This window comes from Neovison vison, chromosome 12 (assembly GCF_020171115.1).
Source record: "Neovison vison isolate M4711 chromosome 12, ASM_NN_V1, whole genome shotgun sequence".
Lineage (NCBI taxonomy): Eukaryota > Metazoa > Chordata > Mammalia > Carnivora > Mustelidae > Neogale > Neogale vison.
In genome coordinates this window covers 15,185,844-15,411,694 of record NC_058102.1, presented here as the reverse complement: position 1 = coordinate 15,411,694, position 225,851 = coordinate 15,185,844, and the positions used below count along the sequence as shown (strand labels likewise).

The window sequence follows — 225,851 nt, the reverse complement described above, 5'->3', positions numbered from 1 at the left end:
CTCTTTCTCTTGGTTCCTACCAGCCTCCGAGGCAGCTCGCCTCCGCGGGAGGACCCAAGTTTCCCTCCCCGGCAGCCGCCCAGAGGGGGCTGCGTTTTCTGGGCCCCGAGCTCTGGGCTGATGCTGTTGGTCTCTAACGTTAAAACAAGTCGTGTCCGTTAGCAGTCAGGGTACAGAAAGGTCTCCTCACTCTGGCTTAAGTTAGCTGGTTAAAAATAAATTAACCAGTTATTTTATAGCAAACCGAGTTTGAGCAGAGCAGAGGCGTTGCACTTGGGCCAAGCAAGCTATGGTGAACCACAGGCTGTTGTGAAGAGAGAGAGAAGGTCAGCTTTTATTAGGTTGTTGGAGGAAACTTGGTTGGGGAGGTGGGGGCGTTGCATAAAAGTTCGTGGGAAAAGACTTGGAGGTTGCAGTGATTTCTTGCTGGCGGCCAGCGGTGGGTGATGTGTTGTTGCTGGGCAAGGAAGGATCGTCCTTCTTTTTCTTAAAAGCAGAAGATGAGGGGAGCCTGGATGACTCGGTTAAGCATCTGACTTTGGCTCAGGTCATGATGTCAGGGTCCTGGGACTGAGCCCCTGAATTGGGCTTCCTGTTAGCAGGGAGTCTGCTTCTCCCTCTGCCCTTCCCCTGCTTGTGCGCTCTCTCTCTCTCTCTCTCTCACGCAAATAAATAAATAAAATCTTAAAAAAAAAAAAAGGGGCAGAAAATGAAATCCCTATATGGAAAATGTGCTCCGTGGTCAAAATAATGACCTTCCTTCTTCCCGCTGGTGACGCAGGCTATGGGGGAGTACCTGCCTCAGAGCGCCCCCTTCAGGGCCCGACTCCATTTTAAATGAGGTTTCCTTTATTACCTCACCCAAACTGAAATTCGAAGTGTGTGATTCAGCAGCTCCATGATGTTAAAAAGAACATCGCTTCACCTCAAGTTAGTAGCAAGATGACAGACATCCCAGGTGTCACACGCAGGCATGACTGTATCTGAAGTCATCTAGCCCCGTGCCTCCCTCTCAAGGGTAAGGAGACTTCCCAAATCCTTCCAATAAACCTCCTGAAGACTCTTTGAATGGAATCAGATCGCCTGCCCATCTTTGAACTGACATTATTTTTTTTTAAAGATTTTATTAATTTATTTGACAGAGAGAGATCACAAGTAGGCAGAGAGGCAGGCAGAGAGAGAGAGAGAGTAGGAAGCAGACTCCCTGCTGAGCAGAGAGCCCGATGTGCGGGACTCGATCCCAGGACGCCAGATCATGACCTGAGCTGAAGGCAGCGGCCTAACCCACTGAGCCACCCACGTGCCCCTGAACTGACATTATTAAAGGGAGAGGAGTTGCCCTTAGTTAAATCAAGCCTAGACATGTAATCAGGGCTAAGATCAGCTTCCTCTGGAGCCCAGGGTAAGGAGGGGAGACAGGAGAAAAAAACAGGGTTCTGTTGGAAAGGAGATGAAAGTGAATTCGGGGTAGGCAACCAGGAGTGACCACTAAACAAATACATCCACTAAAGAGGTCTAAGAAATCCACGGTCTTTGACTCTCCAGCCACCAGAATGGCGGAAATGAAAAAGATGAAAAGTGTCAGAAGACCAAGTAAGTTGGCAAAGGAGAGAAGTGACCAGTTCGCTCATACACCCCTGACGGTGGTTACATGGTACATCTACACCAGTCTTTACTGAAGCTGAACGCATAGTGTGGAGGCTGAGAAAAATGAAGGCCATCCCACCTCAGGTTTAGCCTTAGCGTAAGTACAGCCATCTTACTTAGCTCTGGCAGCCATTTCAGACCCCTGTGCCCAAGGGCTGAATTTCCCCTACTTTACTTTAGTTCTAAGGACCCCCACCCTGCTTTAGTAACAAGAACTCCCACCCTGCTTTGGTTCCAGACCCCCCACCCTGCCTTAGTAACAGGAACCCATAAATACCCCTGCCTTAACTAAGCTCGGGGTCCAAGTCCCTACTCCACTGTGTCGGGTATACTTGGGCCCAAGCTTAAGCTTGTCGAATAAACCCTTGTGTGATTGCATCGGTGTTGGCTCCTTGGTGGTCTCTCGGACTCAAAAACTTGGGTATAACAATAGGTGCTGTGTTATGCACCAATGCTACTCCTAGAAATATACCCAGATGTTCCCCATAAGACATGCGCTAGAACATTCTTGTATTCCTAAGTGCATGAAACTGGGGAGGCGCCCAAATGCCCATCAGCACTGGACCAGGTAGGCAATTGTGGTGAACTCACACAGCAAAGAGAACGGGCAGCCCCTATCACATGCAACAATGTATGTGAATCTCACACACAAAAGAAGCCAGGGTGTGTAGAACCTCACAAAAATTGGAACTCCAAGGGGCTGACTCAGCAGTTCTATTGTGACAAAAGAATATTCTGTGTACATATAAAACAATATCCATGTATATAAAGTGCAAAACCAGACAAGTAATCTATCCGCGGAGACACGCAGCAGTCACTAGTCCTCTTGCAAGGCTAGTGCCTGGAAGGGAGCATGAAAAGGGCTCGTTTTCATGGAGGAGCAGCTGTATTCATGAGATGTGTGCAGGCTTGTGTGTACATTGTGTCCTCCTGGTTTAAAGATACAGATTCTAGAATCATACAAGCTTGGAACTGAATCCTTCATGCATCAGTTAACTTGCAGTGTGACTTGGGGCCAGTGACTCCACCTCTTAAACCTCATTTTTTCATCTAGTATCTGGGGATAATTATAATAGTCATGTCATAGAGGCTCACGTGAAATGAGGAAATGCATAGAAAATGCATAGCACGGGGGCGTCTGGGTGGCTCAGTTCGTTGGGCATTGGACTCTGATCACAGTGTTGTGAGTTTTAACCTTGTGTTGGAGCCTGGCATGGAGCCTACATTAAACAATAAAATGCATAGGGGGTAGGGAGAGGGTGGTGGGGTTATGGACATTGGGAAAGGTATGTGCTATGGTGAGTGCTGTGAAGTGTGTAAGCCTGGCAATTCACAGACCTGGGGCTAATAATACATTATTTGTTGATAAAAAAAATTAAAATTTTTTAAAAATAAAAAATAAAATGCATAGCACAACACCAGGTACACAGTAAGTAATCAATAGATAGTATCTATTAGTATTATTGTTATCATCATCATTGATCACAACAAAGACAGGGCCTTCTCAGGCACAGTATCTACCCTGGGGCCTCAGCAGTAAAGTTAACAGTTTTAGGGCCACTGGTGACAGGGGACTTCTTTGCAATGAACTGGCACATTCAGGAGGAAAACGGCAGAATCCACAAAGTGACACAGACCAGCGCTTCTCAAACTTCGCTGCACATACAAATGCCGGGGACCCTGGCTAAAATGCAGATACTGATTCCATGGGACTGAGCGAGCTGGGGCTCTGCGTTTGGCAACATCCCAGGTGAAGCCACTGAGGCTGGTCTGCGGACAATACTTCGAGTCGCAAAGCTGTAGGTCTTGGAGGATGCAGGAGTTGGAGGAATTTGAGAGACATTTAGGGCATGTGCATGCAGGGGAGGCAGCTTTCCCACATGGTGGAGATAGAATGTGGTGCAGCTTCTATAACAAACCCTGTCTCGCGTGCCCTGCACAGAGCTTCTGCTCCCTCCTCAAACCTAACGGCCAGACCTGCCACGAGGCAGTAGTTTTTTGTTTTGTTTGTTTTCTTTTTAAAATGAACATATGAGGGTGCCTGGGTGGCTCAGTGGGTTAAAGCCTCTGCCTTTGGCTCGGGTCGTGATCTCAGGGTCCTGGGATCAAGTCCTGCGTCAGGCTCTCTGCTCGGTGGGAGCCTGCTTCCCCCCCGTCTCTCTGCCTGCCTCTCTGCCTACTTGTGATCTCTCTCTGTGTGTCAAATAAATAAACAAAATCTTTAAAAAAAAAATAAAATGAACATATGAGACAGGCAAATTGTATCAGAAAAATAAAGCCAATCGGAAACTTCAGGAAATGAAAAGCTATACACAAAAGGAAATGTAATCACAGGCAAGGACTTGACTTGATGAAGAATAGTTATTGATTCCAAAATTTTAGAATCGACACATAGATAAAGTAGAGAAGCTGTGAGTATCATTACCCAACAGAATTTAGATGTATTCATCTTGACAATACAAGAATAAAAGTTTGAAAAGTGAAAGTGAGGAGAAAAGAGCTGAAGGGGGGGTGCCTTGGTGGCTCAGTGGGGTAAGCCTCTGCCTTTGTCTCAGGTCATGGTCCTAGGGTCCTGGACATCAGGCCCCACATCAGGCTCTCTGCTCAGCAGGGAGCCTGCTTCCTCCTCTCTCTCTCTCTCTTTCTGCCTACTTGTGATCTCTGTCTGTCAAATAAATAAATAAATATCTTAAAAAAAAAAAAAGAGAGAGAGAGAGCTGAAGGGAAGGCAGGAGCACTTAAAAATCTCATTTTAGGAAGTGATGAGTCAAAAAATATTGCTCACCCTCTATTATGATTTATAGAGTTTACTAGAAAGAAGACAGACCTTTGCTTTGGTCCCTATTTATCCCCAGTCTCTGGAACAGTGTTTGGCACAGAGGAAAGTTCAACAAATACTTGTCCGAAGAAAGGAAAGCAGAGCGTCAAAGCCTAAAGTCACCTTGGAGACCACCTCAGTCCACTCCTAGTTTCCTGATGATGAAAACAAGGTGCAGAGAGCTCCAGGAAGTTGCCCAAATCCCACTGCTATTTTGCCGACAAGCCAGAGATTAAATTTAGATTCTCTAAACTCCCAAGTGTCATGCCCTCTCCCCCAAGCCGCCATCCTCAACATGGGCCTTCTTCTGGAAGAATCACACTGCGGTTTGGCAGAAGTCCCTTCCGGTCTCAAAAGTGCATCTGAGAGCTGACCCTGAGGGTACCCTTGTGGCGGGCTGAATGGCACCAAGGAGCCAAGACGGGGATGGGAACCTCAGTGCACTGACCCCACTGCCACTGACCTACCCACCAAAGATAATCATAGCTAAGAGTTTAGCGTGTCTTCCTCGTCTTTTTTTTTTTTTAATATATTTTACAATTGTGATCATATTGCATGGAATTTTACCTACTTTTTTCACTTATTATTAATCACATGACCCCCTTTTCTGTGACAGCACATTCTGAAACACTTGGTTTTCTAGTCACTTGCATAATATTGCCTCACAGGGCTGTACTCCCCTTAAGCATCCCCCCCACTACCCCCCTGCCACAGCTGGCTGATGAGGTTGCTTACTATTTCGGCTTTTATTATTTGGGCCTTATTGTAATGGCCTCAGTGAATGACTCTGTAAGAAAATCTCTGCATCTCTTAAAACTTGCTTAGTGTAGACTCCCAGAGCTGGAGTTACTGGAAACAAGGAAGAAGCATTTCTAAGACTTTTGTTACAACCAAGCTGCTTTCCAGTAAGTAACGCCATATTTTCTAAAGGACCATCACATTTCTACCTGACTTGTTACGGCTGATGCTCTGACAATGTGTTTCATCAAAGAATATCAGTCCTTTGATTCCATGGCTCTTTCCTCACCCTGCGTGTGTACATGGTATCGCTCAGGTCATTCATTCATTTAATGGACATTGAATAAAAACTACATAGAATCTTTACTATGCACTAGACAGTCTGTGTATGTACAGTCCATGTACTAGTGCTTGAGATCTATACCTTATAGTCTTTACTCCAACTCGCAACTCTAAGAAACAGTATTGTTATTTTCCTCACTTTACAGCTGAAGAGATGAAATACTTAGAAAAGTTGAGTAGATTCCCTAAGGTCACGCTACTGTAAGTGACAGGACTGGAATTCTAAGCCAGGTTCATTGGACTTGCCACCATTAACTAACAGTTACCGACGCCAGGTGTGGACTGCCAGGCTGGCCCCACGGCGCTGACTGCTCAAAGTCTCCAACCTCTGTCCCCACGTCCCAAAATCTGTTTCGCCTGCTCGCTCAGTATTCCCAGCGGGGGTCCTCCCGCACCCACCTCCCGAACCAGTTATTGAGGAAATGCACTTTGAACACCCATCGCATACCCGGGGTCCCGGTACACGACAGACGCGGCGCCGTGTCCGTGGACCTCACAGTCCAGCTGGTGGGAGGAGACCGCCGATGTGCAGGTGAACATAGTTGTGTCATCACAAATTGGAGAGAAGAATCGAGCAAAGAGGTAGGAGGTGGACCCAGAAAGGCTGGAATGGGACGACCACGTGCAGAAGCCATCTCAAGTCCTCCTTTGTTGGCCCAAGGCTTACTTTCATCGGGAAAACTAAAGAGCTACATACAAGATCCCTTTCAATTCAGAGGTTTTAAATTTGGACACATCTCTGCCTAATCCCTTGTGGCTACCCCAGCTTTGCGGTTTTTCAGTCCTTTTGTTCCAGCTCTAGATTTTAATTTTGATCTCTGGCCCCGTGCTTTGTAAACATTTTTGATCGCATACGCCTCCAGCAACAAGCTGAGCTCCGCGTAAATGTTTTCTTATTTATGTACCAATGCATGCACAGAAACTACGGTACTAACACACACTGTCCCCTGTGCCATTCAATATAGTGGTAACTTACTTTAAATTTAAAAAAAAACTTAAAAATTCAGTTCCTTGGTTGGACAGGGCTACATTTCAAGGGCTGATATAAAACATTTCCACCATCACAAAAAGTTCTATTGGACAGTGCTGTTCTAAACTTCAGACCAAAATAGAAATGTTTAAAGGGTAAGATTAAAAATTAAAAATAGAAATTCCAATATTTTCCTCCCACACCTCCTGAGATCATCCAGCACATCCCTGAGAGGCACGCAAGCCACCCTCTTCTTTAGAGATCACGGCTCTAGATATCTGATGTGAAGAGTGGATTAAAAGCAAAAGCAAAAAACCGAACTAAAAAACTGCCTTCTTCACTAGTATGCCTTCTGTCCAGCACTCCAACCCAGTCCAATCCAGCTTCTGGGAGAGGTAAAAAAATACCTCCAAGGAAGAGGTCCGCCTCTGTTCAGGCTGCCATAGAAATACCACAGACTGGACGGTTTATGACCAAAGTCCAAAATCAGCCCATGGCAGCACGGGCAGGTGAGGGCGCTCTTCCAGGCTGCGGACTTCCCCCTTGTACTCTCAGCCGCTGGAAGGGGCAAGGGAGCTCTGGCTCCCTTGATCAGGGCGCTAATCTCACTGGTGAGAGTTCTACCCTCATGACCCAATCACCGCCCAAAGGCCCACTTCCTAAGACCATCACGTTGCGCATTAGGATTTCAACATATGAAATTGGGGCGGGGGGGGCACACATTCAGACCATAGCATAGGGGACACAGACTGAGCTATATAAATCAATATAAACACATATTCCAAGAAGCTGCCAAGGCTCCCAACCTTTCTGGACAACTCTTTCCTGAGTCCCTGGGAGCAGTTTACACAAAGCTTTAGAGTCAAGCCTCATTTCTGACCCAAAAGTCCATGGCCTGCCTTGCCCACCCAGCTTATCAGCGACAAAGCCAGAATTCTAAGAAGCTTCTGGAAGGAAGTCTCCCCAGGACCCCAGGAGACTCACAAAGTCCCTGGTTTTTTCCTTTCACAACTCTTCTCACAACTTGTAATTACATGATTACATGCTTGTGAGTATGTGTTTACTGTCTGCCTCCCCGGCTGTCAGCGTTTTTGCTCCCACTGTACTCTTAGGGCTTGGCTCTCAGGAAGGTCTCAGCAAATTCTGGTTCAGCCTCCAGAGGCCAACACATGAGCCCCGCCCACCGACCACAAGGCTCCACCCATTTACACACGGTCCCACCCACTCCCTGCCAGGCTCCGCCCTCCACCTGTCCTACTGGAAGCGCAGGTGCCGGCACTCGGAGTACACAATACCAACCAGTCCCCTGGGCTAGGCTGCCCGGGTCCCACTCCTCTTTGCCGTTGCTGTCCCGGTCCCAAACTGGCCCCTCTGCCACCTGCCGGCCATGGAGGACCCAGGCGGGGAAGAACTGGAGGTCCATTACGGCCCGCCTGGAATCTCGGTCACCCCTGCAAACCTGTGACCTGTGACCTGTGATGAGCGCCCCGGGGCTCATCCCCTTTCACTGCAGAGAGAGAAACCCCCTCCCGGTAAAAACGAGGCCACAGCCACCATTGGGAAGCAGCTCCCAAGCAAAGGGACCGTCAGGCACGGGGCAGGAGAACAGCCTTCTGTTTGACAATCGCCCTTAGGAGTTGCCTACAGAGCTTACGGCTTTCTTAACTACTAGGTGTTGCAGCTTCCACAAATCCGCCAAGTGTGGTGGGCCCAGGCCAACTGAGGAGCGCCTGGCCGGGCTGCGGAGTGGGCGGGGCCTGATGCTAGGAGGGCGGGGCCTAGTAAGGTGCAGGTCGGGGCAGGTGTCTTCTCCCAGTGCTTCGCCCATACATTCAATGAGGCGTCAAACACTGCAGGTGGCCAACAGACCCTATCTGACAGGTAGCCCCCTTTAACTGGCCCATCTCGTACGATGTGGACACAGTTTTCAAAAACGTACATTCTAACCGTTGTAGTGGGTCTTTCCTGCCTTCAGAGTAAAAGATTATAAGCACCTTTATTCAGTGTTGTTTCAAATCAACTTATGATTACCTTGTAATATTTTCTAAAAATATTTAAACATTAAGAAATTTTAAAAAGCAACTCCTATACATGTGCAAAACTGATGAACTCTGTAAATTCAATGGGTCATACCAATATCAATATCAGATTGTGATATGGTATTATAGTTATGCAAGATGTCTTATTTCTTGTAACTATATGTGAATCTACAATTGCCTCAAAGCTTTTCTTTTAAAAAAGCAACTGACTGGATATATAACAGGAAATAGTTTGTAATAAGCTAATTTTTAAGTATATTTTTATGTAATCTTGTGTCCCTTGAAATGTGCTTGAGGAGAAGAATCAGGTCTGATTAAAAATTTTTTATAATAGTAGATAGTAATTAGGGCAGGACTTTGTATATGGCACAAATGCATGTCCATGAATTCCACACTTTAGCATCTAACTTAATACAGTGTTAGGTTCTAGGGAGGCAAGGGTCCTTGCCTTCAGAGACCTGGCAAGAGGACACAGAGGAGTAGAACCCACAAATACAGTACCATGTGATCAACGCAGTGAGGGAGGGAAAAATGGGTTCAGTGAGACCATTCAGAGAGGGCTTCTTGGAGGAGGTTCAGATGTAGCTGATACCTGAGAGAGGCAGGCTTACCTTGAACTCAAAGAAGATTAAGCTTCTGGGCCCCTTTAAGGACCTGAGAAAACCCTAGCAAAGGGTCACATGATTATGTATTTTTTTTAAAGATTTTATTTATTTATTTGACAGACAGAGATCACAAGTAAGCAGAGAGGCAGGCAGAGAGAGAGAGTCGGAGAAGCAGGCTCCCTGCCAAGCAGAAAGCCCAATGCGGGGTTCCATCTCAGGACCCTGGGATCACAACCTGAGCCAAAGGCAGAGGCTATAGTCCACTGAACCACCCAGGAGCCCCTGATTATGTGTTTTTAATAAAATTTAAAAATGAAGATACTTGGGTGCCTGGGTGGCTCAGCAGGTTAAGGCTTTGCCTTCGGCTCAGGTCATGGTCTCAGGGTCCTGGGATCGAGCCCCACATCGGGCTCTCTGCTCAGCAGGGAGCCTGCTTCCTCCTCTCTCTCTGCCTGCCTCTCTGCCTACTTGTGATCTCTGTCTGTCAAATAAATAAATAAAATCTTTTAAAAAAAACAAAATATATTTATGATATATTTCCTCTAGAGGAAATTCATATAAAATATGGCATATGAAGCAAAAAGAAATAAAGATGAGCAATGAAATTGAAGGAAATTATTCTGACTCTGAGAAGAATAATAAAATCCAAAGTACCCTTGTTCATTGAGAAGAGACACATTTTAAGTAGAAATAAAAATTTGGCTTTTGGATTACAGATCTAATTAATGAAAAGTGAAACAGAAAAATATTGGGAATAGATTTGAATTTCTTACTGATTTGTCAAGAAATACTGACAACTTTATAAAGAGAATATGATACACACTACCATGAGAACATTAAAGACATCTTGGCATCATCATTTCAATAAATAATTGATATACTCAATGGCATCATTAACTCAATGAGTATCTAATAGCAGTCGCTGCGCAAGAAAACTTGAAACACCCTGACATCTTATAGTTCCTTCATGACAGGAATTTGGTATTTTTTCAAATTTGACAACAATTCTAAAAAACTTGGAAGATGTTGCTGGTTTTTAAGGTTTTTGTAGGGTTGGAATAAGTATTTCCAAACTATCCATATAAAATACAAATCACTGTTCCTGATTTATAGAAGAGGAAACGGAGGCTTGTTCAGAATGGCACGTCTCCTAGGCAGAGGGCCTGGGGAGCCTCTGTGAATTATTTACTCTCTCCAGGATGTTCTAGGTCTTTCTTGCATGCAAACTTTTGCAGGTGCCTTTTCCTTAACCGGAGCCAGAACACTCCCTCTCACCTGCACTTTGCATTCCTGCCATCTTACAGAGTTCAAGTCAAGCATCAGCTCCTCTAAGAAAGTGTCCTTGTCACTCTGTTCTGGCTCCCCAAGGTGACGTTTTCCCCACAGGATCATGTGCTCGTCTCCCTGGGCAGGCTGCAGTATGAGACCAGCTTCCCTGATCCATCTCTGCTACGGGACCTCAAGTATCACAAGAGACGGGGCCTGTGCCTTGAGAGAAGCCTCCAATATTTAAGGCGCTGAGATTGTAGGGGATGTTTGTTTCTGCAGCATATCCTTGTTTGGCCCAACTGATACAGCCCTTGAACTTCCTGAGTGGAAGTGGGGAGAGAGACTCAATTTTTCTCTGATGAAAAAGATAGGAGCCACGAAGATCTCTTCCAGCCGTGTTTCCAGTCCACTGGAGAAAGCAGGTCGGAGGAAAGGAGACCGACAAAGAGAGGCAGGGATGGAGAACGTGCACTAATAAGCAGAAGTTCGTGGTTCTCCAGTCGGGCCTGTTTCCCACAGTGACCGTGAACCTATACAATCCTGGGCCGCCTCTCAGAGACCACTACATAACACAGTCAAACTGCCATGGACTGAGTTCCAGAAAAGCATTAGAAGCAGAGAGAATAAAACTGGAACCGATTTCAAAGACGCAGCCCTGTGACAGAGAAGTGATCTGTCCATAGTCACTTAAGAAAAACCATCAAAAGAACCCAAGTGAGATGCAACCAATGTCGGAGGCCTCCAGGGACCCCTGCCACAGCTCGGGCTCTACCTGGCAAGTTCACACTGACAAACGAGCTTATAAAAACTCCACTCCTGGATTTCAAGTTCAGTCTTCTCTAATTAGGAGGATCCCAGGAGAGGGAGTACGAACCGACCAGAAAGCCATCGTTGAGTTGAAGGCGTGCAGGAGAGTGCCCTGGAAGAGTGGGCTGTGTGTGTGCTGGGAAAGTAGCTGTCAGACCCTCGGTGAGCTGGAACCAAGGGGAAAAGGAGCTGTGGACAGTCATATGCAAATGAGCCCTGGGGCAGGGGTAGCGTTCCTGGCAGGTGCGAGCCCTACACCAGTCACCCTGGGCTTCCGCATGCTTGTCTGACTCATTGCAAAACAGGAATGAGCTGAGAAGGAGATCCGGGGGTCGACTGGGAAAGCCCCAGCTCAAAGGACAAGCTCCTCAAGCCCCAGGTTCTCTGGGTGCTTCATTCTTCCCCCCACATACAGCTGTAGCTGACGCTTTTCCAAGTACCTGCCCAGCCTCCAACCCCGCAACCCTCAAAACCCTGGCTTGCTTCCCTGCTCCTGCCCAGCCACACTCAGAGCCTTTCCAGTTAATTCCAGTTAACCCTATACGCGCCAGCCCTGGCTCCTGGCTGGTTGCACAGACAGAGGCAGAGCCCAGACACAGTATGGGACAGACAGAGGGCCACAGGGAGTGACCCCAGAGCCCTGGACTTTTTCAGGACCTTGTTCAAGGTCTGGGGTACTTCTACCCATTTGTCTGTGTAAGCCAGTGCAGTGGGTTCTAACAGTGGTTCTTAACCTTGGTGGGTCACAGATCACCTTAGGAACCCAAAGAAAACAGTAGAACCACCCCCCAGAAAGAGGCAAGTAAACATGATTTGACAGGCAGCATTGGGGGCGTTGCAGACTCCGGAAATGGACCAGGGGCCCCAGGTTAAGAACCCCTCGGGGTCAGGAAATTTAGGCCAAGAATCTAGACAGAAGGTCCCAAGCCCATGGCTGGGAGCTGGCATGGTGGAAGAATCCAGAAGATTCAGACTCAAATTCTAGTCCTGGTCATAGCCATGTACAAGAGTCTATGTGTGCCGGGGCAGGGATGGGTGTGGATAAGGGGCAGCGGGGCGGGGACGGAGGCATAACAGGATACAGACCTAAAACCCAAAGGTACAGCTTCATGAACTGTCATTAAGCACATGCCTGTGACAGTCCAAGTCAAAAGATTAGAACACTGCCTGCACTCTAGAAACCTCCCCTTTTCCAGCTATAAACCATCCCCCTTCCATCCCTTACCCAAGGGTAATCACTGACCTTGACTCCAATTATCTCCATGTTTTTCTCTGTAATTTTACTCTCCTAGTATACATCCCTAAACAGAGTGATGTCCTTTTGCTTATTTTTGAACTTTATATAAATGGAAGCCTAGGAACTCTTCGGGGTCTGGCCTCTTTCCTCTAATGTTGTGTTTGTGATTTATCCTTGCTGTTGCATGGATCTGTGGGCTGCTCCTTTGCATTACCGTGGGCAATTCCACTCCATGACTACGACAGTTTCCCCCTTCTGCAGCTGATGGACATTTGGATTCTTTCCAGACTGGGGCTATTACAAATAATGCTCCTATGAACATTCTTGTGCAGATCTTCTGACAGTTTGGGGCTCACTTTTGTAGGCCAAACACCCCAAGCTGTACGGACACGCTGAACCATAGCACAGGAATGTTTCCGACAGAGTTCATAATGGCAAATGGTTTTCCAAAGTAGATGTATCAACTTGGGCCCTTTCCAGTGGTCTGTGCAAGTTCTTGTTGTTCCCATCCTCTCCCCTTCATCTGCTTTCCAGAGCTTCCAGCTTTGGTCATTGAGGTACCCAGACCTCATTTCAGATGATGCCGAAAGCAGAGTCCTCCCCGGCAGCTCTTGGGCCAAACCCTTGTGCTCCTGTTCATTCTTCCAGTGCCCAGGGGGCTATGAGCTCTGGGACTCTGCTTCCTCACTAGCATCAGACCCTTCCTGAAGGCTGAGTGTAATGGAAGTGGCCTGGAGAGCTCCAGCTCCTGTGGAAGGAGTTGAGAGCAAGGGAAGGTAGAATTGGAAGGTCCCGGAAACTGGACGAGCATTTAAGACGTCAGTATCCCCTCTCCGCCAGGCCAGTAATCAGATCAGGTCTTGGGTGTACTCAGCCTCTCTGTGCACCCAGCTCTTCCTCTGGGGGAAAAAACCCACCATATCCTGCTCAGACAAGGCTACTTCTGGGCATCACAAAATGATAGAGAGGACCATCAGAAGAAGACCATCTACCAAATTCAGGGAAGGAAAGAGGCTAACACAGTTTCTAGTTCTGGTTTTGGGGGGTTTTCTTTTTTTTTTTCTTTTTTGCCCTTGGAGACCATGAGATGCCTCCTATATCCTTTCCATATACCTTTGTTGATTAAGCCAGGAGAATAGGTTTTTGTCTCTGGCAATCACATGCGCCCTGATTAGGAAAGAAAGAAATCCATCTGATTCTTTTATCTCTCACTTTTCAAAACCTTCCCAGGAAGCCTGAGTAATATTTATGAAGTCTCAAACACGAAAAATGTCTCCATGGTGGGTCAGAGGAGCACGAACAACTTCTTCTATCCTTGACTTGCTTTAGGATCAGGCTCTCCGTGTACACCCCACACTTTCTCCCGGCTGCTCCCTGGATTTGCAGGAGGCATAACTTAGTGGGAGAAGCTTGGGTTTGGACGTTAGAGCAGAGTTTGAATCATGGCTCTACAGACTTGAGCAAGCAGCTTCCCTTCCCCAACCTCAGCCGTAAAATGGAAATATCTCCATTTTTGACAATTTGTTATAACGGATACCACAGACGATGCAGCTTAAACAACAAAAGTATTTCCTCACACTTCTGGAGGCTAGAAGTCCAAGGGCAAGGTGTCGGCAGGGTTGGTTTCTCCTGAGGCCTCTCTCCTCAACTCCTAGATGGCAGGCTTGTACACAGTTATCCCTCTGTCTGTGTCTATGTCCTAATCTTGTCCTTTTATTAGGACACCAGTCAGAGTGGATTAGGGCTCACTCTAATGACTTCCTTTTAAGTTAATTACCTCTTGAAGGGCCTTAATTCCAAATACAGACACATCCTGAGGTCTTGGGGGTTAGGACTTAAAAACTGGGGGCACACGCTTCAGCCCATAACACCATTGCAGGCTGTTTATTTAAGGATCTTTGAAGATGAGTCAGCACAGAGAAGGTATCAAGGGGGAAGGCGTCAAAGCTCAGCCCAGTCTTGCTCTCCCCGCACTGGCAGCCCAGCAACCGCCTGGTGGAGCAGCTCAAACCAGGGTCTCAGAGCCTCACCAGTGTTGCATGCAGAATGCCTGCCTGCTGGTCAGAGCTCCATCCAGAAAGAAGCAACACCTTCAGGAGCCCTGATCTTGGGCTTTGCTTTGAGGACTGTGAAGAATTCACGGAGTAATTCTCAGAAACACAAAGTGATGAATGACTGCTTCCATGACTCCAGAACACACTTCTCTCTAGCCAGGTAACTTTAAGATATCGCAGACTTTTCCGGCAGCCTGATGTCCTGGTCAAAATTCTACATCAATCAGTGCGTCAATTCAGATAGGGAAGCAAGGCAAAGGAGTAAACATTTAAATAATAATGACCTGATTCTTTTGGGGAAGTGCTTTATATTTGACAAACAAAAGTCTTATAACCAAACACGTCAAAATAGATATCTCTTTCGTAAATCAGTGAGTGGTGTTTCTATACCTGGAATATTATGTATGTTTGATTTACCGCATGCTTACGTTTTAGGAAGGAAGACATTTTTATCCTTTTTTAAAAATGAAATATTTGCAATTTGTTGGTCCTAAAATTTTTATCCCACAACAGAATTTGCTCTGTTCTCATGGATTTATAATCTATAAATGCAGACAAGCATAAAACTGGGGGAAGAATAGGCTTTACTAATCAAATTGGGTCTTGGGTTTTCTCAATGAGATTATTTTATTTTAAAACACTAAATATGGGAGCTGTCTCCTAGCAAACTTGTTTGGGAAGATTAATGTGGTCTTATTAGATTGCCCCATCCAGTGTATGAAAGGGATCTGATCTTTGTCTTAAGTTCCTCTCCTTTATAGCTGTGGTTGAACATTTAAAAAAAAAATTCATGCCTTTTAAAAAATGCTTAAAATGGGACCTAGAGAACATTGCAAGTGGTTAAAAAACAAAGTAATGTGAAAATATTACAACCCCAAAGAATTCTCAACATCACTAGTGTTTCCCTTTGATGATGTGCCTTTGATTTAGGTTGGGACACTTTGAAAATACTTTATGCGTGTAATAATTTTTGAAGAGTTTGGAAATAAAATTTCTGCTTAATTCATTTAAAAAAGTGGTAAGTATTACTTTAACTTGAACCTGAAATATTCCAAGATAATCCCTTATTACAGTATTCTCTCCTGTTGTTCATGGACACGCCTGGATTATCGTGGACTTTCTGCTGTTTTAGTACCGACCTTCAGAACGGACGCCTCGCCTCCCCGAGTCTGCTGGGGAATCTGTGGTCCTCGCCCTTGAGAGAGACCTGGGCCCCAGGAGAGGTGGACAGTGGCAGAGGCGACTTGCTGGTCCCTAACAGAAGAACCTTATTCCATTGAGGCTTGAGAATCCTGCTCTAGGGGGACAGCATTGTCCCCGCTGCCCCACAGAGCCGCAATTCAGGCCTCGCGCTCAGCCCTGCCAAGCTCCCGGAGAGCCCTGGATCCTGCCCGAGTGGTCATCGGCCTCCGGTGCCAGCCCTGTGAAAAGAGGCCACTTTACATTTGATACAAAGCGTCAGCCGGTCTCATTCATGGTGCCTGGAACATGCTAAGCTCCGGACGTAGGGCTGGGAAGTGGCACTTGGGCATAAACGCCCTTTCCTGTCCCCCACCCCCTCCCACCTGCAAGGCTTTCACAGGCCGAGAGGAACACGCAGCGGCTTGTCTTTGCCACTCCTCATCCCCCCAGATGTCAAGAGATGTTGTTCTGGGGAACAGCTTGAGAAAAGCCCTATTCTCTTCGCTCTTCCTCACCTGCCAAGAAGCCCTGGGCTGCAGGTGCCTTGCGGCACCGAGGAGCTGCCAGGAAGTGTCAGGCCATTCACGCTGGTTGAGAAGTGGCCTCCCTTCTGCCAAGTCCCAGCCCTGGCAGCTCCGTCCGCCGGAGCCTGTTCTCATCAGCGGCACCTGTCTGCCCGGACCTCGAACTCCAGTGGCCGCCCGAAGTTCACACAAATGCAGGTGACCCCGTGACCAAAGGTCTCCCTCGGAGCCGTGGTGCCGCCCCTGATGAAGCCCTGCTCTCAAGAAGGTCTCCATCCCCGAAGGAAACAAGAGAAGCCAGGCGACTCATGCTATTGCCCAACGTGCTCATTTTACAGCTGGAGGCAGGAGAGGGACCTTGGAGAGTGTCAGCAGGTTGGGAGAGTTCTCAACCCTTGTCGCAACTGGAATTGCCTGGGGGAACTTCAAAAACTAGATCCTGGCTTAGAGGGTCTGGTGTGGGGGTAGAGGGGTAGCACCCCTCAGTGCAGACCAAAAATATTAAGAATCCCTGACCTGGTTCAAGCCGCTACTTTTATAGACAATACGGACAAGAAACACAGAGGTCCTGACAGAAGGGACTTTTGAGATGGCTAATCTTGTCCAATCCACCCGTTTTACAAATGGGGAAACTGAGGCTGGAAAGCTTCCGGAGAACCACCCAAGGCTCCGTAGCTAGTAAGTGGTATTTTAGTATTTTGGGCAGGTTCATTTTTAATGGCCTCAGAAGGCCTTCTACTTCGATCGGGTCTCGTTTTATTATCATAGACTCTGCTTTAAACTCAGGTTGGTTCCCTACTGCTCACAAAATAAAGTCTGCTTTCCACAGCATGGCATTCATGGCCCCACCACAACTTGGCCCCGCTTGCCTCTTCATACCCAAGCAAGAAGGGCCTCTGCTCTGGTTCCGCTACTTTTGAGGGCTCCCCTCCGGCCTTTTCCTGGCTGTGTCACACATCATGGGGCCGAGTCTAGGGGGTCAAAGGGACAGGATCACCTGGATACTCTGGACCTCATCTACAGGACCTGTGTAGACTTCTTGTTTAGGCCTTTCTTGGGGAGGGGGGATGCCAAAACCATTGTTGGGTCTGAGGGATGGCCCTGCAGCGGCTGCCCTGTCCATGTGTGTCCACTCTGGTCTCCTCCTGGGACAAGCCGGAGTCCAGAATGGGAAGAGCGGAGAAGGAGGCTTTGGGGCCAGGATTTGAATTCCAAATGTTGCCTTCTAGACTGTCACAAAGGTCCATTTGTCAAGGCACAAGGATAGAACCTATTACACTGTTCGAGTTACAAATTAAATATTCAGACATGGTACATAGGCCTCCATTTGTGCCCCTTCCCTAACCCTGCACAGGCTGGGGAGGGGGACTAATTTCTGAGGGACTCAGGAAGGAATGACATTCAACCTTGGTGCTGGAAGGCACATGGCCCAGCCCGTCAGTAGGTAGGAGACGGGCACTGGCAAATCCTGGAGGGACCACAGGCTGTAAAGTGATCTGAAATGTGCTGTCCTTCTGGCCCCAGTTGGTGAGCACCTCCTTCCTTTCTTCCTGCAGGCAGTTCTTATAAAGTCCTGTCTTTAAATCCCTAGGCTGTGGCCTTTTTTCCACAACAGAATTTCCATGGAGCATGTAAATACTCGGAACAGGACTGCTCAGTCAGAGATATCTCATATATTTAATTTGCCTAAGGAATCCCAGATTGTTCTCAGGCTGGCTGAACCTGCCTACCATCAGCCCAGCTAGCTGTTCATGAGGCTTCCACTGTCCCTGTGTCTCTGCCCACACTTGACATTATTCAGCTTTCTAAGTTTTACCAGATCATTGGTCGAAAAGTTATATGTCGCTGCTGCTCTAAACTGCAATTTTAAAAAATTGCTGTCTTGGTCTGTTTGGGCTGCTCTCACAGAATGCCGTAGACTGAGGGGTTTATAAACAACACAGATTTCTCACGGTTTGGGAGCCTGGAAGTCCGAGATCTCAGTGGCAGCATGCTGAGGCTCCGGCGAGGGCCCATTCCTGGATCACAAATGGCCATTTTCTCATTGTGTCCTCACGTGGTGGAGCCAGCCAGAAAGCTCTCTGGGGTCCATTTTATAAGGGAGCTTATCCCACTCATGAAGGCTCTACCCTCATGACTGAATTACCTCCCAAAGGCCTCAACTCTTCTAAATCATCGCACTGTAAGTTGGGAATTTGATGTAGGAATTCGGAAGGGACACATTTCAGTCCATAACAATTACTATGGATTGGAAGTAGCTCATCCTGTGCCTGTTAGCTTTAGTCAGCTCAAATACTCCCTCTGACCTAGCAGCCAGGCGCCTTTCTCTAGGGTTCTCTGCAAAATCAGCTTGAGAGGCGAGGAAGCAGTCTGCGGACATCTAGAGTCACTGAGACACTAAATAATGGAGATGCCCATGATGCTATCACCTTCGTCATTCCTGTTCATTCTCCACTTCAGGGACTTTTTCATCTCCTCCATTCTTGCCTTCTTAACTTTCTGTTCTCGAGCTGCAGCGGCCGTGAACATGAAAAGCCATTCCCGCAGCAAGACACTCTGACTCCCACTGCTCCCTCCGCCTGGAACAACGACATTCTCCAGGCTTGTTCCCTCCTTGAGTTTCTACTCAAATGTCAACTCACTGGTGACATCTTCTCTGTCCTTTTTATCTAAAAAAGTAGCTCTTTGAATACATTCCCCCCGTTAAGTTTTTTTTTTTTTAATTTTTAAAAAGTTTATTTAGGTAATCTCTATACTCAGTATGGGACTCGAACTCATAACCTGGAGATCAAGAGTCACATGCTCTTCCAAATGGGCCAGCCAGGAACCTCCCCCGCTTAAGTTTTCTTCTTAGTACCTTCCACCATCTGGCATTCCCACTGCTTGTTATGGTATATGTTTACTGGTTTGTTTATTTACTGTCTATTTCCTGGGGACCACAGTAGCAAAGACCAGGTCACTGCTCTACCCCCATGTGCCTGGGAGGGGGCCTGGCACAGAGTAGGTACTCAGTGATCACTTGTTGAATTGAAAAAATCCTTACTAGTTCTTTCTACATTATGCAAGTGTTATATCTTCTTGATACAATACTTAACTGCCAACATCTGGACATTTACCAGCTTTTCTCAGGGTAGTTTTTAATCCATATCTAATGGGTTAACCGTAGGAAGAGCCATTAGAGAGCGACAAAACAGGAATAAACCATGAACTGAGTGGATTTCCTGTAGAAATTCAGTTAGCTCCCTGGGGTCTCTGGTATCTTCCCCAGACAGATCAAATCAATAGATTTCCAGACCTGGCTTTGAAAAACAAAAAGTGCAAGTTTCTCCTAGATGTGAACTTATTTCCTGGAGCTCATTTGGCACAAATTACTTCGGTTGTCTCATATTGCTTCTGCTGTCCTTAGTCTGAATGTTAATTTCTTATTTACCAGAAATACATCTTTCCATAAAAAGCTACTGGTTTTTAGGCTTAAATTTTTAGCCCAGCACAACTGACAGATTAGAAAACACTTTGTCACGGTTGTACAAATCCTTTCCAAAACACTTAACTCTACTGCTTTCTCTGAAACCTAGTGGGGGAAAAGTGGTTAGGAAGCACTAGGGCTAGAATTCAGTCCCACCAATGTCTTTCTTTAAAAATAGAAAGAAAGAGAGAGAGAAAGAAAGAGAAAGAGAGAGAGAGAGAGAGAGAGAAAGGGAAGGGAAAAAAAGTCTGGAGTGCCAGTTGTATGGGACTGTCCATTGTTTAAAAAAAAAAAGAAAAAAGTTTTAACCCCAGGGTGGAAAAACTAACATTGTCACTAGGATATGAAGAAACCATGGTGAAGAACTAGCGACGGGGAGGCCCTACAGAATGGCCGGTGGCATCTGCTCCTAGGGCCTTTATCAGCAGTCTTGTACGTTCTATTCAAGGCTCTCAGAACGATTGTTGGCATGATGTAAACAAATTGACGCAAATTAGTTTAGCACGGGCTGTGCAAAGTTTAAGCTTGTTGAGCAACACACGTGGGCCACATAGCAACAGCTCCCAACCCGATGCAAAAGGTGTTGGATGCAAAGTACTAACTACCCAGATTCTCCGCTTCTAGATGAGGCAGGATTTGCAAATCACTGGTAGAGACTGGGGGACAACTGGGATTTGGGGAGGGGGCAGGAAGTTGGCAACGGAGGCTGGAGCCCCCCACCCGGACCCTGAAGACCAGCGATGGCTGAGAAGAAGTCCTCCCGAAAGAGCCACTTGCACCGTCTGCCTGGTATAGGCTGGCCGCAAATCCCCAGAGGACTGACCCCCAGAGATTAAGGGGATTCTGCCACTTTGCTCTTTACTTTTGGTTCAAATATCTCAAGACAAATCCTTCTGGGCTGGTGTCGCACAGACCACCTAGAAGGGTCTTCTAATTGTATTTACAGTAATTTAATTACAGCACGGAGAGCTTCAGAAGGCAGGGTTGACAAAGATCTGTACTAGAGGTGTCGCTGGTGGCGTTTTAATCTGTTAAGTCAACAGAGTAATGGTAAAAATAAAGCCACTCCAGAGTTTGGAAGCCAATTCATGGACTCCCACCTCCCCTGCCTTTTGTTTTGTTTTGTTTTGTTTTGTTTTGTTTTAGGGGAGGTTGGGAGGGTGAAGGGGACATTTCCCTGAGGTCCGCAGCTTTCCCACTTTTGTTCATATTATTTTATACTCCATGAACACCTTACGTCGTCCATCTGAACATACACACACATGAATTTAGATATTATAAATGCACCTTGCCATGTGTGGTGCATGTGTATGTGCACGTGCGTTTAATTAAATCTATCTCTGGATAATTGTTCAAGAACTTGGTAATAGTGGGGTTCCTGGGGAGGCTGCCTGGGAGAGTAAGGGGCTAGAGAGAGAGATAGACTTACTCTTAACCTATTTCTATGCACTATCCCCCCACCCAAAACCATTTTTATACCAAATATCTAAAATCATTTTTCAATGAATTCATAAGGAAACTTTTCCTGCAAATACTAAATCACCGAAGTCAGCAATGTGTATACCATTTTGATTATTTGGCTAACTACCTACCTAACCTTGTAGTTTTTTTTCCTCTCTGGGGGCCTCAGCTCTCCTGGCTATACAATGGGAGAGAACGGACCAGCTACTCCCGCAACCTCTTCTTTTCTGCGAGATTTAGAAACCAGAATCTAAAAACAGCGTGTGCTACTACTGCCATCTAGCAGTCCAGAGGGGACCATGTGGGTCCAGCTTTTCTCTGGCATTGTGAAAAGAGGTCTGTGGGCTATTATGCAAAACACAAAGACTTCATTGGCTATGCAGACATCTTGCAGCCCCTAAGTGCTTTCTGGAGCATGAGAAAGTATAAATATATAAACAAATCCTTAGACATTTAAAAAATAGTTGTCCATCAAAAAACTACTAGAATAAACGAATTCAGTAAAATGGCAAGACGGAAAATCAATACACAAAAATCTGTTGTTTTTATACACTAATAAACTATCAGAAAAAGAAATTAGAAAGCAATCCCATTTATAACTGAATCAAGAAGAATAAAATATCAGGCACCTGGGTGGCTCAGTGGGTTAAAGCCTCTGCCTTCAGGTCAGGCCCCGATCCCAGGGTCCTGGGATCGAGCCCTGCATCGGACTCTCTGCTCATCAGGAAGCCTGTTTCCCTCCCACCTCTCTGCCTGCCTCTCTGCCTATTTGTGATCTCTGTCTGTTAAATAAATAAATAAATCTTTTTTTAAAAAAAAGAATAAAATATCTAGCAATATATTTAACCAAGGGGTTGAAAGACTTGTACGCTGAGGACTAGAAGACACTGGTGAAAGAAATGGAAAAAGATGTCGATACACAGAAAGGTGTTCCATGCTCATGAATTGGAAGAATATTGTTAAAATGTCCATACTACCCAAAACAATCTACAGATTCAAAGCAATCCTTACCAAAATTTGAGATTTTTCACAGAAATAGAACAAGCAATCCTAAAATTTGTATGGAACCACAAAAGACGCAAATGCCAAAACAGTGTGGAGAAGAAAAATAAAAAAGAACAAAACTGGAGGCGTCACACTCCTTGATTTTAAACTATATTACAAAGCTATAGCAATTAAAACAGTATGGTATTGTCATAAAAACAGCCACATAGATCAATGGAACAGAATAGAGAGCCCAGAGCCCAGAAATAAACCCATACGTATATAGTTAATTAATTTACTACAAAAGAGCCAAGAATATACAAGGGGGGAAAGGAGAGTATCTTCAATAAATGGTGTTGGGAAAAAACTGGACAGCCACACGCAAAAGAATGAAACTGCATCACTATCTCACACCGGACACAAAAGTTAATCGAGTTAGATTAAAGACTTGAACATAAGACCTGAAGCCATAAAATCCCTAGGAGAAAACGTAAGCAGTAAGCTCCTTTACCTAGGTCTTCGTGATGCCTCTTAAAATTTGATTCCAAAAGTAAAAACAAACAACAGAGACTACATAAAACTAAAAAGCTACCATAGAGCCAAGGAGACTATCAACAGAATGAAAAGGCAGCCTACTAAATGGGAAAAAATAATTGCAAATCATATACTAATAAGGGGATAACAACTAAAATATAGAAAGAATTCATACAACTCTATAGCAAAAAACCCCAATCTGATTTACAAATGGACAGAAGATCTGAATAGACATTTATACAAAAAAGACATACGGATGGCCAAAAGGTACATGAAAAGATGCTCCGTGCCACTGATCAGAGAAATGCAATTCAAAACAATATACATATAACCATACGCCTGTTAGTATGGCTACTGTCAAGAAAACAAGAAGTAAGTGCTGTGGATGTGGAGAAAAGGAACTCTTGTGCACTGCTGATGGGAGTATAAATTGGCGCAACCACTACGGAAAACAGTATAGAGGCTCCTCAAAAAAATTAAAAATAGAACTACCGTGTGCTTCAGCAATTCTACTTCTGGGTATTTATCCAAAGAAAATGAAGACACGAATTTGAAAAGATCTACGCACCCTTATGTTCATGGTAACATTATTTACCATAATTAAGACGTATGTTACAGCAAACTAAGTGCCCATAGATGGGTGAATGGACAAGGAATTTGCGATGTATATACAACAGAGTATTATTCAGGCACAAAAAGGAATGAAATCTTGCCATTCGTGACAACATGGCTGGACCTGGAGGGCATTACCCTAAGTGAAAAGTCAGAGAAAGAACAAATACCATATGATTTCTCTTCCACGTGGAATCTAAAAAACAAAACACCATGCTCATAAATATGGGGGTTACTAGAGGTGGGGGGTAGGAGATGGGAGAAATGAGTGAACTTTTTTTTTTTTAAGTCTAAACTAAATACACATTTTTAATAATTCTGAGCCTGTAATATTTGACCAACAGTAAAACCCTCATTGCAATTCCGTGGTCTCAAGCGCCTTTGGAGATATTCCCAGGCTGCTCCACGTAACAGATATTTGTTGGATACCTACTCGGTGGGTAGACCCCCATGCAGATGTGTCAGGGAAAGGCAGGGCTTTGGTTTTGTGCAGTTTAGACTGTGTAACTCTATTGGGATGAAGGCTAAGATCTTTCGGAAGCATATTCCTGGTTAGCCTAAGCAGCTCCAGCAGCTAGCATGTACTGGTACGTACCAGGAATTTCATAAATTCTTGCTTTCAGTGAATGAACAATAGAACGAATGAATGGCCTGGAGTTGAATTTGTGTTCCCTGCATAAAACGGTATTTTCTTCTCTGAACTTCTAATTTTCTGGTCTGTAAAAGAGAAATGATAACCCTTAGCCCAGATTGTGAGGATCTACGGATATAACAAAGGGTGATGCTTCTGTCAACTGGAAAACACTTAAAAAAAAAAAAAAAGGAGCTGGGGGAGGGGAATCTCTATTTTTTTAAGGCTCACCAAACTATTTACGTTGCATAACTAGGAAATAATACTCTCTATTCCCCAAAGTGATGTTTCCATTTAAGAACTAGAAAGCTAGAATGTTTTCTAAGTTTAGCTAAAAGGGATATTGTGGAAATAACCCAAATTCAGTCAATGTGAAGTACACAGACTGTTTTTACCACCTCTTCTCCCAAACCCACGCTTTCCTGGAAAATGAATAGGTTGTGATCTTTGGATTTTTTGTTTTTTTTTTTGTTTGTTTGTTTGTTTTTTTGTTGTTGTTGTTTTAACTTCATTTCCAGGTTTCCATAGGTCAATTGAAGGAGATAAATTAGATAAATTCTAAAGTCTCTTCCTTTTAAAACAGACTGTTACAGGGACAGCTGTCCAGCCAGGACACCACAGCAGGCCCGTATCACAGGAAAAACTGTGATATGCTGCCACCTGTTGGTGATGCATTGAATTATTTTTTGATTTTTTTGGTCACAGCTGAAGTTTAGCCTTTAAATATTATTAACTACAACCTAATGAATTTACACAAATATTTACAGTAGAAACTCACTAGAGTGCCAAGGGAAAGAGACATTTCCCCCCAGGTATTAACAACACTCAACTCTCAAGCATCCAGTACCAAATGTTACAGGTGATCCCCCACTTCACCTAACGCATTGTCACCTAACGCAGAGATTCTTTGTTCCCACTTTACAGGTGAGGAAAGGGATGTCACTAGATAATAGCTTGCCCCAGGGCACAGGGGCGGTAAGGAGCAGAGGCAGAACTCAAGCCCAGTCCTCTCTGACAGGGCCCAGGGCCCAGCATGAACAAATACTCCCACAGATGTATTTTATAGTATTGATTTCCTTGCTTCTGATTAGAAAAGTATTGAACATCTTTGTAGGAATTTTTATAAATCACAAAGAAAATAAAAATAACTTGAAGTCCTAGGACTAAAGTGAAATCAATGCTAACATGTTGTGTGTATCTACCGATTTTTTAAAAGTTTATTTACTTACTTTAAAGTAATTGCTACACTTGATGTTGGGCTCAAACTCATGACCCCAAGACCAAGGTCACATGCTCTTCTGATTGAGCCAGCCAGGCACCCCTCTATATTCAGTATTTTTAAGGCTTACATTGTATACGTATTTGTACTTTAATATGTAATTGTTGTCAAAAGATCCCTTTTTCCTTTTAAAAATTCATTCAATTATCCAATTAAATTTAGCAAATGTTTACTTTGTGCCAGGCAGAGATACAACAGAGGAGAATAAAAAACAAAAATATGACCCCCCACCCTTGTGAAGCTGACAGTCTCAAAGAAGAGGACAAATAATCACACTAAAATAAATACTCCAGAGTATTCTGTTCTGAAAACTGTTTCAGAGGGGGTGACAAGGGAAGCTACTGGGAGACGGACACTGGGAGACCAGAGATGCTTTCTTGTGGAGGTGTTTAGAAAGATATGGACAATTTATGTAACTTTTTGGCTGCCCTCCCCACTCCCCACCCTTGCCCCCACCACACACCTATGCTCCCACAACCAACTTTCCAAGCAATTCTTGGCTTTGCAGAGAGGAAACGTGGCCTCTCCATTCTCTCTCCACTGCTCAGGTAGGCACAGGGACAGACAGGTAAGTCCTTCTCTAAGCAGATGAAAGAGTGGGAATAAGATATTAACCTCCTACTCCAGGCACCCTGATATTTACAAGTGATTTGGGGGGACCTGGCCGCTCCATTCTCTCTCCACTGCTCAGATAGGCACAGGGACAGACAGGTAAGTCCTTCTAAGCAGATGAAAGAGTGGGAATAAGATATTAACCTCCTACTCCAGGCACCCTGATATTTACAAGTGATTTGGGGGGAACTCCGCTCTCCTGGGTTCGGAGAGAGGAAAGCTTTTCCCCGCACAAACTCCCCATTTCTACTTCCACCACTGAAAGGATCTAGCCCCCATGGCTGGTGCCTCTCTTGGGGGAGAGCCAGGAGTCTACAGTTTGCAACGGAGGTCCTAGTGTCAATGCCTGGGCGACAGAAAAGGCCCACTTCACAATTCCACCGCTGGTTCTCAACCTTAACTGCACAGTGAAATCACCTGGGTTCTGGTTCTCAGCCTCAGAGATTGATTTAAGTGGTCTGGGGTCTGGGGGCAGTGCCTGGGTGTCTGGGGGTTTTGTTGTTGTTGTTGTTTTAAGCCATCAACGTGCAAAGTAAGCAGACAACTGTGTCATTTTGGTATTTCTGTATATTTATTTCTGTATATTTAAAACTGTTACCGATTTCCTTCTCCCACATTCTCAAAGGCTTTTCTTTCCTTGGTTTCTGAGGTTGTGCGGTTCTAATGGACTCGTCCCTGCCTCTGCACATCTTCCTACTTTGATGGCTCCTTTTTCCTTCTGGCCCCCAAATGTAGGTATTCCTGTGGGTTTTCCTTCACCTTCTCTGTTTTTACACTTTTATTTTTTTGGCATCACATAAACTTCCAGGGATGTAGCTGTCTCTCTCCGGTTCTGGTCTCTTCCCCTAAACCCAGACTCACTTTATATTTTCCTCCTAGACACTGATACCTGGACATCTGATAAGACCCACAGAATCATTACTCCCATTAAATGTCTTTGCCACATTTTAGTTTCCCAACACTGATACAACAAATAACCGCAAATTTTTGCCCCAAGCGATATATGTTATCTTACAGTGCTACAGGTCCGGAGTCGAAAACTGGTCTCACCGAGTTAAAATTAAGAGAAGTCAGCAGGGCTGGATTCCTTGCAGAGGCTTTGAGAGAGAATTTGTTTCTTGCCTCGTCCAGTTCCTCAAGCCTGAGTCTGCTGCATTCCTTGGGTTTGGGGTCCCTTCCAGCTAAAACCAGCAACAATGTGTTGAATCTTCTGCCTCCCTCTCCCCCATTTAAGGATCCTTGTGATTACATTGGTCTCACCCACGTAATCCAGGATAACCTCCCTAACTGAAGGTCAGCTGATTCATATCTCAGTTCCATCTGCAACGTGAACGCCACCGGTTATGTAACGGAACACATTCACAGTTTCTGGTGGCTGGGATGTGGGCATTTTTAGAGGTCACTGTTTTTCCTGCCATAGTCATATCTTCACTCCTTCCCGATACCATTGCTTTTCAATCACCTTTTTACATGGGCGAGGGGCAGACAGAGCAAGAGAGATCCAGCAGGCTCCACACCCAGTACTGAGCCAAAGTGGGACCCAATCCCACAACCTTGAGATCATGATCTGAGCCAAAATCAAGTCAGACGTTCAGCCAACTGAACCACACACGCGCCCCCACTGCTTTCATTCTAATGCAGTCCTTCACGTTTTCTCATCTAAATTACTGATACTAACTGGTCTCTCTCAGTTTCTCCTCACTTAATCTATCCAATAGTGGGCTATAAAATCATTCTTCCCAAGGACATTTCAAGTAATACTATCACCTTGCTCAAAAACATTCAGCCTATCTCTAAAGAATTGCTTCACTGATACCTTGTAAAACAATAACATTTGCTAATACCTTCCCTTTGTTTTCTTCTTCAGTTTCAACATCGTCCCTTCCTTTCCAGGATAGCCTCACCAAGAATCTTGTGTGACCTTTTGGGTGCATGAATTTCTATATTTTCTACACAAATACATAAATACAGCAATATATAGAATGTTTTGGATACGTTTAAGATTTTTTATATAAATGATACCCACTGTTTGTATCTTTTCGCAAGTTGCTTTCTTCACCTTGCTTTTGTTTTTTTGTTTTTTAAAGATTTATTTATTTATTTGAGAGAGAGAGATCACAAGTAGGCAGAGAGGCAGGCAGAGTGAGAGGGAAGCAGGCTCCCCACCTAGCAGAGAGCCCAACGCGGAGTCGATCCTAGGACCCCGGGATCATGACCTGAGCCGAAGGCAGAGGCTTTAATCCACTGAGCCACCTAGGCACCCCTTTACCTTGCTTTTAAAGTCTCCACTTGTTCATATGTATAGATCCAGTTAATTATTTTAACTAGAAATAATTAACTTATAAAACTTAATAATTAAAATAATTGTTATTTAAATAATACTTTAAAATAATAAAATATTAAAATAAAATATAAAAAATAAAATAAATAATATCAATAATAAAAATATTAAAAATAATTAACTTAGAAAGCTAATACATAGATTCAATTGGATGAATATGCTACATTTTAGTTTTTGAATATTTTTAAAAAAGATTTTATTTATTTATTTGAAAGAGACAGCACAGAGGGAGAGTGAGACCTGGCTCCCTGCCGAGTAGAAAGCCAGTTGTAGGGCTTGATTCCAGGACCCTGAGATATTGACCTGAGCCAAACTACACCACCAGGTGTCCCAAGGTTTTTTAATGCTTTTGAATAGATAATTCATTTGAATGGTTCAGAAGTGAAAATTATACCAAATGGTACACACTGAGGTCTTGTTCTGCCTTTGCTCCTGTCTACCCCCTTTGACGCTATCACTTAAGAGTTTCTTTTATATCATTCCAGCACTTCATTATGAAAATAAAAGTGATTTTCATAAATCACTTATTTTCAACTCCTTTGTTTTACGAGAGATGACTACAGTATATTCACCCTTCTGTATTTTGCTTTTCACGTAACAGATTATTCTGGAATCACTAATGGGTCTTCGGTTCTATGGGAGGTACAGGAACCCAAGCTTCTTCCCACATAAGCCTCAGGGGCAGCAAGACCTTAACAGAAATGGTTTTGTACCCACCTTAAGAGCCATGACACTGGTCCATCTGGACGATCTTGTCATGGCGAAAGATGGAGCAATGGCAGTGGACCCCCCAAAGCAAGGACCGTCCACATTTCCTGGACTGTTGAATTTGAGAAACCGTCCATGAGTGAGGAAAAGGACACAGAACAGCAAGCAAAGGTAGCAACATGTAGAAATGAGCCACGTCCACACCTACTGTTGGATGAAAGCAGCCCTGACAGCAGGCCTTCAAAGATCACCCCTGAACACAAAAGTAACATCCAGAAGATCGTGTCTGTCAAAGACCAGAACCCCTACCAGGAAGATGTTTACACCAAGCAACCAATTTAGCCCACAGAGAATTCAAATCATGTTTGAGAACTCGAAAACGGTATCTGTGGTCTTGGGATGATCAAGAAAGATTTGATTCTCAGTTAATGAATTGGTAACATCCACTTTTGCCTCTTAGATAAAAGGACTGCAGACAATTTACTAGATTCATGCTTCTGGGAATAGCATCTACCAGCATGCACTGTTATCAACAAAACAAAAAGAGGCCCAGCTCTACGGATAATATAAACTCCTCCAACCACCTGCCCTAGGCATGTGGGGTAGGTGTCTTTATAATAATCACGTGTGGGGTGCCTGCGTGGCTTAGTGGGTTAAAGCCTCTGCTTTTGGCTCAGGTCATGATCCCAGGGTCCTAAGATCAAGCCCCGCATCGGGCTCTCTGCTCAGCAGGAAGCCTCCTTCCCTTCCTCTCTCTCTGCCTGCCTCTCTGCCTACTTGTGATCTCTGGCTGTCAAATAAATTTTTAAAAAAATTTAGAATTATCACTTGCGACCAACAAAGAACAACCAGACCCTAAAAAGGAAGTAAGCCATTGAAGATGTTATCAATAGATGTTAAAAGGATTTAAGTTCCCTGGTTAGCTTTCTATAAAAGACCAACCCTAAAGGCGCTCACTGGCGACCCTCTTAAGACCTCTCTTACTCTTGAGAGCTTTTTCTGTATCTTCATTTAGAAGAAGATAGAAGCAAAACTTCTATGGCTTTGCTCAAAAACAAAATTAATTAATTAATTAAAGTAAAATAAAAACTCCTACACTGAGCACATCAGCTTTACAATTTCTGGCTAGTTGCTTTTTTTGTTCTTTAACTTAACTCGAATTCAGTGGTCTTCTAACTTTGTTCCTTCTTTATGTTAGTCTGTAGCTGCAAATTTGATGTAGTATGCTAATGAAGAACTCCAAAGAAAGTTTAAATTCTACATCACTAACTCTGTAAGTCTAAAGCCAACTTTAAATCTAACAAAACAAAAACAATTAAAAAAAAAAAACCTAGCGATACATCTTAGAAATCTTTCCAAAACAAGTTCATAGAGTTTGCTCATTCTTTTTTATCTTTTTTTTTTTTTAACAACTTCATAGTATTCCATTGTGTGGGATGTACCAAGTTTAATTATTTCCCTATTGAAATAATTCTGTAATGAATAACCTTGTACATTCAATATTTCATACATTTGCAAGTGGATCTTAAGGGTAAATTCCCAAAAGTGGGATTGCTGAGTTGAAGGGTAAATGTATTTGTAATTGTGTTAGATGTTGCCAAATTGCCCTTTACAGGAGTTTATCATTTGGCATTCAATGAGTAGAGAGCAAGACAGTATATATTTCCACAAGCGTCTCCAAGAGAAGGTGTTGTTGCGTAACTAGTCTGATAGAGCACAAAGTATCTTAGTATAGTTTACATTTGCATTTCTCTTACTATGAATGAGGAGTGAAGGTCAACATTGTTTCATGATTAAGAGGCATTTGTCTTCTTCCTTCCTTGTGTCTTCTTTCTTTTGGAACTCTTCTTATATTTTGACCATTTTTTTCCTATTCCTATTGTGTTGATGTTTCATTTCATCTTAATTTCTAGTAGCTCTTTACATAGTAAGTTGATAGGTAGAGGGGTTAACTCCTCTGTCTGTAATTTGGCTTGCAAATATTTTTCCCAGTTTACTATTTATCCTTGATCATGGTTTCTTTTACTTGAAGAGGTTTTAGATTTTTAGATAGCCATTATTTATCAAATTTTAAATGATATCTGAATTTTGAGTCACAATTAGAAAAACCTTCTTAAGGGCGCCTGGGTGGCTCAGTGGGTTAAAGCCTCTGTCTTCTGCTCAGGTCATGATCTCGGGTTCCTGGAATCAAGCCCCGCATCGGGCTCTCTGCTCAGCAGGGAGCCTGCTTCCTCCTCTCTCTCTCTGCCTGCCCCTCTACCTACTTGTGATCTCTGTCTGTCAAATAAATAAATAAAATCTTAAAAAAAAAAAAGAAAGAAAGAAAGTAATACCTTCCTATATCCAAGGTGATAAAAATTTCACTCATTTTCCCTCTGGTACTTTTGTGAAGAAGGGGTCCATTTTCCCCCCAAATGATTACCCAGTTGTTATAACACTATTTACAAAAACATTATTACTCCACAAAATGGAGATGCCACCTCTATTATACAGAAAATTCCCATATATATTTGGATCTTCTGAATTTTCCGTTATACTCCATTGGTTTGTTGTCCATTAGTGCACACTGTTTTCATCATTTATAGCATGTGTAATATTTGATAGGATTAGTTTCTCCTCATTGCTTTATTTTTTCAGAGTTTTATCGGCAAGTATTGCTTATTTTTTTATATTAACTTCAGATTTAACTTAACTAGATTTTTAAAAATGGTTGCTATTTTGATTGGAATCATGTTAGATAAACATATGAAGAGTTACAATCTTTTTAATGTTCAAATTGTCCTATCTTTACAAGTAAGAATCACTTCAAGTTGGCTTCAAGTTTTTTTTAAATTAAATAAAAATGGTTAACACATCATCCAGGTTTAATGATTATTAGCTAACGGCCAGTCTTGTATCATCTATATTTATCTTCACTACCCCACCTACAGATTACTTTTAGGCAAATCCCAGACATTATATGTATTATTTAATTCATAAAATATTATAGTTGGTACTAAATTATAAAGACTCTTTTTTCCCTTGAAGAAAGAGTCTTTAGAGATATAATTATCATGTAATATAGTGCAAGTTTAAAGGCATACAATGTGATGATTTGATACACAAATATATGAGAAGCGATTAAGAACTTTGTTAGTTTATTTGTTTTAAAGATTTTATTTATTTATTTGAGAGGGAGAGAGAGTGCGCACGTCCACACAAGCAGTGGGAGGTGCAGAGGGAGAGAGAGAAGCAGACACCCTACTGGGCAGGGAGCCCGCCATGGCCTTGAGGGGCTCAATCCCAGGGATTGAGCTGAGATCATGACCTGAGCCAAAGGCAGATGCTTACTTGCACATGTAATTTTGCTAGATATGATTAAATTCTCCTCCATGGGCTTGTGCCATTTTGCATTCCTAGTGGCAATGTATGGAAGTGTGTATTGATATAATCTAATTGTCAAACTCCTGGATTTTTGCCAATCTGATAGGTGGAAAAGGAGATTTTATTATGAGACAGGTTGAGATATTTTCAAATGCCTTTGTATTTCTTTTTTTTGTGAAGAATCTATTCAATATCTCTCATTCATTTTTTTATATGACCCTTGGTCTTTATTTTTTCTACTTGTAGAAATTCTTTATATATTAAGGACATTAACCCTTTGTGATATCAGTTGCAAGCGTTTTCCTCAGTTTGCCATCTTTATTTTTACTTACTGTGGTTTTTGTCATGCAGTTTGTTATGGGCTGAATTGTTTTCCTCCCAAATTCCAATGTTAGTTCTTAACCCCAAGTACCTCAGAATGTGACTGTACCTTTTTTTTTTAAGATTATATTTATTTATTTGACAGAGGGAGAGAGAGATCACAAGTAGGCAGAGAGGCAGGCAGATAGAGAGGGGGAAGCAGGCTCCCTGCTGAGCAGAGAGCCCAATGCGGGCCTCGATCCTAGGACCCTGAGACCATGACCTGAGCCAAAGGCAGAGGCTTTAACCCACTGAGCCACCCAGCCGCCTCAGAATGTGACTGTACCTTGAGATAGGTCCTTTAACGAGGTTATTAAGCTAAAATGAGGTCATATTGATGGGCCCTAATTCATTATGACTGATTTCCTTATAAGGAGATTAGAACACAGACACTGGGGGAGACCATGTAAAGACAGACAGAAGATGGTAATCTATAAACTGGGGAGGGAGACCTCAGAAGAAACCAACCCTGCTGACAGCTTGATCTCAAAAGTCAAGTTTCTGTTGCTTAAGCCAAGTTGTCCTATTGCTTAAGCCACCACATTGTAATACACTTTGGTGTATTAGCTTGCCATATTTATCAGTCTTTTCCTTAGTGTGTCTCAGTCTTGAGGCAGTTAGTAAATGTCTCCCACTCCCAACAGAGAAATTCACCCTCACCTTTTTTCTAATATTTGATCACTTCATTTTCCCCTGTAACTGTTTAATTTTATAAGTTTTAGTTTTACAGGAAAGTTGCAAAGACAGCAGAAAGCATTCTTGTGTAACTCTCACTTTACCTTGTGGGTACCATCTTCTATTACCATAGTATGTTTGTCAAAACTAAGGAACGAATGTTGACACAGTGCCATTAACTAAACTTCACACTCTTGTTTTGATTTCCTTCGATTTCTTCTGATGTTTCTTCTGCTGTTCAGGATCTCATCCAGGAAACCACATTACACTTAATTTTGTGCCCCTTCAGGTGCTTCCGGACTGTGACATTTTCTCAGCCTTTCTTTGTTTTTGATGGCCTGCGTCCCAGAGTGCCGCTCATGTATTATGAGGAATATCCTTCCACTGGGGTTTTTCTGGTGTTTTTCTCATTGTAGACTGGGGGTTGGGGCTGCTGGAAGATCACAGAAGTAGAGTGTCATTCTCATCACATCAGATTAAGGGTACAGGATATCAACCGGACTTATCACTGATGATGTTAACCTTGATCACTATAAAGTTATATTTTTTCCTCCCCTTTCATACCTGACTCTTTGGGAACCACGCACACCTTCAACTGGGAAGAGGAGTTAAGCTCTTGTTAGAAAAATGCCTGATGAATTTTTATTTAAAGACTGCATTCATTTATTGAAGAGAGAGAGAGAGAGAAAGCACACACATACAGAGGGAGAGAGAGAGGGAGAAGTAGACTCTCTGCTAAGCAGGGAGCCCAGGACCTTGGGGCTCTTGGTTCCAGGACCCTGGGATCATGACCTGAGCTGAAGGCAGCCACTTAACCAAATGAGCAGCCCGGGCGCCCCATCTGAGAATTTTTTATGACAAATGCCCTACGTAACATTCCACTGCCCAAGCCTCTGCTGTGAGAAATAAAAAACCTGGTCAACCTCTTCAATGCTGGCCAGATTTCAAAAATGTAAATATAAAATCATTCAAATGTGATACTTATTGGTTTTCATGGAAACTTAAAGCAATTATTTTAATTAATTATATTGAATTGTGGGGTGCCTGGGAGGCTCAGTCAGTAAGCGTCTGCCTTTTGTTTTGTTTTGTTTTGTTTTTTGTGTGTGTGTGTGTGTTTTTTTTTTTTTTTTTTAAGCATCTGCCTTTGACTCAGGTCATCATCCCAGGGTCCTGAGATAGAGCCCAGCATCGGGCTCCCTACTCATCGGGGAGCCTGGTTCTCCCCCTTCTCCTGCTCATGCTGTGTTCCCTCTCTGTCAAATACCTAAATAAAAATCTTAAAAAAAATTATATTGAATTGCTCTTCGAGAGAATTTGTTTACTCTATGAAACCACACACTTAATATCTAAGACGGTGTGGATTATAGTTAGAATTTGCAACTTCATTGGCAAATTAATCCAACTATTTATTCTATAATTGCTATTTCCCTAAATACACACTTTGGAAAACAATCACATTGCCATATAGAAAAAATAAATGTGGTCCTCTTGAGGTTATGTTTTGGAGTATTTATCAGTAACTGAAATTGCCAGTAACTGTTGTCAGGTATTGAGTTCATTGCCAGCGTTTATTTTTATTCTTGAGCTTTGATTAGTGAACTTTTTTTGAGTTAGTAAACTCGTGAGTTATTTCTGATTTGTATTGTTTAAGCCAACTGGGTTGTATAACTCTAAAATCTACTATTTATGGAAACTACATTAAAAAAAAAAAAACAACCAGGGGGCGCCTGGGCGGCTCAATGGGTTAAAGCCTCTGCCTTTGGCTCAGGTCATGATCTCAGGGTCCGGTATCAGACTCTCTGCTCAGCAGGAAGCCTGCATCCCTCTCTCTCTGCCTGCCTCTCTGCCTACTTGTGATCTCTGTCTGTCAGCTAAATAAATCAAATCTTTTAAAAAAAAATCCAGGTCAATACATATGTAAATCATGGTTGTCCTACATTGGGATAAGTTGTCAACTCTGCCTTTAGATGCAGTATGTAATATTGTTGCATCAAGCGTACTTACCGGCAACATATCAGTATCTGCTCTTCAGCTACATGCAGTGACAGTGCGCCTTCAACCCGGAAAAAAGGGAAAGGAAAACATCTCATTACTTTGTATACTTATATAGTTTCACTGACAATTTTTCAGATTTTTTTCTGAAAAAAAATCAATTTCTTACAAGTGACCTTGACTTCTACAGTCCTTGATTTTTCTTGAAATTGTGATCTAATTAACTTTTTTTTTTTTTAAGATTATTTATTTATTTATTTGACAGACACAGAATACAAGTAAGCAGAGAGGGAGGCAGGCAGAGAGAGAGGAGGAAGCAGGCTCCCGGCTGAGCAGAGAGCCCGATGTGGGGCTCGATCCCAGGATCTGGGATCATGACCTGAGCCGAAGGCAGGGGCCCTAACCCACCGAGCCACCCAGGCGCCCCTCTAATTAACTTTTTTAATGACAAATTTAATGTATGTGATTCTCTACGCACTTTAAGTTAAAATGCCTACAATATGAATTGAGACATACCCATGTGTTTGTGTTATAAACAGCAAGCAGTCTGTTTGAGATGTTGGGTTTTATCACCCACTGCTGTATTTGTAAACAAAGACAAATGTTGCTCTAAGATGTAGTTGTAATTGGCTACGGATGTGATACTTGGTTTTTTAAGGATAAGCTTATTTGCTTTTGTGTAATATACTTAAAAACTTTCTAAACATGTATTTTCATAACTTTAAAAAAAGATAAATTCCCCTTTCTCTTTTCCTTCCCCTTTTCCCTATTATGTCCCTTTTCCTTTGTGACAATTCAGTCCAAGACTGCTAGATGCCACAGTGGGCTTCCACAGCAGGGTGAGGACATAGAGTTGGGGAAAGATCACATGGGGTGGGAGCAGTAAGGGATTTCACAGTCCATGTGGAGTGAAGAAGATGTTAGTGTAGGAGGGTGACCGCTCCCGAGGAACAGAAGCCCAAGTGGAAGGGAATGGCCCCAACACGGAAGCTGGGGCCATGCTGGCGATGAGCGATTGATTACATAAAATGTGATTAATCAAATAAGTAAATACATTAAGGTAATGGGAACCAGGTGTCTCATTGTCAGAGAATAGACAAATAAATATGGAGAAGGAGAAGGCAAAAATGAACCTTGTGGCATTCATTTCAAATCAGAGGTAGTGGTGTGAACTTATGGTTGTCAATATAGACATACAGAAATACAGATTGTATTTATTAATTTTTAGATTTTATTAACATATCAATTCATGTGTTTGTACAACCTTACAGCAATGAGCCTACCCAGTGCCAGATTTTGGTTCCCACATACCGTAGATAAAGCTGGGACATCTTGTACTGGAAGTTAGAACCTGCTCGAGAGTTATGGGGACATGTCAAAAGGTATGAGAGGCAACTTAAAAGGGGCTCCCACTAGCCAAATCTAGGCCAATCGGAGCAGCAAAATAAATAATGATAACCTACTGAATAAAAGAGAAACCCATTAGTTCATACTGATTGAAGTAAATAAACTAATTGAATGTTTGATGAGGAATGGGAGTATTTACAAATCTCACAATACCTCTGCACAAAATACTTACTATTTCAAAAGGAAGAGTAATGTTATAGTAGCTACCACCTTAGACAAGTGATAGTCAGGGCGTCTGGGTGACTCAGTGGGTTAAGCCTCTGCCTTCGGCTCAGGTCATTATCTCAGGGTCCTGGGATGGAGCCCCATATCCTGCTCTCTGCTCAGCGGGGAGCCTGCTTCCCCTCTTCTCTCTCTCTGCCTGCCTTTCTGCCTACTTGTGATCTCTGTCAAATAAATAAATAAAATCTTTTTAAAAAATAAGTAAATAAACATCATGAGTAATGAGACAGATTGAAATCATGAGCCAAATGACTGTTGGAAATGCAAAGAACACAGCATCACTTCTGTCATGCTGCTGTTCTGGTTATCTCTTGTGGCTGAACAAAGCGTCCCCCAGCTAGTAGCGGGAAACAAAACCATGATTCTCTGGGTCAGGATTTGCATAAGGTGCAGCACAAATGAATTGTCTGTGTTTCTGTGAGGTTTGGGTCTCAGCTGGGGAAAAGACTAGAACTTCTTGTGGCGGGGTGGGGGGGGGTACCAAAACAGCGCGGGGCTTGGAATCATCTGGAGTCTTCTTTACTCAGTTTGGCACCTGGGCTGGGATGATTTGAAACCTGTGCTCAGCTGGAGCTGTCAACCAGAGCATCTCCATGTGGGTCTCCGGGTGGTTTGGCTTCTCACAGCCCACTATCTGGATTCTTTTTTTTTTTTTTAAGATTTTATTTATTTGAGAGAGAGAGAGAGATCACAAGTAGGCAGAGAGGCAGGCAGAGAGAGAGAGGGGAGGAATCAGGCTCCCTGCAGAGCAGAGAGCCCGATGCGGGGCTCGATCCCAGGATTCTGGGATCCTGGGATCATGATCTGAGCCGAAGGCAGAGGCTTTAACCCACTGGGCCACGCAGGCGCCCCCACTATCTGGATTCTTAAAGGGAGCATCCTGAGAGAGATCCTAGGGAGGAGGGAGTGTTACAAAGGACCTACACGGAAGCCGCAAGACTTCTTCTAACCTAGACTTGGAAGTCGCCAACATCACTTTCACTTCATTGTTTTGATTACAAGAGAGTCCTTAAGGTCCACCCAATTTCCAAGGGAGAAAAATTAGACCCACTTTTTAATGGGAGAGTAGCAAGGTCACATTGCAGAAGATCATGGGATATGGGAAAAAGACTGTTTCAATATGATACGATGTGGTTCGATTTCTTTCGTTGTGTGTTCTGCAGGGATTGTCTCATTGTCTTCTGGCGTTGAATGTTTCTGTGAGAAACTGTATGTTTCTAAGGAGAATCCAATTTTCTTTCCCTTAAAAGTGACTTGATGTTTTTACCTGGCTGCCTAAATAATTCCTTATTTCCTCTGGAATAATTTACATACCATAATATTTGCTCACTTTAAGTGAACAATATAATAATTTTTAGTAAATTTACATAGTTCTGCAACCATTACTATAATCCATTATTAGAACACTTTCATCGCTCCAAAAAGATCCCTTGTGCCCATTTGCAATCTATCTCTATTCCCAACTCCCTGTCCCAGGCAAACACCTTAACTTTCTATTTTCTATCTACTTTCTATCCTTACAAGATTTGCCTTTTCTCTTATTCAACATTGTACTGGAAGTCCTAACTGATGAATTAGGAAAGAAAAAAAAACAATACAAGCCATTCAAAACAGAAAGGAAGAAGTAAAACTATTTCTATTTGTAGATAAGATACTATATATAGAAAACACTAAAGACTCCACCAAAAAAACTGTTAGAACTAACAAATACAGTAAAGGTGCAGGATACGATATCAATATGCAAAAATCAATTGCATTTCTATACATGAATAATGAACTATCACAAAGAGAAGTTAAGAAAACAATCCTATTTACAACTGAATCACAATGATCAAAATACCTAGGAAGAGGGGAATCTTGGCTGGCATATGACTCTTAATCTCGGGGTCATGAGTTCAAGCCCCACATTGGGTATAGAGATTACTAAGAAAAAAATTAAAAAAAAATTTTAAGATAAATTGGGGCACCTGGGTGGCTCAGTGTGTTAAAGTCTCTGCCTTTGGCTCAGGTCATGATCCCAGAGTCCTGGGATCAAGCCCCGCATTGGGCTCTCTGCTTGGCCAGGAGCCTGCTTCACTTCCTCTCTGCTGTCTCTCTGCCTACTTGTGATCTTTGTCTGTCAAATAAATAAATAAAATTTAAAAAAAAATTTAAGATAAATAAAATAAAATAAAATACAATACAATGCTTAGGAATTTAACCGAGACGAAAGACCATACACTGAAAACTATAAGACACTGGTGAAAGAACCTGAAAAAGATGCAAAAAGGTAGAAAGACATACCATGCTCATGAGCTGAAGAATTAATATTGGGTTTTTGGGGGAGAATTAATATTGTTAAAAAGTACATACCACCCAAAGCAATCTACAGACTCAGTGCAGTGCTTATCAAAATCCCTATGGTATTTTTCATAGAAATAGAACAAATAATTATAAAAATTTGTATGGAACCACAGAAGACCCTGGAGAGCCAAAGCAATCTGGAGAAAAAAAGAACAAAGCTGGAGGTATCCCATTTCCAGATTTCAAATTATGTTTCAAAGCAATAGTAATAAAAATAGTATGGTATTGGCATAAAAACAGACATATAGATTAGTGGAACAGAATAAAACCCAGAGATAAATCCATGCATAGATGGTCAATTAATTACAACAAAAAAGCCAAAAATATATAATGAAAAAAGGACAGTCTCTTCAATACATGATGCTGAGAAAACTGGAGAGCCATTTCCAAAAGAGTAAAACTGGGGCACTACCTTACACCATACACAAAAATTAACTCATAATGGCTCAAAGACTCAAACATAAGACCTGAAATCATAAAACTTCTAGAAGAAAACATAAGGTAGTAAGCTCCTAGACATTGCTCTTGGCAATGATTTATTGGATTTGACACCAAAAGCAAAGGCAACAAAAGCAAAAATAAGCAAGTGGGACTACATAAAACCACAAAGCTTCTGGAAACCATCAGCAAAATGAGAAGGCAACCTACAGATTGGAAGAAAATGTTTACGAATCACATGCCTGATAAGGGGCTAATATTAAAAAGTATAAAGAATTCATATAACTCAATAGGAAAATGATCTATTTTTTATTTTTTAATTTTTTTAAAGACACATTTATTCAGCATCATGATCAGACGATTACATTTATCAATCAACAGCATGGATGAAAAAAAATACATTAGAACCCTTTCTTGGAATGCTTTACACTTTCCATAGAACAGAAACTAAAATAACCTGTTAAAAATCAGTCACAAATACAGACACTGAGATTTTTGCCCATACACATCAGTATTGTCTAAAACATGTTTTCTTTGTAATAGCTCGGCCCTGCCACCACTGTATTTGGCTGAGATCACAAATCTGTTGTAACCTGTAGCTCCCCTGTCATTTCTCTGGCTCTCCTCTCCCGCTGAGCTCTGCTTCCTGGAAGCAATGGAAACCTCCCGCCACTGTCATTGCTACTGCTACTGCTAGAACCACTGTAGCCACCTTGGTTTCATGGTTTAGTAAAGTATTGGCCTCCACCACCACAGGGGCTGAGCTTCAGCCTCCAAAATATCCTCCTTTCATAGGTCCAGATTTTAAAGATTGATTATTATAACTGACAAAATCATTATAGCCTCCACCACCTCCAGAGTTGCTTCTACCATTACCAAATCCACGATATCCATCCCCACTGTCACCATATCCACCACCACCTTGACGGCCATTTAAGTTTCCTGTATGACCACGGTTGTCATTCCCACCGAAACCACCTCCACGACCACCACCAAAGTTTCCAGAACTACTTCGACTTCTTTGGCCAGATAAAGCACTTGCCACCTCTTGCTTCGATAGGGCTCTCCTTACTTCCCAGTTGGGGCCATTCACAGTGTGGTATTTCTGAATGACAGTCTTGGGTACAGAGTCATGGTCATCAAATGTTGTAAAAGCAAAGCCTCTCTTGTGGCCACTGCCTCAGTCAGTCATGATGTCAGTCACGTCAGTTTTTCCATACTGTTCAGAATAATTTCTTAGATGATGTTCTTCAGTGTCTCCTTTAATGCTGACAAAAATCTTTTTCACAGTGAAGTGGTCACCATGTCTTTGAGAATCTTCTCTTGAGAGAGCCCTCTTTGGCTCCACAACTCTTCCATCCACCTTGTGTGGCCCTGCCGTCATGGCTGCATCCACCGTCTCCACAGTGTACGTGACAAACCCAAAGCCTCTGGAGTGCTTGGTCTTTGGATCTGTCATTACCACACAGGCCATAAGTGTTCCCATTGCTCCTAGCGGCTCCTCAGACTCATCGTTGTTGCCGAGCTCAAACCTTGAAGAAGAGCTTCCGCAGCTGTTCAGGGTCTGTGGGAGACTCTGACTGAGACATGATGGCGGTGGGAGGGGAGATTTTAACAATGCTTACCTGGCAGTGTCCACAGGCAGAAAGGCACAACACGGTTTTTTAAATGGGCAGAAGATCTGAAGAGACATCTTTCAAAAATAAGGAATACAGACGGCCAACATTTGATATTTGAGTACCTGAAAAGACACTCAATATCATTAATCATCAGGGAAATGCAAATAAAAACCACAATGAGATAATTGTCTCATGCCTGCTAAAATGGCTATATCAGAAAGGCAAGAACTAACAAGTATTGGCAATAATGTGGAAAAAAAAGGAACCCCTGGGCGCTGTTAGTGGGAATATAAATTAGTGCAGCCATGATAGAAAAGAGTATAGAAGTTCTTCAAAAAATTAATAGAACTAATATGTGATTCAGCAACCCCATTATGGATTCAAAGAAAACAAAATCACTATCAGAAAGAGAGGAGAAGGGAATTTGGGTAAATTGGAAGGGGAGGTGAACCATGAGAGACTATGGACTCTGAAAAACAATCTGAGGGGTTTGAAGTGGCGGGGGGGTGGGAGGTTGGGGTACCAGGTGGTGGGTATTATAGAGGGCACGGCTTGCATGGAGCACTGGGTGTGGTGAAAAAATAATGAATAATGTTTTTCTGAAAATAAATAAATTGGAAAAAAAAAAGAAAATAAACAAATAAATAAATAAAAAGGGGGAAAAAAAGATATCTGCACCCCCATTTATTCAGTATAGCATTATTTCCAATAGCCAAGACACGGAAACAACCTAAGTGTCCATCAATGGATAAGGAAAATGTGGCATACATATACAATGGAAAACTGCCCATAAAAAGGGAAATTCTGTCATTTGGAACAATGTGGATGCAACTTGAGGGCAGTATAAGTGAAATACGTCATAAAGAAAAAGACAAAGGGGCGCCTGGGTGGCTCAGTGGGTTAAGCCGCTGCTTTCGGCTCAGGTCATGATCCCTGGGTCCTGGGATCGAGCCCCGCATCGGGCTCTCTGCTCGGCCGGGAGCCTGCTTCCTTCTCTCTCTCTCTCTGCCTGCTTGTGATCTCTCTCTGTCAAATAAATAAATAAAAAAAAAATCTCTTTAAGAAAAAGACAAATACCGTATGATCTCATTTACATGTGACATCTAAAGAAACAAACAAGTGTTTTACAAAATGCCACTCAGAGATACAGAGAACAGATTAGTGGTTGCCAGAGGTGGAACGTGAGGGGGCAGGAGAAATGGTTGAAGGTGGTGCAAGGTACAAACCTCCAGTTACAGGTAAGTCCTGTGATTTAAGGTACAGCAGGCTTCACAATACTGTACTGCACACTGGAAAGTTGCTAGGAGAGTGGGTCTTAAAAGTTTTCATAAGAAAAAAATGTAACCATGTATGGTGATGGATGTTAACTAAACTTCTCGTGGTGATCACTTCACAATCTATACATCTATTGAAACATTATGTTGTACACCTAAAACTAACGCAACAATACATGCCAATTATATCCCAGTTTTAAAAAGAGATTTGCCAGGGCACCTGGATGGGTCAGTCGATAGAGCACAATCTTAGGTTTGTGGGTTTGAGCCCAAGGTTGGGTATAGAGATTACTCAAAAATAAAATCTTTGAAAAAATAAAAAAAAAATCAAAAGGGATTTGACTTTTCTGGAAAAGTCACATATATGAGATCATGTAATATGCAGTCTTTTGCATCTGGATTTTTTCACAAGTGGGAAATGTTGTTGAGGAATGTCGAAGCATGTAATGAATTGTACGTACCAGATGCACTAGCAGAGGCAGCCAGAGGAGGTGCTGATAAAAGTTATGAAGAACAGAATATGAAAGGAAGTCTGATTGATTATGAAAATCAGGACGTCAGAGTAAGCCTGATAAAGAATTGTAAAAAGATGATGTCAGAGTAAGCTCAATATATCGAGTAACACAAATTGAAAAAATTGCTTCATCTATTAAAAATAAGATGTGGGGGAGGGCACCTGGGTGGTTCGGTCTGTTAAGCAACCGCCTTTGGCTCAGGCCACGATCCCAGGTTCCTGCATCAGGCTCCTCACAGGACCAAAAAAAAAAAAAAAAAAAAAAGAATGCTGTATAACAACTGTAGCTTTAATTCCAGATAAATAGAACTAAAAATCCACTGTAACTTTGTAGCCACTTGTGAGTAACTTGTCTACATTGTGGTATTTTTTTGCTCAATAATAAAATTATCCGGGGTGCCTGGGTGGCTCAGTGGGTTAAAGCCTCTGCCTTTGGCTCAGGTCATGATCCCAGAGTCCTGCATCGGGCTCTCTGCTCAGCAGGGACTCTGCTTCCTCCTCTCTCTCTGCCTGCTTCTCTGCCTACTTGTGATCTCTGTCAAATAAATAAATAAATAAAATCTTAAAAAATAATAATAATAAAATTATCTAATTGTATATTATGAATTGTCATGTTCCTTTGGGTCTCAATTTCCCATTCTTCCTACATACATGGCGTGTCTTTGAGGTTCATGTATGTTGTTGCATCGATCAGTGGTTTGGTCCTTTTTAACTGCTGAACAGTACTCCATTGTATGGATACAGAGCCTATTCCCATTATTCCTGGTAGTTATGTTCTACAAAATCATTCCAAACACTGAATTCAGCGAATACTGAGTTATTGACCTTAGGGGAAATGCAGGGTTAGGTTCCTGCAACGTGTCATTTTCATCAACTAATAATATATAACTTTGTTTTGTACGTGTCTCTGTCTAAAGACACCATATTTACTATTTAGTGTTGATTCATTAACACTGAATTCATGGGGGCGCCTAAGTGGCTCAGTTGGTTAAGCATCTGCCTTTGGCTCAGGTCATGATCTCAGGGTCCTGGGATTGAGCCCTGCATTGGGCTCCCTGCTCAGCAGAGAGCCTGCTTCTCCCTCTCCCTCTGTCTCCTGGCTTGTGCTCTTTCGCTTTCTCTCTCTGTTGAATAAATAAAATCTTAAAAAAAAAGGGGAGGTGAACCATGAGAGACTATGGACTCTGAAAAACAGTCTGAGGGGTTTGAAGTGGCGGGGGGATGGGAGGTTGGGGTACCAGGTGGTGGGTATTATAGAGGGCACGGTTTGCATGGAGCACTGGGTGTGGTGAAAAAATAATGAATACTGTTTTTCTGAAAATAAATAAATTGGAAAAAAAACCCACTAAACTCATGGAAAACAGCACTATAACTTATGCCTAAATGAAGCTTCTCTAACAAGTCTTCTTCTCCACAAGGCGCATCACAACCTTCTTGTCCTTAGGAATGCTAGTCAGCACTTCAGCCCTAGGCTTGGATGCCTTTTTAAACAAAATCACCAACAAAAAGCACCAAAAAAATGTGAAAAACATGGCATTAAATAGACTGCAAAAGGACATCTGTGTATAGGAACAGGACTGAAACGAGAAGGCAGAATGTCACCTTGTCTGACTTCAGCGGGAACATGTTTGTTGGGTGGCTCAAATTTTCTGCTGCTTTGCACATGTGCATGTCCAAGAATGGCCTGGAAATTCCGACTGATTTTGAGGTTACAAATAGGTTTTAGCAAGCAGGGAAATCTGTGTATGCGGAACCCATGAATAATGAGAATTGACTAAATAAATAAATAATAAATAATAAAATAGATATTTTATCTATTCACCAGCTGATGAACATTCTGGTCATTTCTACACTTAGGCTATTGCCAATCCTAGGAACCTCTGTGTACAAGTCTCTGTGAAAATATTTGCTTTTTATTCCTCTTGGGCAGACACCTAGCAGTGGAAATGCTGGGTCATATGTAAGTTTGTTTACCTTTTTAAGAAACTGCCAAACTGTTTTCCAAAATGGTTGTACCATTTTATACCCCCACCAGCAGTGTCTGAGGGTTCTAGTTTCTCTAGGACTATAGTAAAATCACCATAGATTGTAGCCTGTCTTTTAATAATAGCTGTTTTTGTGGAAGTGAAGTGGTATCTCAATAGATTTGATTTTCATTTCCCTAATGACTAGTGATTTTACACATCTTTTCAGGTATTTATTAGTCATTCATATATCTTTTACAGCTAAAATGCTTATTAAAATATTTTGCTCAGGGCGCCTGGGTGGCTCAGTGGGTTAAGCCTCTGCCTTCAGCTCAGGTCATGATCTCAGGGTCCTGGGATCAAGCCCCGCATCAGGCTCTCTCCTCAGCGGGGAGCCCATTTCCTATCCCCTCTCTCTGCCTGCCTCCCTGCCTACTTGTGATCTCTCACTCTGTCAAATAAATAAAATCTTAAAAAAAAATAAAATATTTTGCTCATTGGGTTTTTTAATTGTGTTGTCTTTTTATTATTAAGGTCTTTCTATATTCTGGATACAACTCCTGTATCAGATATAAGATTTGCAAATATTTTCTCTGAGGTTTGTCTTTCTATTCCAATGGTATATCATGAAGTGCAAAAGTTTTATTTTGATGACATCTAGTTTATCAATTTTATCTTTTCTGGAAGTGATTTTGGTGTTGTGTCTAAGTGATTTTGGTGTTGTACTTTGTCTAACCCAAGATCATGAGTATTTTATGCTATTTTCTTCTTGAAGTCATATTCTTTATCTTTTAATGTCCAATGGTTTTAATAAAATATTGTGTTGGGCATTACTGAGCAAATTTTCCCTAAATTATTATGTATCAGTTAAAATGTAGATTTTAGTTTTTTTCCCAGAAAAAATATATTTAAAAATTTTGCTTATAAGTATTTCTATGTTCTGCTGTTCTGCTTTTCTTCTTAGGGGAGAATTAAGTATTTTGCCTGTCTTCTATTATTTGCCATTTGCTCTAGCCTTTTTTTTTCCAATTTATTTATTTTCAGAAAAACATTATTCATTATTTTTTCACCACACCCAGTGCTCCATGCAAACCGTGCCCTCTATAATACCCACCACCTGGTACCCCAACCTCCCACCCCCCCCGCCACTTCAAACCCCTCAGACTGTTTTTCAGAGTCCATAGTCTCTCATGGTTCACCTCCCCTTCCAATTTACCCAAATTCCCTACTACTCTCTAACGCCCCTTGTCCTTTTTAAGGTCTTTGTTTTATTCTGTTTCATCTTTTCTTTTTCTCATTTCTAATCTCTATGCCCCTAACTGTGCTTTCAGTCATGCCTAGTCTTATTTGCAGACTTCTTAGCTGCAGACTTCTATAGACAAGCACTTATATATACAAGCCTGGAGTTCAAGGGAGAGGTCTGGACTAGAGATATTATTTTAGGAGTAACTGGCATATACATAATATTTAAAGCCACGATACAAGAACTAGAGGAGTAACTGAAGTTACTCAATCTAGGGGGTTACTTCTCTTTCTTTCTTTGACAGACAGAGATCACAAGAAGGCAGAGAGGCAGGCAGGTGCGGGGGCGGTGGGGAAGCAGGCTCCCTGCTGAGCAGAAAGCCCAATCCCGGGGCTCAATCCCAGGACCTGAGATTACTGAGTGGAAGGCACAGGCTTACTGAACCACCCAAGCGCCCCTAGGGGGTTACTTTTGATTAAGATATCTGAAGCCTGAGCTGAGCCCTGCGACTTAATGTTTAGAAGATGAGAAGGCACTAAAACATAGATTTGTATGGAGCCTAAAACATCAGTGAAGACCTAGTAGAGAGCCCAAGAACCCATTCACAGAGCAGCCACCTCTTCTACCTGCCATGAGGTCATCATGTGCAACACGCAGCCCCTTTGGGAAGGGGTATGGTGGGGAAGACCACCCTAAAATACTAAGCATTTATCCCTAAGGAGGCTAAGTAGATTCTAAATTGACTCTTTATTATGGAAAGAGACTGAGTTACCACCAGAGGGAATCAGAGCATCAAGGCAAGTTATAGGAATAGAGGGCTATATGTTTTCACATTTGGGTATAGTAGGAAAAATTCAGATTCTGCTACATTGATCAACAATTTAGTCAAAGACATCCATGTTTCTCAGCTCCCCTGAAGCTCTGACAGTGGATCCAATGCGCCCTCAAGCCTCAATAGCTTGAAGGCAGAAGATGTTGTGCCTTCAACTGTCCATCACAATACAAGCAGCTCCTATATATGGAATATTTACTCTGTGGGTAAGCAGTTTAATACATTGTTCCTTGAGCATCATCACAATCCTAGGAGATGAGGACTATCAATCAGCCTACATTTTAGAGATCAGGGAAAAGAAGCCCAGACAGGTAACCTGATCAAAGCAGCAGAGTCATGATTAAAACCCAAGTCTGTTATAGCACCTGGACTTTGATTCACCATATCATATTGCTAGTCACATCACCTTGAAACTTAGGTTTATCTACTCAAGGCTCCAGGAATCTTGAAGGAAGGGGGAGCATAATTAAGGCAACACACTAGAGACCAACTGAGCTGAAAGGGTTGGAGGTCACATCTTTCATAAGCATAGAGGCACTGACAGATATAGCTTGCTCAAATTTTGTCACTCCTATAATCCATCTTCCTAGGAAGCAATGGGCTGTGGGACTAGTGGTCTATTTTGGGACTATTAACTAGCACAGAGGCTCTGAAAAGCTAATTAATCTCTTGGCAAATAAATGATTAGACCCCATGTAAGGATGTGCCCTCAAAGCAAAGAAGGAAAGTAGGTCAAGGAGTCAGTGATAACAAATTTTAGCTTGGCAGTTTTAGACCTAGGGAGAGATTAATGTTGGCTCCTTCACACTTTGGTGAAGGATTTGTGGTTATTTCCCTCAATTTCTATGTGAGTATATATGACAGATTTCAAAAGTTGCTCTAAAACAGGGTTTCCTTTCTTGGAATTCATTTGCCTTTGCATATTGTTTGATATTAGTATTTCACGTTAGGAGAAATCTGTCTTCCCTGGTTATAGAGGATTTAAGATCCTAGATATCCTCGGGTTTTTCTTTATCTTCAGCTGTAAAAGAGAAACCATACCCTTTATGATGCATTCAGTATTGCCTAAATCATAGGTGGGAAGTAGCTCCCAAACACAGGCCTAATTGAGAGGCTCTCTTACTGAAGTTCACACAAATCTCAGACAACCATACTGTGCTCTGGGTCAAATAGAAAGTGTTAACTCAGTAAATCCCCCATCCCAGGGTAAACATACAGGTTCTTTTAGCCTGACTATTACTGATGACAATAAAGACCCTATGCTGCTCTACTGTACATTTTTATTAAAGGTCTACCTTGCTCATCTTCACCCATTGCCATTTAACTCTTTATCATTGAAAAGGCTTCTGTCAGGTGAACTCTGCTACCATTTTGGGTGCTTTGTCCCAAGGTGAAGTTTTTACTACTAGTTCCCTTTGTGGGTCTAATATTTATACTGGATGTGAGTGGAAAATAGTAATCATTCCACTCTGCCTACTTAAAAGTATCCAGCTCAAGTCCTCATGGAAGTAGGCACATAATACTTACTAAGAAATAACTTCCTCCCACCTCCTTATCTTAGAAGCTCTCTGCAGGCTACATCCAGATCTCTCTTTTCTGTATTCATTCAGTCCTCATTGTCAGACCACTCATTTGACATTTATTTGTATTATTCTTCAATTATTTGTAAATGCTTAATGTGCCTATGTCTTGCCTTAAGAGTGAACTACTTGGGGATAAGATTTGTATCACCTATCTTCTAGTGCTAAACACACGGATGGTACGTAAGAAAACACCCAATGTTTTTGTTAGATTCTTCTGGTTACAAGAAACAAAGGCTACAGCAGTTCCCTCAACTAATAAGAGAAACTATTCAAAGAGAAACCAAAGCCAAACAGCCCATAGGAAGGGCAGGGCCTGCAGCAGAATCAAGCTATAGGATACTTAGCATTCTACTACTCTAGAGGGTGGAACCAGGGGTAGAAACCAGATTTAAACAAGGTTGTTCTTAAATAAGTTTTTTTCTCTAGGCAGACTTGAGTCCCAATAATTCTAGCAGGAAAGCTGGTTTGAAGCTAATCTGGTAAGGGTTATGGAAAGATAACTTTTATTACCTTCCTCAATCATAGAGAGCCTACCAGTTCAGGGTTACAGACCTTCATGAGATCTGGTTACACTTACTGTCCTTGCCTTCCATAAGATGTCTACACAATCATCTTCCCAATTCCACCTCTGTTTGACTCTAGCTCAAATGGGGTTCTCTTTCTCAGAACAAAATGATCCCTTTCTAAAAACCAATTTCCTACAATAAAATGGTTCTTCACTAAGATCAAGATAGCCTATTAAAGTATCCACTTTATTTCAACCCTACCATAAATTTTATTAAAACTGTTTTCTGGAGTGATTGGGTAGCTCAGTGGATTAAGCATCTGACTCTTGGTTTCAGCTCAGGGTCCTGAGATCCAGCCCTGCATTGGGTTCTGCACTCGGTATAGAGTCTGCTTCAGATTCTTTCTCCCTCTCCCTCCCCCCTACCCCTTCTTACTTGCTCTCACTCTCTCTCTCTCTCTCTAAAATAAATAAATAAATAAAATCTTTTTAAAAATTCGTTATTTTCTTTTCAATAATTGAATTCCCCCCTTTTTGGAACTATTGGGAAGGAAAACACTACCTTTAGTGTAGACATTGTAGCCTGTGCTATCTCTTTTGACCATGGAGGGGTTAGGAGGGGAGACTGCAAAAAAATGCAGACTACACTGGGCTTGAAAAAATTCTAAGTCATATAAGGAGAGAAGAGCCAGACAAACCTTCAGCGGCTGAAAGAAGAAAAGAAGATCAATTGACTGAAGAAATAAAATAATCTTTAAGCAATTATAGACTCTCTGTCCCAGCTCTGGGTTAGGAGACTCAGACAGAACTGCAGAACAGGAAAAGGAACCGACAAATGCCAAAGAGGAACTTGAATTCAGGGATAAAAAAATGGGGCTAAGTCAGAAGGAGATTTTTCTTTAAAATTCACTATAGCTGAGCAGAAAGAAGCGATGCCAGGGAAATCTGATGATATGGAATCCCTAACTAGGAATACACAAATTAAAATGACTTTATGAAAGATATGAAAGTACAACTGGTTGACCCCAAAGACATACTGGATATGAAGTGCTTGACTCCAAAATTTTTCTCCTTCAGGAAAAATTTCTTGAATCACTGTCAAGATACTTCAGGAAAGCAAAGTCAACAGTAGCTACTGATGCTGGAAGAGTTGGTGGATAAACCAACCTGGCACATTGAGACCTTTTAAGCAGACAACTCTATGGCAATCTGATAGAAGTTTCATATTCACCGAGGGAACTATGAGTGAGGCTGAATTCTGCAAGTGAAACTGGAAGGTTTCCAGGTACTGTGCAGTCTTCCTTAACTGCTTCGTAGAAGGCGCCTGGAGGACTTAAGCAGAATGAAGACCCTGGCCACCACTGCCACTGTAGAAAAGGGAAATGAGAAAGTCCACTAAAAGGGGGCCTTCTGGGCACTAGTGGGTGACATCCAGGATGGGCCATTAGCATGGACTGAGAGATTAATCTCAGATTAATCCACCTGTATCTCTGCTAGATCTCTACATAACATGTTAGAGGTTATAAAAGTATTAGCACATTTGAAATCTTCCTTAAACGAGATACTTACCCAAGAGAAATGAAAGGATGTTTACACAAAAACCTGGACACACAATTTATAATAGCCCCCCAATGGAAATAATCTAAGTGCCTTTTAATTGGTGAATGGATAAGCAAATATTCTCATCTTTATTCCCTTTTCCTAGGTCCAAAGGAGAGCAGCCACATATGCTCCTAAAGGGGAGCATTTCGTAGCATGCCCACTTCATGAACATCCCGTCAGTGACACAAGCCGAGTTCAAAGATGCTCAATTTGCTTCTGTGTTTTTACCTACTTTTTCCTACTTGACCACTATTGGCCCTGGTAGGCTCTCAAATGCCTTTACCTCTACAGTACAGCACTAGGAAACTCATTTTGCAATAAACAGCTTCCTGCAAAGCTGTAAATCAGAGTTTTTGAAATCCAAATATATTTTCCCACAGTTCTTAGTTTCAGAGATGTTTTATCTTAATTTCTGATTCATAATTAGTTGGCAGTGACTTTCAACTGCAGTTTTAAGTTACTCTATTATAAACCAAATAGTTCCCCCCCCCCCTTTTTAAAAGATTTATATATATGAGAGAAAGAGAACTTGAGCACAAGCATGGGGGAGGGATAGACAAGCAGACTTCCCACTGAGTGGGGAGCCTGACACAAGGCTTGATTCCAGGGCCCTGAGATTATGACCTAAGCCAAAATCAAGAGTCAGATGCTTAACTGACTAAGCCACCCAGGCATCCCTCTACAAAAACATTTCAACATACTATGAACTTACTCTACAAGAAAAAAAGGACAAGTTGTTTCATAATGTGGATTATGCACTAATAATTTATCTTTTTAAGATTTAGAATTTAATTACCAGGTAGGCTACTGTTGTCTTTGTATTCATAGTGCCCTGTGGCCCTAACTCATCTCAACTTTTCTTCCATTTCAACATTTTTCTAAAATCAGGCTTATTGAAATATAATTGACATGCAATAAAATTGCTTCTAAGATTTCTTTAAAACTCAATGAGGGTGATTTTTAAAAAGATTTTATTTATTTATTTGATAGAGAGAGAGAGAGAGAGCAAAAGCAGGGGGAGTGGCAGGCAGAGGGAGAAGGAGAAGCAAGCTCCCTGCTGAGCAAGGAGCCTGCTGTGGGGGCTCAATCCCAGGATGCTGGGATCATGAGCCAAAGGCAAGTGCATAACTGAGCCAGGCAGGTGCCCCCAAACTCTTGAGTTTTGAAAGATACAACATGTAACCCACATCACATTCAAGATACCGAAATGTTCCTTGACCCCAAAAAGTCCCTCAAGCCCCTCTATAGTCAACATTCCCAACTCCCTTGCAACCACTAATCTGTTTTTTTTCCTTCTAGTTTTAGCTTTTACAGAATGTCATATACATGAAAACACCAGTATCTAGATATTTGAATTTGCATCTTTCACTTGGAAGAATACACTTGAGATTAATTTATGTTGTTATATCAGTAGTTTGTTCCTTTTATTGTGAATACATTCCATTGTATATACAAACCACTATTTGCTTATCCATTCACCAATTAAAAGGCACTTGGATTGTTTCCAGTCTTTGGCTATTATAAAAAGTGCATCCAAGTTTTTGTGTAAACATGTTTTCATTTCTCTTGGGTAAATATCTAGGAATGGTATTGCTGGGACATATAGTAAGCTTATGTTTAACTTTATAAGAAACTGCCTGATTGGGGCAGCTGGGTGGCTCAGTCAGTTAAGCCGATGATTGCGATCAAGCCCCATCAGGCTCCCTGCTTGGCGGAGAGCCTGCTTCTCCCTCTCCCTGTCGCTCTGCCTACTTGTGCTCTCTCTAAATCTATCAAATAAATAAAATCTTAGAAAAAAAAGCTACCAAATTTTACTCAAGTGTCACTCTACTATTTCCTACAGTCCTACCCACAATGTCTGGGAGTTCTAGTTGCTCCATAACCTCAACAAACAGCACTTGGAATTATTATTTTTTAAAGATCTTATTTATTTGACAGAGAGAGAGATCACAAGTAGGCAGAGAGGCAGGCGGGGGGGGGGGCGCTGAACTGAGAGTCTGATGCAAGGCTCGATCCCAGGACCCTGTGATCACGACCTGAGCCAAAGGCAGAGGCTTAACCCACTGAGCCACCCAGGCACCCCTGGAATTATTTTTATTTTGACCAAAGAGTATAGTTCAATGTGATTTGCATTTCCCTAATGACTAATGATGATTTTTTTGGTCATCCATTTATCTCCTGTGGTGATCATTCAACTACCCCAATTTTTAAAAAAGATTTAATTTGAGAGAGTATGAAGGCAGGGGAGGAGCAGAGGGAGCAGGGACACTCCCTGCTGAGTGGGGAGCTCGACATAAGGCTCAATCTCCAGATCTTGAGATCATGAACTAAGCTGAAGTCATATGCTTAACTGAGCCACCCAGGTGCCCCAAGTACCCCAATGTTTTAAAAACTGGTCTTTTGGGACGCCTGGGTGGCTCAGTTGGTTGGGCGGCTGCCTTCGGCTCAGGTCATGATCCCAGCGTCCTGGGATCGAGTCCCACATCGGGCTCCTTGTTCGGCAGGGAGCCTGCTTCTCCCTCTGCCTCTAGCCTGCCACTCTGCCTGTGCTTGCGCTCTGTCTCTCTCTCTCTCTCTAACAAAACAAAACTGGTCTTTTTATTGAGTTGTAGGAGTTCACGTAACCTGGATACAGTCATTTATCAGATATGTTTTGCAAATATTTTCTCTCAGTATGTTACTTTTCATTTTCTAAATACTGACATCCAAAGAGCAGACATTATTCTAAATTAATCTTTTAATGGAGCTTTGGGTGGTGTAAGAAATTTTTTGCCTAACCTAGGGTCACAAAGATTTTCTCCTGTTTTCTTCTGAAAGTGTTTAGATTTATGATCCATTTTCAGTATTTTGTTTTTAGCGCATATCTCATTCCTCCCAATAATCCAATGAAGCAAGTACTATGGGTTGATAGGTTGTTCTTTTCTTCTTGCAAAATAATATTCAATTATTCCAACATTTTCTTTTTTCATTGTCTTTCGGTAAATTCCATCTATCAAACACTCTATATAGAATCTACAAAAATGAAGGACAGCGTTCAGCTTTGGTGTGACAATCTTACGGCTAGAGATGGGAGAAGAATTCCCACTTTCTTTGGCAAGAGATGTGTAAGTAGTGTGCTTTCTGCTCTGTAGGTATGCATTGTATAGGACAGTCCAGAAAGAACTATCAGTGCTCGCTAGCCAGGGATCACCAGGAACACATCAGTGGTTTAACAACATACACTTATTACTCATTTCTTTTTTTTTTTTAAGATTTTATTTATTCATCTGACAGAGAGAGATCACAAGCAGGCAGAGAGAGAGAGAGGAGGAAGCAGGCTCCCCGCTGAGCAGAGATCCCAATGGGGGACTTGAACCCAGGACCTTGAGATCATGACCTGAGCTGAAGGCAGAGGCTTAACCCACCGAGGCGCCACCTTATTACTCATTTCAGTGAGGGAAAGCACACACTATGGGCAGCAGTGAGGCAGCTCAGTAAGAGGAAGGACTTAAGATTTGGATTTGTGTTAGCCCATTTGGGGAACTTTGCTTTAAACTGTATGCTGTCAGGAAGCAGTGGTAAGTCTATGGTTGAGTATCTTAATAAATCTTTTGTGGAAAGAGGAAAGACTAGCACGAGGCTAAAGCTGTAACTGGTAAAGAAGTAACAGTCACTCATATTATTTGATATTTTCAGTTTGTGTTTTCTATTTGGTGGCTTGGGTAGGTTCATGGTTCTATGTCCATGTCCAGAAATGGTTATGGAATAGTCTTATTTTTGTCCTGATCCATCATGATTATGCAGTGGCCTTTTCTGATGTTGATGTTCTCTGAAACTGTTTATGCTCCATAGGAGACATGAAGGCCTAGCTATGCCAGGCCAGCTCCTCGCAACACCACAACCTGGCTGATAGCACCAGCTCAGCCTCTTGATATCAGGGACTGCTTTTTTCTCTCACAATTTAGTGGTTGAGAACTAAGGCCCTAGAATGAGAAAAAACAAAAACAAAAACAAAAACGTGTTTTATTCCAGGATCTCCTCTTTAAGGGCTGTGGGCCCTTGGATAAATTATTTAACTTCTCTATGTATCAGTTTCCTCATATGAATATGGGGATAACAGTACTTGCTTCATTGAATTATTGGGAGGAATGAGATATGCACTAAAAACTTGTGTCAAGGGATACCTGGTGGCTCAGTTCGTTAAGCGTCTGCCTTTAGCTCAAGTCATGATTCCAGAGTCCTGGAATCAAGTACTGCATCAGGCTCCTTGCTCAGTAGGGAGCCTGCTTTTCCCTCTACCTGCCACTCCCCCTGCTTGTGCTCTCTCTTGCTCTGACAAATAAATAAAATCTTTAAAAAAAAACCAAAAACACATCTGCAAAAAAACCTTAGTTCTATCACACAAAAGGTTAAGAAAGCCATTGGGGCACAGAAAGGAAAACCAAGAATAGTCCAGGTAATTTTCCAGGAAAGTCAAAGAACAGTAAGAAAGTGAAAATAGAAAAGCAAAATAATTTACATTGGGTGATAATCTATATAAAGCTGTTAACTGTCCAGCTCATTTCAAAATGCCAGGATAATGCAATACATTCATAAAAATATGATGGAACATAGGAAAACAGTGGCCCTTACACCAAGTAATTTGTCATTTAAGTGAATTTACATAGAAGCACTGAGAAGAGTGGTCAACAACTCAATGATGAAAACTATTATTATGCCTATGCTAGGAGGCAGATTCATGTGATAGAAAGTTGGATTGGGATCCCTTTCAACTTCAATATCTATAAATAATTTGTGTTTTGCTTTCATGTTTCTGGTGTACAGCTTGCTTCTTTCTGGCCCTTACTTTCTGAATGCCCCCTCTTGTTAAGGATGCAATATCACACCTAATTTCTAGGTTTTCAATAATGCAGAAGGCTATCTGTGTGTAACCAACCAGAGGAAAACAGTGATCTAAGAAACTGGATAATTGATAAAGGTTGCCTTAAGAATTTGTTTGATTAAAAGAAAGTTATTGCCTGAAGGCTCCAAGGACTCATCATTTTAAGACATTAGTCTTTCAAAATAACATCTAGAAATGGTTTAATTTTAATAATCTGAGAATGAGATTTCACAGAACAGGAGAAAAGACCTGAGTGGATTCAGTCTATAAAATGAAGTGGGCCTGAGTTCTTGAGACTCCTTCTGCCGTACCACAGTACTCCAAATCAAGAGAGAATTCTCTGTAGAAGCCATTTCATCATGATCATAATATTTTCATTTCAGATCTAGTGGCAGGTGAGCACCAAGTTGTGCTATTCACTTTTACAAGTTTGAAAACCGAGGCAGTAAGAAATGATGGTGTCAGCCTTACAAAAAATACATGACTATCTATACTGGTAGTTTTACAAGGTTCTAGCAGACTCACAACAACCCAAAGAGCTTCCCTCCATCTTGGTTGGTTGATGTGGTGGTTTTTAACTACTGCTGTGGATTACGACTTAAGTAACTGTAACTGTAATCTCCCAGGAGCGACCTCAGTTTTATTAATCATTTATATTTTAATAATGATTAAATTCTCTTGCAGAGGGAAAGAAGTGCAAGGGAAGCACAGTGTAATTGTCCACTTGTAATTCTGCCTAGTGTTTACCCTGGAAAAGTTGGGCATTAGGGACAGAGGTGTCTGTGATAATAATAGAGTAGGTACTCAGCTCTTCACATTTTGGGTAAATACCACAATCCTCAGAGCCTGCTAATCATCCAAATCATATTTTATTTATTTTTGTAATTTTTTTTTTTCAGAAAGGGAAGGGAGGAGGGACAGAGAGAGAGAGAGAGAGAATTCTAGGCAGGCTCCATGCCCACTGTGGCAGGGGCTGGATCATGAGATCCTGACCTGAGCCAAAATCAAGTATCCCACACTTACCTGACTGAGCCACCTAGGCACCCCCACCCCGCCCTGTCCAAATTATATTTTAAAGTGACAATATTATTTAATTTCCCCTTTAAGTTCTGGGAAACTAAAATGTCCTCATAGTCTTATATCAATAGTCTAAGTGGATCCGATTTCCTGCTTTGATAAATCAATGACTCAGCTGAAACCATGAACTATATTTAGTTCACTACCTTTATGACCTGGGTCAAAGTTAGCTTCTTCCAGGCTGCTCTCTTGGGTTAGCGTGTCCGTTTCTGAGCCTGGTCAACAGTTAGTATTCGGCTGCATCACTCTATTTTGCATTCGGGGCCGGGGGGAGAAACCAAACAAAACATTGTGTGAGGTTACCGACTGGCTGCTTCGCGTGCGCTCCGTCTCGCCGCCCGGACCCACAAGGAAGATCTCGGACTTGTACAGGAATCCACATTTTGGAGAGCCCTTTCACACCCACCACCTCTAGACACTCTCAAAAGACCTACGATGGACTCGCTCTCCTCTTCGCGTTACGGTGTGGGAGGAGGGGCAGAGAAAGGTGAGCGCGTCCCATCCACCCACTCGAGCGGCCTCTGCGCCCCTCACCTCCCCGCGTCGCCACGACCCCCGCAGTAAGAGTGAGACGCCTCCCATCGCTCAGAGCTCGGGTGCAGACAGCGTCGTCTCAGCGCTACACGCGTCTCCACACCTTCCAGAAGGGCAGGCAGAGCTCCTGCCGCGGCGGGGAGGCGAGAAGAGGCACCCGCGAGTCAGCCGGCGGCGAGGGAGGGCGCCGCGCCCGGGCTCTAACTTCCGATTCACTTCTCTATCCACCAGCAGGCACCCTCTCTCCTCCTGGGAGCGCCCGGCGAGCCCTCAACACTGCAGGAGGCCCGGCGACCCGCACCGACCGCAGCGGTTCTTCCTGCCAATTCCGGGCCAGGGCGGATTTATAATAACGACCCCAACGTCCCTGTCGCCACCGCTGTCACCTGGACAGTCAGGGCGCGCGTCAACAGCCCCACAGTGAAGGGCTGACAGAAGGCCTAGCTCGTCACTATTCTGAAGGGCAGGAGGGGAGGGACGAAGATTGAAGCCCGGGGGCTAAGAGCCCGAAAAACGGGACACCATCCCACCGTCCCTAGGGGAAAGGTTCTCAATTCCGACCGACCGTTACTCGCAGCTGAACGAAAGCTTCACTGAGCCGCGGGGCGAGCGCTTGAACCCTGAGGCCCGCCGCCAGCGCGTTCCCGGGGCTCCGCTCCCCTCGCCCGATCTGATTGGACGGTGGAGGAAAGGGGGCGGGAGGCTCCCCCCCCCCGGACTAGGCGCGCGCGCAGGCGGGCCAGGGGCTCCCGCGGAGGTACCCAGGGGGCCAAGGGGCGGGAGCAGGCCGCAGGGGCGCCGCGCGTGCGCACGTTCGGAGGCAGCCGGCAGGGGGCTGCTGGGAGGGCAGGGCAGTTCGAGAAACGGGTGGGCGTGTGCCGGGTGGGCGCGGGAGGGGCCTGGGGTGCGCCTGCGCGTCGGAGCCGGAGCCGCGGGAGGAGGCGGGAGCTGAGGAGGCGGCGGAGGGGGCGGGTCGCGTCCGGCGCCACGTCCGCAGCCAGAGGCCGCTACTGCCGTCGTCGCCAACGGAGTCTTCTGGCTCCAAAGCCTGAGGGAGCGCCTCCCGAACCCGCAGCTGCCCGGGGCTGTGCCAGTCGCTCAAGCTACCGCAGCGCTCTCCCGTGCAGCCGGCTCCCTCCGCCCAGCCCCAGCTCCAGGCGCCGACCCTCGACCCCGGAGGTGAGTAAGTGGGGCTGGGAGGGCGGGGGGCGCCGTCCTGGCTTCCTGTCCTCCTCTCTGTCGCCTTCTTCCGTTAGCTCTCCTGCACCTCACCACCCCCGGGCCTGGCTTCCCCGAGCGGAGCCTTTTGGGGTGACTGAGCGGGAAAGGGGGAGGGGCGGGACGATGTTGGGGGCGGACGGAGGTTCGCGGGCTGGGTTGTTGTTATTTACGTGTCCTGGGCTCCCCATCGGTGGTTTGTGGCCGGGGACTCTCCTTGGAAGCCTCCGCTTCACTTCTTAGCTCCTTGGGTGTCAGCCTGGGGGGATGGGGGTGGGAGGGCGTCAGCAGCTTGGGAGAGGAGAGGGATGCGGCAGTGTGCTGGGCTTCCCCACCACACCAACTCCTGACCTGTTGATAAACCGCTCTCGTGGGTTCAGGCAAACGAGCCTGGGTCCCCCGTGCTCTTCCCACGTAGAAAGGGCTCTACTCTCACGCCTAACCTAAAGCTGAAAGTGTGGAATAGAGAGAGGCGCTGCCGGCACCAGGGGTGGCTGGGGACCGCTGGAGCACCCGTCAGTGCCATCATTGCCTCCCGAGTCTAAAGCAAAACCGTGCCTGGTGTGCACACGCAGCTTCGAGACTGGTCCCCAAGCTCCCACTTCCAATTAGATCCCCGCCTAAATAGATCGCCTTTTGTATATGAGAAGACGTGAGATTTCTGGAACCCTGTGGGAGTGGTGGTGTGCTGGGTATCCAACGTGGAGCAGAGGGAGGAGGTGCTGAGCTTGGCCCTAGTCACGGCTTCTCCAGGGTCATTTTCTGCCTCTCCTGCCACGTCACTCCCTCTGCTAAAGAAAAAAAAAGAAAAAGACTTGCTGTGACTAAAGAGATCAGTGGGGGGAGAAGGGGCCAATGGGAAAGGTTTAGAAACACCTAAAGTGGAGAGTCCTTATTTTATTTATTACGCTCTTGTTAACACTTGCGCTAATTCCAGATGAAAATGCTTTATTTGCTATATGCGATTGTTTAACCTTTAGAACATACACTGGTGTGGGTACTCTAAAGGGCTCCCAGGAATACTGATACCACATCAACAGGTCTGTGTTTGCATGTGTGTGGCCATGCCTGCTTTTGCAAAGAACTAGGGAAGTAATGTTTAATAAACTTATTTGCACTCTGTTTGGACTACCCCCCCACCCCCGCGCTTTCATTTCTTTAGTCTGTGTTATGGCAGATGTACCAGAAACCAAGTTCAATAAAAATATGTCTATATATAGAGACTGTTGTTAGAAAAGTTTAAGGATAGATAGAAAATTTCTGTGTGTGTGTGTGTGTGTGTTTAACTAAAGGAAAAATCTTTACCTGTCTTTGTTTCAGTCATTGAGTACTTGCTGTTTTTGCTACTTCCTGAAGATAGCTCACTGGATTACATATAAACTTCTTCAGAGTGGGGCCTTCACCTGCTCGTTCTAGTTACAACCTCGGTGCCTAACACAGTGTCTGGTGACATGGTAGGGACACAAATATCTTTCGAACTAATGAGGTATAATTTGGTGAAGATTACTGGTATACTGGTTATCTTAGCTTATTGTAATTCTGCTTAATGTTTCACTTAAAGGCCACACTTAAAAAGTTGTTATTTTGGTACTGTCGGTTGTTACTGTCCCTAAGGTGGTCCCTTAAAAGCTTTACTGACAGATTACTTTTTCTTCCCTGCCAGATTCAGTGCATTTCTTGTAGCCTGCTTTCTGTTGATTTAATGGGCGGGCTGTGTATAAAAGCAGCCTGTTCAGGATAGTTGGTTAACTAGAGAAGCCTAAACACAGTAAGCTGGTGTTTTAATATACACTGCCTGTTGGTGTATGTCTGTTAAAGTTCTGTATAAATGTATTTTGAAACTCTTAGTAGTTATTTGGCAAAGAAGCTAAAAACAAGAGTGAGGATGTGGCAAAGTTCCTATATGTAGAATGTGTAGAAGAATTTAGCTAATTCATTTATAGTCTTTTTCTTATGGGAAATTGGCATTTACTATTTAATAGGTTTTTGAAATGGCTTTGAAGGTAAACTGTTGTGTAGTGTATTTTGTAGTTAGGCTTCATATAATGTGTCAGTGCTGTTTAACTTCCTTTAGTACACAAAGGGGGTGTTTAGCCATAGGCAAATTTGTATACTCTTTTCACCATTAATGAAAACTTGATGTATCGAATGTAGATCTCCACAAACAACACTGATTCATCTGTTTTCCTTTAAAAAAAAAAAAGGCTCCTAAGAGGCATTTGTTTACTTATTTCTATTATTGGAAGAAATTACCCTCTAGGGAATAGTGTTGTTATTAATCCTTGCTCAATATATTTGCCAGCTGCTATATCTATGATACCGTTGTACAGGACAAGAATTATTTCTCCTTGGCCTAAAATGCCTAAAGTAACTACTGGCGAATTTTAGTCTACAGCAAAGAAGTCTTTCACATTTCACAATTTCTTAAAAAGATACACTTACAACCAGTTTTAGTTGTTATTCTAAATTTGTTCACATGTTAGGACCAAGTGGTAAAACTGACTCATGTCCATAGAAGTAGTTCAGTTATTTGTCCTGATCTAAAGGCTGTTTTCTGTTTTTAGTTTTTATTTAAAAATTTTTTTAAAAGATTTTATTTATATGATGGAGAGAGACGTCAAGGGAGGGAACAAAAGCAGGGGGAGTGGGAGAGGGAGAAGCAGGCTCCTGCAGAGCAGGGAGCCCGATGAGGGCGGGGCTCCATCCCAGGAAGCTGGGATCATGACCTGAGCCAAAGATAGACACTTAACCAACTGAGCCACCCAGGTTCCCCATAAAGGCTGTTTTCTGTTTTTATTGCCTTCCTTAGAAAATAGAAACTTACGTTATATTATGAGTTCCTAGAGAGCAGATAATTTTTGGAGTTTTGCATGAAATAAATTAATAAATGCCAAGAAAATGTGTCCCCTTTGGGTAAATTGGTTTAGAGAAGTCTTATGTGTGCTGAATCATGCTGAAATTTCAGAGCCTGACAGGGTGGCTGGCACATAGTAGGGACCCACCTATATATTGAACTAATAATTAAGTGAGTTTAGGGCAGATGGTTTGCATAGAATGAAATAATTTTGTTTAAGGGTAACATTTAAATGGTCATTTTGACACTTTTCCTGCCATTTGTTACTAGTCTCCATGTGTATACTTTTAAATTTTAAAAGCAGATTATCTTTCCCAGTTTTAAGAGATTAGAAGTGTGTTTGTTTTCAGAATTCACAATTTAAAAGAAATAAGATGGCTGTCATGATGATAATGTACAAGGTGGTACTATAAAAAATAATTCTCCTTAGTGATAAAGTGATAGTACCTGTAAAAAGGTGATATCACTCAAACTTCGGCACATATATCTGTGAAGGGGCTGGGAGTGATTTATCTGAGTAGAAAGTGCAGGTGGCGTTACAGATAGTTAAGGATTTTAGCAAAAATACTTTCTACAAGGTATTTGATGCCTTATGATCAAATTAGGAATTCAGAAAACAACAATATTCCAAATACTTGCACTTTTACACAATTTTTATTACACTAGGAGTTCTGGAGGAATTTTAATACTTCGTACTTGCTGTAAACACCAGTGATGTACAAGAAACTCAGACATTAAAAAATACATCATCAAAACAAAAATCAATCCCTGTGGCCTCTTAGGACTTCAGAGCCCTCTAATGGCAAGTTCCTCTGTTCTTGGTAGCCCTGCTTCTAGCCTGGCAGGACTCCACATTTTCTTTTTTTCTGCTTATTGATAATCCTTTTGGCAGCTATCACTAACAATATTAAATGAATCTGTGAATATTTCTGTATAATAGTATCTAGATTCCTACATTTCAAACTCTTCTGCCAAAAGTACATCTAACTGAAGAGCAGAATAAATTCATGGGGAATGGGGGTGGGAGTGTTGTGGGCTGGGAAGAGAGAGGTGGTAAATCTGAGAGTATATCCTGAAGAAATTCTGAGCAATAAGGGAATTTCTTGAGAGTCTGGTTATTCTAAAAAACTCCCAAGCACTTTTCAGTAGTCTTTTTAATTAGTGTATATTTAAACACAAAAAGTATTTTAAATTACTGTGTAGTAAAATGCATGCATCATCTCTCTCCTGTGGTTCTTGAAGCCTCTGGTGTACTACTGCTTTCTCTTAAAAACATTTGGAAAGCACAATTCTAGCTTAAAGTATTCTTTTTTTTAAAACCAAAGATTTGGACCATATATCGCTATGTATCTTTCCTTGTGTTGCTTAAAATAAACATAATACAGATGATAATTTTATCCCACTTAGTCCACAAATACTGTGTGTCAGCTTACAACAAAAACATATTCTAACAGAATGATAAGATTGTAAATAAGATACTCAAATTGCAAACCAACCAGGGAGAATAGCAGTGAGAGCTGGGATCTTGAGGCATGGAGTTGGGGGAAATTAGGACAACTAGGCAGGCATCAGGAACCTGCCCAGGTAAGTTGTGATTTTACCTGTAAGCTTCCTGGAAGCCAAAGAGAAAAGGGAAATATCCCATCTTTCTTTTAAACAGGAAAGTGCATAGCTCTCAAAGAGAAGAAAGTTTTCTGAATCTGTTGCGGAAACAAAAGTTTTTCTGAATACCGTTAAAGAAACTTCTTATGTGGAGCTTCTTATCAGAGCTATCGAGTGATGTAGTAGGTAATTTCTTTACAGTGCAGTATAGTGTACTAAATAGCCTGCATAAGGCTCTTTGTTAGGGTTTGCTTACTAAGGACATAACTGAGAATTAAACCCAATGTCATTTTCTTCATATCAGCATTTTGTGATTTAAGTTTTGTTTTTTTTTTTTCCAGATAACCTTGATTTGAGGATAAAAACCTAAAAAAAAATAGGATAAGAACTAGGTAGATGAACTGCTAAATCTTCAGAATTACCCTTTAATGAATCACTGATTTCTAAGGCTTAAAAATACATAATTTTCTTTAGGTATGAAAGCAATACATGTTTATGGTAGAAACTTAAAATATAGATGTTAAATATGTATTTGTATATATATAATATATAAATATACATATAGATTTACATATATAACTACATATAGATTTACATACATAGATTTTTTTCTCGCTGTAGCATGCTCTCTCTCTCTTTTCTTTTGCTATATATTTCTACCGCCTAGTGGCAGTCTTTGTCAACATTTTGGTATATTTCGTTTTTAAAGTCTTTTCATATGCATTAAAAAATTGGTTATATAATGTATGCCTTTTATATTCTCTGAATATAACATTAGCATTTCCACACAGTATTTGGTCTTCATAAATCATCTTAATGTCTGCATTGTGTGTCTCTAGGAAGCTTATAAATTCATCTCTTGCCTTCTCTGAGGCTGTAGTCATTTGTACATTTGTACATTTTTCAGATTATTTTGCATTTTGTTTGCTTTTGCTGGCTTCTCTTTCACTCAGCTCTTAAATATGAGCGGTCCAGTTAAGGTTATTAGTCTATTTCTCCCTTCATTCTTTTCCTTGATCATATCTCCCATCCCCCACATTTGTCACTATCACTTCATACCACTTACAGGGCCTCAACTCTAACTCAGACTTCAAGCTGAGTTTCAGACTCCTTAAATCCAGTTGCCTCCTAAACATGTCATGTAGGCATTTGAAATCCAGCTGTTCAAAAAAAGTCCTTTCATCATATGTGTAGTTAACAGTAATATACACTTATATTTTAGAGGGTAGATGTCATGTTACGTATTCTTAGCACAATAAAATAAAAATGTTAAAAAGTCCTTCATCTTTTCTCAGAAGTGGTTTCTTGTCCGCTGTCCCTTGTCTTTATGCTCACACTAGAAATTTTCCATCCTCCGTTTTCCTTGTATCTCATATTAATATCCAAGCTCTGTTCTGCTTCATACAAAAATTCAGTTATTTGTCTGCTATGCATCTGGCATTGAAAAAGGCTCTGGGGATGCAGCAAAACCAAGCCTTGTTCTCATGGAGCTTACATTCTAATTATAGGAGACACAAAGTAAACCCATGTGTTTATATATAAATATTTTATATGTAAAGTGAAAGTATGAGCGATGAAGAAAATTGATCAGGGTTAGGTGAAAATGATAGGGAAGGGAGTAGGAGGGTGCAAATCTAGTGATCTGGGAAGATCTCTGTTAGGGGACATTCACACAAAGATCTGAAGGGAAGTGAGGAAGCAAGCCATGAACACTTGGGGAAGAGCCTTTCAGGAGAAGGGTGAGCAGGGAAACCGGGGTTGGTAGACTGGTATGAGAGAGGCAGAATGTTAACATCGGAGTGTTAGATGTCAGGCCTCGACTCTGGATTTTATTCTGAACAAAACAGGAAGCAGTTGTAGGGGTTTAAGCAGAGTGTGACATGCTAGACCTGAGGAACAGCAAAGGTCGAGGCTCAGAGGCCAGTTAAGAGACTTTGTAGCAGCCCAAGTAAGAGAAACGATAGTTTAGCAGTAGAGGTGATGAGAAGTGGTTGTATTCTGTATTTATTTAGGCAGCAGAATTTACTGATGATTAGATAGGAATGTAAAAAAAAAAAGGGAAATCAAGGGTGATTCCCATTTATTTATACAGGAAAAACTGGCAGGGCTTAAACTGTTACTCTATCTCACTGAACTTCTTTTTTTTTTTTTTTTAATAAAATCTTTTTTTTTTTTTAAAGATTTTATTTATTTATTTGAGAGAGAGAGACAGTGAGAGAGAGCATGAGCGAGGAGAAGGTCAGAGAGCGAAGCAGACTCCCCATGGAGCTGGGAGCCTGATGTGGGACTCGATCCCGGGACTCCAGGATCACGCCCTGAGCCGAAGGCAGTCGTCCAACCAACTGAGCCACCCAGGCGTCCCTCACTGAACTTCTAAAGTAGCCACTTACTGCGTTTAATCTCTCTGTCCTTCATCTTTTTTTTTTTTTTTTAATTTATTTTAGAAGGAGAGCAAGCGTGAGGTGGGTGGCAGGGAGGAGGGACGGAGGGAGAGAGAAGATCTCAAGCAGATGCACTGAGCGTAGAGCCAGACGCAGGGCTCGATCTCAGGCCCCCCAGGACCATGACCTGAGCGGAAATCAAGAGTTAGCCACTTAACCAACTGAGTGATGCAGGCACCCCACCTTCTTCATCTGTTCTTGCTTCTGTTAGCTTCTTAAAGCACAGCTCTGACTGTGTTACTGTCATGGCCCTCCTTTGCCTACCAATAGAAGGATAAAGTCAATTCATATTATATAAATGAATTTGCATCTGTCTTTTATGAAGCAGCACCCATCTTTTAAAATGGTGGTCTTTGGGATGTCGGGTGGCTCAGTGGGTTAAGCTGCTGCCTTTGGCTCAGGTCATGATCCCAGGGTCCTGGAATCGAGTCCTGAATCGGGCTCCTTGCTCAGTGGGGAGCCTGCCTCTCTCTCTACCTCTGCCTGCCTCTCTGCCTGCTTGTGTGCTTTCTCTCTCTCTCTTTCTGGCAAATCTTTTTTAAAAAAATAAAATGGTGTTTTTTTAAATTACAAGATATATGTGGCAAAATTAACCTTTTAAAGAGATTCTGAATTAGGAAAAGGTAAGTCTTTTAGTTGGGATTTGTGGGATATATACAGAAGGGCACTTTTGAAATGTAGGCAATTGCTGTCACACCTGTTTTTTAAATAAGCTTTATGACCAGTGTGGGGCTTGAACTCATGACCCTGCGGTCAAGAGTCACATGCTCTACAGACTGAGCCAGCAAGGCGCCTCCTCCCCATCACACCTGTTTTTAAAGTCCAGTTAACATATGTAAGATGTATGTGTGTATATGCTTTCTCTGTATTTCTGTACATGATATAGTAGCATCTCTTGATTGGTTGATCAGCTAGATAATCTGAATTTGTATGTGTACGGTATACAGATCCTGGGAACATAGTAGGGAACGAGCTAAACAGTATCTTCTTTTGGAATTAACAGTTCAGTAGGGAAGAACGTGGCTCCACGGGAGTTTTTCATTAGGAAGGAACATGCATATTCGGTCCAGGATTTCTGCATATTTTGTTTTAAATTTGTTAAGTAGGATTCTAATACTTGTAGTATTGGAGTACTAGTATTTCAATCTTGTTTTAATCTTTTCTTAGTCAAGTGAATATAAAAACAAATATTTCAAGACAGTAAAGGAAATTGGGAAAAGAAAGTTTATGTTTTTTTCATCCCAGTGTAGCTTATTTTATTTCTTAGGTTCCTTTACTACTTGTACTAAGGAGGTAATCACATATGTATTTTTTCATACATTTTGGGTTCTTTTGCTACCTGTGTTTGTAAGAGCTCTAAAAACAATAAAAAGTAATCAAAATCCATCTCTTAATGATTCAGATTGATGATGTCATCTTTATAAAAGGACATCATGATTTTTAGAAAATTTTCTGAAAAAACATGTTTTTTAGTCATAATACAGGTTTTCTCTAAGTCTGTTGTAAAATAAATTACAGTTAAGTTAACCAGTACTCTGTAGAAGGAAGCACTTAAGATTTTTGTCTACTAGCCCTGACTTTCCAACTTTCTTACAATTAGTAAGCAACATAGGAAAGCTTGTACTATGCTTGTTACTCTTTGGTTGGTATTTGAGATAAGATTCATATTGTCTACTATTGTAAGTAAAAGTATTTCTTTTTTTTTTTTTTTTAAAGATTTTATTTATTTATCAGAGAGAGAGAGGGAGAGAGAGTGAGCACAGGCAGACAGAATGGCAGGCAGAGGCAGAGGGGGAAGCAGGCTCCCCGCTGAGCAAGGAGCCCGATGTGGGACTCGATCCCAGGACCCTGGGACCATGACCTGAGCCAAAGGCAGCTGCTTAACCAACCGAGCCACCCAGGCGTCCCAGTAAAAGTATTTCTTAAACACCACAAACTAGGAGAAAAATGTAGTTTTGTGACAAGTGTTTTAAAATGTTTATCTGAATAAAGTTGATTAAGTCTTAATTTAGCATTTGCTAAGAGGTCATCTCACAGGTTGAGGTTACAATGAAATGTGTATGTGTTTTTTAGGAGATCATGAATCAGGCAGATAAAAATCAAGAACTCCCATCATACCTTAGTGATGAACCACCAGAAGGTAAGTATGCATCTGACATACTAAGAATGAAAACAAGGGTCCTACTAAATTAAAATTCTGATTGTTTTTGTTAAATTTAAAGTAACAGTCTGTTTATCTTATCAGTGAAGATGTTCCAAAAGTAATTGAAGATAAACACTTTAGCTTGTAAGATGAAAGCACATATATTGCTGAATGGGGACACCATGCAACAGTTGTATTATATAAGATCTGTTCTTTTGCTACTCTTTTATTAAGACCATTTCACAAGTTAGAGTATTCTTTCATTTGTAAAGAATGGGTATGGGGTGCAGAGGAAGGATGGACCATGTTTAATTTTTCACGTAATGCATACAAAAACTCAATTCAAGAGCCACTTGAGATTGGTTATTAAGCTGTTATTTATCATTGGTAGTTCTTCTTTTTTTTTTTTTTTTAAAGATTTTTATTTATTTATTTGACAGAGAGAGATCACAAGTAGGCAGAGAGGCAGGCAGAGAGAGAGGAGGAAGCAGGCTCCCTGCTGAGCAGAGAGCCCGATGCGGGACTCGATCCCAGGACCCTGAGATCATGACCCGAGCTGAAGGCAGCGGCTCAACCCACTGAGCCACCCAGGCACTCCCTCATTGGTAGTTCTTCTTATAGTAATACATGGTCTTAGGGTCTGCTTAATTTAAATTCTCTTTTAGTTTGAAAATTGTGATGAGTCCTTTTCTTACTTAGACTTCAAAAATCGTTGGAAATGCTAACTGCATATGTGAATGTCTTGGCTATATACAGAAAATGACCGCAGGCATTTTCTGTTTATGGTTTTGGTGTCGAACATTTTTAAACTTAAACCAAATAGTAATTTCCTTCGACAACTGCATGTTTGTACAGGACAGTCCTAATCGGTCAGATAGAGAATCAAAGTGAGGACAAAGGGATGAAATGGCCAGCAGACCATACTGGAGTTGCAGGCAGACTAGTATCTCTGGGAAGAGGGGAGAGCTGGAAGTTGTGATTGGGTATTTTATTTTCTTCTCAGTTACACACTGTCCAGGCTGGTAGACAAAAATGAAATCGTTAGGAAAACACAATGAAAAGTTTGTACTTAACCCTAAAAGAAGATGGTGCTAACTAGATGATTAATTTTAGTTTGGCGGAAGAGTATCCTGGAAAATTATTAGTTCAGCTGTTTTCTTGACTTATTTTTTAGGTCTAGAACTCTAAGTGTTGAAAAGTTAGGGCTTAATGAGAAAGTCAGTAAGGACTTTGTAGGGATAAAGTCGGGAAAGAGAGAAAGACAGCTCAGGAGCATGTTTGTCACGAAGAGAAAGCTTTGGTAATGTCTTTGTATAGGAACCTGCTAAACCAGAGTAGTCTGCAGAGCAGATAATTTATATGGTGGTAATTAAGAGCACACTAATTAAAGAGTGTCAACAGCATTAATATTTATCTACTTTGACTAAGAAAAATCATCTTCATTAAATGCATGTGCACCAAATTTGGCATAGCAGGGTAATACTAATGAAGGTATTCAGCATGAGGAAGTTATCTGTTCTATTCTCAAATCAGGATTTTTTCCTTTTCCTGGTGTTAGTGACCTTGATTACAAAAGAATTCCCAATTATGCCTTTTCATCATAATTTTATAATCAACATACTCAGATGCTTTTCCATATCCTTTTATTTCAGCTCTTTAATTTTATTTAAACAAATTTTATTTCAGAGAGAGTGCATGTGCATGCTCAAGCTTGCAGGGGTGGGTGGGCGCAGAGGGAGAAGCAGACTCCCTGCTAAGCAGAGAGCCTGATGTGGGGCTCGATCCTAGCACCATGGGATCATGACATGAACCAAAGGCTTAACTGAGTAACCCAGGCACTCCTAGTTAAAAATTTATATTAACTATGCTTATTATTCAAATAGCTTCAATTAAGAATTTGGTTTTTATAAATTTAGCCATTGCTATATCTTTATCTGAGCTATTTTGATGAGCCAGTGATCTTTTCATACTTGTAAAACCTCTAAACAATGGAAGGAAAATCTTTATTAAGGTAAATTTGTGCTGTGTTAGAAAAGCTCGATTTTTAGAATTTTTTTCTCCGATCGAATATTACCAGTTCCTTATTGTTGTCTTCTCTGAGATATTCTGCTTGGAGTTAGTAGCTTTGGTAGTCCTAGTTGTGCCTGTGTACCCAAGAATTTACTTTTCTTTGTGTGAGTTGTACCTTTTCTGTGATTAAAGTCTGAACTGTTGGGTGCCTAGTGGCTCAGTTGGTTAAGCAACTGCCTTTGGCTCAGGTCATGATCCTGGAGTCCCAGGATTGAGTCCCGCATCAGGCTCGCAGCTCCATGGGGAGTTTGCTTCTCCCTCTGGTCTTCTGCTCTCTCATGCTCGCTCTCACTGTCTCTCTCTCAAATAAATAAATAAAATCTTTAAAAAATAAAAATTAAAAAAAAAGTCTGAACTGTTTCATGACCAAGTATTTTTCCACAAAGTTTAGAAAAACATAAACACCGTTGCTTATGTGTTGTTGCTGCCTAAATCATTAGATTACAAAGGAGAAAAGACCTGTGTTTGTTTGAGGTTGATAACAAGCAAATTTTTATGAAATCTTCCTGTTATTTTATGCCTAAGTTTGATATACGTACCTATTTGAATTACTATTCAAAATGAAACAAACCAGAAAACAAAATAATGACTTAAATAAATCTGAATTTTTCATATTGATATTACCTTTTCTGGAGTAAAGGAGTTTTTACAGACTAGATATTTAAATGACATGCTCTCTCCTGTAAGAATTACTGGTGTGGTGAAAGTATTAAGTATAGCTGTAGTTTCTCTGTACACTGTAAAAAATGATTTTAGGTAAGATGATTCTAAGATATAAATAATTATTTTAGTTTTACATAGCATTAGCTCTTTAAATACATTATCAAAATGCAAATAGAGCAGACACCCACATATATTTAAATTAGTGTTCCTTAAACTTTTTGGCTTTTCCACTTTTAAAAATTGAGGACCCCAAAAAAGCTTGTGTCTTCATTGATATTTGCCATATAAATAATAAAAACTGAGAAATTAAATATTTTATGAAAAATCCTTGTGGACCTGTTACGTATTAACGTGATTAACATAGTTTTTGAAAAGCAGCTATTTTCCAAAGCAAAAAAAAAAAAAAAAAAATTTAACAGGTTGGGTGACCTTGTTTTTAAATTTTTACAATCTCATTAATGTTAGGGTTAATAAAAGAGAGCTAGTTTCTCACAGCTGCTCTGTGTTTCATCTTTTGTTAGTCTGCACATCATTTAGATTCTGGAAAATTCTGTAGACTTGTGAATGAATGTGAAAGAATGAAAGGGAAAAGATAAATCATGTGTTAGTATTATTATGAAAATCATTTTTATCCTGCGGAGCCCCTGAAATAGTCTTGTGGATACCCAGGGGTCCCAGGCCATACCTTGAAAACCACTGCTTTAAATGAAGAAGGTTGTTTTAGAGATGATTGAATTCTGTCAAGGAAACGACAGCTAAATATATTTGTCTTCCTATTTTTTCATGTCCTTTTAGGATATAAAGATTTTTATTAACAGCAACAAAACTATAAATCAAGGAAACATTTAAGTTTAGATTCTATTTGATGAAAGTTATCTAGTCCCAAAAGCATTTTTTCTCATAGATACTAAGACTTAGCATTGGACCAAGATGTTTTAAAACCATGTACAACTATAGTTTTGAGGGAAGAGGTTTTGTGTCTTGATCAGGTTTGGATTTATGTGGTTCGTCTTATCAAAACAACCTCTTGATTGTTAGGAAATCTTAGGATACTTAATGATTTGAACTGCTCTTGTAAAGACTTACAATTGGCTGTCTTCATGTTTTTTCTTACCAGGTTCAATGAAAGATCACCCACAGCAGCAACCAGGCATGTTGTCCCGTGTGACTGGCGGTATCTTCAGTGTTACAAAGGGGGCTGTTGGTGCCACCATTGGTGGTGTGGCTTGGATTGGTGGGAAGAGTCTGGAGGTGACCAAAACAGCTGTTACAACTGTGCCTTCCATGGGAATAGGGCTGGTGAAAGGGGGCGTGTCTGCTGTGGCTGGAGGTGTTACAGCTGTTGGGTCTGCTGTTGTAAACAAAGTGCCCTTAACAGGAAAGAAGAAAGACAAATCTGACTAAAATATGGAGATACATTTGCTCTCCACAGCATTATGATGCCAGTGGCATTGAATTGCTAAATTATGGACTACAACGAAGTCACCTGTTCGGACGTTTATCTTCTAAACTGCTGTGTTGAAAGTATTGATGACTGGCTTTTGTCTAAAAAGAAGAGACCAATACTAGCACAGTGTATGAAGGTTTCTCATACTTAAATTCCAGCTTTTTATCTGGTAAAATGTTACTCTTATTCAGTTGTAACTGAAGATATGGTATATTTGATATTTACTATAAGTCTTTCAGTTTAACTAAAAAATGTGAAAGTTGAATTTAGTTGATGATCTTTACAGTTCCATATGTATAATGTGCCAGGTAACTCATTTGCCCCTTAAGAAGGGAACCTTGAACTACATAAACTGTACCTTTGATGTGCCTAATAGTTTCAGATGTCTTAGTTTTTTTTATAACCATAGTTGGTTAGGCCAAGAGGCATTCTTTTCTTATTTAAGCTGGTAAAAGTAGCAGGAATTAGAGAAATTTACAAGAAGAGGTAAATGGTTTTATGATACTGAGTGTTTACCATCTTTTGTTAGATATGCATTACATTAATTTAATCATTGATGCCTTATGAAACATCTTTTTTAATACCCTAACCATGTGCAGTTCTTAGAACGATCTATGGATTCTTTTAAAAATTGTGAAATTAGCTTTCCCTCTTAAGAATCTCAGGAGTGGTGGGTTAAAGGCATTTCTTGCTCTCAGCAGCTAAGGTAGTGCTTGTAGGTGTTTTGTTAACGGTCAGTGTAGTTACCAGCCGAACGTTACATTTCAGTCTGGTTTCATGCTCCATCTTTAATTCACCTCACAGTGCCTAAGGAGTATTTCTTTGCTGGTCATAAGCTCTCTTGGAAGTTTCACATTAAGGAGGAACAGATAATTTTAAATTCTTAAGAATCCCCTAAAGCATCCCACATACAAAAAAATCTTCACATCAATTTTACCTTTAGGATGGCTTAAAATGTTAGCAGTACCCCTTTTTAAAAACACAGTAAAAGCAGCCACAAATATGGGGGAGCTGACTTTGAAATTGAATGAAATGGGCTCCACAGATTAGTTTTGAATGTAAGATATGTATACAAGTGCTGTCAGTGGTTTATAGGCTTTTAAAACGTTATATTACAATCAATCCTTAAAGAAGTCATAGACTTTGTACCATTTCCAAGTCAACTTCAGGCAGGGAATTGAAGTTTTTGATTGTGGATGATAAAGTGCGTCATGTCTCCTTAACATGTCTCATCATGCCCCATTCATTCTCAAGGAATATGACTTAGCTGGAATTCATCATTTTTTACATATTCCATTTCATGAAAAATTTTTAAAAGTGGCACATATATTTGGTATTCCTCTTAACTGAGGGTTATAATCCAGGTTTGTAAAATCTTAGTTTTCTTTAACTTAAATCTGGACATTTGCCTCCATTTTGCAGAAGTGTTTGTTTGTGTAGCAAAGGAGGTGATGCTCTGGAGCAAGTCAGTCAGAATACATCCTTGAGAACGTAAAACAGATCACTCTAGCATCCAAGGCTTTAATGTCTTTCTGAACCACTAAGAGCTTTACATTAATAGTGTGGAACAACAAATGGGTAAGAACATAACTTTTTTAAAAGCTTTCATAAACACCAGGAGGGATCTTAAGCAAACCTGCAAAGGTTCTACCATTATATACAAAACTGAAAATTTGAGTTCATCATAAATGGTCATTTATTTCATGCTCTATGACTTAAGGTATTTTGGGTGGTGTATCTGGTCAAATGTCATAATCGGCAAAAGGGATTTTTAAAAGTGACTCCAGAGTTAATTGATGAACTCTAAACAGTGATCTAAAAAGTGGTATTGGAGAACTTATTTCCTGCTATTTGAAAGAAATGATTGCTTCATTGCTAGTTTATATTTCTAATTTATCTTCTATAGTCATAGGTTCTGCTGTGCTTTGCACCTGAATTTCTAAACACAGACTTTAGTTTACTGTGTGCTTGCATATTTATTTTCAACCTTGTCTTTAAAATTGCTTGAGGAAAAATGGTTGTATTTCTGCCACAGAAAAGCCTTCTGGTACATTTTAGCTCTGAACTATAACTTTATTCAGGAGAGGCTTTTGCAAGGATGGCAGAGAAGTGTACAAAGGAACGTTTGTTACAGAGGTTCTTGTTGCAGTGAACTGGCCATCAGATGACACATGCAGTCGTACATTTGAGTCTTCTCCAGGGTATTTGCGTAGACTGGCAGTTTGACCTGTGAAACAGTACTGGTTCACTTCAAGAAACTAAGGTTGATACATACACTTGGAGGCATCTGTTATTCAGTGTATCTTTTGAGTGGGTATTTGGCACAGTGAGGATGAACTTGTGTGACCCACCTGAATGCCTGATCTAATAATGTTGCATTATGAATCCTGTACTTAGTGAAATGTCAGATGAAGATGATTGGTGATTGAATAAAAATTTTTTTGTATAAAGGAATGGGAAAAGAATACATAAATCTGTCAATAAACACTATGACCTGCAAAAGATGAAATGTTTCATAAAGATCTAAGGAAATAAAGGAAATTTAAAGGAAAAACAGGATAGTATTAAAATTTTTAGTTCCATAGTTCAGAAAGTAGTCAGTTTTTTTGATACTAATGCACAAACATGACAAAACATCTTTGAATATGTATTTTGATACCAAGACAGTGAAATGCAAATACATTTTAGTCAACTCTGATGAAGATTAATAATGCAGATTTTTAGGTTTTATCCCAACTTTCTGAATCTCTGCAGGTAGGGCCCAGGCCTGTAGTTCAGTATCCTCCACAGCTGATTCTTGTTAACAATTTGGGATCTGATGTAGAAGTAGGGAGCGTTTTACTCTGTCCTAAGTAACTATGGAACCAACTTGCATCCCTCACTGGACAGAAGTGATTCAGAGAGATGGGAACCAGTTGGAGGAACGTAGAAAATTGGCACATACTAGCTGTCTACTTACCTGCCAGGTGTTGTCCACACATCATCTGATTTCATCAGTACCGTGGAAGTATCTCTTTTTACAAGTACAAAACAGGCTTTTAGTGTTAGCAGTTTTCCCATGATCACTTTTGAATTCAAGTAAATCCCTTTTCCAATTAATACCCAGAAACAGAAATGGGGCTACTCAGTAACTAGTACTTCATTCTGCTGTTGGTAGGCAGTGCTGACTGTACGCTTCATCTACCAGGCTAACTTGAGTTCTCTGGAAGTCTTATAGGTAATCATACTTATTTTGGCAGCTAATTACATTTGTCATCGAAATGAATTTAGTGTAATTATGAACTGTTTAAGGGAAATAGTTTTGTTGTTAGAGCCTTTTCTTCACGGAGGAAATAAAATTTGACTAGTGTTTTATGTAAGGATGTCTCTCCTTGCTATATTGTGGATATTGAAGATTTCATATTAGGGAAAAAGAAAGGTTCAAGGGCTAAAAACTAATGGAACAGGATTTGGTCTAAGGAAAAATAAAGTAATTACATGTTTGGTCATGAATGTGTATTTTCTAAAAATTAAATCTTGTCAGGTGAGAGTAAGCTACAAATGTATTTCTCTAACCATAAATGCCTCTGGTTTTCCATGCCTGGACCTGAGCACAAGTTTGCTGATGCTGACTATAGGCTTTTTACAAATGAATGGCCACTGAACCCTGCCATACTTTCTTATATACGCTCTTGTTATGTTCGTTTTCTTACTCCTCAAAACAACCATTTCATTCCTTTTCTTTCCAGCCCTCCGACACTACTCCCTCCCATTCTACTGCCCTTTGTGAAAAGAGACAACCTGACACATCTCCCCTCTCACCCCACTTATTCCATCACGTGCTCGCATCCATCCCCAGGACTACAATCCCTGTTCTGATCCTAAGTCAGTCCCGCTTTCACTTCTTTCACTGTTTTTCCATCTCTCTCTCCTGGGTCATATCCATGAGCATATAAACATCTGGTGTTTTCTTTTTCTTTTTTTTTTAAGGTTTTATTTATTTATTTGACAGAAATCACAAGTAGGCAGAGAGGCAGGCAGAGAGAGAGGTAGAAGCAGGCTTCCCGCTGAGCAGAGAGCCGGATGCGGGGCTTGATCCCAGGACCCTGAGATCATGACCAGAGCCCAAGGCAGAGGCTTAACCCATTGAGCCAACCAGGTGCCCTACTTTCTTTAAAGAGAAAGTATGCCTGATCTTACAACCTTCATTTTCCTGCTTCCCTTTGCCACATTTTTGAAAAACTTTATAGTCTCTGCCTTAGTCATCTCCTGTTCTCGCGAACCCCCTCCAGGTGCCGCCTTACCTTTCTCAATGCACCAGTCACTCCTGATAGGGCCAACCAGTGATTTCTTTTTGGCCAAATCCATTGGTCACTTATCTGTATCTTAGTTGACCACTCTATGGCATTCAACATTATTGGCCATGCCCTCTTTCCTCGGGACCTCTTTTGGTCAATTCCTTCCGGCCGTGGCCAGTCACTACTACAAAATCTATAATTTATTTCTGGGCAATCTCATTTAGAGTCTTAGCTTTAAATACCACCATAGATATGTAGATGATCCCTGAGTATCTCTAGTTCTGACCTCACGGTTCCAGACTTTGCCATTTGCCCGTTTGACATCTCTGCTCAGCTAGTAGGCATCTCAATGTAAAATAAAAGAAAACTAAGGTAACCATATAAATGTTCCAAACCAGGACACTTCAGAGAGTGGAAGATAAGCACACCACTGATAATTAGGTCAGGACGACAAGCAAACTAAACTCTTTCCGAAGGTTTCCCATCACACTTAGAATGCGATCCCATTCCTTAGATGGACGGGGACACTCTTCCTGCCCCAACTGTTGCTGCCATTCTTTTTCTTGAACAAACATTCCTGTTTAACTTTGGGTAAGTGACACCCTGTCTGTGTCTGCATCTCCTCATTTGTAGAACAGTAAATGGTAGTTCTCAGCTCTAAGCGTTCTAAAGCACAACATGCCCAGCACTTAGTAGGTGCTACATGAGACTACTGTTCACTACCCCAAGGAACCAAACAGATTTGAACACTAGAGGGTTACTTGCATTTGCTAAGTGAATAAAGACATGGCGTGTATTTTTAATTGGGTTTTCATTACTTAAAAAAAGGCCATGCACACACAGGACACAGATGGTGGGAGTGTTAAGAGTCAACTGTTTGGTGGTGTTATTTGTTACAAAATTCAAAATCCGCAGCTGGAGGTGAGCCAGTCTTTATCTGGATAATGTTTATCTTGGAACAAGACTTAGAAACAGAAATTTGGAATGCTATTAAAACCGGTACCAACCATCACACATTTTCCCTTTCAGAGCCAGACCTGGATTTTCCGTTTTCTAAAAAAGCTGCTTAATTCAAATGTATATAAATTAGATCACTTCATATTTAAGGAATTTTACAAAAATTCGTAAGTTTGTTGTTGGTACTCCTTTGTCATGTCAGGTAAGGGTATGGTTTTTCTTTTCTTTTAAAAAGACATTTGAGAAAGAGAGCACAAGGTGGGAACAGGGCAGAAGGAGAATATATCCAAGCAGACTTCCTGCGGAGCCTGGAGCCATGAGATCAGGACCTGAACTGAATCCGAGTTGACACCCAACCTACTGTGCGTATGGCTTTTCGTAATGCCAACTCCTAAGCAATCCTCTTTCTAGTCACAGGTTTGAACAGAAGTCAGATCACAGTAAATCTGGACTCTATCACTTGGCAGGCCTCTCTAAGCTTGTTTCCTCATCTATAAAATGGGGAAAGTAATGATGCAAATAAAAGTTCTCTGAGAGGAGATGGTCAATTTTAAACTAAACACACAAGTAAGCTCTATATTCTTTTCGAATGAGAAATACTTCATTCTCAAAGACACGCATTTATCCCAACCAAGAGATGAAATCAGCTTTATCTAAAAAAAAAATACTAGAAGTTTGCTAATTTCACCTAATTCGAAGCTACAGGTTTCAGACCACAGTAGAATGATGTTTCAGAGCTGGTGGAGAGGAAGAACACTGGGTCTGTGTCCCAGATGAAATGTGCTGTATAAATAAAAACATACCCATACTTGAATGAAGGGAGTATACTTGGCAATTTCTTAGAAATGATTCACTTATAAAGTTATCACTCTGATGGGCCGTTTACTAGTACAGTAGTTTTCCGAAATAGTTCAAGGTAAAAATTACCAACTTTATTTAAAATAAATGCAGCTTATAGTTTAAAATATAGAAAATACGTCAGAGATTATATACTTAAAGGTAACTTAGACTCAACTCAAGCTGAATAGTTGCTTCAAATTACTAGTGCCTATAAACTGCCTGAATCACTTAAGTCTTCGCTACTTAGCTTCACTCTGCAATGCTGGAAAGCAATAGCAGTTGGCAAGTTACTCTTCAACATTTAATGGTGCCACAGGGTTAAATAATGGCCTTCCTTTCTTGGCCTGAATTTTGCCAAAGTTAGCCTCAAACTCTTTTTTGGTTCCATTTAAATTACCTAGATGTCCATCATTTATCCTATAGCCTAGAGAATTCAGTTTCCTTATCCTGTACTGTACTATCTGTGGAGTTAATTCAAGTACCATTGGTGTCTCTTTTATCTGAGCTATGGAAATGCCTTCTTCTAGTAATCCCTGAATTCTCTCTTCCAAAACCGGAACGGAATAATATAAAATGGCAGGACATTTCAAAACTAATTGCTTCAGGTCATGATCTGTGCATTTAAAAGTATTTTTAGAGAAGGACATGCTGTTCTGTATACTTCCTGGGCAAAGTTGAAAAAGAAATCCTTTGAGTTTGGATAGAAGCTGGAGAATTTCAGAGTTTGCAAAACCTTGCTCCTGGAGAAATTCTAATGTTTCCTTGATAGCTGCAGAAGAATTTAGCAAAATAAATGGATTCTGGCTTAACAATTTGAGTAACCAAACTTTCATGTTGGCCTCAGAGCCACCTAAATTTAGATAACTCTCCTGGAGAATACTTATCATTTGCTTATTTTTCTCAATAGGATTGTGAAAAACATTAGATGCAGTTGTCAAAAATCTGCTAATGACCACATTTTTGAGTCCCAACTCTTGAAAGAACTGAATGTTCAGCCTCTGGGTCTCCTGGTCTTTAACAGTAAAGAAAGATTCTGGAAACTGTTCTATTAACTTGACTAACTCTTGCTCGTTTTTGCAAACCAACTGCCAGAGTTCTCTCTGGGTGTTCAAAGTGGCTGGACTGCAGACAATTGCTTCTGGGCAGCGTTCCAAAATGCTGGCTATAGCAGCTTCATCGGCACCTAGTTGTTGTAAAACGCCTGCAATTTCTTCAACATAGGTTTCCTTCTCAAAAAGTACCCATCCTTTTAATCTGCGGATTTTCCTGACGTCCACTGAAAATTTGTAGAGCTTTTCCACTGTTCTTTTATTTTCTTGGTTTGAGTGATGATCAGTTGTATAGACGAAGCATGCTAAAGGGGGTCTGGATTTTGAAGCCAATGGCATCTTTCTGAATGAACACAGCCTGCAGGGCTGGGATCTTAGCAGCAGCTTCCACAGCATGTCTGCAGTCCGTTGGCTAATTCCCACCGTCCTGGGACTCAGAATGTACTCATTGTACCTGAAACCATGAAAACATAGGTTTTAACATAAGGGGTGTTGACTTTAAAAATGCAAACACAAATGTGGGTTCTAAGCAGTAGGCACAGAAACTATGTGGATTTAAATTAGACAGGAAAACTGAATTTTGCCAAAGTTAGTCTCAGACTTTTTGTGGAATATTAAATATTCCTCTTAAATAATTTATAAAGTAACTAATATACCTCTTCACAACTTAGACGTCTTATACATTATAAACACACTGTCTATGTGAGCTTTGCCACAACCTTGTGAAGTAATTTCCACTTTACATTTTAAGAGTTCAAAGATTCAAAGACCTCAAATGTTATTCTGACACCAATTTCCTTTCCTACAACTGTTATGTTTTTCTTTGAGAGAAATGTGTTACTTTTTTTTTTTTTTTTTAAAGATTTTCTTTATTTATTTGACAGAGGGAGATCACAAGCAGGCAGAGAGGCAGGCAGAGAGAGAGGAGGAAGCAGGCTCTCTGCTGAGCAGAGAGCCCAATGCGGGGCTCGATCCCAGGGCTCTGAGATCGTGACCTGAGCCGAAGGCAGTGGCTTAACCCACTGAGCCACCCAGGTGCCCCAGAAATGTTTTACTTCTACAAACACACACACGCAAGGTTTTCCTTCCTTTTTTTTTTTTTTTTAACATTTTAAATTTTCAAGTTTAGGTTTAGCTGAAGCAAATACTTATTGGGGAGGGGAGTCATCTCTAATATTATATTTTAGAGTAAATATTTCTGCTGAGTAATTATTATCCAAAGTCAATCTGTTTTATTTAAAAGGAGTTAATAAGTATAAACTTGTTTTAAGAGAATTATGTAAAAATCCTTTTTATGAATCCAAAATTAAACCAAGTCTTAGCCGGACAAAGCAAGGAATGCTGTTTGACTGGCCCAGTAGAGCAAGGGGCAATCAAATTAAGTGGAACGGGGACCGTACTTTTACAACAGTCTAACCAGCTGTCCCCACGTGACAGCTTTAGGTCCCCAGGGATGGCTATACTGTGGGTGATGCCTTATGGACTCTGGCACTATTTTTCTGTTATCTCTGGTAATGTAAACATGCCTACTTTGTTCTTTTAACTTTTAAAGGTCATATTTATTTATTTGAGAGAGAGCGCACACAAAGTGGGGGGGAAGGGACAGAGGGAGAGGGAGAGCAGGGAGCCAGATGAGAGAGGCAATCCCAGGACCCTGAGATCATGACCTGAGCCAAAGGCCACCACTTAACAACTGAGCCACCCAGGTGCCCTGTTCTAACTTATAGTTGCTGAGAGTGTTATGTGTTGCATCCCTGCCACAAAAGCATGAACAGTTTAGCTAGTCAACAGCATTCCCTTATTATTTGAAGGTTTGAAGGAAAGTTGGAAAAAAGCCATAATCCAATCTCTGCACTTAATAATGCCATTGCCATATATATATATATATATATATCATATACCAAGGACTTTTCACTTCCAAGCCTGTTCTAACTAATGCAAATAAATCACTATTCTCAAAGGAAAAGTAACAAGTAACAATGTTCTCAGTTTGTTTTACCATTTGTAATAATAGCTCATTGTTAGTCTCCATGGTGTCCCAAATAATTGTAGGCATAGTTTCTATTTTACTTCTGGTGGTTCAACGAGAGTATTTTTCATATAATTCCTAATACCACTTTCCTTTTGATGATTCCTGATAGCCAAGATATAAATATTAAGCTATTTTAAAATTTCTAAGAGGACCATGGATTTTAACTGGAAGCAGGAGATACTACATAATGAATTGGATACATACAGATCTAATCTGGAGCCTCATAATCTTGGGCCTCACAACTGTACCACATGCTAGAAGAACTGTGGGCTCTGTGGCCAAAATGTCCATGCTCAGTCCTGGTTCTAATTTATGGGGTTATCGTGGGAAAGTTTCTTAGCCTCAGATTAATTTTTTTTCCTTAAGATTTTATTTATTTATTTGACAGAGATCACAAGTAGGCAGAGAAGCAGGCAGAGAGAGAGGAAGGGAAGCAGGCTTCCTGCTGAGCAGAGAGCCCGATGCAGGGCTCGATCCCAGGACCCTGGGATCATGACCTGAGCCAAAGGCAGAGGCTTTAACCCACTGAGCCACCCAGGCACCCCTAGCCTCAGATTAATTAAGTGAACAAGTAGTGATCAGAAGAGCACCACAGTAAATGTTCAATAAGGATGACTACTAACAGTACCATCCTTAAAAGGAAAAGAAAATGCATAAATTTTACAGGGATACTTTGAGTCCAATACTTTGCATAAGCCTGGTACATAATAGCACTCAATAAACAGTTGCCATTACTAGGAAACACCTGGGGCTAAAATTCTTGTACTAATATGATTAATATGACTAAAATTATATTTTAGACAGAAGTACATTATTTATAAAGAGTATGTAAAAATTGTGAAAACTATTTTAAATGCTTTGGTTGTCCCAAATAACTGTTTATAAAAGCAATACATTTTCACTAAAGCAAATTTGCCAAATTCGGAAAAGAATAAGGGAGTGGAGTCAAACTCTCACTCTCTGCAGATGATAAGATACTTTATGTGGAAAACCCAGAAGACTCCACTCCAAATCTGCTAGAACTTGTAAAGGAATTCAGTAAAGTGTCAGGATATAAAATCAATGCACAGAAATCAGTTGCATTTCTGTGCACCAATAGCAAGACAGAAGAAAGAGAAATTAAGGAGTCAATCCCATTTACAATTGCACCCCAAACCATAAGATACCTAGGAATAAACCTAAACAAAGAGACAAAGAATCCGTACTCAGAAAACTATAAAGTACTCAAGAAAGAAACTGAGGAAGACACAAAGAAATGGAAAAATGTTCCATGCTCATGGAAAGTATTGTGAAAATATCTATGCTAAAGCAATCTACATGTTTAATGCAATCCCTATCAAAATCCCATCCATTTTTTTTTTCAAAGAAATGGAACAAATAATCCTAAAATTTATATGGAAGCAGAAAAAACCCTGAATAGCCAGAGGAATGTTGAAAAAACAAGCCAGAGTTGGTGGCATCACGATTCCAGACTCCAAGCTCTATTACAAAGCTGTCATCATCAAGACAGTATGGTACTGGCACAAACAGACACACAGATCAATGGAACAGAATAGAGAGCCCAGAAATAGACCCTCAACTCTATGGTCAACTAATCTTTGACAAAGCAGGAAAGAAATGTCCAATGGGAAAAAAAGAGTCTCTTCAACAGATGGTGTTGGGAAAATTAGACAGCCATACGCAGAAAAATGAAACTGGACCAGTTCCTTATATCCCATACAAAAATAGACTCAAAATGGGAAAGACCTCAATGTGAAAGAGGAATCCATCAAAATCCTTAAGGAGAGCACAAGAAGCAACCTTTCGACCTCAGTTGCAGCAACTTCTTCCTAGGAACATTGCCAAAGGCAAGGGAAGCAAGGGCAAAAATGAACTATTGGGACTTCATCAAGATCAAAAGCTTTTGCACAGCAAAGGAAATGGTCCATGAAACCAAAAGACAGCTGACAGAATGGGAGAAGACAATTGCAAACGATGTAACAGATAAAGGGCTAGTATCCAAAATCTATAAAGAACTTATCAAACTCAACACCCAAAGAATAAATAATCCAATCAAGGAATGGGCAGAAGACATGAACAGACATTTCTGCAAAGAAGACATCCAGATGGCCAACAGACACATGAAAAAGTGTTCAACATCACTCAGCATCAGGGAAATACAAATCAAAACCATGAGATACCAGCTCACACCAGTCAGAATGACTAAAATTAACACGTCAGGAAATGACAGATGCTGGCGAAAGCGGAGAAAGGGGAAACCTCCTACATTCTTGGTGGGAATGCAAACTGGTGTGGCCACTCTGGAAAACAGCATGGAGGTTCCTCAAAAAGTTGAAAATAGAGCTACCCTATGACCCAGCAATCACACTACTGGGTATTTAACCCAAATATACAAAAGTGATCTGAAGGGACACACGCACCCAAATGTTTATAGCAGCAATGTCCACAATAGCCAAACTATGGAAAGAACCTATATGTCCATCAACAGATGAATGGATAAAGAAGATGTGGTATATATCTACAATGGAATATTATGCAACCATCAAAGAAATGAAATCTTCCAGGTGGTGGGTATTATAGAGGGCACAGCTTGCATGGAGCACTGGGTGTGGTGAAAAAATGAATACTGTTTTTCTGAAAATAAATAAATTGGAAGGAAAAAAAAAAAGAAATGATATCTTGCTATTTGCAATGACGTGGATGGAACTAGAAAGTATTATGCTGAGTGAAATAAGTCAATCGGAGAAAGACAATTATCGTATGATCTCCCTGATATGAGGAAGCTGAGAGGCAATGTGGGGGGGTTTGGGGAGTAAGAAAGGAAAAAATGAAACAAGATGGGACAGGGAGGGAGACAAACCGTAAGAGACTCTCAGTCTCACAAACTGAGGGTTGCAGGGGCGAGGGGGGTTGGGTGGTGGGGTTATGGACATTGGGGAGGGTATGTGCTATGGTGAGTGTGTAAGCCTGGGATGATTCACAGACCTATACCCCTGGGGCTTATAATACATTATATGTTCATTTTTAAAAATTAATTAAAAAAATATTACTGGAGTGGAAAAAGAAAAAGAATAGGGAAGTGGAAAAGTCCTTCACAACTGTTCATATCTGACATACATGTCTGTTTTTTTCTGATTCTTGTCCCTTTTGTTACCATTTTTAAATACATAAAGCAAGGCTACCTTGTATATGAGAACTAGATCTAAGCTCAGCCTACAATTTGAAATGGTAATGACTCAGAATTTTTCTTGAAAATGTCTTCAGCAGGTACCACACTAAAGATTGACATGATGTCTTCCAGTGAGGCCAGCACAGCAAGGGACTCCTCAGCACTGGAACAAATCCTGGTGTTTGGTTAAGCACCAGATAAAGTTATGTGGCCTAGTGTGGGTTACGCTATACAAAATGACAGATTGGGTAAAGCAGCCCGTCTCACATTTCCTGCTCACACCAGGGTGAAATATTATGTGCTCAGGGAGTTGCCTCACAATTAAAGCTGTCTTGCTCTTTTTTAGTCTCTGATGAGCAAACACAGTTAACCGTGAAAGTGAAGAGCACTAATGTTGTGACTCTTCTACAAACAACACAAATTATATATACAATTAATTTATTATATGCACTGTAAGTATCTAAACTTAGTATCAAAAACACTCTATAAACATTTAAAATGAGTACATGATAGTGGGGACTGATACACCATAATTCTGTAATTTCTTCCCTAGCATGGAGTATTTGGGCTGTTTGTAATACTAGTTATCTGCTGCCTATCTGTCTACATTTCATTCATTCGTGAATCGCTAGGAGAATTACTGAAAAGAAGATAAGGGAACATTTGAAAAGCTAGGTTGTTAATTTACTGTTCCAGAAAAAATATCTGTTAATCTTGTCACAGGCACTACGACCGATTCATCAGTTTTAATTTTTTTTAAGGACTTTATTTATTTATTTGACAGAGAGACAGAGAGAAAGCACAAGTAGGCAGAGGGAGAGAGAAAAGCAGGCTCTCTGCTGAGCAGGAAGCCCGATGCAGAACTCAATCCCAGGACCCTGGGATCATGACCTGAGCTGAAGGCAGCCGCTTAACCAACTGAGCCACCCAGGCGCCCCATCGTCAGTTTGAATTTTTATATGTGAAAAATGAAAACAATATTAAATTCACTTTCTTCTACTAATGAGGCTGAGCTTAATGACTTATTTTGGCCATCTTTATTTTCTTTTGTGTATTAACTACTCCTGCCTTTTTAAACTGCAATTTTCTGTTTTTTAAGAACGGACTTACATAAACTCTTCATATATTAAAAAAAATATGTTTTTGGTTTTTCTCTAATTCGCTTTCAGTTGTTGATGGTATAAAAATTCCAGCATTACCAAAGTGGTTACATTTTTTACTGTGATAAGATATACATTTTTACCATTTTAACCATTTTAAGTATACAATTCAGTGTTATTAACTATATTCACAATGTCGTACAACCTCTACTACTATTTCCACAAATTTTTCATCGCCCCAAACAGAAATTCTGTTCCCCTTAAACAATAATTCCCCATTCCTTCCTCCTCTCAGCCGTTGGTAACTTCTACTTTCTGTCTCTAGGAATCTGCCTGTTCTTGGTACTTCATGTAAGTGGTCATACAGTATTTGTCCTGTTGCGTTTGTTTTTTTTCACTTGGCATAATGTCTTCAAGGTTATTACACAGTATAGCATGTATCAGAACAAAGTGGTTAATTTTAAGTGGTCAAGGGTCATAGGAGTTTCCCTTTTCTTGATTCTTACTGCTTTTATGCACTACATGATCAGATAAAAATTCATCCATATATCCTTTTATATTTTTTATTTTAAAAAGTTAGCTCCTTTAATTCACTTGAAATTTCTACTGTGAGCTGAAAGTCTACACATGATCAATAATTTAGCTATCTCCAAGCACTGTCTTTGAACAATCCTTTCCTTCCCCATGATCTGTGAGGCCTCCTTTACTCTACATTAAATGTAGCTTTTGATTCTATCCAGCCTCTATCCTCACTCTCCCAATATTTTGCAATTCCCTGAATGACCAAGGAGGCTAATTTCTTTGCTGCAAACTTGGCTCCCTCTGCCAGACCATTCTAAAAAAATCTCTGGGTCAGTGTACTCTTGCATACCTCCACACAATGATGTCAAAGCTCCTCAGCTTGGACCTCCAGCTTCCCCTGACCCCTACTCCACTCTCATTCCATGCTCCTGCCTCTACTCTGTACAAAGAAAGGAGAGCAACTCATCACACCAAACGTGAACCTTCTGCTGTCTCCCCTTTCCTACAGTTACATCCTTCAGCATCCAGGGTAATCTCTGCTTCTGTACTGATTCCTACCTCTCTGGCCTGAAAACCTCCAGAGCCCCTCTTTCTCACATACTCACTCCTTCAGCTGTATCCTCCTCTCTGGGGCTCCCATCCTTCAGCTCAATGGCTCTTCTCACTGCCACCCTAGCTAAAACCCTATTTTCTCTTACCTTCAGTGAATTTTTTTTTTTTAAAGATTTTATTTATTCAACAGCGAGAGTACAAGTAGGAAGAGCAACAGGCAGAGGGAGAGGGGGAAGCAGGCTCCCCGCTGGGCAGGGAACTGATGAGGGGCCTGATTGCAGGACCCCGAAACCATGACCCGAGCCAAAGGCAGACACTCAACCGACTGAGCCACCCAGGTGCCCCATCCTCAGTTAATTCTTGCAGATGCTTCTCTCCAGTTCCTCTCCTCCTACTTATATAGATCCCAATAAAGACAATTTCCATGTGATTAAAGCCAATGGGCTCTGTTCCTTCCTCTTTTGGCCTCTGTAAGCTTTCGGCATAGTTGACCACTTTCTCCAGGAAATACTCTCTCTCTGGATTCCCAAGACTTCCCACTCTCAGTTCTCTTCCCCTCCCCACCTTGCTACACTCTCACTTCCTTTCATCTGTCTTTGCAGGCTCATCTTCAAGGCTTGATTCTAGACCCCTCCCTTCCTCTTACCTTACAGTTTCTCCTCAGGGATCCTGTCCTTATCCAGGGCTTCAGTTAATCACTTGGGCTTCTTTCCAACTTCTTCTCAAAATGTCATCTTGTCACCTCCCTGCAATAAACTTTTCAATGGCACTTTAGGACAAAGACATAAAGCAGTTCCCCATGCCCAGAGTGCCCCTGTCTAACTCCTAGGACTGAGTGCCGCTCTCTCTGGGAAACTTGCCTGACTGTCTTGAATAGATGAAGCCACTTGTCCCCATTACAGGCTCTCATGGCACCATGGACTGCTTCTCTTTGCCACCTGTCATAGCTGCATCTATTCACGTGTTGTTTCTGTCTCACCCTCCAAGAGGGCAGAGATTTGTCACCACTATGTTCCAATGAATTGCTTCCCTACTATTCACTTCAGGGGCACTGCTGACTCTAGGAGGCACTGCTGGACAAGGAGGACCTTTGCGTGTGTTCTTCCACAGCACCTTCCTCTTAACCCTACTGTAGCACTTAAACTCCTGTAAAGTTCTTCATCCATTCAACCAATGGTTTTTCTTTTTCTTTTTTTAAAGGTCATGCTGTGTTGTCAGGCATTACGTCAGATTCCAGCTCTTCTGCTAAAATGTTTCTTCATAACTTTCAGTCTCAGACCCACTAGAGGACCTGGTGAGAGCCCCAGACTCTCTTTCCAAAAGGAACAAAAAAGAAAAGACCCCTACTCACAATGTTTTGGAAAAGATTTTACTGGGATTCACGGGCACCCTGCAGTCCAGCTATAAACAACCTGTACTAGATTGCAAGCGCTGGGAGGGCAGAGTCTGAGTCCTGTTCTTCTCTGTCCCCTGTACCCAGCAAAGAACTTGGTCCACAGAGGAACAAAATCAGTATTTGTCAACTGAAACTGAATGAACAAATCCAGTTCATGAGGCAACCTAAGGTAGGTGTAAAACTGTGGTCTGCATGGTCTTAATTCCTGGTCACTGGTTATGTTGGGGCTTGGGAAAGTCACATCGCTTCTCCGTGCCTCAGCTGGAGTGTCAGGAAAATGGGGACACTACATCCTGGGTACCTGTTCAGACTAAACTGAGTTAATAACATAAACCACTTATAGAGTACTCAGAAAAGTCACCACAATGACCCACTTTAAAGTTGAAGACACAGATGCAGGTAAAGTACCCTCCCCAAGGTCTGCTCAGCTAACAAGGGGCAGCAGACCTTGGATTCAAACCCAACAACTTGGCTTCAGAGTACAGCGCTTACCCTTTGCCCTACACAGCAATACACTTGGCAAATGTTTGTTAAATACAACAACACAAGAAACTCCTGTTTCTTAAGCATTCTTGAAGTGTTAAGTTCACTTCAAGAATATGCGCAATATTCATACTTTACACCCTACGCTCTACAACATCGGTAACAATTCAATTAAGCTCTACTTTATAACATGCACGATCTGCTGACAGTTTCAAATTAGCCGCAATGTGTATAAACAAGTAAAAATGAGGACCGAAATGAAGAAAATCTCGGGGAATGATCGAAAACCACATATCCATCCTGTGGCGCCTGCGCTTTTCCAGAACCTCTGACCTACGACGCCTGGGCATCCGCCCAAGCCGGGCATGCTGAGAGAACTGGCGGGGAGTCCCGTTTCTCGGTGCGCGGCCCCCAACCCCTGCCGGTCGGCCGCCGTGTTGCTGGTGAGGCCCACCCCGGGGGAGCGGAGAAAGGGGTGCGACTCACCTGTCCACCTGTGCAAGACGCAGTGAGTCCCGGGTCCCTGGTTCCGTCCTTCCTCCCTCCCCCCGCCGAGGTTTCCCGTGGCCAGCCGTCTTCCCTTGGCCTGGGAATAGGGGTCAGGGTCCCGAGACCAGTGTCCCAACAGGGCCGCGAAGTCCCCTCGGCAGTGTGGTCCCAGCCCCCAGCCTTTCTACCCGCAGCCAATCAGGGCACAGGAGACCCGTGAACCCGCATACGCAGCCCCAACGCAGCCAATCAAGGTGCGGGACGCAGGCTGCGCGACCCTCACGTTAGGCGGGGCTGCGCGACGGAGGCCGGCCAGCGTGGGAATCAGCTTGCCTGGCAACCGAGCCAGGTGCCGCAATTACGCGCCTGGCATTTCCACACCCTTTCCTTACCAGCATTTAGAAAACTTGGGAGTTCCGGTCCTTTTGTCCCTTGGGGAACGTCACTAGCTCATAAGAAAAAAATGTAAAAGTAACTCAGAAGCCGCTGTATCTTTAAGCTATAGCCATTCAGAGCTCCCCAAATAATTCGATGGGTAAAGAACTAATTTACAAAAGAAAAAAATGTAGTTCCAAAACAATAAACCTTTGGGAACATATCTAGCCTTCTTGCTGCCCTTTCCACCCGCCCCCAGTAGTCAGCAACTGTGTTATGTCTTTAAACCACCCCTCACTTCCGTCTAAATACTTGCCTTTTCTGATAAATTGCCCAGTGGTTTACATTCTAAGTATCTCTGATGCCAACCTCATACACTGCTTTCTCCTTAAAGCCAGTCTCAATGTCTATCCCATTTATTCTTACATTTTTCTATCAATCAACAAATATTGATGGTATGCCTATTAAGTTCCAAGCATGTGAAACAGCAATGAGAAGACAGCGGTGGACAAGACAAGGGGGGAATAAAGTACATTCCCTGTCTCCCTGGGAGTTTACATGTAGGACAGTGAAGGACAAAGACATTAACAACGGATAACATGATTAATTCCAACCAGAGTTAAATGTTTCCAAAGATAGGTGCCCCCACCCTGCCTAGTTGTCCTAAATTCCTGGGTAGAGCTGGGAGTCGGGAAAGCTAGGATTTTCCCAGGCTGGAGATCTCTCCCTTCATATGTTTCATAGCATACACTGTGCACTGTTCTAACACGGCTTGAACACACACCACTGTAATTCTTCCAGAATGCCCCCTCTTTGTGAACCCCTTGTGGAAATTTATAGATTTTTTTCCCCTCTGAACAATATTTGGCACATTATAGGAACCCAGGAAATGTTAATTGGGGTCTACCCTTAATAGTCAGTCTGTGCTCAACAGGCTTTTTGAGATGGCCTGACATTTGCATTTTAATTACATGAAGTAGCAGCAAGAATCCTAACTCTTTATTGCAAGATCAACTTTGATCTCCAGGACATTCTAGAATTAAATGAGTAGCTAATGTATATGAGGTCTGGGATGCTAGTCAATAACCCTTCTCCTGAGTTATCTTTGTATAAAAATCCTATTATTCATGGCCTTATTGAACACTTTTTCCTACAATACAAGGATCTGGGGCCTGGATTAACCAAAATGTTTCACTGCATTTAGGAAAAAGGAATTAGAGTAGGATATGAGAAGAGAAGGCAGTTGAGGAATGTAAACTCAAGCACTTTAGAACTGCATGCTGTGGTTAGGAGGAAGGGAGCAGACATGTACACTAGGGTGCTGGCAGCTTAGCTTGAACCTGGGCTCCACATAATTGTGTAAGAAACAGTAAAATATATGATCCTGTACATTGTAATCAAAACTTGGAACTGACCGATTCAGCTATGCCAACTGTATTAATACATGTGACCTAGTTTCTTCCATTCCAATATTTAGTGAATTTCTAGGACCACGCAATCAGGAAAAAAAACCCCTTGGATGGAGAAATGGAGAAAAGAAGCCAGTATTATGGATATTACCTATAAGAAAATTACAAACATGTTTGTGGGAAGATCCTGAAGTTTCTAGTACTTAAAAGAGGCCTTAAAAACATACTGTCTTTTATATCCCAATTTTACTAATTTATTTCAAGTGAATGTAAAAACATAAAAACTTCACAAAGTTTCTTTCAAAAAAGTTTTCTTTCCTCAACTCAATTTTTCCAAGTTGTCAGAACAGAACAGGTTTTGTTAATACGATTTCAAGATATATTTCCTGAAATGTAAGTCCTTAAATCCCTCAAACACCAGCAGCGTTTTCAGAATACTAACCCTTTGGTTGGGAGAAAACACTGTATTCAAACATCTGCTCAACTGGAATATGGTGATACTGGTCTTTCCCTTTCAGTGATTCTTTTCAGTTACAGTTTAGACCAAAGTGAAAAAGCCTCCCCAAAAGCCCCCTAAAAGCCAAAATCCCCCTACATGTCAGAGTAAAATATCAGTGTCTATGCTGAAACAATGTTCTTTTACTAAAATATTTATTTACATTAAAACTGAATCTTTTTTTTTTCTTAAGATTTTATTTATTTATTTGACAGAGAGAGACATCACAAGTAGGCAGAGAGGCAGGCAGAGGGTGGGGGGGAAGTAGGCTCCCTGCTGAGCAGAGAGCCTGATGCAATGTAGGGCCTGATCCCAGGACACCAAGATCATGACCTGAGCTGAAGGCAGAGGCTTAACCCATTGAGCCACCCAGATGCCCCTAAAACTGAATCTTTTAGGGGTACCGGGGTGGCTCAGTCTGTTAGGGGTTCGACTCTTGATCTCTGCTCAGGTCTTGATTTCAGGCCCATAAGTTCAAGCCCCACACTGGGTATGAAGCCTTTTTAAAAAACAAAACAAAACAACACAAAAAACCCCTGAATCTTCTATTCCCCTGATGATGGTTCCCATCATGATGATGGTCCCAGGTCTATGAGTTTCTCAATACTGTACAGTACAATCAGGTCCAAAGAATAGACTGACTGGTAAATATAAGCATCATGAAAAACAGTTAAGATATCACTCCTTATTAACAGTGGCAAAAGAAGATAGATAATGCATTTTTTTTTCTTTCTAAGTAATGGAACTTATCACTCAGTGTTAACTCATTATTCAGGATGCTTTTTAAAATGTGTATCATATAAAAATATGTTACTGTTTTTGAATTTTAGACTCAAATTATTCTTAAGTTACTTTTAAATACAATTATCACCCTGAACATCTATCACAACTAAAGACTGGGGAAAAGAAAAAAAAAATAACACTGGTTATAATTCCAAAAGGAAAAAACTAGCCTACAAGAGACAGGAATGGGATAATAATAGTAATGAGAATAACAACAGCTAACCGCAGCTGTAGCATACAGTTAGGCAGACTATGCACTGCACGATCCAGGGATCTATAAAGCACAGCAGCCTTGCAGCTAACATTTATCGACTCACTGCCACATGCTAGGCACTGTTATGAGGATTTCATATGTAGTATGAAGCAGATACTACTCTTACCCCTATAAGGTTAATAACTTGTCCAAGATCTCAAACGAGTGGCAGAGCCAGGTCTTTGACTCCAGAGCCCACATTATTAATTATAGTGACTAACTCATAGTTATAAGCCCCATTACCTGAAATAACCACTTTGGTTTTGTATCCTTCTTGCAGATAGATAGGTATTATAAAAAGTATAAAGCATTTGGAAGTTGGTAATCTTATCTGGAATAATTGTGAAAAATACTGCATTACTAAAATAAGTGGAACCTGATCCTTAATTCAGAATGGTTACATTTGTGGTTTACAGACTGTCTCTGATTTGTAATCACATCTCATATAACAATGCTCTCCCCCTTACCTAAAACAAAAACTTAAAAAGAAAAGAAAAAACAACCACCACCAAGGACACAAGATTCCATATATGCATATACTTTAATAACAAGGTCACTTAGCTATAAATGAACAAAAGGAGACAAGGAGAACTTAACACATAATACTTCCACAGATTTGGGTCAAAACAGGCATACATGAAGATTTAAAACATATATTGTCTGTGTTAACAGAGGTTATAACTACCAATTTTGATTGTGCACATTTTCTAAAACATTATCAAAGAGTGTAAAGTTAGATCAAACAATGATGTCAAGAAAATTTTGTCCTAAAATTTTAACAAAGTCTTTTAAGAAAGTCTAAAAACCTCCTATTTTCCCACATTGACTCTCAAAACTTCAGTTTGTATATCAGAATATCAGTTTGCCACTTTAACTTTTACCATACATGAAAAATTATCAAAAATATACTGATGGGTCTATATTGTGACTATTTATATTTACATTAAGCAAAATTTTTACCAAGTTCTTTATATACAAATTACCATTTGTCCTACATGAAGTTCATTAAAAAGTTTAAAACTACAGAAATGTCATTAGAAACAATGCATTTCAAAATGTAACTGCTTTCCATCAATGAAGAACATTTTAAAATAATTTAACTGAAAAAAGTAGTGAACTCCCCACCAATTTCAGCTGCAACAGTATTCCTCCTGAATGTTTTCTGTGATATAAGGGGGAAAAAATGGGGTAAAGTTTGATTGCAAGGAATTAAATGATAAAAATTTGATGAGTGTTTACTGATCTTATTTTCAAGCAATGTACAGTCTAATTAGGGCTGGTGCTAAAAACTAAAGCAATTTTTAAAAACTTTTTATATTTTTTATTTTACTTTTTATTATTGCTGTTCATATATATATTATTACTGAAGTATAACTGACAGACAATATTATATTAAGTTTCTGGTGTACATCATACTGATTCAACAATTCTGTATGTTAATCAATAGTTACCATGATAAATATAGTTAGCAGTAATTTAAAAAATGCCAACAGTTTAAAATAACTGTTAAATGTCTTTAAAACCTGGTAAATGTACTATCAAAAAAAACTTAAATCAAAAAATAGTATCCCACATCCAATTCAACTGAATATAGCCATGGCCTTTTAATACCTCTAAAAAGGACCAATATTTAAAAATCAAACTATTCCAGAACTGGAAAGAATTTAGATTTCAGAAGTATCAGAACAGATAAAAGAAAGTTATAAACATTTAAGAGGAAAAGATTTGGGGAAAAGTTCATAAAGGGATTAATAATACCACTAAAGTAAAAATTCACTTTAATTGTTTTAGACTCAAGATCATATAGTAAGGAATTAAAAAGATGTCTTTTTCTGAGAAAAAACTTGAGCATAACATCATTACTTTTTCAAATTTAAGTATCATCAATTAGGATGATCTTAAAACTAAGTGCTGCAATTTTTCCAGTAGAGATGCACTTCTCTTGTCTAAGAATTAACTAATTTTATAATAATCACTGAAAAATTTAAGGCTCAGTTTCTCTAGTTTGAAAAATGTGATAAGCTCCATTTTGGAAATTGTCTTATTTATATTGATTACACACTACACTAAAGCAAGAAATAAAGGTCCAAAGTATTTACCTAATTAGTGCTCTGTCGCTGGACCTTAGAACCGATACTCTGCGTGTCCTCTTCCTCACTAGGACGTTTCCCACTACTGAGACCAGTGCTCATGGGGCTTCTTCCTACATATTTACAAAAAAAATTATGTTTAAGATAGGAAGCTGAAAAGAAAAGAATGCTCAAATGCTTCATTCCTACCTTGCTTTAATAGGTGAGCTTGTTGATTGTCTCCATGAGCATAATGTAAAATACCACTCCCTTGAGAGCAACCTGTTAGTATTTAAAACACAGTAAAATTACTTAAACCCCAAATCTTATGTATTAAGACTACAAATCTAGTTTTTAGTAATTGTATTAAGGTCATTTATGCTTTTTAGGACTAAACCTCAATCCTTCATAAGAACAAAAAGTCACAAGTCCAAATCAGGAAAATTTAAACTTTAGGGTCATAGAAATGTTGACTTTTGGTTCAAAGGCAAAATCACTGATAATCATTTTCTAAAAAACATTTCTTTACTGAATAACAATTAGACACTTGACCATGGAAGCAAAATATAGAGCAACAGTGAAATATACATCCTCCTTTACCTCTTGTCCCTTTATTCCACATTCTTCCCTCAGTGCCTGTCCAAAATATATGTCCTTGGAGATAAGTGAATAAGGGCCTTCCAGATGAGAATTAAACAATTCAAATCACACAAAGAGGAGGAAACACAATGTGGCAGTTACCTAGCCTAAGCAATTACATTAATCCTTTCAAAAAGAAACAATGTTATAGGAGAGGGGGTTGGCACAGAAAGTAGGTTCTAGAGAAACAGTATGTCCAGATAATGTCAGTATGTCCAGATAATGGACAAATGTGAACATTCTAGCCCCTACACAGAAGTCGCCTTATGGTCTAAGACAATCTATTTATTTTTTTATTGTAATTTCATGCTCATCAAGTTCCTCTGGATAAAGAATTCAGCTTTTTAGGTACTCAGAATTGGGAAAGTGAATGCCCTGATGAGGGATGAGGGCTTCTATCACTGGAAAGCGATAGATAATAAATAATAAATAATAAACTAGTGCTCCCTGTTGATATATATATTTTAAACATTTTATTTATTTGTCAGAGAAAGAGAGAGAGAGAGAGAGAGGGAGAGAGCATAAGTAGAGAGAGCAGCAGGCTCCTTGCTGAGCAAGGAGCCCTATGCAGGACTCAATCTTAGGACCCTCGGATCATGACCTGAGCCAAAGGCATATGCTTAACTGCCTGAGCCACCCACACATCCCTGCTATTTTATATGGATGGTGTGTATATGTGTACATGTGTTTGTGTGTGGGTGTGTGTATGTTTGTATTTGGGGATGATGCAGAGGAAGAGAGAGAGTCCTAAGCAGGCTCCACAACCAGTTGGAGCCTGATGCAGGGCTCAGTCTCATGACCCTGAGATCATGACCTGAGCCAAAATCAAGAGTCGGATGCTTAACTCACTTTTAAACCTCTAGTCTGCCATTTATAGGATGGTCACCTCTAATTATACTAAAAACACTCCGTTCTTGGACTTGTTGAAGGTCAGATTCTGGACTACAGCACATTCACCACTGAATGGTGTTACTCCTAGTTTCACCCTCAGCAGAGTGTCCCCTAATAGTGATAATTGTTGTCTTCCATTATTGCACAAGATTATTTAAAACTTCACCCAACAATGTGAATGTACTTAATTCCACTGAATTGTACATTTAAAACAGTTAAATGCTAAGTTTTATGTTACATATATTTTGCAATCAAGAAAACTTCAATTGGGGCGCCTGGGTGGTTGTGCTGGTTGAGTATTGGACTCTTGGTTTCAGTTCGGTTCATGATCTCGGGACCTAGTCCTGCATCAGGCTCCCCACTCAGCAGGGAGTCTGCCTGGGATTCTCATCTCCCTCTGTCCTTCCCCCTACTCATGCACACACTCTCTCTCTAAAATAAAATTTTTTTTTAAAAAAGAAAGGAAACAAACAAAAAGAGGAAACTTCAAAAAATACATTTTCAATTATTGTATTTAGTCATACCTAATACAATTGTTGAGTGCTCCTTTATGCTAGAGATTATACTAGGTAGTAGGGATACAAATATTATAAAAATATGAGGTCTTATCTTCAAGGGGCTCACAGTCCAAGTAGAAGGTGACAGATACATAAAATCACTAAGTACAAATAAGTAATATAATGGTCCTGGGATGGAAGTTGCTATAGCATACAGTGAGGACACTGAGGAAGGAAAAGTCAATTTTACTGGAAGATTCACAGAGGTAGGCTCTAAATAACAGACTAGTCACCTCATTTTATCAACTCCATCAATTTTATTCCTCTTCCTGTTCTAAGATAAATGAGAATAATCTCATAAACAAAAAAATACTGAGTGAAAGCAGCCAGACACAGAAAAGAGTACAAACTGTAAGATTTTTATAAAGTTCAAAAATGGGAAAAAATAGAATTAGAAATCAGGAGAACGATTACTTTTGAAGATGGGGGAGGGATTAATAAGCTCAATAAATACATACAGAATTTCCTTAAGATAGCATCTTATTCCTTTAGAGAGATAAGCAGGCACCTAAAATCTTCCTGTGCCCTAAATTCATGAATATCTCAATGCCTATAACTTCCCCGTAAAAATGCAGTAAACTGGGGTGCCTGGGTGGCTCAGTTGTTAAGTGTCTGCCTTCAGCTCAGGTCACGATCTCAGGGTCCTGGGATGGAGCCCCGCATTGGACTCCCTGCTCTGCAAGCCTGCTTCTCCCTCTCACTCTGCCTGCTGCTCCCCCTACTGTGCTCTCTGTCAAAGAAAAAAATCTTCTAAAAAATGCAGTAAATTATATTTTCACAAGAATAACAGTACAAGAGACAATGAGCAGAGAAAAGAGCTTTGCCAAATCAATTGGCTAATGACTAGCTTAGCTGCTTAGAAAAATCAGAAATCCCATATTCATCATGTCTTTAGGGACACTACAGTAGTTAAATTTCAAATGCCAAGATTATATGAGATAGGAGTCTTAGAATGAAAACTTAAAAAAAAAAAACACCCCATATTTCTTGTTTTAAAAAATTCCACATTTTCCTAAGGGCAAAAGTTTGTATGATCATACTCTTCTTATGTTATACTGCCAACAGCACCAAAAGGGTTTTTCACTCATAAAATTCTAACTTAGGGGTGCCTGGGTACCTAGGTTGGTTAAGTGTCTGCCTTTGGCTCAGGTCATGATCTCAGGGTCCTGGGATGGAACCCCACATAGGGCTCCCTGCTCAGTGGGAGATGCTTCTCCCTCTACCCCCACCCCTGCTTATGCATGCTGTCAAATAAATTAAAAAAAAAAACTTTAAAAAATTCTAACTTAAAGTACTGTGGGGAGAAAACTGCATAGAAAAGATGTTCAAAGGAAATATGCTGAAATTTTAATAGTGACTATCTCTGCTGGATGGAATTGTGGGTGATTTTTATTTTTCTTCTTTTCTATTTTTCTGAATTTCCTAAACTGTATATAGTGAATAGTTTTTTTTTAAAGCAGTTTTGAGGTACAATTACATAACATAAAATTCAGCTGTTTTAAGTATACAGTTCAATAATTTTTAGTAAATTTACAGAGTTGTGTCATCATCAGCACAATCCAGATTTAGAACACTTTCATGCCCATTTGCATTCATTCTCATTCCTACCCTAAACCTAAGGTAACCATTAACTTACTTTATTTTAAAGACATGCCTTTTCTGAATAATTCATACAAATGGAATTATGCAATATGTGGTCTTTTATGTCTGGATTCTGTAACTTAACATAGTATTTTTGAGGTCTATCCATGTTGCAGCAAGTACCAGCATTTTATTCCTTCTTACGGATTAGTATTCCATTGCATGGATGTGCCACATTTTGACTATTATAAATAAAGCCATCATAAACATTCTTATGATTCTTGTCTTTGCGTAGATATGTTTTCATTTCTTTTGGATAGATATTTAGGAATGGAATTTCTGGGTTTTATGTTAAGTTTTAAGCTTTTAAGAAACTGCCAACCTGTTTCCCAAAGTGGCTGTACCATTTTACAGACCACCACTCACAACATATGAGGGTTCCAGGCTCTTCATATCCTCTGCAACTCTTGATATTGTCTGTCATTTTTTAGGCACTCGAGTGGGTACAGGGTAAATAAGTCATCCCAGTTTGACAAGTGTTAGCACTGCAAGTCTCCTGTCTCAGGAAACCCCTCAATTCCAGGTAATCATTGACAGTTGGTTACCCTAAGTGGGAAGTCTCTGAATGGTTTTGATTTGCATTTCCCTACTGACTAATAATGCTGAACAGGTATTTTTAATAGAAAAAAATAAAAACTAAAACATATTACTATCATAAATAGATTATGGTTTGCTTTATTATAAGAACAGAAATACTTCAAGTCATCTGTGTACAAGTTATAAATAATCTTGCCCTTTGATATACCTTGTGAGACACTATAAAAAGTCTACAAACAGGGTAAGTAGAGGGCATAAAAGGATATACTTCAGAACGTGGCAAAAATCCCCTTGTATTGGGCATAAAGTAGATAGTCAAAATGTGAGTGCTTTGTTCCTTTCTCCTTAATCTAATTGTTGAAGAAAAAAAAAAAGTATATGCTCTCAAAAGGATACAGAGTATTTCTGAATCAGAAAGGCTCAATTTTTTAAAGGGTTTGTTCTTAATATCAATTTTAAACATGTGACTTTTTTGACAAAAAAAGAAGTAAGCATTCCTCAAATGCCTTGAGGCATTTAATTAATTAATTAATTAATCAAATTAATTAGCCTCATGCTATTTTTGGTTAGAACCCTTAAAAACTGATACAATGATTCAAATTTCCAATACTGGCTCCTTGACATTATTAATATCACACATTAAGAATATATGTGGCAACTAAGTATATATCAAATGGAAAACCACTACAAATAAGACTGGAAGGAAAAACTCATGTGCAAAAAGCTAAAGGCCCTATGCATGTGTATGATAAACCTTTTGGCCATATTTATAGGACCACTAAACCTTAACTATTTACTTATACATAAAAGTAAAAAAGTAAAAAAAAAAAAAAAATGAGCCTTCAGAAGGGATATCTGAGTTTCATTCTACCCTTAAAATTGTCTTCCTCGGGGTGCCTGGTGGCTCAGTGGGTTAAAGCCTCTGCCTTCGGCTCGGGTCATGATCCTGGGGTCTTGGGATTGAGCCCCACATTGGACTTTCTGCTCAGCAGGAAGCCTGCCCCCCACAACCGCCTGCCTCTCTGCCTACCTGTGATCTCTGTCTGTCAAAAAAACAAGATCTTAAAAAAAAAAAACTGTCCTCCTCATTCAGTTTGTAAGATCTTTACCTTGAGCTAAATTCTACTACATGTAATGATGGTTTCCATCTCCAAAATGTCACTAATGGAATGACAGGGGTGTGTGTGTGTGTGTGTGTGTGTGTGTGTGTGTGTATACATGTACAGAGAAAAATATAGTGAGATTTAATAAAAAATATATTTGATTATTAATCTCTTTATGTTGCAAAGTATAGCAATTTCCTTTTCACTTACTTCCACTGCTGCTACAACCTGGAATATTTTCTCCAGGAGAATACCCCAAGAGGCCTCCATTCCCATTAGGATTAGAAGGCACTGATGCAAGAAGACCTAAAGGGAAAAAATTTCCTATTAAATTATGGCCAAGATCAAACTCAAGGATAGATATATAAACACCTCCCGAAGAAACAAACCAAAGTTACTGACATACCTAGTCCTCTATATCGTGAAAGCTGCTGATAGATCTGCTTCATCCTTTCAATATTTAAACGGCTTGCCTCAGCATGATTTACCATTGGTTTAGGATAATTAACTCCTATCAAACATTTGGCTACCTTTTGGATACCTTCTGGTGCATTCCAGGGATCATAGATGTATTTTGCAGGGAAACCTCTTAGGACAGGCAAATAACGTCTTTTGGGAGAAGGAAGAAAAATTATAAATAAAATGAACTACAAGCAAGTTATAACAAACTAATTATTAGCTATGAATGACCAAAATCAAGTCAAAACCATTTAATGATTTATTTACCCATCTCCTCATCTCTGCTGCCCATCATGAGTAGGGAACACCTTAAGTGTTGCTTAAACATGAAAAGCTCTTCCGGGATTAGTTATTCCAAACTGAATAATAATCACCCTTGATTTACCTGATATAGTCTCCATTGGGATCTGTTCTCCTACCAAAACCAACAGGGCAATAGCAGTGAAAAAACTGTTGGAAAAAGGAACTACAAGACAGCCACATCCAACTTCCAGCATTTATGCTCCAATCTGCATCAAGCAATAATTCTTCAAATACCTTCAGAAGTAACAGTAACCAATTAGTTTGTACACATATAATTCTCAAAGCAAGCATTTTCCAGGTCTCTGTAGATCAAAAGTCAAGGCAAAGAAAATCTAGCACAGAACTGTAAAACTAAACATTCCAGTGTGTGCTCCTTGTTAATATTCTGTTCTATAATGGGTTATTTCAGGGAAAGAAAAATATCAGTAATATAAGTGAATTTTTCTTTCTAGTCTTTTCTTTCTAGTCTTTCTTTCTAGTCTTTAAGGGGGAGGGTAAAATAATCAGTCAAGTCACTGATTCCATTAAAAAATGGAAGAAAAAAAAGCAGTAAACATTTTCAAGAAAGCAAAGATGTTACCAAATAGATCACTAACAAAAACTGAGAAGCTTGGTACACTCCCCTACATATAGGGAGCACCCAAATAAAAATGACTTAAAATGCACTAGTGAAAAAGCAAAAGATAAAAAAAAAAAAGCACTAGCATTATAGAGTTTAAATTTGGAATTCCTTGACCAAAAGGGAATTAGACTTTAAACGCCTTTTTATAAATTCATTAAGTCTGTAGTAGACATTTACTTCATGTAAAACTTTGTATTAGAAAATACCAGAGACACAAAAGAAAAAAAAAGGATCAGAAATGGTCCTTGGATAGGGGATATCTATGATATAGGCAGATAGATAAAACAAGTCCTGTTATATATAACCACAAGATGATGTCTCAAAATATACTATGCTTCACTTTACAAAACAAATCATTAAAAAGTTATGATATTGAAGTGAGGCAAATTATATATATTTTAAATTTTATAATGTAAATTCACTATTTCTAAGAATTCTTGGGTAAATCCTCTTTTGTAACAGAAATGATCACCTATAAATATGTAATCCAATGAGTCCAGAGTGTTAAATTTTATAGTTCCCTTGATGGCTAGGCTGGTTCAGTCTCTGAAATGACTTGAGGTTAATCAAACCAGTTATCACCATTTCTCCTGTCTGATTACACCATTTCTGCTCTCCAAGAGTGTGCCTGTATTAGGGAATTAAATTCTTTACCTGCTGGAAAAAATTAGACTACAAATGAATCTAAGTAACAGACAACTTCTAGGAATTGTTTTAGTAAGGTATAGACTCAAAATAAGACTGTGCTACATTAGTTAGAAGAATACTCACCTTCATTCCTTCTTCCCAACTAATCCACAGGTCACCTCGGGTCAGGAAGCAAGCCACTGCATGTCTGGCTAAATGGTGAATCCAACCCTCCTGACGAAGCTGTGTCATGATGGCATCAATCCATGGAAAACCTGTCCGGCCTTCCGCCCATTTTGCTAAAGCCTCAGGATTTTTATCCCAAGGAATCTGAACACAGATGGGATTTCCTTCCATTTTATCAAAGCGTGGGTTATTTGTTGCTGCTGTATAGAAAAATTCACGCCATAACAGTTGCCCATAAAGGGACAGTGGAGGGGAACTGTTCTTCTTTACCTAAAGTTAAAAAGCAAAGAAGTAGTAACACCAATTTTTAAAGAAGTATTTTGAAAAATAAGCTTCAGTTTTAGGTAATACCTTTTTGTATAGATCTGTTAGTTTGAAGTAAAACAGTCGACATGACAAACAACCAAATCGGAGATAAGGACTGAGTCCAGTAGGGCTAGCGAGCAGGGAATTTGCATTCATTCGAGGTCTTTCAAAGTTTGCCACCCAAGCCTGAAAACACAGAGAGGATTATGCTAGTTAACTTTTTCCATTTAAAAAGAGTGTTTAAAACTGACCTGTTTTTTTAAAGTTACATAGTTCTTGGGGAATGAAGTTTTATTACCCCAGTCACAGACATGTTTTAATAAGAAACACAACAGAATAATGGGGCGCCTCAATGGCTCAGTGGGTTAAAGCCTCTGCCTTTGGCTCAGGTCATGATCCCAGGGTCCTGGGATCCAGCCCCGCATCAGGTTCTCTGCTCAGCGGGGAGCCTGCTTCCTCCTCTCTCTCTGCCTGCCTCTCTGCCTACTTGTGATCTCTGCCTATCAAATAAATAAATAAAATCTTTAAAAAAAAAAAAAAGCAACACAACAGAATAAAAGTGAGCTTTCTTTTGTTTCAGCCATCCTTGGGTAACACATACTCATATGAAATAAATTAACCTCAAATTCCTAACACCAAGCTAAGAGCACTTTTAACCTGTCTCCCTGACACTGAGCTCAAGGTGAAATAGAAGAACTTTATCTTAGCTTCAAAGATACAGTCATCAGATACCAGCTTACATAGGAAGAAGAGAAGAGGTGGTATTGGTAGTAGCTAAAGAGGAAACAGTCAGTGGAGGAAGAAAACAATATTTAAATGAGGAGATGGTTATTAATCTTCAAACAATTAGGTTTGTTATTTTAACTATTTCTCTCAATTCTTCTTTTCAATAGTCTATTTTTTGTTTTTAAAAAGAGTGAAATTATTTTTTAATTGTCAGTTTGGAAATACAAGCATGATTTCTATTATCATACTTTTCTTTCCAAATGCCTTTCCAAACGTGTAAGTGCTTCAGTTTCTCCGCCTGGCCATACTGCAGAGGGCAAGCCATCTGTATCAAAACCTAAAAAAAAACAAACAGAAAAAAGAAAAAGATATTCTTCTGGAACTAAAATAATTTTTTATGAACTACAATAATTGGTAAAACTACTTCACAGAAAAATTATGACAGTAGCATAGATATGAACTTACGGCCCTAGATAGGTCTTCACATATAAGGACATAATATGATCTCTGTTCTTTAGGACAAACATCTTAAGGTGATTAACAGATACATCACATTTATAGAACACATAATATATAGATTTATCACTTCTTAGTATAAGAGATTAAGATTTTTTTGTCCTTTCTTTCCCTCTTAATGCAAAATACTTTACATATCAAATCAGAAGTGAGATTTTCTCAGTGGTTTATTAACTTTCAAGCTTCATTTACACCTACCTAGTTCTTCTAGTGAAGGGACTCCATATTTCTCATCATGGTCATCAGACAGAGGAGTTGTACACTTTTCTATCACTTCAGAAGTAATTGTCTCTACTGGCATCTCTAGTGGTTCCATTTTGCTGATGAGAGTCTGGAATCTTTTATAAGTAAGAGGTGGCTGTCCACCATTGAGTTCTATGATCCTATTACAAATTTAGTAAAATGCAAATAAAAAAATAGTTAGTAAAATGCAGCTAATATTAAAAAATAATAATATATTTTGATTGATAACTTCTGAAAACGCTTAAAATCAAAACACAAAGTTAAGGGGCACCTGGGTGGCTCAGTGGGTTAAAGCCTCTGCCTTCGGCTCAGGTCATGATCCCAGGGTCCTGGGATCGAGCCCCATGTCAGGCTCTCTGCTCTGCAGGGAGCCTGCTTCCTCCTCTCTCTCTCTCTCTCTGCCTGCCTCTCTGCCTACTTGTGATCTCTGTCTGTCAAATAAATAAATAAAATCTTTAAAAAAAAAAAAAACCAAACACAAAGTTAATTACTTAAGACTTCCAGGAGGATATAAGCTTCTCATATGACCAGGAAACTTATTAAAATAGCTAGTGAATCTAAAAATTATTCTTTTCATTTTCTAGACATCTGCTATGTATCAAAAATATACAGCATGCAAATAACAAAACCTTTAAGACAAAGGGTATTATTAAGCACCATGAGTGAAAAAACAAGTGGTTAAGTTAGCCTAAAGACAATAACATAAAAATAATATATGTGAAAAGGTAAAAACACATTACAACACAGTTTAAAGAATCTCTTAATCATCAGTAAAAAACAAACCAGACCAGTATTATAGTGAGAAGCAATAAAGCAAGTCTTATTAATTAGGATTCTACATACTATATACTCTATGCTATATACTATAGTGATAGTCACTTGCAACTTTCTGTTGTGCTCATTATGCCTTTGTTAAATATGTCAGTATATGTATCTTATGGACATACTTTATATTTCCCTCCTCCTTTTCAATGTACTGTTGGAATCAGTTTGCTAGTATTTTGTGAAGATCTTCATATCTACATTCATGAGAGATACTGACCTATAGTTCTCTTTTTTTTATGGTGTCTTTATCTGGCTTGGTACCAGGCTGATACTGGCCTCATAGATGAATTTGGAAGTGAAATTAAGAAAATAATCTCATTTACAGTTGCATCAAAAAAATAAAATACCTAGGAATAAACTTAACCAAAGAGGTGAAAGACTTGTACTCTAAAAACTATAAAACACTGACAAAAGAAATTCTAGATAACACAAAGAAATGGAAAGACACTCCATACTTATGGCTGAAAGAAAAAATACTGATGGGTTGCCTGGCTGGCTCAGTCAAAAGAATGTGCAATTCTTGATGTTGGGGGAGGGGAAGTTTCGCGTTGGGTGTAGAGATTACATAAATAAATAAACAAACCTAAAAAAATTAACACAAAATATATTTTAAAATTTATACGCTACTCAAAGCAATATACACATTTAGTGCAACCCCTATCAAAATATCAATAGCATTGGGGTGCGTGGGGGGCTCAGTGGGTTAAAGCCTCTGCCTTTGGCTCAGGTCATGATCCCAGGATCCTGGGATCAAGCCCCACATCAGGCTCTCTGCTCATCAGGGAGCCTACTTCCTCCTCTCTCTCTGCCTGCCTCTCTGCCTACTTGTGATCTCTGTCAAATAAATAAATAAAATCTTAAAAAAAAAAAATCAATAGCAATTTTCCCAGAGCTAGAACAGACAATTCTAAAGTTTATATGGAACCACAAAAGACCTTGGAGAACCAAAGCAATCCTGAAAAAGAAAAAACATTACTGTAAGTATCACAATTCCAAATTTCAAATTATACTATAAAGTGGTAGTAATTAAAACAGCATGGTACTAGCATTAAAAGAGACATATAGGTCAGTGGAACAGAACAGAAAATCCAGAAATAAACCCACAATTACATATGGCCAGTTAATTATCAACAAAGGAAGAATGAATATACAATGGGAAAAAGTCTCTTCAACAAATGGTGTTAAGAAACTGGACAGCTATATGCAAAAGAAATGAAACTGGACCAATTTCTTGCACCATATGCAAAAATAAACTTAAAACAGATTAAAGACCTAAATGTGAGACCTGAAACCATAACAATCCTTGAAGAGAGCACAGGCAGTAAGTTTCTCTGACATCAGCTGTAGCAACATTTTTCTAGATATGTATCCTCAGGCAAGGGAAATAAAGGCAAAAATAAGCTACTGGGACTACATCAAAATAAAAAGCTTCTGCAAAGAAGGAAACAATCAACAAAACTAAAAGTCAACCTACTGAATGAGAGAAGACATTTGCAAATGACATATTTGATAAAGGGTTTGTATCCAAAATCTATAAAGAACTTATAAAACTAAACACCCCAAAAATAATCCAATTAAAAATGGGCAGAATTGGGGGGCCTGGGTGGCTCAGTGGGTTAAAGCCTCTGCCTTTGGCTCAGGTAATGATCCCAGGATCCTGGGATCGCGCCCCACAATAAGGCTCTCTGCTCAGTAGGGCGCCTGCCTCCCTCTCTCTCTCTCTCTGCCTGCCTCTGCCTACTTGTGATCTCTGTCAAATAAATAAATAAAATCTTTAAAAAATAAAACAATGGGCAGAACACATGAATATTTTTTCAAAGAAGACATCCAGATGGCCAAGAAACACATGAAAAGATGTGTAAATCTTACAGGGAAATGTAAATCAAACTATAATGAGATATCACTGCATACCGTCAGAATGACTAAAATTAAAAACACAAGAAACAACAAATGTTTGTGAGGATGTAGAGAAAAGGGAACTTTCTTGCACTGTTGGTGGGAATGCAAATTGGTGCAATCACTGTGTAAAATGGTATGGAGGGTCCTCAAAAAGTTAGAATTACCCTAAGATCCAGTAATTGCACTATTGTGTTTTTATTCCCCAAATAGAAAAACACTCATTCAAAGGGATACCTGCATCCCTATGTTTATAGCAGCATTATTTACAACAGTCAAACTATGGAAGCAGTCCAAGTATCCATTGATAGATGAGTGGATAAAGACAATGTGGTTTGTATGTATGCGTGTATACACACACATATGTACATGCATATATGTACATACACACACTGGAATATTACTCAGCCATAAAAAAGAATGAAATCAGGGTGCCTGGGGGGCTTAGTGGGTTAAGCCTCTGCCTTCCACTCAGGTCATGATCTCAGGGTCCTGGGATGGAGCCCTGTATCAGGCTCTCTGCTCAGCAGGGAGCCTGCTTCCTGCTCCCCCCACCCCCCCCCCCCCGCCCACCTGCCTCTCTGCCTGCTTGTGATCTCTCTCCCTGTCAACTAACTAAATAAAATCTTTAAAAAAAAAGAGAACGAAATCTTGCCATTTGCAACAACAAATATAGATAAAGTTAGAGAATATGATGCTAAGTGGAATACATTAGTCTGAGAAAGACAAATACCAAATGACTTCATATGTGGAATGTAAAAAACAAAACAAACAAGCAAGGGGGCAAAAAAAGACAAATCAAGAAACAGACACTTAACTACAGAGAACAAACTGAGGGGAGGTGAAGCAAGATATGGGGTAAATAGGTGATGGAGATTAAAGGGTACATTTTTATCATGATGAAAAAATTTTTTAAAGTACATTTTTCATTATAATACATATAATTACATATAAATTATAATCTCTATGTAACTGTGATACCACAAGAACTATTCTCTCTGCTTTTAGTAATTTTGTTTCAGTGTAATACTTTGAGTTTATACACAGGGGCATAATGAAACTTATGGATAGTGATACTGCAGTGATATTATGACACTGCTAATTACATGACTTAAGCAAAGTAAAAACCTGAGAAAAATGTTTTCTGTATGTTACATTTTTATATGATTTATTATATATAGTAAATACTCACATTCAACCCACTAAACAATCCAATTATATGCATAGCACTAAATCTCCCACTCGGATGCAACTGCTCTTACCTATTTTGTCTCTCATGGGGTTTGAGACAGGCCACTCGAAAATATTATCACTTTGGCATATTGATTACTTTGAATTAAAGTTACTTAAGAAACAGTCAGTATAAGAAGGACACTCTGAGCCTGCTCTGTCCCCCTGAAAGCAAGAAATAAATCCCCTATGTGAAGGGCACTCTCCTAGAACCTGGAGAATAAAAGGTATCCTTATCATCAGAGACAGGAATTCAGGCCTGAGAAGGCTATATAATCTTCAGACATTTGCTACCCTAAACTCAAACTTACTTAAGTGTCTTGGCATTTCTTCGCTTATTGTTTCTTTGTCTAAGAGATTTAAAAGTTGCCTGCTTTGCTTACTTCTTTGAGTCTCATAACCTGGATATATGAATTTTTTTTGGATATATGAATTAAATTAATTTTTCTCCTGTTAATCTGTCTTAAGTCAATTTAATTATTAGACCAGCCAGGAAGTTAGAAGGGAAAAAGGTAAAGTCCCACCCCCAAACCTACCCCAAATACACTTCCTTCTTGATATCAGCTTCCTAAAGTTAAGAAAACTGGTAAACTAGAAGGCAAGTTTATTTTCAAGAGATATATGACTTTGACTTAATAGGAAATAAGACCACTGCCTGAAATCAAACCACAGTTTTTTCATACATTTGGAAAAATAGAATAAAATTAACTAGTTTGTCATATAACTTACAGAATTAGCTTTACTAACTTGATAAAATGAGGAAATAACTAAAAGCAAAACAATTTAAAAGGCAAAAGTTACTACATTAATAAATCTTGTGAGCCCTCAAAACTCAAAGCATATAATAACTCCTAAATTTAAACTATAATCTTTTTTGGACAAAGCATCACCAAGAAATGGTATTTCAAGAAATACATTTTAAGAAACAAGATAGTATGCTGTTGTTTGGAGGACTATGGCTACACAAAGTAGTATTACATACAATTTGCAACTGGACTTAAAATCCAGATAGACAAGACTAACACACATGAAATATAAAAACTTCAGACAATCATACTAAATATATCACAGCACTTCATGGTTTCATGTCATATAAACTATGAAATTAATATTGCTAAGAGCTCAGAAAGGCAAGACCACAGGCTGAGTTTGGACAGTCAAGGTAAATTTAGTGATACTCTTAACAGTTTGAAACTGAGACTCTAAGTATTTTTGTCTTATGCACTCACACATCTGTAATTTTGGCGTCTGTCACTAAGTAAAAAATCAGAGCAGTTAAATAAAATGCTAAGGGTCTGACATATTTATTTAATTCTCCCACAACTGTATTATGTATATGCTGTTACTTCCATTTAAAAAAACTGAAATCCCACAGGTTAAAACTTACTTGTCCACGTACTTTTTTTTAAATGCCCAGGGTGAGCCTAACGTAGGGTTTGGGTTCATGACCCTGAGATCAAGACAAGAGTTGGACACTTAACCAACAGAGTCATCCAGGGGCACCCTTGTCAATGTACTTAACACCCCTGAACTGTACACTTAAAAATGGCTGAGACAACAAATATTATGTGTATTATACCATAAAAATAAAAGAAAAAAAACTTACTTGTCCAGGTCATATAATGTATGTGAAATTCGTACAATCACTTCCACTCCAGCTTCAGTAGCCAGTTTCTTAATAGCTGCATCTCGTTCCTTTCCAAAAGGCTCAGAATCATACTCAATTGAAAGTTTAGTAATGTTCCATTCCTAAAATACAAAAAAGGAACAAAAATGTACATAAATTTTCATAATTATTTTTCCACTATAACAATACATTCTGGGAAAAAGTGAAAAGCTTAAACCCTACATATAAAATGAATATACATAAATCAAACTTTAAATGTGCAGGAAGAAACTACACAATTTATTTATTTTTTTTAAGATTTTATTTACTTGACAGAGAGAGATCACAAGTAGGCAGAGAGGCAGGCATTGGGGCGGGGGTTGGGGGGAAACAGGGTCCCCGCCCAGCAGAGAGCCTGATTCGGGGCTTGATCCCAGGACCCTGGGACCCTGACCTGAGCCGAAGACAAAGGCTTTAACCCACTGAGCCACGCGCCCTGAAACTACACAATTTATAAATTCAGAATTATGTAACTAAGAAATGTATACTCCGTAGATTTTAGGCATTGCACTAGTCAGCAAACAATCTAACTAGTAATATGCTTAAAACCAGCTTCCTAAATTTGTTTGCATAGCACTTTACTTTTCAAATAATTTACACTTACATGTTCTCATTTGGTCCTCAAAATAACCACCAGTTTGGCACTTTGGCTGATACCTCCATTTGTCAAAGAAGGTTATTTTAAAAATTTAGGGACTTGGGCACCTGGTGGCTCAGTCAGTTAAGCATTTGCCTTCGGCTCAAGTCATGATCCCAGGGTCCTGGGATAGAGTCCTGCATCAGGCTCCCTGCTCAGCGGGGAGTCTGCTTCTTCCTCTCCCTCTGTTGCTCACTCTCTGTTTCTCTGTCAAATAAATAAATAAAATCTTTAAAAAAAAAATAAAAAGTTTAGGGACCTGCCCAAGTTCACAAAGAACCAGAATACCTGGAGGATATTTATGTCTGCTGAATTTATATCTGCTGATTCTAAGAATTGGTCTTTCATAAACTTTTTTTTTAAGATTTATTTATTTGGGAGAAAGAGAGAGAGAGCATGAGTCGGTGGGGAGCACAGGGAGAAGGAGACTCCCCAGGGAGCAGGGAACCTGATACAATGGAGGGCTCAATTCCAGGACCCTGAGATCATGACCTGAGCTGAAGGCAGATGCATAACTGAGCCGCCCACATGCTCTTTCACAAACCTCTGATGGTTAATCTGGTATATGTTGCTTTGTGGAGGTACTCTGTTTTATAATATTTTTAATTCAGATTACCAAAAAATGTTAGCTGTGGAGAAATAGAGATAGTAATAATGTCAGATATTTATTGAGTTTCAGGTGCTATATCGATAAGTTCTGTATACATCTCCTTATAGTGATTTTCAATGTAGAGACTATGACTTCAGGGAACTGTGATTTCCTAAGGGGGTAGTAACTTTTTTTAATCTAAAATCTATTCTGATGTATCTTACAAGAAAAAAAAATCAACTGTAAGTCTACTATTATTTAATTCACTATATGGTAACACACTAATTCTCCAAACCTGTACAGTTTAGACAAAGGCTGTTCCCAATGGTGGGTTAAAAAAAATACTACTATAAACCTTGCAGTGTATATCCTTATCTTTATGCATACATCTTAAACATTTTTGGGCATTTGATCTATTTTTCCTAGAAACAGTTCCTTAAAAAACAACAGATAAGCATATTTAAAATTTTGAAAGACACTGTCAAATTTTCCACCAGATACATTGTACTAATTCATACTCTCATCAGTAGTATACCAAAGTGCTTGCTCCCCATATACTTACCAGTAGTATGTTGAAGGTTTTTTAAAAACCAGTAATACATACATATGGTATACACAGAAAAACAGTACTCATTTTTTAAAATTTCCTTTCTTGAACATCTTGAAGAATGCATACCAAACTGTCAATAGCTGTTACCTTTAAACTTAGGAGCGCAAATAAGGTAATAATTTTTTATTTTACACACTGTTGCATTGTTCACATTTGTTAGTATGATCGTGTACTGCTTTTGAAATTTAGAAATAAAATAAGACTAGGAAAGCATTATATTTGTTTTATAGTGAAGCAGTATAGAGTAGTAGTTAAAAAATAAAGGATCTAAAGTAAGACCTCCTGAGTTCAAAGACTGGCTCAACTATTTTCATAAATGGCTAAACTCTTCATGTCTGCTTCTTCACCTATAAAATGAGTAGAATGTGAGTAATGTGCTTAGAGAGCACCTAGCACATAATAAACACTATGTGTTTGTTATAATAAAATGAAAAAAAAGAAATCATTATGTTACAGGGCTGAAAGATTAAATAAGATAATGCCTGTACATTCTTAAGGACATAGAACACAGTTAAATTCAATAAATAACAGCTATTATTACTAGCTATTTGTATTTTCTTTTTCTGTGAGTTGCAGGCTATGTTTGCTTGGTTTTCTATCTCACTAAATTCTTCTCTTATGGACTTGTAAGAGCTTCTTGTGTTTTAATGACAGCAACCTTTCTCTGCCATATATGTTAAAACTTTTTTTCCTAAATAGTAGTTTGCAATTCTGATTTTTTTATAAATAATTTTTTACTTTTTAGAGTTTAAGATAGAGTTTAAGTCAATAACATTTTTGAAAAAGAAGGAAACATAAGTCAGACACCTAAAGATCAAGATACAGACCACATTACTAGTAAAGATAACTGCAGAAAAATTTCAGGTTTATGGGCAGTAAGCCTGCTAATATTTTACCCCTGAATTAAACAGATTTACCTATCCAAGATAAGCAGCCCGTCTCCTGCACTGTGGATTTATTGCATAGGAGAAGAGAACAGGATGTGTGCTCTCAGCAAGCAAGAAGAAAAGGTATAATCTGAGCTATACTCAAACAATCTGAGTTACACTCACCTAGCTCCTTCTACTACATTCCCCCGTGAAATCTTTCACTCTTCCTTGGGGATAAATTAGTGAATATCTCTCTACAAGGGGGGCGGAGAAAGCTAGGGAAAAGAAAGTTCCTCAAATATTAATTAAATTCATTTATACATCAAATATTATAATCTTTATTACAGGCCAGATATAATGCTAGGTCCCTCTCTCTTAGAGCTTACTGAAGAAAACTAGCAACACAGAGGTAAATTTAAAAAGTAAATACACGGGGTGCCTGGGTGGTTCAGTCATTACTTCTGACTTCAGCTTGTCATGATCCCAGGGTCCTGGGATTGAGCCCCAAGTCAGGCCCCCTGCTCAGCAGGAAGTCTGCTTTCCCTCTCGCACTCTCCCTGCTTGCGTACCTGCTCTCACTATCTCTCTTTTTCTGTCAAATAAAATATTTTAATAAATAAATAAAAAGTAAATACAAAATAACCATCAGAAAAAAAACAATGCTATGATAGAGAACATGGGAATTCTGGTAAGCTGATAAGCTAATTATCTACTCTTTTTCTTTCCCAATTACGCTGGCAAGACTTTAGTTAGTGATGAAAGTTTATATCCTTGCTTTTCTCCTGATTTTAGGTGGAAAGCACTAACTATTTTGCCATTAAGAATGACATTAGTGGGGCGCCTGGGTGGCTAGCCTCTGCCTTTGGCTCAGGTCATGATCCTAGGGTCCTGGGATCGAGCCTCATGTCAGGCTCTCTGCTCTGCGGGAAGCCTGCTTCCTCCTCTCTCTCTCTCTGCCTGCCTCTCTGCCTACTTGTGATTTCTCTCTCTCAGTCAAATAAATAAAATCTTAAAAAAAAAAAAAGAATGACATTAGCTATGTTTTAAATTAACAACTTTTATCAAATTAACATTTACCAGTTTTCTATTGCTAGTTTGGTTAAAGTTTTTTAAATCATAAATTTATGATTTAATTCATCTATTGAGATAACTGTAATAGCTTTTCCTATATTCTATTAACAGGAAGGTTCACCTTAGTTGATTTTTGTAATGTTGAACCAACTTGGTATTCCTGGGCTAAACTAAATATTGCTAATTTCAATTTGTTAATATATTGTTAAGGGTATCTGAGTCTGTTTCTGGGGGGACATGTAGCTATTCTTTTTTCCTTAAAATTTCTTCAGCAGTTTTGCTAGTAGAGTATGGTATTAGAGTTAAGTTGGCCTCATAAAATAATTGTTTTAGGGAAGTGTTCCCAACATTTTCCTTTGTTTTCTGAAAAGTGTTATAAAACTGGTATGATTTCTCTCTCACAACCAAAGCCTTCTTGGGCCTGGAGTTTTTTTTTTTTTTTTTTTTTTAAGATTTTATTTATTTATTTGACAGAGATCACAAGTAGGCAGAGAGGCAGGCAGAGAGAGAGGAAGGGAAGCAGGCCCCCTGCTGAGCAGAGAGGCCGATGCGGGACTCAATCCCAGGACCCTGAGATCATGACCTGAGCTGAAGGCAGTGGCTTAACCCACTGAGCCACCCAGGCGCCCTGGAGTTTTATTTATGGAAAGGTTTTCAATCATAAATTCAGTTTCTTTAAGAGATATAGGGCTATTCACGTTTTTCTTTTCTTCTAAGAATTTTATAACTTATACTTAAGAAAATTTTCATTTTAGTTGAATAATTTATTAGCATTATATTTATAACATCCTTTATTATGCTTTTAAAAATTTGGAGAGTCTCTAGTAATATCCCCCTTTTTATTCTGGATAAAAGTGATTTTTTTCCCTTTTACCCTGGCAGGAGAACCCATGCATTGAGGTGTGAATCAATATTGCTAGCAGTTTATCAAATCTTTTCGAAGACCCAGCTTTTGGCTTTGCTGACTGAATCAATCAGGGTTCAGTCAGGAAACAGAAACCGCATCAGCAATCTGAACAGGGAAATTCTAACGTAAAGAATTATTAGCAAGTAAAGCTGATCAATGATAAGAAGGAGTAAAAGAGGAGTTAAGGCTACACTATCCAGTATGGTAGTCACTAGCCACAGAAGTGGTTTCTGAGCACTTGAAATGTAGCTAGTTGGAATAGAAATGTGCTGTAAGAATAAAATATACACTGGATTTCAAAGACTTCGTATTAAAAAGAGGTTAAAATAGCTTAAAATTTTAATAATTTTATATTGAAAGGAAAATATTTTTATATACTGCATTAAATAAAAACATGTATTTTTTAAAATAAAATATATTATTAAAATGAACTTCATCTGTTTCTTTTTACTTTTTTCAGTGTGGCTATTAGAAAATTTAGAATTACATATGTGGCTTCTGTCGTCTAAGGTGTCCAAAATTAGCAATTGCAGAATGCTGCTACCACCACTAAATGGAGGGAAAATAAGAAAACAATGAAATTAAGAACTTAGAAGAAAAGAATCCTCTACTGAGATTCACACCTCGATGCATGGGTTCTCCTGACAGGGTAACACAAAACCTTCCCTGTAGAGAAGGAACTTGCCCAAGGGCAAGGGCAGACGTAGTTCATAGAACAGCACCCCAGGTGGCTAAGAAACTTCCTGCAGGTAGGTAAACTGGAGCTGGTCTGTGGAAGTGGCCTATCAAGGGACAGAGAAATTTGCCAGAGGGTGTGGTTAGGCTGGGGCTTGTACAAAAGGGAGCAAAAAGCAAAAAGCACAAGGCTACCAATATGTAAAGCCCCTTCTTTCCTACTATGACTTTGCAGAGAACCATCACCAACATCTCTCAACAAAACCTAGTATCAAGCCAGCTGACAAAGGAGAAATGTTTACAGCATCCAGCTTCACTATCACAAAGCAGGACTTAGAAGGGTGGATTAGAGCGGAGACAATAAACTGATTATCACAATTCATTTTCTCTATTGTTTGTCTGCTTTCAGTTTCGTTGATTTCTACTCCTGTTTATTTCTTTTCTTCTGCTTACTTATAGGTTTGACTTGTTCTACTTTTAAAAAGTTCTAACAAAGTACTGAAAGCTATTAATTTTCCCCTAAGCATTGTTGCAGCTGAATCCCATAAATGTTTTTTTTTTAATGGCAAGTTGAATATTAGTATTTTAAAGAAATTACCCTAATATTAATACTATTTTTTAACAGAAGTATGTTGTGAATCCCATAAATTTTTGTATAGTTTCCACTACCAGTTATAAATACTTGTAATTCTCTTGCTATTCATTTTAATTCTATTGAAGTTAAAGGAAATATTCTATAAGATGTCTGTTACTTGAAAAAAAAATTTTAAAGATTTATTTATTTATTTATTTGACAGAGAGATAGAGAGAGAGAGAGCCCAAGTAAGCAGAGCAGCAGGCAGAGGGAGAGGGAGAAGCAGGCTCTCCACCAACCAGGGAGCCTGATGTGGGGCTCAATCCCAGGACCCTGGGATCATGACCTGAGCTGAAGGCAGCTGCTTAACCAACTTAGCCTTCCAGGTGTCTCTGAAATTTATTGATAACTGTTATGTGGCTGAACATATGGTCTATCTTGGTGAATATTTCATATGTGTTAAAAGAAAATGTGTATCAAAAAGTGCTCCGCATCACTTGGCATCAAGGAAATACAAATCAAAACCACAAGGAGATACCACCACACAAGTCAGAATGGCTAAAATTAACAAGTCAGGAAATGACAGATTCTGACGAGGATGCAGAGAAAGGGGAACCCTCCTACACTCTTGGTGGGAATGCAAGCTGGTGCAGCCACTCTGGAAAACAGCATGGAGGTTCCTCAAAAAGTTGAAAATAGAGCTACCCTATGACCCAGCAATTGCACTGCTGGGTATTTATCCTAAAGATACAAATGTAGTGATCCGAAGGGGCACATGCACCTGAATGTTTATAGCAGCAATGTCCACAATAGCCAAACTATGGAAAGAACCTAGATGTTCATCAACAGATGAATGGATAAAGATGTGATATATATATATATATATATATACATACATACATACATACACACACAGAATACTACGCAGCCATCAAAAGAAATGAAATCTTGCCATTTGCGATGACGTGGATGGAACTAGAGGATATTATGCTTAGCAAAATAAGTCAATCAGAGAAAGACAACTATCATATGATCTCCCTGATATGAGGAAGTGGAGATGCAACATGGGGGTTTGGGGGATAGGAAAAGAATAAATGAAACAAGATGGGATCGGGAGGGAGACAAACCATAAGAGACTCTTAATCTCACAAAACAAACTGAGAGTTGCCAGCAGAGGGGGTGGTAGGGAGAGAGTGGGGAGGTTTATGGACATTGGGGAGGGTATGTGCTATGGTGAGTGCTGTGAAGTGTGTAAACCTGGAGATTCACAGACCTGTACCCCTGGGGCTAATAACACATTATATGTTAATAAAAAAAAATGTGTAGTTTGGGGGTGTAGTGTTCTGCAAATATTGGTATATCCAAATTGGTTGATAGCATTATTCATATCACCTGTATCTTTATTAATTTTTGTATATACTATCAATAACAGAGTTTATCAGTTTGAGATTCACATATTTTTATGCTGTTAGTTGGCACATATACATTTATAATAGTTATATTTTCTTATAAGATTGCTCTTAATCTCTGGTAATTCTGTCTTGAATTCTACTTTCTTATGCTTACTCTTTCCAAAGTATATCTGTCAGAGGCAGGCCCCTGGCCAGGGCGGCCTCCGCCATTAAAAGATGGCGCCTGGCTAGTTGCCAGGTTAGGATTGCCTCGTGAGACTAAGCGGAACGCCCAAAGAGGAAGTAAACAGCATTGGTTGCTAGCGAAGTTGTTCGTTTACGTGCACAGCCTGATTCGCTCCCTCCTGTACCGTGCTCGCTGATTGGTCATGTAAACGTATATAAGTGTGTAGACTTGCGGAAATAAAGAGAGAGAAGATACATCTGAACTGGGGCTTCTTGTCGTCCTTGCGGGTCGAGGGCGATGAGTGGTGCCGAAACCCGGGAACGCATAAAGGATTCTTGCAAGGTAATCCACAGGTAAGCGGGAACATTAGCCACGTTCAAAAGTGGGAATTCCGCAGTAAAGCGGGGAGTAAAGGCCACGTTCAAAAGTGGGAATTCCGCGGTAAAGCGGGGAGTAAAGGTCCGCAGGTAAGTGGGGACATTAGCCACATTCAAAAGTGGGAATTCCACGGTAAAGCAGGGAGTAAAGGCCATGTTCAAAAGTGGGAATTCCACGGTAAAGCGGGGAGTAAAGGTCGACTGAAGTATATGCGTGTAAAAAGTTAATGTGCTAGTTAGTGTCTTTAATGTACGCGTCTGTTGTCTATGTGTTCATAATGGGATCTGAAGTATCTAAAGTGCGGTTGGAAGAGTCTTTAAAAAAAGACCTGCTGAAAGCCAATGGAACTCCACTAAAAGCAAAAACTGCTCGGGCCTTTTTGAATACAGTGGAAAAGGCAGCTCCATGGTTCCTAGATGAAGGCTTGCTAAACATACCTCAATGGGACCACCTGTGATCCAGGGTTTGGCCCCTGTGAAACCTATTAATGCCTCGGGGCCATATCAACCTTTTAAGTTGCCCAGGTGCACCAATAACAGGGTATGGCCACCGGAGTGGTCTGGATGTCAGAGTACCTGTGCTCAGTTTACATCAAATGCATAGCTTTACATTCACTCCACGCTTTCCTACTTATAAAAATAATACCTTTACAGGGTTCAATTATTCCTTTCAAAATCCTAAGCAAGGCAATCCCTCCTTTCCCTTTGATGCATGGCAGGTCTGTAACTTGCTAGGAGCATGTACTGATATCTCAGCAGTGTCCATGTTAAATGGTGGCAAATTTCTCAACTGTTCTTATAAACAAAATGACTCTAGTACCTTTGAGACAACAGTTAATGTGTCTTGTCCCAATAATATTACTTATCAGCCCACTCCCATATGCGTCTCACCACCGTTCCTTTTCCTCGTAACAAATGCTAGTGAGCTGAATGATATGTGGAATTGCATTAAGAATTGCTATCTCTCGGGGGCGCCTGGATGGCTCAGTGGGTTAAAGCCTCTGCCTTCGGCTCAGGTCATGATCCCAGGGTCCTGGGATCGAGCCCTGCATCGGCGGGCTCTCTGCTCCGCAGGGAGCCTGCTTCCTCCCCTCTCTCTCTCTCTGCCTGCCTCTCTGCCTACTTGTGGTTTCTCTCTCTGTGTCAAATAAATAAAAATCTTAAAAAAAAAAAAAAAAAAAAAAGAATTGCTATCTCTCCCAGTGCTGGAATGTCACGGCCTTCAAGCTGGCTGTGATTATGTGTATCCCTACCCATGTGCCTATCCCAGTTTCCATTCCAGAGGACAAGCTACCGGTGGTGCTATCCAGAAAGAAGAGAGATTTTGGTATCACAGCCGCCGTTGTGACAGCATTGGCTATATCTACAGCAGCTGCCACGGCAGTAGCAGTCTCACTTGCTACAACTATACCCACTGCGGAAGCTGTGAACACCCTTGCAGAAGGAACAGCAGCAGCCCTTCAAACACAGACTCAGATCAATGCACATCTGCAAGCAGGAATCCTGATAGTCAACCAGAGAGTGAATTTGGTTCAAGAACAAGTGGAAATATTGGGGGCCCTATTGGGACTGGGATGTATAGCACCCTTCCTGGCAATTTGTGTAATTCTCATAGCCTATACTAATATGAGTGACTTACAGAATGTCTCCCAACAGCTCTCCCAATACTTGCGGGGGAATTAGTCCACAAAATTCCAAAACTACACTCAGCACCTGCTACTAGGCATAACAAGGATAAAACACCAGAGTTGAGCTTGCACCCCTCCCAGAGATAATCAAAACATTGCAAGATGTGTTAACCTTTACGAAACAATGGGCTAGCGTAATTGGTCTGATGAAAATCCTCGTAGGGGGCTTGATTCTACTAGTAAGGAAACTGCAAATTTGGAGGCGACAGCAACCTAGGCAACAGCAAGCCATGGTGCAGGCCTTGTTAGCCATCGAGGCTGGAACATCGTCCCAAGTGCGGCTAAGTATGCTGGATCGGTAGTCAACGACGGGTAAGATTGGTGGGGGAAATATACCAACCTAAGACAGGATGCAGATCATTGATATCTGCCGTCTGATGATGGGTAAGGATATTCCCCGCCACTGACACCTAAGACAGGCACGATCCCTGCCATAAAAGAAAAAAGGGGGAGATGTCAGAGGCAGGCCCCTGGCCAGGGCGGCCTCCACCATTAAAAGATGGCGCCTGGCTAGTTGCCAGGTTAGGATTGCCTCGTGAGACTAAGAGGAACGCCCAAAGAGGAAGTAAACAGCATTGGTTGCTAGCGAAGTTGTTCATTTAGGTGCACAGCCTGATTCGCTCCCTCCTGTACCGTGCTCGCTGATTGGTCATGTAAACGTATATAAGTGTGTAGACTTGCGGAAATAAAGAGAGAGAAGATACATCTGAACTGGGGCTTCTTGTCGTCCTTGCGGGTCGAGGGCAATAATATCTTTTTCAGTCTTTTTTATTTCAAACTGTTTATTAAATTTTTTTTATTTGATTAGAGTTGATACACAATGTTACATGATTTCAGACCCACAACATAGTGATTCAAATGCTCTCTACGTTAGCTATGCTCACCACAAATGTAGCTACCGTCTATGACCATAAAACACAGTATCATGGCCTATATTCCCTATGCTGTGCCTTTTATTTCTGTGACTTATTCATTCCATAACTGGAAACCTATATCTCCTGTTTTTCATATTTCCCCTGTTTTCCATATTCTTATTTTTTGTAGTTTATTTATACATTTTTAAGATTTATTGATTGATTTTAGAGAGAAACAGAACAAAAGAGAGAAAAGGGGCAGGGGCTGAAGGAAGAGAGAAGAATCCTTAAACAGGCTCCTGGCTGAGCAAGGAGCCCAATACAGGGCTGGATCCCAGGACCGGGAGATCATGACCTGGGCCAAAACCAAGAGCTATACACTTAACTAACCAAGCCACCTAGATGCTCCTCTTCATATTTTTAAAATGTCTCTTCTAATCAGCATATAAGTTGATTCTTGCTTATTCTTTATCCAGTCTGACAACTTATACCTTTAAAATGGTGAGCTTAAAGTACACCATTTATACTGAATAAAATTAATGGTATAGTTGAGCTTAAATTTACCCATCTGCTTCCATTTAAATGAGTCAAATACTTTTAGTATTCCACTTTAAACTCCTCTATTAACTTTTTTGAAAAAGCTCTTTATGTTATTTTAGATCACAATGTACATTCTTATCACTGTCTACATTCAAATTATATATTACTATTGAATAATGTAAGAACTTAGTGATACTTGTATTTATTTTGCTCCTACCTTGTGTGATCCTGTTATAAATTTTATTTCTATTTATGTTGTAAGTCCTTTAATATTGATATTATCTCCTATAATTCACTGCTATTACTTGGTTTTAACCTGGCAATAGTCTTTTAAAGAAAATAGAATATATAAATACACATAACTAAAACTAACAAAAAAGTTGGTCTTTCATATTTACCCATATACTTAGTATTCTTTCCTTTCTTGCAAATTCTTTCATGCAGAATTACTTCCTTTCACCTAGCAGAACTTCCTTTAGTATTTCTTACAGGATAGATCTCTTGGGAATGAATTGTTCTCTGTTTGTCTGCCTGAAAATGCCTTCATTTTACCTTTTTAAATTTTTATGTATGTATGTATGTATGTATGTATCTATCTATCTATCTCTCTAAGCCTATAGCAACAGGTATTCCCAGGCAGTATCCCACCCAAGTACGAATCAGGACCAACCCTGCTTAGCTTCTGGTATCAAACAAGATCAGGAACATTCAGGTTGGTATGGCTTTAGACTCCCGTCGTCGTCGTCTTCTTTTTTCTTTTTTAAAGATTTATTTATTTATTTTCAAGAGAACAGTGGGGAGGGGCAGAGAGGGAGAGAGAAATCTCAGGCAGACTCCCCACTGAGTGTACAGTCTGATGCAGGGCTTAATCTCACTACCCTGAGATCATGACCTGAGCTGAAATCAAGAGTTGGAGCTTAAGTGACTGAGCCACGAGGCACCACTATCTTCTTTTTTTAAATGAATATTTTTGCTCAGTTAACAAAAATCTCTGTAGGTTTTTGTGGTTTTTTGTTTTTTTTTAAGATTTATTTTTAGAGAGAGTGTGCAAGTGAGGAGAGTATCAAGCACACTCCTTGCTGAGCAAGGAGCTTGATGTGGAGCTCAATCCCACAACCCATGAGATCATGACCTGAGCTGGAACCAAGAGTTGACAAAACCAACTGAACCACCCAGGTGTCCTTTGTGTAGTTCCTTAAAGATGTCATTCAATTACCTTCTGGACTCAGTGTCTGATTAAAAAGCCACAAACATATTTTTTTTTCTTTTTTAAAGATTGACTTATTTATTTGAAAGAGGAAGAGAGAACACAAACAGAGGGAGCTAGAGAGGGAGAAGCAGACTCTCCTCCAAGCAGGGAGCCTGAGGTGGGGCTCGAGGTCCCTGAGACCATGACCCGAGCTGAAGGCAGACACCTAACTGACTGAGCTATCCAGGTGCCCTGCCACCAACATTCTTATTGTGGTCCCCTGAATATGTCTTTTCACCTCTGGCTCCTTATAAAATTTTCTAACTTTGGTTTTCAGTTATTTGACTTTGATGTTGGCCAGATGTGGTTTTCTTTATATTTATGCTATGTTTTGCTGAGCTTCTTGATACCGTGGATTGATATCTTTTATTAATTTTAGAAAAAAATTTTTTTTAAGATTTTATTTATTTACTTGACAGACAGATCACAAGTAGGCAGAGAGGCAGGCAGAGATAGAGGAGGAAGCAGGCTCCCTGCTGAGCAGAGAGCCCGATGCGGGGCTCGATCCCAGGACCCTGAGATCATGACCTGAGCCGAAGGCAGAGGCTTTAACCCACTGAGCCACCCAGGCGCCCCTAATTTTAGAAAATTCTTAATCATTATCTCTTCAAACATCTTTTTTCTGTCCCAATCTCTCTCCCCCTCTTTTTTCCTAGGTCTACGGTTACACATATGTTAGGCCATTTACTATTGTTCCACAAATGCCTTTTTAAAAGTTCCCTGGTTCCCTTTTTAAAAAGACTTTCTTCTCTTTGTGCTTCAGTTGGGATAATTTCAATTGCCAATCTTCAAGTTCGCTGATTTTTCTTCTGCTCTACTCTGGAAAAGCCCACTGAATGAACTCTTCATTTCCCTCTTTTTAATAGTTTCCATTTTATCCTGAAATTATCATCTACTCACATTTTTCACTTTTGATTAGGTTATTTAATGTCTATGGCATAATCATTATAAAGCCCTTTATTCTAATCCCAACATCTGCATAAACTGTGGGACTATTTCTATTGTTTTTTTCTTTTTCTTTTTTTTTTTTTAAAGATTTTATTTATTTATTTGACAGAGGGAGATAGGCAGAGCAGCAGGCAGAGAGAGAGGGGGAAGCAGGCTCCCTGCTGAGCAGAGAGCCCGATGTGGGGCTTGATCCCTGGATCCTGAAATCATGACCTGGGCTGAAGGCAGAGGCTTAACCCACTGAGCCACCCAGGTGCCCCTCTTTTTTTTTTTTTTTCTTTTAACTTGATTGCAAATCACATTTTCCTGCTTCTTCATATGTCTCATTTTTGTATGACAAACAATGGTATAAAAAATATAGATGGAACAAATAATATTTATCTCTAGAAAAGCACATACTCTTGGCTCTGATTGTTAGATTTTGAATTACTATAGTCTATAATGAAGGTGGGGCTTGGCTTTGTTCCTGCTTTAAATTCCATTCACCAGTGGTGTTCAAATATTTTGAGGGTAGGTTCCAGGCTTTTCAACAGGGCTTAGGATTTGAGCATAGACAAGATTCACACTCTGCTTTACAGCCCAGTCAATATCTTTACAAACTGTGTATCTCTCTCTACTTTGCTGTCTACCCATAAGCTCTATGGTTGCTTCATCTTCCTCTTCTCTTTGTTTTCTAGCCCTGTCCCCTAATTTTCTGTACCTCTGGAGACATCTTTCTGTCTGTCCTTCTGTATGTCTGGAGACATCCTGCTGTCCTGTCCCAGCTTCAGTGGACTGCTACTTTGCACTAAGTAAACACCCAGTAGCACTTCAAGGAGGGATCTCTCTCAGCTCTTCTGTCTTGCCCTAGTCTTTGGTAAACTGCCTGGTACTCCACAAAAGCACTGGAGGAAAGAACTAGAGAATACGTATGAACTTATGTGTGATCAGGGTTTCTTGGAACTCAAATGTGCCATGTCAATCCATGTACGACCATGAAAAGCCTGGTAAATTTTGACTGGTTTCTTTTTACTCTCAACTGTGGTGGATTCCCTTCTTTTTCTGCTGTGCCTCCATGGATATAGACATGAGTCTCTTTCCTATGAAAAGTTCATCTCTTTATGGAATTTACTTAGGTTTCTCTGTGTCCTCAACTCTCTAGCCTGTTACAAAAAACAACCTATGATTTTGTGGCATATTGATTTTCTTCTCATTGTTGAGACATTTGCCTTAGCAACATATTTATGGATGTCTCCTCTGGCAAGGGAAACAAAAGCAAATTAAACTACTGGAAGTACACGAAAGTAAAAAGGTTTCACACAATGAAGGAAATCAATAAAACCAAAAGGTAATCTACTGAATAGAAGATGATATTTGTAAATAAGGGACTAATATCCAAAATATATAAAGAACTTATAAAACTCAATACCAACCCCTCCAAACCTGATTAAAACAGTCAAAGGATCCTCAGTTTGTTTCTACAGTTAAGAGTCTCTTATGGCATTAAGGAGGGTACTTGATGTAATGAACACTGGGTGTTATATGCAACTAATGAATCACTAAACTCTACCTCTGAAACTAATAATATACTATATGTTAATTAAATTTAAATTTTAAAATGGTGAAAGGATCTAAATAGGCATTTTTCCAAAGAAAATATACAGATGGCCAACAGATACAAAAAAAGATGCTCAACATCTCTCATCATGAGGTAAATGCAAATCAAAACCACAATAAAATATCGCCTCACACCACTCCATGGTCAGTATCAAAAAGACAATAAATAATAAGTGTTGGCAAGAATGTGGAGAGAAGGGAACTCTGATGCTATGCTGGTGGGAATGCGAATTGGTGCAGCCACTGTGGAAAACAGTATGGAGGTTCCTCATAAAATTAAAAATAAAAATACCATATGATCCAGTAATTCTACTACTGGGTATTGACCCAAAGAAAATGAAAAGTAACTAATTCAAAAATTATACGTACCTCTATGTTTGTTGCAGGAGTCTCTATAATAGTCAAGATATGGGGACGCCTGGGTGGCTCAGTTGGTTAAGCAGCTGCCTTCGGCTCAGGTCATGATCCCAGTGTCCTGGGATCGAGTCCTGCATCGGGCTCCTTGCTCGTCAGGGAGCCTGCTTCTCCCTCTGCCTCTGCCTGCCTATCTGTCTGCCTGTGCTCGCTCTCTCTCCCTCTCTCTCTGAAAAATAAATAAATAAAATCTTTTAAAAAAAAATAGTCAAGATATGGAAGCAACCTAAGTGTCCACTGATGGATAAAGAACATGTAGTGTGAGTGTGAGTGTGTGCATGTAAACACAGAATATGGAATATTACTCAGTCACAAAAAAGAATGAGATCTTGCCATTTATAACAACATAGATGGACCCAGAGTATATTATGCTAAATAAAAAAGTAAGACAGGAAAAGACAAATATATGATTTCCTTGTATATGGAATCTAAGAAACAAAACAAATGAACAAACAAACATACCAAGCACACTCTTAAATATAGAGGACAAACTGGTGGTTGCCAGAGAGGAGGTGGGAGGGAAGATGAACAAAATAGTTGAAGGGGACTAAGAGGTACGAACTTCCAGTTTTAAAATAAATAAGTCATGGAGATGAAAAGTACAGCATAGGGAATATCATCAGTAATACTGTATGGGGACAGATGGTGACTATACTTATGGTGAGCACTGAGTAATGTACAGAATTATTGAATCAATATGCTCTATAGTAACAAATATAACATTGTATGTCATTATATTTCAATAATAAAAAAGAAAAAAAAGATGATGTAAGTGAGATTATTCATGTACTTAAAAATCTCCACAGATCCTACCCATTTCACTCAGATTAACAGCCAAACTCTTAAATATAGTCTATAAATAAAGTTCTGTGACTCAGCCCCTCACAACCTCTCTGATCCTTCGCTCCTCTTCACTCACTGCTTCTAGCCATGCTTGTCTTCTTGCATTCCTAAACAAGCCATGGCACACTTCCACATGAAGGCCTTTATAACTACTGTTCCCTGGAACATTCTTCCCCATGTTGCAGTGATTTTAGCAGCTCAAAATGAAGATTCTCAGAAGTCTGTCAGTTAACTAAATGGTGATTCTGTTGGTCTTACCTGGGCTTACTCATGAGTTTGCAATCAGTTGACAGCTTGGCCAGACCTAGAGGATCTGAGAGAATCTCTCTCCCACATCTCATATCTTGGTACTGGCTACTGAGTGGCCTTCTATCTCTACATGGTTTCCCATAATCTGATATTGTAGCCCCCATTCCCTGCATGACACAAGAAGCATTCCAAAAGGGCAAAGGCAGAAGCTTCAAAGTTGCTTGAACCTTAGGATTTGGGACTCAATGACTTTCTTGTCAGTTGGTCAAAATGAGTTATATGGCCAACCCAGATTTAAACTCAACCTTTTGATGGAACAAGGTGCAAAATGTTGTGAATTCACAGTATCATACCCCAGATACTTGCATGGCTCAGTCCTTCACATGTTTGATCATATGTCATCTTAGAAGTGAAGCCTTCCATGATTCCATATAAAGTCATTACCCTTACCTCCCCTTGGAATTTAATATCCCACACTTCATTTTAGCACCTTCCACTGCATGACATTGAATATTTACTTGTTTATTATCTGCCTCCTTCCCACTATCATATAAGCTCTGCCAAGGTAGGAATGCCTTCTATTTGGTTCACTAGTATAACTCCACCACCTTGAACTCTGCCTTGTACATGGTAGGCACTCAATCAATATCTGTTGAACGAATTCTCTTATTCAAACTAGCATGTGCTATAAAATAATAAGGCAAGAATCCAAAATAACTAAAAAAGCATAATACAAATGTTATGCATGTAAAATATTAGTGGCTTTAGATGTTATTTGATTCATTCTATGATCTTGAAGAGAACATTTTGTTACACTTCAGTGAGTCCATCCATAAAGACTTTAGTCCCTGTTTCTTGGAAATAATGAGAAAGTTTTAATGTTTAAACTTCATAAAAAGGTTCTGCTGGGCCTAGAATGTACATGGTCTTGTTAGCTTACCATATGTGGAAGCTGCAAGATTTAACTGCATAATAATAATAATTTATGTAAGATTCATATGATTAATAGTGTATCCAAGTTTTGCAAACATTAGTGTCTGCTAAGTTTCTTTATCATTTCTTCAGAACATAAAAAGAAGTTTAAAAAAAAAGTCTTATATTAAGTTCAGAATTTAACTGGGAAAAATTCTAAGCAGAAAACACATCAGGGCGCCTGGGTGGCTCAGTTGGTTAAGCCGCTGCCTTTGGCTCTGGTCATGATCCCGGGGTTGTGGGATCGAGTTTTGCATCAGGCTCCTTGCTCAGTGGAGAGCCTGCTTCTCTCTCTGCCTCTGCCTGCCTCTCTGCCTGCTTGTGCGCTCTTTCTCTCTCTCTCTGATTAATAAATAAATAAAATCTTAAAAAAAAAAAAGAAAACACATAAGAAGAAACAATAGTTTATCAGACATATATGTAAATATGTGCTTACAAAAAAAGTAAAAATGCTCTGACCCCATCTCTAAATCTACTCAATATAAATAGAATAAGGAAGTCCTATGGAGAGGAGAAGATATATACTAGACCATCAGTTACTGGAACCACTCTCACCGCCCCAATCAACGAAAGCACTGTTATCAGGTTTAAAACAGTTTACCTCCCAAGTGGGAAACAGGATTACTCACGTATTAAAAATTCTATTTTCTGTACTACAATAAGAAAACCAGAGACAGTAATGTAAATCAGTCAGCCGGTTACCGACAAAAGAATCTTTTCCCTTAGAGGAAAAGGGGTGTGAGGCTGAGGGGTGGGGAGGAGACCTGCTTTTTATTGTATATCCTTTTAGGCTTTTTTAAAAACACATGCATATAGCACCTCTTGACAAAAAGTAAAAATAAAAACACCAACGTAATAAAAAAAAGGAATTAATTCCCTCTGTGGCTCTAGACATAGTATAGAATCTGAAAGGAAGTTTTCATAAGTGGTATTTTACACAGTACGTAGCCCAAGGAAAAATCAGAATAAAATGGTAAGCACTCGATATGCTTTATATGTTACATGCATCTATATTTTATGGCCCATGTGGAAATCACTGCTTCTCTGCCCAACTGACAAAGACTGGGACAGCACCTAAATGCAGAAGGTAGTTTAATCCAATAATATAAATTTAGGTAAAAGAAAGTTTGAAACAAAGAACATAAAAAATTTGCTGACTTAAAAAAATTTTTTTAAAACAAGTAATTACAAGTTTTATGATTGTATTTTTTTGTCGTAATTCCATTACAGTTAACATACCTGTTATATTAGTTTCAGGAGTACAATATAGTGATTCAACAATTCTAAACATCACCAGTGCTCATCACAAGGGAACTCCTTAATCCCCATCACTTATTTCACACATGCCCTTACCCCAGCCCTCCTCTGGTAACCATAAGTTTGTTCTCTATAGTTAAGAGTCTGTTTTTGATCCCTCTCTTTCTCTTTTTTCCTTTGCTCATTTATTTTGTTTCTTAAATTCCACATATGAATGACATCATTTGGTATTTGTCTCTCTTTCACTTGCTTTGCTTATTAGCATTATACTCGTCAGCTCCATCAATGTTGTTGGAAATGGCAAAATTTCATTCTTTTTTATGACTGAATAATATTCCACTGTATACAGACACCACAACCTCTCCATCCATTCATCTATCAATGGACACTTAGGCTCTTACATACTTCGGCTATTGTAAAAAATGCTGCTATATATGTAGGGGTGCATATATGCCTTTGAATTAGTGTTTTGTATTTTTTGTGTAAATACCCAGTAGTGCAATTAATGGATTATAGAATAGTTCTAGTTTTACTTTTGAGGAATTTCCATATAGTTTACCATAGCTGGCTGCACCAGTTTGCATTCCCACCAACAGTGTAAGAGGGTTCCTTTTTCTCCATATTCTTAAAACACTTGTTGTTTAAGTTTTGTTATTTTAAAGCAACTAAAGTTCTCTTAGGCTTCATTTTACTTATACCACATGGACTCAGAGATACATACACTTTTACACTCATGAGTTATTGATAAACTATTACACCATTGTTTCTAATGTTCTTTCTCCTCAGAATTCCTACATGCACCTAAAGTTAAATTCTGACTCTAAGTAGCCACAGTAGTAAAACATACTTTAATAAAGTAAATCTTCACTAGCCAAAACTGTTGCATTAGTGAAATCCTGAACATTAATACCAGTGAAAAAGATTAGGTAGTGTTATTTGACTCCCAGCACTGGGAACATTTTCATTCAAGGAAAGGAACTATTCTCTTCTGCATTAGAAATAGGAACATTACTATAAAAAAAAATTGATGAATCAAATAGCTGCAAAAAAAAAAAAAAGCAGATATACATTAGGAATTCTAACAGTAGGAAAGAGAAAGAGATGGATAAAAAAGACAAAACCAGGAATCAGCTTCTGGTCTGAGCACTTCCATGTGCTAGCTATATGACCTTAGTCAACTCTTTTAACCTCTCCAGGACTAATTTTTTCAATTGGGAAAAAAAAGAAGGGAGACATAAGATTAGGAGATTTAAGATTCTACCAAGTTTAAACCCCCCCCCCCACAAAACTACAGTTTTGTATTATTAGTAGCTTGTTGTTCCTTATAGCCTTTGGACCCAAAAAGTCCTCTTCTAAGTATTATCCCCAAAATGTGCTAGCACATGTGAGCAAAGATATTTGTATTTGGACAGGGATGTTCACTGACAGCATTATCTGTATTAGCAAAGGCCTGTGGAAAAAGACCAAACGTTCAGTAGAAAGCTTGTTAACGAAATCATAGCATACCTACACAATGGAATACTACGAAGCCATTTCAAAGACTGAGGGAGCAGTAGGAAACAACCTCTAAAATACATGGCCATGTGACTAAAGCATGACACAGATGGTGTAGAATATAGTGCACTTACCTTTATTATTAAAAGGGGAGATGGTAACATACACAAAAATGCAAATTTATATATATAGATGGATCTACAGGTATTTTATATATATATATAATATATAATGTGTTAAATACATACATATTGATACATGCACATATATATTCTTACTAATGCAAAAAATATTTTTAATGCATAGACAAGAAACAGGTAGTAATTGTTGCTTCTGGGGGGGAACTAGCAATTTAAGGCAGAAGAAAGATTTAAGTTTTCATTGCAAACTACTTTTTTTGCAGTCTTGATTCTACCATATAGAACTTTTATTAAATTAAAGAAAGAAATTTTTATTTAAAAATACTTGTATTTCACATACTTTAAATTACATCAAATACCTTACTCAGCAAATATGTGTCTTCTCTGAAAAAAGATTATTATATTAAGCAAAGATTTTTCAGATTACCTTAAAAAGTCTGGGAAACACATCTGCTGGCTGTCCACGAATGACAAACAAACGAGAGTTTAATTTTCGTAGATTGGCATCAAGGTCTTCAAGACACTGAAGCAAAAATCTACAGAGAAAAATATTAAAATTTTTAAACATGTATATTTAGAAGATACAAAGTATTACAAACTCATGTCATTCTAAAAGTTGACATGCCAGCCCCATAATTTTATTGCTTCTTATTATCTTATTTCTAACTGGTCTGTAAATTACTCTTTCCAGAAATCATACTTACCATTTTTTAATAACAAACAAGTTTCTCAGTATTTTAATGAAATTCCTAAATTAAATCACTAACTTCCATTAATTAATAGTGAATGAATGGTAGCAATGTTTAATTTGTAAGCATCAAAATTATATAAATTAAATGAATTGATTTCATTGATGAAATGAACTCAAGTTCAAACAGAAAAACCTCCTTGAAAAATCTAGAACATTTTTCTAATAAAAAAATGGAAATATCCTATTTAATCACTCTGAGCAAGTGAATAATTTAAGAATTTGAGTACTAAAGGATATTATAATCATTTATGAGAGAGAAAACATGCATTTTCAAGTTTCTTATCTAATTAAGGAAACTGATAATAAATAGACATGAAATTATGTGGCATAACTCTGAGTGCAGAGAATGTCAGGTTAATTAAAAAAGAAATATTTCATGAGACAGGTGGACTTTTCTCAATGAAATAAGTACAAAGAAGGCTTACCCATGATAGTTATGTTGGGAAATTCTGAGGCAGTACCAGAAGACTGCGCACTGTGCATCTTTTATTGTGAAGAAATGGAGCAGTCTCCAAGAGCATTTCTAAAAGAGAGGTCATCCCTAGAAAATCCAACCTCACTATCTGCCTCATGCTAAATTCTCTAACTTTTCATCTAGATTCCCTTCCCTTCAGCTGGACAGATCTTATTTCCTCTTTACTCTGCTTCTTTTATGTATTTGATCTTAAGGTTAAATATTTGTCTGCCTTTTCCACAAGTCATATGTTCTCTGAGAATAGTGATTGTGTTTCCTTGTGAGGAGTCAGAAATGCACTGTCCAATATGGTAGCCATTATGCACATATAGCCAAAATTAACAATTCAGTTTCTCAGTCACACTTGCTGTATTTCAAGGCCTCTCAACAGTCACATGTGTGCCTATTAGTTACCATACTGGACAGCATAGGTGAACATCTCTATTGCTGCAGAAAGTTCTACCAGACATCATTATTCTAGGAGGCTATTCAGTTCAGATCATTTTCTTATTTTGATCCCATAAATTCATCAAGAAAGTTTTGTTAATTTTTATAGTTGTAGTTATTACTGACATCAGTACACCTAGTCAAGTTTGATATTCTTTCCATTTAGGAGTCATCATCTCTATGGGTGTGGGGACTCAGGAGGACTCCCATTATATCACCTTTATTTATTTATTTTTTTAAAGATTCTATTTCTTTATTTGCCAGAGAGACAGCGAGTGAAAGCACAAGTAGGGACAGAGCAGCAGGCAAAGGAAGAGACAGGCAGTGAGCAAGAAGCCCAACGCAGAACTCAATCCCAAGACCCTGGGATCATGACCTGAACCGAAGACAAGACACTTAACCGAAGGAACCACCCAGGCATTCCCCACTGTATCACCTTTAGGAAGGTGCACAATTGTCTTTAAACAAATAGGAAAACAAACCTTTCTATTTTCACATTTATATTTCACCTCATCACTATTCTGCTTGGGTTTAGAGCCACCACCCTAACACTGACCCCTACCCCAACCTATCACTACAAACATGCAAATACTTTGGGCTGGGGGGGTGGCGCAGTGGGATTGTTAATATTGTTATACCAATACAAAAGTACTTGAAATTTACAAAATTATCCATAACTATGGATAATTTATCATATTGATGGTGATAAATATTTATTAGGAAACATCTAGTTTTACGTATTTGCTTGGCAAGAGTTTTTAGACACTGTAGTAGTCAGATAAAAAATTAAGAGGTTAAATGAACTAGCATCTCTAAGTTTTCTTAAATTTAAACAGTTGGGGGAAATTGGAAGGGGAGGTGAACCATGAGAGACTATGGACTCTGAAAAACAATCTGAGGGGTTTGAAGTGGCGGGGGATGGGAGGTTGGGGGAACCAGGTGGTGGGTATTAGAGAGGGCATGGATTGCATGGAGCACTGGGTGTGGTGCAAAAACAATGAATACTGTTATGCTGAAAATAAACAAATTAATTAATTAAAAAAAAGAATAAAGCTTTACTTAACTTTCAAAAAAAAAAAAAACAAACAAACTAAAATGTCCTGGAAGGATAATTCACCCAAGCACCCCTGGAGAGTACATTTTTAACAAGAACATATTTTCAGATCTTCTATGCCATTTGGAGGCTCAGTTAATAATACTATTAACTACATGCAACAGGTTACTTTTTAAAGGCCACACAGTAGTAAAACTCACATCTCTTTGCATAATTGTATTACCTATGTAGAAGCACAGTTTTCCTGTTATTTAATTGAATTACTAATCGCATCACTTCAAAATAAATAGAAAGAGTACTAAGTAAGCAAACACACTTCTTCACTTTAAACATATTAAAGACTTAAAAAAAAACCTCCAGAGATAACTAACTTATTGTTATTAGAAAAAAATTACATGCATTGAGTTTCCTTATACCATTTCCAACAGATGATTTCAACATGAATCAACAGAAATAGTTTCTTAAAGTAGGTCATTACTATAGCAACCAGTGGGTGGTTTGGTATACTCCCCATCACAATGACCTACTTTCCAGCCTGTGCTAGAATAGCTTTATATAACCAGAATTTCTAGTTCTGTCTATAAAATAGTCTAAAAAAGGCAATGATGAGATACAACACAATCCCACAGTTGTTGAAAACAAGGCATGCAAATTAACACATATCATACCAGAATAAAACCATCTGGTTCTGCACTTTAGTTTATAAAATATATCTTATCATATGCTCAAAGATGAAAAATACACTTAGAATATCTAAATCAAAACAATTCACTGCTGGGGTGCCTGGGTGGCTCAGTTAAAGCCGGGTTAAAGCCTCTGCCTTCGGCTCAGGTCATGATCCCAGGGTCCTGGTGGAATCAAGCCCTACATCAGGCTCTCTGCTCAGCGGGGAGCCTGTTTCCTGCTCTCTCTCTCTGCCTGCCTCTCTGCCTACTTGTGATTTCTGTCAAATAAATAAACTCTTAAAAAAAATTCACCACTGATCCTGAAGAACTAATTTAAAGACTATAAATTAAAATAATTAAAAACACATGTAAAAAAATATTTTGTCCTCTGCATGAAACAAGTCAAATTTTAAAAATTAAAGTTCTGGACATATTAATTATAATAAAGAAAGTATGTAAAGAATGTTAGTCATTAACCCAAGTCTATGGCATTTTATTAGAAAATTTTAAAATTATAAATAGCACTTTGTCTCTCTATAAATTGAATAAAGTCTACATATACTTTTTTCTAGTTTGTAACAAATTTTTGGTGCTTTCATCTAACTTAATCATTATTCTAATTGTCAGAATATTTTGTGATACACATTTTCTCTAAAGAGAACAGTTTAGGGGTGTGTGGGTGGCTCATTTGGTTAAGCGTCTCCCTTTGGATGGCTCAGGTCATGAACCTGGGGTCCTGGAAAGGAGCCCAATGTCATTGGGCTCTACCCTCCCTCTCCCTCTGCCCATCCTTTCTGCTCATGCTCTCTCTCTTTCAAATACATAAAATCTTAAAAAAGAGAGACAGAGAGAGAGAATAGTTTAATGTTCAATAAAGATTAAATGTATATTTTAAAAGTAAATTTACTTTGCCAAGCTCTAATGGTTAAAAATCAGTGAATGTATAACATGACACAATGTTGCCTTTTTTAAAAAAAAGATTTTTATTTATTTGAGAAAGAGGGTGAGCAAGAGCGAGTGAGAGAGAGAGTGAGCAAGCACAGGCCTGGGGAGACAGAGGGAAAGAGATAGCCCGACGTAGAGCTTGATTCCAGGTCCTTGGGATCATGACACTTAACCATCTGAGCTATCCAGGTGCCCCACAATGTTGATTTTTATAATAAATATTTTGCAGTGCCTTCTTCTAAATTCTGAAATTTAAATAAAAATTTGAAAAAGAAATTTATAGATAAAGTAGCATATTTATGTGTACAAATTTAAAGCATTAATATAACGCTTTACTGTAATATATGGCAGAAATGAAAGGAAGGTCATTTATATTTTAAAAAGAAGTAACATGCATTTCCAAATGTAAATATCTGAGTATGACAAAATAGTTAATTAATTCGATGCCTACATCACATCCAGAATCGTTTTAAAAATTTAATAGCTACAGGGGCGCTTGGGTGGCTCAGTGGGTTGGGGCCTCTGCCTTCGGCTCGGGTCATGATCCTGGGGTCCTGGGATCAAGCCCCGCATTGGGCTCTCTGCTCGGCAGGGACCCTGCTTCCTCCTCTCTCTCTGCCTGTTTCCCTGACTACTTGTGATCCCTGTCTATCAAATAATTAAATAAAAGATTTTTTAAAGATTTTTTAAAAATTCAATAGCTACAAAAACAGACTGACATATTTGTATTAAGGTGACTCAAACACCATGAGTGGTACTGCCTTTGGTGACATGACTTTCTGTAATGTTGAGCAAGACTTAGTAAAATTCTGGACAAAACAAAGTATAATTTTTCCTTGATTTACAAAGGTGATAAATATGTTATAGGAAAACTCAGTATATATCTTTCATAAGAATATACATATATATTTCATAAGAAATACCTAGCATTTATATATAAAAATGGATTTAAGCTCCAGATTCAGAGAATTGGAAGTTTTTCACTTATAAGAAACATCTGGTAGAATATTTGAAAGTTACTGGGACTCAAGACAACAATTTATCTTTAGAGACTATCCTGAGCACTACAAGTCTTTCATTCTTAGTCTCTCTTCACTAATTCCACTAGAGCCCTCTAATCATTGTGATAAGCAAAAATGTACCCACAAATTCCTAAAATACCTCTAAAGAGTGATATTATTCATTATTCACATAATTTCACTGATTTGAGAGATACAAGTAACAGGAGTGTCCAATACGCAAGGAGCCGAAAATCTAGAAAAGAAATTTAAAAATATACATGATGTATGAGACTATAACAGAACCTGCCAGGTAGAATGCAACATAGATGGTAAGAGAGCTGTATGGATAACGCTAATATAGCTTTAAAAAATCAAGAGGGAGAAATCATTTCTGGATTTCTCTTTTTGAGATGGGGGAAAATTTAGGCAAAAATTTCAAAGATGCTGATTGTAAAGGAGAAGGCTTCCAATATTAGTATGATTCTAATAGCTGGAGATAGGGAGGGAGAATTACTGGCCCTTAGACTATAACCTCCTTAAAAGACTGGGACTAGATCTCTCTCCCTCTGCCTGTCATTCCCCTGTTTATGCACATGCTCTCTTTTCTCTCTCTCTTTCTCTCTCTCTCTCTGACAAAAAAAAAAAAAAATGGACTAGATCTCGTTTACAGTGCCTAGACAATGCATAACATATAGCAGAAGTTCAAAAAATATTTATCTAGCAAACAACCAAATAAATAAATTCATGAAGGCAAGAGAAAAGGATTTCTTTCAAGTTTTTATTTAAATTCTACTTAGTTAACATTCATTAGTTTCAGGTGTACAATATAGTGACTCAACACTTCCATACAACACCCAGTGCTTATCACAAGTGCACTCCTTAATCCGTATCACCTATTTAACTCATCCCCCCATTCCCCCCCACTTCTGGTAACAGTTTATTCTCTATAGTTAAGAATTGTTTCTTAAAAAAAAAAAGTTTCTGGGTTTGCCTCTCTCTTCCCCCCCTTTGCTTATTTGCTTTGTTTCTTCAATTGCATATATGAGTGAAATCATATGGTATTTGTCTTTCTCTATTTCACTTAGCGTAATACTTTCACTCCATCCATGCTGTTGCAAATGGCAAGATTTCATTCTTTTTAAGGCTGAGTAATATTTCATTGTGTGTGTATGCATGAATGCACATGTGTGTATACCACTTCTTCTTTATCCATTCATCAGTCAATGGGCACTTGGGCTGCTTCCAAATTTGGCTATTATAGATAATGCTGCTATAAACATCTAAGTGCATGTATCCCTTCAAATCAGTATTTTTGTATTCTCTGGATAAATACCTAGTAGTGCAATTGCTGAATTGTAGGGTAGTTCTAGTTTTAATTTTGAGGTAGTACTATTTTTCACAATGGCTGCACCAGTTTGCATTTCCACTAAGAGTGCAAGAGAGTTCCCTTTTCTCCACATCCCCATCAATACTTGTTTTCTGTGTTTTTGACTTTAGCCATTCTGACAGATGTGAGGGGGTATCTCCTTATAGTTTTGATTTGCAGTTCCCTGATGATGAGTGATACTGAGCATCTTCTCATGTGTCTTTTGGCCATCTGGATGTTGTCTTTGGAAAAATTTCTGTTCGTGTCTTCTACCCATTTTTAACTGGATTATTTGGTTTTGGGTGTTGAGTTTTATAAGTTCCTTCTATATTTTGGATACCAACCCTTTATCAGATATGTCATTTACCATTATCTTCTCCCATTCCACAAGGTGATTTTTTTATTTTGTTGACTGTTTGCTTTGCAGAAGCTTTTTATTTTGATAAAGTCCCAATTGTTTATTTTTTGCTTCTATTTCCTTTGCCTCAGGAGACATATCTAGAAAGTTGCTATAGCCAATATTAAAGGGGTTGATACTGCATATGCTCCTCTGGGGCTGTTGTGGTTTCACGTATCACATTTAGGTCTTTAATCCATTTTGAATTTATTTTTGTGTATTGTATAAGAAAGTGTTGCAGTTTCATTCTTTTGCATTTGCTGTCCAGTTTTCCCAACACCATTTGTTGAAGAGATGGTCTTTTTCCTGTTGGATATTCTTTCCTGCTGTCAAAGACTAAATGTTCATTTCTGAATTTTCTATCTGTTCCACTGATCTACATATCTATTTTTATGCCAGTACCACACTGTTTTAATTAGTACAGCTTTGTAATATAACTTGAATTCCAGCACAGTGATGTCTCTGGCTTTTTCTTTTTCAAGGTTGCTTTGGCTATTCAGGGTCTTTTATGTTTCCACACAAATTTTAGGATTGTTTGTTCTAGCTCTGTGAAAAATGCTGTTGGTATTTTGATAGGGATTGAATTATTGCTTTGGTAGTGTAGATATTTTAACAATATTTGTTCTTCCATTCCATGGTCCTCTCAATTGATGCAGAAAAAGCATTTGACAAAATCCAGCATCCGTTCCTGATTAAAACGCTTCAAAGTATAGGGATAGAGGGAACATTCCTGAACCTTATCAAATCTATCTATGAAAGACCCACAGCAAATATCATCCTCAATGGGAAAAAGCTTGCAGCCTTCCCATTGAGATCAGGAACAAGACAAGGATGCCCACTTTCACCACTCTTGTTCAACATAGTATTAGAAGTCCTAGCAACAGCAATCAGACAACAGAGAGAAATAAAAGGTATCCAAATTGGTAATGAAGAAGTCAAACTCTCTCTCTTTGCAGATGACATGATTCTTTATATGGAAAACCCAAAAGACTCCACCCCCAAACTACTAGAACTCATACAGCAATTCAGCAACGTGGCAGGATACAAAGTCAATGTGCAGAAATCAGTGGCTTTCTTATACACTAACAATGAAAATACAGAAAGGGAAATTAGAGAATCGATTCCATTTACTATAGCACCAAGAACCATAAGATACCTGGGAATAAACCTAACCAAAGAGGTAAAGGATCTGTACTTGAGGAACTACAGAACACTCATGAAAGAAATTGAAGAAGACACAAAAAGATGGAAGACCATTCCATGCTCTTGGATTGGAAGAATAAACATTGTTAAAATGTCTATACTGCCTAGAGCAATCTATACTTTTAATGCCATTCTGATCAAAATTCCACCGGCATTCTTCAAAGAGCTGGAGCAAATAATCCTAAAATTTGTATGGAATCAGAAGAGACCCCAAATCGCTAAGGAAATGTTGAAAAACAAAAATAAAGCTGGCGGCATCACCTTACCTGATTTCAAGCTTTATTACAAAGCTGTGATCACCAAGACAGCATGGTACTGGCATAAAAACAGACACATAGGCCAGTGGAACAGAGTAGAGAGCCCAGATATGGACCCTCAACTCTATGGTCAATTAATCTTTGATAAAACAGGAAAAAATATACAGTGGAAAAAAGACAGTCTCTTCAATAAATGGTGCTGGGAAAACTGGACAGCTATATGCAGACGAATGAAACTCGACCATTCCATGAGCATAGAATATCTTTCCATTCCTTTGTGTCACCTTCAGTTTCTTTCATTAGTGTTTTACAGTGTTCAGAGTACAGGTTTTTTGCCTCTTTGGTTAGCTTTATTCCTAGGTATCTTATTGATTTTGGTACAACTGCAAATGGGATTGATTCCTTAACTAGTAGAAAGGGATTTTTAAGACTTGAGCCAATAGTAACAGAATGAACATTCTCTGAATGTCTGTACTAGGTACTTTACATATATTTCCAATAACTTTACAATAAACTATCTCATTTAAAAAATGATGAATCTAAAACTCATTAAGGACATATTCTGAAGTAACTCAGCTAAACAATAAAAATTTTAATTTGAATATGTCTGATCTGAAACCCATGTTATTTGTACTATATAATGCTACTTTCCTACAGGGTATATAATAATCTAAAATGTTTTAGGGAAACTAGTCTGACAGTTTTAAAGACATAAAAAAGATGGCCACAAGTGCCTGGGTGGCCCAGTGGGTTAAGCCTCTGCCTACGGCTCAGGTCATGGTCCGGGGTCCTGGAATCAAGCCCTGCATCAGGCTTTCTGCTCAGCAGGGAGCCTGCTTCCCCCTCTCCCTCTGCCTGTCGGTCTCTCTGCCTACTTGTGATCCCTCTCTCTCTCTCTCTCTGTCAAATAAATAAATAAATAAAAACCTTAAAAAAAAAAAAAAAGATGGCCAGAAAAGAGGTTTTTTTTGTCTTCAAGATGATGGACAAGCATATGTAATATGGGACACCTGGGTAGCTCAGCTGGTTAAGCATCTGCCTTCAGCTCAGGTCATGATCCCAGGGTTCTGGGATTGAGTCCCACGTTGGGCTGCCTGCTGCTCCCTCTCCTTGTGCACTCAATCTCTCTCTGTGTGTCAAACAAATAAATATATCTTTAAAAAAGTAAAGTTTATTTCTCACTCATGCTATACACCGATCAAGGCATTTCTCTCACATTTAATTGGTCAAAGCAGGTCACATGGCCAAGCTAGATTTCAAGAAAGCTGAAAGTACAAAATAAACTTCCTGCAGGAAGAGACACCAAAGAACGGTAAACAGAATAACATCTACCATAATACATAAACCAAGTATTGGTATATATGTACCACATGGTGAATTTCTTAATGGTGTATTATGGCAGCACATTAGAACTAACTCTGTGGGCGGGAGCAGGGAAAAGGGGACATAAGAGGGATGAGAGGGCATGTGTAAGAAAACATTTGAGCAGAGTTTGGAATCAACAGGTTGTTGATAATATAGGAAAGGACAATCAAAGCAGAGAAAACAGTATTTTTAAATCAAGGAATTCTTAAGAACTGTATGTATGTGTCTGTGGGGGGGGGATGTTGGGAAAATGACTACAAGTATCATACTTCCTAATACCAAGATGTTTATCCCCTCAACTCAGTGTTAACATTTCAAAGTATGTTCATAATCAATAACAAGGAAACCTACCAACTTCTATCACTGACAGTACACTCAATTAAACTACCCTAACAGAAATACCTAACAACAAACTAACAGCTACAACAAAAGAAAACTTTTAAACATAATTCACTGGACTTGCCCAAAAGTTAGGAATCATAAGAGGGTAAACAGGTTACTAAGGTCTGCTTTAGCCTTGAGGATTTCTATAGAGCACTGGAAACCCTGAGTTTAATCCAAGCTGAGGAGGACAGGAGAAAAAGCTGCCCAAGGTCCATCCAAAATGAGGAAGCTAATAAGAGGCCCTTACTATGAAGCCTGGGCTTCAGAAAGTTCCACCCACAGTTCATATATAAATAAGGCTTAAATCTCAAGTCACAGCATAGAGCAACAAGGAAACTTTCCTGTCTTTAGTCAGTCTGGATTGAAAGAAAATAAAATCTCCCTTCCTGAATGGAAAGGGATAAAATAGTAACTTTACACTGGAGAAATCCAGCAAACACCACCTTAACCACATAATCAGAGTAAACATCACAACGTGTTGATAACCCGTACATCCTGACATGGTGTGATGAGAAGAACATTTTACCACTATGGATTTTTCACAAAACCTATATCCCAGTCTCATCATGAGAAAAACATCAAATCTAAATTGAGGGCCAGTCTACAAAATACATAAACATACTCAAAATCAAAAAGGCTATTAAAAACAAGGAAATTTTGAGAAGCTGTCATAGACAGAGGAGACTAAGGAACCAAATGCAATTTGGTAATCTGAACGGGATCCTGTAACAGAAAAGAAAAATTAGTGGATATCTGAATGAAGTCTGGAGGTTAGTTAATGCTTATAAGATAGGGTGTAAGATGAAGCAGGAAAGAATGTCCAATGGAAAAACGACAGTCTCTTCAATAAATGGTTTTGGAAAAACTGGACAGTCACATGCAGAAGAATGAAACTGGACCATTTCCTTACATCATACACAAAAATAGACTCAAAATGGATGAAAGACCTAAATGTGAGACAGGGATTCATCAAAATCCTCTAGAAGAATACTGGCAGCAACCTCTTCAACCTTGGCAGCAGCAACTTCTTACTACACCTCTCCAAAAGCAAGAGAAACAAAGGCAAAAATGAACTATTGGGACTTCATCAAGATAAAAAGCTTCTGTACAGCAAAGGAAACAGTCAACAAAACCAAAAGATAACCAACAGAATGGGAGAAGATACTTGCAAATGACATATCAGATAAAGGGATAGTATCCAAAATCTATAAAGAACTTATCAGGGGGGCACCTGTGTGGCTCAGTGGGTTAAAGTCTCTGCCTTCAGCTCAGGTCATGATCTCAGGGTCCTGGGATCAAGCCCTGCATTGTGGGGGGGGGGGTGTCTCTGCTCAGCAGGGAGCCTGCTTCTCTGCCTACTTGTGATCTCTGCCTGTCAAATAAATAAATAAAATATTAGGAAAATTAAAAAAAAAAAAAGAACTTATCAGGAGGGTGCCTGTGTGGCTCAGTGGGTTAAAGCCTCTGTCTTCAGCTCAGGTCATGATCTCAGCATCCTGGATAGAGTCCAGCATCAGGTTCCCTGCTTGGCAGGAGTCTGCTTCTCCCTCACCTCCCCACTCATGTGCTCTCTCTCACTATCTCTGCCTCTCTCAAACAAATACAAATCTTAAAAAGAAAAAAAAAAGTACTCATCAAACTCAACACCCAAAGAACAAATAATCCAATCAAGAAATGTGCAGAAGACATGAACAGACATTTCTCTAAAGAAGATATCCAAATGGCCAACAGACACATGAAAAAGTGCTTGATACCACTTGGTATCAGGGAAATACAAATCAAAACCACAATGAGATACATCCTCACATCTATCAGAATGGCTAAAATTAACAAGTCAGAAAACAACAGACATTGGTGAGGATGTGGAGAAAGGGGAACCCCAACTCCAACACTGCTAGTGGGAATGCAAGCTGATGCAACCACTCTGGAAAACAATATGGAGGTTCCTCAAAAAGTTGAAAATAGAGCTACCCTATGACCCAGCAATTGCACTACTAGGTATTTACCCTAATTAATGTGGTGATCCAAAGGGGCACTTGCTCCCAAATGTTTATAGCAGCAATGTCCACAACAGCCAAACTATGGAAAAAGCCTAGATGTCCATCAACAGATGAATAGATAAAGAAGATATGGGGGGTGTGTGTGTGTACACACACACAGGAATATTATGCAGCCATCAAAAAACGAAATCTTGCCATTTCCAATGATGCAGACGGAACTAGAAGGTATTATGCTAAGTAAAATAAGCCAATCAGACAAAGACAATTATCATATGAGCTCACTGATATGTGAAATTTAAGAAACAAAACAGAGGATCATAGGGGAAAAGAAAAAAAAAAAATAAGACAAAACCAGAGAGAGAGAGAGAGACAAAACATTAAGAGACTCTTAATCATAAGAAACAAACAGGGGGACGCCTGGGTGGCTCAGTTGGTTGGACGACTGCCTTCGGCTCAGGGCGTGATCCTGGAGTCCCGGGATCGAGTCCCACATCTGGCTCCCAGCTCCATGGGGAGTCTGCTTCGCTCTCTGACCTTCTCCTCGATCATGCTCTCTCTCACTGTCTCTCTCTCTCAAATAAATAAATAAAATTAAAAAAAAAAATAAGAAACAAACAGGGTTGCTAGAGGGAAGGTGGGGGGAGAGATAGGGAAGCTGGGTAACCGACATTAAGAAGGGTATGTGATGTAATGAACACTGAGTATTATATAAGACCAATGAATCACAGACCTGTACTTCTGAAACTAATAATACATTATATGTTAATAAAGTGAATTTAAATTAAAAATGGCAAAAAAAAGTGTGTAAGATGTTAATATTAGGGGAGACTGGGTACAGAGTACAGAGGAACTTTCTATACTATCTTTGAATGTTTTCTACAAATCTAAAGTTATTTTCAAAAATTTATTTTAAAAAAACCCTTGTGCCCAACCTGCCCCACAAAAGCATAATCTCAATACCCAATTCATGGAATTTAAGTGGTCCTAAATACCTCAAGCAAATCATTGCATTTAAAGTGGTCCCAGGGGGACCTGGGTGGCTCAGCCGCTAAGCAGATGCCTTGGCTTAGGTCATGATCCCAGGGTCCTGGGATGGAGCCCCGTATGGGGCTTCCTGCTTGGCAGGAACCTGCTTCTCCCTCTCCCACTTCCCCTGCTTATGCTCCTTCTCTCATTGTGTCTCTGTCAAATAAATAAATTAAATCTTTAAAAAATAAAAAAAAAAAATAAAGTGGTCCTAGATTGGTTGTGATCTGGGATAACTGTTAACAGAAATTATAAATCCTCTCTGGATTCAAACCCATGCCTCAATTTTCACAAAAAAAATTCCACCAAAAATTAATCAATCAATCAAAATATCCAAGGAAACAAGAATTTAATCTGAATCACAGAATGAGGGGCCTTAAAATGACTAAGAACTTCTAGAACTGCTACAAAGTACCAATTCAAGGAGGTCACGAATCCCAAGCAAGGTAAAAAAGAGAGGGACATGGGGTAGGAGATGAGGAGTAGAAAAGAGGTGGTAGGGGAAGTAAAGATAGAAATAAAGAACACGCAGAAATGGGCAGAGATATAAAGAGGGAGAGTCAAGAGACTGAGACAGACACTCTACATCTAGACACATCTAATTGAAACTATACAAAATAAAAAACAAAGATATAGTATATAAAGCAGCCAAAATACAGCTATACCCAATAAGCAAAGAATATGTATTCAAGTGTACAAGGCACATTTATGAAAATAGACCCTATACTAAATCATAACACTGTACTTAACAAATTTGAAAGAACTGGTATTTTTATATCTTAAAATTTAAAAAGCACTTTTCTAAACAATTAATGGGACAAAGAACATCATAATGGATTTTGGAAAATACCCACAACTGAATGATAATGAAGAAAATATATCTCAAATGTGAAGAATGCAAAACAAAAAAGAGGTATTAGAAAAAAATATATAGGCTTAAATGCTTTATTATAAGACTGGAAACTGAGTTAGAAAAACAGAATAAATCCAAAAACAAAAGCAAAAACCCAGAAAGAAGGAAATGATAAAAAACAGTAATTAGGAGAAACAGAATACAAATACATAATAAAACAAAGCCAAAATTTATTATTTGAAAGATAATTATGGGGAAAAGGGGGAAGAGGCGAAATAAGCAATAATAATAAAAAGGAGATATAATCTCATAGACATTTTTAAGATTGATTGATTGACTCATTGATTTGAGACAGAGATCTTGGAGGGTGGGCGGAAGGAGAGAGAGTCTTAAGCACACTCCATGAGGAGTGCAGAGCCTGATGCGGGGCTCTACCTCACAACCCAGAGATCACAACCTGAACCAAAACCAAGAGTTGGTGGTTGAACTGACTATATAGCACCCAGATGCCTCCTCAGATAAACATTTTTATTAAGAATAAAAAATACTGCCAGGATTAAACAGAAAATAAGATAATATCAACAATTTCATGCCAATAAGTTTGAAAACATAGATGAAATGGATAAATTCCTCACTAAAACTAACTCAAGAGCAAAACCAAAACAAGCCATTAAAGAAACTAAATCAGTGGTTAAAAATCTTAAAATCAAGACACAAGAGCCAATAAGCTTTACAGATAAATTTGACCAAACTTTCAAGGCTACATAAACTCTAATTTTATAGAGGATGCTAATCTCATACAGAGGATATACAAAAAAGGTACATTCCTCAACTCATCTTATGAGGTTAAATTTACCTTAACACCAAAATTAGACAAAGACAGTACAAATGGAAAATTACAAACTAACTCATTCACAAGGATACTAAACATATCATATCAGCAAACCAAATCGAGCAAAATATAAAAAATATTATACATCATAAATCTTCAGAAAGGTAATTAATTTTTTTTATTTAGAGATTTTTATTTATTTATTTGACAGGCAGAGAGGCAGGCAAAGAGATAGAGAGGAGGAAGCAGGCTCCCCTCTCAGCAGAGAGCCCAATGCAGGGCTCGATCCCAGGAACCCGAGATCAGGACCCGAGCCGAAGTCAGAGGCTTTAACCCACTGAGCCACCCAGGTGCTCAGTGGTTAATTTAATACTAAAAGATGATTAATTTAATATTAAAAATTAGTTAATGCTATTTACCTCATTCACAGAATAAAAGAAAAAAAATCACGTTACTAATTGAACAAATGCAGAAAGAGTAGCCACTAATTTCAATTTAACCTCAATTAACTAGGGCTAGAAGGTAACTTCCCTAACGTGAAAGAGGGCATCCAAAAATATACAGAAAACATCATATTGTTGAAAACACTGCTTTTAGGTTGAGGAGAAGACAAAGATGCCTGCTATCACCACTTCTATTCAACTTGTAGGTAGCAGACCTAAGCAGTGAAATAACAGAGCAAGAGATAAAAGATATAAAGAAGGGGAAGGAAAGAAACAAAAGCATGATTATTTATAGATGATAGGAGTATCAATACTATCAATATAAAAGAAATACACAGAAAAATTATTTGCATTAATAGTAGGGCTTAAAAGGATAAAAAATCACTTAATTCTTAGAATCAATTTATACTAATGCAATCTACGTAACTTAGGCCTCTCTGGTTTCAAATATCACACAAAGCTATTTATAATTTAGAACTCTTATTATTCCTTGTCTAATTTTAGAAACCACTGCATTGTGACTTTACCACGTTAGAACAAAATTAAGTATCAAATGTACCTGTGGGTTTTAAAGGATTTACATACAACTAAATAAAATCTGTCCAACATGAGGTCAAAAGCATGCTGTCCCAGATCTACGTATAATTCTTTTCTATGTTCTAGCAGTACTATTTGAAATTTCTCTCCTTCAGAAAAAGATTAGCCTTATGCCACAGTTATAGCTCAGTAAAGATGAAAAAATTGGTATTTCACTTTTTACTTAATAAAATTTCAGTATTCATATGTGAAAAGATAAAACTAATAATGCTGAAAAAATATTTTTTTCTAAAAGTATGACCTACTACGTGTCACATGGGTCTATCTATGGTTTGGCCAATGGTCAAATATATATATTTCATATATATTTTTATATGAAAGAATGAAGACATCATGTGTGCAGAGAGAAACACTTAAGAGAGTAAATGATGTATACAGATATATGAGAAAAGAGAATACTCTTAGGGGGTTAGGGTCCAGACCCATGACGTCTTGTGTTTGTTTGAGGAACAAAAAACATGCTTGCAGGCCAATCGGTGAGGGAAAATAAGAAGAAAACAATAAATGATGTTAAGGATGCACTAAGTGTCAAATCACATAGACTCTTTCGACTTTTACTCTGCATAAGATAGAAATCCTTTGAACGGTTTTAAGCAGAGGTTGGTACATGATGTGAGTTAACTTTTAAAATAATCACTTGGACTTGTAGGTATAAAGTAGGCATCAGACAAAGAGCAGAAATAGGAGACCACTTAGGAGGCTACTATACTTCTGCAGAGGAGACATGATGGTGGCATAGATAAGAATGGTAATAATGGTGAAAATGATGAGACCAATTGAAATAGCAAAGGAAGTGGGATTACTAAATCTAGAGTCCAAGTTTTCAGTCCAAATATGTGCTGAAGATATAATATTGGAAGTCATCAGAACACAAACAGTCGTAAGATTAGATAAAGTAAAACAAATGGAAGAAAGGACCTTCACTAGGAATGAACAGATGAAATGACAGAAGGACAGAGAGAAGACTAGAGAGAAAAGGAAAAAGGATGGGATAAAGTCTAGATAGATAGAAGCAAGGGATAAATGTGTATATTCCCCAAAGGAAGGACGGACAGAATGACTGAAAGGAAAGGAGGGAGGAAGAGCAGTTAAATGGGGTAATGATGCTATGACATATGGAAAAAGAAGGACACACAATAAAAGTATAAGTGCATGACACAAAAATGCCAAGAATGATGTGGTAGAGAAGCAAAAATGGACAAACAGAGAAGGAGTAGAGGTTAGTATGGTAAGAGGGTCAGAAAAAAGGGAGAAGTAGGAAGGAAGTAGGAAGAAACAATTCAACCGAAATTTGAGAATCCTAAGTTTTCAGTGACAACAACCAAAAAAGGGATCAGTTTGATTTAATTACTAATAAGTGAGTTATGAGCCACGGACCTCAAACACGTTATCTCATATAGACTTGATTTCACTATTGAAAGTAATAAATGTCTTTTTCCTGACGCATGCTATGTAAATACACACAGAACTTTTTCTCTATTTAAAGAAATGTATCAAGTAAAACTAAATGAATCCAAAATAGATCACCATTTCTTATTTGGTAAAGAGACTAATTTAGATTCACGTTAAGTTTTATGCTTTTTAAAGATATTTGAGAGTTAATTATTAGCAATCTAATAAAATGTAGAATCACATATTCTGAAGTATAGTCTTTCATTTATACAACCAACATCTGAGCACCTACATAGGACACAAAAAATAAATCCAGATTTCTAGTCCTCAGAGCCTCCAAGCTGAATGAGAGCAAGACATACAAATATATTAATACACCATATAACAACCGAGCCACCCAGGCATCCCCAAATAGTCCATAGTTTAGTTAACAGTAATATACCAATACCAATTTCTTAATTCTGATAATTGTACCATGGTTATGTAAGGTTAGTTAAGATTAAGAGATGCTGGGGGCACCTGGGTGGCTCAGTTGGTTAAAGCACCTGCCTTTGGCTCAGGTCATGATCCCAGAGTCCTGGGATCCAGCCCCATGTTGGGCCCCCTGCTCACTGGGAGCTTGCTTCTCCCACTCCAACCCCGTTCATGCTCTAGCTCTATCTCTCTCAAATAAATAAATAAAATCTTAAAAAAAAAAAAAAAGATTAAGAGATGCTGGGGGCGCCTGGGTGGCTCTGTCAGTTAAGCATCTGCCTTCAACTCAGATCATGATTCCAGGGTCCTGGGATTGAGGCTCGCACTGGGCTCCCTGCTCAGTGGAGAGCCTTTTTCTCCCTCTCCTTCTGCAACTCCCCCGCCCCTGCCCCCGCTTGTGCGCGCGCGCGCTCTCTCTCTCTCTCTGTATCTCAAATAAATAAATAAATAAAATCTTTGAAAAAATTAAGAAATGCATGGTGAAGGTATATGGTAACTCTCTGTATTAGTGTTGCAACTCTAAGTCTGAAATTCTTCAAAATAAAAAACAAATCAAAACAAAAATAGATGAATCAGAACAACATATCCTGAAATAAATATGTTTGGAAAGTTTTTTCCCCCCATCAGTATTATTTCCACCTCTCCACCATGGTAGTAACCACTTTAACAGTTCCATCTACACATTTACTTCTTTAACAAATAATACTTGAGTGCTAGGCATATATTACAGAGAAAAATACAAAGTAGGAAGTGCCAAGTGTGGAGGATGGGGACTACTGTATTATGGACTGATTTAAGAAGATTTCACAAGGTGATATTTAGCAGAGTTCTGAAGTAAGGTAGTAAGCCATGTGGATATTTTGGGAAAGGAACAGCAAGTGCAAAGGCCCAGGTAACTAACAACATTTTGAGGAACAGAAATGGCCATTACGGTTGCAGCAAATTAAGGGATGAGAAGAGGGCAAAAAATAAGTCCAGGTATGCTAAGTATTTAGGGTCTCCTTAGCCACTATAAGGGCTTTCTTAGGTTTGTATGCTTAGGGAAATAGAAAGTGAGCAGAAGAGTGATACAAAAGTTTTACAAGTTAATTATGACCATTGTGTGAAGAACTGGGAAGAGTGGAAACAAAGGAATCAATTAAGAAATTATAGCAGTTATCCAAGTAAGAGATAATGAGGACTTAGACCAGACTATAATCAACAAAGATGAGAAGTCACTAAATTCTGGGTATGTTTTTATGTAAAACCCACAGGATTACCTGACAGATTAAATGTGTTATAAAACAGAGAAGTTAAGGTGACTCCAAATTCAGAACACATGATAGAATGAAATTTCTGTATTTACTGAGATGAGAATATGGAATAAAGAAGATCTGGGGATTTTGTTTATTATTTTGTTTGTTTCAAGGAGTGGAAATAAAGCATTCAGTTGTTTTTTTTTTCTCATATTTATTATTTCCTTCCTTCCACTTTCTTTCAGTTTACTTTCTCTGATTTTCTTCAACTTCTTGGATGAACCCTCAGGCCACAGATTTTTCAGTCTTTGATCTTATTAACTCTATGCTTATAGGGCCATAAGTATCTTTGTAAGCATGGCTGTAGGTACATTCCACAGATTTTAATATGCCATTGTCATATGCCATTAGTTCAAAATTCCACTGTAATTTCCTCTTTGGCTTATAAATTATTTATAAGAATATTGCTTAATTATCAGCATTTGGGGATTATTCTAATTATTTTTTGTTATTAATTTCTAGCTTATTTCACTGCAAAGAAAATATTCTGTTATTTCAATGTTCTGAAATACAAGGCTTGCTTTATGACCCAAGATACAATTAATTTTGCTAAATCTTAAATATGCACTTGAAAAGAATGTGTATCCTGTAGGTATTGGATAAGATGTGCTATGTTAATGAAGTCAAGGTTGTTAATCATACTGTTCCACTCTTTCTTTTTTTTTTCCAATCATTTATAACTCTTCTGATTTTTGGTCTGCTTGTACTATTAGTTACTGAAAGAAATGTATTTATATATTCCTGAGTGATTATGAGTTTCTCTTTTTAGTTCTTTTTTTTTTTTTAAGATTTTATTTATTTGGGATGCCTGGGTGGCTCAGTCGGTTGAGGGTCTGCCTTCAGCTCGGTTCATGATCTCAGGGCCCCGGGATTGAGTCCCACATCCGGCTCCCTGCTCAGCGGGGAGCCTGCTTCTCCCTCTGCTTGTGCTCTCGGTCTTACAAATAAATAAACAAAATCTTAAAAAAAAAAAAGATTTTATTTATTTGACAGAGAGAGACACAGTGAGAGAGGGAACACAAGCAGGGGGAGTGGGTGAGGGAGAAGCAGGCTTCCTGCTGAGCAGAGAGTCCAATGTGGGGCTTGATCCCAGGACCCTAGGATCATGACCTGAGCCAAAGGGAGACACTTAATGATTAAGCCAACCAGGTGCCCCAGTATTCTTTTGTTTTGAGGTGTTTTTTTAAGTTGTATTTATTTGAGAGTGAGTGAGTGAGTGAGATAGAAGGAGCATGGAGAGGGGCAGAGGGAGAAGCAGGCTCCCCGCTGAGCAGAGAGATCGACGTGGGACTTGATCCCAGGATTGAGCCAAAGGCAGAAGCTCAACTGACTGAGCCACCTAGGCACCTCTCTTTTTAGTTCTATCAGTTTTGGCTTTTGCATTTTGGAGCTATGTTTCACATATAAAATTTAGACCTCTTATATCTTCTTTCAGGACTGACCATTTTAATAACCATGAAATGTCCCTCTGTATCTCGAATAATAATGCCTCTTTGCTTTAAATTTTACTTTATCTGATATTAGTAAAACCATACCACGTCGTTTCTACTAGTGTATGCACAGGGATATCTTTTTCTATGCTTTTTTAACTTCAGCCCATCTTAATCTCCTCACTTAAGGGGTGTTTCTCATAAGCATCATATTTTAGGTTGAACCACATAGAACTGCAAATATTATATTGTCTTTGACCTATAAAAACAGAAATTTCATAGCTCAAAATCTCCTAGTTTTTTAAGTACAAACAATCTTTGTTAATTGGAAAATATGGTCCATTCATAATTAATAGAATTACTGATACACATAGGTTTTAAATTTACCTTCTCAATATTTGTTTCACTTGTTCTATGCCTCCTTTCTTGCCTTCTTTTAAATTATTTTTTTACTATGCCATTTTTCCTCTACTCCTAGACTGTTAGTTATAACTTCTTTTAGAGATTACCTATAAATCAAAATATACATCTCTAATTTCTTAAAGTCTAATATACATTAGTATTTTTATTGATTCTCTTAACAATACAAAGATCTTAGAATACACTGATTCCATTTAACTCTATTTAACACAGATGCATATACAGAAGATATTATGGCTTTTTTTTTTAAGATTTTATTTATTTATTTGACAGAGAGAGATCACAAGGCAGAGAGAGAGAGAGAGGAGGAAGCAGGCTCCCTGCTGAGCAGAGAGCCCGACGCGGGACTCGATCCCAGGATCCTGAGATCATGACCTGAGCCAAAGGCAGCAGCTTAACCCACTGAGCCACCCAGGCGCCCAAGAAGATATTATTGCTTTGAACAGTTGGGATTCATTCAGTATCCATATACTAACAGTTTCTATTACTCTTCTGTATTTTTTTAAAGATTTTATTTATTTATTTGAGACAGAGTGAGCAGAAAGAAAGAACTATCATCACAAGGAGCAGAGGGAAAGGGAGAAGCAGATTCCCAGCTGAGGGAGCCAGAGGCGAGGCTCAATCCCAGGACTCCAGGACCATGACCTGAGCCGAAGGCAGACACTTAACTGAATGAGACACCCAGATGCCCAATTCTTCTGTACTTTAATCTAGACTCTTTTTCTTTTGCCTGACAAATCCCTTCTATAATATTCTTCACATTTGATCTACTACTCCCGGATGATCTTCTCTCCTCACCTTCTGGAATTTCAATACAAATATGCTAGACCTCTTTGCCATGTCCCATATGTCTTTCACGCTCTTGTATATTTTCTGTCCTCATGTGTCTGCTTCAGGTTTTCTTCTGAACTACCTTTCAGTTTACTAATTTTTTCCTCAGCTACATCTAATCTTCTGTTAAATCTATTGAGTTTTCAATTTAAGCTATTTATTTTTTCATTTCTAATATTCTTATGTGATTACTTTCATAGCTCTTTTATCCAATTACATGAAAATATTAATCATAATTGTTTAAAAGTCCATGATTAATAACTCTAATATCTGGATTTCTTATAGGTTCGCTTCTAGTTATTTTCTTCTTTCATTTCTTCATGGTTTCAGTCATTTCTTGTCTTTCAGTATGCCTGGTTATTTCTGACTGCATGCCAAGCATTCTGTATCTAAAAAACTATAGGTGTGCGTAGATGCCTCAGTCTGTTAAGTGTCTGACTTCAGCTCAGGTCATGATCTCAGGGTCTGTGATGGAGCCCTGTGTCAGGCTGTGCTCAGTGGGGAGTCTGCTTTTTCCCCTGCCTCTTCCTCTGCCCTTTCCCACCCCTTGCTTGTGTGCATGTGTGTACACTCTCTCTCAAGTAAATAAAACCTTAAAAAAAAAATTAGTCTCCTTTATAGAATTATTAACTTTTGCTAGTACAACTTTTAAAATAAACTCTAATACCATTAATCAATCAATGATTGAGTTGATTTAATGCTGGATTTCTGCTTCAACAGGCTGTTGTATTCAAGCTCTGCTCCTAGAATACTGCCATTCAAGAGTCCCAAGCCGAAGTTGAGAATTTTCCAGGGCCTTTATTCCTTGGTAGGCTCTGTCCTGGCCCCATAAAACTGGAGTTTTAGTCACAATTTTAATTTTAAAAACTTGACTTCTGCATTAAGGAAAAAGTAGCATCAAATGCCAGGTTCAACTGTCTTCATTTTTCTTTTCTTCTAGATCTTAGTTCTACCAATTCTTAACATCTTTGTAACTCTCCAATGACTTCAAAGAGATTCTTTTCAGGTTTCCTACAGGTTTTTAGCACTCAAGTTGGCCTAAGACAACCTAATCAGCCATTTCCAGAAGCAGAAATGCTCAGGTGTTCAGTTCTACATATATTTAGTTTGAGGTGTCTATTAGCTATACAAGTGGACTTGTTAATTATCAAATGATTAAAGTAACCCTGATATTCAGGAAAGATATCTTGACAGTTAGACATAAACTTGGGATTCATTGTATAAATGTATTAACAGCTGTCAGACTAGATGTTTGGATGAAATGACAGATGAATAGAAGTAAAAAGAAAAGGCGCTGTAGAAGTAAAACCTCAAGGAAGTGAGGAGATAAGAAAAAAGGAATGGACTCAAGGGGATGAGATAGATACAAGGGGTGGGGGGGATAGGAAAAATAGTAAGAGAAGCTGGAAAAACTGGGAGGATATAGGGGAGAGTATGAGGGGGGTGAGGCAGAAGATGGCAAGGGAAGGAGGTTAGGAAAAAGAACTGTAGGAAAGCAGATGGTGTACACACACACACACACACACACACACACACGAGGGAGACAGAATAAGAAAGAAAGCCTGGCAGAAAGGATAGGCCTTTTTTTAAAATATTTTATTTATTCATTGGACAGACAGAGATCACAAGTAGGCAGAGAAGCAGGCAGAGAGAGGAGGAAGCAGGCTCCCCACTGAGCAGAGAGCCCGATGCAGGGCTCAATTCCAGGACCCCGGGATCATGACCTGAGCCACCTGAGCCAAAGGCAGAGGCTTTAACCCACTGAGCCACCCAGGTGCCCCAAGGATAGGCCTTTTTAAGACAGGTCTCTGAAAGAATGGCATGGAAGAAACAACCAGCCTTTGAAAGGACAAACTAACCAAACTTAGGACAGATGGATTTCTAGATGTCAATTAGAAAGTTAGGAGGCAGGAAGAATGAAGCCAAGGAAAGGTGGATTGTAAGGGGAAGAAAGGACAGATACTTGGATGAAGAGCACTAATGCGAGGTCAATGTAAGTGCTCTAAAGAAAAGAAGAAAAATGGAAAAATGAAAAATATCCATTTGAGACAGTTACTAATATAGAAGAGTTTTCAATGAATGAGGGGTGGGGGGACCTTGCTTAAATTCCAAAAAGGGGATCTGGACCTGTCATGGATCACAAACTCTAACTGCATCTGTTTGGACATATGAAAATAAAAAATGTTCCCTGACCATACAGGTATTACATAGTCATAAAAAAATAATATTCTAAATAAAAATAACAACAGAAAAATGAACATATAGAAACATATAGAACATATAGAAAGCTATATATAATGGTTTTCCGTAGTTAGACTGACAGAAATTTTTTGAAAAATATTTAAAAATGCTGCAAGTTATACTGATTTTTCTGATCTATGACCTAAATTGCACACAGTTATCTCAAATTTGCCAGTGGTTTTTCCCAATAGTAACCAAAAGAAATTGGCGGGGGGGAGAAAAGAAGAAGAAATCAAGAAACTCGCAGAAAGTAAACCACAGGACGCCTGGGTCACTCAGTCAGTTGAGTGTCTGCCTTCAGCCCAGGTCATGATCGAGGGTCCTGGGATCAAGTCCCACATAGGACTTCCTGCTCTGTGGGGAGTCTGCTTCTCCCTCTACCCCTGCAACTGCTCATGATCTCTCTCTCTCTCAAATAAATAAATAATTTTTTTAAAGACAGTAAACCACAGTATTAGCATTATACTTGTATTTTTGACTCTTTCTCAGAATGACAGTACCCACTCTCACCACAATGAACAATCACCCTTGAACGATGCCATGTAATCATTTTTCCTTCAATAAATATTTTTTAAGAACCTATTACGCACTACAAACTGTACTAGGTTTTACAGACATAGTTACATCATTTCTTTTAAAAAGACATTCCTATCATTTACTGTATAGCTTATATTTTAGAGAGGGAGGAATGCAGACAGAATAATAAAGGAGTGAGTTAGAAAGTAATAACTGAATAATACAAGATTAAAGAAGAAAAGGTGATTATGTAGAATAAAGGAATGGAGATTGGTATTTCACATAAGACTGTCACATAAATCCTCAGTGATAATGGAACATCCATGCAGAGACCTGAAGTAAAGTGAGGGAACAGGCCACAATGGAAGAAAAAACATTCTGTGCAGAGGGAATAGCATATGTATAATTCAGATGAATATGCACAGACTCTTTAGAAGAATACTCAAGACTAGTATGGCTACAGCTTAGTGAAAGGTAGAGTGCTAAGAAATTAGGTTAGAAAGTTATCAAGTTCCAGTTCACATAATATCTTACAAAGTATTATATGGACATCACCTTTTACTCTGAGATGTCACTACAGAATTAATCTTACTTATGATTATGAAGGATCATAACAGGTTAAAGGGAAGAAAAGGAAGAACAAGGAAACTCTAAAAGAAAACTATTGCAGCATTCCATGCAGTGGCTTTGGTGGAGATAATTAATATATAATCATGAGACATGCTCTGAGCTTGGATACATTTTGAAAGCAGAGCCAATATGATTTAATCAATACGTTTAAAGCTAAAAAAAATAAACAAAAGCAAGCAAACAAGCAAGAACCAAAAACAAAACAGTAAGTTTAAGGAATAAAAAATAGGAGTAGAATTTTTTTCCGGATATGTGAAAAAGAATGAAAATAAACTCTATAAAAAATATAACTGAGGGGGGCACCTGGGCGGCTCAGTGGGTTAAGCCTCTGCCTTCAGCTCAGGTCATGATCTCAGGGTCCTGGGATCAAGCCACGCATTGGGCTCTCTTCTCAGCAGGAAGCATGCTTCCCCTCCGCCCCACCCCCCGCCTGCCTCTCTGCCTACTTGTGATCTCTGTCTGTCAAATAAATTTTTAAAAAATTTTTAAAAATATATCACATTGACTGATTTGCGGATGTTGAACCAACCTTGCAGCCCTGGGATAAATCCCACTTGGTCGTGGTGAATAATCCTTTTAATGTACTGTTGAATCCTATTGGCTAGTATTTTGGTGAGAATTTTTGCATCTGTGTTCATCAAGGATATTGGTCTATAGCTCTTTTTTTTTTTTCCCCAATTTATTTATTTTCAGAAAAACATTATTCATTATTTTTTCACCACACCCAGTGCTCCATGCAAGCTGTGCCCTCTATAATACCCACCACCTGGTACCCCAACCTCCCACCCCCACCCCCCGCCACTTCAAACCCTTCAGACTGTTTTTCAGAGTCCATAGTCTCTCATGGTTCACCTCCCCTTCCAATTTACCCAAATTCCCTACTACTCTCTAACGCCCCTTGTCCTCCTTTTTGATGGGATCCTTGTCTGGTTTTGGGATCAAGGTGATGCTGGACTCATAAAATGAGTTTGGGAGTTTTCCTTCCATTTCTATTTTTTGGAACAGTTTCAGGAGAATAGGAATTAGTTCTTCTTTAAATGTTTGGTAGATTTCCCCTGGGAAGCCATCTGGCCCTGGGCTTTTGTTTGTTTGGAGATTTTTAATGACTGTTTCAATCTCCTTACTGGTTATGGGTCTGTTCAGGCTTTCTATTTCTTCCTGGTTCAATTTTGGTAGTTTATATGTTTCTAGGAATGCATCCATTTCTTCCAGATTGTCAAATTTGTTGGCGTAGAGTTGCTCATAGTATGTTCTTATAATAGTTTGTATTTCTTTGGTATTAGTTGTGATCTCTCCTCTTTCATTCATGATTTTATTTATTTGGGTCCTTTCTCTTTTCTTTTTGATAAGTCTGGCCAAGGGTTTATCAATTTTATTAATTCTTTCAAAGAACCAGTTCCTAGTTTGGTTGATTTGTTCTATTGTTTTTTTGGTTTCTATTTCATTGATTTCTGCTCTGATCTTTATGATTTCTCTTCTCCTGCTGGGCTTAGGGTTTGTTTCTTGTTCTTTCTCTAGCTCCTTTAGGTGTAGGGTTAGGTTGTGTACCTGAGACCTTTCTTGTTTCTTGAGAAAAGCTTGTACCGCTATATATTTTCCTCTCAGGACTGCCTTTGTTGTGTCCCACAGATTTTGAACCGTTGTATTTTCATTATCATTTGTTTCCATGATTTTTTTCAATTCTTCTTTAATTTCCCAGTTGACCCATTCATTCTTTAGAAGGATGCTGTTTAGTCTCCATGTATTTGTGTTCTTTCCAAACTTCCTCTTGTGGTTGAGTTCTAGCTTCAGAGCATTGTGGTCTGAAAATATGCAGGGAATGATCCCAATCTTTTGATACCGGTTGAGTCCTGATTTAGGACCGAGGATGTGATCTATTCTGGAGAATGTTCCATGTGCACTAGAGAAGAATGTGTATTCTGTTGCTTTGGGATGAAATGTTCTGAATATATCTGTGATGTCCATCTCATCCAGTGTATCATTTAAGGCCTTTATTTCCCTGTTGATCTTTTGCTTGGATGATCTGTCCATTTCAGTGAGGGGAGTGTTAAAGTCCCCTACTATTATTGTATTATTGTTGATGTGTTTCTTTGATTTTGTTATTAATTGGTTTATATAGTTGGCTGCGCCCACGTTGGGGGCATAGATATTTAAAATTGTTAGATCTTCTTGTTGGACAGACCCTTTGAGTATGATATAGTGTCCTTCCTCATCTCTTATTATAGTCTTTGGCTTAAAATCTAATTGATCTGATATAAGGATTGCCACTCCTGCTTTTTTCTGATGTCCATTAGCATGGTAAATTCTTTTCCACCCCCTCACTTTAAGTCTGGAGGTGTCTTCGGGTTTAAAATGAGTTTCTTGGAGGCAACATATAGATGGGTTTTGTTTTTTTATCCATTCTGATACCCTGTGTCTTTTGATTGGGGCATTTAGCCCATTAACATTCAGGGTAACTATTGAGAGATATGATTTTAGTGCCATTGTATTGCCTGTAAGGTGACTGTTACTGAATATTGTCGCTGTTCCTTTCTGATCTACCACTTGCAGGCTCTCTCTTTGCTTAGAGGACCCCTTTCAGTATTTCCTGTAGAGCTGGTTTGGTGTTTGCAAATTCTTTCAGTTTTTGTTTGTCCTGGAAGCTTTTAATCTCTCCTTCTATTTTCAATGATAGCCTAGCTGGATATAGTATTCTTGGCTGCATGTTTTTCTCGTTTAGTGCTCTGAAAATATCATGCCAGCTCTTTCTGGCCTGCCAGGTCTCTGTGGATAAGTCAGCTGCCAATCTAACACATCAATAAAAGAAAAAACAAGAACCATATGATACTCTCAATAGATGCTGAAAAAGCATTTGACAAAGTACAGCATCCCTTCCTGATCAAAACCCTTCAAAGTGTAGGGATAGAGGGCACATACCTCAATATCATCAAAGCCATCTATGAAAAACCCACTGCAAATATCATTCTCAATGGAGAAAAACTGAAAGCTTTTCCACTAAGGTCAGGAACACGGCAGGGATGTCCATTATCACCACTGCTATTCAACATAGTACTAGAAGTCCTACCCTCAGCAATCAGACAACAAAAGGAATTAAAGGCATCCAAATCGGCAAAGAAGAAGTCAAATTATCACTCTTCGCAGATGATATGATACTCTATGTGGAAAACCCAAAAGACTCCACTCCAAAACTGCTAGAACTTATACAGGAATTCAGTAAAGTGTCAGGATATAAGATCAATGCACAGAAATCAGTTGCATTTCTCTACACCAACAACAAGACAGAAGAAAGAGAAATTAAGGAGTCAATCCCATTTACAATTGCACCCCAAACCATAAGATACCTAGGAATAAACCTAACCACAGAGGCTAAGAATCTATACTCAGAAAACTATAAAGTACTCATGAAAGAAATTGAGGAAGACACAAAGAAATGGAAAAATGTTCCATGCTCCTGGATTGGAAGAATAAATATTGTGAAAATGTCTATGCTACCTAAAGCAATCTACACATTTAATGCAATTCCTATCAAAGTACCATCCATCTTTTTCAAAGAAATGGAACAAATAATTTTAAAATTTATATGGAACCAGAAAAGACCTCGAATAGCCAAAGGGATATTGAAAAACAAAGCCAAAGTTGGTGGCATCACAATTCCGGACTTCAAGCTTTATTACAAAGCTGTCATCACCAAGACAGCATGGTACTGGCACAAAAACAGGCACATAGACCAATGGAACAGAATAGAGAGCCCAGAAATAGACCCTCAACTCTATGGTCAACTAATCTTCGACAAAGCAGGAAAGAATGTCCAATGGAAAAAAGACAGCCTCTTCAATAAATGGTGTTGGGAAAATTGGACAGCCACGTGCAGAAAAATGAAATTGGACCATTTCCTTACACCACACACAAAAATAGATTCAAAATGGATTAAGGACCTCAATGTGAGAAAGGAATCCATCAAAATCCTTGAGGAGAACACAGGCAGCAACCTCTTCGACCTCAGCAGCAGCAACATCTTCCTAGGAACATTGCCAAAGGCAAGGGAAGCAAAGGCAAAAATGAACTTTTGGGATTTCATCAAAATCAAAAGCTTTTGCACAGCAAAGGAAACAGTTAACAAAACCAAAAGACAACTGACAGAATGGGAGAAGATATTTGCAAACGACATATCAGATAAAGGACTAGCGTCCAAAATCTATAAAGAACTTAGCAAACTCAACACCCAAAGAACAAATAATCCAATCAAGAAATGGGCAGAGGACATGAACAGACGTTTCTGCAAAGAAGACATCGAGATGGCCAACAGACACATGAAAAAGTGCTCCATATCACTCGGCATCAGGGAAATACAAATCAAAACCACAATGAGATATCAGCTCTAATCTTGATGATTTCCCTTCTTATGTGTGGAGTTGGTTTGATTTGTTGTTGATCCTCCAGTTCTTTAAGGTGTAGAGACAGCTGGTGTGTTCTGGATTTTTCAATTTTTTTGAGCAAGGCTTGGATGGCTATATATTTTCCCCTTAGGACCGCCTTTGCTGTATCCCATAGGTTTTGGACCGAAGTGTCTTCATTCTCATTGGTTTCCATGAATTGTTTCACCTCACACCAGTCAGAATGGCTAAAATCAACAAGTCAGGAAATAACAGATGCTGGCAAGGATGCAGAGAAAGGGGAGCCCTCCTACACTGTTGGTGGGAATGCAAGCTGGTGCCACCACTCTGGAAAACAGCATGGAGGTTCCTCAAAATGTTAAAAATAGAACTGCCCTATGACCCAGCTATTGCACTACTGGGTATTTACCCTAAAGATACAAACGTAGTGATCCAAAGGGGCACGTGCACCCGAATGTTTAGAGCAGCAATGTCCACAATAGCCAAACTATGGAAATAACCTAGATGTCCATCAACAGATGAATGGATCAAGAAGATGTGGTATATATACACAATGGAATACTATGCAGCCATCAAAAGAAACGAAATCTTGCCATTTGCGACAACATGGATGGAACTAGAGCGTATCATGCTTAGCGAAATAAGCGGAGAAAGACAAATATCATATGATCTCCCTGATATGAGGAAGTGGTGATGCAACATGGGGGCTTAAGTGGGTAGGAGAAGAATCCATGAAACAAGATGGGATAGGGAGGGAGACAAACCATAAGTGACTCTTAATCTCACGAAACAAACTGTGGGTTGCTGGGGGGAGGGGGGTTGGGAGAAGGGGAGTAGGGTTATGGACATTGGGGGGGAGGGTATGTGCTTTTGGGTAAATTGGAAGGGGAGATGAACCATAAGAGACTATGGACTCTGAAAAACAATCTGAGGGGTTTGAAGTGGAGGGGGGGTGGGAGGTTGGGGTACCAGGTAGTGGGTATTATGGAGGGCACAGCTTGCATGGAGCACTGGGTGTGGTGAAAAAATAATGAATACTGTTTTTCTGAAAATAAATAAATTGGAAAAAAAAATTTTTAAAATATAACTGAGATAAAACATAATGATACAATTAAAAAGAATTATGTAATGGAAAGCTGATATAAAGAAATTTTACAAAATGAAACAGAGAAGCAAAAAAATGTAAAGTATGGAGAAGTAAGAAATTAAGAATGCACTGAAAACATCTAACCAGTATACAAAAGGATAATGTGTAGGAGCACTATTTGAAAAGTGGCAGATGAAGAATTTTCACAACTGATTAAAGATACTAACTCACAGGTCCAAGAAGCCTTACAAATCAAGAGAAATAAATGTAAAACACCAAGATCAATTATTGAAAAACTAAAGATATATCAGAGAAAGAAAAGATTTAAAATTAAACAAACAAAAATTATCCTCAATAAAGTACTAGCAGGCATGGCAGCTGACTCTTACATCTCTAATATGCTCAAAGAAAATAATTGTCAACCTAGAATTCTATACCCAGTGTAAATAAGGACAGAAAGACAGTATCTTTAGACAAACAAAATGAGTCTGCCACTAGCCGTCCTTCACTATAGAGAATTCAAAAAGGTATTATTAATGTTAAAAGAAAGAGATTCGAGGGGCGCCTGGGTGGCTCAGTGGGTTAAGCCGCTGCCTTCGGCTCAGGTCATGATCTCAGGGTCCTGGGATCGAGTCCCGCATCGGGCTCTCTGCTCGGCAGGGAGCCTGCTTCCCCCTCTCTCTCTCTGCCTGCCTGCCTCTCCGTCTACTTGTGATTTTTCTCTGTCAAATAAATAAATAAAATCTTTAAAAAAAAAAAAAAGAAAGAGATTCGAAGTGCAAAATTTGAGATGCTAGAAGGAATAAAGAACACAGAAAGTGGTAAATATGTAGGCAAATAAACACTAGCCTTATAAAACAGCAAAGAATAACGTATTTTGGATTTTATAAAAGCAAAAAAGAAGGGATGCCAGGGTAGCTCAGCTGGTTAAGCGTCTGATTCTTGATCTCAGCTCAGGTCTTGATTTCAGGGTCGGAGTTCAAGCCCCACATTGGGCTCAACGCTAGGCGTGGAGCCTCCTTCAAAGCTAAAAAGAAAGCGATAATTAGTATATGAGTCAGGAAACCAACTGAACTTTAAAATTTTAAGTGTTTTAAGGGCTTTGTATTATGTAAAAAGGGGCAGAGTTGTTTATTAACTTGAGACATTGATCAGTGTGCCTGCAGTAATTTCTAGGATAAATACTAAAAGAACAGTTAAAATTATGTGATCATTTAAAGCTAGTAGAAAAGAAATGAAAAAAAAAAGCAATTAATTCTAAAGAAGGGAAGATAAAGAAAGAAAACAGGCAGGACAGGAAAAAAAAAGAAAAGAAGACAGTGATAGAAATCCAAATACCTTGGTAATTACAACAAATGTAAATAAGCTTCAATTAAAAAATAACACTGTCAGACCAATTAACCCAAAAGCCAAATATATGTTGTTTTTATTTTTTTTATTTTTTTATTTTTTTAAAGATTTTATTTATTTATTTGACAGAGAGATCACAAGTAGGCAGAGAGGCAGGCAGAGAGAGAGAGGGGAACCAGGCTCCCCGCTGAGCAGAGAGCCCGATGCGGGACTCGATCCCAGGACCCCGGAATCATGACCTGAGCCAAAGGCAGCGGCCCAACCCACTGAGCCACCCAGGCGCCCTATATGTTGTTTTTAGCAAGACATCTAAAACAAAGGTTCCAGACTGAAAACAAAAGGATAGAAAAAGTTCAACATGAAAATATCAAAGAAAACTGCTATGGCTGTATTAATTACAAACATAACGAACTTTAAGGGAAAATACTATAAGACACTTTTCATAATGATACACACTCCACTTCACCAACAAAATACAATTATCTAATAATATATATTTTATACCTATATCCATCATATTTCATAATGATAAAAACTAAGAGCATCAATTTATTAGGACATATATTTATTATAATAACATAAAAATGTATAAAGTAAAAAGTAACAAAACTTCAAAGAGAGATCATGGTTAAACTGGGGGCATTTCAACACTTTTTTTTTTAGATTTTATATATTTTTATTTGAGAGAGAGAGAGAGAAATCACAAGTAGGCAGAGAGGCAGGTGGGGGTGGAGGGGAAGCAAGCCCTGCACTGAGCAGACATCCCGATGTGGGGCTCGATCCCAGGACCCTGAGACCACGACTGAGCTGAAGGCAGAGACTTAACCACTGAGCCACCCAGGCGCCCCAACACTTTTTTTTTATATATCTGAGATAACAAGCATATCAAAGACAAGTATAGAAGATTTGGACAACACATTAACAACTGTGACTTAATGAAAAACCAACTCCATCTAAAAATAGTAGCTGACAATGACAGAAAATTATATACATTTAAAAAAAAAACTGATCATATAAGGGAACACTTAAAAAAGTCTAGGGCGGGGTGCCTGGGTGGCTCAGTGGGTTAAGCTGCTGCCTTCGGCTCAGGTCATGATCTCAGGGTCCTGGGATGGAGTCCCACATCTCGCTCTCTGCTCAGCAGGGAGCCTGCTTCCTCCTCTCTCTCTCTCTGCCTGCCTCTCTGCCTACTTGTGATCTCTCTCTGTCAAATAAATAAATAAAATCTTAAAAAAAAAATGTCTAGGGCGACTGGGTGGCTCAGTGGGTTAGGCCTCTGCGTTCGGCTCAGGTAGTGGTCTCAGGGACCCGGGATCCAGGCCGCGTCCAGCTCTCTGCTCAGCAGGGAGCCTGCTTCCCCATCTCTCTGCCTGCCTCTCTCCCTACTTGTGATTTCTCTGTCAAATAAATTTGACAGAGATTTGTCTGTCAAATAAATAATAAATAAATCTTTTAAAAAATAAACTAAAAAGGGTGCCTGGGTGGCTCAGTAGGTTGAGCCGCTGCCTTCGGCTCAGGTCATGATCTCAGGGTCCTGGGATCGAGTCCCGCGTCAGGCTCTCTGCTCGGTGGGGAGCCTGCTTCCTCCTCTCTCTCTCTGCCTGCCTCTCTGCCTACTTGTGATCTCTCTCTGTCAAATAAATAAATAAAATATTTTTTTTAAAATGGTAAAAAAATAAATAAACTAAAAAGTCTAAACTAATTTCAAGAAATTTAAATATTACAGAGCATATTGTTTTATATTGATGTATTTTAGCCAAAATTAACCCTAAAGAGATAATTAGAAAAGTTTTCTGTTAAGAATATAAGTGTTATAAATGTCGTAAGTAAATAATAAGGAAAAACATCTCTAAATAACCAAAGAAACAAATTACAATAATATTTAGAAAATATTTTGAGCTGAATGATAATGAATATACCACATTAAAGAGAACAGTGGGCTACAACTACAATAGAAATTAAAGGTAGTTTTACACAGCTAAAAGCTTATGTTAGGGGGAAAAAGGGCTATAAATAAATAGTCTAGGCACACACCCCAAGAAGTTACCATTAATGGAATATAGATGTCTATAAACAAATCAGAATACAGATTTATATATTCCCCCCTTAATATGAAAGATAGCATGAAAAAAAGAAAAAGACAAAAGAATTAAAAAAATAGAGAGTAATGAAATTGAAAACAAACCTACAATAGAGACAATCAATAACGACAAAAGTTGGTTCTCTGAAAAGATGATAAAATGAATCTCGGATAAAAGGGACCACATAGGGATCACAGTCAGTGGTATTGTAATAGCATTGTATGGTGCAACATGGTAGCTACACTTGTGGTGAGCATAGAATAATGTAAGACTTGTTAAATCATTGTTGTATACCTGAAACTAAAATAACATTGTGTCCACTATACTTCAATTAAGAAAAAATTAATCAACTTCTGATGAAATTCATCAAAATGAAAAGGGAAAAGACAAATACAAGTAATATGAAGAATGAAAAAGACTAAATAAATACAGGTACCACTGACATTTAAATCACAAAAAAATAAGGTACGTGGGTTTCAATTTCAAGAAATGGTCTAGATTTTAGATCAATGTTCCCATTAATAACAAATAAAAATATTAATTAATATATATAAAACCCCTTAAAGCAGCTAAGAGCTGAGACAAGACAATAAGGAACTACCAAACCAAGTTAAGTAGAACACACATCAGCTTTTACCCTAAAAGAATTTGCTAACCCCAAGGAATCTGAACAGCAGTTTTGATCATCTCATGAAACAAGGGGTACAAAAGTGAAAACACAGGATCAGCCAAAGAAACAAAGCTGAAAGAAGACACCCAAAACATTAAGCCAAAATGCTACACACTTCCTTTGGGAATGAATAAACTAGAAATAAAATCCTCTCTCACATGCCTTGTGGTGAGGAAGCTTTGGCATTCAAGCAAAAAAGGAGGGGGAAAAATAAAAAGAAAAGATTCTAAATTATAAGCACTGACTGGTCCTAGGGCAGATCTGCAGCCCAAATAAAAAGGATCAAGGGTGGTCTAAGAAACTTCAAACCATAAATTTAAATTGTCCCTTAAGTGGTGGTGACTCTAATGCCATTAAGAAGTACAAATTCTTTATGGAGAAAGGCACCCTTATCCTGGGCCTCAGGAAGTTCTGAAAAATAATTTTTTCAAATATAAAAATCCTCAAAACATCTAAAGGGTAGGGGCAGATGACAGATTACCTTCAAAGGAGCCAACAGTGTTCAACAACAACAATGATAACTGAAGACAGTATTCAATATTCAATAAGCTGGGGGAGGAAAGCAACCTAAAATTTTATATCCATGAAAACATCTTACAGGTACTGAGATAAACATATAGATGTATTTTGATAAAAGATGAAAGGGTTTGTCTCTAAAAGATCTCACTAAAGGAAATTCAAAATGGTATGTTTCAGGTCAAAGTAAATTGATTCCAGATGATCAATTATCTAGTATGTAAGAAAAACAGAAAAAGTAGTGAATACATGGGTAAATATAAATGAACTGAAACTTAACAAAACAATATTATAATAATAGCTAGTGGAATTGTTTTTTTTAAATGATAGAATTACGGCCCCTGGGTGGCTCAGTGGGTTAAAGCCTCTGCCTTCGGCTCAGGTCATGATCCCAGGGTCCTGAGATCAAGTCCCGCATCGGGCTCTCTGCTCAGCAGGGAGCCTGCTTCTTTCTCTCTCCCTGCCTGCCTCTCTGCCTACTTGTGATCTGTCTGTCAAATAAATAAATAATTTTTTTAAAAAAATGATAGAATTAAAACACTGAAGTTTAATTATGGAAGGGAATAATGAAATTTAAATATTCTAGGCCCCTTGTACTATGCAGGAGGAAGGCAAAAGTAACAAAACCTTAGACTTTGAAAAATTAAGTATACATCTCATTTTTAATCACTTTAAAAGTCATGCAGTATATTACATTTATGGCATTCAATAAAATTTAACCACATATATGAAAATATTCTTAGAAAGCTAGAAACCATTTTTCTTAAGTTTCTTACCGTGACAAAAATTTATCTAATAAAAATGTAAGCAAAAAAGCATACTCAATGGAGAAATATTTAAATATTTCCTTTTAAAAGTTGGATTAAGACAAGGAAACCTACTATGACCGCTTCCATTCAACACTTCTTAGAGGTCCTAGCTAGTGAGTAAGGCAAACACCAATCAGCCAAACAAAAACCAAACTAATAAATAGAAGGTATATGGAATGGAATGGGGGAAACAAAACTGCCATTATTCACAGATGATATGATGTATACATAGAAATTCAAGAGACTATAGAGAAGTTAGAATTAATAATACATTGATGAATATAAAATCATCTCCATATTCTCCTAACAAATCATTTTTTTTTAATTTTTTTTTTAAGATTTTATTTTATTTATTTGAGAGAGACAGTGAGAGAGACAAATCATTATTTTTTAAAGATACCATATATCCAGTAGCATTAAAAAACATGAAGTACCCAGGAATAAATGTAACAAGTGCAAAAGATTTTTATGGAAAAAAATGACTTTTGATGAAATTTTAACTTTAACCAAAATAAATGAAGATATAAGATGCATTAAGAAGGTCCAATGGGATAAAGATAACAATTTCCCCTAATTCATACATAGATTCAATATACTATAATTCAAATAAAATTTTCAACTGGTAGGCTTTTGGGAACAAGACAAAAAAGATGGTTGGAAAAGGAACACCAAGGACTACTATCTGATTTTTCTAAAGAGTTTTAACGTTTTTTTGACGCTTTAAACTATATTTAACATGGATAGAAATAAACACAGCAAAGAAAAAGTATTAACTACTAATGGAAATGTGCCAAATACTTCTTTTCACTTTTAAAAATTAAAATACACTAAGTATACAATAAAGCATACCAATCATAAGTTACTTCACAGTGAATTATTATAAAGTGAACATCCCTGGGGCTCCTGGGTAGCTTCATTGGTTAAGTGTCTGCCTTCGGCGCAGGTCATGATCCCAGGGTTCTGGGATCAAGCCCCACAGCATACACTCAATAGAAATTCATGAACTGACTACTGTTCCCCTGCTTGTGCTAACTCTCTGTTTCTCTCTTGCGCTCACCCTGTCAAATAAATAAAATCCTTTTTAAAAAAAGTGAACATACTTGATTAATCACTTTTACATCATAAAATAGAGCACAAACAACACTCTAGACAAACGCTTTCTCACCTTCCAAAATTGCAAAGAAAACCATCTTTCTTCATTTCTAATTCCATAAATCAGTTCTGCCTAGTTTTGGACTTTAGTTTATGGAATTATATGGTATATATATTGTTTTACCTTTGACTTTTTTCATTAAACATATTTGTAGATTTTATCCATGCCATTGTGTACAGCTACTGTTAGTTCCTTTTTTATGGTATTCCAATATATATTATACCACAATCTATCTATTTTACTGTTAATGGACATTTCCTTCTAGTTTGGAACTACTATAAATAGTGTTGCTATGAATATAATATGCACTCATCTACGAATGTTCATGAATTTCTATTAAGTATATGCTTAGGAATAAAATGGCCGAGTTACTAGTAAAGTAAATATTTGACAAACAGCTCTATAGTTTCCCAAAGTGTTAACTGTTAAAATTCCTAGTTGCAGTGTATGAAAGTTTCAGTTGTTCCACAATTTCATCAATACTTTGTACTGCCAGATCTTTTCATTTTAGTCAATCAACAGAGGTACACAGTAGTATTTTTAACTTATGAATAATTTAAATTATATTTTTCAGATATTCAATTTGGCTGGGCAATTTTTACCATGTCTTTAGAGCTTTCCAAATTATGTTTTTTGAATATCCTCTTCTGTGAAATGCCTATTCCAATTCCCACTCATTTTTCTAGTTACCTGTATTTTTCTTACTGACTTTAGTTCTTTATACATTCTTGATACAACTCCCTTGTCAGTTACATGTCTTCAAATATCTCCTCCTACTACTGGTTTTTCATTGGCTTGCCTTTACTCTTTTATTGCTATTTTTGATGAGCATGTTTCCTTTTTGGTTTTTCATTGGCTTGCCTTTACTCTTTTATTGCTATTTTTAATGAACATGTTTCCTTTTTTTAAGATTTTAAGAGAGCGCACACCCTCTGGCAGACAGAGGGAGGAGCAGGCTCCCCACTCAGCAAGGAGCCTGATATGGGACTTGATCCCAGAACCCTGAGATTATGACTTGAGCTAAAGGCAGACACTTAACTGAATGAGCCACCCAGCCATCCCTGAACAGAAGTTTCTTAATTTTAATGAAATTAATCTATTTTCTCTTACTGTAATACTTGTGTGTGCATATAGGAGCATGCATCCTAATGTTTAAGAAATCTTCACCTCCTTATCTCATGAAGATTCTTTCCTACATTTTATTCTTTAATAAAAGCATCATTGAGGGCTCCTGGGTGGCTCAGTGGGTTAAAGCCTCTGCCTTCAGCTCGGGTCAAGATCCCAGGGTCCTGGGATGGAGTCCCACATTGGTCTCTCTGCTCAGCGGGGAGCCTGCTTCCCTTCCTCTCTCTCTGCCTGCCTCTCTGCCTACCTGTGATCTCTGTCAAATAAATAAATAAAATTTAAAAAAAATAAAAATAAAAGCATCATTGATATACCTTTCATATTCAATCTACAATTGATTTTTATGGTATGGTTCAAAGTAGGAACCCAGATTTATTTTTTTCCACACAGATACCAAGTTATTCCTATTTTAGGAGGAATACATGTTTAGTAATCAGAAGCTGTGGGTTCTACTTCCAACCCTTCAAAATACAGAAATGTGCAAACCACTGATATTTATGAATTTCCTCATCCAACCCAAATACATACTTAGAATCAAGGAATTAGGTGCTCTCCAAGTGTCTATAATATAGCATGGTAAATAGTTATATAAACACCATAATATACCGTAGGAAGTACTGGGCAATACTTAGTGATCCTTTTGTAGACAAGACCAAAAAAATCTGAACTGAATGGACAAGACTGAAAATGACATTAAGAAAGACCCTTCCCAAAAAAAAGGCAAGTATAAAGAATTACAAAGTTATGTTTACAAAGAATGTTAAAGCCAAAAATTAAGGAAAAAAAAAAAACGCTAAAGATGACAACACAATCCTTTTTTTAAAAATCACACTCATGACAAGAAAACTAATGAGCTGAAGTCTATACTCAGGATAATAATAGTAATAGATGACAGAGAAAAAGCAGAATGTCCTATTTCACTAGCCCCTACTAAATACACACATACACATATACCCCAAAAAGACTTTATATAGGAATGTACAAATCTAAAGAGAAAGCAGAAGTCTAAGAGATAAATCCTGGCAAAAGTAATAGAACACCAAAGACATAATGAAGAAGCTCAAATTGAGAAAATAGTCTGAGGACTGGAGTTAAGAAAATAAGCCTGATTGATTGACTGATTGACTTTCTTACTTAATTATTTTAAATATTTTATTTTTGAGTAATCTCTACACCCAACCTGAGTCTTAAACCCACAACCCCAAGATCAATAGTCACACATTCCACCAACTGAGCTAGCCAGACACCCCAACTCTAATTTTTTTTTTCCAAAGATATGTATGTATAGGGAAGATTCCTTAAATACAAGCTAGTAAGTTTGATTATTCACCCCTGGAAAATAACAGAAAGGGTTACTTAAACATAAAGTTTAGAAAGACCTAGAAAACAAAGCCTGTTCTAAAAACAAAAATACAATCATTGATAACTTCATATCAAGATAACCTCTTTTCCTTCCCTGACAGAATTATTACTCTGATAGATATACGACAAAGTTAATAATGGTTTTTGTGGACAAGACTGAAAATTCTAAACTGACTGATAAGATTCTTAATTGTATGAACTATGTTCAATAGAGTACTTTTGAATGACTTAATGTTAAGCTGAAGTGAGGACACTAATATGAAATACCATGAAGTGGTCTGTATTCATATATCTCTTGACAACTTCATCATTATTTTAAATTATGTAAAGAAGCTGGAAGGATTTTGAATGTAATAATCATGCTTTATGTTAGGACATTATCAGCACAGATATGGCTGAGGAGAAGTCGTTTAATCTCACTGGACCATTTTCTCCATCTGGTAAGTAGTCTAAATCAGTGACTTTCCAACTTTTTAACAGTGATCCACAATAATAAACATGATTAAGAACAACTAATCCTGTTTGTGTTAGTGTAACTAAAACGAGTTTCATAAAGTAACTCACCCTTACAACATAGCACCCCCTGATATTTTCTATTCTCTATCATTATTTCTAGTGTAGATTACAACCCACAAAATTAATTCCATAATAAAAAATGAGGTATGAATTATAATTTGAAAAAATGGACTAGATGACTTCCAAAGCAACCTATAGCTCTAAAATGTTTTATTTCTCTAATTTAGATATTGACATAAAATATATATCAAATTGGGGCACCTGGGTGGCTCAGTGGGTTAAAGCCTCTGCCTTCGGCTCAGGTCATGATCCCAGGGTCCTGGGATCGAGCCCCGCATCGGGCTCTCTGCTCAGCAGGGAGCCTGCTTCCTCCTCTCTCTCTCTGCCTGCCTCTCTGCCTACGTGTAATCTGTGTCAAATAAAATAAATTTTAAAAAATCTTAAAAAAATATATATATATATATATCAAATTAGTAGACAATATATGTCTGACAGAAATAATAACAATGAATTTACATGATGGAATTCAGAAGTATACCAAATAGATGAATACTGGGTTGAAAACAAGATGAATCTACAGAGGTAAGGGCCTATAATTAGGTTCAGAAATATCCACAACAAGTAAACAGAGCCTTGCAGCAAGTCAGACTAAAAGACCTGGAGGCTTTATTAACTACAAGCTTATCAAGAGATATCAGAGGAACCCATTAGTTTACCCAATCTTGGTCTATAAATAAAATATGTTTTAATAAATACTGTGTTATAAATAGGTTGGTATCATGCAGACCAAAGACAATATGAGATCAAGTTTTATCTGGATCAGAGTTACTAGGTCTAAACTCCATCTTTAATTACATGTGATATACAAGAACAAAGTACTACTAATATTACATGCATTTACAATATTTATTTTTTTAAGATTTTATTAACTTGAGAGAGAGAGAGCAAGCACATGAGCAGTGGGGAAAGGTATAGGGAGAGGGAGAAGCAGGCTCCCAGCTGAGCAGGGGTGGGGCTCCATCCCAGGACCCTGGAACCATGACCTGAGCCAAAGGCAGATGCTTAACCGACTGCGCCATCCAGATGTCCCTACATATTTAAATAATACTTCTTTTCACTGAGTATAAGTCCCTAGACATGGTGCTAAGTATTTTACTTTACCTAATTTAATCCTCAAAGAACGCCATGAGATGGTTAGTTTTATCTACATATAAAATATTAAGAAATAATCTCATAAAAGTTAAATACCCTACCCAAGTTACACAGATTGTTAACATAAATGAAGTCAAGAGTTAAACCCAGGTCTGTCTGAACACAAACCAGGACCTTTTAATTTTTTATCACTTTTTATTAAATTATTCACATCCATAGCTTTCATGACAACTCGGCATATATATATGGACCACTAATTTCAGGTAAACTCATAGAAAATTTATTCAAAGTTTAAAGATTCCCAATTAATAATAGCAATAATAATAGTTTCTTACCACTAAGAAGGATGCTATTGTTTGCAATACTTTATCAAGGTCTCCTTACCTTACTTAAGTGATGGGTAACTTCTTTAAGCATTCAGAAAACAATTCAATGAATCCCCCCAAAAAGCTGACAGTTGAATGCTTCAATTTGAGAAACAATGAAAAATGGATTCCTAATTCATTTTTTAGTTGCATTTGGACTCAGAAGGTATTTCTTCAAATTCTATTGCTATACAAAACATACACACTTTCTGTTAATGTGGCTACTACTATGTTGTTAATTTCTTTCTCTAAACAAATGAGCAAAATCAGCAAGTGCTAGAAAAGATTCAAAGTTTACTATCAAAGCCAGCTGTACTATAGTTTAATCTTTAGAAATCCTGTTATATATCTTCAATATTGAAAATGATCATTTTGGGATAGCCTGGGTGGCTCTGTGGGTTAAGCTTCTGCCTTCAGCTCAGGTCACGATCTCAGGGTCCGACATCGGGCTCTCTGCTCAGCAGGAAGCCTGCTTCTTCCTCTCTCTGTCTGCCTCTCTGCCTACTTGTGATCTCTCTGTCAAATAAACAAAAAATAAAATCTTTTTAAAAAAATGATCATTTTGGCCCTATTCAATCATTAAGGCACATCACTTAATAAGTAAGCCACTAGCAGTCATAGAAATAACATTTTATTGGCATCAGTGTTGTAAAGAAATACACACAACTACTGGGACTAGAAGAAATTCCTATTAACTACTGCAGGACTGCAGGAATTCTGCAGAAGAGGGAGGAATTATCAGGGCTTGACATTTTGGTCCCTTCTAGACTACTGGGACAAAATACCAATGGAAAAACTCAGTGGTCCTAACTATAACTCGATAGAGCTGTTTACTTCTATCAACAAAGTCTCAGCAGAACTGAAAATAAAATAAAAAATGGTTAAGATCCTGAAAAGGTACACAAAAATCCCAGGGTGAAACTCTAATAATTCACTAGTCCCATTCTGAACAACTACCAATAACAGGGCCAAAATTCACAGGAACTCTTATCATTTTTAGCCTGAGAAGACATAAATGCCCCTGGGGAAATAACGGTGACTAACTTTTTTAAAGATTCAAATAACCATGACTTTCATTTGCAAATTATAGCTCCAGAGCCCCATGCTATAAAAGCTTCACATTAGAAATCTGAGAATATGCCCCCATAAGAAAAGAGTAATTCTCAGTCAACATGGAAAGAACCCTATTGCAGAACTTTAACACAAGTTAACACAGTGCAGAACTCAGCTCTAAAGCAAAAGGTATAGTCTAATGGAGCTATTCTTTAGCAAAACACACATACAAACACACACACATCAATACCCTCAAGTAAAGCGAAGCAGATTAAATGCAATGGTTTAGCTTAAAGTATAGTTTCTAGGGAAAAATTTAAAAGGTCTCAGACTGGAGTTAAGCATAACACATACTATGTCAAAAGAGCTTCAAACAAACTGAGGGTTGCTGGGGGGTGGATAGTTGATGGACAATGGGGAAGGTATGTGTTATGGTGGGTGCTATGAATTGTATTAAGACTGAGGATTCACAGACCTGTACCCCTGAAGCAAATAATACATTATATGTTAATTTAAAAAAAAAAAAAACACCACACCAGAGAGCCTCAAAACAATTCCTAGGCTCTGCATGCTGAAACTATAAACCAGATTTTAAAAATCAAAGACCTAAATAGATGGTGAGATGCATTATGTTCATGAATTGGAAGACTCAATATTGTTGTCAATTCTTTCAAACTGAGCTATAAATTCGATGTAATTTAAAACAAAATCCTAGGAGGATCTTTTGTAAATATTGACAAATTAATTGTGAAATTTACATGAAAAGACCAAGAAACAAGAACAGATAAAACAATTCTGAAAAAACAACAAAGTTGGAGAACTCACACTACCTGATTTCAAGACAGTACAGTGTTGGTGAAAGAACAGAGACATAAATCAACGGAACAGAAAAGAGAGACCACAAATAAATTCACATATATATGAGTACACGTACACACACTGCCTTTTGACAAAGGCGCAAGAGCAATTCAATGGAGAAAGGATAGTCTTTTCAATAAATGGTGCTGAAATCCCTTGAGATCCATATGTAGCAAAATGAGCCTTGACACACAGCACACACTTTATACAAAAGTTAACTAAAAATAAATCAAGGAAAGAATACAAAAACAGTAATTCAAAGGGATACAGGCACCTGATGTTTACATTTATAACGGCATTATCTACAATAGCCAAATTATGGAAACAACCCAAATGTATATCCGTTGACTGATGAATGGATAAGGAATATGTGTGTGGGAGTGTATGTATGTGTATAAAATGAAATATTACCATAAAAATATAGCCACTAAAAAATCATGAAATCTTGTCATCTGTAATGACATGGATGGAACCAGATAGCATTATGCTAAGTGAAATAAATCACTCAGAGAAAGACAAATACCACACAATTTCACTTATAAGTGTAAGTGCAATTTAAGAAACAAAACAAATGAACAAAGGGGAAAAGAGAGAGAGAGGTAAACCAAGAAACAGACTCCTTTTTTTTTTTTTTAAGATTTTATTTATTTATTTGACAGAGAAAGATCACCAGTAGGCAGAGAGGCAGGCAGAAAGGGCGGGGGAAGCAGGCTCCCCGCTGAGCAGAGAGCCTAATTCGGCTTGATCCCAAGACCCTGAGACCCTGAGACTGTGACCTGAGCTGAAGGTAGAAGCTTAACCCACTGAGCCACCCAGGGATCCCCAGACTCTTAATTACAGAGAACAAACTGGTAGTTACTAGAGGAGAGGTGGGGGAGGGAGAAAGATGGGTTAAACAGGTGATGGTGATTAAGAAGTACACTTATTGTGATGTGCACTGAGTGTTGCATGAAGTGCTGAACTGCTACACTGTACACATGAAACTATATTACACTGTGTTAACTAAGTGGAATTTAAATTAAAAACTTCTAAAAAAAAAGGGGGGGGTGCCTGGGTGGCTCAGTGAGTTAAGCCACTGCCTTCGGCTCAGGTCATGATCTCAGGGTCCTGGGATCGAGTCCCGCATCGGGCTCTCTGCCCAGCAGAGAGCCTGCTTCCTCCTCTCTCTCTGCCTACTTGTGAACTCTGTCTGTCAAATAAATAAAATCTTTTAAAAAAAATAGCATTTTTCCTTCTTTCATCTCTAGGAAACCCTAATATCCAATTAAAACAAATAAGCAATCTGAAACAAATATATGTGAGAGTTTTAAAATGTCAAATCTTAAAAACCTGTAGTTACATCTTTTATAGTACTAATAATTATATTTCCTATTACCACCACAGATACCATACAATCTCTCCAAATCCTCTGTAAAACAAAGACAAACACTGATAGCCAAGATGAATTTCAGGTTGAAAAAAGCAAGCTATCACTTTCCAGCACACCTGATTCCTGTTTCAGCTAAAATTCTAGGCATATCAAGAGTCAAACCTGCTTATATCGGTTAAACTGAACTGTACTCACATAATTACATTTTATATGTACTGATTAAATGAGTGTAAAATGAAAGCAGTTTTTTTGTCCAATCACTATGTTGCACACCTGAAACTAATGTAACACTATGTTAAGTATACTTCAATTTTTTTTTTTTACAAAAGCTGTTTTATTGAAAACTAAACTGGAAGCTTCAAAATGGCTCGATAAAAGGCGAATCACTAAAAAAGTTTCTAATTTCCTGTGAAATTATTTATAATAAATCATAAGAAAAAATGTACTAAGGAAATGTTGTACTCAAGTCTGCTTCACAAGGATCTTTAAGGTTTTAATCAACTTTAAAAAAAAAAAAACAGGCAGTATCAGACTATGGGTAATTTACCCATGAAAACCAACATGAAACTCCATCAATGAAATCAGCAGAACAATATTCATTTATACACTTAACCTACAGGTACATGTTGAATACCTATATTAATTTTTGGTTGCAGGACCTTTTACATTCTTAAAAATTACTGAATAGCCCCAAAGAGCTATGTCTTATAGGTAATATGTACCAACATTTATGTGAGAAACTGAAACTGAGCAAATTTTAAAATGCAAGACTACACCTGCATGCCTTCCATTAGCCATCACAGCAATAATGTCATTACTTATCAGCATCTGGAAACCTCACTGTATACACAAGTGAGTGGCAGTTAAAAAGTCAAATAATGTCTTAGCACTACTATGAACCAAGACAGTTTGGGCTTAACTAAAAAGTTTCAGGAACCCATAAGCATCTCTGGACCAACCAATGAGAACCACCATTATAGGGCTGAAGAACCAATAACAAATAACAAGGAAGCAACAATGAATCAATCCCTCTTTCGTGTAATTTGCTGAAGGAGCAAGACAGTAAAGAAGTAAATCAAAAAATACATAATTTTAGGTAGTGATAGAGATGCCATTAAAATAGGGCAAGGAGATAGAGAAAAGTGGGAGGTATACAGTAGGGGCAATTACTTGGTCAGAAGTATAGGATGGTCAGAAAAGGTCTCTTTGAGAAAGGCTACTTTAGGAATGAGCCCCGCTAATAGGGTTTGAGATAATATTCCAGGTGAAGAAGCAGAAAATGAAAACACGTTGGAAGCCAGGGGAAGAGTCTGAGCATAGAAATGACCTGATCTGATTAAGGTTTTTAAAATATTCCTCTGGCTTCTACATGGAACAGACCAGGAAGGCAGGTATAAAAATGGAAGTAGAGAAGTTAGGAGGCTATTGTAAATAAATATTGAAAAAAATATTGGTGACTTGGATAGTATGATCATAATGGAAGGGTGAGACTTGAAAGGATATGAAAGTTCTTTAAGGAAAAGCCTAATAACTGCTGAAGGACTAGACATGAGGTTGTGAGGAAAAAAGAAATGAAATAAAAGATGGCTCCTATGATTCTGCAGACCACCAAGGTGAATGTTGCCATTTATTGTGATACAGAGAAACCATGATAGGTGGGGAAGATGGAGGCAAAACCAAGCTGAAGACACTTATTTGGAATCCAATAAAAACACTGGATATGTGGGCCTGGAGCTCAAGATAGAGGTCAGGGCAGGAAATGCATGATAGGAAATCATGAGGTATTCAAGTTTGTAACTAGATCACCTAGGGAATAAATATGGATAAAGAAGTGAGTAGGAGACTGGCCATCACCAGAAACCAGGAGAGAAGCATGGAACAAATTCTCCTTCAGAAGGAACCAACCCTGCCTACATCTTGGACTTGAACGAACTTCTGGCCTCCAGAACTATGAAAGAATAAAATTCTGTTGTTTCATGGCAGAAAGAAAGAAAGAAAAGAAAAGAAAGAAGAAAGAAAGAAAAAAGGAAAAAGAAAGAATTGAGTAGAACTGAGATCTGGAATTTCGCCTTACATCAAAAGCTGCCAAATTAACATACATTTATGTATATGTTCTTTTTTTTTTATGCTTGCTTTTTCTAGAGAACTATTTGCCAATGTATCAGATATTAGAGGTTTTTTTGGTACTTCCCTTTTCATATTAGGACACTGACTCAAGAATCTCCGGAACTTCTCTTCTCTCAAACCAGTATTTCACACCCTCCTTCCTCCCACCTCCTCTTCCCCAATACATACACTAATCACTCTACTCCTAATTCTTCCTTCTCCTTCCCCCAGGGTTGTCTCTTCTCTGTGCTCCCAAGATTTGCATATTTCTACAGAGGTCCTATTTAACATTCTATATTCTAATTATTTGTCCTTTAATGGTGTGAAAGCTTCCTTATGGGCAGGAACCTTGACTTTGGGTCCCCAGTGCCCTGTAAAACAGGTGTTTTTTTTGTTTTTTTTTTTTTTTAAGGTTTTATTTATTTGACAGGCAGAGATCACAAGTAGGCAGAGGCAAGCAGAGAGGAGGAAGCGGGCTCTCTGCTCGGCAGAGAGATGTGGGGCTCGATCCCAGGACCCTGAGACTATGACCTGAGCCGAAGGCAGAGGCTTTAACCCACTGAGCCACCCAGGCACCCCGTAAAACAGGCTCTTAATGAATTTATTCCTAAATGAATAAAATGAAGGGTAAGTGACCTACCCAAAACCAGTACCACTGCTACTCGGTAGAAGAGGAGGGATTAGAATCTAGAGAGCCAGATATTTTAAACTCACTTTAGTCTGTCATTCAAAGAACTCTACATTGGGGCCTCACTTCATCTATATATTTCCTATTTATTATCCTGTCTTGACTGTAAGTCTGGTGATGTGCCCAAAATCCACTTTCTTCAGCCAGTTCGGAATCTGTGCAACCAACTTATGTCTCACCTCTCCCATAAAAACTCTCTTCACCAATCCCTCAATCACTGCCCTCCTCTTCCACACCAGTGACACTCACAAAATCAGTAACCCCCTATATAATCTGATTTCTGATCTTAAAATGTCATTGAAGCTACTCACTCAAAGCTTACCAAAGGCTTTTATAACAATTAAAGTATAATTTCTAAAACAGTAAAACCATGATTCTCATAAAAATATTAAATGCATATATGGAAGAGATTTTATTTAATTCATTATAATAAAGGAACCAGTAAAATGCTAAAATTGGTTCAAATAAGAATTGGACATACAGAGTTTTACAATGCTCATGCTACAAAATTCATTTGCATGACATGAACAGGAATAGTTTACATTGGTATGGACAGAAAACATTTGTTCTGTCACCAGTTTTTAAAATCTAAACTTTAAAAAAATTTATTTCAAGTCTAATTAAACATACAGTGTTATATCAGTTTCAGGTGTACAATGTAATGATTCAACAATTCTATAAATTTCTCAGTGCTCATGAACATAAGTGTACTCTTAATTCCCTTTATCTATTTCACCCACCTCCACACCCACCTCCCTCTGGCAAGCAACAATTTGTTCTCTGTAATTGAGTCTGTTTTGGGTTTTGGTTTTTTGTGTTTTTTTTTTTTTTTTGAGATTTTATTTATTTATTTCAGAGAAAGAGAGAGAGAGAGCATAAACGGGAAGGTCAGAGGAAGAAGTGGACTCCCTGCGGAGCTGGGAGGCTGATGTGGGACTCAATCCCGAGACTCTCGGACCATGAACTGCTCAACCAACTGAGCCACCCAGGCACACAAGTCTGGTTTTTTTGTTGGACTCTTTTTCCTTTATTCATTTCTTAAATTCCACATATAAGTAAAATCGTATGGTATTTTTCTGCCTCTCACTGACTTATTTCACTTAGCATTATACTTTCTAGGTCCATCCATATTGTTACAAATGGCAAGATTTCATTATTTTTTATGGCTGAGTAAAATTCCACTGTGTGTGTGTGTACCACATCTCTTTTATCTTATCAATGGACACATGGGTTGCTTCATGTCTTGGCTACTGCAAATAATCCTGCAACAAACACAGAGGTACACACATCTCTCTGAATGAATGTTTTCATTTTCTTTGGGTAAATAACCAGTAGTGGAATTACTGGATCATATATTTTTTGAAGAATCTCCATACGGTTTTCCACAGTGGCTGCACCAATTTGCATTCCAACCAATAGTGCACAAGGGTTCCTTTCTCTCCACACCTTCACCAACACTTGCTTCTTGTGTTTTGAATTTTAGACTTTCTGACAGATGTGAGGTGATATCACATTGTGGTTTTGATTTGCATTTCCCTGATGATGAGTGATGTTGAGAATCTTCTCATGTACCTGTTGGCCATCTGTATGTCTTCTTTAGAAAACTGTCTATTCAGGTCCTCTGACCACTTTTTAATTGAATTGTTTGTTGAGTGTCGAGTGTGCAAATTCTTCATATATTTTGGATATTTACTCTTTATCAGATATATCACCTGCAAATATCTTCTTTCACAAACTGCCTTTTTGTTTTGCTTATAGTTTCCATCACCGTGCAAAAGCTTTTTATTTTTTATTTTTATCTTTTTTAAAAGATTTTATTTATGTATTTGGCAGAGAGAGAGAGAGAGAGAGAGATAGATCACAAGTAGGCAGAGAGACAGGAAGAGGGAGAGGGGGAAGTAGGCTCCCTGCTGAGCAGAGAGCCCAATGCAGGACTCAATCCCAGGACCCTGAGATCATGACTTGAGTCAAAGGCAGAGGTTTAACCCACTGAATCACCCAGGTGCCCCACAAAAAGCTTTTTATTTTGGTGTAGTCCCAATAGTTTAATTTTGCTTTTTTTCTCCTGCCTAAAGACACATTTAGAAAAATGTTTCTATTGCTGATGTCAAAGAAATTACTGTCTGTGCCAGGTATCTTACAGTTTCACTCACAGTTAGGCCTTAAATCCATTTTGAGTTTATTTTTGTGCATAGTGTACAAAAGTAGTCCAGTTTCATTCCTTTTCATGTAGTTGTTCAGTTTTCCCAGCACCGTAAATTTCCTTCCCCCAGAGGTAGAATTTAGTGATTCATCACTTGCATATAACACCCAGTATTCAATCCATCAAGCGCCTTCCTTAATGCCCATCGCCATTTACCCCACCCCCCACCTAACTCCCCTCTAACAACCCGCATTTCGCTTCCTATAGTTATGAGTTTCTTATGGTTTGTGTCTCTCTCTGATTTCATCTGATTTTATTTTTCCTCCCCTTCCCCTATGTTCATCAGTTTTGTTTCTTAAATTCCACATAAGAATGGAATCATATTTTTCTTTCTGACTTATTTTGCTTAGCATCATACCCTCTAGTTCCATCCACATCATTGCAAATGGCAAGATTTCATTCCTTTTGATGGCGGAGTAATATTCCACTGTGTGTATATGTGTATGTGTTCCATCCATGTCATTGCAAATGTCAAGATCTTGGTTTTTGAATGGCTGCATAATATTCCATTGTATATATACACCACATCTTCTTTATCCATTCATCTGTTGACGGACATCTGGGCTCTTTCCATATTTTGGTTATTGTGGACATTGCTGCTATGAATATAGGGGTGTATGTGTCCCTTTGAATCACTATGTTTGTATCCTTTGGATAAATACCTAGTCGTGCAATTGCTGGGTTGTACAGTAGCCCTATTTTTAACTCTTTAAGGAACTTCCATACTGTTTTCCAGAGGAGCTGTACCAGTCTGCATTTCCACCAACAGTGTAAGAGGGTTCCTCTTTCTCCAAATCCTCACCAGCATCTGTTGCTCCTGAGTTGTTAATTTTAGCCATTCTGACTGTCCAGCACCACAACTTTTATCTACACTTTGCTACAGAGTTGTAAAGCAGTCTAGTCAATCAAGAACAAAAGAACATATCCCTAAATTAGAATAATGTAATTGCTGGAGGGACCTTTATACCCAGAGGGTCTACCACTCAGCATTCATGACATGCAGTCATTTCTTCCACCTGTTTTCCAAGTCACTGAGTATTCTTCCCACATAACTGTCAAAATTCATCCTAATCTGCCATCTTCAGCACAATGAAGAAAAATTCTTGCCACTTTTGGTTTCCATGATACTCACCTGGCTCTTCTTTCTACCTCTTTTCAGTCCTTCACCAGTTTCTATTCATCTTAAATATAGTAACCACCAAGATTTTGATGCATCTTACGCTACCCAGTATCACCAGTCGTGCTTCACCTATTAATTATATAGGAATTATTCCCATATATAGTTCTAATGTCTATAATCCCTAAACTTGAACTTCTATTTTCTCCATTTCCCATGTTGATATCTTAGCAGTACCTCAGATTCAGCAATGACCTGGACAAAACTCATTCTTTCCTCATCTAAATATGGTATATTCCTGAGTTCTCTAACTTAATAGCTAGTTGTCAAAGAGGACAAAGCATGTGAATCTTGCACTCTACTGCCTCTCTGAAACTGCCTTTTTGACAGTCACCTCTTGCATGTTCCCCTTCCTCACAGACTTTTCCCTAATTAAGGCCTATATTATCTTTCAGTGGACTATTGAAAAAGCCTCCATACTGCTCTACTATCTCTTTCCTCTATCATTCACTCAACTGCCAAAGCATACTTCCTCAAACAGGAGTCCAAGTTTTTCTGACTTGGTCCCATCTTCTGATCTGAGTTCTTACATAATAGGCATCTGCTCTCTTAGGACATCTACCTACTTTCTACTCATTCTATTTCAGTTACTTCAGTCCAAATGAGTTGATTCCACCCATGAGGCACACAACTACAGCTCACATTGATGCTTACAATGACTGGTTCATAAATTGGTCCAAACAGAGCCACTGAAGTACCACAGACTTTTGCTGAGACTTCTGGGGCAGAGGCATATGCTTTTTACTACCATAACTACCATTGTTATATTTCACCACCAGAGGAAAGTCCGAGATGCCAACCCAGAATGAGTGAAGTTTGGAGATGCAAAGAGGGAAATTTGGTCCTGGTGACATCTTCTGAGCCCCAGCACTAACCCATGTCTGGAGCCACGTTCCCTTGGGCTGTTCAATTATATTTACCAATAAACTCTCTTTCTGCTTAAGCCTGTTTGAGTCAGGCAAAACCATCCAGAGTACTAAACAATACCTCCTGTCTTTTCACGCGCCATATGACTCAGTTACACCAACATCTATACCAGTATCAGAATACTGTGCCTTCCCTCATGTTATTTCCTTAGCCTGAAAACTTTCGCCCCTCATCCTCGATGGAATTCCTTCCCTCTATTCTCTGTTTATTAAGATTCATCTCATACTTCAAGCCTCAGTTCATATGCCTCAGTGAAGAAATCCTCTAAGGCTAGAAAAAGAAGCAAAGGACTAGATTACACAGGGATTTTAAACTATGCTACAGCTTTTGAACTTTAACCCAAGAAAAACAAATGTCAGTGAAAGATTTAAAAGAGTAAAGGACATGAACAGATAAGCAATTTCAAGGGATCACTCTGGTTGCTGTATACAGAATGAATTAGAGAAGGACAAGGTGGACAATGGTTCATAAACTACTCAAATAATCTAGCCAAAAGGATGGTGGTATGGGCTAAACTGACAGTGGAGACAAAAAAATGTACTTCTGTGGTTATTTTTTTCTGAATAAATCCCTCTTTATACTGTAAACCTTCTGAGGGCAGAGAAATTATCTGACTTCCATTTACCCATAGAAATTAACAAAGTGGTTGGCACACAGTATAAACCCAGTATTTGTTAAATGAAGTAATATATAATTGAGCAGGTGGTCAAATGGTGTTATTATTTATGAAGATAGGACACACAGGAAAAGTCCTTTGTTTTTGAGATAGAGATAATAGAGAAGATGATCTTTGTGGTTTTTAATTTTTTTAGAGAGGGGGTTGGGGGTGGGCCAGAGGAGGAGGGAGAGAATAAAATCTCCTCCACACCCAGCATGGGGCCTGACACAGGGCTTCAACTCACAACCCTGAGATCATGACCTGAGCCAAAAATCAAGACTCAGATACTTAACCAACTTAGCCACCTAGGTGTCCCAATGATCTCTGTTTTGAACAAGGTGAGTTTAAGGTAATATAATACACACATTTTTAAAAGATTTTTATTTAACTAGTTGACAGAGAGAGACACAGTGAGAGAGGAAACATAGGCAGGAGGAGTAAGAGCAGGAGAAGCAGGCTCCCCACTGAACAGGAAGCCTGATGTGGGATCCCAGGACCCTGGGATCATGACCTGAGCCAATGGCAGCCACTTAATGACTGAGCCACCCAGGTGACCCTATAATACATTCAAATAGACAGGGAATCTATATATAATGGATGCATATCTGGGGATCAGGAGAGAGATATAAGCTGAAAATGCTGATTTGAATTCTGAGCAAACAGATGCTAACTGACTTTCTGAAGAGGTAAGACTGCCTAGGAATTATGTAAAATGAAAAAAAGGATTATCAGAGACCTGAGGGGCATTTAAGAGCTGAACAGAAAAGAGAAGTAAAGGAAGAACACTAATAGCTTGACAGAAAACAAAAACAAAAACAAGAGGAGGGCCCTCTAACCAATGCAAGGGGAAGAAGAGGAAAGTATGGTCAAAAGTGTCAAACATGGTAAAAAGTCAAGGAATGAAAAGTTTAAAAGTATCCTTTGGATGAATACTGTCTTGGTGGAGTAGATGCAGTGGAACCCAGACTAGGAGTGGATTGAAGAAGGGTAAGTAGAAGACAAAAAAATGAAGTCAGCCAATATTAGACTGCATTAAGTTTAGCTATATAAATAAACTGAGAAACAGTTACAGGAGAAGAACATACTCAAGGGTAGGTTTTCTTCCCCTGTTGGTTTTCTTGTTCTTATAGAACTGGGACTTAAGAATGTTTAAGTGCTGACTGGAATAAACCAAAAAGAGGTTAAAGAAAGGATAAGAGAGGGGCGCCTGGGTGGCTCAGTGGGTTAAGCTGCTGCCTTCGGCTCAGGTCATGATCTCAGGGTCCTGGGATCGAGTCCCGCATCGGGCTCTCTGCTCAGCAGGGAGCCTGCTTCCCTCTCTCTCTCTCTGCCTGCCTCTCCATCTACTTGTGATTTCTCTCTGTCAAATAAATAAATAAAATCTTAAAAAAAAAAGGATAAGAGAATAAATCATCAAAATGAGAGTGACTGTGTGTGTGTGTGTGTGAGAAAAAATCATGCAGAACACCTTGAATATATACAATTTTTGTCAACTATACCCCAATAAAGCTGTTAAAAACATGAGTTTAAAATGGGGTATAGCTGAAAACACTGGTTTTGAATAAGGAAAGCAATATCTCTTCTACTGAAATCAGACTATAGAAGGAAAGAATGGGTAAGGATGTAGGTACATTTATAGATTTAGTTACTAAAAATTAAGAGAATCTACATGTGATAATGTTAACTGTGTTTTAAACACATTGAAGTTTAAATGTCAAAAATAATTTCTTCACTAAAAATTATTTCTCTGAATTACGAGTTTAAGATACACATTAGCATCAAAGTTAAATGAAGTAACTATCACATTCCTAAATGCTAGACTTAACAAAGAAAATTTTAAGAATATTTATCAAATATCTACTTGTACAGGACACTGTTAACACAGAAAGAGCTCTTTCCCCAAGTATCTGTACAGCCTTGTCACCTCCCTTTCTTTAGGTCTCTGTTCTCACACTCTGCTTTATTTCTCTTCATTATACTTACCACCACCTGACATATTCTATTTGTTTATTGCCTGTTTGTCCTCCTAGACTAGAAGGATCTCAAGGGGAAGGGCCTTCTCTTATTCACTGTTGTATCTCCAGTAACAAAATAGTGCCTGCCACAAATATGAATGAAAAATAAATTTGTGTTTGAATGAAATGGTACCTTCTCTTCAGGAAAAAGAATTGCAATCTGTTAAATGAAGGAGAAATGAATATACAAGGACTATATCAATATTTACAAATTAAAGAAACATTTACTTCTTTTTAATGGTATTTAACGGTGATATGGGAAGCAATACCAAAAAATGACGTAAGAGTTCACAAGACTATGAAATCCAGACAATATGATAAAAATTTTATTATGGAAAAGGCAGCATATGGACTGGACTTTAAAGGGGTGGGTAGATTTTTAACTGTATAATTCTTTTTTTTTAGTCTATTCAAAGAGTTGTACACCCATCACCTTCTAGAACAGTTTCATCACCTCAAAAAGAAACCCTATGCCCCTTAGCTACCACCTCCTAACTACCCAGTCAGCCCTAAGAAGCCACCAATCTACTTTATGTCTCTACATATTTGCCTATTCTAGACATTTCATAGAAATATAATAAAATCGGGCACCTGGGTGGCTCAGTGGGTTAAGCCGCTGCCTTCGGCTCAGGTCATGATCTCAGGGTCCTGGGATCGAGTCCCGCATCAGGCTCTCTGCTCAGCAGGGAGCCTGCTTCCTCCTCTCTCTCTCTCTGCCTGCCTCTTTGCCTACTTGTGATCTCTCTGCCAAATAAATAAATAAATAAAATATTAAAAAAAAAAACGAAATATAATAAAATCATTTGTGAAATTTTGAGACTGGCTTCTTCACATAGCATAATGTTTTTAAGGTTAATCCATTTTGTATCAGTACTTCATTTCTTTTTACGATTGAATATTACTCCATTGTATGGATATAACATATTTTAACCATTCATCAGTAGATGGCCATTCGGGTTGTTTCTACCCTTTGACTATTATGAATAACAATAAATTATTAAAATAAAGTCCTATTAACATTCATATATAAGTTTTTGTGTGGTATAATTTTAATAAGACATAAGTAAGGGATAGAAATGAAATTTCTTTCTTAAGTAGGCTCCACCCCAAAGTGGGGCTTGAACTCACAACCTTGAGATCAAGAGTGGCATGCTCTACCAAATGAGCCAGAACTGAAACATTTTGAATCATTCAATCCCAAATGTGACAAATTCAAGATAATATTTTCACTGATAAGGCAAAGTGAATTTTCATAAAGCTTAATTTATTCATGTCAAAGGACTGTCCTTTATTCTCCAAAAATGTCCTTTGAACTTTCTTTTTTTAAATGTTAAAGCATCCTTTTTAAATGAAATGATGGCAGTGTTGAAAGGTAATTTTGGGGGGTGCCTGGGTGGCTCATTTGGTTGGGTGTCTGACTCTTGATCTCAGCTCAGGTCTTGATCTCAGGTTTGTGAGCTCAAGCCCTGCACTGGGCTTCATGCTGGGCATGAAGCCTACTTAAAAAAAACAAAAACAAAAAACAAAAAAAGGTAGTTTTGTTAATTTATTTAGGTAAAATAAACTTCGTTAAATCTAATCCAAAAATCTAGGAAATTCTGTTGACTAAAGAAAATGGCATGAAGGTAAGAAGGTAGAAATCCACAAGATAGCCTGAATGCCAACTAAGGAGACTGTACATTATCCTATGGTCAATAAGGAAATGAATAAAGTTTTTTAAGTATAAAATAACTTCTTCTGGATGTCATCTCATACAATGAACAGCAACTGAGCTACAACTATATGAAAAGCATGGAATTCAGTGCTATAAAAACAGACTAAATAAAACTGTCCCTACCTTTTTATAACTTAGTCTTTAGTAAAAGAAAAAAGTCTCTCTATTCATTATTTACATCTTTATCCATCTTTCAGAGAGGGCAATGCTTAATAGTTAAAAATAATCTTTTAAAAAGGAAAATATGGGAATTAAAAAAAGGAAAATACGGGATTACTCCTACTGTGCTTACAAGATTTATTTCACTCATTTGACAATGTGAGTTGCTGGGTATATAAAGATAACATATAACCCCTATCCTACAGAAGCTTATAGTCTAGATTTTATAAATGTATCAAATGCTCTAGAAGAAACTGACCACAAACATGTAATTAGATATTATTCACCTAGGGTTTTCAATTTGGTAGCAAATAAAAAAAACACTTAACAGTCACATTTTAAGCATTTTATATTTGTTACCTAACCTAATCCTCTTTAACAGTTTCATGAAAAAGTTATTATTACTATATTATTTTAGGATATTTATTAATACATTAAAATATATTACATTTATCTTTTCCCAGAATCAATGTTAATGACATCAATTCTGCTGAGTGCTTTCATATATAGTTGCTGTATCATTCCTATCAGCACACAAACATTCTGTAATTTTGCCAATCTTGAAAAAAAAAATCCTCTCTTGAGTTCACATTCCAATCCAGGCCCCTCATCATTTTTCTGATCCCCTTATCAAAACTCCCTAAAAAAGCTATCTGTAGAAGTTGTCCCCCAAATTCTCTCCTCTCAGGCTCTTCGCCATTCCAGAAAGGCTCTGCCTCTGACACTACCGAAACCACTCCAGTCAAGACTATAAATGACCTCAAAATCCTAAATAAGATTCTTAATTTTTAGTCCCCATCTCACTTGACCTATCGGCAACACCTGACATAGATAAAGCAAGCTCTTGGAAATACTTTCTTTACTTGGCCTCTAAGACACCATATTCTTCTGGGTTTTCTTCTCATATTACTAGATACTCCTTCTCAATCAGCTTCTTCCACAGCTCCACAATTTCTACACGTTAGAGTATCCAAGGCTCTGTCCTTGGACCTGCTCTGTTTTCTATCTACATCCACTTCCTTATGTTCTCACAAAGTCTCATGACTCCACTAAAATTTAACAGGATAGGGATTTTTTTAAGCTATTTTTGTTAATGCTGAATGTCCTGAACCTAAAACAATGCCTGGCATGTAGTAGATGCATGACAAATATTTGTCAACGAAAGGATGAATGAATAAATGGCTTTAAATATTATCTACAGGGCGCCTGGGTGGCTCAGTGGGTTAGGCCGCTGCCTTCGGCTCAGGTCATGATCTCAGGGTCCTGGGATCGAGGCCCGCGTCCTCCCTGCTGAGCAGAGAGCCTGCTTCCTCCTCTCTCTCTGCCTGCCTCTCTGCCTGCTTGTGATCTCTTTCTGTCAAATAAATAAATAAAATCTTAAAATAAATAAATAAATAAATAAATATTATCTACAAATTGATGACTCTCCAATTTATACCTCCTATCTGGAGCTCTCTCCTGAACTCCTGATATATCCAACTGTCAAAGAGCCATCTCTACTTGGATGTATAATAAACATTTCAAACTTAATGAGTCCAAAAGAGAATCACCCTCCCATTGGCTTGGGCAAATTACTTCACTTTCTTTGCCATGTGCAGCTTTAGCCTAGTTCCCCAAACCAACAATTCTGAAATAATTCCTAATTCCTTCTCTTTCTCTAATACACATATACAATCTGCCAAGAGAGACCACATGAGAGGGGGGAGGGTCAGAGGGAGAAGCAGACTCCCTGCTGAGCAGGAAGCCTGATGATGATGCGGGACTGGATCCTAGACTCCAAGATCATGACCTGAGCCAAAGGCAGTCGTTTAACCAACTAAGCCACCCAGGAACCCAACACTATGGATTCTTCCTTCAAAATATACTCAGAATTTACTATTTCTCACTACATCCACCACTATCACTGTGGTACAAGCCACTACCATCTCTCACCTGGAAGAATGCAACATCCTCTTCTTTCTTGTCCACCTTCTCCTCCCAATCCAGAACTGTGATCAGAGATTACACAACTCCTCTGCTTATAATCCTGCAATCATTCCATCTTTGCTCTGAATAAAAGCCCAGATCTTGACAACTGCCTTATATTTATCTCTTTTCAGTCTGGCCCTGTTGTATCTCCGACCTCACCTACTACCACCACTATTTTGCTCCTTTTATATTACTTCTTTTGCTGTTTCTTCCAAAGGTTAAACTCATTTCCACTTCCCTGCCTTTTCCCTCACTGTTCCCCCAGCCTGAAATGCCTTTTCCCTAAGGTATCCGCAATCCATTACCTGTTTCATCAGTTTGTTCAACTGCTACCTTCTCTGAGTTTTCCCCAATCACCATATTTAAAACTGCAAGGAGGGGCACCTAGGTGGCTCAGTCTGTTGAGCTGCATTCAGCTCAGGTCATGATCTTGGGGTCCTGGTATGGAGCCCTAAGTTGGGCTCTCTGCACAGTGGGGAGTCTGCTTCTCTCTCTGCTCCTGCCCCAGGCTCCTGCTCGCTCACTCTCACTCTCTCAAATAAAAATCTTTATTAAAAATTAAACAAAACAAAACAAAACAAAAATTGTAAGGATAATCCCACCCCCGTTGTATTGTATTCTTTATCCCCTATCGCTGCTCTGTATTTCTCTACACCTTTTATCACCAGCAACTCCTATATATCTGACTTTCTGGAACATGTGCTGGAAAAAGCTAAGAATTTTTGTTTCATTCACTGCGCTATCTCTGGTGTTAAAAGCAGTGCCCGGTATACAGCAGTGATCAATAAGCTATCTGTTAAACAAATGCTTTCATTTCCACCAGGGGGCCTAACGATCATCTAGCCTGGGATTTCAGGAAAAGATCATAAAGCTTCTCGAAAATTTTTTTCAGTGCTCTGATCCCTAGAAGGCTTTATACTTTGCCTAGAAAGAAAAACTGTGTTTTCTCTAGTCAGCCACAAGGAGGAGTTGAGAGGAAGAGCTGAGCAAAGAGAAAACAGATGTTTCACTTGCTTTTCCTAGGCAACCCCGAGGTGGAAGAAAAGTGGATGTGGAGGCGCCGGTACTGAATGAAAGGTTTTCTGCACACTGTGAGTTACCTAGACACACACAAACGTAAACACGCAGAGCCGCGATCCTTTCGAACGCCACAAAGAGGCCAAGAAAAACCAATCCACCCACCGGGCACTGAGAACCGGGAGGGTGTTTAACTCCACCGCTAAGAATTCCCCATGAACGCAGGGGACGAGTTCCCACTAGCGCAGAGGCACGTAACTCACACACGAAGGCCGACGTGTTCCAGGCTGCCGGGACTCTCGGGCCAGAGAACTATTAAATCAATTCTGTTTCCGATTCAAGGCACCTCTAATTCTGAAAATGGCTCGAGTACCGCGGTCCCAGGTCTGAGTTCTCGGATTCGCCGACTGCAGGTCAAGTCCTGATTCATTCAGCCCCGAAATCCCCATTTCCCACGGGACTCCCGACTTACCGCCACCTGTTGATGCCCACATTGGAGGAGCCGGCGAACCAGGGGTCGAGGATGTAGACGCAGCGGATGGTGTTGGCGCCCTGAATGCACTCCTTCAGGGCGGGGTTGTCGTGAAGCCGGAGCCCCTTTCGGAACCAGTGCACGGCGTTCACCCCCATCCCGGGGGAGCGGCGGCGGCAGGCGTGTCCTCGCCCAGTTCCCCCACCGAGAAATTCAAGGAAGGAAGGGCCGGCTCATACCCGACACCTCTGCTTCCAGGGGAGCCGCCACACCCAAGGAGAAGGGAGAGGGCGGCGGACGGGGAAAAAAGGAAAAATTGAATCCGAGGAGGGGGCCGGAGGAGGAGAGGGCGCGGGACTCGCGGCTGGGAGATGAATGGAGGCTGCCGTCAGCGGAGTCCGGGTGTGACGCCCTTTAGGAGCCGGCGCCCGCAGCAACCGCCGGCACGAGGCGCATCGCTTCGAGGGCCTCGGAGCCCGAGGAGTGAGTACGTTCCACGAGCCCGGACCGCCACGACGGCCCCGACCGGCCCCGGCAGCCCCAGGAGGTTCGTCACGGAAACCTCGCCCCACCGAGGCAGCCCCGGAGGCGAAAACGGACCGCCTGAGGCGAGCCACCGAGAGGGATGAAAGGGGATCCAGACACAGTCGGCCACGCTGTCTCTCGGGCCGGGGAAGAGCAGTGAGCACGGAGGCTGTGGTCGAGGCCGCTGGACGGTTGCCGGCCGGTGACCGGTCCCGAGGCTGCCCGGGTGACTCCACTGCCACCGCCGCGTCAGCTGCCTCGGCCCCGCCCCCGGATCCTCATTGGAGCGTACGCTCCCCACGTGACCCCCGGCACCTCACGTTTCTGAAGTGTGTTTACTACAGCGTCTCTGACTGAGGAATCTGCTCGCGATGCAGTCGCTCCTAGGGGGCGGCAGCTGCTTGGTCTCAAAGCCGTCGACCCTCGCTGAGACTCTAAACTCCCTTCCTCTGCCCTTTTTCTCCGCCGACTGGTCGCCTACAAGCTCGCCCGGTGACCACAGGCCCCATGTGAGGGAAGCCTTAGCCCCGCCTCTGGAGGCCGTGAGCATCCCCTATTGGCTGAGGCTTTCTGAGACCCGGATGAGCACGGGGCAGCAGGGAGCTCGCGGGCGCGCGCTCGGCTGAGATGGCGCGCGTGCGCTCTCGCTGCGTTCCAGAGGGAAGGAGGGCGCGGCCGGCGGGCTGGAGCGCGCGGCCGGCGATATGGAGCGCGCTCTGGGATTCCTCCTGTGGCGTTACGGGAAGGCCTGGATGCAGCCGGGTGCCATCCAGTAGTCGGCGAGGGAGTTCGGCGGGGAATGAGCGCGGGATGGGTTGAAAGGAGAGAAGAAAGCTGCTCAGACTTCAAGCCCAGCCCTGTGCTTAAGTGCAGCTTTGGCTAAAGAGCCCGACTTTGGAGTGTGTGGAGCTGGCACTCCCTACCCCCCCACCCCCCCCACCCCCGCCATTCTTCCGGCCCTCATGGTGTGGCTCCCTCCGACGCGTTCTGGGGAGTAGGGATAATGGCATGGCAGGTGCCAGGCACCTGGAATTCCTTAATTCTATGTATGTATCTTCAACCTGTCAGCCGTGATTTCTCATCCTTAGTGTGGTAGAGCGACAGTGAAGCATCAGGCCAGGTCATTCCTTTCGACATGTGATGCCCTTTTATTGATTAAGCGATTACCGAATGAACCAGGCACTGCTCAAAGTGCTCGAGGCACAGGAGAGAAATAGACAAAAATCTCAGCCCCGGTGGAATTTACGATACATCTCTTAGCCTTCAAACGTGCTATTTTTTCCTTTATAAAATGTTCTTCTTTGGAATGTGCTATTCACCATAGCAACCTTTGAGCTACCTAGTATATTTCTACACATCCTTTTAGACTCAGATGAACGTGCTACCTAATTTGTGAAAATACCCCTGTCATCCAGACATAGGACGCATACCCCTCTGTCCAGGTGTGTCCAGGTGTGTCTCTGAAACATTAACATAATGTAGTGAGGATTAAATGAAAAGTACCTACTTTGATTCCTAGCGTGAAGTGTGTGTTCAGTAATAGTGTTTATTATCATAATAATGTGTCTCTGATTTCCTCTCAAGGACAGGGTGGCTGTCCAGCTTGTTTTTTTCTGAATCATCAATACCTAGTTTAGAGTCTGACGCATATGCTTTGCAATGTTCATTGAATGAATGAGTGAATGAATGAATGCTCTCTGCCACCAAGGTTAAAAGGAGGGAAGTTATGGCAATTGTTACAGGTTGAGTTGTGTCCTTCTAAAATTCATATAACCCCGAGTACCTGTGAATGTGCCCTTACTTGGAAATAAGGTCTTTGCAGATGATCGAGTTAAGATGATGTCATTAGGGTGGGCCCTAATCCAATATGACTAGTGTACTTACAAATTTAGAAATTTGGACACAGAGACAGACTCACAGACAAAGAGAACGCCATGTGAAGATTGGAATCATGCTACCATAAGCCAAGAACAATTCAAAGCTAGGAGAGTGACCTGGAACAAATCCTTCCCTAGCACCTTCAGAGGGGGCGTGACCTTCCCAACACTTTGATTTCAGATTTCCAGCCTCCAGAATGATGAGACAATAAATTCCTGTTGTTCTAAGTCACTCATTTTGTGGTACTTTGTTATAGCAGCTGTAGCAAACTAATACAACAATACTGTAAATTCAATCATCTAGTCAGCCAATATCTGGATAGTCTTCTCTAACCCTGCTTCTATGGTCATAAAAAAGGCATAGCAAAAAAAAAAAAAAAAAAAAAAAAAGGCATAGCATCCCTTCCTTGATTTCTTAAGAGCATTTAAAGTTTTATATATATGAAAACCCTTTGTTCACTATAACATATTAAATACTTGTTATTTTTATCAGTGGAGATGAGCCTTGGGTGATTACTACTCTGAAGGATCCATCCTCTATGCATAGGATGTGCACACAGAGCTGTGCCCTCACTTGGATTGCCTCGTTCTCCAGGGTCTATTATATTTTTAAAAATACAGTGTTTTGTGTTTCATTTTAGGCAGTTTTAAAGTAAGTAGATTATGCCTAAAGACATAAGAATTGTTTTCAAGCAATCAGATGAAATTAGAATGGAGAGAGAATATCGATTTGTGTAGAATGGACTTATGTTTGCCAATTGTTCATTTAATAAAGACGGATTTTTTTTTCTAACAGGCAGCTGTGTGTGGGTGTGTGTGTAACTTTCATTTACACAGAAAAGTACTGATTTATTATAAAAATGTCAGTACTGTCAACTGTGCATTCCTCAAAGACTAAGGGTTTTTATGGCACACAGGTGGTTACTTTAATGTATCTATTACAGGGAAGGAGTAAACATTTTATAACTACTGTGATTTATTGAGCCCCTACTATGTGCCACGCACGTTGGGTTATTATTAGCCCTCATAATAATCTTCTGAGGCAACTTATTATTATTATTTATTAATCTATGCCTGCTTTCCTGATGAAGACACTAAAGCTCAGAAATACAAACAACTAGTTAAACAAGATGAAAAACCAAGACTGTTTCGGAATCCAAACTCCTTGTTTATGTATATTATCCCTCATTGATATCACCACTCCCCTTCTTTTTCAGAGTGAGTATTTATGTTTAAAGGGGTAGAGCATTGTCAGAAATGTGTGAAGTTCTGGTTGGCTCCAATATCATGGGGTAGAAAGAGTATGGGATTAAGAAGAAGAGACTAGGTAATTATCTCAGCTAGCCAGGAATTAGTTGGTGATCTCAAACTAGTCACTTATGCTTTCTTAGACTGATTAATTAATCTATAAAACCAGCAGATTGGACCAGATGATTTCTAAGCTTTTTCTACTATGTAAAAATGCTAGACCTCTATGAGCACCACCTGACACAGATTCAAAAACACCTACCAAGAGTCCTGTTAGGCTTTTTAACCGCCAACAATGTTGGATCAATACCTCTTCAATTTCATGAGCACACTTGACAAAAGGGTGTAAGCCTCTAAAGTGAAGACTTGTAGTCTCTCATGACCCCATCTGGCAGAGGTGATCTGAGGAGATGTTCCCAAAACACAAATAATGAAGGAGTAGAGTATATGTTCAGCTCATTCAGTTACAACCACACCTCTCCAATGAGGTCTGAATCCCACCCTTGGAAAAGAACCCTGACACTCTTCCAAATTTGTCCTTCTTTAGGTACTCTCCCTCAGGCCTGGGGTATTCATCATGGTCCCCTCCCTGCCCCATTATCATTAATTATAAATTCCCAGTGATAATTAATAATTTTTTAATGGATTTACTGTGTGGTTTTTGTCTCCTCATTGGACACTGACTGATACAATCTGTTGACCAATGGAGTCCACACACAGATGTACCTGTGAACAGTTTTCTTGGTTGGTCTTACCCCCTTTTTGTTGCCCAAATGCATTTAGAAAGTGTAAATAGTTACAAATGTGGCAACATGATATTGTGAAATATTAGCCAACATTTCTACACCACAGATCTTTTTTTGTCCTGTGATCATTCCCATTCTGATCATTGGATGTGAGTCCCCTGTTGCCTCAGAGGGGCAGAAGTTGAGGACAAAGGTAGTCCAGTGTTTTTGTTCTAAATTCAAGAGCTTAGATAAAGATGTAAATCAGGAAGAATTTGTTGTTCCCCTCCTCTCTCCCCAACACTATACAAAAATTCTTTAAGCTGACATGGGCTATGGGTATAAGGAAAATAAAACAGATATGCACTGATCTTTCTGAAACAAGAAGATAGTATTTCACCTATCCTTGTCTAGGATTAGCTCCAGATTCCTAGATGAGCTTAGGGTGTTCAGAGAGTAGAAGACATTTATGCCAACTTCCCATTTGAGATCTGGAAGCCGACCCTCATGGAGTCCCCGTATCATTTTTCTGGGGCCCAGAACAAAAGCCTATGAAGGATGCCACTGGTCAGAGAGGGCCTGGAAAGCCCTGCCAAGCCTCCTAACTGGCTAAGAGAACAGCTAGATTTTTCTATATGTTCCTTCTTCCTCAGGGCACTGCAAAGGTTAGCTGAAATAGAAAACTATCTAAGGGGTTTTGGGAGAGGGGACAGTATTACACAAAATGTCATGAAAGGTTATAACCTGGGGAACCTGGGTGGCTCAGTCAGTTAAGCATCTGCCTTCGGCTCAGGTCCTGGGATGGAGCCAGAGTTGGGCTCCCTGCTCAGCAGGAAGTCTGCTTCTCCCTCTCCCTCTGTGTGTGATCTCTCTTTCTCCCTCTCTATCTCAAATAAATAAAATTAAAAAGAAAGAAAGAAAAGGAAAGAAAGGAAGGAAGGAAGGAAGGTTATAACCAACAACCAAATGGGGACTTGGGCATCTCAACGGATGCCATCCTAGAGAGATAGCAACACCTGAGGCCAGCACAGGATCACACATTCAGTAGATGGCAGTGTAGACAAGCGAGGAATGCCGGCCAGGTCACAGGCTTCCTTCTAAAGATGTGATGATCCTTAAACATCTGGGAACTTAAATGCTACCCTGAAGGGAAGCTGAGGAAAGGAAATGATTTTTCACAGTTGACTGAGTTGGGATGACAGGAAAATTCTAAAATGACCAAGAAATGAACCCAGTTTTCAACCAGGGTGTAGGTTGAGATATTAAGACAGAAACTAAGTTTAGCTATAGAAAATAGGACCCTTAGGAACTCTCTAGAGAACATACTCATAAATGATCAGTATTATTAACTCAAGGCAGAAGAAGAAAGAACAAGGTAGAGGAAGAAAAGTATACATGGCTGGTGTGAGACCAGCGACTGCCCCGCCTGCTTCTTACTTTCCCTGACCCAACCTCCCGGAATTCCTGGAAAGCAAAGAAGTCGCTTGGGGCTGGTCATGCCACCTGGTGGCTAGTGCAAGAAGTACAAGCAGTTCCACAAAAATCCATACAATATATCCCCCCAAAAAATCACCACTCTGCAAAGAGCTACTGTTAAGATGGGATCAGGAGGGAGACAAACCATAAGAGACTCTTAATCTCACAAAATAAACTGAGGGTTGCTGGGGGGTGAGGGGGGTAGCAGGATAGTGTGGCTGGTTTATGGACATTGAGGAGGGTATGTGCTATGGTGGATGCTGTGAAATGTGCAGGCCTGATTATTCACAGAGCTGTACCCCTGAGGCAAATAATACATCATATATTAATTTTTTTTTAAAAAAGCTACTGTTAAAACAATAAGGTTTGTGGAAAGCATTCAGTTGAGACAGACCCCTTAAAATGTATACAACTTAATAATGGCATCGTTAACAAAAAATAACCATCCTAATAAATTAGCAGTACAATTAAAAAGACAAGTTCAGGGACGCCTGGGTGGCTCAGTTGGTTGGACAACTGCCTTCGCCTCAGGTCATGATCCCGGAGTCCTGGGATCGAGTCCCGCATCGGGCTCCCAGCTCCATGCGGAGTCTGCTTCTCCCTCTGACCGTCTCCTTGCTCATGCTCTCTCTCACTGTCTCTCTCTCAAATAAATAAATAAAATCTTTAAAAAAAATAAATAAAAAGACAAGTTCAATCGCCAATAAAGAAATAAGTAATTAATAAAGGGCTTTACCTTTAAAAAATGTAGGTAACTTCATGGAAAGGGTATATGAACAGGTTGAGGCTATTAATTCCATAAATAAAGATCAGGTAGGATTCCAACTCTAAGACAGAGGACATGGCCAAATCACAAGAAGAGAGTAATACAGGATGAATTGCGGGTATTCTACACAGCACTGTATCCCTCGGCAGCTCGGCAGTTCACTGTGTTCAGCGGTGTGCACCCACTTTGACATTCAGCTGTTGTTACTTAGTGGAACAAAACATTAAGCTATTGGGTAAAACTGCAAATGAATCAACACAACTTTTGCCTTTTTCCATCATTTCCCTATTAACCAATCACAGATAGACTAATTTGCATACCAGAAACCCCTGTAGCAGAAGAGCTCCCTTCCCAGGTCTCAATGGGATCTTGACCTGCAGAGCAAACTGTATCCAGTTTCCAGCAGTCGCCCACCCTGACCACCATGCTCACATTTCCTCCAGTCTTCAAAACCTAATCCCACCTCAAGCAAGCTCTTTCTAATTCTTACTTAGCTGTTGTGACTCTCAGTTCACAAAGATCATTTTCTATAAATTAGCTTAGGGGCACCTGGGTGGCTCGGTGGGTTAAAGCCTCTGCCTTCTGCTGGGTTTATGATCCTAGGGTCCTGGGATGGAGCCCCACATCAGGCTCTCTGCTCAGCAGGGAGCCTGCTTCCTCCTCTCTCTCTGCCTGCCCCTCTGCCTACTTGTGATCTCTGTCTGTCAAATAAATAAATAAAATCTTTAAAAAATAAAAAGATAATAATAAAATAAATTAGCTTAAGGGGGTCCTGGGTGGCTCAGTGGGTTGAGCCTCTATCTTCAACTCAGGTCATGATCCGGAGTCCTGGGATCCAGCCCCGCATCGGGCTCTCTGCTCAGCAGGGAGCCTGCTTCTTCCTCTATCTCTGCCTGCCCCTCTGCCTACTTGTGATCTCTGTCTGTCAAATAAATAAATAAAATCTTTAAAAAATAAAAAGATAATAATAAAATAAATTAGCTTAAGGGGGTCCTGGGTGGCTCAGTCAGTTAAGCATCTGCCTTCAGCTCAGGTCATGATACTGGGTCCTGGGATTAAGCCCCAGGCTGGGGTTCCTGCTCAGGGTGGAACTTGCTTCTCCCTCTCCCTCTGCCCCTTCCCTCTCTAGTGCTCTTTATTTCTCTCTCTCCTCTCTCAAATAGATAAATTAAATCTTTTTAAAAAAATAATAAATCAACTTAATTTTACCTGTCAGGCTCTGCCAAGTCAGCAGAAAATCCATCCTAGTCATTCTTAGAGTTTTCCTCTCACTTCCTGGGAGCCCTGTCAAGATATATGGCCTCAAGCAGTGGGGCCCACATTTTGGGAGCCCTCGGTTGTCTATCCATACTCTGGCCTCTGCATCTCTGCAGAGATGGCTAATGTCTCTCACACGGTCCCTTCAGATTCGGGTGCCATCTGCTGATGACAACAGGGCATTGGGCACAAGGCTGCCCTAATAAACACAATCCTCCCTCAACTGCCTGTTACAAATATAGGCAACATGGGCACTGGACTGCTCTCTGTCCCTTGACCTGGGGAAGGCAGGGAGCAAGAGCCACCAGTAGCCTTCCAGATGATTACCCAAGAAAGAGGAGGCCTCCTCCAGCCCCCCACCTTCAAGGATCCAGTCCGTCACTGGACTGGAGCTGAGAGTGCAAATGGATGTGGTAGGTAGCCCAGCTATGTTTCTACTTGATACTGGGGGCATCTATTTGGTCTTGACTTCCTTCTCTGGAACCCACTCCTCTAAAACTTACACCATTATGGGAGTGTCTGGCTTACCATCAACAATGCACTGATCCCCTGTTCTACATGTGGGAGGGACAAGCATTTACCCATAGATCCCTAACTGTGCCTGAATGTCCCCGCCCTATACTAGGCAGAGACCTCTTACAAAAATGGAGAGCTGAAGTCATTTTCGGGCCTTATACTGAAAACTGTCTTTGGAACCTGCTGTGGTTCTCTTAACATCACCTTTACCCATTCCAACACAAATATGAAAAGGCTGGGATTCCCTAGTCAACCCAAACATCTGGGATCAGGGAATCCCCGGAAGAGGACTGTCAACCACACCCATTATGGTTCAACCTAAGGACCCGCGTTACAACCCTCACAAAAAACAATACCCTCCCAAACCTGAAGCTAAACAGGGGCCACAGCCCATAATCATGGACTTCTTCTCCCCACAAGCTCACCCTGCAACACTCCCATCCTAGCAGTTAAAAGAAGGACAATAGTTATTGCCTAGTCCAAGACTTATGAGCCATTGATGAGGCTGTTATACCCCTACACCCAACTGTGCCAAATCCATCTGTCATCCAGGGCCCCATTCCTTCTAACAGTCTCTGGTTTATAGTCCTGGGTATTAAAGATGCTTTCTTATGCCTCCCATTGGCTCAACAATCCCAGTTTCTGTTGCATTTGAATGTAAACCCCCTTGTGGGCCTACACAACAACTTAAATGGACAGTACGCCCACAGGGATTCAGGGATCACCCCATCAGTCGGGGCAAGCCCTCTCTAAAGATTTACAAGACTTTCAACCTGAGGGGGGGGAACTATCCTCTAACAAGGGGATGATTTGCCTCCCACTCAAGAGCTGGCTATCCAACATACTGTCCAAACCCTAAACTTTTTGGCAAAAAAGTTTCGACGTATCCAAATCCAAAGCTCAATGGATACAGCAGCAGGTGTCCTACCTGGGAGTTACCATAGCCTCTGGGAGACACCCCTGAATGGAAACGAGCCATAATGAACCCATCCAAACCCATCCCAGCAAACTGCTGATAAGCAGCAGAGGACCTGCATAGGTCTAACAGGCTGCTGCACAGTCTGGATTCCCAGCTACGGACTTTTTGCCCAACCTCTTCATAGGGTTCTAAAAGGTAGATCAGACTCCACTCCCCTTAATTGGAGACCTTCACAACAGTCAACCATGGACGATTTAAAGAGCCTCTTAAGGGCACCTGAGTGGCTCAGTCAGTTGAGGGTCTGCCTTCAGTTTGGGTCATGATATCATTGGGGTCATGATCTCGGGTCCGCCTCTGTTCCGTGGGTGTCTCCTTCTCCCTGTTTCTCTCCCTTTATGCTTCCCCCTCCATCTCTCAGGTAGCTAGATAGAATATTTAAAAAATAATAATAAATAACAAGCCTCTTAAGCAGGGCCACTGTTATTGACCTAACCCAATCCAGCCCAAACTGTCCAATTTTATGCCCAGGAAAATGAGGACATTGCCCTTGGCATTTTAACACAAAAACCTGGGATCACTCCCCAGCCCAGGCTCTGAAGGTGTCACTGTTAATCTTGGGGGTGACCAGCATCTGCTTTATCCCTCCTCTCTCATGCCTAACTACCTCTTCCAGGCCCTATTCTAAGCACTGGAGATACAAGAGTGAGCAAGCAGGGCCCTCTGTCCCCTGTGGAGCTGCCATGTTGTACAGAAACATTTGGTCCAAAATGGCATCTGTTAGGCCAAGTCACCAGATCCAGGGCTTAATTCCTAACCTGATTGCAGTTTCAACCTCCAGAAATGTATACCTACAGTGGGGAGTCATGCATTTTCTTATCAGCACCAAGGAGATCATCAGTCAACCCCCTGCCCCCACCAAAGGAAGCTTGAGGGTAATCACCTTATAAAATCCCCTGGCTTTCTGCCTAAGGAACGGTGACCTTGCCTGAAACAATCCTTTCTTTTCTTTTGCTAATAACTTTCTGGTCCCACCCTCCTTTCTATCAAAACCCTCCGTTTTGCACAAATCCACAGACATCCCCTCTGCTAGTTAGGAGGGATGCTGCCAATCCCAGAATGGCTTAAGAAAGATCTTCATAGTGTATATGGACATATACACTATGGAGTATTATGCCTCCATCAGAAAGGATGAATACCCAACTTTTGTAGCAACATGGACGGGACTGGAAGAGATTATGCTGAGTGAAATAAGTCAAGCAGAGAGAGTCAATTATCATATGGTTTCACTTATTTGTGGAGCATAACAAATAGCATGGAGGACAAGGGGTGTTAGAGAGGAGAAGGGAGTTGGGGTAAATTGGAAGGGGAGGTGAACCACGAGAGACTATGGACTCTGAAAAACAGTCTGAGGGGTTTGAAGTGGTGGGGGGGTGGGAGGTTGGGGTACCTGGTGGTGGGTATTATAGAGGGCATGGCTTGCATGGAGCACTGGGTGTGGTGAAAAAATAATGAATAATGTTTTTCTGAAAATAAATAAATTGGAAAAAAAAAAAAGAAAGATCTTCATATTCACTGGGCTGAATTTTTGTTCTTGAACAACAGTGGTAACTGCAACACCACATGTAAGCCCCAAAGAAATTCTAGTAATGGAATAATAATAAATGGAAGACTAATGCTAATGAGACTTTTATCAAGGATAAACAAGACATTTTGAAATGAGAAAAAATCATACTGGTAACAATAATAATAGCATCAGTACTCATCAAGTGCTTTTCCTCTTATTTTTCTTAAAGATTTTAATATATTTTGATATGCCCCCCCCAATAATGGGTCCGTGATTAAAGGAGCGAGACTGATATAAAGCAAAGGTCAAGCAAAGCTTTATTCCACACCAAGCATCAAGAATCAGACCGAACGTTGGGGGCCATACCTCTTACAGGAGAGGGTGAACTTTCTCTGTTTCAAGGACTGGCTTTTAAGGGCAAAGGCCATGTGGTTGGGCCTGGCCATGCACAGGTGGCCAATGAGATTGTAACACACAGAGGAAACTCCACAGTCATGTTAGATCACACATAAGTGACCAATTGAATTACAGTTTACCCTATAGTAGACATTTGAACTAGCCTATCACCTTGGTGAGAATTGGCACCCAAAAGGCTCCCAAAGGGTGGGGCCCATACTCCTTGGTAGCTAGGGAGACAGTATGCATCCCGCCACTGATCAGATGTCTCCACCTGGCCTGATCCACCCTTGTATCTGGGCTTTGTTGCCTGGGGCTGGTTTCCGGGACTTGTTTTTAAGTAATTCCTCTGGGGGAAGGGGAGCAGGGACCGTTTAAGGGTCTGAGGGGTTAGAAGCAGAGGGAGGTGGGAGGTTGGGGGAACCAGGTGGTGGGTATTAGAGAGGGCACGGATTGCATGGAGCACTGGGTGTGGTGCAAAAATAATGAAAACTATTACGCTGAAAATAAATAAATTAATTTAAAAAAATAAGGGTTAAACAAAAAGGTTTTTGTTTAACGGGTGGATGCCTCTGGCTAAATAGGTCCTTACAATATGAGAGTGTGAGAGCATGAAAGAGAGAGAGAGCACAAGTAGGGAGGAGGGGTCAAGGAAGACAGACACTCCTCTGAGCAGGGAGCCTGATGCGGGGCTCGATCCCAGGAACCTGGAATCATGATCTGAGCTAAAGTGGCCGCTTAACTGACTGAGCCACACAGATGCCCTTGCATCTCCTCTTAGATCCATGTGCACTGTCACGTGCTTGGTTCTGAATTTCGGGAACCACCTTTTCTGCTTCTGTCCCTCTGGCTTCCAGAGAATTGAGCCAGTGGTGATAAAGGAGAGTTGAAAGAAAGGCAGGCAGGGACAAGGGCCCTTGCTCTAAGAAGGAAGCACTTTTTTTTTTTTTTAAAGAATTTATTTGTTTACTTGACAGAGAGATCACAAGTAGGCAGTGAGGCAGGCAGAGAGAGGAGGAGGCAGGCTCCCTGTCCAGCAGAGACCCTGACACGGGACTGACTTGATCCCAGGACCCCAGGATCATGGCCTGAGCCGAAGGCAGAGGCTTAAGCCACTGAGCTCCTAAGCTCCCAGAAGGAAGCACTCTTAAAAGGATTTTACACCACCTTGAAACAAGCCTGCCACCCGTTCCCATATGATAGGTAAAGGACAAAAACCTGATTGGGTGACAGGCTCCTGGAGGGGTAATTAGATTAAAACAGCCCACCTACCAGCCATAAGACTCCTTTAGTCTTAGAAACTCTGGTAGCAACGGGTCCCCTTCTTTTTCGGGAGTTTTGTACTGTTGCTCAATAAACTTTGCTTTACTGCCCATTACTCTTCTGCTGGTCTAACTCTTTACTCTTCTAAGCTGCATGACCAAGGACCCCTGACACCAAAGGCAAAGACATCCTGTAGCAGCGGTGAAAGGACCTCTTCCCCCTTCCCCTTGCTTAAACAACCCTCCTTTGTTTTAATGGCCCTATGGCTAAAAAAGGCAACAGCATGTTGCAAAAGTGATAAGTAAACTTGCTTAAAGATATGCTGGGAGACCAGCCTCCTAGCCACGTTCACCTAGTCACGTAGGCAGGATGCTTCTCTGCTGAGTAATGAAGACCTTGTATCCCCCTTCCCGCGCGCGCCAAGTATGCCTTTACATTCAAACCAGCCAATGAGAACCTTGTAACTATGCTTCTGCTTCTGTACGAACGCTTCCGCTTCCCGAAACCCCATAAAAAGGCCCTGAACAAAGGGCTGGCGCGCGAGTCCTCCTAAGACTTGATCGCCCGCAGGTACCTGTGACTACTCAATAAACCTCGTGCTGTTTGCATCTGATCTGTGGCCTCGGCTCGGTTTTTGGGTCCTGGGGTCTCCTCCTGAGGAGAGGTCCATTCCGGGGTGCTTGAAACCCGGGGGGGATCTTTCATTTGGGGGCTCGTCCGGGATTGAGACCCCCACCCAGGGACCACTGACCCACTGTCAGGAGGTAAGCTGGCCAGCGCTATATTCGTTGTGTCTGTGGTTGTGGTTGAATCTGTTACTTGTGATTTTGCGCACGCGTTTGGTTTGGGGTTCGATCGGATCCATTTGTATTTGGCGAGGGCCAGAAGGAGCTGACGGGCTCGGACTTCTCCCTCGCAGCCCTGGAAGACGTTCCAGAGGCGTTTGTAGTCCCACCAGGCGGGACATTTGGGTCCTTCGGGACATCTATGCCCCGGGGCAGCGGGGCATTTGGAGCTCGGCCGGTATCGGAGGGATACGCGGCCTTGGTTGGAGAGGGGGAATCCGGACCCCTGGATCTCCGCTTGAGTTTTTGCTTTCGGTTTTGCGCCGAAACCGCGCAGCGTGTTTGTTTGTTCTGTGTCTGAGTCTAGTCTTTGTCTCTGTGATACTAACCTTTTTTGTTCTTGAAATTATGGGACAGACAGTGACTACCCCCTTAAGTCTGACCCTAAGCCACTGGAGTGACGTCCGGGACCGGGCAAACAACCAGTCGGTGGAAATACGGAAAAAGAAATGGGTCACCTTCTGTTCCTCCGAATGGCCCACTTTCAATGTAGGATGGCCACGCAATGGCACCTTTAACCTCGATATTATTTCTCAGGTGGAAGCCAAAGTTTTCAGCCCCGGGCCCCATGGACACCCCAATCAGGTGCCCTATATTGTCACCTGGAGGGCTCTAGCTTCAGACCCCCCACTTTGGGTCCAGCCCTTTGTTCCCCTTCCTAAACCCTGCTCTTCCCCTATCACCCCCACCGCCCCGCCTCCCCTAAGAGAGCAATTGTCCCATCCCCAACCCACTCCTCCTCCACCCACTCCTACTTCCTCTTCTCTTTACCCCGCCCTCACCCCGCTCCAAGACAAGTCCCCAAAACCCCCCAAGCCTGCTCCTGTTTTGCCTCCAGACACGGGGTCCCCTCTTATCGACCTGTTAACAGAAGAACCTCCTCCATACCCGGAGGCTGCAACAGAAGAGCGAGAGCCTAGTTCTCTGGCGTCACCCATTGCGGGGCGACTTAGGGATCGACGTGTGCAGCCTCCAAGCCAAGCCTCCCAGGCTTTCCCCTTGAGGGAGGGTCCAAATGGTCGGCCACAGTATTGGCCCTTTACCGCTTCTGACCTTTATAACTGGAAGCAACATAACCTCCCCTTCTCTAAGGACCCCGTCGCCCTGACTAACTTGATTGAATCTATTCTAGTTATCCATCAACCCACTTGGGATGATTGTCAACAGCTGTTGCAGACTCTGCTGACCTCGGAGGAAAAGCAGAGAGTCCTCCTGGAAGCCCGAAAGAACGTACCGGGCGATGATGGGCGACCAACCCAGTTGCCCAATGAGATCGACACAGCCTTTCTCTTAACCCGCCCAAATTGGGATTTCGCCACACCTGCAGGTAGGGAGCACCTTCGTCTCTATCGCCAGTTGCTCATAGCGGGTCTCCGAGCAGCTGCGAGACGGCCCACTAATTTGGCTCAGGTTAAGCAAGTAATACAGGGGAAGGAAGAAACACCTTCTGCCTTTCTAGAAAGACTTAAGGAGGCTTATAGAATGTACACCCCGTATGACCCTGATGATGAAGGGCAAGCAACTAGTGTATCGATGTCCTTTATCTGGCAGTCAAGCCCTGACATTAGGAGCAAATTACAGAGATTAGAAGGGCTACAGGGGTATACGCTGTCTGACTTATTAAAAGAGGCAGAAAAGGTGTTCAATAAGAGAGAAACTCCAGAAGAGAAAGAGGAGAGAATGTGGTTAAGAATGAAAGAGGCACAGGATGAGAGAGACAAGAAGCGGAGCAAGGAATTGACTAAGGTATTGGCCACCGTAGTTACTCAGGGACAGAACAGAGAGGGAGTCAGACTGGGAGAGCGAGAACGAAGAGGGACCAAACTAGACAAAGACCAGTATGCCTATTGTAAGGAAAGAGGACACTGGGCACGAGAGTGTCCCAAGAACCCCAAGAATCTCAGAGGACCCCCGACGCCCAAACCACTGACTTTCCTACTGACGTTGGAAGACTAGGGAAGTCGGGGCCAGGAGCCCCCCCCCCCCCGAGCCCAGGATAACTTTAAGCGTCGGGGGGCAGCCAGTTACCTTCCTAGTAGACACCGGGGCCCAGCATTCAGTCCTAACCCAGACTCTAGGACCACTCAGCAACCGAACTGCTTGGGTACAAGGAGCAACTGGAGGAAAGAACTATCGGTGGACCACAGAACGCAGGGTCCAGCTGGCTACCGGTAAGGTGACGCATTCATTTTTACACGTACCCGATTGCCCCTACCCGTTATTGGGAAGAGACCTTCTAACCAAGTTAAAGGCCCAAATCTACTTCAACCCGGAAGGGGCGGCAATAACAGGCCCCAACGGGGGACCCTTACAGGTACTAACCCTCCATTTGGAGGAAGAATATAGACTATATGAACCTGAACAACCCTCAGAGGTCCAAAATGGAGCCTGGCTAAAAGAATTCCCTACGGCCTGGGTGGAAACGGGGGGCATGGGAATGGCTCATCAACAACCCCCTCTCTTAATCCAACTCAAGGCAACAGCCACCCCAGTGTCGTTAAAGCAGTACCCAATGTCTCATGAAGCCCGCCAAGGCATAAGGCCCCATATTAAGAGACTTCTCGATCAAGGAATCCTAATTCCCTGCCGGTCACCTTGGAATACACCTCTCTTACCAGTAAAAAAACCCGGCACAGGAGATTACTGGCCAGTACAGGATCTGAGAGAAGTTAACAAAAGAGTTGAGGACATACATCCCTCCGTGCCCAATCCATATAATCTACTGAGCACCCTGCCCCCTTCCCATGGATGGTATACGGTGCTAGATTTGAAAGATGCCTTTTTCTGTTTAAGACTACATCCGGTGAGCCAACCACTCTTTGCCTTTGAGTGGAGGGGCCCAGATCTTGGGCTCTCAGGACAGTTAACTTGGACCCGGCTTCCCCAGGGTTTCAAGAACAGTCCCACTCTGTTTGACGAGGCGCTGCACAGAGACTTAGCTGATTTCCGGGTGCAGCATTCCTCCCTGGTACTTCTTCAATATGTCGATGATCTCCTCTTGGCTGCTAACACCAAGGAAAACTGCCTGAACGGCAGTAAAGCCCTCTTACGGGCACTGGGACAGTTAGGGTACCGGGCCTCAGCAAAAAAAGCCCAGATATGCCAAAAACAAGTCACCTACTTGGGATACCAGCTGAGGGAAGGACAGAGATGGCTCACTGAGGCACGAAAGCAAACTATCCTCCGCATTTCCACACCCACCACCCCACGCCAGCTAAGGGAATTTCTGGGAACTGCTGGATTTTGCCGCCTATGGATCCCTGGGTTTGCGGAAATGGCAGCCCCTTTATATCCCCTCACTAAGCAAGGGGCTCAGTTTCACTGGGGCAAGGAGCAGCAACAGGCCTTTTCCAACATCAAAAAGGCTTTACTAGAATCCCCAGCCCTGGGACTCCCAGATGTGACTAAGGCCTTCGAACTGTTCATAGATGAAAAACAGGGCTATGCCAAGGGAGTACTAACCCAAAAGCTAGGGCCTTGGAAGCGCCCGGTGGCCTACCTGTCAAAGAAGTTAGACCCTGTGGCCGCTGGTTGGCCACCTGTCTGCGAATGGTGGCTGCCATCGCCATCCTAGTCAAGGACGCGGGCAAGCTAACTTTGGGCCAGTCACTGACCATCTTGGCCCCCCCATGCGGTTGAAGCCTTGGTCAAGCAGCCCCCAGACAGGTGGCTCTCCAATGCTCGCCTGACTCATTATCAGGCCATGCTCCTGGACACTGATCGTGTACAAGTTCGGGCCTGTGGTGGCGCTCAACCCTGCCACCCTACTCCCCTTACCCGAGGCAATGGAAACACATGATTGCCTCCAGATTCTAGCTGAAGTCCATGGCACCCGAAAGGATCTGACGGACCAGCCCCTCATGGGAGCGGACTACACCTGGTATACAGATGGCAGTAGCTTCCTGCACAATGGCGAGCGAAGAGCGGGAGCTGCAGTGACTAGTGAGACAGAGGTAATCTGGTCCAAGACGCTATCCCCTGGGACATCAGCTCAGCAGGCGGAACTCATCGCCCTGACCCAGGCTCTGCAGATGGCAGAAGGTAAGAAACTAAACGTTTATACCGACAGCTGCTATGCCTTTGCTACGGCCCACGTGCATGGTGAAATCTATCGGAGAAGAGGGCTCCTCACCTCCGAGGGAAAAGAAATTAAAAATAAACCTGAAATACTGGCTCTGCTCAAAGCTTTGTTCCTGCCCCAAAAGTTGAGCATTATACACTGCCCGGGTCACCAAAAGGATAATAGCCCGGTGGCAAGGGGAAACCAGCTGGCAGATCAAGCTGCTAAGGAAGCTGCCCTGGGGGAAAAAGAGACTGGGCCCATTCTCACCCTGAGCACACGGCCCCCACAAGAAAATAATAAACCTATGGAATACAGTTCTGAGGATCAGGAGCTGCTAAAGAAAATGGGGGCTACATGGGACCCGAGAGAAGGGACATACATCATGAACGAAAAAATTGTTATGCCCACTTCGTATTCTCACCACATAGTCCAATCCTTGCACTCACTGACCCATCTGAGCGAAAACAAAATAAAAACCCTCCTAAATAATGAGCACCAACCGTATTTGTTACTAAACCAAGACAAGGCGTTGCGATCCATAATTAAAAATTGCTTAGTCTGCGCACAAGTAAATGCCAGGAAAACTTATGCTGCCCCTGGAGTGCGCGTTCGAGGACATCGCCCTGGTGTTCACTGGGAAATCGACTTCACGGAAGTAAAACCTGGACTCTATGGCTACAGGTATTTGTTAGTTTTTGTAGACACTTTTTCAGGATGGGTAGAAGCCTTCCCCACCAAGCACGAGACTTCGAATGTGGTCACCAAGAAACTACTTGAAGAAATCTTCCCCAGGTATGGGATACCCCAGGTATTGGGCACCGACAATGGTCCAGCCTTCATCTCCCAGGTAAGTCAGAAGGTGGCCAAGTTATTGGGGATTAATTGGAAATTGCATTGTGCATATAGACCCCAGAGCTCAGGGCAGGTAGAGAGAATGAATAGAACAATCAAGGAGACTTTAACTAAATTAACGCTTGCAACTGGCTCTAGGGACTGGGTCCTCCTCCTGCCTCTGGCCCTACATAGGGCCAGGAATACCCCCGGGCCCCTAGGGTTGACCCCTTTTGAAATATTATACGGTGCCCCACCCCCTATTGTAAACCTTTTCAATCCTATTGATCCTCATGTTTCTTCTCTTGCCGATCGCGCTACCCTACAAGCCCACCACCAGGCACTCCAGATCGTTCAGAAAGAGGTCTGGAGGCCACTGGCTGCAGCTTACCGGGAGCAGCTAGAAAATCCAACTGTGCCACATCAATTCCAGATCGGCGACTCTGTCTGGATCCGCAGGCATCAGATCAAGAGCCTTGAGCCCCGATGGAAGGGACCCTACACCGTTCTCTTGACCACCCCGACGGCGTTAAAGGTCGATGGCATCGCAGCTTGGATCCATGCCTCCCATGTAAAGCCAGCTCCTCCGGAACCAGACGACCCGGCAAAACCCGACCTCAAGGAAAAATGGAAAGTTCAGCGCACTCAAAATCCGCTAAAGATAAGACTCGTGCGACCCTAGCACTGACTATTCTTGCTCTGGGTATTTCGAGTTCCCAAGGGTCCCCTCACTCGGTAAAACAGCTCACTTGGCAGATCCTGTCGCAAACAGGGGAGATAATTTGGGAGACATCTCAGCAGCATGCCCCCTACACATGGTGGCCATCCCTTACCCCTGATTTTTGCCAACTAGCGGCAGGGCTTGAAACCTGGGACATCCCAGATAAAAGCCACAACGACTTAAATGTTTCAAACTTACCTTGCCCAACAAAGATGCGCTATTACGGGTGTGCCTGTCCCAATTTTCGCTGTGCATTAGGCCAAAATGATTTCTACGTTTGTCCTAAGGACGGCAGAAGTCAGGCCCAGGCCTATAAGTGTGGAGGATATCAAGAATATTTTTGTGCCTCATGGGGCTGTGAAACCACTGGCGATGCGTACTGGAATCCCACCTCATCATGGGATCTCATAACAGTTAAACGTGGGTTCAGGAAATCATGGTGCCCCACCACAGACACCGGAGGGCCGATGGCAGATGGATTATCCTTACCACTAAACATAGGCTTTACTAAAAAGGGAAAAGAGTTTTTAGACTGGACTTCTGGTCACACTTGGGGTCTGCGATGGTACCTCAATTATGCAGACAAGGGAGTTACTTTCAAAATTAAATTAAAAATTCAAGACCTACAGACCCGCCCGGTGGGCCCGAACCCAGTACTTCCCGCCCTGAGGGCGTCCAACTCTCCCCGGTCGAGAATCTCCAGACCAGCAGCTGGCGGTAAAAAAATTCCTAGGCCAGCAGTCAAAGGTACCCCAGTCCCTGCAACTCCCACAGCTGTGCAAGCCAGAAAGACCCCAGAAATACCCAGGACAGGAGATAGGCTCATTAACTTAGTCAGAGGGGCCTATCAGGCTCTCAACCTCTCTAGCCCTGAGAGGGCAAGCAATTGCTGGCTATGTCTTAACCCAAGCCCTCCATACTATGAGGGCATAGCCCTCTCTGCTAATTACACTAACTCTACCGCCCCCAGCCCTATGTGTCTTGCCCGAGACCATAGCCTAACCCTCTCACAAGTTTCAGGAGCAGGACTATGTATAGGCACCCCACCTCACCATGTTCAGAAAACACTTTGTAATTCGACCCATAAAATATGGGCTAGCTCCTATTATTTGATCCCACCCAATGGAACCTATTGGGCGTGTAGCACCAGCTTAACCCCTTGTGTGTCTGCTGCAGCCTTGAATCAGACCACTGACTATTGTGTGTTGGTACAACTGTGGCCCCGAATAACCTACCACACAGATGAACTGGTCCTCAGTTATCATGAATGGAGTGATCTTAGCCGAGTAAGGCGTGAGCCTGCCACCCTAATCACCCTAGCTATGTTGTTAGGGGTAGGAGGCATTGCAGCCGGGGTTGGTACCGGGGCAACCGCCCTGGTCCGAACAGATCAATACCTACTTTTACATCATGCTATGAATGAAGATCTTAGGGCCTTAGAGTTATCCGTACGAGCCCTCAAGGAATCCCTAACCTCCCTGTCAGAAGTGGTGTTACAAAACAGAAGAGGCTTAGACTTACTGTTCCTTAAGGAGGGTGGCCTATGTGCTGCTCTCAAAGAAGAATGCTGTTTTTTTGCCGACCAGACTGGAGTAGTAACAGAAACTCTAGATAAATTAAAGGAAGGCTAGATAAGCGTAAAAGAGACTTTGAATCCCAACAGTCTTGGTATGAAGGAGTTTGGAATCGTTCACCCTGGTTTATTTCCCTAATAACCTCCTTAATAGGACCCTTAATACTCTTGATGTCAATTCTAACCTTCGGGCCATGCATCATTAACAGGTTAACCCAATTCATAAAAGATAGACTGTCACTTGTCCAAGCTATGGTATTAACCCAACAATATCATGCTATAGGACAGCAAGATACTAGTCCCCCGTAAAGTAAAAGATTTTACTCGGGCCAAAAAGAAAATGGGGGAATGAAAGGACCTCTTCCCCCTTCCCCTTGCTTAAACAACCCTCCTTTGTTTTAACGGCCCTATGGCTAAAAAAGGCAACAGCATGTTGCAAAAGTGGTAAGTAAACTTGCTTAAAGATATGCTGGGAGACCAGCCTCCTAGCCACGTTCACCTAGTCACGTAGGCAGGATGCTTCTCTGCTGAGTAATGAAGACCTTGTATCCCCCTTCCTGCGCGCGCCAAGTATGCCTTTACATTCAAACCAGCCAATGAGAACCTTGTAACTATGCTTCTGCTTCTGTACGAACGCTTCCGCTTCCCGAAACCCCATAAAAAGGCCCTGAACAAAGGGCTGGCGCGCGAGTCCTCCTAAGACTTGATCGCCCGCAGGTACCTGTGACTACTCAATAAACCTCGTGCTGTTTGCATCTGATCTGTGGCCTCGGCTCGGTTTTTGGGTCCTGGGGTCTCCTCCTGAGGAGAGGTCCATTCCGGGGTGCTTGAAACCCGGGGGGGATCTTTCAGTGGGAGACACGGGCATTAGGCAGGAAGGTTGAAGCTGGGGTTTATCTCCATCCACCCCTCTTCCCAGTCACAACTATTTCTCGTGAAATCCTCTCTGGCATTTGTTCTCCAGGGTTCTACCACCAGCTGGACAGCCCTTCTCTCATGGGTGCTGGTTTCTGCCTGGCGATGCCTACACTCCTCCTGACAGCTGGCCTTCTAGCCTCCGATAGGACTGTTTCCTCCATGTGTCTCTCCAGGCCGAGGGATGCTACGTATTTGCTGCTGTGAGTGACCTCTGGGTTGTCTCACCGGACTGTCTCACGTGGGCCCTTTGTTATTTTCCCTTTGTTGGAAAGGCTTTAAGTGGTTCCTATTTCTGGGTTAAATTGTGATTGCTTCAATCACTAATATTTATTGTGTATTCTAGGGACATCTCTATTAAAGTTACTATTGTCATTTCCATTTTCCAGGTGAGAGAAGACACAGAGAGATTAAGTTGCTCAAGATCATACTTTCAGACTCGGTGCTATTAATGTCTACAAGCAATGAAATACCATCAGGAATTCTCTCTCTCTCTCTCTCTCTCTCTTTTTAAAGACTTTATTTATTTATTTATTTATTTATTTATTTGACAGAGATCACAAGTAGGCAGAGAGGCAGGCAGAAAGAGAGGGGGAAACAGGTTCCCTGCTGAGCAGAGTGCCCAGTGTGGGGCTCGATTCCAGGACCTTGAGATCATGACCTGAGCCGAAGGCAGAGACTTAACTCACTGAGCCACCCAGGCACCCCCAGGAATTATTTTGTAATGTTGAATAAAATTGACAGTCTATTGTTGGGGGTCACTAGGAGGCCTTCTGGGGTGCTGAGAATGTTGGGTTATTGTAACCAAACCAATGTGAGTTCGCTCCTTAGTAAGTCAGAAACTGCCCCGGGGTTGAATTGTCCCACCAAGAAAACTTTTACTTGCAAGAAATAAGGAGATGCCCCGGAATGGCTTCCAAATCCCTGACTCCCAGAGAACAGGTGTATGGGTTCCTTTTGTTTAAGGTTAGGGTGAATATTTAGAGAGGGGAAGGCTTGCCATCAGATGTAGGGATAGCCATAAGGTCACACATGCTCCTTAAGGAAAAATGCTTGTACATACATTGTATGTTATGTAAATGACACAGAGGCTTCTCCCTGGGTGGATATTTTAGTATTATAATGAAGAAGAGGTGATTGTAGGTCATACCAGAGGTCACTCCAGGGTTGTCTGCACAGGTGCAAGTTGTGGGGTTGCGGTTACTCAAAAGATTAGGTGGTCTGGGCCAGTGGGAGGTCTTGTCAGAGCAGACCCCCTCACCGGCAGGGTGGTTTTCGGGTTTCATTTTCCTGAGTACAGAGGTAAACCTGAAAGAAGAGCTTAAGGAAAAATGTAAGACAGAGTTTAGTGAGCACAAGCAGTAAAGGTCAAGTCCTGGGGTCTAGCTGGTGACGGTATTTGATCTGAGGCTGGTTCCCTGAAAGTGCTCGCTTTGTGAACACTCATCAAGCTGTATGTCGATGTGGGCATTTTCTGTGTGTTATACCCCAGTAAAAAATTTACTTTCTGTAGATATGTCAATGGTTGTCATCTCCAGAAATCTTTAAGTCCTCACTAAATCTAAAATTCTCAAATCTTAAATTTCAAGACGCATTATTTCTTTTTGAATTGTAGAGATTAGCCTTCCAGTTTCAGTTCAAGTCCACGTTATAAAGGGTTTTGGTGGCACAATTACGTGGCGGACAGGTGCTGGGTGTTGGGAATGTAACTGGACATGAACAAAGCCTTCCCCCTGGTGGAGCCATGGGGAAGACCACATGGAAAAGAAATCCCAGTCCAGATGTGGGTCCCACCCAAGAGGAAGTTGATTAGAATATGGGAGCTTATAAAGAAAGGAGTTAAGCCAAGTGGAACTGAAACTAAGATCTGAGGCTAAAGGTGGGAATGGGGGAGGGGGAGGGGAGGGGCAGAAGAAACGCCAGAGTAAAGGTCTGGCACTGAGAGCAAACCGGAAGTGAAAGGCCCCAGGGCACGGTAAAAAGGAAGCTCCAGACAGAAAGATAACGCAGAACAGCAAAGGCCACATTTCAGAAATGAATTTTCTGGCAGAAAATCGTTACCAGTGGCTATCAATGGCTCTCAAGTCTGCCCGTACTAGGCAAGGACTAGGGATACTTGGGCTAACAGGAAGTCAGAAGTAACATCTTTCCATGTAGCATGAGATGAGACCCTACCAATTCCCCCACTACCACCACCGCATTGGGAGGAAGGTTGGAGATCACCGTAAATCAAGGACAGGGTTTGGAAGAATAGAGGCTCCATGCCTTGAGCCACTGTCACCATTATGCCTCTCCTCGAAAGGATACACTTCTTGATGTCCCATCAGCTTTCCCCCTCTCTCACTACACACAGAGGACACTGTCTTTCCATCCAGGCAGGGTCTCCTCCTCCACCCCTGCTTGACACAGAACCAGCCTCAAGGTGATCCTGGACAGCTTTCCCGCCTTGAAGCAAGCACATGTCATTGGTAAAGACTTAAAGACTGTTCAGATAGCAGATAAAAATGTTAAAATAATGCCCAATTCAATCAAACAGTGAAAAGACAAGTTGAATTCACTGAAGCACCATGGCGGGGAGGGAGTGGGGGAGATGGGTTGGGGATTCAAATAAAGGTCAAAAATTAGATAGTTTGTAACTCAAATCCAGAAGGCAGGTTTAGCAATGCCAACCATTTCCATTGGAAAGTTTTGGGCTTAACGTCCCCTGTTGGAATAAGTGACTAATTTTTTAAAAAGGCGAGTACATCTATTTTTGGTGCTGGAAAAATAACTCTGGAATTCAGATCCTGCCTTGGGCCAGAAATCTCTGGCAAGAAATCAGTGCAACTTGCTTGGGATAGGAACATCAACTCATTTTGAGATGATCTAACTGTTCCCTTCATCTAGTGTGTGTACGTATTTTAGCCTTGGGAAGATTTAATTTAAATGTAAAAATCAAGAGACCAAATCCACACTGTGGTATTAAATTTAGGAGCAAGAGTCTGTGTATATTTGGTATTCACAGTATTTATAATGCTTAAAATAATTGGGTCTATGAGAATATCTCAAAGATTAGCCTCTGATTCCAACTTGAAATGTACAATGGAGTAATTGACTTTAGATTTGTAGTTTATTGATGAAAGGGTGTAAGAGGATTTTATGGTTTGCAAGCAGTATAGTATTGGAGTATCTCAAGAGATTTCTTATAGTTATAAATTTAGTTTAGTTTGTAAGTACTTGAGAGTGTTTTCCTTAGAGTGTTAGAGTAGGTGATGAATGTACTTAAGAAGAAAACTGAATATGTTAAATGTATTAATGCAGTTTAAAACATTTAAGGGAAATTTAATTAAACTAAGCTTGTAAACATAACTGGTTGAAGGAGTTTAGTTTGTTCAACCTGACTATATTAATCAAAGCTCCCTCATTAAAATATACTAGGCTTATTCTTACAGTAATAAAATTTGTATGTCAAACCTAAAAGCTTAAGGGAAACTGGATTTAAAATTTTATTGTTTAAGACAAAGCCTGAGAGACTGGACTCTGAGAAACAAGCTGAGGGTTTTGGAGGGGAGAGGGGTGGGTATTAAGGAGGGCACGTATTGCCTGGAGCACTGGGTGTGGTGCATAAACAATGAATCTTGGGACACTGAAAAAAAAAATGAAATTAGAAAAAAAAGAGAAATGCTTATGCGTGATCAGCCTGAACCGAGAGCCAGAACAATATTAAGTTCTCAATAAATATTTGCTAAAGTAAAAAAAATTTTTTTTCGTTAAAAAAAAATTGAATATAGGTTTAAAAATAATATTTTCTGTACATGTCACCAACCTTCCACCTCCCCTCTTGGATACCAAGCTAAAAGAACAGTCTTGTAATTTTTTTCCATAAGAACTTCTACTCTTTGCAAGACTGGGGAAAAGGGGAAAAGAGGGTGAAAGTTCCCAACTGGATGAAATCCCAAGAGTTCAGGAGAAGAAAATGAGCGTAGAGAGGGGAAGAGAGCTTCGGAGACCAAGAGGACAATCTAACTGCATTAGCTTTTCCTACAGAGCCACCTATGCACAAGAAACACATCTATTGCAGCTTTCTCTGCTGAGGGCTCTGGTAAATAATGTGACAGTATTGTTTTCCACAATTTTCAGTTCAAATGCAGTTTATTTTAGCTACTGTATGAATGAAATAGGCTTGGGGAACTAACTGTTGACAAAATTGTTTTTTTTTTTTTTAAAGATTTTATTTATTTATTTGACAGAGAGAGATTACAAGTAGGCAGAGAGGCAGGCAGAGAGAGAGAGGAGGAAGCAGGCTCCCTGCTGAGCAGAGAGCCCGATGCGGGACTCGATCCCAGGACCCTGAGATCATGACCTGAGCCGAAGGCAGCGGCTTAACCCACTGAGCCACCCAGGCGCCCCAACAAAATTGTTTTGATTGAAATGAAATTCTATGAACATTTTAGGTCTTTTATTTATTTATTTATTTTTATTTTTTATTTTTTTTTAAAGATTTTATTTATTTATTTGACAGACAGAGATCACAAGTAGGTAGAGAGGCAGAGAGAGAGAGAGAGGAGGAAGCAGGCTCCCCGCTGAGCAGAGAGCCCGATGCGGGACTCGATCCGAGGACCCGGAGATCATGACCTGAGCAGAAGGCAGCGGCTTAACCCACTGAGCCACCCAGGCGCCCCTATTTTTTTTTTTTATTTTTATTTTTAAAGAGTTTATTTATTTATTTATTTGACAGAGATCCCAAGTAGGCAGAGAGGCAGGCAGAGAGTGGGGTGGGAAGCAGGACTCGGGGATCATGACCCTAGCCGAAAGCAGTGGCCTTAACCCACGGAGCCACCAAGGCGTCCTGTGATTTTAGGTCTTTTAAAACACAAAACATTTTAAGCTTGAAGTCAAATATTGATTGTCACAAATGAGGGGGGAAATGCAAGTATATCCAAGGGGTCAGTACTGTGATCTAGCAGCAAATGACTTTTCCTGAAGATAAGGAAGGGTACTTTTATGTATGGCTGGCTTTACAGTGTGTGATAGGAGCTGGTGTGCTTATGCTAATGTTGCTGCTTTCATTCTCTCATTATGGTAAGACTATATCCAATTTGTTTGGATTGGAGAGGGAGGGAGAAGCAGACACCCTGCTGGGCAGAGAGCAACATGGGGCTTGATCATAAGACCCTGAGATCATGACCTGAGCCCAAGGCAGAAGCTTAACAGACTGAGCACCCAGGCGCCCCTGGAGAGAAAGAATCTTTTTTTTTTTTTTTTAAGATTTTTATTTATTTATTTGACAGAGAGAGATCACAAGTAGGCAGAGAGGCAGTCAGAGAGAGAGGAAGGGAAGCAGGCTCTCCACGGAGCAGAGAGCCCTATGTGGGGCTCCATCCCAGGACCCCAGGATCATGACCTGAGCAGAAGGCAGAGGCTTAACCCACTGAGCCACCCAGGTGCCCCTGGAGAGAAAGAATCTTAAACAGGCTTCACGCCCAGCCTAGAGCCTGATGCAGGGCTCTGTCTTATGACCCAGAAATCATGACCTGAGCAGAAATCAAGAGTCGGACGCTCAACTGACTGAACCACCCAGGCACCCCCACTATATCTAAAGGGTTATTAATGAGAGTGACAAGGTCATACTGTGAAGTTTTAGCTAGTGTGTTCTCTCTCCTCAATCCGTCCAAAAAGTCCTTTGAATTTCTTCCTATTTTCTATGTGGTTTAGCCACTCAAACAGACTGGACCACTTCATTTGCCCCAAAGGGAAGGAGGCTCAGCAGGACCAATGGAGCATAGCCCTCAAATTCGTAGTTTTTAGGTAAAAACAAAACAAACAAGCAGAGAAAAGCCAAACAAACAAAAAACCCAAGCAGGCTTAAAAGAAGTGGGTAATTTCTGCTAAGCCGCTTGTGACAGTTATGCAAAGATCCTGTGGGCAGGATGGTTGGGAAGGGATCTTTGAGAATAGCTAAAAACAAAGGGCAAAGTATGACTGAACATCTGGGTTTATTTGGGGAATTCAGGGGGAGGGGACACGAGTGCCCTCTTGCCTGCCTGAACCTCAGCAGTTGCCTCTTGCAACTGTACTAACACAGTAGCCATCAGCGCCTGCAGCCCTGAAAAGATGCCTAATCCAAATTGAGATCTGTGTCAGCATAAACCACATCAGCTCTTACTTAGTGTAAAGTAAAGAAAGTAAAATATCTCACTGATAATTTTTATATTGATTGCAAGCCAAAATGATAATATTTTGAATATATTAGACCAAATAAAATATATTATTAGAATTAATTTTACCTTCAGGTGATCAAGGTCAATATCAGTGGTGGTAAGTCATGTTGATAATATACCCTTGATATGATGAACATGGCACTCTACCTCTGTGATCTTCCTCACAAATTTGCATAACCTCAATAGAGTTATGAAAAAAATCAGACAAATTCCAGTAGAAGGATGTCCTATAATATCCCTGACAAACAATCCTCACAACTCTCAAGGTCATCAGAAACAAGAAAAATCAGAAAAACTGTCACAACCAAGAGGTTCCCAAGAAAACATGGCAAAGAAATGTAATGTTATGACTTGGATTGGATTCGTGAATAGAAAAAGGACATTAAGTAAAAACTAAGGAAATCTGAATGAATTTGGGAGTTTAGTTAATAATAATGTGTCAGTATTGGTTCCTTATTTGTAACAAATAAGCCCTACTAACATAAGATGTTAATAATTGGGTATGTCCATGGAGGCATATTGGGAACTCTGTACTCTCTGCTCTTTTCTTTTTCCTTTTTTTTTTAACCTATAAATCTAGAACTGTCCTAACAATTATGTCTCAAAAAAAAAAAAAAAAAAAGGAGCAGGGGAGACAAATAACATATAGAAGCAGGATAGAGTTGAGATTGGGTCAGGCCACATGAGAAGGCTTCTGGGTAGCCAGCAAAGCCCTATTATCTTGGGCAGTAATTATACAGGTGTTTACCTTACAATAACTCATTCAGCCATACATTTGTTATAAGGAAACAATATTGACTTTTTAAAAAAATATGCGGCTACTAAACAATTTTTTTATTATTATTCTTTAAAAGATTTTATTTATTGATTTGACAGAGAGAGAGAACATAAGCATGGGGAGTGGGAGAGGGAGAAGCAGGCTTCCTGCTGAGCAGGGAGCCCAATGGGAGGCTTCATCCCAGGGCCCTGGGATCATGACCTGAGCTGAAGGCAGAAGCTTAACGACTGAGCCACCCAGGCACCCCATTAGACAGTTTTAAATTACATATGTGACTTACATTATTTTTTATTGGAGTGCTCTGCCTTAGAAGCTTCCACTATCAGAATATTGTTCCACTTTGCTTTTGCATGCAAAATGCTTGTCAGGCCCTAACAGGGCAGAGAGCGGGGACTTCACTGAAATTACAGCAACTGATTACATGACTTTTTGTGCCAGCTTGCTAATGAATGTCCATGTTGCTTTCATTGAATGATGATGGTGGTAGATTATTGGAAAAATGGCCTCTTCTATTCTAATGGCCCTCTGTTTGGCGGTGAGGATGCAATTTTTGGAGACAGTCCCCCACAAATAAAAGCTCCGTGCACCCTCTGAAGGAGGTTCTGTTTTCCAAAGCAGACATAAAATTATCATCATCACTTCCATTTTTTTGATTCCTAATATTTCTGCATGTACTTGCTGCCTCAAGCCATCACTTGACAAAAACCACTTTTTTTGTTCTCAAATCCTGGGTCCAGAAATGTGGCAATGGACCAATTTAAATGGCTCCCAATGTAACGCAATTCCCTGCATTTCCTCCACACCTCTGTTTTTGAGGTCTGCACGCCACTTTTAGTATCTTCCCTGGCAAAGCATGATGGGAGCATCTTTGCAGATAAGAAATACTTGCTCTCTTAAGGAATATTGCTTTGGTTACTTCTTCAGCAGTTTCTGGCATAGGAACCACTTTCTCTGCAGGCAACATTTGGTGGTTAGCAAGTCCTGCAATATTGGTGTTTTAATCTGCAAAGTACTGCATTAAAGGGTTTCTTTCATTTAAGCAGCCTTTTAAGAATGTAAGAGTTGCTATTTCATCGTGTTTGAACATCTTGTATAAGTACATGACAAGGCGATTCCAAAATCCCTCGTCTGCCTTGTGGTTCATCTTTGCCTGAAGGAAAACGATGAAAGTGGCCTGTTATCTTTCTGTTTGTAGGACGTAATTCTGCTTCATTAGGCTGCACACTAATTACTTGCAGAAAGCACAACTGAAGATTCGTGGCCTAAATGGAATTAAGTAACTAAAAGCCAAATATACTTTTTGGGGATCGTTTTAATGTTATGAATCCTAGAACATCAAGCAGTACTATGAAGATTAGAATTAGAAGCTAAGGGGGGGCCTGGGTGGCTCAGTGGGTTAAGTGTCTAACTTTGGCTTGGTCATGATCTCAGGGTCCTGGGATCAAGCCCCGCATCAGCCTCAGCAGGGAGTCTGCTTGTCCCTCTCCCTCTGGCCCTCCATTCCACTCCTCTCTCTCTCTGCTTCTCCCCCTCCCCCAACTTATGCACGCATGTGTTATGTATTAGTAATTTATTAGTAATTTTTTCATAACATGAAGCATTTTTCATATTCTTCATTAATTATTCTAACACTTTATTCTTTGCAAGCTAAAAATATACTTTAGACTCCAACTGAGTGATAGGAATTCAAAATCCAAAACACATAAATCTTTTTTTTATCGATTACATCTAAAATGCTTGCCTATATTTGAAAATACATATTCAGATATTAATAAATGACTCCGAATATGAGATCTCATTCTGCTATTGACATTGTCGTGCTGATTAGATTTAATGTAGCTCTGTAGTCGCTTGCATATCGATCAGATGCAAGTTCAGGGAGGCCAGAAATAGTATTAAAGTTGGCATGTTGCTACTTAGAATGCCGGAAGGCTTTTGACCTTCAAAAACCCAATGCCACAGATGGATTTGGGCCAAATACTGTGGCTGAAACCAGACTGTGATACAGCCCTCATTCTTAGGACACAGTGGATGAATGGAGGTCCAGGCACTTAGGCAGGAAGCAAAGGAGAAGGCAGCTACCATAGACAGAAGCGGTTTGCTGCTCAAATTAACAGGGGATATAGAGTTAGGTCAGGAATAGGATTTGGTGATCAGGTCTAAAGGACACTGACATCAATGAAAGAGGAAGCTTAGATTAGCTCCCACCCTTATCAGTGCTGCCAGTTATTTCCAGAAGACACTCAAAGGTGTGACTCACATCTTCCTTCTGTCAGTTGGTTTCATGTGTCTGTGGACACTGTCTACGCAGCTGTTTGGAGAAGACCCTCCCCCCATCCTCCCACAGCGTGGGAATCCCAGGGACCCTGCCAAGGACACTGCCTCTGGGTACACTCAGTGCTAACCCCTGGGTTCCTGAGCAGTGTTTGGCAAGGATTTGGACAGTGTGGTGCCCAAATTTCTTCCCAAGTAGCTTTGCTTATACCCAGAGTACCTCAAATCCCTCTTGAACAGCCTTGCAGGCCTCTAAACTCCCCTCTCATTGGGGGCTAAAAACTAGACTCCTGTTCTATCACTTTTCCCCATTCTGGATTTTTCCTCTCCCACTACTTGGCTCTTCTTCTCATAAAAACACTCCTCTACCTTCTTCCTTTAAATAACAACAAGGGAAAAACCCTTGTCCAAATGTAGACAGAGATAAATCAGTACTAGTGTGTGTAGAGGGTAGAGGGACAGGAATCGGGTATTGTTTTTAGCCATTCCCAAGTTGGGATGTTATTCTAATTTTCTGCTGCTGCATGAAACATTACCACAAGACCAGCAGCTTAGAACAGCATCCATTTTTCTGTCTCATGGTTCTGTAGGTCAGAAGTCCAGGCCAGCTCCCCTGGGTTCTCTCCTTAGGATTCTACTGATTTTCTCTTCTGCTATGAGCAGGAGAGAATTCTCTGCTCTTGAAGGGCTCATGTGTTCAGTGAGGCTCACCCAGACAATCTGTTTTGGGTAGTGACATCTCATTTTAACTAGATTCCATCCCTGCCCCAAAGGGAAAGAATTAGGCAAGAATGAGGGCCGTTGTGGTCATTCTTACAATTGTGCCCCCCACATATAGACATCAGAGTTATTACTTTGATCAGAATAAAATTTCCAGATTCTCAGGCATTTCTCTTCCTCTCTAAGATTCTGGATTAGCAGAGCTGAGCATAACTCAGGAATCTGTACATTTCATGGGCTCCCAATGTGATTCTGAGGCAGTCTTTTCAGAAGAGTATTGGGCTATCAGTAAACAGTCCGAAGAGGTCTTCTACAGGTACACTCATCTTTTATCCTCCCAATACCTTTTTTCAGATAAGTATAATTTTCTCTCCATTTTGGAGTTAACGAAATTGAGACGCAGTGTCTAAGTAACTTCCCCAAGGTTTCACAGTAAGCAGAAGAGCCAGGCTTAGAATTCTTGAGCTGTGGCTTGCAAAACCATATGAATGAACCATATGGATGAACTGTATAGTTCATTGATCTCTTGGAAAAAGATTGATAGTAAAATGGATACTTAAGAGTTTTCTTGGGTTCAGGCAGATGGGCTTACATTTAAAATAACTTGGATTAGGATGTCGGGCAGGAATCCCAAGTAAGGGGAACTGGTAGATGCACTCCAGACTTAAATTAAATTTAACTTCTCCTATACAAAGTTAGACTTTTTCTATGCCATATGTCTTTAGTTGCTTATCTACATTCAAATCAATTAAGCATATTTATTCAGTGTCTCATTCATTAACTCATTAAAAAAATAAACTTATTTATAGCATCAAATGTTCAAAAAATATTTGAACATTAGGTATGGGTTGATCCATGCTGGTAAAATTTGCAAGAGAAATTTCATATAGAGAAACAGATGTATAATTATCAAAGTTCACAAAGGCATATAATCTGAGTATTGCACAGTACATATAGCCATGATGCAGTAATAAGAATATGCTATCCAGGGGCGCCTGGGTGGCTCAGTGAGTTAAAGCCTCTGCTTTCAGATCAGGTCATGATCTCAAGGTCCTGGGATCGAGCTCTGCATTGGGCTCTCTGCTTGGCGGGGAATCTGCTTCTTCCTCTCTCTCCGCCTGCCTCTCTGCCTACTTGTGATCTCTGCCTGTCAAATAAATAAAATCTTAAAAAAAAAAAAAAGAATACACTATCCAGCAAAGGAAACAGTCAGCAAAACTAAAAGGCAACCTACAGAAAGGAGAAGATATTTGCCAATGACATATCAGATAAAAGGCTAGTATGCAAGATCTATAAAGAGCTTATGAAACACACACCCCAAAAAGAAATAATCCAACCAAGAAATGGGAAGAAGACATAAACAGACATTTCTCCTAAGAAGACATACAAATGGCTAACAGAAAAAAATGAAAAATGAAAAAATGCTCAACATCCCTTGGCATCAGGGAAATACAAATCAAAACCACAATGAGATACCACCTCACACCTGTTAGAATGGCTAAAATTAACAAGTCAGGAAATAACAAATGTTGGTGAAGGTGTGGAGAAAGGGGAACCCTCTTATACTATTGGTGGGAATGGGAGCTGGTACAGCTCTGGAAAACAGTATGGAGGTTCCTCAAGAAGTTGAAAATAGAGCTACCCTACGACCCAACAATTGCACGACTAGGTATTTACCACAAAGATACAAATGTAGTGATCCGAAGGGGCACCTGCACCCCAGTGTTCATAGCAGCAATGTTCACAATAACCAAACTATCAAAAGAGCCCAGATGTCCATTGCAGATGGATGGATAAAGAAGATATGATAGGGACGCCTGGGTGGCTCAGCTGGTTGGACGACTGCCTTCGGCTCAGGTCATGATCCCGGAGTCCCGGGATCGAGTCCCACATCAGGCTCCCAGCTCCATGGGGAGTCTGCTTCTCCTTCTGACCTTCTCCTTGCTCATGCTCTTTCTCACTGTCTCTCTCTCAAATAAATAAATAAAATCTTAAAAAAAAAAAGATATGATATACACAATAGAATATTACTCAGCCATCAGAAAGGATGAATACTTAACATTTACATCAATGTGGAAGGAACTGTGGGTATTGTGCTGAGCGAAATAAGTCAACCAGAGAAGGACAATTGTCATACAGTTTCACTCATATGTGGAATGTAAGAAACACGGCAGAGGACCATAGGGAAAGAAAGGGAAAACAGAATGGGAAGTCATCAGGGAGGAAGAAAAACCATGAACGACTCTAAACTATAGGAAACAGAGTGAGGGTTGCTAGAAGGGAGGTGCTTGGGAAGATGGAGTAACTGGGTGATGGGCATTAAGGAGGGCACATGACATGATAAGCACTGGGTGTTATGCAACTGATAAGTTATTGAACACTACATCTGAAACTAATGATGTACTGTAAGTTGGCTAATTGAATTAAAATTTAAAAAAAATACACTATCACACACTCATTACACTGTGAGTTCCAAAGGACAGCAATAATTTAGGACCTTTTCACAAAGGGAAAATTCTATTAGTCCAAGCACTGTTTGTTCGAGACAACATTATACATTTATATTTCCACTCTGTAACAGAGGAATGTCTTGATAACTATTTCTAAATAAAATGTATTACTTGTTTAACTGTTTTTTTCCTGACCTTATGTATTATTTTACTCATTTCTCAGGCAATTATTGTCTGTCTATCATGTGTCAGGACATGTGTCAGGAGCTAGCAGAATAAGAAAGCATCAATACTTCAGGAGTACATAGCCTGGTTAAGGAAGAGGGACATGTAGACAGAAAAAAATACATATTTTTCTGGTGTTTTCAGACTTTAGGATTGTTTATTGTATAATCATTGTATTCTTTTAGTTTTCATTCTATTTATTTAAAATTTATTTAATAAAATAAATATTTTAATTTAAAATTTAAAATAAAAATTTAAATGATTTAAATTTATTTATTTATTTTATTTTTAAAAAGATTTTTATTTATTTATTCGAGAGAGAAAGATACAGTGAGAGGGGGAACACAGCAGGGGTAGTGGGTGAGAGAGAAGCAGGCTTCCCGTGGAGCAGGGAGCCTGATTCAGGGCTTGATGCCAGGACCCTGGGATCATGACCTGAGCCAAAGGCAGAGGCTTTAACCCACTGAGCCACACAGGCGCCCCTAAATTTATTTTTTTAAAAGATTTTATTTATTTATTTGACAGTGAGAGAGACAGCGAGAGTAGGAACACAAGCAGGGGGAGTGGGAGAGGGAAAGCAAGCTCCCCGCCAAGCAGGGAGCCCGATGTGGGGCTCGATCCCAGAACTCGGGGATCAAGACCTGAGCCAAAGGCAGATGCTTAACGACTGAGCCATCCAGGTACCCTGTTGTATTCTTTTTAGAAAAAACATCAAAACTTTTGCTGTAGGGACACCTGGGTGGCCTTTGGCTCAGGTCATGATCCCAGGGTCCTGGGATTGAGACCCACCTTGTGCTCCCTGCCCAGGGGGAAGTGTGCTTCTCTTTCTCTGCCTCCTGTTCCCTTTGCTTGTACTCACTCTCTCCCTGTCTCTCTCAATCTAATACATAAATAAAATCTTTTTAAAAAAACAACTTTTGCTTTAAATCTAGTGCCACTTCACCTGAAAAGGAGTCTGAATATGGAAGAAAAATTTATTGAGTACATTCTTTGAAAATGTGCACATCCTATTTAAAAATAAATGTATCCCATGTTTTCTAACTTTTCAGGCTCTCTGTAAGACGGAAGTGCTATGGTTGAGCAGTAATTTCTATCAGAGGCACAAGAGAAGTTGCTTTCTGACCTTTGAGCTATGGCTTGTAGAATCTGTAGGTTCCGTTGCTTTAGTGCAAGTGCAGGAAGAACACACAGTCCAGGCAGAGGGAAGAGCATGTACAAAGGCACAGGGGCATGGTATATACAGGAAATGAGAAGGGCCCATTCACTGAGCCTGGAGGAAAGAGAAAATGAGAGAAAGAGGGAGGGCATAGCCTAAAGTTAGTTAGGAACACATCCTATCTACCAAAGCAAGGATTGTGGACACTTCCTGGAGCTTAAGGGAATTAGATAAGGCTTTTAAGCAGGGGATTAAGCTGATTCATATTTTAAGAAAAGAGGCATCTCTGGCAGCAGAGAGGAGAATTGACTGGACCAAGCAAGGAGACCACTCTTGGCAAGAAAGGATGAGGTATGTGAGAGTGAAGCAAATTTGAGAAGTAACGGGAACATAGGACTTTCATTTCCCATCAAACGTAGCTCTTGATACCTAGCCTGGGGATCATGGGAATTAGGTAGTGGTGATTAGACATGAAGCTTATTGTGTCAAGTATTTTAATTTAATTTAATTTTATTGTGTCAAGTTAATGGGTGAGGGCTTTGTAATGCAACCCAGTATCTTAACCATAAGAAGATCAGTGTAAGCCAAGATGTGGGGTGAGAGGGACAGTGGAGGGAGGTGGGATGAATGTCCTACATAGACCTGACACAAGTCACTTGAAATGATTTACTGTTGCCTTCTTGGTGGGTCTGATTAACTATGGATATCTGGAACAAAGCTCAATTTATTTTTTCCCTCTCCATTCTACCCTTGGTTCCAGAAACTTCTCCCAGATAGCCCCATGGCTTATTTTCTCACTCCCTTTGGGTGCCTGCTGAAGGTGGTGCAAACTAGAAGGTTGAAAAAACAAATTCAAACTGCTCTTTTGTATAGTGTTTTTGAGAAACAAAGATGAGGGAATCTAATCTCTTTGTTTTAAAATGTTACTCTTATGGGGTGCCTGGGTGGCTTAGTGGGTTAAGCCTCTGCCTTTGGGTCAGCTTGTGATCTCAGGGTCCTGGGATCTAACCCTGCATTAGGTTCCCTGCTCAGCAGGGAGTCTGCTTCTCCCTCCCCCTCTCCCCCGCCCCCTGCTCTCTCCCCTTCTTGTGCTCTCTCTCTCTCAAATAAATAAACTATTTTTTAAAAAAGACTTTAATTTTTTAAATTATTTTTATTGGATACTGAATATATAAAAAGGAGGAAGTGTAACAGATGTGAAAAGGTTAAAAAATAATACCTCAAACATCCATCTATTCAATATCTAGTTTTATTTATTATAATAATAATTATAA

General features: G+C 40.1%; 4 protein-coding genes and 1 pseudogene across 6 annotated transcripts; 2 read left to right on the top strand and 3 right to left on the bottom strand.

Moving 5' to 3' along the window:
- Positions 1-39,946: 39,946 nt before the first annotated feature.
- Positions 39,947-57,937, bottom strand: LOC122891923 (annotated as a pseudogene).
- Positions 57,938-58,242: 305 nt separating this feature from the next.
- Positions 58,243-75,188, top strand: TMEM263 (transmembrane protein 263). The gene is made up of 3 exons (XM_044227007.1): positions 58,243-58,447; positions 67,457-67,523; positions 71,377-75,188. The coding sequence occupies exons 2-3, from the start codon at positions 67,463-67,465 to the stop codon at positions 71,661-71,663; spliced, it is 348 nt and encodes a 115-aa protein (XP_044082942.1). The 5' UTR covers positions 58,243-58,447; positions 67,457-67,462; the 3' UTR covers positions 71,664-75,188.
- Positions 75,189-77,850: 2,662 nt separating this feature from the next.
- Positions 77,851-88,776, bottom strand: MTERF2 (mitochondrial transcription termination factor 2). Of its 3 annotated transcripts, none has more exons than XM_044227565.1 (3): positions 88,570-88,776; positions 86,851-86,973; positions 77,851-79,283 (listed from the first exon to the last, which is right to left on the bottom strand). In XM_044227565.1, exon 3 carries the CDS (start codon positions 79,223-79,225, stop codon positions 78,068-78,070), a length of 1,158 nt encoding a protein of 385 aa, XP_044083500.1. In that variant the 5' UTR covers positions 79,226-79,283; positions 86,851-86,973; positions 88,570-88,776; the 3' UTR covers positions 77,851-78,067. The 3 variants fall into 3 exon arrangements, with proteins under 3 accessions (XP_044083500.1, XP_044083502.1, XP_044083501.1); XM_044227567.1 differs by having other exon boundaries at positions 86,851-86,960; XM_044227566.1 differs by having other exon boundaries at positions 86,851-86,950.
- Positions 88,777-92,410: 3,634 nt separating this feature from the next.
- Positions 92,411-190,046, bottom strand: CRY1 (cryptochrome circadian regulator 1). The gene is made up of 13 exons (XM_044227437.1): positions 189,295-190,046; positions 129,489-129,597; positions 108,871-109,013; positions 103,269-103,453; positions 102,803-102,891; positions 101,874-102,014; positions 101,481-101,792; positions 100,170-100,321; positions 99,732-99,934; positions 99,536-99,631; positions 94,168-94,239; positions 93,988-94,091; positions 92,411-93,050 (listed from the first exon to the last, which is right to left on the bottom strand). The coding sequence occupies exons 1-12, from the start codon at positions 189,450-189,452 to the stop codon at positions 93,988-93,990; spliced, it is 1,764 nt and encodes a 587-aa protein (XP_044083372.1). The 5' UTR covers positions 189,453-190,046; the 3' UTR covers positions 92,411-93,050.
- A 12,973-nt stretch (positions 190,047-203,019) lies between these two features.
- LOC122890858 lies at positions 203,020-208,045 on the top strand. The gene is given in 7 exon segments (XM_044226321.1): positions 203,020-204,642; positions 204,644-206,207; positions 206,210-206,295; positions 206,297-206,398; positions 206,400-207,501; positions 207,504-207,581; positions 207,906-208,045. Coding segments are annotated over 7 exon segments (4,695 nt in total).
- The last annotated feature ends 17,806 nt before the right edge of the window (positions 208,046-225,851 follow it).

Bases quoted from the DNA above. Each gene is read 5' to 3' on its own strand.
- TMEM263 (XM_044227007.1), top strand. From the start codon at position 67,463: ATGAATCAGGCAGATAAAAATCAAGAACTCCCATCATACCTTAGTGAT. The intron at 67,524-71,376 runs GTAAGTATGCAT...TTTTCTTACCAG, and splicing joins TAGTGATGAACCACCAGAAG to GTTCAATGAAAGATCACCCA.
- MTERF2 (XM_044227565.1), bottom strand. From the start codon at position 79,225: ATGCTGTGGAAGCTGCTGCTAAGATCCCAGCCCTGCAGGCTGTGTTCA.
- CRY1 (XM_044227437.1), bottom strand. From the start codon at position 189,452: ATGGGGGTGAACGCCGTGCACTGGTTCCGAAAGGGGCTCCGGCTTCAC. The intron at 102,015-102,802 runs GTATGATAATAG...CTGTGTTTTCAG, and splicing joins AAAGGCATTTGGAAAGAAAA to GCTTGGGTGGCAAACTTTGA. The intron at 99,632-99,731 runs GTATGTCAGTAA...TTTTCCCTTTAG, and splicing joins TTCACGATATAGAGGACTAG to GTCTTCTTGCATCAGTGCCT.